The sequence below is a fragment of the Euleptes europaea genome, chromosome 4, assembly GCF_029931775.1.
Source record: "Euleptes europaea isolate rEulEur1 chromosome 4, rEulEur1.hap1, whole genome shotgun sequence".
NCBI lineage: Eukaryota > Metazoa > Chordata > Lepidosauria > Squamata > Sphaerodactylidae > Euleptes > Euleptes europaea.
The window spans coordinates 40,802,357-41,090,714 of NC_079315.1; the positions used below are offsets into that span (position 1 = coordinate 40,802,357).

Sequence of the window (288,358 nt, forward strand, 5' to 3'; positions counted from 1 at the left end):
TTCCAGCCACCTCCCCCTGCAGTCTTGGGGAACAGAATTGTTTTGGCCTGGTGCTTAAAATAAAGCAGCATAGGTGCAGGGTGAGGGGGAGCTCACCACCTCTCTAAGCAGCTGATTCCATTGTCAAACAACTCTTACTGTAAAAGATTTTTTCCTAATATTCAGCCGGTACCTTTCTGCCCTCAATTTAAATCCATTATTGCGAGTCCTACCTTCTGCTGCCAACAGGAACAGCTCCGTGCCCTCCTCTAAGTGCCCTTCAAATACTTAAAGAGAGCAATCATGGCCCCCCTCAGCCTCCTCTTCTCCAGACTAAGCATTTCCAACTCCTTCAGCCTTTACTGATAGGGCTTTGTCTCCAAGACCCTAATCATCCTTGTCGCTCTCCTCTGCCCCCGCTTGATTCTGTCCACATCTTTTTTGAATTGAGGCCCCCAGAACCGCACACAATACTCCAGGTGCGGCCTGATCAATGCAGTATACAGCGGAGCTATGACATCTTGTGATTTGGATGTTATGCCTCTGTTGATGCACCTCAATATCGCATTAGCCTTTTTTGTCGCTGCATCACACTGGCTGCTCATGTTTAACTTATGGTCCACCCGTACCCCAAGATCTTGTTAACACACACTGCTACCCAGCTACAAGGGAAGCAGCAATTTCAGCAGGAGGGTCCAGAAACTTCCACGAACTTCCCTGTTAAGGAGAAGTAGATCTGGGTGTCATTTGCTTATTGGTGCCACCTTACTCCAAATCCTGATGATCTGTGCTAGAAGCTTTGTGTAGATGTTAAACAGCCTGGGGGACAAGATGGAACCCCGAAGCAGCCCACAGCATAAATACCATGGGGCTGAGCAACAGTCCTCTAGCACTAACTTCTGGAATCAGGCAGTCAGGTAACAGCAGAACCACCAAAGCACAGTAGCCTCTGCTCTCAGCTCAACCAGCTTCTCCAGAAAGATACAAAGATCAATGGTATCGAACGCTTCAGAGGTCCAGGAGAATCAACAAGGACACACTACCCCTGACACTGTCCCAGAAAAGATAATCTAAAAAGGCAACCAAGGCCGTATCCACCCCAAACCCAGGCCTGAATCCTGACTGAAGTGGGTCTAGAGATAGTTAATCTCCTCCAAGATCACCTGAAACTGTGTGGCCACCACCCACTTGAGAATTTTGCCCAAATATGGAATGTTGGCCACTGGGCGGTAGTAGTTCAGGTCAGTGGGATCCAGGGATGTCTTCTTCAGAAAGGGTTGCACAACCCTTCCTCAGACAAGTGTTTATTACCTCCTGGACCCAACTGACCAATTCAGCCTGACTCAATACCTAAAACCATGTAGAATAAGTGTAGAGACTAGAGGTGGTGGGATTCACACTTCTGAGCAGCTTGTCCACTTTCATCAGGCCTCACTATGGCCAATGTTGGACTATTGTTAAGACATTTCTGTCCTGTTATCACTTGAAGACGGAAAATATTTCCTACCAGAAGAACAATAATGTGCACAAAGTATCTAGTTATCTTTGGCTTGTGTGCCAGTTGCATACCTTCGTGAAAGAGCCTTGGTTACTCACCGTGAAGGCTTCTTCTGCTCTGGGATACGGAGGCCATCTTAAGAGCGGGTGTTTCCTCTTCCTCTTGTTCCGGGAGGCAGGACCTAAAACTTTAACTGCCTATCCCTGGAGGGAACGCCCCCGCCCTTTTCAGTCAAAAAACTTTCCGAGCAAGGAGCTTAACCGTTAAAACATAGAACAGTAAGTAAAGAACAGTAAACAGATATAGTAGAAATGCATTAGTTGTAACTGTAACTATAATCATGTTAATAAAATTTATACGTAAATCTAACTTGAAATCTGTGCCAATCAAATTTTATTCGTGCTAATTTGTATAGCATTCTCCCTAATTTACTTAGACGTCTGGGCGGGCAAGATGGCCTCCGTATCCCAGAGCAGAAGAAGCCTTCACGGTGAGTAACCAAGGCTCTTTCTCGCTCTGGGAGAGGAGGCCATCTTAAGAGTGGGACTTAAAAGAGCTGTCCCTGCCCGGGTGGGATCAGACGTCGTGGAGAACACTCTGAAGAACCCGCCTGCCAAAGGCGGCATCAGCTGAGGCATAGAGATTTATTTTGTAATGTCTCACAAATGTAGAGACAGAAGACCATGTAGCGGCCTTACAAATCTCCTCTAACGGAGCTCTGCGGTCGAAGGCTGCTGATGTGGCTGCGCTTCTGACTGAGTGGGCTGTTAGGCCAGCAGGTACTGGGATTTTTGCCGCTTTGTAAGCCTGAGAAATGCATTGAGTAATAATGCGACTGATGGAAGTGCGGGACATGGGTTTACCCTTGTTTGGAGCTGACAGATTAATGAAGAGGGCATCAGATACTCTGATGTGTTCTGTACGGGCAATGTAGATGCGCAGGGCTCGTCTGAGATCTAAGGTATGCCAGATTTTCTCTTGTGGCGCTTTTGGATTTGGACAGAAAGAGGGAAGAACTACATCCTGATGTCTGTGAAAATTGGAGTTGACTTTAGGGATAAAGGAAGGGTCAGGAGCCAGGACTACTTTGTCTTTGTGGAATGTACAAAGACCCGGTCTGATGGATAGGGCCCCTAATTCTGAGACCCGCCTGGCTGACGTGACTGCTGTTAGAAATAGAGTTTTCATTCTTAGACAGCTTAAAGTGACAGACTTTAGCGGCTCAAAGGGGGGTCGTGTAAGGGCCGTTAAGACCGTATGTAGGCTCCAGGTAGGGAATCTATGTTTAACCGGAGGAGAAACCAGAGTAAGTCCCCTTAGAAATGCCTTAATATGTGGATGTCTAGTTAAGGTGTAGCCTGATACTTTAGGAACAATAGTGGCAATTGCTGACAGCTGACGGCGTAATGTGGCAGGGGACAAGCTCTGTCTTCGATCATCTTGTAAAAAGGCCAATATTTTAGAAACGTGTGGTTTGATGGGGTCAACGTGCTTCCTCTGGCACCATCTAACGAATGCCTTCCACGTGGTGTTATAAATTCGTTTTGTAGAAGGTCTTCGAGCAGCAAGGATAGTTTCTGTTATTTCTGTGTCGTATCCCAGCTTTAGGAGGCGACTCCTCTCAATACCCAGGCGGTCAGCTTGTACCAACCTGGATCTGGATGATGGATTGGTCCCTGAAGGAGGAGATCCGGTCGAAGTGGAAGCGTCCATGGTTTTGTGATGGACATTTCTAGCAGAGTGGGGAACCATGGGCGACGCGGCCAATAAGGAGCCACCAGGATGACTGTGGCTTGAAGCAGGTTGATTCGCCTGAGGACTCTGGGAAGGAGTGGGAATGGAGGGAAGGCATATAGCAGCCCCGATGGCCATGGTGCTGTGAGCGCATCTGTCTGTTCCGCTCCTGTCTGGACATATCTGGTGTAATATCTTGGGAGCAGATGATTTTTGTTCGACGCAAAGAGATCTACTATGGGCGTGCCGCACTGAACTGTCAGTAGTTGGAAAACTTCGCGATTCAGGGACCACTCTGCTTCGTTGAGATTTTGTCTGCTGAGCCAGTCTGCGTCTACATTGAGGACTCCCTGAATGTGTTCTGCTGTTATGGAGCATAGATTGGTCTCCGCCCAGAACAGAATCCTTAGAGCTTCTTGGTGTAGCGTAGATGATCGAGAGCCCCCCTGTTTGTTCAGGTGAGCTTTCGCCGCCACATTGTCCGTTCTCACCAGTACGTCCTTCCCTGATAGATGATGCTTGAAGTGCCGGAGGGCATAGTAAATTGCACGGATCTCTAGAGCGTTGATGTTCATCCGCTGTTCTTGTGTTGACCAAGTGCCTTGAGCTGGAATACTCTTCAGGGTGGCTCCCCAGCCTTTGAGAGATGCATCCGTGAACAGCTGAATTGGTGGCTGTCGTATGTAGCAAACCCCTTTCTGTAGATTTTCTGGAAAGGTCCACCACTTGAGACTGCGCCTTGTCGCTGAGGAGAGAAGCAGGGATTTGTTCCTCTTTATCAGGATGTCCTTCTGGTAGATTTTTAGGAACCACTGCAGAGGCCTGGAGTGGAGGCGTGCCCACTGCACTGCAGGGATGCAGGAAATCATCAGACCCTGTAGTTTGGCCAGGGTCATGAGGCGGACTGTGGTTGCTTGTATAGTTGTTTTCGCCAGAGTGCAGATTTTTTGAATTTTGTCTGGAGGTAAGACGAAGGAGTTGTTGTTGGTGTCGATGTACACTAGATGTCGTAGATGACGAGTGGGTTGGAGATGGCTTTTCTTTTGGTTGATTAGAAAGCCGTGGTTGTGTAATAGTTGTAGAACAATCCTTGTGTGTTGGACGCTTTGTTCTTCTGAGGACGAGCAGATTAGGATGTCGTCGAGGTAGGGATGGATTCTTACGCCCTCTTGACGTGCTAAGGCGACCAAGGTCACCAGGACCTTGGTGAAGACCCGAGGAGCTGAACCTAACCCGAAGGGAAGTGCCTTGAACTGGTAATGGCGACCGTGGTGCAGGAACCTGAGAAATCGTCTGTGATCTGGATGAATGGCGATGTGCAGGTAGGCCTCTGTTAAGTCCACAGAGGACAGGAAGTCTCCGGGTCTTAAGGCTTCTGCTATGGAGTTTAAGGTCTCCATCCTGAATCGTCTGTATGTTACGTGTTTGTTCAGGTACTTCAAATCGAGGATGGCTCGCCATCCTCCGTCTCTCTTTGGCACGGTAAAGAACACTGAATATATGCCCAACGATTGTTCCGATGGGTCCACATATTCTATTGCCTTTATTTCCAAAAGGTGCTGAATTGCTGCCAATGTTCTGAGTCTCTTGTCCGATTGACGGGACACAGGGGACACCACCAGCCGATCTCTTGGTAACTTGGAAAACTGAATTCGGTAGCCGTGGGTCACTATCTGTAAAACCCAATGGTCTGGATGGGAGGTAGACCATTGGTTGTGGAATAGGCTGAGCCTGCCCCCCACAGGTTCGCGTTTGGCGTCACTGTCTAGGTTGACGAAAGGACTTGTCTCCTCTGTCATTTTGAAAATTGCTAGATCTGGAGTTCCTAGAGAAGCGCCCCCCTCTACGAAAGGAACCCCTGTTGTAGCTCCACTGGCCTCTTCTCTGTTCTGGTCTGTATCTTGAGTACGGGTGAAAGGGACGAAAGGAAGTATGATTAGAGAATCCCTTAGAATCCTTACGTAGGCTTCTGGGTAGGTACTTTTTCTTGTCTTTAGATTCGACTAATATTTCTTCTAACTTTTCCCCAAACAGTTTCTTGCCCTGGTAGGGGTATCCCATCAGTACAGATTTGGATCTGTGTTCGGTTTGCCATGGCCGCAACCATAAGCCTCTCCTAGCTGCATCTGCAGTAGCTAGTGCCCGTGCTGAGAAGCACATAGTGTCAAGAGTGGAGTCAGCCAGGAAGGATACAGCCTTCAAAATTCTAGAAACTCCTTCCATAGCACTTCTGTCTTCCTCTGGAATGAGCTTTGCTAATTTTCTAGTCCAGACTATAGCCGCTCTGGATACTAGGGCGGATGTGATGGATGAGCTAATGGCCAGAGCTGAGGCCTCATGGGATTTTTTACAGGCCAGTTCAGTCTTTCTATCAGCTGGATCCTTTATTGAAACTAGGCCCTCTTCTGTGACTGCATCAGAAGAATGTAAGGCAGTAATGGGGCTTTCCACTAGGGGGAGCTTTAGTAACTCAGAAGCAGTAGGGGCCACATTATATAGCTTTTTAGTAATTGGAGGGAATTGTTTCCCCCCCATTGGTTTCTCCCATTCCCCCTGCAACAGAGATAGAAAATAATCTGGCACAGGAACCACTCTATCAGTAACATTATGCATATGGAAAAATTCTTTTGCCCCTTTTTTCTTTTCTTGGGAAGGATTTGAGTCATCAGTCAGGTCAAGAGCTGCTAATGCTTTTGCTAAGAAGGGTTGAAATTCCTCAGCCTCAAAAAGTCTAGTCTGCTTGGTAGGCTGGGGCGTAGGATCTTCCCCTTCAGAAAACTCACCCTCCTCCCTGTCTGAAAGGTCATTATCAGATGAGAAAGGCGAAGTCGCCTGTTCTAACTGTTGGGGCTGAGAGGTAGAGTTAGCCTTTAAGGCTGCTTTGGTGGGCCATCCGCCGCCAGCCTGTGACGTGCGCGGATTATTTTGCTCCCCACCTCCCGACTGAGTAGTTGCCCGAGGGTCAGGAACCTTAAGATTTGGGGCTTGTAATCCGCTGATTGAAGGGGGGGGAGGGGAGTTGAACTGCTCTTAGCCCATCTGAGAACGCGTCTCTAATTAAAGACGCCAACTCCGCTCTTAAAAGAGCAATTTCGCTTGCCACCGATTGGGAGGGTAAGGGGGGGGGAGTACATCACCAGTCTCAGGCGCGGCCAGCACGGGATTCTTGGGTGGCGAGACGCCAACAGCCTCATCTGCGGATCGTCCGCTTGTGGAGGGGATAGCGGCCGAAGCCGTTGTTTTCCCCCGGCTGTTCCCGGCTCCGGAGCCCTTGTCTTTTCCTTTCTGTATTGCCGCAGCCGCGACCGATGCGCGGGCACGAGCGGCGGAGAGGAGGCGTTTAGCGCTGCCTTGATGAGAGGAGCCTCTCTTGCGCTTTGTAGAAGCTTTCTTTGATTTGCCTTTTGAGTCACTAGAGTGACTGTTTGAAGGCAAGTCCCGGTCAACCGGCATAGCCTGGAGTAATTCCGGGACCAAATCCCCCTCAGAAATATAATTGTCCGATTGTTCGGACGCCATTTTGTTTTGGCGGGAAGGAGCCACAAAAAACTGTTCTGCACCTAGCCTCAAGAGAGACAGAGACAGAAGGAAGAAAAGGTTTTTTTTTTTTAATAGGTTAGAATTTGAAATAGAATAGGATAGAAATATAGAAATTAGAGATAAGAATTTTTAGAAATAGCTCAAAGGAAGAGAGCCGTGATTACACTGCTCTCCCGGACGAGGCAGGAACAAGACTGAAAAGGGCGGGGGCGTTCCCTCCAGGGATAGGCAGTTAAAGTTTTAGGTCCTGCCTCCCGGAACAAGAGGAAGAGGAAACACCCGCTCTTAAGGTGGCCTCCTCTCCCAGAGCGAGAAAGAACCTGATCTTGCTACCATCATTAATGCTTTGGTAATATTACTGCAATGGGGTTTCCTATGCAAAGCACTCAGAAATGTCAAGGGTTCAAAAATGGTGTCTTGGTTGTTAACATTGTATAGCGCTCACTGTATTCAGCCTGTGCTGAAGAATATGCATAGTACTGGCTTGTTTCTGATTGTAACCTAAGCAGTCTGGGACCATCAGCTGCTATCTGGATCTACTTGTGTATTAAAATAATCTGTGCATACCTTCCTCTTGGTAACTGCCACTTTCAGAAAGAAGATGGATACCAGGCACAACCGTGCTGTCTATATTGTGGAATTATTTTTCTATGTACATTAGTTTAGCACTGACATAGTCTTTTAAAGCATTTATTACAAATTTACTTTGGTGGCCCCTTAAATTTTATTTTATTTTGGAGGACTGCACAGTATGTGTTATTTCTGAGCATTCGTATTTTTGGTGTTTTTTATTTTAGTAATGCTGCTATTGTGTTTTTAAAATGTATTTGTGTTTTAAGTTTCCAATGCTGGCAAAGAGGTGGGATATAAATGTTTTAAAATAAATAGGTGGAAGTTGTCAATTGTTAGAGAGCATTCCTATCCTCTTCAAGTATGTTGGACAGTTTCCCAGATAATCAGACAGAGGGACAGGTAAAGTTAGGTTGGCTGTTTGGTGAGAAGGAGGAAGGGGAGAGGCTATGCGGGATTTCAGGGAAAGGAAAGAGGAAATAGTTGGGGGAAATGAAACGAGATGCCCCTTGCAAGTCCTCGCAGGTTTCTACTTGTTGCTGGGTACTCATTTTATCGACCTCGGAAGGATGGAAGGCTGAGTCAACCTTGAGCCAGCTACCTGAAACCAACTTCTATCGGGATCGAACTCAGGTCGTGAGCAGAGCTTTTGACTGTGTGCCACGAGGCTCCTATCTCCATCAATGGTCATTTCTGCATGGGCGTTTTACCTGACGTTCGTTGCTCGCTGGACTCACACTTTCCTATTGGGAATTTCTGCACTGGCAGCCTCCCAGGCTCAAATCAAGTCCCGCCCTTTTGAATGCTGCTCTGTAATTGGCTCACTTCGCCCAGCTCGCTATGAAAGATAATCACCCCCCCGAAAAACCCAACTGCCGCATAAAAAAGCATTTTAAGAATGAAAAACAAAAAATGGAGAAATCTGAAAGGGGAGGGGAGAAATCCAAGCCTCGTTTTTAAAAAGCCTTTTTTTTTAATTTGCTCAGAAAGAGCTCTGAGGTAGCAGGAAGCACTCAAATCCCTGCCTCTTTACATGCTGCTTCGTGATTGGCTGTTTCCTCTGCTTTTCCTTCTGCACTGAGATTTGAGCCGGGCTGAGCTCAGGCTAGAGGGAAAAGTTGGATTAGCAGAGGAATGGAAAGAGCCGGACATTGTTAGGGCTGGCAGCGAGTTCATGTCTCATGGAAGGAAAATACGTGCATAATTCCAAGGAATATCCAAGTCAGACAGGGAGTGAACATGAGTCCAAGTACCCATGTATAATAGGCCAATAAGACATTTTTATTGTGGGGCTATCACCATTTTTCCAGCACTTAATCTATACCATCAGAGACTATGTGAATCATAGTTATAACGAGTGTTTAATGTTGTTATATGAATGCCAAAAAGACCTATTAGATGGTGCCTCTGATATCACTAGTAACAAATAACACATCTTTATCATTTTGTGATTGAACATTCTATTTTTAAAAAACATTTTAAAAAATGTCTTTGGAGGCTTAGTATGAACTCCATTAAAAAATTTTTTGGCAGCATATGCTTTTGTAAAGCCGTAGCTTCTTTTAAGGCTATGAATCACCCCTCTCTGACACCTGAGGTAGTCATGTCTTTGAAAAACTGACATGTATATATACCGGCATCCTCCCTGTGCCTGATATGAAGACAGGCTATTTTTGCCATTAGTACTGTATTAGGACAGGTGTATGTAGCTATGTATAGCACTGAAGAAAACATCAGTTTTATTTTCATAATTTGAAAAGGCCCTCAGTAGCTAGCCATTTCTTTCATAGAATAAGAGCAGATAATAGTTTTTTCACTTCCTCAAAATTTCTATGAGGCATCATTTGTGGTGTGCTCTCAACCCAGTATTTATTTATTTATTTCATTTATATGCCACCTTTTTCCCCACTGGGGAACCAGAGTGGCTTACATCATTCTTTCCGCCATTTTATCCTCACAACAACCCTGTGAGATAAGTTAGGCTGAGACTGCGTGACTATAGCCAGGTTTCAAAAACTCTTTAAAAAAGGTATGCCACTAGGACAAAATAAATGTATGTATAAATGGAGAGCAAAAAAAAAGATTCCATCAAACCAAGGCCTATCACAAGTGGCTTAACAGGTTTTAAATACTCACTTTGGAGCCCCGTGGTGCACAGTGGTAAGCTGCACTACTGCAGTCAAAGCTCTGCTCAGGGCGGAAGTCGGTAGCCAGAGCAAGGTTGACTCAGCCTTCCATCCTTCTGAGATCGGTAAAATGAGTACCCAGCTTGCTGGGGGTAAAGAGTAGATGATTGGGGAAGGCAATGGCAAACCACCCTGTATACATAGTCTGCCTAGCAAATGTTATGATGACATCACCCCAAGGCTCAGTATTGACCTGGTGCTTGCACAGGGGACTACCTCTACCTTATTTTGGAGCTGTACCTAGTTTTTCTTCAAGTACAGACACTTTTAAGTATGATTTAAAATTATTCCTCATTAGGTGTCCTGTTGGATCAGAGCAGTGATCCATTTAGCTCAGCATCCATTTTCATATGATGGCCAGCCAAATGCCCTGGAGGGCTAACCAAGAGGGCACAGAGGCCAATATATTCTTCTGATGTTGCCTCTTAGCACTGGCTTTCACAGGTTCCCTTTAGTCCCCAAGGTTAGTAGCAATTGATTTTAGCTTCCATGAATCTGTCTAATCTCCTTTTAGAGCTGTCTATGCTTGTGGCTGCCACTACATTCGCTGGCCGCAAATCCCACCGTTGAATAACTTGAGTGAAGAAGCCTTAGGATGACAAACGTAACATATGTAGAAAAGGGCAAGAGTCCAGTAGCACCTTAAAGACTAACAAAAATATTTTCTGGCAGGGTATGAGCTTTCGTGAGCCACAGCTCCCTTCTTCAAAATCAGCTAGAACGTGAATCCATCCGTCTTTAAGTAGAGGAGAGTGAATTCAGACAAGCATCAGTATGTAAATGTTAACAGTATGTCAATGTGAATAGCAGGCGCGATGGGATTAGGTGCGGTATGCAGAAGAGTCTGTGATGTCCAGGGGAGAGATGGGTGCGGAGAAATCAGCATAACATAACGTCACGTCAATCGGGTCGTTGGCCCCAAACGGTGTGCTGCATCTTTCCTCGCTCCTTTTCGAAAGAAAGAAAGAAAGAAAGAAAGAAAGAAAGAAAGAAAGAAAGAAAGAAAGAAAGAAAGAAAGAAAGAAAGAAAGTCGGTTAACTTTCCAAGGTCTGTCTTGTCCTCAGCCCGAACAGCTAGCAATTGGTAGGGCACCTTCTGGGCCCCTCCTGCCGCCGCTCGCTGCTGCTGCTGCTGCTGTTGTCATGGTTCCTCCTTTGCTGGCAGGTCTCACTCCCGCTGCTGGGCTTGGCTCAAGAACGTCTAGCAACTGGAAAGGGGTAGGCGGAGGGGGGTTGGCGTCCAGCCGCCTGAAGGCCGGGCAGGATTAAGTTTCACGCCCGCCTGCGTGTTATCCGGCAGCTCTCTTCTCAGGGCCGTTACTCGTCAGAAAGGGAGGAGGAAACAGGAGGACGCTTCGCTCCAACTCAACCGATTTAGAAACATTGTTAAGAGTAACGATTTAGATTTTAAGAACTGCAATCCGATTTCGGCGCGAAGCCTTGTCCTGGATTAGAAATCAAACGCCGAGGCGACAATAAAAGTTATCCAAAAAGATAAAAGAGGAGGAGAGAGGGGAAGTCAACGTCACTAATACGAACCAATTAGGTCTATAGAATAGAGAAATATGGTTGATCTCGTATCATTATCTTTAATGAAGGATGGAAACCACTGTACTATAAAAAAACAATTAAAAAATGCTATATAAAAAAAGGGGGAGGGGGAAAAAGGCAAGGGGGGGGCCTCCCGCCAAGACAGTATCGCCTCAGCTTCTTCTCCACCCCCTCAAAGAAAGGAAAAAAAGCCGGAGGGGGGAGGGGGTTCTCCTTGGAGAAACGGCCCAACCGGGTCAGTTTCATGCGGCAGAGCTGCGAACCCGAGGGGGGCGGGGTACGAGGGGGGCGGGGGGACCGCTCGGAACGCCGAGCCACCACCAGCAGCAGCAGCAGCCCCAGCAACGCGAGAGGCTCCTCCCGGCACGAGGCGCCCAGACCGCCGCGCTCTCTTTTGTTCCAGCTGCTGTGAGGCGCTTTGCTAACCCCTTTTTCTCCCCCGGGAGGGTGCGGGAGGTGGCGCTTGCGCTCCTTTACCCCCCCCCCCTTTTACAAAGGCGACGGTATAATAATAACCACCAGCCTCTTCCACGAGTCGCGGGGAGGGGCTGCCCGTGGGTACGCCAGGCCTTGCATCGGGGTGTGTGTGGGTCTGGGGAGGGGGGTGAGCTGTTTGCTGGCTTGAGCTGCCCGGATTAGGCCGCCTGTTGCTGCTTCTTGAGCTGGACGTGGCAAAGTTCCAGCGGCGGGTTCTGCATGCTGGGGGCGGGGGAGTTGTGGGGGGGGGTTAACTCTGCGTACTCACTTGACTGCTGCAGGAGCGCAGGGAGGGCTGGTCGGTCGGTTCTGCTTCAGCGCCGGCCTCGGGTAGGAAGGCGATGGATGTCAACCAAAGCACTGTTTCCACTGGCTGTTTTCCTGTGTGTGTGTGTGTGTGGCTTTTTATTATTGCAAGGAGTCTCTGCTGCTTGTAGGCTTTCCCATCTAGCCCGCCTCCCTCCCGTGTGGCCCCTTTTTTAAAAAAATTACTTTTTATTGCTTTTTCCGTAATAACACAATCCATCTTATTCAGTATTTCATAAAGCTTATCTTTCCATATGTTAGTAAATAGCAATATATAGCTTAATGTATACTTTTATTGTTAAATACATCTAATAGTTTGGACTCCCCCCAGCTTCCTTTTACCTATTCATAATCTAGTCACTCCTTTATATTACAAATTTTCTATTCTTACTAGACTAGTATATAATTATTTATAATTTTCTGTTTATTCCTACTATCCATTATACACCCACTGTCATATATAACCTAATCGCTACTATTGTCAATTGAAATTAAAGAAAAATTAAAAATGCTAGTAGGTTACATAATAACTCCCGAGAAAAGGATAGATCTATAAATTCTTTACATTGATAAGTAATTATTATTCCCCCACACCTCCCCTTTCTCCCATCATTTCAGTACCCTCCAACCCTGTAACCCTTCTTGAGCGACTTTTTCTGTCTAGGATTTCTGTTGTTTTTTTTCTTGCTTTCTTGGTATAGTCTCTTGGTGACCATGGTTTTCAGTTACTGCTTCTTGCAAACTTGGGTTTTCATCCTGTCGTGCTTGGCCCTTTTGTGTCCCCGGTGCAAACAGCTCCGCTCATGCTCAGCCACCCCCTCGTGTGACACGCAACTTTCTTTGCGTTGAGTTTTTTGGGCAAGGCTGGGGCGGAGAAAAGCATCTCGCGCTGGCCTGCCATATAGTCTCAAGCCGATGGGAAAGGTTTGAGAGAGGAAGGTGGTGGGGGAAGGGACCACCTTGCATGCGCAGTTGCATGGGGAGAAGGCAATGAGGCAGAAGCATAGGAGCATCCTCCACAGGCACAAGAGCCTGGCTGGCCTACCAGTCTTGTTTTCTCCATGTAGCAACTGCAGAGAAGTAGATGGAGCCAAGAACTCCATGCTTCAAATCAAAGCCATGGAGCATTTCTACTTTGGGCAGGAGCCAGTGTGGAGCGAACACTCCATTTGCGTCAGAGATACACTTCACAAGCTTTACTTCTAGTTTCTTGTGCTTACAATTCGCTGTTAAACAAAATCACAAAACAGAGTTCACTTCCTTTCCTCTTTAAATACATGTTTACCAGTATAGTTAGGATTCTAATTTGCTATTGCAGAAAATTAAATCAAGGAGCTGACAATTGTACCAGTTTTAATTAGTTCAGAAAAGAATGGGGTGAATTTGTGGATGCAAGAATTAGGTTAATGCTACATACATGTGTTCCTGAGCTTGCACACTGTGATAATTCACAACAGCAAATACTGTCTGATCTCTTATTGACAAGGCTCAATAGATAAACTCTTGTGTGACAGTGTAAATGAAAAAGTAGGGAAATCAATTTTTATCATACTTGAAGCAATCATATTAAGTATTGAGGGTAACTAAGTTGTGTTAAATGATCATGATCTGTACTTTTAATTGTCTATCCAGCTCTTATCTTTGTTTACAAATCAGCTGGTTATTATATATAAAATCATTCTCATGTAATGAATATTTATATAGTATACATCCCTTCCACTGGACAAGGTGCAAAATATCTTCCTAATTCAACAGTGGGATAGTGTAAGCAATCTATGCCAAGTATTTTTTAAGTTTTTTAAGATAATTGCATATCTGTAGTAAGAACATAGGCCCCAATTCAGTACAGCAATAATAGTGTACATATAGTGTACATATAGTGTATAGTGTACAATAGTGTACATATGCCCACTGATTTTAGAGCACTTAACTTTTGGGGTTAGATTGTGATTGTTGAGTTTAAGTGGAATGCACAGTATGTCATAATCATCAATATCTTCTCTTTTTGAAAATTCCCGTTAGCAAATTTCAATGCTGTTCTCTGGAGATGATGTCATTGGAGTGTTAAACATTCTGTAGAAATAGGATGTTGCTAACAAGTTCACATATTTGGCCATCTTCTTGGTGGGTTCAGAATAAAGGGTGGACTCTTTTCTCGACTAACTCTGCAGATCCTGTGGGCATTTTGTGTAAGACATTGAAAATTATGTTGTATGTGGCATTTTGTTTCTAATTGTTGTAATTCTTAAACTAGTTAAAAAAACCTCTGCATTGATAGACAATTAGTTTGAGAGAAATAGCTGTATTATAGCGAAACCAAGAAAGATTCATGTGGCATGTTAATCAGAGAGGTAGTGGACAACCCCCAACAGGAGAATGCTTCCTTTCCCTCCCTCCTCCTTTTACACAAGATTCAACAATTAGTTGCTTACAATTTCATGGCATACCATACTTTTTATTGTGCCAAAATCACTGTTCTCTTACCTCCAAACCAGGACTAAAATGTAGTTTGGAACCCTGGTTTGGAAGGAGAGGCATAAATCATAGTTTGTGATTTAAACAACATGTCAAATTATGATTTGCTGAAAAGGTTAAAGTAACTAATTTCTGAGGTAACTGTGAGAGTAGAGGAACAAGGGGGTGCATGAATCTGGGGATTTCTAAGGCTTGTCATGGAAACTTTTCATTTTGTTAACATGAGAATCTTCCTAGTTTATCTTCCTAGTTTCATCAACTGCTGCAGTGAAACAATGACTTATCTTATTAATACAGAAGCTTGTGTTCCTTTGGTTGTTTGTTTCTCTTTTATTTCCAACAGAGCAATAAGCATTTATATTTATTCTTATTTTTCTTAATTGATAAATGTGCTCCTCAAACCTTGCATTGTAAGTATTGACACATTTCCCCACTGTGAACTGTAAATCATTTTCCTGTCCTGAGTTAAAAGAGAAATCTGTAGAAATGTCATGTCTGGGAAAGAATAATAGCACTGATTTAAATGCTAGTATAGCTAACCTTTACTAGCATTTAAATAATATAGGTAACCTTGCCCTGACCTGGATGGCCCAGGCTAGCCTGATCTCGTCAGATCTCACAAGCTAAGCAGGGTCAGCCCTAGTTAGTATTTGTATGGGAGACCACCAAGGAATACCAGGGTTGCTGTGCAGGGGAAGGCACTGGCAAACCACCTCTGTTAGTCTGTTGCCATGAAAACCCCAAAAGGGGGTCGCCATAAGTCGGCTGCGACTTGAGGGCACTTTACACACACATAGGTAACCTTTACTTTCCCTCTGGCTCGTTACATTTTTAGCATCCATATGCAACAGATCAATGAATTCTTTCTATGATATATTAACCAGAGTTATATGTATTAGGTTATGTCTAGCACACACAGGCCACACTTTAATCATTGAATTAAAGACAATTATAAGAAGTTTCCCCGGTCCAGGCTTTCAAGAATAAAGTTCAGGTATTTATGGGTTTATAGCAGCGTGTGTTATGGCATTTGTTAATTCAGTTGAATTCTGTAAATCAGCTGATTAAATATTTTTAATGTCCATTCCTCTGATGTTTTATTATTCTTTTCTGATCTTAGAGCTTTTATCAGTAGTGTGTTGTGAAAGTGTATCCTGGATATAACTTCACTTGTTTTGAGGTATTTTTTATTATTGGTTTAAAATATTTATATGATGACCATTTGATTGGTCAAAACATTATTGAAGAGTCAAATATTGTTAACTAGTGATCAACCATTGAAAGTATTAGAACTGTAAGAGAGTTATGATATTGGTAGAAATCTAAGTTGGCTGCCTGGAAGCTATTAACATAAATTCTGAACTGTTATAATTATTGTTAGATGTAAATAATGCTTTGCAAATATAAATAACATATTAGCCATACTCAAGTGATTTATTGGTATGTATTTGGAAACCTCACCTTTAAAGAGTTACAGATTTTGCACATCTATGTTCAAAGACAAAAACTAATTGTTAAATATGATTAAACTGTAGGTCAGGGTGTGTGTGCATACACCATAGAGCCTACATGACTGAAGAGCCTGGAGCCTTCACTTCATACTGCTTTTCACTCCATGGAATGCTTTCTCATGTTCAAATATTGTCAATTTGTTGGCAGTATCTGACAATTCAGTTCATCAGCACTCCAAACCTGCCATTCTTAAAGCAAATTGATTAATAAAAAAGTACTAATTATTATAAAGCAAACTGTCACTAAATAACAAAAATGTATTTCCTTTTATTTGTATTTACATCTTGCTATGATAATTTCAGATTTGACAAGTTAAGGGACCAAATTGTAGTGCCAGATGGGAAATAATTAGCTGTACAATGCCAGCGCTCATGAAAGGTTACATTTTTGTTTGCTTTGTAAAAGAACATTCATCACTGACAAAAAGTGTCCTTCAAAACAATTTAGCTATGGATTGTAATATATAATTATTTGGGCTAATCATAATATTTTATAATTACTACTGATAGTTCTGGCCTGGATGGCCCAGGTTAGCCCAATCATGTCAGATCTCAGAAGCTAAGGAGGGTTGGCACTAGTTAGTATTTGGATGGGAGACCATCAAGGAATACTAGGGTCACTATGTAGTGTCAGGAAATGGCAAACCACCCCTCAACATCTCTTGCCTTGAAAATCCCAGGGGTTAACACATACACATGAAGCTGCCTTCTACTGAATCAGACCCTTGGTCCATCAAAGTCAGTATTGTCTACTCAGACCGGCAGCGGCTCTCCAAGGTCTCAGGCAGAGGTCTTTCCCATCACCTACCTGCCTAGTCCCTTTAACTGGAGATGCCGGGGATTGAACCTGGGACCTTCTGCATTCCAAGCAGATGCTCTACCACTGAGCCACGGTTGCTATAAGTTGGCTGTGACTTGATGGCACTTTTAACCACCACTAATTGTTGCATGATAAGAAATATTCTAGTATACTTTTTGCAGATTTTTGCGATATCTTTACCTGTCAAATACACTGTATCACTTGTAGTATAGGTACACAACATTGCTTTCTATAGGATGTGCAGTTGCAGGTGTCTCCTGGCATCATTCTGATGCAACTAATCATGCATTAATACATTTTAGAAGTGTAACTTGAGATGAATTGGGGAAATAATGTAAAACATGGATATGAAGATCTTTTGAGAGCAGTTGCATTAGGGTATAAACGTATAAGCTAACCATTCCCCATTCTTGAATATGTATTTGTCTTTTTTAGCATTATATTTAGTTGATATACATTGCAATGATATTTGCAAGTAACAGAATGTTTTACATAGTCACTAGTGAAAATCCCTAAAAAAAAGTTATTAATGAAAAAAACAAGTTTTTCTATTATAAGAGGTTTTATAAGTTTTACTAAATGTAACATTTACTAAATGTTGTAAATGATCCAATGGGTGTATATTATTATTTTCTACATGTTTATATAAAGCAGGGTGTATTTGATTTAAATCACTAGTCAGTAAGACTTGATTTAAATCATGGTTTTTTACAGAAAGACTCATTCTTGCTAGTATAATAATATTTACAACCAGATGAAAGTTTCATTTTTGGAATAATAAATTTTCAGAGTAGTTTTTACAGTTATATCAAAAATTACTGATTTGGTTATACTATTAGAAATACATAGACAGATAATTATAAAATTATTGCAAGGAAGAGGAACTTCATCTTCGGTCTTCAGTGCAGCCCCACATAGGACTGCGCCTGCACACAGGCGTGCCACTGGCCTGATTTTCTAGCTAATACACTTTTTAACAACCAGGGGGAGCTCTTCTCCCCATCTCCACGACGCTGCCCCCCCACAGCATCACATGGCTAAGGGAGGAATCTTCCCCTGTCCCTCAGTTCCTTTCTTGCCACCTCCGTGTCTGGGTGATCTCTAGTGCGTTCTAAGCAAATATCGGAAAAGAAAGATTCTATTTTGTACAGACTGAGGCAGTACATTGACCTAGTCTGCAGGATTGCAAGGTCGCCGGTGATCCCTTACAGGGGGATGGCATTGGTTCCAGTATTCTGAGCCAAATCAACAGAATACCCAAGGATATGGCCTCTAAGGCCCTGTTCAAGAAATGCGAGGAATGTTCAACTAAGATGACTCACACAGATGAGCATCAATTGTGTCTAATGTGACTGGGTGAATCACATAACGTGCAGGCTTGCAAGGTATGTGTGAACTTTACCCCCAAGGCCAGAGCAGACAGGGCAGCTCGCCTCAAGGCAGCCCTCTGGCAAAGGGCAATGATGCCTCCCACCCAGAACGAGACAGTAGCTGGACTGTCCTCACCGCAGTCGGCCCCTCCTGAGGTCAGGGGTGGTGAAGTGGCATCTGCCCATTCGGCCGGATCGACTAGGGCGGTTCCGGCCTTGGTTCCGGGGGAAGGGCCCACCACTTCTGTGCAACACCCCCATGGCCACTTCGAAGCGTAAGGAGAAACGGATGAGTCAGAGCCGGTTCCTAAGAAGCACCGCGACAAGAGCAAGCACAGGGAAAGGACTATTAAAAAAAAAAAGACAGGGGAGCCTCTCGTGCGGACCCCATCCCTGAGATCGAGCTTACCTTCACATTCGTTTTTGGACATGGTTCCGGACATCCTGTTTTCCAATGAGGTGGAGCCAATGCCCATTATGCTGGAACTGACAGTGGAACCGATAGCCCAGGCCCAACCCCTCACCCCAGTTCAAATCCAGGACTGGATTGAGTTCTGTTGGATCCAACAGTTTGAGAGGTCTGCAGGACAATTCCAGCGTCCTTTGCCTCCTCCCAGCAGGGGATTGCATCCCCCATTTACTCAGCTGACAGAGTACAATGGGCATTAACGCATGGGCAGAATGTTCCTGGTTCGCTCCTCTGTTATCTCACAATAATCCCACAATATTTAATCCCACAATATTTAAGTCTGGATAATCAAACGCATGACGCCAGCCTATCCCACATTAAGTCTGAAACAAGTAGCTGCTGGAGGCTCCCCGTGCGTTTGAACCAACCATATAATGTGGGATAGTTCGCAATGCGGGATAGCAGGGGAGTGACATCGCCCAAGGATTGGCTGAGGAGTTATCCAATCAAAGGGCGATTCTCCCCCCTTTTTTTTCTTTGAACGCCAGCGTTCCGGTATACCATCGTCTCAACCTGTCAATTAAAAAATGGCGGGACGGGAGACCGGAAGCAGCAATTGCTCGCGCAGGGAAGGGGGCGGGACGGAGGAGACCGGTAAGGAGCATTAGTAGCGAGCTAGCCGAGTAATTACACGCACGTCGGAATTTAAAAAAAGTAGCGGATTAGAACCGAAAAGATCGCTATAAACCAGGGATTGATTAACCCGGGTTTTTTTGCCTTAATTCGCGACTAAGGTGGGTCCGATGCGCAGCCCTTGGACGGTCGTGCGTGTGGACCATGGAGATTCGCTACTATTAAGGCACAAAAGCGAGACAAATTGGCCGTGCGTTAAGCCCCAATGAGTCACAACCGGACATGGACAGACCATCCATCCTTGGTTCCGAGACTTACTCGGGTGCATCCCCAGATGACAGAGGGGGGGGGAACCTGGCTTCACCCTAGCTAGTGAGGACATTAGGTTACATACTGAGCAGATGTTGCGTATGGCAGATGCCTTGGATATCAACGTCTATACATTCCAAGAAAAACCCAGGGATAAGATATTGAGCAGATTGCACTCTGAGGCTCCCGCTGTAGAGTCTTTCCCGGCCCTTGAGGGGCTCACGGAGCTCAAGGACACTATCTGCAAGAGGCCAGCATCAGCCCCTCCATCTTCAAGGAAACTGGAAGGCCTCTATAGGATCAAGCCGGGGGCTGCAGATTTCCTTTCCGCCCACCCCCCTCCCTCATCTGTTGTGGCCACAGAAATGCAGGCCAAGCAGAGAGTGGGACAGCACTTGTCCCCAGCAGACAAGGAAAGCAGGCACCTGGATTCCCTGGGTCGCCATGTCTAAACTGCTGCAGCGTTGAATTTCAAGGTAGCCAATTATCAAACTATAATGGCAGGTTACCAGCTCTTTCTGTGGGAGAATGTGGCTGCACACCTCCATAACATACCAGAGGAATTCAGATCCCCTATACAAACTATTCAAGCAGAAGCTGCTGCACTCTCTAAGCAGGAGATCTCCGCGAGAAGACACTGTGCGAAGGTGGCAGTCAGGGCACTAACGGCAGGGGTAACGATCCGCCGACATGCCTGGCTTCGTACCATGGCCCTCCCGCTACACACTAGGGTCCAGGTGGAGGATCTGCCGTTCAAAGGGGAGACCCTGTTTGCGAGCTCAACAACGGAATTCCTGAAAAACATGACGGAGGAGAGAAAGATGGCAAGATCCTATGGTGTCCTGCCATTCGGGCAGGGCAGGGATAAACAACCGTACAAGCAGCAAGGCTACAGCAAATCGTTCTTCAGGGGAAGCAAGTTTCAACGCCCTCAGGTACCATTCCATCAGTATCCTCAGCAAAGGTTTTTTCAGCAACAGCAGCAGTTCTACCCTTCTTACCACCAGCAACAAGGGGGTAGACGCAAAGGAGGTGCTAGGCCTAGATCCACCCCTCCCCCTCAACAAAACCAGAAGGAGCAGGGCACAATCAGAGATTCTGCCTGTACCAATTGGTTCCATTGGAGGAGAAGCCCTTTGGGTGTCGGCTGGTCCGTTTATATTCCCAAAGGACCAAAATCTGTTCTGAATCAGGGGTGTTACAAATTGTAGCATCTGGTTATCGTTTAGAGTTTAAACATGTTCCAGTGTTGAGTCGGCCCAAGACAACTCCCTTCCAGAGCTAGCAGCTCCATTAAGGGACCTGCTAAGTAAAGGGGCAGTGGAAAAAGTTGAAAGTTATAACTCCGGCTAGGGTTTCCATTCTAGAATGTTTGTAATAGAGAAAAAAGATGGGGGATTCAGAGCCATCTTAGATCTGACAGAACTAATTAAATTTTTAAGAATTTCCAATTTTAGAATGGTTTCCCTCCTGAAGTTATTGAGTTACTCACGGAAGTTTCTTGGTTTGGGGTGATAGACCTCAGTGATGTATGTTTTCATATAGCAATCCACCTGGGCTTTAGGAAGTATCCGAGATTCAGGTACAGTATGGGCAGGACACTTATCAATACACGGTCCTGCCTTTTGGGTTATCCACAGCCCCGTGAGTGTTCACCAAATGCATGGCGGTGGTAGCATACCTGAGAACACAAGGTTGCTGTCTGTTCCCTTATTTAGATTATTGGTTGCTGGCTGCTGATTCAGCAGAGGCTCTGAGTAAGCAAATGGATCTGGTGGTTCAGACATGCACTAACCTAGGGTTAATGATGAACTGGGAAAAATTGAGACTCCAGCCCCTCCAGAGAATACGTGGGTGCAGTCCTAGATTCGAGACAGGCCCGAGCATTCCTACCTGGAGAGAGAGCGATAGCCCTTAGAGGCTTAATTCGCTCTATCAGGAGGTCTAGGTGGCAATCAGCCCGGCCGACTCAACGCCTCTTGGGCTTAATGGCCTCCACAACAGCTGTGGTAGAAATGGCCAGACTATGAGGGATCTCCAGCATTGGTTTGTTAGAAGATATAACCCCAAGGTTCTCCCACAACATCATCACTTATCAATCCCCAGATCAGTAGTAAAATCACTGGACTGGTGGTTGGTTGATGGGAATTTGTTCTCCGGTGTTCAGTTCGGGGTTTGGTCCCCACACAGTATGGTGACCACAGATGGTTCCCGGATGGGTTGGGGTGCACATATGGGTACCAAATCGGTGCATGCACAATGGGAGGAGAATGTCAAAAATCTCCATATTAATGTGTTGGAACGACATGCGGTGAGGTTTGCCTTAACTTCCTTTACAGGTATGCTTCGGGGCAAACGAGTGTTAATCCAAACAGACAATACCTTAGTGGTATACTACATCAACAAGCAAGGGGGGACAGGGTCACTCCCCCTGTGCAGGGAAGCGCAGGCTACCTGGCACTTAGCTCTATCTTACCACATGAAAATCAGGGCAATTCACATTGCTGGGGTTCAGAATGTCCTAGCAGACCGTCTCAGTCACTATTTTCGCACAAATCATAAGTGGTCTATCCGCCCACATTACCTGGAGCTGATCTTCAGTTGCTGGGGTGTCCCAGAAGTAGACCTCTTTGCTGCCAGGGGCAACAGGAAGGCAATTCATTTCTGTTCCATAGCGGGACACGACCCAAGATCCTTGGGCAATGCATTCCAGATCGCTTGGGAGGGAAAACTATTCTATGCCTTCCCTCCTTTCCCCCTAATCCCCAGAGTCTTAAGGAAGATAGTAGCAAACCACTCATAGATCATAGTGGTGGCCCCATCATGGCCTCGACAGGTTTGGTACTCTCTACTCCAGAGGTTGGCAGGCCCGAACAGATGGGAACTTCCACAAGCTCCAGACCTCCTGGAGTGGGAGGGGATGGGCCATCACGAGATATCCCAACTGCACCTCACGGCCTGTCTGGTGGATCTCCGGCTATAGGTCTATCAGCAGCAGTGCATCAGGTGCTGCTGCAATCTCGGAAACCCTCAACCAGAAAGTCCTATGAGAGGAAGTGGCAGGGGTTCGAAGAGTGGGCAGAGGAACCATTTACCTGTGAAGTGGGTAAGGTTCTAGACTACCTTCTATTGTTGGCGAAAAGGGGGTTAGCGGTGTCTTCAATAAAGATACACTTGGCTGCGATTTCGGCCTCGCATGTAGATGTTGAGAGAAAGACCCTGTTCTCCCACGCATTGGTTAAGCGTTTCCTAAAGGGCCTCTTTAACGTGTACCCCCTGAGACCTAGGATAGTTCCACAATGGTCTTTAGTGCTGTCCAAGTTGCTGTCAGCCCCTTTTGAGCCCATGGTATCCTGTTCCTTGAGTCACCTCTCCATGAAAGTGGCATTCCTAGTGGCGATTACATCAACCAGGAGGGTTGGAGAACTAGCAGCCCTTAGGATTGATCCTCCCTTCCTCAAGATATTTCAGGACAAGGTCACCTTGCACCCTAGTTGGGATTTTCTTCCCAAGGTGGTATCTAGGTTTGATCTAGCCCAGGACATATCCCTCCTGGTATTCTGCTCACAAGGTTGCACTTCTGGAGTATTCTGCTCACAAGGTTGCACTTTCATTTTTACTGCTTGCCCCTCCCTCTTCACTCTTAGCTACTTGTGCAGATCTATTCCACTTCAAACAATCAATTCATTGAACCTCTTGGAATTTAGCACTTAAGAGGTAAGAGGTTAAGTGTATATAGAATTGCAAAGGAACAATGAGATTAAGATTTTTTCCTTAACTCTCTATGTTTATTTTATAGCATTTTTTGCTGTGAAGAAGAGGCATCTCTGCCCACACAAATTCACACTTTTGAGAACTGCAAAAACAAGCATCTGTGATGATATCTTGTTAGAAAAACTGCCCCCAATAATCCTACAGAAACCTCTGGAAGAGCATGACACTGTGGCCATTTATGCTTGGTAATTAGCAGCGCGTTCCAGGCTGAATTGCCCCGCATAATTTTTTGAATTTTTCATGCGGAACTGCCATTTTGGAAGTGACTGCAAAGCTGGCCCCTTAAAAATGACCTTTGGTGTTTGCTCCGCCCCCACCGCGAAGAACCCCCTGAGGGAACCATGCAAAATAACAGTGGCACGTTAGCTATGCACATGCTACTGGCTATGCAAACAGGAATGAAGGAAAGGGCGAGTGGGATGTGTGGAATTTCTCCTTTTGTGTTGGGACTGTGAATAGGCATTTTTGAAGTCACATTTTAAAAAAGCTTTGAGCGAGCATCAAAATTGACCATGCATAAATGGACTGTGAATGGATTAATGGAATTCATTTACCAAAAAATTTAAACATTGCATAAATATAAAGCCTCATGCTACATAATTAAAACTAATCCTTATTTCCTGATGAATAGCCTTTGGACTATAATGTATCATTAAAAGAAAACTATCTTTAGATAGATTTTTCCTCCAAAAGCATTTTATTTTAAAAAATCAAATTTAAATTAAAAACCCAATTTTAAAATTTTTTAAAAATCATTAATTTTTTATGCACCCTTATATAAAGTAGGCAATGGGGTTAGAAGGGTGTGCCTTTGTTAAGGATTGCCTTGTGACACTATAAACTTATTTACACAAAGCAATTAACATTAGAAAAGAAGTAGCATGATACACTGCATTTTTGCATTGCTTTTTATGTTGCCCCTGTAAAAATACAGAAGGCACAATTGATTGGTTTTTATTTATTTAATAATTTAAAATGTTTCTATGGCGCCTTCCAGATTACAGACCAGATTACAAAATTCTTAAAGAGACGGGACATGGTGGTCATGGGAGATTTTAATTACCCGGATATCTGTTGGAAGTCCAACTCTGCTAAAAATGCAAGATCCAATAAATTCCTGATTTGTCTCGCTGACAACTTCCTTTTCCAGAAAGTGGACAGGGAAACAAGGGGATCTGCTATCTTAGGTTTGAGTCTCACCAACAGGGAAGAACTGGTTGATGAGGTTAAAGTAGTAGGCACTTTGGGTAGTAGTGACCATGTAATCTTGGAATTTACAATCTTGGAGAAAGGAAAAACTCTGTAGTCAGACATAGGTTGGACTGTAGGAGAGCTAATTTTAACAAATTTAAATTTATGCTGGGTAGAATCCCATGGTCAGAAATACTTAAGGAGAAGGGAGTTCAAGAAGGGTGGGAGTATCTTAAAAATGAAATAGTGAAGGCGCAATCACTAACCATTCCTATGGGAAAGAAAAATGGTAGGAGCCTAAAGAGGCCAGGGTGGCTCCATAAACAGCTTTTTAAAGATTTGAGAAATAAAAAAGGCTCCTTTAGGAAGTGGCCTTATAACCAAAGAGGAATATAAACAAATAACTAGTGCTTGTAGGGAGAGTGTTAGGAAAGCTAAAGGTCAGTATGAGCTTAGGCTAGCGAGAGATGCTAAACATAACAAAAAAAGGTTCTTTTCCTGTGTGTGGGTGTGTTAAGTGCCGTCAAGTCGCTTTCGACACATGGCAACCCTATGAATCAAAGTGCTCCAAAATGTCCTATCTTTGACAGCCTTGCTCAGATCTTGCAAATTGAGGGCTGTGGCTTCCTTTATTGAGTCCATCCATCTCTTGTTGGGTCTTCCTCTTTTCCTACTGCCCTCAACTTTGCCCATCGTATGGTCTTTTCCAGTGACTCTTTTCTTCTCATAATGTGACTAAAATACGATAGCCTCAGTTTAGTCATTTTAGCTTCTAGGGTCAGTTCAGGCTTGGTTTGATCTATAACGCACAGATTTTTTTTTGGCAGTCCACAATATCCCTAACACTTTCCTCCAACACCACATTTCAAAGGAATCTACTTCTTCCTATCAGCTTTCTTCAATGTCCAGCTTTCACACCCATACATAGTAATAGGGAATACAATGGCATGAATTAACCTAATCTTGGTGGCCAGTGACACATCCTTACACTTCAGCATCTTTTCTAGCTCCTTCATGGCTGCCCTTCCCAGTCTCAATCTCCTTATTTCTTGACTGCAGTCTCCCTTTTGGTTGATGATGGAGCCAAGGAATAGAAAGTCTTCAACAATTTCAATTTCCTCATTGTCAACCTTAAAGTAAGTCTCCTGTAGTCATTACTTTTGTCTTCTTGATGTTCAGCTATAGTCCTAATTTGGCACTTTCTCTTTTAACTTTCAGCAGTAGTCGTTTCAAATATTCACTATTTTCTGCCAGTAATGTAGTATCATCGGCATATCTCAAATTGTTAATGTTCCGCCCTCCAGTTTTCACTCCACCTTCATCTAAATCTAATCCAGCTTTCCTAATTATATGTTCTGCATATAGATTGAAGAGATAGGGAGATAAAATACATCTTTGTCTAACACCTTTGCCAATTGGAAACCATTCCGTTTCTCCATATTCTGTTCTAACCATAGCCTCTTGTCCAGAGTACAGGTTACAAGTCAAAACGATCAGATGTAGTGGCACACCCATTTCATATAAAGCCAGCCATAGCTTTTTGTGATCCACACAGTCAAAAGCTTTGCTGTAATCTATGAAACACAAGCTGATTTTCTTCTGAAATTCTCTGGTTTGCTCCAGTAACCAACGTATATTTGCAATATGATCTCTAGTGCCTCTTCCTTTTCTGAAACCAGCTTGAACATCAGGCATTTTTCATTCCATATATGGTAACAGACTTTGCTGTAAGATTTTGAGCATCACTTTACTTGCGTGAGAAATTCATGTGATGGTCCGATAGTTGCTGCAATTTTTCATGTCTCCTTTCTTGGGAATTGGAATGTAAATGCATCATTTCCAGTCTGTGAGCCATTGTTTTGTTTTCCATATTTGTTGGCATATTCTTGTCAAGATTTTGATGGACTCCATTTCTGTGGCTTGGAATAGCTCTATTAATCTGCTCCTGGTACTTTGTTTCTCCCAATTGCTCTCAGTGCAGCTTTCACTTCACTTTCTAAAACCGTAGGTTCTTCTTCAAAAGATTCTTCTTGGAAGGAATCTCATTCTTTCATCTTTTCTGTATAATTCTTCATGGTATTGTTCCCACATTTTCTTTATTTTGTCTGGTTAATGTATTTCCATGCTGATCATTCAGCATGCCTAACCGTGCTTTAAATTTCCCTTTGATTTCTTGGATCTTGTGGAACAGATCTCTTGTTTTTCCTTTTTTGTTCTCCTCTATTTCTTTACACTGGTTATTATAATAGTTCTGTTTGTCTCTACGTGAGAGTCGCTGGAACGTTGCCCTTAGACTTTTGATTCTGTTTCTGTCACCTTCTACTTTTGCTTCTTGTCTATATTTGACAATTTTAAGAGTTTCCTCAGACATCCATCAAGGCTTTTCCTTTTTTTTGGCTACAGGAATAGTCTTTGCACATTATTCCTTGATAATATCTCTAGTTTCTACCCATAGTTCTTCTGGTTTACATTCACTTGAACTCAGTAATGCAAATCTGTTCTTTACATGGTTTTAAACTTCAGGAATATTGCTTACATTGTATTTTGGGGCTATGAACATTCTGGTGTTTTTCTTAAGCTTTATCTGGATTTTCGATATTAACAATTCATGATCTGTACCATAGTCAGCTCCTGGTCTTGTTTTTGCTGAAAGAATACAGGTTCTCCATGTTCTGCTTCCAATTATGTAATATATTTGGATTCTATACTTTCCCTCTGGTGATGTCCATGTATACAATCGTCTATTTGGTTGCCTGAAACGTGTTTGCAATGAACAAATTGTTGTCTTCACAGAATTCTATGAGCCATTCTCCTGCTTCATTCTGTGCTCCTAGCCCAAACATGCCAACAACATTTGATTTTGCTTTGTTTTCTACTTTTGCATTCCAGTCACCTATGATTATCAGCATATATTGTTTAGGTGTGTGATCAATTTCTTCCTGAACACTTGCGTAAAAACTTTCAGTTTCTTCCTCATCAGCATCTGTAGTTGGGGCATAAACTTGAATGATGCTTATGTTGATAGGCTTTCCCTGAAGTCTGATTGATATTATTGGGTCAGACTTTGCATTATAGCTCCTGATTGCCTTTGCTACATCTTGCCTCACTATTAAAGCAACTCCGTTTCTTCTGTTTTTGTCATTCCCTGAGTAAAACACACTGTGATTTTCTGATTGAAAATGTCCTAATCCAGTCCATTTTAGTTCACTTACTCCCAGAATCAAAATGTTTAAATGTTCCATTTCTTGTTTTGCAATTTCAAGCTTACCTTGATTCATGCTTCTCAAATTCCATGTTTCTGTTATATGTGTTGAATAGCTTTAGACTTTCCTTTTGCATCCTTTTCCTATGTACAGAGTAAGAATAAGAACAAGGACAAGATAAGCCCATTGAGGGGACAGGAAAGTGAAATTATAACAGGAGATGAAGAGAGGGCAGAATTCCTCAATTCCTACTTTTCTTCAGTGTTTTCTTGCAAGACAAGTGGTGCTCAACACGGCATGAACAGAACACATGATGAGGGAAGGGATTTGCAGATGAGGATTGGCATTGGGGTAGTGCACAAACACCAAGTTTCTTTCAATGAAACAAAGTCCTCAGGGCCAGATGAATTGCATCCAAGGGTACTCAAAGAACTTGCATGTGTAATTTCTGAGCCTCTGTCCATTATGTTTGAGAATTCTTGGAGAACAAGTGAGGGGCCAGAAGATTGGAGGCGGGCAAATGTTGTCCCCATCTTCAAGAAGGGGAAAAAGGAGGATCTGAGTAACTACAGACCCATCAGCTTGAATTCTATACCGGCAAAGGTATTTGAACAAATCATCAAACAGTCAGTCCTTGAGCTTTTAGAAAGGATGGATCTGATTACTAAGAGCCAGCATGGTTTTCTCAGGAACAAGTCATGTCAGTCTAACCGTATCTCCTTTTGCTGGATCAGGGGATGCTATAGACATAGTTTATCTTGATTTCAGTAAGGCTTTTGGTAAGGCTCCACGTAGTATTCTTATTGACAAATTGGGAAAATGTGGTTTAGATCCTATTTCTGTTAGGTGGATCTGTAACTGGTTGACAGATCGCACCCAAGGATTGCTTGTTAATGGTTCCTCATCCACTTGGAGAAAAGTGACTAGTGGAGTTCCTCAGGGATCTGTCCTGGGCCCTGTGTTGTTCAATATCTTTATAAATGATTTGGATGAAGGAATAGAGGGGATGCTTATTAAATTTGCAGATGATACAAAATTGGAAGGGGTAGCAAATATGGTAGAAAACAGAGGCAGGATGATCTTGACAGGCTGGAGAATTGGGCTATAACTAATAAAATGCACTTCAACAAAAATAAATGTAAAGTTCTGCATTTAGGTAGGAAAAATCAAATGCATTATTATAAAATGGGGGAGACTTGTCTGAGCAGTGGTGTGTGCGAAAAGGATCTTGGGATCTTAGTAGACCAAACACTGAACATGAGTCAGCAGTGTGATGTGGTAGCTAAAAAGGCAAATGCAATCTTGGGCTGTATCAGGAGAAGTATAGTGTCCAGATCACGTGAAGTGATGGTATCACTTTACTCTGCTCTGGTTAGACCTCACTTAGAGTATTGTGTTCAGCTTTGGGCACCACAATTTAAGAAAGATGTAGACAAGCTGAAACGGGTCCAGAGGAGGGCAACCAAGATGGTGAGGGGTCTGGAGACCAAGTCCTATGAGGAAAGGTTGAAGGAGCTGGGTATGTTTAGCCTGAAGAGGGGATATGATAACTGAGGAGAGGTGGTATGATAACCATCTTTAAGTACTTGAAGGGCTGTCATATAGAGGAGGGAGAGTGCTGAGTTATTTTCTGTTTCTCCAGAAGGTCGGACCAGAACCAACGAGTTGAAATAAAATCAAAAGAGTTCTCCCATTGAGCTCGGAGGACATCTTCATTGGCGGGAGTTTTCCTTCCTATGCTCAGGGAGGCAGGATCTAAAAGCCTTTGCTTCCTGTCCCCTGGGCTAGGACCACCGTCTGGTTTCCAGTTCTCCTCCTGCCTCAGAGGGAGAAGCAGTGCTAGGAGTTGGCTCCATAGCGACTTTCCTTTCTCACTAGCAAATTCTTTGTCTGTTCCAAGTTTAGTATCTCTTTCTTCCTGTCCGTTTGTATTCTTCTCTCTATTTGGGTCTTCTGGTCTATTCCTTTTGTGCCCGGCAGCGCTTCTGTGACCTGTGAAAGTTAAACATTAAAGTGTCTGGTAATGAAGCATACTGACGCTTCTGGCTAGACACTCTTAGACACAAAAGAATATTCATAGTTGTTAGAGGACAGTTTTCAAAGCATGTTTCCTTTTTGAAAAAATAGCTGGAATGGTATATAATAGGTAACATAACCACAAAATACTCAAAATATAAAATTTTATTGTTAGAGGTCCCTCAGCTGCTCTTTGGGAAGAGACTCCAGTACAAAATCTTGGCCAGAGAGTATGGGTACTCAAAAAGCAACCACCTCAGTTCCACACCACTTCTCTGGATCCTTATTAATAGCCCCTTCTATCCATTTACATCTTCCCCAGCAGCCATCTTCCTGCAGTCCTCTTTCCATTAGGCTTTTGCTCCCTGTTTTGGTAAACTGGAAATGGCGTTTACAATACCAAATGGCCTAATGTCTAGTAAAGGAAAAATAAGCCATTGTTTAATTTTTCTGTGCCAGCGCAGAGCTTACAGTAGGATGCCAGAGCAGTCTCTCAAAATGTAGTATTATAATGCCGTTACAGTGACATGAAAACAACGCAAGTACTTGGGATCAGGTTGTAAATTAGTTTGGTATAGTTTACATTTTTCTATGCAAAGAAGCGCATGAAGTGTAACTGAAATAGATTCTGCAAGATCTGGGAGCCTTGAATGCAAGTTTGACAGAGTAATCAGTGGTTTTCAGTTCTGTTTTTAAGGTTTAATTTTTAAAATCCTTTCCCCCCCTCTTTCCTTTATTCTAGAAAGACCTTTGTATTGACAGCCATTTGGTGAAGTGGAAATTGAGCAAGTGGAAGCCATGTTGGAAACAATAGGTAAGACTTGAAGTTAAAAGATATATTTGCACATTTAAAGTCAATTTGATTTTTCATTTTAAAGGGCTGTGCTGAACTGCATTGCCTTATTTTTTAATTTAAATTAAAGAGAGACATGAGATATTCATTAGTAAACATTATACTGGCCGACAGCTGTAAATAAAAGTATCTTATCATTAGTAAACAATTCACTGAGTCCAGTAATGCAAATTTTGTAGTATGTTATAGAGGATCAGGCTGTTCAACTATTATTATTTTTATAAGCATTTTATTAAATTTATTGTTAACAAAATTACAATAAACAAAATAAAGAAAAAGGAAAAAATAAAAAACACAGATGAAAATATGCTTCTGTTTTCATTTGTATTGAGTATAAATCTAATTAAGAAATTTCAACCTGTTCTCTAGCTACATATACAAAATTATTTTCAATAGCTGTTCAACTTTTAGTTGCATTTGTACAACTAATTTGAAAATGCTGTAAATTAAATTAACATCGAAGTGTTGTATGCAAGTCTTATTTTTATTACTTATACTTACAAATTAGATATAGCTGTAAATTAGAAAATTATGATTTCTCAATAATTTAAATAAAAGATTAGATCCTGCCAATTATTTTTTATGTACAACGGGTGATTTTTGCCAGTTCCCCACTCCTGCAGCAGACCTCCAACTTCCTCTTTGTGTTATTCCTTGAAGTCCCCCAGCCCCACAGCAGCATTTTAGGGAACATTTTGCGCTGCAACAGGAGGGAAAAGGCAAACAAGTCACACTCCATTGATGGAAATCTTTCTGTCCGGAGATTTTCATTGGGATCCAAACTAGTTTTTCCTGTGCTTCACTGTGTATGCACTAATTTTTACTGGTATGGCTCAGTTCTGTCCTGTCTTATGGTGGCTTCACTTTATCACTGTTCTCACTGCAAGAAAAAGTGGGTGTAAACAATATTGACCTTGCTCTAGTGAATGGTTCAACATACATTAATTGTGGATCAGAACAATTTGGGAGAGCAACAAAATCTGGATTGCCATGTTGAAGCAATGGGATGTTGTCCTTTGCAAGATCAGGAATGGACCTAAAAGAATCAGGTCCATGTAACCTCTGTGTTAAAAGGCCAAGGGAGATAGTAGTTGATACTCAATATCAGTGTCTAGATAGGATTGATGATTGAGCATAGTCTCTGCTATGGAAATGGTCTAAAACAGGCAACCAAACAATGGATAGGATAAGGTGAAGTCAGCCTTACTGGGACATCAAGATCCAAAATATGTGATGGAAAGCCAAAGGGCCAGAGCATAAGTTGTGTTCTGTAGAGCTGTTTATATGTATATAATGGATTTCTGAATTGTTCAAACAATATGATAGAGAGAAAGTTAAAGTAACTGGTCATGTCTTGCAGCATATACAATTATTAGAAGAACAGGGCACTAAGTAAAATGTATATTTTGACAGATACTCACCGGGCCCTCCAGGCAGTGGAGCGTCTACAAGCGAAACTGCGGGAACGGGGTGATATGGCAAATGAGGAAAAATTGAGTTTGCTGAAATCAGTGCTGCAAAGCCCTTTGTTCAACCAAATCCTGAATCTTCAGGCTTCACTTCCACAGCCAAGAGATCAGGTAGGACAGCAGCATCTCCGGGGCAAAGGAAATGCTGATAAGAAGTTGTAAACTCTTTTATCTGATAACTGTCTGTGTCACCTTAAGCAGGCAAAATGGTTGTTAAGCAGCAAAAAAACAAATTGCTCAGTATGAAAGCCATTTTCCAACGTTTCCATTGAACTCAGTAAATTTTGCTATTTTAGAAAAAGATAGGTATGCAGATTTCTCCAAGGGTTTTGATTACATTACCTGTGTGAGTACTACCGTGTAAGCATAGTTAGGATACCTTTCTAGTGCTGTATTTTTACCAAACTGTTTTGGTCAATAAATAGCTTACAGTACACATTTTTAAGTAGTTCTAGACTTACAACCCATTCCTCTGTGGGGTGGTTAGACGGTGCCTGGAGGCGGTGCAGTTGTGCTGCCCCCAGAGCGGCTAACTGCCAGCGCAGCAAGCTGAAAAATGAATTAAAAATTATTGTTAGCAAAAAAAACCTGTGGAACTTCCTGTAGAGTTCTATGTGGCTGCACCACGATTTTGCACTCATAACTCGCCACCTGCAAAATTGCAGCTCCTCCACAGGAATACCTTCCAGGACGCTGGCATGAGCAGTTGCGTCAGACGTACGCTGCCAGGGAGGTGGCGCGGGTGCAGGAGGCTCGCTCTGCTGTGCCCCGGGGCCGGCATAAGTTGCCCTGTGCCAACGTCTGTGCCAGTTCTCACGGCGCAAGTGGTATGGACGCTGGTGTAGGGATCAGCTAGTTCCTATGTGGCTCCGCCCCCCCGTCAGGAGTGCCTGTACGTCTAAACAGGACTATTTACTGTATTTCAAGTGGCAAAGTGTTGTCTGGTGCGAGTACTTGCCATGTTAATATTAACCTTCAATGCATGAACGAGAGGATTTTTCTTAAAAAAACAACTTTTCCCCAGCGCTCTGGAGGACTTATCCCATAAAGCTTGACAAACTTCTTAAAGGAAGTTGTAGAATTCAACACTTTTAAAAGAGAACTATAGACATAAACAGCTAGATAGCCTCAATAATTTTTAGATGGTTTGGAGTCAGAACTCTAAGCCAGTCAGTTCTGAAAGGAATACAATTCAAACATAGAATCAGCATTGCTGATTGCTACCATAGCCCACCGGAAGAAGGGGCTTAAACCTTCCCTCCATGTCATTTTCCCTGAAATAGCCCTGGTGCGTCGCTATTTTCCATTGGGGGAACTGACAAGTAGCCATATGCACTTTTCAAAGCGACAAATAGCCACTTTCTTGGGGTGTTTCAAGTGGGGGAAATGGTATAGAGTAAGGTCCAAGTCCCTTCTTCCTGAGCACTGCAGTCCTGAACTAAATAGGGGGCACACAGCTCCGAGATCATGTTTGTGGCCCAGCTTGGGGATGTACCCAGGAAATATATAACATATAGTTAGTCCCTCAGGAGACCATTGTATCAAGAGCAAATGGAAAATGAAAGAGATCTCAGGGCATGGCTTGGGTTCTGGACTATGCACTGTGGTACCTTGGTTAAACCAAAATGCTTGGGCCACTTGATAGTGGAAATGCAAAAATGTCCTAGCAGTTTTGCCCATCACTCCACTACTTTTGTTTCCTCTGCAATGGTCTGGAAAGGACTCTTCCCTTTACTAGTCCTTGGTGTGTAGAGAGGCTTCATTCCTAGCTCGTACCCTGCCAGAAATTTTGTTAATCTTTAAGGTGCTGCTGGACTCTTGCTCTTTTCTACTGCTACAGGCAGACTAACATGGCTACCTATTGTGAACTAGTACATTATGTGAGCTTTGTTCAGTGGCCAGAACTTTTAAGAAGATACTTTTGTTGACATTGTGAGGGGAGTACTGTCCATTTCTTAATTTTGCCACTACAGAAAAAAAAAGAAGGCTAATATTCAGTCCTGCTTGCATATATCACGTGAAACAAATAAATATGTGTCTGCATGTTCGGTATCTAATAGGGCGTGTTTTAAAAGACAAAATATACATAGAATCATAGAGTTGGAAGGAACCACCAGGGTCATCTAGTCCAACCCCCTGCACAATGCAGGAAACTCACAACTACCTCCCCCCTACACCCCCAGTGACCCCCACTCCATGTCTAGAAGATGGCCAATATATATTGGTCAGTGGCCATCAGCAGACGTACAGATGTGGTTAAATCTGGTCCACTGAAACAAGTAAATTTAAGGCATACTTAGCATAATAGCAATATACATCTTGGCCATTAACTACCTTTCCAAAAGTATAAACATTAAAAGCTCTATTGTTGCTTTTTTGAGGATGGGTAGTGTTAGAGGCTATGGCTTTTCCATATCAGCTGAAGAAAGAATTGCTTTATTCTGAGCTCCTGTTTTCACTATTACAGTTTGCATTTCTATGCTATCTACTTTCTGTTCTCTTTTATATTTATTTTGGGATTAGTTAGGAAAGAATTTCTTTCGTAGACATGGAGTTCCGTCACCTAAGTCCTAAGAGTTGGAAAAATCAAAGCTTTTGTATTTAGTGGATTGAATTTTATTTTTGTAAATGCACTTCACTTCCTTATTGATGCTCTGCATGTTTTATTACCTGTGCTGAGATGCCTATTGATAGGTGCCTTGTAAGCTTTTTCATTAAATAAATGAGATTTGTTGCTTATGTTGAGAGAGCTAGGAATGAAGCTGAATCGAATCAATGCCCTCTTTCAGAGTGAGAAAGTGGTACCCTGCCTTCAGTGTTCATTTGCATGTCAGTATACTAAAAGCAAGCCCATATTTTTTCCTCTGCGCATTGCTATTCTTTATTGGATGTTTGTTTTCTAACTCTGATGCCACGGCAAAAACCCGGTGTTTGAAGATAAGGGAGCAAAAAAACAACAACACCATTATGCTCATGTGAACATCTCAAGTCTTAATTTTATTTTTAAATAATTTAAAATATTTAAATACTTAAGCAGTAATCACTCAGTACTGGCAAGCCACCCTCCCTCTATCAGTATTTGTTTCTCTTTTCTCTATAGGAAAAGCTCAAAGCAGTGCTAATGAGAAAAATCCCTTTCCTTGGCTGGGCAACATTCTTCAAATTTTTTCTTGCAAGTTTGAAGATAGATTTTTACAGGGTGGAAAAGTACTGGCTGCAATGTAAGGGCCTTGCCAGCTTTCTTATGCATCCCTTTCAACTCCTGTTTTTACTTCCTTTGTTATTTTTGTTAACTATTTTATTATTTCATAGTCTCTACATTAAGAATTTCATTGAGACTTAACCACATTTGCTTTTTCTTGATTTGTAGCCAGTGCACAGTTTATTGAGAGAAAAGATTCAGGCTTATCCTATATTCCTTTTGTGAAGAGCAAAACGAAAATCTGAAGAATATTGTATTTGAAAAGGACACTCTAGCCAGTTGGTTTTGTTGGAAGACAGTTCAGAAATTACTCTAAATTGTAGAACCATATGTGCTACCTTTGTAATAGTAGTTAAACATGATGTGGTACAATCTAACTTGGGTCATGGCAAATCTCTACAAAGAGCAAAATGTGACTACCAGCAACTATAATATAAAGATTATAACCATTCTCATAGTGTAAGTTTTATGCTTTCTTTCCCACCCAGTCACAGGCGGATTATACTTCTTCCACAGGGAGATCTGCCTCTAGCTTTATAAACCATGAGTTAGATCCATCAAAGAGAAATCAATCCAAGTGTAGTTTTCAGAAAGTAGTGGGAAAGCATTTTAAGCTTCCAGGACATTTTGGATGTTGCTGATCTGAGGGTTACTGTTCTTCTACAAAAGATGTTCAAAGGGAGAATCCAATGTGAAAGTGCTGAATTAGGATTAATCAAGAAGCTCTACATTAAGTCTTCTCAAAGTTTGAAGAAAAACTTGGGTTTCTTCATTCACTATAGGTGCTAATAGCTTAATAATAGCTTTCCAGGTGTTAATTAGTTAAGTTATACTTTTTTAAAGTCTCACTAATGCCCTTACTGGGTCTGTTCTGATGTTTCTCACTTCACTTCCCTTGATTAGATCTGATTTTATGTTAATCCTCCTCTGTCCATCTTTCAGCAGTAGGAAGTGTTCCTTTCCCCACTCTGAATAGACTGACTTGGCTTTGATTGGCTATTTCTTCTCTTTGTAACATTGCCCTACTCCTGCCTTTATGTTGCTTGTGGACTCTAATATGGAGAACCATTTTTGATTCCCCACTCCTCCACATGAAACCTGCTGGGTGACCTTGGGCCAGTCACAGTTCTCTCAGAACTCTCAGCCTACGTGGAGGCAGGCAATAGCAAACCACCTGCAAACATCTCTTGCCTTGAAAACCCTATGGGGTCGCCATAAGTCAGCTGTGACTTGACGGCACCCCCCCCACATACAAGTGCCACTGGACTTCTGTTTCATTTTGAAACTGCTGGAAATGCTACTAAGTGAGGGTGTCTCTACGGGGTAGCTGTGGCTTGAAAGAGCTGATCATGTAGAGCATCTGCACCAGCACCATACATTGCTTGTGGTGGCTACTTGAAGATTGTTGAGAGTGTTGTGGAGGTCAATACGGTGATCAGCTCTCATCAGACTCAGAAAAGCAAGGGAGCTGCTGCTACTCAGAACTGTTTCTATTTGATGGTTGAGACATGGGTGCTTCTTGCGCGGCTTCTGGCAGCCACAGTAGTAGGAAAGAGGTGATAGTATTCCTGTTTTACATGGAGAAGGTAGTTGCATCATCGTGTTGTTTTTAAACACAAACAGGAAAGCAAAAAGTTTTAGAAATAACCACTAATGCTGATTTCTGTTTCCTAAAATGCTGACTTGCAAGAAATGCAATTGAAGTAGAATTTTTAAATTAGGTATCATTTCAAACAACCAATTGAAAGTAGCATTTGATTGCAATATAGATTTAACTGTACTACCCAATGTACATTTTATCCTATATTGTGCCATCAGAGAATTTTTTTCAATTTCCTGCTAAATTATGCCAATATCACAGATGCTATATACAGTAAAGGGGAAAGCAATTGTGGTTAATTAGCATAAAGCAGTATATAAAACAACGCAATATTCTCTTTATACAGTACTTACGTAATCACATTCCTATAAAGCTGCCTCATGATACAGTTATGGTGGCTTTATTGGTGTAAAACAGAACAGTTTATATGCAGTGAAAAGAAATACTCCTTATAATTGCAGAAAGCATCTTTGTATGTAGCAGTGAACTTCAAACTACTTTGGATGTGTCGTGTCAATGTGAAAAACACTTAAGATAGTCCCGGCTATGAGAACTATCACTGACTACTTCAATTATTCACTCAGTGTTCTCCTTAGTAAACCTCCCCACCAAACCAGACTGGCCTAAAGTCACAGATCTCCTTTCATGTTTAAAAGACAGACAGGTGTGCATGGCCCTAAAATGGGGTGAGGACAGGTTTTTGAAATCTATCTTGAATGTGCTAATAATGCAAGGTTGGGTGAACCCAATCCCAGAGCATGTGGAAGTTCATTCATTCATTAGATTTCATTAGGCTTCATTAGATTAGATTAATTAGATTTGAAGAGCGGAACATGCTCTCTCCTTTCTGTGTGGCTCAAATCTGAACTGGAACTGCATGCTGCTCTTATTTAGCTTTTAGACAACTGAAGATCTGTGGTCTTTATCATGTTAATATTGGCCCTTTATTTACTATAACACAACTGAAATATTATACCAGGGGAAATTAATGGTATTGAATATACATTTTCAGGTAGTTTGAATTACTAGAGTTATGTAAATTTGAATCAGACTTGCAGAAAAGGAGTTGCAACATTGATGAACTACATTACTATAATTTATGTAAATATATCTGTTTTATTATTATGGTTTTATTATCATTGTGTTAAAAACACAGGGCCTACAATGTAGGCTAGCTAAAAACAATAAACATTAACATACAACACATTCATAGATTATCTATATCTCTATACAATGACCAAATTAAGACCAGACACATTTTGGCTTTATCTACGCCTTCCTCAGTGGTCATACATAAAATTATTATATAATACACACCCTGACATCTCCATTAATGTAATACAAGGTTAAAATATGTAAACCACTTTTGGAAAGAGAAAAACAAGGATAAAAATGTCAATTAGTATATGTTTCATAAAAATTTTTCTTTTTATACAAAACATATATTTTTTTAAAAAAATTGTTGAAATTACATGGTTACCTTTTAGTATGTGTGGCTTTGTGTAGGAATGTTTATTCCATGTGTATTATTACATGGCCCACAGCTCACACCTGGATCAAAACAGATATATATTGAAAAATATTATTCTGAAAAATATTAAATTGTACTGTCCATAAATGAATATTTTATCTGTACCTCCTCCCTTTCCTTAGAGCTGTCCCAAATTTCCTATTAAAACAGACCTTGTATATGATGTCAAGCTTCTCAGGATGTGTATACATCAACAAGCATGAAAAATAAAATGGCACAATCACTAGTCTGTTCAGTTAATATGCCCCTGTAGAGGATGATGCAATCACACCCCTGTATGGCCTTATGCCAGAGCAGTGAGGGATGGGGGGCGGGGGAGAAGGAAGAGGGAAGGAGAAACATGCAAGAAGAGCAATTTTTTTTTTTTGCAGATTCATCGACTTAGTTAAATACAACATATCCAGTTTGCTGACTCATTCAGACCTTCTGGTGTAATTGTCTGTAGGTGATAAATCCAGAAAGTTTCCTTTCTCAGTAGACTGTGTTTAGAGTTGGAAAGAAGATGGCAAAATGAGTTGGAAAGATAAGATGTCTGTAACCCAGAATCTCAGTTGCTTCTCTGTGTGTCCTGTTGTTATGAAGTGCTTAACCGATGGCGTATTCATTTTCTTAGTTCTAATACAATATCTATGCTCATTCACCCTTGTTTTTACATTTCTAGCTGTCATTCCAACATACATCAAGTCACAAGAACATTTAATAATGTAAATTACTCCTACTGAGTTACAATTGTAAAATAAATTTATATTATAAGTCCTACTCTTGCTGGAATCTTGAAACATTTTCCTTCTTACTGCACTCTCACATACGTAACAATGTCCACATGGAAAAAAACCCTTTTGGTGTTGTCTGGGTTATCCCATTTATCACTACCTGCTATATCTGGTATACTTAATACTAATTTATCTCTGACGCTTTTAGCCCTTCTGGTGGTAAAAAGAGGGAGGTTGTTACATCTCGGGTTGTTAAGCCAAAAGTGCCAGTGCTTAAATATAATATTCTGCACTGATTTGTATGTGGCATTATATGTTAGGGGGATGATCATCCTGTCATTCTTACGTTCTGTGCTTTTGGGGGTCAGCAAGGTTTCCCTTGGTGTGTTGCTAGCACAAAACCATGCCCTTTTCAATATTCTTCATGAATAACCCCTTGCTTCCAGTTGTTGGAAAAATATGTTTGCTTGCCTCTGGAACCCTTCTTCCATACTGTAATTCCTTTTGATTCTCAATAATTGTGAATAGGGTAGGTTTCTTTTTAAAGGATGTGGGTGAAAGCTGTCTCCTGCTAGATAAGAATTAGCGTCAGTGGGCTTTCTATACACCTCTGTCTGTAGGGTGTACCCCATTCTAGTAATTTTCACATTCAGGAAATGAATTCAGGATTTGTCAAAGGTCATCTCAAATTTAATGATATTGTGGATGGTGTTAATCTATTGGCCAAACTTAATAAGGGATTCCTTGGGTCCCTCCCATATACTTCTTACATAATGCATGGGGTTGTTTAGTTGTCTATAGGCCTCTGTGATGTAGTCCTCTCTACCCCAGATTACTATAGCCCCTCCTTTGTCTGCTGGTTTGATAATAATTTCTTTTCTTTGGCTGAGCTGTTCTAATGCCTGGCCTTCAAATTTATTCAAATTGTGCCAAACTGGTATATCTCTTTGCTCCAATAATTTTAATCCTTCCAGTACCAGCTTCTGGAAAGCTAATATCCTAGGATTGGTAGTAGATGGATTAAATGTAGACTTAGGTTTCAAATGTTCTCCTTTTTTATCCATATCTCCCATTTCTTTGTTAGTGTTTTTAAAAAATCTGCCAACCTAATTTTTCTGAATAAACTATGAATTTCAACCATTAATTGAAAGTTATTACATGGGGGTGTGGGAATGAAAGAAAGACTGTTTCTTAATACTTGGAGTTCCCATCAGTATGTTAAATTTTGGAAAGGTGAACTATCTGTAATTTCTCAAATTCCTCTGTTTGTATCTTGTTTTGGACTTCTGTCGTTTGTATCTCTTTCCTGATCTCAATTCTCGGCCCTAAAAAATTATTGTGATGATCATTCCTCCTGAATGAAGAATGGTTCCAGTTATGCTGGGGAGATGTATTTATATCTATACTGGTCCCCTCCCCAGATGGACTGCTTTTATCAAGATCAGAACTTATACTAAGGGTAGTATCAAAAGAAACTGTTCTTTTGTATGAACTATGCTTCTGTGATGGCCATTCATAAATTCTACCTTCCTCGTAGTCCCTCAAATCTCTTTGGATTTTTAAAAATTTAATCTCTTTAGGTTCCAAAACTTATTTGTGATTATTTATTTATTTATTTATTATTTCCATATGTTACCCCGCTCTTCCTGGCCAAAGCCAGGCTCAGTGCGCCTTACAGAATATAAAAGTCATATTAATCAATAAAAGCAGTAAAACATTTTAAAATAGCCCTATAAAATCATAATCAGGCCCTGCAGAACTCTTTGAGGTCCCACAGGGCCCTGGTCTTGCTAGTGAGGCTATTCCACCAGGCAGGGGCCAGAGCAGAGAAAGCCCTGGCCCTGGTCAAGGCCAGCCGGATGCTTCTCGGGCCGGGGACCACCAAAAGATTGTTATTAGCTGAACAAAGAGTCCTCTGGGGAACATACCAGGATAGGCTGTCCCGCAGATATGAAGGTCCCAGACCGTGTAAGGCTTTAAAAGTATTAACCAGCACCTTGAATCTGACCCGATATTCCAGCTGGAGCCAGTGCAGCTGTTTAAGCACTGGAGTGATATGAGCCCGCGACGAGGACCCAGTAAGCAGCCTTGCTGTGGCATTTTGTACCAGCTGGAGTTTTCGAGTCAGCCTCAAGGGCAGCCCTATGTAGAGCGAGCTACAGTAGTCTAGCCTGGAGGTGACCGTCGCATGGATCAATGTAGCTAAGTCAGGGGGGGAGAGGTAAGGCACCAACTGCCGGGCCCGGTGGAGATGGAAAAAAGCTGACTGGGCAGCAGCTGTGACCTGGGCCTCCATAGATAAGGAGGCATCCAAGGTCACACCCAGACTCCTGACAGCGGGCACAGGTGTTAGTGGCACGCTGTCAAGAGCCGGGAGTTGGCACCCCGCCCCAAGGCCGCCCCGGCTGAGCCACAGGACCTCCTTCGATGGATTTAACTTCAGCCGGCTTTGCCTCAACCACCCCGTCATGGCATCCAAGCACCTGGCCAGTGGGTCTGAGACAGAGTCTGGATGGCTGTCCATCAACAGAAAAAGCTGGGTGTCATCAGCATACTGATGACATCCCAACATGAAACTCAGGACAAGCTGGGCAAGAGGACGCATGTAGATGTTAAATAACATAGGGGAGAGGATTGCACCTTGCGGCACCCCACACACCAAAGGACGTGGCTGCGACACCTCCTCCCCTAGCATCACTCTCTGTCCCCAACCACGGAGAAAAGAGCTCAGCCATTGAAGGGCTAAGCCCAATGTCGGCAAGACAGTGGTCTAGAAGATCATGATCGACCACGTCGAAGGCTGCTGATAGATCCAATAATATCAGCAGCCCCGCCCCGCCCCGATCCAGCTGTCAAAGGAAATCGTCTGTGAGGGCGACCAGAGCTGTCTCTGCCCCATGGCCAGGGCAGAAGCCAGACTGGAATGGGTCCAAAACTGATGCTTCATCCAGGAAGACCTGGAGCTGCTCGGCCACCGCTCTCTCAACTATATAACCAAACTTTCTGTCTTTTCATTCAATTCTTGCTCAGTAAAGCTTGCCCTGATTTTATCCTTTTGGACCCGAAAATATTGATCTTTTCAATATTCCTGAAGTCCAATACCAATATAATACTCAGATTCTGGTTTTTTGGGGTGAATCTGAATTTTTTTGGGGTCCATTACTCCCTATGGGGAAATTTTCCAGGTGGCTGAAGGTGTTGTTTTTGAAGGTACAGGAACCAAAATGCCAGCAGATGTGCTGGTGCCTGTTCTATAAACAACTCTGAAATTTCAAGTAGATTAGACCCAATTCTATGGGCCCCTAAACAAGGTGTCCCCAGCTGTTGCCCATTATTTCTCACAGAGACAGGACATGGTGGTCATGGGAGATTTTAATTACCCAGATATCTGTTGGAAGTCCAACTTTGCTAAAAATGCAAGATCCAATAAATTCCTGACTTGTCTTGCTGACAACTTCCTATTCCAGAAAGTGGACAGGGAAACAAGGGGATCTGCTATCTTTGATTCTCAGCAACAGGGAAGAACTGGTTGATGAGGATAAAGTAGTAGGCACTCTGGGTAGTAGTGTCCATGTAATCTTGGAATTTACAAGCTTGGGGAAAGGAAAAAATGTACGTAGTCAGACATATAGATTGGACTTTAGGAGAGCTAATTTTAACAAACCTAAACTTATGCTGGACAGAATCCCATGGTCAGAAATACTTAAGGAAAAGGGAGTTCAAGAAGGGTGGGAGTTTCTTAAAAATGAAATAGTGAAGGCGCAATCACAAACCGTTCCTATGAGAAGGAAAAATGGGAGGAGCCCAAAGAGGTCAGGGTGGCTCCATAAACAGCTTTTTAAAGATTTGAGAAATAAAAAAGACTTAGGAAGTGGAAGAAGGGCCTTATAACCAAAGAGGAATATAAACAAATAACTAGTGCTTGTAGGGAGAGTGTTAGGAAAGCTAAAGCTCAGTATGAGCTTAGGCTAGCTAGAAATGCTAAACACAACAAAAAAGGGTTCTTTTCCTATGTACAAAGTAAGAATAAGAACAAGGACAAGGTAAGCCCATTGCAGGGACCAGAAAGTGAAATTGTAACAAGAGATGAAGAGAGGGCAGAACTCCTCAATTGCTTCTTTTCCTCAGTCTTGCGAGGGAAGCGGTGCTCAATATGCCATAAACATGAGGGAAGGGATTTGCAGCCGAGGATAGGCATTGGGCTAGTGCACAAATCCCTAATTTCTTTAAATGAAACAAAGTCCTCAGGGCCAGATGAATTGCAACCAAGGGTACTCAAAGAACTTGCAGATGTAATTTCTGAGCCTCTGTCCATTATTTTTGAGAAGTCTTGGAGAACAGGTGAGGTGCCAAAAAATTGGAGGTGGGCAAATGTTGTCCCCATGTTCAAGAAGGGGAAAAAGGAGGATCCGAGTAACTACCGACTCATCAGCTTGACTTCTATACCGGGAAATGTTTTTGGACAAATCATCGAACTGTCAGTCCTTGAGCATTTAAAAAGGATGGATCTGATTACTAAGAGCCAGAACGGGTTTCTCAGGAACAAGTCATGTAAGACTAATTGTATCACCTTTTGCTGGATCAGGGGAATGCTGTAGACATAGTTTATCTTGATTTCAGTAAGAATTTTGATAAGGTTCCCCATAATATTCTTGTTGACAAATTGGGAAAATGTGGTTTAGATCCTATTTCTGTTAGGCGGATCTGTAACTGGTTGACTGATCGTACCCAAAGAGTGCTTGTTAATTGTTCCTCATCCACTTGGAGAGAAGTGACTAGTGGAGTGCCTCAGGGATCTGTCCTGAACCCTGTGTTGTTCAGCATCTTTATAAATGATTTGGATGAAGGAATAGAGGGGATGCTTATAAAATTTGCAGATGATACTAAATTGGGAGGGGTAGCAAATACAGTAGAAGACAGAACCAGGATACAGGATGATCTTGACAGGCTGGAGAATTGGGCTAAAACTAATAAAATGCACTTCAGCAAAGATAAATCAAATGCCTAATTATAGGATGGGGGAGACTTGTCTGAGCAGTAGTGTGTGTGAAAAGGATCTTGGGGTCTTAGTGGACCAAACACTGAACATGAGTCAGCAGTGTGATGCGGTAGCTAAAAAGGCAAATGCAATTTGCGCTGTATCAATGGAAGTATAGTGTCCAGATCACACAAAGTGATAGTATCACTTTACTCTGCTCTGGTTAGACCTCACGTAGAGTATTGTGTTCAGTTCTGGGCACCGCAGTTTAAGAAAGTTGTAGACAAGCAGGAATGTGTCCAGAAAAGGGCAACAAAGATGTTGAGGGGTCTGGAGACCAAGTCCTATGAGGAAAGGTTGAAGGAGCTGGGTATGTTTAGCCTGAAAAGGAGAAGACTGAGAGAAGATATGATAACCATCTTCAAGTACTTGAAAAGCTGTAATATAGAGGATAGTGCCTAGTTTTTTTCTGTTGCTCCAGAAGTTGGACTAGAACCAATGGGTTGAAATTAAATCAAAAAGAGTTTTCAGCTAAACATTAGGAAGAACTTTCTAACAGTTAAGAACGGTTCCTCGGTCGAACAGGCTTCCTTGGGAGGTGGTAAGTTTTCCTTCTCTGGAGGTTTTTAAGAAGAGGTTAGATGACCATCTGTCAGCAATGCTGATTCTATGACCTTAAGCAGATGATGAGAGGGAGGGCATCTTGGCCATCTTCTGGGCATGGAGTAGGGGTCACTGGGGATAGTTGTGAATGTCCTGCATTGTGCAGGGGGTTGGACTAGATGACCCTGGTGGTCCCTTACATCTCTATGATTCTGTGATTCTAATACTGTCACTAATGTGCAAGTTGCCTAGGTATGACACTTAAATAATGGTTCACCATTTAAGAATCACTAAGGTCCCTTCCAGCTCTATGATTTCCTATGGAGGTTGGGGGAAGACAAGAAAAAAGAACCCTCTAAGCTGCTTCCAGGCAAAAGCTATGCCTCCAAGCAGCAAACACTGGTCAAATCATGCCTCCCATGGAAGAACCAACACCACAAGCCCAACAGAACCATTGCAGAACCCAGTAATCCTAGTAGAACCATAAACTCATGTGCCAAACCAAATGGAAGCAAAATCAAACCAGAGAATCTCTGCAGTGGCAACTCCTGGTGGTGGGCACTTTTGATAGTCCAACAAAATCTAGGGCAGTGTACAGAAATCTAGCAGAACCCAGGGTCACTGTGACAGTGCAAGCCCAACAGAACCAATGTCAAACCAGAAAATATCCACCATAGAAACTGAAGGTGGAGGGGGACTTTTGAAAGACTAGCAAAACCAATGACAGTGTACTGATACCCAACAGAACCTAGGGCCACTGTGGCAGTGCAAGCCAAGCAGAATGAATGGCAGTGTTCAGAATGCCTAGCAGAACCCAGGGGCAATCTGGCAGTGCAAGCCCTACAGAACCAATGTCAAACTAGAGAATCTCTGGAGTGAAAACTCAAGGTGGAGGGGCACTTTTGCAATCTCAACAGAACAAATGACAATGTACACAATGCCCAGCAGAACCCAGTGCCACTGTGGCAGTTCAGGCTCAACAGAACCAAAGAGAAACCATAGCAGAACAAATCCAGGCACTGAGCCACTGTGTAAAAACTGGGAAGGGGACACAAAGCAACTCTTGCAAAGAAAAGAAAAACCTCGAAACTGACAAATACACCTGGAACCTACAGAAGCAGCCTGGCAAGCCTACAGTACTTGCCCAAGATGCAAAAACAAAGGGGGGAAAAGAAAAAGAAAAAGAAAAAACAGTTCCCGGGAGCCTGCAAATGCTGGCTCCCAATCAGCCTAGTAAATTCCAACTGTTTCTGGGATTTTGGTGGGCCATTTTTTCAGTTCCCTGAAAACTCCAAGATATATTTGGGAGACCCTGGATATACCCGAAAAATACCAATAAAGTAATTTTGGGTATATTTTCTGCTCAGGTGTATCCAAATGCACACCCCTACTTCCCATGGTATGATTCCATGTCACTGCATTAGGTGGGTAAATACTGCAGCTCTGTCGGTGGGAGCAATGCAAAAGGCCCTTTCCTCTTCATTATTTTCCTCCCCCCCTTGCCAGTTGGTGATTAGCTCTACTCTCATGGTCCTTATGTTCATACATATACTGGGATGCACCAAAGGTAAACAGCTCCGTTGCCACTGAGAGTCTGTGTGATTATGCTAAAAAGAATCAGTTTGGGAGGAGGCTTTTTTAGAGGGTTGGGGGTGGGGCTGGAGATGTCAGAAGCATATGTACCATTACTGATAAGTTAACTACCAGGTCACCTCTCCTCATGCTGCATCTCTGAGCAGAGAGAAGCTGTACATAGTCAGTTTCTACCTGTTAAACTGTTCAGGCTACTGAGCACAGTACTAACACAGCAAGAAAACAGCAAGAAATGATTGACTGATTCTAATCCTTGTATGGTTTATGGAGCTCATGGAATAACCTTGTACCAGTCTCTCTAGAAAATCCTGTAGAAATAACAATTGAGTATGCATGTATCCAGGGATGCACACTCTGTGAGATCACATCCTTGTACATATCTTTAGTTACTTACCATTGCCAAAAAGATGCATTCATATATATAAAGTTTGGTGTGTGTGTGTTTGCGTGTGTATATATATTTATATAAAGATTGTTGAACTATTTTTTTTGTTTTGGCTGGTTTTATTGCCCCCTTCTGTGCCCTACAATTTGTGAGCAGAAGCCAGAAGCCACTTTGCCTTTGTCTTTTTACATTAAGCTAATCCCCTTTGAATTTGCAACTCAATTTATTTAATTAGCTTTAAAAATAAAGATCATTAGAGTGGAGTGCCACTGTCAATTACTATGGACAGGTTAGTAGTCAATAATACATCAGTATTCTGCTATAGTCCATACTAAAGTCTTTTAAAATGTCTTTCAAGACTTGTAATACTCTAGACCTGCACAATTTAAGATTTTGTTTTCATTTCTCTTTTTTATGACTGATCAGAAGTTTTACCAGGATGCTAAATGCCTCTTCTTTTCCTTTAGGTTTTTGAAGGTGCAGGAAGAGATGTTTCTTCTTACTAAAGCTATTTCTGTTTTTGAATTAGCTGAACTGCTATGTTATTTCCTAAAAGAAGAGAGAGACATTACTTAATTAGTCATCAGGGGTTGTGATTTGTTAAACCAGCGAAGACTTGTCTTTATTTTCCATTCCAAAAAGGCAGCTCTTAATCTTCTTAAGAGAACATTAAGCCATCTTGCCTAGTATTCTGTCTCTGATGGACAGTGAGACCAAAAGAACCCCCAGGTTGTTGTGGAATGACCTTTCCCTCTTGCTGATATCGGTTTTTATGATATTACATTTCACTAGTCCTGGAGACAGTCCAGCCCAAGTTAAGTACCTGTAAGACCCTTTGATTTTATTGGGATTTTTTTCAAGCTGTAACTTTCCAATATAAATCAGTTGGACTTAAAATACTTTAACTTGAATAGATCATTTCCTGTCCCCCCCGTAAGTATAAAAGTAAACAGAGACACCAAGGATGCTTGTATTTGTAATTTCACAAAGGCCAGACTGATAGGAGTGTACACTTGAGTTTCTGCTTATCCAGTGGCCAAACTGCCCCTAATATTGAACAGACAAGGGAAGCCCTTCACAGACAGGACCTCCTGTCTGCACGGTGCCTGTAGAATTTGCTGCATCTGCAATTAACACTTATGCCACTACTCTGAACCATATTTTGTTACGCAGTGATTCTGTGATCTGAAGTTTTAACTCAGTTTGGAGGGGTTGATGATGGCTTGTTCTTCTTTGCTTCCCAACTAAAATACAACATTTCACAACATTTTTAGGTAAACATTGCACCTTCAGTGCCCTCATCTGGTGAACTCCTGCAGCTTCCCCATCATAGTACTATTGTGGGTTCTTCACTCCATAATGAATCCTATCTGTTGGCTCAGCAGAATGGCAACCTTTCTAGTGGGCCAGGAGTAGCTGCACGGTCCACCACCCCTCAGATTAATGGGAAGTCCTCTAGTGATGAATTTGAATTATTGATCAGAAATATGGCGCAGGTAAGATGTTGTACCTCAGATTAATTAATTGTTTGGCACTATGCCCTGGTGCTCAACTGTGACTGCTCAACTGTAAGGTGATTGACAACATCCCATGAGTTTGCATGCTCCTCTTCTTTCCCTTATTCTCCCCTCTGTGATTAGTGTTACATCTGAACTGTTGTTAATGGTAACCATAGATAGTCCAAACCACAGGTGGCAAATCTGCATATAACCATGATGGCAAATTTTGGTTTTTTAAAAGCTATTGTCAATATCAATGAAGGATGCTGGGGTAAAGCTAATCATTGCTCTGAAAAGGAAAGGGAGGGGGAAAACACCTGTACAAGAGGGGAAAGAGTGTCTATGAGCCCATGGGACATCCTATTCACTTAACCATGGAGATGCAGGAATTGTTTGTTAGTTTGCATCAACCTATTTTATTTGTTATTTGTTTCTTGCATTTTTATTTTTCCCCATATCCTGTTCTAACATCATATTTTGAGTCAGTCATCTTGGTGTGGTTTTTCTGTAGAAAGATGACCAGGAAATTTGACATTCAAATTATTGAAGGAAATGATCTCTGTATAACCTGTATTACTTTAAAGAGTTTCATTGAACATGCATGCATTTTTCAATCACTTCCCTTGAGGTACATTTGAATTTATTTCAAAGTGGTACTTTCTTACTCATTGTGTTTGCTAACAGGGCCGCCTTGTTGAGACTATAGAGCTTGTGAAACCTCCAAGTGGTGGCCTAGGCTTTAGTGTCGTTGGCCTGAAAAGTGAATACAGAGGTGAACTGGGCATATTTGTGCAGGAGATTCAAGAGGGGAATGTGGCACACAGGTAAGATTGCTGATTCATACTTTCCAAAAGAGAAGGAAAATAGGGCTACACCAAGCAATGTGTCAGCAAACCAAAAAACAAAAAAAGGTCCAGGGTGACTGGTAACATCTTTATTGTCATGTACAGCTCCTACATGTTTTGCTTTTAAAGCTTCATCGTGGAATCAGAGATAGAATAGAATAGAATCATAGAGTTGGAAGGAGCTATACAGGCCATCTAGTCCAACCCCCTACTCTGACAAGCCTCTTGTTATCGCCGCTGATAACAACCATAAATCTCTCCGGGAAACACTAGAGTAATATATGTCAACTCTGATGGATAAATATTCTGAGGCAGCTCTCCTTATGGGTGGAGATTTTAATGCAAGATTGGGTAGCAACAACAATAGTTTGGGTAAGATCATGAATTGAAATGACGAGGATTCTACACCGCTTCCTTTCAAGACAATCAAAAGATCAGGTCATTAATCAAGCCAAGCAGCATTCGGCAGATTGATGCTCTAGTTTTAATCTTGACATCTTAAATGGTTCTAGCCAATATGATCCACAAGGGGGAATATACTTACGTCTCGCCTCGTGGTTGCAGTGTCATAGATTATATCATTATTTAAAAGGAGCTGAGGGACTTCATTACCAATTTTACAATAGGCGATCGAACGGAAAGTGACCACCTACCAATCTTACTGTCCCTTAAGTTCGATTATGATCCAGAAAATTCCTCTCCTTCCCATTCAGATATTCCACACCATCACAATCTTAAAAGGATGAAATGGACATCTGACTATCAGATCCAAATTAATCAATGGCTGTCCAGTAATAGCGCTTTACAGCTAAATCTTAAGCTATCTAGCGCAAAGAGCATGACAGAGGCTCTCCTATCTTATAACACCATTATCACAAACTTAGAGTGCTTCTCACAACCCTTTAGAGATAACTCCAAGGGAGATAAGGTTTGCCCTTGGTTTGATAGAGAATGCTCTAATGCAAAAAAGGAACTACGTTTATTGTTCCACCAAATCCGCTCTGGATCATGTACTTGGCCTATCTCTAGATACTACAAACTGAGGAAGAAATGTCAAGCCCTCTGAATTCAGAAGATACACACCTACTCTTTAGAGAAATGGTCCCAACTTCATAATGCACATAAAAGCAAAAATGATAAAGAGTTTTGGACCATGATATCTAGGCCACGTCTAGTGGGAATTCTAATTTCCACACGCATCTAGTGGGAATTCTAATTTCCACACGCATCTAGTGGGAATTCTAATTTCCTTATATCAGCCCAGAAATGGGTCTCTCATTATACTACCCTTTTTAACGACCTACTTTCTGTTGGTCTCGATAGAGAATCACTTGACTGCCCAGATATACCTGAATGGCCGCCTGTCTCCTCAAAGGAGATATGTGATCTCATAACTAGCCTTAAACCAAACAAAGCCCCGGGCCCCGATGGTATACCCGCAGAACTTATCAAGAATAATATAGATTGGTGGGCTGATCCCTTGCTCGACTATTAGTGCTGATCAACAAATATGGGATCATCCCAGATTCTTGGCTAAATTCTATTATAATACCAATTTTTTAAAAAGGTATTCTGACAGCTCCTGAGAATTATCGGCCAATAAGTTTACTCTCCATATTAGGGAAACTGTATTCCAAACATATGCAACTAAAGCTATCTGAATGGATGAGCGCTCAAAATCTTCCAGGGAAAGAACAAATTGGATTGGGGGCGAATCATTCAACCTTAGACCACTGTATCACACTGTCTTTCCTGGCTGAAAAATACCTGCACTTCCCCAAAGGGAAGTTATATGCTACCTTTATAGATCTTTGGGGCGCTTTTGACTCTATTATCAGGCCTGCCCTTTGGGAGAAATTGCAAAAACTGCTAGTAGATCGACGCCTTTTATGGCTACTGCGTAAACTCCATCTTTCAAACACTTGTCAGGTTAAAGTGGATAATAAAGGGTCTCTGACTAAAAAGATTCCGGTAACAAAAGGAGTGAAGCAAGGTTGCATTTTAGCTCCAACCCTGTTTAATCTATTTCTTTCAGATCTCCCCTCGCATATGTCTAGTTAGGAAAATCATCCCCGAAATTGTATTGTATGCAGATGACGCATACAATAGAATGGGAACGGATAACGCATGCTTTCCTATACTAGAGTAGGTATGAAGCGATCTTTGCTAGCTTTTGCATCTTACTGCAATATAAATTTTTTAAATATTAATTATACCAAAACTAAAACTCTAGTTTTCTCCAGATCATGGAAACGGGCAGTGGTGATAAGGAAATCAAACAAGTTAAAACATTCAGATATTTGGGGATTCTTTTCTCTGATAAACTGAACTGGTCTATACATAGGGAACAGCACCCTTGTCTCAACTAAGAGCAAGCTGTCAGCTATTACCTGATTTTTCTATCAAAAAGGAAACCAATTTGTACCAGCTGCTATAAGAATATTTCAGGCCACGATAATTCCACACCTATTGTACTCTGTGTGGATTCAAGCTTTTAACAAGGGGGTGGAATGGACAAATCTGATTTTTTTGTGGCTCATACTTGGTATTCCCAACTCAGTTGGATACCTTACACTCTGTGTCTTCATCTTATTGAATCTAGAGCCTGGATTTCTACCATTAAGTTCTTTTCGTGCTCCCTCAAATAGCCTTATAGCTGGTTTGGTTGCAGATCCTTATGTTTCCAAATGGTCCCAATTCATAGAAAGGAAAATCAACTCTTTTGGCATTGATATAGAGGCATTGGCAAATTCTGAGGAAGCTCATATTCTTCGGATGATCACAGGGAGAATTTGGGACATGGAATTGCAGGAAATAAATGTCGAGCGCATTAAAGAGCTTGATTATAACAGCACTACTTTTCGTGCTCACCGCGTTTGTTCATCCCAGTTCTTCGGAATACCACCACCACGTGGTTTGCCTGCTTATACATATTATTTGACAACTCCTCATCTTTCTAGAGCCTTCTGTTTAGCTAGATTGAATGCTAACCCCTCTATGGTTACTCAGGGCAGAATTTTGAATATACCATATCCAGACATGACCTGTCCTTGCTCTTCTGGCTCTATCCTTGCTCTTAAGGGCTCACTAGTTCATGCCCTTTTGGAATGCCACTTTTTTGTCCTCTCTTTTCCAAAAAGAACAATGGCTGAATACTTTTCCGACTTGACCCATCCCTCCCAGCGCAGAGCCTTTATGTTAGCCAGATTAAACACATTCCCATCAGCCATAGTTTCTGGTAGATATCGGGGTATTCCCCAGAACAAAAGACTTTGCAACTGTCAGTTGAGAGAATCAGAATCAGTAGAGGACATTCTTTTATATTGCCCCCTGTATTATAAACAACGTCTAGAACTAATTAACCCTCACATTATGCCCTTAAAAATCCAGCATATTATAGGATCAAATTTTTATTAGCGGACAGGACACCTGTTGTTTTCGAACCTGTGGCAGAGTTTCTGGCGATTGTTATTAAAAACAAAAACAAAAAACAAGAGGGTAAGGAAATAAATAAAACCAACTGAGACAATTTATAGATACTGGGTACCAATACATAAAAGGATGCTAGTGTTAGTTGGAATTAGCTGTGGTTCTTATCTGTTGTCTGGAAGAATGTATTATTACAGCGTTTAAACTGAAGAGTTTTAATTTGATAGTCATGCTTTAGTTGGATCGTTGTATATGAGACCCTTCTGAGCGAGATGGAGTACATTTATGCACTCTTGTTATTATTATTATTATTGTCATGGCAATAAAGGTTACTGAAACTGAATTGACAAACCTTTTCTTAAGCCTCTGTTTGTCCAGCCTCTGCTTAAAGACTGCCAGTGAGGGGGAGCTCACCACCTCTCTAGGTAGCTGATTCCAATGTCAAACAACTCTTACTGTAAACATTTTTTCCTAATATCCAGCCGGTACATGTCCTCCCGCAATTTAAACCCATTATTGCGAGTCCTATCCTCTGCTGCCAACTGGAACATCTCCCTGCCCTCCTCAAAGTGACAACCCTTCAAATACTGAAAGAGAGCAATCATGTCCCCCCTCAACCTTCTCTTCTCCAGACTAAACATTCTCAAGTCCCTCAGCCTTTCCTCATAGGGCTTGGTCTCCAGGCCCCTGATCATCCTTGTCGCTCTCCTCTGCATCCATTCAATTCTGTCCACATGCTTTTTGAATTGAGGCCTTGAATTGAATTGAACTGCACACAATACTCCAGGTGCGGCCTGACCAATGGAATGTACAGTGGAACGATGAAGGAGAAGAGTTGGTTTTTATACTCCGCTTTTCTCTACTTTTAAGGAGTCTCAAAGCGGCTTACAATTGCCTTCTCTTCCTCTCCCCACAACAGCCACCTTGTTTGTTTTGGGTTTTTTAATGTTTTTTTTAAATGTCATTTTATGTATTTCATAGAAGGGATACAGAAGGGAAAAATGCAGGGATAGGGGAACCGTCTACGGATAAAATATGTATAAAAAATTACAGCATAATTACCACTTTTGTTTCTCTGGTTAATCAAATAGAGTATCCTATAACATTATCTTTTGGTTTTTCTACTAGGAAATAACTTTACTGTGCTTTAACCAATGTTTACACCTTTTAAACTACTACTGTTATTATAGGGTTTCAGCTATTAGTTTTTATATATCTATAAAACAGTTTCCATTTTTCACTAAACTGATTGAGAGTTTCCTCATCAGTTGTATTCATCATGTGTGTCAGTTTAGCCATTGTGGCATACTCCATCATTTTATCTTTCCAATCGTCTACATCTGGCAAAGTTGGTTGTCTCCACCTTCTTGTGAGAATGACTCTCGCCGCTGTTGCAGCATATTTGAATAAATCTTTTAGTTGCAAGGTCAGTTCCGATGGCATTATGCCGAGTAGGAAACTCTTGGGGTTCAAAGACTGAATTTTTGCTGAAGCATGTTTTGCAGTTCATTATGGATCTTTTTCCAATATGATTGCAGCTGTGGACAAGTCCACCAGACATGAAAGTAAGAGCCATCTGCCTCCTGACATCTCCAACATGCTCCTTGTTTTCCTTTGGCATTGCCCATCTTTTGGATTGTATTAGAAGTGAGGTACCATCTGTAAAACGTTTTATACCAGTTTTCTTTTACTTCTTGGCTAGAGGTGAACTTCAGGTCCATTGTGCATAATTTCTCCCACATTTCCATTGTTACCATTTCTCCGAAGTTCTGCATCCATTTGATCATATTTGTCTTTACTTGTTCCGTTTCTGTGTCATATCTTAACAACAGTTTGTAAATCTTTCCAAGAAGATGATCGTTGTTCATTATTATTGTTTCAAATTCCGTTAATGAGCTCATCATACCCATTTTCAAACAGTCTTCTTTAAGCTTGGACCTCAGTTGAAGATACGTTAGCCAGGTCAGATTGCTAATTTATTTTTTAAGCGTTTGTAAACTCTTAATTTCTCCATCTTTGTCGACCATATCCTGATATGTGAGAAGAGGATTGTTCTTCCAAACAAGGTCTTCTTGATATGCCTTAAGTGGTAATATTATAGGAGGCAGTGAGGGACTAATTTTTTTTTGTAACTGTGCCATACTTTTAATAATGCTGGTAGCTCTCCTCTGCATCCACTCAATTCTGTCCACATGCTTTTTGAATTGAGGCCTCCTGAACTGCACACAATACTCCAGATGCGGCCTGACCAATGGAGTGTACAGTGGAACGATGAAGAAGAAGAGTTGGTTTTTATACCCCGCTTTTCTCTACTTTTAAGGAGTCTCAAAGCGGCTTACAATCGCCTTCCCCACAACAGCCACCTTGTGAGGTAGGTGAGGCTGAGAGAGTTCTGAGAAAAATGTGACTAGCCCAAGGTCACCCAGCAGGCTTCATGTGTAGGAGTGGGGAAGCAAACCTGGTTCACCAGATTAGAGTCCGCCTCTCATGTGGAGGAGTGGGGAATCAAACCCAGTTCTCCGGATTAGAGTCCTCCGCTCTTAACCACTATCCCACACTGGCTCTTGCGATTTGGATGATATGCCTCTGTTGATACACCCCAAGATCGCATTAGCTTTTTTGTTGTTGCATCACACTGGCTGCTCGTATTTAACTTATGGTCCACCCGTACCCATTCACACACACTGCTACCCAGAAGTCTATCCCCCATCCAGTATGCATGTTGCTCATTTTTGTTACCCAGCTGTAGAACTCGGCACTTATCCTTGTTGAATTGCATCTTGTTCACATCCGCCCACTTTTCCAGTGTGTTCAGATCTCGTTGAATTCTATCTCTATCTTCTGGTGTGTCTACTGCTCCTCCTAATTCCCAGCTCAGCTGGTGAAGAGGAGCCTTGTAATTCAAAGTCTTACAGCCCCACCTCTCAACAGCCAACAGCCGAGGGTGGAGCCAGCAATCAACCCCAGGCAAACCCCAGGCAAACAGGCCCTCTTAGCAACAACTCGCCAGCAGCTCTGTCTCCTGCTCTAACTCTCAGCTCATCTGCCTCAGCTGTGACCCAGCAATTTGTTGTGGAAAGGTTCAGCAAAAAGAACTCTGTTCTCCCTGATCAAACTTTAATGGCAAAATGCATAAGGACTGTAAATGACAATGAAAATGTCACCAGTCACCTTGCATGTTTTTTCCTTTTTTGGTTTGCTGATGCCTACTTTCTTCATGTTTTGGGGAAGGGAACAGCTTATAAAAGGAATGCAACTATGAGTCATGAATGAGGGAAAGAGATTGAGAGTTGGTGGTCCAGCACATACTGTGCATGCGGAAGGTGCCGGATTCAGTCCTCAGCATCTCTAATAAAAGGATCCCAGGCGGGAGGTGTTTCAGAAAGACCTTTCTGTAAAACTCTGCAGAGCCAGTACCAATTAGAGTAGGTTGGAGCAGACGTTTTCATCGTCTATTTACATGGTTTACTCGTATTATTTAGTTATTTATATTCATCTATTTCCATGAATATGAGAAAGTAAATTTTCTGGGCTGGGCTATAAAATTTTGTTTCCATGCAAGCAGTCTGCATTCTTGTGTTCAGAACAATAAACAGAAATACATTTTTATGTTTGAATAAGATAATGATGGACCCATGTTAAAAAAACAGATTTGCAGTGCATTCTTGAGGTGAGGGGCCAAAAGTTACCTGGAGGCAGCGTGACCCCGCTGCCAGCATAAGTGGCCTCTTATCATGGAATAAGACACACTTATGCTGGCAATGGGGGCAGCTCCTTCGGCGCCTGGGTGCCTCGGACCTGCACGCTGCTCCTCTGATGCTGCAGTCTCTCCAGGACTTAAATCTCAGAAGGGATATGTGGTGCCAGCACATGGGGGTGGGTGTTCCTGGGGCATTCCTGGGGGCGGAGCTGATAGTAGTCAGCTTCCAAAGCCCCCCCAGCCCGGGAATGCCCCCTCCAGCAACAACATCACTGTTTGCTATGGGGGAAAAAATCCCCATTTTCTTTTAAAAAGGCTTTTTGAACCCTTGTGATAGCTGGGAAACCCCTTCGGAGGCGCCGCAGCAGCGCCTCGGCTACATTGTCCCCGGCCACCACAAGCCTCAGGAATGAGCTGTTGGTGTAGTGCTGTTAGTGTAGTACTGTTGCTGCTCTGCTGGAGTCAACAAATTGTATTCATCCTGCAGGCTAAACCAAAATATTTTGCTGTCTTGCCACATTCATGGACACACTTTCCCCCATTCTAGTTGGGTGGGAGAGAGTTAAGCATGACCGTAGCTCTCCCACGCAGCACATGAGATTTACCTTTGACTGTTTGTGTCCAATGTGCTTTACATTTGTACATTCTGAAAATTTAAGCTATTCTCTCCTTAAAGTAGCACAAATTAGACTCACAGCTTGATTTAAAGATTTGACTTTACATGGTATGATTTAAATGTAAAGGAGGAAAATGGCTTTGTAGCATAGGTGCTTTATGGGTAATAAATAATACTAAAGATTTCCCCCCCTTCTTTATGGCTCGATGAAAGTTTTCTTGCAAGTAAACTTTGCAAGTGAACAATGAATATTCAACATTTTTATGCTGAACAGAGCATAACATTTGGCAGGCTAAGCAGCAGGCTCAAAGTTTAGGGTACTGTTCCCAGGCTATATGTGGAGAAAGCTGGGGGGCAATCTACATGTAATATGCTTATTCTCAGGTGGGGGTTGCAGAGAGCAGGAGCTAGCTGTGGGGTGAAGTCTGGAGAAAGTGGCAGTGGGATTAGCTTCAAAGGGAGCTGATTGCCAGGGTGCCAAGACAGCTGCTTACGGAAGAACTGCTGGGAAAGATTTTTTTAAAATAGCTGGAGGAAATAGAAAAAAACAGGATTAAATGAAGCCATTGTAGAAAAAAACTCAAAAATTGTTGTAATTTTAAGTGGCAACATTTACTGTTTATTTCTTTACTTTTTGCATACCTTGTAACAGAGATGGAAGGCTGCAGGAAGCAGATCAAATTCTTGCTATAAACAGGCAAGCCCTTGATCAAACAATTACACATCAACAGGCTATTGGCATCCTACAGAAAGCAAAAGATAGTGTCCAGCTGGTTGTGGCTAGGGGCTCTTTGCCTCAGCTCATCAATCCTGTTGTTTCTCGGTCTCCGTCAGTTGCTAGCACAATCTCAGCCCACTCCAATCAGGTGAGTACATCAGACACACAGGGAAAATGAGTATATCTTCTTTTTATTCTCAGCTTGTGGGTGGTTGCAGTTTAAGTGCTACTCTTTGTACTTTTGCAGATTAATGGTTCTTCCTCAAGTTAAAATATTTTTCACAATATCTTCTTCCTGCATTTTAAGCAGACAGTTAAGTTGCATCTGCAGAGAAAACCTCTGACATACTTGGTTTTGTCTTTCAACACAGATCCAGGATCATGGGAACTATTCAAGGCCACAGTGCAGGCAGCATGACTGCTTTTGGTAGAGGTGACGTCCTGCGAGGGCCATAATGTTTTTAACGGGCTCCTCATAGCGTCATCCCCATCACTCAGAAGACAAAATGCTGGGGTGGGGACATTCCATGTGCTTTGCTTTGCCACATGAGTAGAATCATAGAGTTGGAAGGGACCACCAGGGTCATCAAGTCCAACCCCCTGCACAATGCAGGAAATTCCAAACTATCTCCCCGCCACACCTGCAGTGACCCATACTCCATGCCCAGAAGATGGCCAAGGTGCCCTCTCTCATGATCTGCCTAAGGTAATAGAAGTAGCTTTGCTGACAGATGATCATCTAGCCTCTGCTTAACAACCTCCAGGGAAGGAGAGTTTACCACCTCCCAAAGAAGCTTGTTCCACTGAGGAACCGCTCTAACTGTTAGAACATTCTTCCTAATGTCTAAGGAAAGCCTTTGTGACATAGATGAGGCTTTCAATGGCAAGCAGGCTGCCTGCCAGTAGATGTGACTAGTGCTTTGGATTTTTTTTTTACCAACATCTTCCTTTCCATGTATGGATTGTAGCACTTCGTACACAGCTGAGGTTCTCCATATTTAGGATGCAGTCAGGCAGGGGATCATGGTGGGTGGTGCACAACGCATTGGTCTAATGTGCGGTGAATTAGTGCATTTCAGGCAAAACCCCCCCCCCCCCGTTTCACTATGTTTCAGGGCCAAACCAAATTACATACTGGGAATTTGTGATCAGAGATCCCAACTTTTTTGGGAAAAATGCAGCTATTAGGGGCATAGCACCCCAATTCTGATCTAGATCACATTGCAAGGAGAGATGGGTTTAAGCCTTTCTCCTCCTGTGCTGTTTTTCTGACATGAAACAGTCCTGGATCTGTTTCAGGTTGGAAATACGGCACTGGGGAGGGAGGCTTAACCCCACCCCACCCTTGTGTTGTGGAAAATGCTTATGGATTTATTTTCCATTGCAATGGAGTCGGGTTTTTATCTATCTTTACTGAAGCAGGTGATGAGGGGAAGGATCATTCTTATCAACAAAAATAAATGTTGATTCCTGGACCCCATACTATGCTGAATTGTTGGGATCTTAGATACTATTTGATCTGCTGTTGAATATAGTTGGAATGGAGAACCTACCACAATGATTGATCATGGGTAAATGCAGGAAGCTGGGCACATAACACTGAAATATTTAGTATTTGGTATGTGCAAATAAGCCTTGATGAATGTCTGCGTTTCCATAGCACTAGAAATGGGGTAACTTTAATGTTCTCTTCAGTGTTTCATGAGCTTATTTTTAATTTCTGTCTTTGCAGGTTCACTGGCAGCATGTAGAGACCATTGAGTTGGTGAATGATGGATCAGGTCTGGGATTTGGGATAGTTGGCGGAAAATCAACTGGAGTGATAGTTAAAACTATCCTTCCAGGAGGAATAGCTGATCAGGTACATTCCAGCTGTTCTTGTTTACTGTGTCAGTGATAGAGATGTGACTGGTTCCAGGGAATAGTCTGAAGGGACATAGTCCTATAATCTAGTTGAAATTTAATAGATCTTATTGCCTCAGTGGAGACTGCCTGTGTGTACTGCTTTGAGTTGTAAGGAATCAAATCAGAATATAAATGTAATAAATCAAATGGGGGTTTCCAGAACATTTTGACTCTGATAACTAACCAGACACATTGTAAAAAATTATCTGATACTCTAAATCAGTGGTTCCCAAACTTTTTGAGTCATGGAGCATTTTTCAGGAGATAAATTAGTCACAGAGCACTAATTTTCACCTAGAATCTATGTACTAAACCGAATGACAGTAGTATTTTTCTTTCCAATTTATTTGCAGAGCACCAAGTGCTCCATGGAGCACAGTTTGGAAACCGCTGCCCTAAACCAACTGGGATCTGATTTAGAAAATAACTACATTATAGCCAAAAAATATTTGAATTGAAATATTTGACTACCAAAAAAATCGCTAAAAAACAATGTGTGGGATTTAAATAGCATAGTGAAATAAATACAATTTTTTTGCTCTGAGGAGGGCATTATTGGGTTATTTCCTTCTGTTGCTCAGGGAGGCAGGAACAAAAAAAACTCAACACTTCCTAATTCCTGAGGTAAATGACCCATCCCTCCGCCTTATCTCTAGTTTGTTTCCTGCCTTGTATAGGGAGAGCAGCTTGCACAGCCCTCTGCTGTGCTTTAGGATTTTAGGAAACTTACCTTATCTGAAGACTCCAACCCTCATTCTGCTGACAAGTTAAAAAGATCTAAGGAGTTCTTTCATAGGCACTCCACCACTTCAAGGGCAATCCCAGTGCCAGATTATTTCACCACCCTGCTGAAGGGGGAATGGGAGAAGCCCTTGGCAAATAAAACAATTTCCAGCAATTACAAAGAAGTTTTACTCCTTATCCAATACCACCGCACAGTTGATGCAGGTCCCCCTAGTGGAGGCCCTGGTCACAGCACTCCACTCCTTTGATCTCATTGCCAGAGATGTCTTGGGGACCATCAAAGATCCGCTGGATAGAAAGGCAGAGCTCGCCATCAAAAGGGCACATGAAGCCTCTGCAATGGTGATTAGTGCCTCCATCACCTCCACTCTCATTTCCAGAGCCACCATAGTGTGGACATGCAAGTTGGGTCATCTTATTCCTGAGGGTAATAACAGCGGCTTAGAAGGAGTCTCTAGGGCAGACTCTACTCTCAACACCATGTCCTTCTCGGCACAGGCACTGGCCACACAATCTGCAGCCAGGAGGGCTTTGTGGCTTTGCCCATGGCAAGCCGACCCATGATCCAAATCTGAGCTGATGGGGTTCCCCTACCAAGGTGGCAAGCTATTTGGGGAGCTGCTGGAATCCATACTTGTGGAATCTGATAAGAAGAAGTCCTTACCCAAAAGGGTGTGAAGGGAGTACAAGGTTTACTCCTCTCATTCCTTTCGCTCCTCCCACTCTCTCCTCCGATTCTGCAGTGATCAAAGAAGGGGCCAATGGGCGCCCTCCAGAGGATCCTTTTGCTGGGGAGGCCGTCTTTCTAGAACAACACGCTACTCCCAAGTCCAGACAGATCTGCCAACAACTCCCATCCAGCAAAGCAGTGGCACCACTCCACCACCAGTAGGAGGATGGTTGAGCCTCTTCACCAGCTGTTGGGCAGCTGCCCAAGCAGACATCGGGTACTCCAGATAGTCAGTCAAGGATATCTAATAGAATTCTCCCATACCCCTCCATATCACCTCATCCCTTCCCCCCAACCTCTCAAAAGAGACAAGCTTCTTTGCACCACCTCTGCAGTACAACACATGGACATTCTGGCCATTGAATGTGTCATTCCATCAGAACGTTTCTCAGGCGTATACTCCGTGTTTTTCATGGTACCCAAGAGGAACGGGAACTGGCGTGCCATTCTGGATCTGAAGTTCGTCAACCGCCATATCAGCCAGAAGCGCTTCAGGGTGGAAACTCTACAGTCCATAACAGAGGCTCTACATCCAGGTTCCTTCCTCACATCCATCGATCTCACCGAGGCGTACCTCCATATCCCCATCCACCCCAGTCACTGTAGATTCCTGAGATTCCTCTTTCAGGAGAAACATTTCCAATTCTGGGCATTACCATTTGGACTTTCTTCAGTACTAAGGATCTTTACAAAGGTCCTTGTGACTTTGGTGGCTCTAATTTGCAAACAGGGTGTCAGATACGGGTGTATCTGGACAACATACTAATATGTGCCTGTTCCCGGGACCAGAGGTACTCACATACACAGCTAGTTCTGCAACTAGCTGCTGGAAGATCACGGGTTCTTAATCAACTGGGACAAAAGTCATCTGGAGCACTCTAAGGCTTCTCCACCTGGGAGTCCTGATAGACACAACCCAAAACTCCATCTTCCTACCACAAGAGAAAGTAGACAAAATTTCTTCCATAGCCAGACGGACTTGGAGGTCACAGACTGCTCAGCTCATGGCCTTTGCTAGGCGACAGGGTCTTATGATCTCCTGCATTCCTGCGGTCCCTTGGGCTAGGTTCCATGCGTGGCCCCTGCAGTGGCTTCTTTGACCACATCAACTGGACATTCTAAAAAAGAAGAACAAGAAGCTTCTCCTCTCCCAGGAGACACGACAAAGCCTCAGTTGGTGGACCATCTTGAACAACCTATCCAAGGGCCTCCAGTACCTGGACAACTCTCCGAGTCAGTTATTCACCGACGCAGGCCTATCAGGCTGGGGAGCTATCTTCCTGGACCAACTGGCACAGGGATTATGGAGCCTACCAGAGAAAAGTCTGAATATCAATGCCCTCGAGATCAGGGCCATTCTAAAGGCACTTCATCACTTTGGGCCTCAGCTCTCAGGCAAGCACCTGCTCATCAAGACAGACAACGTGGCAACAAAGGCCCACATGAACAAGCAGGGTGGATCTCGCTCTTCCATCCTTCACAAGGAGGCCAAGCTAGTCCTCTCCTGGGCGGAGAACCATCTGGCCTCCATTGTGGTGGAACATATACAGGGAGCCCTGAATGTGCAAGCGGACTGGCTAAGCCACCAACATCTGGACAAGGCAGATTGGGAAGTGAATTCAGAAGTCTTAAATCAGTTAACACAAACTCTCTGTTCTCCTCTGGTGGACCTGTTTGCCTCATCACACAATCATCAACTCCTGAGGTTCTTCTCCCGCTACCAACAACACGACACGGAGAAGACAGACACGCTCTTGGCCCCATGGCCTCTGGGACTTCTTTACGCGTTCCCTCTGCTCCCCCTAATTCCAAGGGTATTCTTTCGCATTCACCTCCTCAAAGCCACAGTGCTACTGATTGCTCCAGACTGGCCAAGATGGCCATGGTATCCAGCCCTCTATGAAATGTCCTTTCGGAATCCCTGGAGGCTTCTGGTGAGGCATGACCTGCTGCTCCAGGGACCGAGTTGCCATCCAGACCCAGGGTGGTACAAGTTGACCGCCTGGTCATTGAGAGACAAAGGTTATTATCGCTTGGGTATGATTCCAACATAAAGACGTCCTTCCACTCACCGCATTTATAATGTCACCCGGAAGGCATATGTCACCTAGTGCCGTAGCAAGTCGATAGACCCACTTAAACCAAAGGTGGGTAACATTTCTGCCCTTTCTCCAGGAGGGCTGATGACTGGACCTAAATGTCGCAGCCATGCGTAGACAGCTGGCGGTCATTGCCACGCTGGGTTCTCATGTTTTGGGATACCCTCTGCCAAAACACCCTCATATCAAGGCATTCCTGTGAGGAGTTGCAGCCACTTCCCCAGCAGTGGTTCATAGGTTTTCCACCTGGAAGCTTCATATCATTCTCTCAGCTCTCACGAGATCACCATCCAAACCTCTTTGTACAGTCGACCTCAAGTGGCTCAGGATGAAGGTCCTGTTCTTAACAGCTATAACTTCGGCATGCGGAGTTTCAGAATTAGGAGCCTTATCCATCAGGCCCAACCTATGCATGTTCCACAAGGACAAAGTGGTCCGCAGACTGAACTCCCACTTTCACCTGGAACAGGAAATCGTGCTGCCATCCTTTTCTCCAGACCCTAGTCTGGTGCGGGAAAGAGATTGGCACTCTTTAGACCTCAGAAGAACTCTGTGTATATATATTAGGCAAACACAAACCATCAGAGTGGCAGATTCTTTATTTATCACACTCACGGCTCCCAACAGGGGAAAAGCCATGTCCAGAGCTTTCATCAGCTACAATGTCAAATGCTGCATAGCAGAGGCTCACAAATACAGCAGCTTGCTGGTTCCTCCAGGAATCATGGCTCACTCCGTTAGAAGTGCAGCCACCTCAGCCGCATTCTACCACCATGTATCATTGGAGGATATATGTCATGCGGCTACGTGGTCGTCCGTTTCAACATTTGTGTGCCACTACAAAATCCATCTCCTTTCGTCTGCGGATGCTTCATTTGGAAGAAAAGTGCTGCAGAGTGTGGAGGGAAGTAACTAGACCCACCCGGGCATGGGATGGAGCTCTTGTAAGTCCCAATCTGAAGATGCCCTCCTACTCAGAGCGAGGATGAGCTTTGGACTACTTGCAGTGAAGGCTCCTGCTCTGGGGTATGGAAGGCATCTTCCCCTCCCAACAGTTACTCACAGCAACCAATTTTTTTAAAGTACTGATCTCAAACTCATCTACACAGGTTACACAGTATTTAGGAAGGACTAGGCAATGTCATGTTTCCCATTCGTTCCTTAACTCTTTCAACTAAGTTCTTGTTCTGACTTATAGTTCTCTAGATGTTGTATGTTTAGAAACTTCCATTATTGCACGTTTAGGGTCTTCTGATTGGACCCATGAAGTTCTCTGTTTTTTGCCTTCCTGTCTTTTATTAGTTATCACAGCTCGGCAATGTCTGGAGCTAAGGCAGAGGGAGGGGTCATTTTACTCAGGAGACAGGAAATGTTGAGTTTTTTGTTCCTGCCTCCCTGAGCAAGAGAAGGAAATAACCCAATAATGCCCTCCTCTGTACCTTAGAGCAGAAGGGGCCTTCACGGTAAGTAGTACAAGGCACGTTTTATTTGGAAATGTAGTTTATTGGAATACATGTTTCAAGACATGACAGCTCAACACTTTCCTTAAATAATTTACATCTGAAAGAAAAAAACAAAACACTGAAAACATAACTCATTTTTAAGAGTTGCATGTGTTGGCCTTTGATGTACTTCAGGAATGTTTACCTTTCAGCTACCCCAACAGGACTAGTATTGTTTCCATTCAGTATATTGTGCATAAATTTCATGAAACACTGCAGTTTTAGTTTTCCTCAGAAAAACTATAGGAGATAACATGTTACACAATGGAGATTTTTTATTACATACAATTAATTTTCTGTTCCACATCACTGATCAGTGCTACGAAATTATGGAAACATTTGTGAATAATGTGTGTTTTTTCATCCTTTTTGGGGGAAAATAGGGGGTGCTAGTATGTTATATGGAGAAATAGTTATCTTTATGATGGGTGATGCCTATCCACTCAGAATGCAATTGACTGTTAATTCCTTGGGGATGACACTTAAACTTGTGAAAGTCCCAGCCAGACTCAGTTTAGTAGCATTACACACATGTAATTGGTGACAAATACAAATGTTGTATGAATACCATTGGAAATTGTTAGCTGTCCCTTTCTCACACTCAGATTGCCCAGGTGGTATGGAAAGAATAGGAAAGAAAAAAGAGTGGCTTGGATCCTGTTATCTGCCAGCAGAAAGCACTGATGGTCCAGTAGCTTTCCTGTCCTCCTCTTCCTGGGAGGCCTTTCCGGCCCTGGGAAAGCTTATTCCCAGGATTGAAGGACTCATGTGCATTAAAGTTGTGCTGGATGGATAGCTGTATTGGGAAGCGGGGAGGAAATGAGATTGCCTATTCTGCTTCTTGTGTGAGTGGAACTTGGCCTATGGAAAATAAAGGAGTTGTTTTGTCCCTTCCCCCTTCCTTCTGCAGCTGCCTGACCCCTCCAAGGGGAGGGAAAAGTGAAGAAGACCCTGCAATCCTCAGGGTTTGCAAAAAGCTGCACCCCCTTCCACTATAGATTTCTGATTCATCTCCCAAGCTGTTTCTGGGGTTTCTCTTTCCCACAGAAGCAATATTGTGGGGGGATTTTGGATTGCAGTTGGAGGGGTGAATCTGAGAAGCCCTGGTCTGCATATGGAAATCATTACCATTTTGGGGATCCAATCCATATATTGCTCTGTTGCTTGCCACCGGGAGATTATTTGCCTTAGGCTAAGTCCTTTTTCTTCTGCCCTATGGAGGCCTTTTCTTCCTCTCTATTAATCTTGCTTCTTGTTATGCATAATGTATGCATAGTGAGCTGGGTTGCTAGGTATCCCAACAGTGGAAGGTAACTTGGTTTGCCATTCTGTGAATTGCTGCACACCCATCCTGGTTGCAACATGAACCCCTTCATACATATACTTATGACTGGGTTGGGGAGTTTCCACACCAAAGGCTTTTAGTAAAAGTAGCAAAAGTGGCAGAAACAAAAACCTACACAACATGTTGTCACAATTAACATACTGTACAATAGTAATTCATTCTAGTAGATCATTTGACTTCCTTTATTGTCACTCATTAAGCAATTGGCTTCTTCCCAATCCAGCATGGTAGGCTCTGCAGTGGAGACCACATCTTGAAAATCGGTGATACAGACTTGGCTGGAATGAGCAGTGAGCAAGTAGCACAAGTCCTGAGACAGTGCGGGAACAGAGTGAAGTTGGTTATAGCCAGAGGTCCAGTAGAGGAGCCAGTGCCACCAGCAGTCCCTCCAGGCACCCCAGTACAAACTTGCATGCCAGATAACCAGGTAAGAACAGACAAGATACATTTAAGGAAATTCTCTGGAAACTCAGAATCCAGTGGTGGTTCATTGTTATGTGGGTGGCCGTATTCGTACGTAGACCTTAAACATGTAAAAGGAGGGTAATTTACCATCATACAATTTAAAAATCTTTTCCAGTAGTCAGTAGGAAGTCTGTGCACCAGTGACTTTGGGAGCCAGACAAAGAAATATGCAAATAATTTCTAACCCACTAACCTCAATGTGCTACTTGAATGGTGCTTTAACAGAAGCTGAGCAATCAGTGTATTGCAACACCTCCCACATACTCTGTGGCAGCCCTTTAGCTCCAGATGGATTATTAAAACTGTTTCTCCAATATGCATTTCTTCTCCTGCTTCCCATATTCACCTCAACCTCCGCAGAATCCATCAGGCAGCTGCTCTCAGTGCCAGCCGGCACACAGCTGCAGCTCTTCACCTAGGTCAGCTGCCACAACCTCAGCTGCTGCTAGCCATGTGCCAACTAGCCAGCTGCCATCTTCATTGGATGCAGTACTCTTCATTTCTGTTTTTCTGTGCTGGCTATCTTCCTTTACTCCCTGAAAAGTGCCCCTTATTTACCAAAGCCCTCTATCTTCTGCCTGCTCCTGAGTCACAAATGACTCCTTAACATTCTGAAAAGACACCAAGGGCAAATGTGGCTAATAATATAGGAAATGAAAGAGGATTTGGGGTTGGCTGTGTGTGTGTTTATACAAAGAAATACAATTGAGTAGAATAACGCCGATATTTCTGCATTTGTTTAAGAACATATCCACCCCCATCAATTCTAACAACAGCCTCAGTGTTCTCTGTAGTTTAGGTGACAGCTGTTTGGTAAGACACTTCAGTTAACTTGATTTTATTTGGTGGAAAGAGGTGCTCTGCAGTTGAACTGTAATAAGTAAAGGAGGTAAAGAAAGAATACATGACAAAAGTTTTTGCCGGTGGCATAATTTATTTCTGTGGCTTTATTAATTTTTATTTTAAATTTCTTTTTTTGTCCTTCCTGATTTCAGGCATAATTCTCCATACATATCAAATGCATTGTTTTGGGGAAACTAGCTTGCAAATAAGCACTCTTTCCTTAAATTTCACATTGATTTTATACCAATTGCTTTTCCAAGGCAACCTAGTATCTTTTCCTATTTGATTTTCATGAAGTAGTTGTAATAATCAAACTGCTGTTAGTTCCTGGGTCATTTTTAATTTGACATTTTAGTTTGCCAGGATTTTGCCCGTCTTCAGGATTTAGTCTTTAGCTCAACATCTGTCAGCAATGCTAATTTTATGACCTTAAGCAGATAATGAGAGGGAGGGCATCTTGGCTATCTTCTGGGCATGGAGTATCGGTCACTGGGGGTGTGTGGGGGAGGTAGTTGTGAATTTCCTACATTGTGCAGGGGGTTGGACTAGATGACCCTGGTGGTCCGTTCCAACTCTGTGATTCTAATACTGTCACTAATGTGCAAGGTGCCTAGGTATGACACTTAAATAATGGCTCACCATTTAAGAATAACTTTTTAAAGCAAACTATGTAAAGGTTTGGGGAGAAATTGAAAAAGATTTGAATCGTTGGATAAAGATGAATAATTCATGGTTGGGCAGAGTATCAATAATGAAAATGAACGTTTTACCAAGACTGAACTTTTTGTTCAAAAATATAAATTGGTTAACATACCTCCAGCTGAGGTCAAGACTGAAAGAAGATTGCTTAAAAACTGGAGCTCTGAGAAAGCAGACAGAGTTTGAAAGAATAATAACGAAACACAGTGACCATTTATTAGGAAGAATTTACAAACTGCTAATAAAATATGACTCAGAAATGGAACAAGTAAAAACAAATATGATTAAATGGATGCAGAACCTTGGCGAGATAGTTCCGATAAAAACAGGAGAAATTATTCACCTCGGATTTAAAGTTCACTGTTAGCCAAGAAGTGAGAGAAAACTGGTATAAAATGTTTTACAGATGGCATTTGACTCCCAACATGTTACAGAAGATCAACAACCCAAGGGATAAAAAAGGAGAATGTTGAAAATGCTAAGTATCTGACGGCTCCTACTTCCATGTCTGGTGGACCTGTCCAAAAATACAACAATACTGGAATAAGATCCACAAAGAGCTCCAGGGCATATTTCATGAAGACTTTAATATCGATCTGAAATGTTTCCTGCTTAGTATAATGCCACTTGACCTATCCTCACGATTTAAAGATATATTCAAATGTGCCACAATGGCGGCGAGAGTTGTGCTTGCAAGAATATGAAAACAAACAAGCACGCCAGATATAGACGAATGGAAAGATAAGATGTTAGAATATGCAAATATGGCAAAAATGAGTTTTATGATGAATAAAACAGAGGATGAAACTATGGACCAGTTCAATGAAAAATGGCAACCATTTCATAGATATATGTCAGTAGTGAGTTAAAAACAGTACAAATAATAAGTAGCTATTATGACTATAAGCTTGTTACAGAATACTTTTTAATTACTGAATCCGGTATCCAATCATAGTTAAAAATGATTAGTTACGTTTTTAAAAGGTTAGTACAATACTAAAAACAGTATGTTTAGGTACTTTCTAAATGTATAACCAATCTATATATCCATTATTGTATCAACCAAAGGCTTTGTTTGAGTAATAATTGATTGTAGATGGGACCCCCCCCTCCCTTCCTTTTTACCTTTTGTATCCTATACCTGAAAAATAATAAAACTCTATAAAAAAAAATAATCACTAAGGAAATAAGAAATAAAGGAAGGTGGCATTTTGGTTCAAATCAGAGACTTTAAAATCTGTGCTTCTAATGGGGAAACTTGCCAAATAAATTGGAACATTTTGCATCCTCAGGATAGTTTTTTGAAGTGTTCTCATAAGTCCATACTTGCGGTTCTAAGGGCAGGGGCAGCACCGTAGCGGAAACAGGAGAGGAAATGAATACAGTGGCACAATGAAATGGGTTAACAAAGGCCACAGCTTTATCAGTTACAGCAGATAGAGCATTGGTGAAGCATAGGGCATGGATCCATGCATCGGGCAACCACCCTGTTGGTTAATGAACAAATCCAGGCATTGGGCAACCACCCTGTTGGCTGATAGACATCACCAACCTGAGTGTTGGGAGCAAACCGGAGTGGCGAACCAGTGGTTCCACTAGGGCGCAGACCTGTAAGTGGTACTTTTGCCACATGGGAGTGGAGTCGGCAACAGCCCCCCGAACTGGGCATCTGCAGTACGACTCGACCCCAAGACCCCTTATGTGGGTCCCCAAACGGGGAAGGCAGGCACGCTGGTGCAGCCTCTCTCTAAATGGAACCTGCCCAATGCCAAAACCGACAAAGAGCAGGAGAACCACCCAGTTCCCTCCAAAGCTCCTACTGCTGCAATCAGCAAAGAAGAGAGTCCTGCATTCGATGAAGCAACAGGTCCTGATCCCACAGGACAAATGAACGTCATCTGGCTGGTATAATGCAGCTTGCCAGAAAGAATTGTCCAGGTAACCGATCACCAAACCGCTGATCAATTTTACAAAAAGGCCTACAGCCTTGCACACCTTTCTCCAGATGAAGTCAACTGTTGCTGGAGCATCAGTGTTTCGGCAAAGTTGCCACTCAAGAGCTGAAATCAAATCAGTCAGGTGCCTGGCAGCCTGGGGTGTAACTCCCGAAGGGCAGCCACCATAGCCAGTAAAAGGTCAATCCCCTTACAACCAGGCAGGTCATTCTCCTGGGTTGAATTATGAGGGTATCGGGGGGGGGGGGTAATGTGTGACATTGTCCATGACAGTAGGCTTGAAGGAATCCCAGAGTATGCCATGGCAACTGATCCAACTAATTTGTACCTGGCGATCTGGGCCCAAAGAAACACTGTAACTGTAGCATAGCAGCTAGCCCAATGGACTATGCTAGGTCCGACAATCAAAACCGATCTCAAAGAACTTGAGAAGAAAACAAAAGGAGCATGGCAGCTTGTGCATTCAGGTGCTCTTTCAAGTGGATATAAGCCTTGTTTGCAGAGGCCCCCAGCAACTGATCACTGGGTGACAAACTTCTCCCTGCCACCAAGGTGGCAGCCCCAGTCCTGAATGAATGGGCCCCAAACTCTTTAGAAGAAAAAGGGGAGTCCTCCCAGCCCTGAATGGCAGGCTGCACAACAAGGGGCAGAGTAGCCATGCACCTTACTGTAGCCACAAGGCGCAATGCCATGGTCCTGGCCGAAAGGCTCTGTTCCCTCAAAGAAGCGGGGTACTGGAGGACCGTGTCCTGAGATCCTGGCCAGGAAGTGCTGTGGCAAATGCCATCACCTTCCCAACGTCCTGTAAGTACAAGTGCAGTGCTGATGGATCAATTGAGTTAAATACGCTGCAAAATCAGCTGTTGCCAAGGGCACACAGGTCCTCTGGGAAGAGGTCCGGGGGCTGGTTCACTTTTGGGTGTCAGTGTTCAAAACCTCACGTCCTGAAAGCGAGGCAACAAGTCCGCAATGTTATCGAGACCTGGAATATACATAGCTGAAAACGAGGTGTTATAGGGTCAGGCATGAAAGGACAAACCTGTGCACAAGGCGCATGAACAGCTCAGAGCATGGGGACTGCCGGTTAGTGATTCGGACCACGGCCTGGATACCACACCAAAAAAAGACCTTCGGGTCAGAGAGGGCGTCCCCGCATATGGTAACTGCAACCCAGCTTGAAAACATTTTGAGAAACGTAAGTTCCTGCAGCATCCCTGACTGCACCCGTGCCACAGGTCACCCTTGAGAACACCTTTATGTCCAGAGACATAAACCCCTAATTGATGCTTCCCCCGCCGCATCAGAATGAACCTACAAGGAAGAACTGAGATCTTGGAGTTACTGCCATGATGAAATGCCATTGAAATTGGCCAAGATTGACTGCTCAAACCTGTAAATCCATTTTTATGCCTTTTGTGATTCTAACATGGTGATGGGGAGACCTGGCTCTGGCTATGGACTTGGCAAGCAGAGTGCAGATGCCTGGCCTGGCCGAACCATTCTTACATGCAAAGTTGAGGTGTCCTAAGAGGACCTGTATCTCCCCGAGTGTGCACTTTTCTTGGCTAAGACCAAGGTAATGAGGGCCTGAAGGGTGGCCAGTTTTCTATGGTAACTTGAGGTGCCTGAAACGGAATTGAGTAAACTAGGCGCATGCTGGGGCCCAAGTTATTCCAGGAGCAAGAGATACCCTTCACTCGCCCACCAAGACCTGGAAGGCCAAGAGGAAAGATTCGCATGCCACAATATCCGCAGGGCCCCAAATACAAAATCATCCAGGTAACATGGTGGGAGTGGGTGCACACTTTAAAGGCCCACTCCAATAAGGTGCTAACAGCTTCAAAGTCAGCACAAGAAACAGAGCAGCCCATCGGCATAGCCTTGTCCACATACCATAGGCCATCAAGCTTGAAAACCCAGCAAGTAATGGTCAACCAGGTTCACTGGCAGTAGCCGGAATGCTGACTTGGCTCCCCACTCCACATGACCTCATCATGATTCTGCATGAACAAGTGGTGGCCATCGTACAGTGAAAAGTCTTGAGGTATGGCATCATTGATAGAAGAGCCCCGAGGGTAGGACAAGTGAGGTATTAGTCTGTACTCTCCAGGGATCTTTTTTGGAGCCACCTATAGGTGACACCCTAAGGTTAGGAAAGGGAGGGGTCTGAAAAAGGGGGGTTTGGCAGCCCCCAGGCGGTGCATTCTTTAGCTTCCTTGTCTGCAACCTCAGGCAGCTTGTGGGCTGATTGCAACTTGGTAGAAATGAAAAAGGTGGGGGGAGGGCCAGGGAAAACAAACCTAAAAACCCCAAGGAAAACCAAGGGGAATGTGGCGGCTGAGCCAGAAACAGAGAAGTTTCAGACGAATGCACAACGTAAGACCAAGGGAGATTGGAGGCAGGTTATTCACAAGAGCCAGTGTTGGAAGCTGAGGCGTAGCCTGGTCCCCTACCATCCCACTGTTATTAGGAAGGGGGTCACCCTGAAGGGCAGCTGGCCAGAATGAGTGTGGGGGCAGGATGGCCTGAGGTGGAGGCTGAAACAGTTATCACAATTGTGTTCATATTGGCACCATGGTGCTGGCACTTCTTGTGATTATATTCCCAGCACAACTTGCAATTTGCTTCCTCTCTCAACGCGTTCCTGACCTGCCTGCCAAGTGGGACCATGTGTGCTTGCTGAGCAATGCACACTTCTGAAAAGCCTCTAGAGAAGTTTGCATTGTCTACCTACCATCTATTTAATTTCCATTCCACTCTGTAGGGTAGCCAGCTGCCTGGAAAAAAATTATCCTGTCTGTTTAATGGAGGGCTAATGTGTAGAAATGGGCAGTTGAACTTTTCATAGCATGAAGGTAAATAATATTATCTAGGAAATAAGGCTGTAAAATGCCCTGACCTGGATAGCCCAGGCTCAGGAGCAAGGCAGGGTGGCCCCAGTCCGCACCCAGATGGAGCCCACATGGAAACACCAGGATCACCAGGGAGTGCCAGGCAATGGCAAACCACACCCAAATGACCCCCCCCCCGAAATCCCACAGGGTCACCCTGTGAGAGAAAAACCAGGCTGTTTTTAACTCAACCCTGCCTCAACTTATATATACTTATAAAGAGTGACTGGATCAAGAGGAAGGCCATGTGGCTGGGAGTTTGCAAGCAATCGGAGTGTTGCTGCAGGAGGCGAGGTGGATTGGGCAGGGGCATGGGCCGCAGTTTTAATCCTACATGCAAGCAGAACCACAGGACTTAATCCCCCTCACACACTTTTTTCCAGCCTTCATGTCTTCCTCAATCCTCCATTTGGGTTTTTTGTTTTTGTTCTTTATTTATTTTGTGATTTATTTATTCCTATGTTCTATGGCTTGATTGTCTCCCTTGCAGTTAATAGCACACAAGTTGTCATTTCTCCCCCACCACCACCACTTTTTTTAAATCTACTCTATTTTATCATCTCCGATTTATCTCCTCTTTGGTTTTGTTTTGGGTGCCAGATCGGCTCACTTGCAGTTAAGAGCACACAAGTTGTGATTGGGGCTAGCCCCCACACCCCAGCCTTCTTATTTCACTCAATCCCTCCATCCTTTGTTTGGACTTTGGTTTTGTTTTGCTGTTTGATCATTTCATTTGCAGTTAATACCACACAAGTTGTTGATGGGGACTGACACCCCCCCCCCAGCCTTCTGCATGACTAGATGTTGTTGATGTTCCTGTTCTGCCTATGTTTTTCAAGAGGTTGCAAGTTTTTTTACGGTAAATGGTTAACAATTACTGATGACTCATGGGTTTTGAATATTGTGCATTTTGTTTATTTGATCCACTCTCCCCCCTCTTGTGGATCAGACGGCTCCACAAGAGTTATTATGTGAGGTGGAGGAACTGGTCTCTAAGGGTGCTGTCCAGGTTGTCCCACCCACTGGTCAACTCTACAATTTTTACTCCAGATATTTTCTGGTTGATAAAAAAGATGGTGGTAAACTCCCGATTTTGGACCTTAGAGCACTAAATTGACACATCCACATGAGGAAGTTTAGGATGCTCTCGCTACAGGAGGTGCTCCCTTTACTATCACATTGCATGTGGTTTGCAGTCCTAAATCTTAAGGATGCTTACTTTCATGTATCCATCCATCCTTCCTGTAGTAAATTTCTCAGGTTCCAGTGTGATGGGAAGATTGATTAATTTAATGTTTTGCCTTTCGGCTTGGCTACAGCTCCCCGTGTCTTCACCAAGGTGGTAGCAGAAGTAGTTGAGTATCTAGCTACCAAGGGATGCACTATTTTTCCCTACCTCAATGACTGGCTACTTGTAGGGGAATCCGGTGAGGATTTGTCGGTTTCCATTGATCTGGTCCTGAACACACTGTCGTCTTTGGGTCTGGTAATTAACCGCAAGAAGTCTAGGTTGACTCCAGTGAGAAGGATAGACTTTATTGGCGCAGTCTTTGATGCGGACACTGTTTCGGCCTTACTAAATAACACTTTCCCCCAGTTATGGCCCCAGCTCCCCAATGGAGTCTTAAATTCGTTCTTTCTCAGTTGATGCTTAAGCCCTTCGAGCCTATGGCTTCATGCTACCTTGCCCTCTTATCCTACAAGACCACCTTTTTAGTAGCGATCACTTCGGCCCTCAGAGTGAGTGACCTGAGAGCACTCAGATTCGACCCTCCTTTCACCAAATTTTATTATAACAGAGTGGTCCTGAGGCCTAGCCTGGAGTTCTTACCTGTGGTCTCTAAATTCCATCTATCACAAGATATAGTTCTCCTTACCTTTTCCCCCGAGCCCCAGTCCTCGTCCAGCAGGCAGCTACACTCACTGGATGTACGTAAGGCTTTATTGTTTTATCTGAACAGAGTTGAAGAGTTTAGACGAGATAATAACTTGTTTATTTGTTGTAGTGGTGTTAATAAGGGGAAGACAGTTTCCACCCAGTCTTTATCTAGGTGGGTGACATCTGCGATAAGGTTGACGTATGAGGGGGCAGGAGTCCAGTGACCCATCCAGGTCCATGCCCACTCTACAAGGGCACAAGCTTGTAGCTTTCTGGTCTTGAACAATTTCAGTTTCCTCATTGTCAACCTTAATTCTCCTTTAGTCATTACTGTTGTCTTCTTGATGTTCAGCTTTAGTCCTGCTTTGGTACTTTCTCCTTTAACTTTCAGCAGTAGTTGTTTCAAGTCTTCGCTATTTTCTGCCAGTAATGTAGTATCATTGGCATATCTCAAATTGTTAATGTTGCTCCCCCCCAATTTTCACTCCACCTTCATCTAAATCTAATCCAGTTTTTCTAATGATATGTTCCGCAGCATTCTGGTGAGAAATGTTATCTATGCAATTTGTCTGCTTGGATGAGATGTATAACTACTATTGTCAATTCATGTAAAGACTGGCTTTAGAGAACATAACAGCAGTTAAAACTTTATATATTTTATTCTTTTTTTTTCTAAGAGAGAAGAAGAGACAAATGTTGGAAACGACACAGATGGAACCACATTTGATGTGGAGCTTACAAAAAACATCCAAGGATTAGGGATAACTATTGCTGGCTACATTGGAGACAAAATCTCAGGTAATATTAATAGTAGATCGCAAATATAACGCTGATTTTCCCATCCTTATACCCTCCTAGTTTTCTACATTGGCTGTTTAGCTAAGTCAGTGGGCTTGGAACTGTGTCTCTTTGTTCAAGATTGCACCATGAGTTTTTGAAGTGATGTTCTAACAGTGCAATTCTAAGCAGAGTTACACCCTTCTAAGTTGATTGAAATCAGTGGACCAATGGTGTAACTCTGCATAGGATTGCACTGTAAATCTTTAAAAGTACAGAAGGATTTATGTGGAGTCAGATTTTTGAAAAAAAAAGAAGGTTTTTTTTAACTGATGGTTGTGCAGATTGGAATAGCTTGATGCATTGTTCATTTACTTTGTAAAAAACAAAGGGTTCTGCAAAAATCCCTGCTTCTTTTGAATGTTCACATTACCTCTTAGTAACTAGAAGCCTTGGGGTGACCTCCTCACTCATAGTATTTGTAGCATGTAGAAGTTGTCCAGGCACTAGAACTGTAATGTATGAGTGAGACTAACATATTTTGAAGGTTGCGTACATTATCATAATAAATGTACATAAGCCAAGGAGCCTATGGTTGGAGTTTCCTGCCTGCAAATGTTTAAAAGTATATATTTGCCCCCAATATTAAGACTTTAGATGAAAGTGGCTTCAGTGAACCTGCACTGGCTGACATTATAGTACTTTAGGTTAAATGCTCTGATGAGAATATATCACACAGTTGTGGGAACCAAAGTTGTGATAGACTGTTGAGTGGTGGTTTACAGACACAGGGCAATTGGAGGGTTATGCTGATATAGTAGTGGCTCAAATGTAGTATTCATTACTTGACCTTTAATTCCAAATCACAGAACCTTCTGGCATTTTTGTAAAGAGTATCACAAAAGGCAGCGCAGTTGAACATGATGGCAGAATCCATATTGGAGATCAAATTATAGCGGTACGTAATCATGTCTATATTGCTTACTCTTGCAAATGCATGGTTGTAGAAAAGTATTTTAAGAGATTTTTTAATATAACTAGACATTACCTATTTTGATGGACTGTGTACCCTATCGTATACATTTACTAGCTGGAAAATAGAATTATGCCTTCACTAGTCTTCAAAATTGTTTGCTCAATAAAAGGTTAAGTGCAGCTGTGGTATTTAACACTGCAATCCTAAACTGTGCCTGTCTGACTAAATTCTTTTCTTCAATTGACTTAAGAGGGTATAACTCTCCTTTGGATTCCACTGTTATACATGTGTAGTACCTACATTGCTAGATACTGTTTGTTACAAGCATAGCTGTCTTTCTTGTGCTTTCTACTGCTAATATGCTTTTTGGAAACTAATGCAGATGTTAATATTAATTGTACTCCTATATAATCAGAAATGTAATTGCTCTGTTTGCCCTCTGCAGTTTTTCCTGTAGATCATTATTTTATTGTTACAGTAGCCACTGATAACTAGGGTTGACAGCTCTAGCTTTGGAAATAACTGCAGATTTTGGGGTTGGAGCCTGGGGAAAGTGGGGTTTGTGGAGTGGAGGGACCTCAACAGGGTACAATGCCATAGAGGCCACCCCTCAAAGTGCCGTTTTCTCCTGGGGAACTGATCTTTGTTGTCTGTAGAGATCATAGAAACATAGAGTTGGAAGGGACCACCAGGGTCATCTAGTCCAACCCCCTGCACAATGCAGGAAATTCACAACTGCCTCCCCCCCACACTCCCAGTGACCCATACTCCATGCCCAGTAGATGGCCAAGGTATCCTTCTCATGATCTGCCTAAGGTCATAGCATCAGAATTGCTGACAGATGGCCATCTAACCTCTTCTTAAAAACCTCCAGGGAAGAAAAGCTTACCACCTCCCGAGGAAGCCTGTTCCACTGAGGAACCGCTCTAACTGTTGGAAAATTCTTCCTAATGTCTAGCCGGAAACTCTTTTGATTTAATTTCAAGCCGTTGGTTCTGGTCCGACCTTCTGGAGCAACAGAAAACAACTCAGCACCATCTTCTATATGACAGCCCTTCAAGTACTTGAAGATTGTTATATTCCCTCTCAGTCTTCTCTTCTACACCCAGCTCCTTCAACCTTTCCTCATAGAACTTGGTCTCCAGACCCCTTACCATCTTTGTTGCCCTCCTCTGCACCCATTCCAGCTTGTCTACATCTTTCTTAAATTGCGGTGCCCAAAGCTGAACACAATACTCCAGGTGAGGTCGAACCAGAGCAGAGAAAAGCAATACCATCACTTTGCGTGATCTGGACACTATACTTCTGTTGATACGGCCCAAGATTGCATTTGCCTTTTTAGCTACTGCATCACACTGAACTCATGTTCAGTGTTTGGGCTACTAAAACCCCAAGATCCTTTTCGCACACACTGCTGCTAAGACAAATCTCCCCCATCCTATAATTAGGCATTTGATTTTTCCTACCTAAATGCAGGACTTTACATTTATTTTTGTTGAAGTGCATTTTATTAGATTTAGCTAATACAACTATTATTATTTCTCCAGCCTGTTAAGATCATCCTTTATCCTGGCTCTGTCTTCTACCGTATTTGTTACCCCTCCCAATTTAGTATCATCTGCAAATTTTATAAGCATCCCCTCTATTCCTTCATACAAATCATTTATAAAAATGTTGACCAACACAGGGCCCAGGACTGATCCCTGAGGCACTCCACTAGTCACTTCTCTCCAAGTGGATGAGGAACCATTAACAAGCATTCTTTGGGGGCGATCTGTCAACCAGTTACAGATCCACCTAACAGAAATAGGATCTAAACCACATTTTCCAAATTTGTCAACAAGAATATTATGGGGAACTTTATCAAAAGCCTTACTGAAATCAAGATAAACTATGTCTACAGCATTCCCCTGATCCAACAAGGTAGTAACTTTCTCAAAAAAGGAGATAAGATTAGTCTGACATGACTTGTTCTTGAGCAACCTGTGCTGGGTCTTAGTGATCAGATCCATCCTTCCTAAATGCTCAAGGACTGATCGTTTGATGATTTGTTCAAAAGCTTTTCCTGATGGGTCGGTAGTTACCTGGAGTGATGGGTCGGTAGTTACCTGGATCCTTCCCTCATAATATGTTCTGTTTATGCCATGTTGAGCAGCATTTCACTCGCAAGAAAAGACTGAGGAAAAGTAGGAATTGAGGAGTTCTGCCCTCTCTTCATCTCCTGTTACAATTTCACTTTCTGGTCCCCGCAATGGGCTTATCTTGTTCGTGTTCTTATTCCTACTCTGTACATAGGAAAATAACCCTTTTTTAATTGTGTTTACCATCTCTCGCTAGCCTAAGCTCATACTGAGCTTTAGCTTTCCTAACACTCTCCCTACAAGCACTAGTTATTTGTTTATATTCCACAGACCTTGCATGTTACAGCCTCAGCTCCCTCACTAGCCACACTGCTTTGATCCATTGCTGAAGTTGTTCAGTGACTTTCCTGCACTTCCCTGATAGTTCCCCTGACAAACTGCCTCTCAAGACTCCCTGCTTCAGAAGCAAAAACACTCAACAGATATAAAATGTAGAAACTTGTCAACTGCTATAGGGCCCCCAGGCCAAACCCCCAGGCTAAGAGCCACAGTTGTAATAGTGGGAGATCTCCAGGCCCCACCTGAAAATTTGCATCCCTACTGATAACATGACCATGTCAGACTGCTATTAGCACAAGGTCAGCTATACCACGATATTATTTATCCAACAATAGAAACTGAACTGTGGACTGATAAGGTTATGATGGGAAATATGTATGTAAACTCAGCCTTGTGAGTTATAAATACTGAAAGCAGAATAAATCAGAATGTGGTTTTTAGCGGGAGATACGTATATAATATTTCAGAGATGTGACAGTAGAGCAATGGATTTTAAAAAAACAGGTAGCTGGAGATCAGAACAAGAATATTTTGCAGATGGCTCAAACGGGGTTTGGCTCATTTTGAATGACACAGTTGTATATTATTTTCCCCTTCTTCTAGTAGGCTGTGGGAAATTATCATATGTTTAATCCTTCAGGTGGATGGAACAAATCTTCAGGGTTTTACTAACCAGCAAGCTGTGGAAGTTCTGCGGCACACTGGCCAAACAGTCCGGCTCACATTGATTAGAAGAGGCCTTAAGCAGGAAAATCACATCCCGCCCCATGAGGACTTCAGTGCTGCTGCTGAAAAGGATTTAATTTTCCAAACTATGGATATTGGCAAAGGAAAAGGTAATTAAGATTGGCTTTGCTTTGAGTGAGCTGGATTTTATTTTCTCTTCTGCAGCATGTAAAACTGGGGGTGGGAACCAGACCCTTCCAGACCCGTACTTTTTAAATTTAAGCTTTGAAATTAATACAGTATTTCTATAAAGTTTTTTTTTTAATTTCCCCTGATTCTTAGAGCCAAAGAAAGTGTCAAGAGGGAGCTCATAGTTTTGTAGAGGAGGCAAAGAGTTCTAGCTGGAGGATCAGAGAGCTGGAGATCCTTCTTTCGTTCACAGTGCAAACAGTCTTTTAGGTAGGGACATAGCTTAGTAGGGGAACACATTTTTTACAAGCAGATCTCAGACACATTTTTTGCAAGCAGAAGATCTCAGACTCATTTCCTAGAATCTCTGTTTTAAAATGGATCTCAAGTAACAGGTTTGAAAGATGCATTTGTCTGAGACCTTGCAGAGCTGCTGCTACTCATTAGGCTATATGGACCAAGAGGCTGATGTTATTATTTTTTTAAAAAAACAATTCTATTATTTTCCATAATATCATATTCAGGCATTTCAACAATTGATAACAATCATCAACAGAGAGAAAAAGAGAAAATATAATATTGTTGAAAATACATTTTATCTTTAAATAAAAATTGAAACGTCCCCTTCACCCCCCTCCATCTTATTATAAATTTATGTACTCTTTTTTATAAAAATTCTAATCCTAATAGTATTTTATGTAATTAAGTATAGATTCTTGTTTACTATTGATTAAATTGTAATTAGGTACAATTTAAAAACATAGATTTTATTATTTTAGATTAACCATAGTATAGTAATTATAACAATTAATTATTAGGTATTATTTATAATAGTAAAAAATGGATTAGATCAATGAATAACCTTTGAGCGTCCTCATTTGAAACTCATTTTCACAGTAAACCCTCCACGCCTGCCATTCACCCATAAATTGTACATTGTCTTTTTGGTTTATCAATTCAGTAAGTTTTGCCATTTCCATCAATTCTAACATCTTTTGTATCCAGTCTTTTTTGTCTGGTATTTCCATTGTCTTCCATTTAGCTGCATATATTAATCTTGCAGCAGTGGTGGCATAAAAGAGGCTGATGTTATAAGCCAGCTTCACATGTTCATATTTAAGCACTTTTATACTATTTCACTACTAACAAGTGCATTGCTCACTTAGCAAGACCAGGCTTCTGTAGTAGTGACGTTGAGACTGGAATATATAATGTGCTGTGAGAATTTAGGCTTTAATCAAAATATCAAGCTGGAGACTTGTATGGCTTTTTGATGTCACCACAAGTAAACTTTTACATGTCGTTTTCTTGCCAGTCCAGTGCCTAATTGAGTGAGGGGGCTCCTGAGCCCATGACTTCTACCCCTGCCTGGACGCACTTGTGTAACCCACAGAATGCGTACACTAAGAAACAACACAGTGACTCAACGTTGGGTGGAATGGCCACAAATTTATTGATTGTAGCAGCAAGGCATTGGCATGGCATGGGGACGTTATCCTTCCCATCGACCTTCCCGTCTGCAGGCTGGTGTGCTTCTCCCAGCCTGAGTGCTGGGCCAATTAGAGATGGCAGTATCTGAGACACACGAGGACGGATGCCAGCTGTGTGGTCCCCTGCCACTTGGTAGGAGCCCATCCTGACAGCCCACAGCAAGGCCTGCCCCCCCGACAGCCCTTGAGCTGGACTTGTCCCTGGCAGCCCCCAGCTTGGCATGTCCTCTTCAGGCCTCCCCCAAAATCTTTTAATGGGATCCTTCACATGGGGAAAAGGGGCACGTAGGCCGGCTTTCCCCCCCAAACTGGATCCTGTCCCAATGCCAACCGCCACAAGAGCCGGACGGGACCTCCCCCAGGCCCCGGCCGACTCCCGCCAACGCCTAGCACTGCAACCAAGTCTGTAGGCCATGGCGGATGTTGTGCAGCCAAATGTCTGTCCCCCAAGAAGAGGTGGACCCCATCCAAGGCGATGCGTAATGTCTGGATGATGTATCACTTGGCCTCCCAGAGCAACGGCCTCCTTGCCAATAGCTGACGTGACCTTCTGCCTGGCCCTATACACTTTCTCAGGATGCACCGCACCTCGCCAAGACCATTTCTCCAACAGGTCAGGCCACAGGAAGCTAGTGCTGCGCCATTCTGTCGCCAGGGCCCTCAGGTCACCTGCAGCCGCCGCTCTCAGGTCATTGCCGCATCTCGTTCCCAAATCGTTCTTGCCAAGCTGAGTAACCAGGGTGTCAGGAGGCCCACCAGCAGCTGCTTTTCTCTGGATCGTAGGGACCAGTGCTCCCCACTTCATGCCACAACATCCCAGCCATGACACGCAGGTCCTCCATCCCTAAGTAGCATCCCCATCTGGACGATTCCGTGTACTTCCCAGCCCAATGTACGATACTGTGCCCACAAATCCAAACATGGAGAGCTCGTCGTGCTGCAACTTAAACAAAAAAGGCTGCAACTTAAAAACAAAGACAGTTAACCAGCACCCCACCCTTAAGGTCTGATGTAAACCTTTCACGCGCCAGAACGCCACCTACCAATGGCCATGATCGCAGACTCTGTCAACCCCAAGCCTGCCGCTGTTGTGGTGGCCTCAATCCAGAATGAATGAGGGCTGTACATCCCTGAAGGAAGCCCAATCTTTGTCAGACAGGTGCGCAATACACTGGCAAATTGGTACTGCATCAAGGGTGACCCATCAGCATACACCAACAGTGGCCCACTACCCCAAGGCCGCACAGCCATGAAGGCAGTCATAGATCGCGTGGGACACGGTGCATGCGCAGGTGCTGCTCCCAGCTTAACCACTGCCCCCCAACCCTGCTGGTCGGTCTTGGACTATCTGATGCCAAAGTGTATTTCCCCACCCTTAAACATGATGTCTGAAACCTTCAATGCTTGGCCAGAAATATCCCCCCGGGAACCCGCCACCAGTTCCCCCACCCAGAATGCTCCATAGAAAGCAACCACAAATGCTGCTTCTAACAAGTCTGCTTCATAATGAGACCTGCTGACTTCCTGGAGAGCACTAACTATCTTGGACAGGAGGGCGTGATAGGTCTGCGCAAATCAGGCTGGCGAAGTGATGTACGCCGCTACCCCTCTACTGCCCTTCTAGTCACAAAGGAAGCACAGGGGTCAGGGTGACCATATGCCCTACTAAAAAAAAAAAAAGATAGCTGCCATATGGCCACTAATTGTTCTAGGTGCCGTCCCCTGCTCCGTGAGACTGGCCAGGTATCTCAGCACGATCTCCTGTGACGCTGGCCAAGTGGGAGACCCATCATTCATAGCAGCAAACAACAAAAATGCAGAGGCAACTGAGGTATACAACTTTAGTGTGGCCGGAGCTATAGACTGGAAGACCCCTTCCATTACAGTCTGTCGTCAATGGTCCAAAGCTCCTCCAGGAAAGGATCCAAATGCTGGTTTGCCTCTGGGGCCAGATTGCGGAATCTCTCTTCCTGGAGGCAAGACAAATTGTCTGCTAATTCATTTTCCACCCTGGCCACATGCCTAGCCGTGAAAGTGATGTTAGCCTCCAGGCAGGTCAAGACAAACCTACACATGAGGTGCATCGCTCTATCAGATTTTGAAGATTGTTTGTTAATAGCATGCACTGCGGCCAAATTATCGCACCAGAACAGTACCTTTCTATTGTGGAACATGTCTCGCCAGATGACCACTGTAACCAGAATAGGAAACAGCTCCAGGAAGGTCAAATCCCTTGCAATCTCAGAACCTAACCAGTGTGTGGGCCATGGCTGGGCGCACCAATGCCCATTAGAATAAACCCCAAAACCCACTCCTCCGGCCATGTCGGACTGTACCTGCAATGCCCCCCCCCCAAATCAAGCAGCATTTGCCAAATGGACACCCCGTTGAATTTCTGCAGGAACAAACACCATACCCCAAGATCCTCCTTCACCCCCCCTCGTGATTCTTACTTTGTGGTGCGGCCATGACGCATGGGCCTGGTAAGGCGTGCATAGAAAGGCCATCCCAGTGTCACTACGCAACAAGCAAACTTCAGATGCCCCACCAGGGACTGCAATTCCCTCAAAGTGCACTTATCACATACTAAGAAAGGGAGACCAAAGCCTGCAACGCCAATAACTTGTCCTCAGGAAGGCGTGAAACCCCTGCCATGGAATCGAGTTCTGTACCCAAATAAACCAGTTTTGTGGTGGGGCCCTCCGTTTTCTCGTGTGCTAGTGGGACCCCTAATTCCTCTGTTACCTTGCGAAAAGCCTTCAGAACGCTTGCACATGCTTCCGTGCCCGCTTCTCCTAGAAAAAGAAAATCATCCAGGTAGTGCATGATGTGCAGGGAGCCTGCCCTGTCCTTAACTGCCCATTCCAAAAAGGTACTGAATTTCTCAAATTCCGCACAGGTTACAGAGCAGCCCATTGGTATCGCCTTATTCATGTACCGCTTGTCTCCCACCTTAAACCCCAGCAAACAAAAATCATCTGGGTGTACCGGAAGTAACCGGAAGGCAGCTTGAATGTCACATTTGGCCATGAGAGCACCACGCCCGCAAGCCAAGGCTAAACGGACCGCTTGATCGAATGAGGCATACCGCACCGTATTCTGGGGGTATGGCCTCATTCACTGACGCTCCACGTGGATATGACAAGTGGTGGATAAGGCAAAATTCCCCCAGGTGTCAAGCCTTGACATGAGTAAAGGCTCTTGACATGAGTTAGACCAGTTCCTGGCTTCGCGTCAAGCTCTGGTTCTCATGCCAGTAGCATCTGTGTACAGTTTCGTTCGTCCTGTTTGCCCCACAGCTGTGCTGATGTTTAGTCTTTCTTTCCTGGGAACCACTTATCTCCGGGCTGCTTGCCCATGTTTACTTTCTCAGCCTGTATTGCATTTAAATATGTAACCTGTCTATATTCCCCCATTACCAGCCTCACCTGCATATAAGCAGTCAGTTCTTCTATCTGTCTTTTTGCTCCTAATAAAAGTATTACTGCTTCAGGAATACCTGCCTGGATGAGCTTGCTTATGGGATGCTAGGGACAGACGCCTGATCCTGGCATTAGGCTGGCAATGGGGGATCCTGACACCGGGGACTTCTTGGGAACCAACCCATCGGAGACACTGTAAGGTTGGGTAATGGAGGCTCCTTGAAGGGGCCCGCTACCCATCCAGCTGCACATTCCTTTCTAACTTTTCCCTCCACCACCCTGGGCATCTCCCAGGCAGATTTCAAATTACCAGGGTCCATGGCAACCCTGGGGCCTGTAAATGGGATTCTGAAACCTTGCGTGAACCCATCCCAAATAAACTTAGTGGAAGCCCTGAAGGGGTACCCAACCAACCACATCCATAAGGCCTCACGCTTGATGGGGGTCTCAGGCAGGCCTCCCAAAGGAGTTACTTCATTTTCCCTCCCCTGCAGCTCTGCCAGCCCCCCTTCTTTCTTAGCGGAGGGCCGGCCTCCCCGAAAGGGCTGTGACCTGGAGCAGGATGCTTTTGAGTGATGTGCTGCACAAACTTCACATGTGTTCATGTTTGCATTTAGCCCGACTACAAGAACCCCAGCTATATTCCCAGCAAATTTTCTTAGAAGCCTCCCTCTTAGAGCCCCATTTCCCACTTTTTGCAACATCCGACTTGCCCTTCATGTGCGGATTAACCACCAAACTCCAAATACTATTATTAACCAGATCCCAGCGCGTCTTCGCATTATAGGAGGCCTTCTTTCTAAATATTTTGTCATATTCCAGGGCAGCTGCTTCACCGGCTATCTCAGCAGCCCTTTCAATATACGACGAATAGTTCCAAAGGTGCCATCCCCTTTTTGGGTAGGCCATAGTGACTACTCCCGCGTACACCCCGAAGCCCTTGCGCCATCTTTTTAGCGTCTTCTCGCCAGGCTCCCCTTTTTGGTCCTTTGTGGCTGAGCTGTCGCCCCTCCCTTTTACTGATTCTGGCTTGATACATCAACATAAAAACCGTCTAGTATTTTTTCCCAAACCTTGCAGGGAAGGTGCAGGCCCAGAGGGTTATTGTCTTCCTTAAATGTAGATTCGACCTTGCCCTTCCTCCCCTTGTTCTCAGGTTCCCAAACAGCTTTTATCCCACCTTCGCTATCTGAGTCCTCCTCCAACCTCCTGTGCCAGGCCCAAGCCGGTAGGCCAGGCACATCTGAGGCAGTGCGCCAACTGGAGCGCTGTCAGATTCATCCCCAGATGATGACTCACCTGATGATCCACCGCTGTCTGATTCACCACCAGGCCTCTTCCCATTCTTTCTGCTCTGACGCCTCTTCTTGCCACCCTTCCTGCATCCCTGCTTACACCTTTCCCGTGAGTGCGACTCACTGGAGCTGCTGGAGCAGGAACTGCTAGAACTGCTGGAGCTGGAGGATGAATCCTTCCTTTTTCTGTGGCGAACCCCAACAGGACGGCTTCTGGATGCCCTGTCCTGTATGCGTGTTGTATCTGCTGCCGTAGCTAGGAATGTTTGGGCCTTGAGCTGCCCAACTTCATTGACCATCTGTTCCACCACCTTGGTGAGGCCTTGAAGCGAACGCCCCGGTGTCTCAGCAGAAGCCTCAGCCCGTGAAGCGGCACTGCCTTCTCCCAAAGCAGGGGGTCGTCGTGCCTTGGGGGCCAGTGCCTCCCAAGGCTTCCTAGGCTTCCTGAAGCGGGTCAGTGCGTTTCAGTGCCTATGCTCTTAGAATCGACCCCTTCCTGAGAAGAAGTATGTTGTCTTATTCAGTTAGACTTCTAATAAGCAGGACTCAACTGCTTTCTTACCGAAGTAAGCTTTTTATTGAATTGCTTCAATAATATGTAAAATATATAAAATATGTACAATTTTAACATAATGTAGTATGTATTTATGTAGATGGTTACAAAGTCTTAAAATGTTACAAAAGTTGAGACATTATGAGTCTTAAACATGTTTATGTTGCAAGCCATCTTAAACAATCTCTATTTTATATCTCTATTTGAGAGTATCAAACCTTAAATGATAATAACATATTATTCATATTCATCATTCAAATAATATAACAGTTACAGAAACTTGTAAAAATGGTTAGTTCAGTCAATGAGATCTGATTTAGTTAAAAGTATCTTAATTAAAAATAAAATGACTAAACTGAGGCTATCGTATTTTGGTCACGTCATGAGACGACAAGAGTCACTGGAAAAAACAGTCATGCTAGGAAAAGTTGAGGGCAGCAGGAAAAGAGGAAGACCCAACAAGAGATGGATTGACTCAATAAAGGAAGCCACAGCCTTCAATTTGCAAGATCTGAGCAAGGCTGTCAAAGACAGGACATTTTGGAGGACTTTCATTCATAGGGTCGCCATGAGTCAGAAGCGACTTGATGGCACTTAACACACACACACACACACACAAGTAGGCATACTTTACCCAATCATATCATCTGTGAAACTCCCCAGTACAGCAGGATTAGAGAGTTCTGAGATCATGCTAAGATATGGTAGAACTCTAAGACACTCCATTGTTGTTGGAGTCTCTGAGAATCTCTGGTATATGTAAAGACCAGAGAAATCTCTGAGTATTCTCTGAGTTCATGTAAGAACTGAGTCTAGGAGTCTCTCTGTTTTATGCAAAGATCAGAGAGATCTGTGTGTGAACCCCTAGTTCAGTCAAGAACTAGAAAGCTCCATGAACCTTTAATCCATGCAAAGATTAAAGAGTTCTGTGTAAGACCTCCTAGCTGAGAGGCTAGGAAAGTCTAAGAACTTCCTGTCCATAAGAACTGGAGTGCTCATGCAAGGGCTAGATAGATCTTAGTGAAAACTCCTTAATCCATGCTAGAATTAAGGAGATCTCAGTGTCTCCATACAAGGGATGGAGAGATCTATCAGAAGTGAGCTAGGGAGCTCTTAGAACCTCCAAGTTTACACAAAGACTTGGATCTAAGCTCCTCCAGTCCATGGGGACTGGAAAGCTCTAAGAGCCTCAATCCACACAAGGATCAAGGTCTGAGAGCTTACATCCCATGCAAGGGATGGAGAGATCCATAAGTATCCAACCTACGCAAAGGTTGGAGATCTATAAGCTCTCTCTTTTGGGCTAGAAAGCTTCTTCTTGTATATGTTTTTGAAATCTGGTTTTCCTGATTTTTCTTTTTATTGATATACTTCTAGTAAAATATGTGTAAATGCAGATTATCTAATCTTTAACACTTCTATAAAAACTCTTATAAAAATACAATGTATGTATTACAATGTATGCAGTAAAAGCAAGCAAGTCTTACATACTATTCAGTTTCAAAATCCAACTTCTAAAATATAACAGTCAAATTATTCTGATTCAGTTCAAAGTATCTAATTCATAAAGTCTAGAGTAAAGTATTTAAGCCATACATACCATTCAGCCTTTTCTGAGAGCCTTTTGGAAGGTTCTGATTCTCTAGCTGTACTGTGGCTGTATTTATAGTGTTTCAAACTCATTAAGAGTGAAGGGAAATCTTTTATCCCCACTTTCAAATAACATTTTTATCTATCAGGAGGAATACCTTTTATTCCCTCTATCAGATATACTGAGCAGTGCAGTAATGTCTTAGTTGCAGCTGTTCAGTTCTCCATAACCATATATGGGCTTCCTTTCCTTTCAGTCTATTTTGCTTAAAGTATAAACACTCATTTCTGAGTTCCATGATCACGTTATATACTTAATTTTTATACCATCCTCTTCGTTAGTAGAATATGCATTAAATGAGACCATTTAGAAATCTGAAGCACAATGTTTAACTATATAACTCATAAAACACAATTATTGCTTACATTGTCACTTTGTGACCATCTGTTAGTAACACACAGCCTTGAGCAGATTACAGAAGGCAAGAAAGCATATTACTTGATAGGACTGCAGGAACCTTTAATGCCTTTAAGTTATAAAAAGCACAGTTTAAGCTATTAATGCACTCTTAGTACATTAAGATATCTTGAGACCTTGAGAAGGGCAAAAGTGTTCTGCTTTTGAGATTCTGACAGCTGGCAGCTGAATCAGAAAAGTGATTTTAGTTACATCTTACTGATAGATGGAAGGTGCTCTGCTCTTCCCCCTTCAAGGACAAGATCAGAGTGACATAGTTAGTTAGCTCTTAAAAGAGCTGACCTTGAGAGAATTCTGTCAGCCTGTACTAAGGACATTTGCATTACACAGGCTTTTCATTATACATTACACAAAGCTCTGCAGTATGTGGCTCAGTTTGCATGTTATATTTAATCTCTATATGGAATTAATTCTGCACATGTTCACAAAATACCATAATTATGTCAGAGACCGTGACACATTCTTCTGTAATTCATTCATATTTAAACTTAAAACCCAATATAACATTATGCAACACTGTTTGATAATGTTTTCAGTAATTTACAGCTCTATACCGTCATTGTTAGTGACAGCTTGGATTCCGGAAACTTAGTTTCTAAGAGTCTCTTGGCCAGTATTCCAAAAGGAGTTACATGGTCAGACATGTCTAGGCTTGCCTAGTTTCAAATGAAAGACAAGCCTCTAATGGGGTTTTAGTAACTTTAAATAGGAAAATTCTACAAATCCATCTATTCCATGTGTTTCTATAAGCTTCTATATGGCATATATGTCCTGGCCTATAACACCCCCAACCCAGCCTCGAGTGTGAGGAGGTGAAGGGTCTTTTCTAGAAGCCTTCTTAGTAGCCTTGGTCTTCTTAGGTGGCATGGCAACAAGGTGGCCTGATTTCTCCCCCAAAAATTGTGAATCACCTTGCTGAATAGTCCAGCCAGGCAGCAGAGGTAACCTACCATTTGAGAAGGGAAAAACAAGGTAGGTGAACCCCCCCAAAGGGAAAGGCTCACAAAGTAGCGATTCAGCAAAGACATGGTCTAGCCCTGCGCCTATGAGCCCTTCCCCCCAGTGTGAGGCTCAAATTAGTGATTCAGCAGAAGGCTGGGAGTAGCCCTGAGCCAGAGCCCCAAGTGTAAGGCCCGGCAAGAAAACCAGTGATTCAGCCAACAGGCGAGGGTGAGCCCAGCACCCTAAGCCCCCACCCCCACTTGTATGGTTCGCCAAAAAATCCCTGTGCCTTCCCTTCTTTAATGCCGGGGGGAAACTGCTCAGCGAAGCAGCCTGTTCAGGCTACACTGAGGTAGAAGGAATCCCAAGAAGAGGGGGGAAACAAGCCCACCCCCAATGCAGCCGGCCGCCCTCGTTGGCAGCCCCTTATTGGCGTCCTGCCAAAGCTCCAAGTTCCATTGCCGCTGCTGCACTCCTGCCGCGCCTTCGTCCTTTCGCTGCTCCTTGATGCTTCTTCTTCCAGTGCCTTCGGCCCTTCAGGCCAGTAAGATCAGCTCTTCTCGGCTTCGCAAGCAGAAGCCGACTGAGAGCTGAGCTGTGCATGGCCTCCTTATACACAGAGAAGCCGGACCTGAGTGAAAACACCCAGGTCTGGCTTCCAGGAGGCCCGCCCCTTTTGGAGCCTCAGTCTGATTGGCCCGTTTCAAACCAATGGCTGCCCATGCGGCAAAGCACGCGGCGTCGGTGCTGAGCTGCAGCATTCGCACGCTGCCGGCAGCCCGACCCAAACCCTCGGGGGCCCCACTCTGGCCGGCTTCCCTGCACTCCCCTGGAGCTCCTGCAGCCACCAGCCTCCCCGGACCTTCAGCTCACTCGCCCCCCCCCCCCCGGACCCCAGCCCAGGCAGGCAAACTGGGGCTCTGCAGGGTAAGTCGGAGCCTCACTTATGCTGACAGTTGCCTCATGATATTTACTTAGAATACTTCATCAGCTTCTGATGACTACAAAGTGGTAAATTTTACCAAGTTGGGGAACAATTGAAAAAACATGTTCCTTAAGAAAAAAAACGGCAGATGGAACTAATATGATTTTTTAAAATCATATTACAAATGAATGTAAAAATCTAGCTTCAGATAATGAATTTCAGTGATGTTCCCTCACAGGGTTTCTTACCTTCTAGCTTGGGGCCCAAACACATGTGCTTCAAAACTGACCGTTAAGACTAAGGCTGTTATAAGTAGAATTCTTCCCATTCTGGCCACCATTGAATGATTCATGTGCAGGACAAGGGCCAAATTCTAGACTATTTGATATTTTTTTCCTATATCTTTGGGTGACTGCTCAGGAGATCACCCACTCTGGGGCTCCTGCATAGGCTGGAAAGGGAGAAGCATAAATGTAATAGCTACTTTTGTATTCTTGTATATTTTAATCACAGTGTTTGTGTGGTGGGGTGGAAGAATAGCTTTGTTTCCATTTTAGGAGTCAACTTTTAGATGTGCAGCAGTTGCTTATTTATGTTGATTATACTGTCAATCCAAGGCATAGCTGCTTATTCCTTGTTAATCTGCAATAAAGGAGTTTGACTGAATACTTTTCTTTCTTTCTTTCTTTTTGCATTTTTACCCCACCCTCCCCAGCCCAAAGCCTCTTTTAGGGCTTTGAGGTTGAAAAAACTTCCTATTGTGTTGCAAATCAAGAGGACAGTTTTTCTTTATATATAATGGTCTTGTATATATCGATTTTTTAATTCTAAAAATCTTGCATTATTTGATAGCTTCTTCTGTACATCTGTTGAAAAGCCCATTCATAGTTTGATAGTTTAGGGAAAAGCCAAGAAGTTCCTATTACCAGTGAAAGCACACAACACATTACATTTCTTATCACAGAAATCCTTATTATGGAGCTGTTGAGGTTCTTCTTCTTCTTTTCCAGAAAGCTATGAGAGAGAGAAAGAAGCTCCATTATTGACATGCAGTACCAGTGTGGTTCACATTGGAGAAGATGTTAGTCCACAGCAATCAGGTCTGTGTTAATGACTTCTAGTAGCATTTTCCCTTTGTTGAAACATACTGGTGTGTGACTCCTGGCTCTTGCCTTGCTTTTTTTCTTCTAGATATGTATTAAAAGGGCACAGTAGCAGTCTCAAGAGTTTATCCTTTGTCTTAAAAATCTTGGAAAATTTGTGGTGAGGTAAAATGTGCAAATCTGTATTGGAAGGGTGGGGGCTGAAGACAGTTCTAGAATTCCCCATACATAGTTCTTTGCCTGGAATAAACAATATGTTCAGACACTAGCTATTAGTGTCTTGTAGTGGTTAGTAGCTTGTAGTGGTTAAGAGCGGTGGTGTGGAGCGGTGGAATCTGATCTGGAGAACTGGGTTTGATTCCCCACTCCTACACACGAAGCCAGCTGGCTGACCTTGGGCAAGTCATGTTCCTCAGCTTCATCTACCTCACAGGGTGTCTGTTGTGGAGAGGGGAAGGGAAGGTGATTGTAAGCCAGTTTGAGTCTCCCTTAAGTGGTAGAGAAAGTCTGCATATAAAAACCAACTCTTCTTCTTCTTCTTCTTTTAAAGGGTCATTTAAACATAGAAGCAGTTTCTGGAATATTAAAAATAGTCCTCTGCCCACAGTTGATAGCTTAGACACTTCTTTGTCAATAGGCGTAGTGGTTAGATCCAAAATTTCTGCTCTGCTGGCATTATCTTAGTTACACTAGTGGAGCGGTATTTAGCAGAGGGGGGTGATTTTTTCCAATTCCCCCCTTTCTGCTTCAGACCCCCTCACTGTTTGTTTCCAGATCCCCAGGAGAGGAATTCTAGGGGCCATAGTAAAAGGCAGCCCTGACCTCGAGGCTAGCCTGATCTTGTCAGATCTCAGAAGGTAAGCAGGATCAGCCCTGGTTAGTATTTGGATGGGTGACTACCAAGGAATTCTGGGATTGCCATGCAGTGGCAGGCAATGGCAAACCACCTCTGTTAATCTCCTGCCTTGAAAACCCTATGGGGTCACCATAAGTCAGCTATGACTTGATGGTAAAAAAAAAAAAAAGAAAAAAAAAAGTAAGAGGCAGCAGGAAAGTCCCACTCCATAAGTTTTGGTCTGCTTGTGTGACTTCAGATTTCAGTCCGATAATTACGACTGTTAAAAATATGTTGGCTGAAATAAATTCTGCCTACTGCTGAAGCCATTGGGAAAACTCTCATTGATATAAGTTGCTTTAGTAATCACTTATCTCTGGATAGCTAAAGCAGTTCATGTCTTTCGTCTGAAGCATGTATACCTAATATGTGACACATCAAACTGAACTAACCACCAGCCATGAATGGCAGCCCACTAGATATGAAGTCTACCTAGCGATTGTCTGCCTGAGTTTGCAAAATCATGCACCTATGGACTGTGTTTGGCTTGGTGGGTCACCACTTGCATGGGCCTGCTTTAAAATATAAAATTCTTATAGTTGCTTAGGTTGCTACATGTGTGCTGACATAACAATAGTGTTCACATTTTCTGCTCTTTCTCCACTTCTGTGGTATTATCATTGTTCTTCCTTTATACTTATTTTTCATTCATTCTTCCTTGTATTCTTCATCCTTGAGACAAACCACCAGTCGCTCAGGTTTACCATTGTGACTGGGCACCTCATTATGTTTCTCACAGCATTCTCCCTCTCTCTTGCTGTCTTTTCTAAAGAACATGCTTGTTGTACATTTGGACAGTGTGTTTCTTTCTTGTGTTTTGGATGAGCTAAATCTATCAGAAGTGGACCTATACTCACAAACTTGCATTCTTCCACTGCCCTCTAGGGACCATATTTTAACATTATCCTCTGAAATGGAGGGCATAGTTTTGAGAGGGAAAAGCATAAATTGGTCATGCATATTGAGACTACTCAGTGTGTCCTTGCAGGTAGCTGTATTTTGATATTTAGGCATGCCAGTTGTAAACATGGTTACTTTGATTTGCCTGTGTCTCTCAGCAAAAAGCCATGTTCGAAGCCTATTAATTATTAAGGACATTTGGAAAACTCCATAACCATAACACACAGCAGTTAATAAAGACTGGTGGTGCTTTGGTGATTTTACTCCTGTAAAAATCACACTAGCAGTGCCTGACAGCATGCTAGTGTTGTGTTATAAAAATTATGCAGCAGTTCTAAGTTTTTGTAAAAAAAATAAATTGTTTTTGATTGCCATCCTTAGCTTTGCAAAAGCCAGAAATATGTTAAAAATTGTACTGTATCTTTAAATTGCTGGGTCATATTTCCAATTGAAAGAGAGTGTAACAATTAAATGTATTGAATTGTCTTGTATTTTTAAGTAGTATAAAAATATATAATAAAATAGTTGTTTAGAGAATGGTTGTGCCATAGGGAAGACAGAAGGTGCATATAATTTCTACATTCACAGAAACAAGAAGGAGCAGCAGAGAATAGCCAGAGAGAGACCTACTTATTCAGGAAGTTAAGACTAGTTCAATTAGCATTCTTTGGAAGAGAGGAGATGAAAGGAGATCCTTGAGGTAATGCAGCTGTGAATAGAATAGCCATGGTAAGTTCTAAAAGGCTGCTGCTTGATGTAATGCAACTCTGAAATTGAATAGCCAGGGTAAGTGGGGAAATGTTGTTTGGGTTAGTGTCAAATGTATAGACAAAGTGGTGGTTTAGGAATCCTCCTAAAAGAAATTTTATGATCAACTGCTTATCTTGTGACTTCTTAACTGCTGTGTAGGTCTTGAAAAGAACCAATTGAATCCCAAACATGTTTTAGACTTCTGAAACGCTGCTTAGATTGATTTGTGAAAGTGCCGCACTGGTGCAGCAGTGTTGTTTTCGATTTTCTAACAAAATCCAATAAGGATAAAGGCTGTACAGTAGACACTTTTTTCATTGTACATAAATGGGACAGATACAAAGGAGAAGCAAAGTCCAGCACAATCCAACCATTATCTGAACAGCACCAACAAGGTTATGAATGACATATTTTTAGTTGCTGAACTTCTTAACTGCATTTTTCAGGTTTTCAGCTATTTTCCACAGAAGAAGAAGAGGCATTGCAGAACAAGTGGCAGAGGATTGTAGGGACAAATTATGAGGTTGTGGTATGTAAACTCAGGGTCTTGCTGTATTGTTAATAAGTTCTATTTAGTGCTTATAGGGAGGTCTCTCATTTTTTTTAAAGAAGTTTGCATTAGTCTTTTTAAAGTTTAAACTTGTAAAACAAAAATCCTAACATATTTCTGTACAAACAGAAAATAAAATAGAGGGTTTCAGGCAAAACAATTTGTACTATGCTTCTTTTGCTAATAACCCTTAGAACGTTACTGATTTAGTGTAAATCTGGTGTGTAGATAGCAGGTGTCTCAAAACAAAAGAAATGGGAGACCTCTTTATTTCACTACATGTATACCATATAAATATGTAGTGGGGAGTCAGGGCTCCTTGCAGCTTTCATATATGTTGGAACAAATTTACATCTGCCTCACCCTTTACAGGGTATCTATAGCTGATAAGGAACTGGCCTCGTACAATTTTTTATATAAGATTCCACAAAATGTATTTGAGACTCTAACTCATTATTTATATCACATAGGACTATTAATGGGAGATTTCATCCCCTGTTCATCCCAGAAAAATCACGTATAAATTTTACATTTCCATTATGCCTCATATACTTTTTAGGCCTCTTAATGTGAAAATGCCTTTAGTTTTGCAAAATGTACTTACCCAGACTACAAGTTATAGAGAAGTCTATGATGAGGCCTCCCAATGTTTCCATTAATGCTCAACACGAGCTACAAGGGGCCTGTTTTCCATTGGGACCACAGTGCTGGGTACAGAAGCATTTAACCCTTTCTCACCATGATGATTCCCTGACAGCAATTGGGTCTGAAGCTGCTCTTAGCCAACGTAGGGGACAAGCACTTGTATTGTCTTTATATTTTTTCCTGCCACTTCTAATAGCAACTTGGGAGGGAGGATTCCTATTGGGGAAATGCCATGGGAATTCCTGTGTCCCAATGCCATGGCTCTAATCCATATCAGCCTACCAATCACAGATTGCTCAAGTAACATGTCATTTGACCTTCAGACCTCTGAATTGGTATAAAGAACAATAAGACAATGTAAACATACCAATAACCTGAAATTTATCTTCCTTTGTATCAAACTGATACCTATAGTTTGAATCTAAAGTGATCCCCTTCCCCAAGGTCAATGGTGCTTAAAGAAAGCGTGTACTGGATTTCAGGCAATGGGTTTAATTCTGAGAGATTTACAGTCTTTATACTGTTTTTCACAAGAGTAGCATATGAGCAAGTATGGTCCTTCCACACAAGGAAAGTACAGAGAAAAACAAATGAGACTGATAGTACAATTCTAAGTAGAGTCATACCCTTTTAAGTCCAGTGAAGTCAGTGGACTTAGGAGGGTGTAACTCTGCTTAGGATGGCTCTGTAAGCTTAACTTTGATTTAAATATAATATTTTGGATTCTGACTATGAAATTATTAATAGATTGCTGAATCGAAAAGGAAAAGGGCATTCAAATTAAGCAGTATGCAAAGTCTTGCTTTCTAGAATTCTATGTCCACAGTAGCTGCTTTAAATGTGTGGATTGAGAATGGTATGGTTGAAATTGAAGTGGGACCATTGATCCACTAAACTCCAATTTTATTTCTTCACCTACACACTCAGACCAGCCTGTGCCATCCAGGCCATAGTGTGCCAGAGAGCTAGTATCCTAGCGAAATTGTCACAGCATTGAACATCCAAGGTGACTCACACTAAGTAGGCAATCATATCCCTTATTTAGCTGTTGTTTTACTTGTAGTTGAGCAACAGCCTATCCTTTGTCTAGCTTGTGTGGTGCATTTTAGAATTTATAGCAATTCCTGTACTTGGGCCAAGATGGTCCAAGTAGCATCTGTGGTATTATGACCTTGAACATACCCAGCATTCCTAAGAAGGGCATTTAAGCATAATTCAGTGGCCAAGGTCATTGCTACAACTCTCTTTCACATACTAGCACAGATGTTTTTTTCACTTGGGAATTAGCAACCCATAGAGGATTATATTGCCAGATGTGCATCCTGTGTGTGCTTCACTGCTTCCAGGGGGGTGATGACAGTGTGCAATATTGGTGTCGAATGTGCCATCCAGGGCTTTTACGATACGTTGGAGACATTTCCGTTCCATAATACTGTATTTGTTAGTCATTGTTCCTATGGCACCCATGGAAGCTGACTTCTGCTGTAGCGGAAGGTGTGGGGCCTTTGTGGATTTGTTCCATTTATTTGTAACTTCCTCTGACTACCTTTCATCTCTGGGGCAGCTGTAGCTACCAGCATCAGTTACCCTTTGCAAAGGAGAATGGGACGTTACAGCTGGCTGCTCCCTTTCAACCTACATTGTGATTCAATCTTGTTTTGATGTGAGAAATCAATGAGAAGGGATGGTGTTTGAAAGAAGGGAGCTTGTAGCTTAGGAAGTCAAGCATCTGTGGTGAAATGCTATGGTTGATGCTTTGAAATCTACTGTCCCCTTGTATGTGTGACTGTAATTTTAAAAACAACAGACTTACAGCATTCTGCTGATTCATTATTTGTACTCTTTCCAGGTAGCTCATGTGAACAAGTTTAGTGAAAGCAGCGGACTAGGGATAAGCTTAGAAGCAACAGTGGGACATCACTTTATTCGATCTGTTTTGCCAGAAGGACCAGTTGGACGATGTAGCAAGCTGTTTAGCGGAGATGAATTACTGGAAGTATGAAAACAATTTCTGATTTACTTAAACTCTCTACTTACAACAAATTCTGCTGAACTTTTGTGTTTCTGTTATTTGTGCATGTAGATATTGGTGTTTCTTCAAATAGGGAGCTGGTGGAGGAAAAATCTCGCTAGTGGTATGAAAAAGACTTCTCACAACAATGGTGTGTGTGCAGATTCACAGTTATGGGCAAGAAGGTGCTATGAACTTCTGTGCAAAATGCATTCATATGAATGCAGTTTGTAAAAAACAAACACCTACAGATCTGTCGAAGGCTTTCACGGTCAGAGTTCATTGGTTCTTGTAAGTTATCCGGGCTGTGTAACCGTGGTCTTGGTATTTTCTTTCCTGACGTTTCGCCAGCAGCTGTGGCAGGCATCTTCAGAGGAGTAACACTGAAGGACAGTGTCTCTTGACACTGAGAGACACTGTCCTTCAGTGTTACTCCTCTGAAGATGCCTGCCACAGCTGCTGGCGAAACGTCAGGAAAGAAAATACCAAGACCACAGTTACACAGCCCAGATAACCTACAAGAACCAACCCACAGATCTGCTCTCTTAAACAAGTTTCATTCAGTGGTACTTGAGGACAAGAAATTCCCAATGGATGATGACAATGGTGACAAAAATTCAAACTGAGTTTTAGAAATCCCTTCTGTGTATTTTTGTTACATGCCTCTTGTGCTGCTGCAGGGTCTCAGCAATGCTTCTTGGGGCACCATATTTTATAAAGTTGCTCTGGCTCATGCCTTGGGCTGCAAGGAAACCAAAATATATGACAGTTAGGGGTTTCATTTTGTTTTTATTTATTGGGAGGTTTACTGTTTTACAAAAATTAAAATTCATGTTGATCTTATAAGTAATAATTTTGGCTTGAGAACTGAAGATGTTTGTGAACTCTCAGTTCGTCCTCTTGTTTCATTCACTGGGAGCACAGTGGGGGGGTGGTAGCTGCGCCATGGCCGGGGACTGTGCAGCCGAGCCACCTCCTAAGCAGGGAGGTTCTCCCAACCCCCATGGAACTGCTGTATGCAGCTCAATGGGCTGCGCGTACTTTTTCACTGGTGTAAGTTCACGCTGAAAGGGCTCAGGGAACTGCCAGCCCCGCCCTGGGGATGCACCGGTGTGTGCGGTGCCCATGCTTGGCTCCACTGCACCACTCCCGGTGCCAGCATAAGTGCTCTGGCATCGTCGTAAATGCCTCTTACACTGGCACAAGTGGTATTTATGCCAGCACCGGGGTCATGCTGCTTCCTCAGCACTTTCTGCCCCCCTTGTGGATTGTGCTGTGGATTGGCAATGTGAACCAGCACTGCCCTGGTTTGAACTGGAGAAGATGAAGCAGACAGAGAACCTCCAGGCTCATCTGTTCTTGAATGTATGGTGTACAAAGCAAGGAGACTTCAGATGATGCACAGGGCATTGATTTCAATGCATATAAAAGGGTATAACTCTGCTTAGGACTGCACTGTCATTGTTGTACAGTGTCATGTGAATAGAGTCATAATGAAGTTATTCATTCATTGTCAAGTTTGTTCACCTTCAGTTAAAGGCAGGAGGATTATGTGTAATATGCTTGGTTTGGCATCAAGATTGCTTAGAATATTGACTTTTATTTTAAAATGTTTTTTAATGAAAAGTTTCTAGTTCTCAAGAATTGCTCAGAGGGGAAGAATATTTTACTGATTTTACTAAGCAGCTGCAGTTGCCTCACTGCTCATAGCCAAAACTTTCCCTTGTTTGTTTGTTTGTTTGTTTGTTTAACCTGAAAATGGGTAACAGTCAAAATACATCAAAGCACATAAAAATCATGCTCAACGTGTTCAGTATAAAATATATAAATAAAACTATAGAGAACACCAAATTAACTGCAGCAACAAAAACAGTTTCAGGAATTCCCATCTGTTATCACCAAATCAAATAATTCCTCAACATATTTTTAATGACCTCTAGATTTGTACAGTTTTGGCATTTCAACAATGTGCTTTGCATAAAATATTTACTTACTGACTTCATTGATAGACCACATTTCTCACTCTCTGAAGGTGCATTACACACAGGAAAACATTAACAATATATAATCAAGCAGTATAAATACAATAAATGGTGCCACAAAATGGGATTAAAATTAGAAAAGTTTACTAAACAGTATATTGCATACAATAAAATAGTGTAATATATATAACAAATAATGAAACAAATCATAATAGAGAAACAGTGTATACAACAAAAAATAGCAATGAAAGCTAGGTTGAGTATGACCCAGTTCCCTATTCAGAATATGAGCAGATCATAGACATTTGGCTGCTTTTCCCTGGCCATATTAATTAGGCCTAGTAATTAAATACACTTTCTTACATTATCTGAAACAAGGCCACAAACTCACCACTAGAGGGTCTTTTCACCCTCTAAATGTTTTTTGGTTTTAAAATGTTGAAACAAACTCAGCCTTTTACTTTGTGCTGTTTTGTATTTTTGTACTGTTCGCAGCAGTCATTTCCTGAATCAGCTGCTCCTTTTGACTACAGCAGAGTTTCATTTTTGTCACTTTGTAATCCCAGAAAGTCAAGGACTGCACAGCAAATGTAATGGTATGACAGAACTTATCTACATGGTGACATTAGTGAAGGCAAATGAAACCATATTGCCCTCAGTTTGAAATCTCAGTGCAGTACTAGTTACACCAGAATAGGGTCGTGTGGGGAAAAAAACACTCAGTAAATTTCGGGTTCAGGTTTATTGGGCCTAATTTTTCCATTAAACCCAGGATAAGCTGTATACCCATACCGGTAAAGGAGTATTTCGTCTTTATTTCCGGGTTTACCAGAAAAGAAATCTCCAGTCCATTATAGTGTATGGGGATTTTTTCCCAAGCTCCTTTGGGGGCATCAAATTTGCAGCATAGCTGCAAGAGACTCTCCTTAGATGGACTCCGAAGTTTGGTGAACGTTGGGACGGGGCTCAATTTTATAGGTCCGTAAAGGGGGTCACCCCCATCCTCCAGGCATTTGCAAGCCCAGCTGTCCATTGGTTTTCAGGTTGAGAAGTTGATCTTCGTGGCTTCTGTACGGTCCCGCATGGGATCTGCACTTGCGCAGTCCAGCTGCGGAAAACAGACTAGAAAGCTTTTAGGAGCTTCAGAGCACCTGGAGCGCTCCCCCTCTCTCCGTCCCAGGCCAAGAGCGAGCCAGCTTCCCGCCCAATGGTCACGTGACGGAGGGGGGAGGAGCACTCCTCCCTCAGTTCTCTGTTCGTCAGATGCTTTGTTTCAGAGCATCTTTTCTGTTACCTCAGGAAAAAATTCTCTTTAGGATTTTATTTCTTTTTTGCCAATATGGTTTTATTTAAACAAATGTGCCATCTTGTCACCCTCTCATTTTTTTATAAGTCATTCATGCTGTGTTGTGAGAGAAATCAATAACAGTAGTCAGTATTTCTTCATAAGGACATGGTGTTCACTTCAGAGACCCCTGTCAAAAAGATGAACAGCCATGTAGTCTACTCTGATGTCACCTCGGCGCTGTGACTTGCAGTCTCCAGTTTGAATGTCTATGAGGAAACCCGGTTCCATTTCCAGTTGCTAACTGAGCAATTGCTTCATGCACTCAATTCCAGAAGACCTTGTCTTTCAGGTTCAATACAGCTGTTTTACGGTGCATAGAAGGCAGAAGCAGCTGCTTCTTTGGAAACTGCTTCTGAGTGGGTGGGCGCTGTAAGACTTTGTGTTGATAGCACTGCTGAACTAAACTGTCCTCTCCATGTGGAGGCCCCTTGCAACAGCGCTCATGTCTCTTTCACTGCTTTCCTTGCCATGACTGATCTCCGAGATTTCTGTAAAGTGGCAACCTGGTTCTTCCATCCACATTCCTCTGGCATTGCCCTGTAGAGGTGGATTCCGGGGGGAAGCAGCTGTTTGGGAGAGTTGTCTTTTAATTTGGTGACAAGCCCACACCAGCCTCCATGGTAGGTGAGCTTTCTATTCTCCCATGTTCCTGAATTTTCATGGATATTGATTTAAAAGGGCGTCTTTTAAAAATTCCCTTCCACTCCTCATTCAAATTTATTTTTAGCTCCCCTTCCCATATCCTCTTTAATGATGATGCAGTTTTATTTTTCTGATCGATTAATATCTTGTATATTCTTGAAATCAATTTCTTTTCCTTTACATCAATCTTATCAACTAATTCCTCAAAGTCATTCAATGGCTTTTTTCATTTGTTCTTGTATTTCCTTCTTACTCAAAAAAGAAGTTATTTGATATTTCCATAACCAATGGCTTTGTTTAGGGAGGAAAGCCATTAAATCGAAGCCCATTAAATCTCCCTCCTCTTCTGTCATTTTCTTGATGTTTTTTTAAAACATCCTTTTATCAAGAATCCTTTCAAATTCCCTTTCCTTTTTTTTTTAAATTTTTTTATTGAGTTTTATAATATACAAAAAAAAATTATAACAACAAAAAAAGGAAAAAAAGCATAAAATAACAATAAAAAAGAACCAGGAGTATCAATATATATTCATTAATACATTTTTTTTAAATATAATTTTTGAATCTTGTAAGATACCCCCTTTCCCACCACCCATCCCCTCGTGTGACCCTTCACCTGACTTCCGCAGACGTGTCATATCAGTTTTAAAATTAGAGTTATGTATATAATGTATAGATATTAAAAAGAAACCTATTTTCTATAACTCACTAAATAGCTTTATAAAATCCGTTTTTGCCAGTTTATCCCAATATGTGGCGGCCTTTTTCCACGTATTTTTAAATTCTTCCATATCCTTTCCATGAAGGAATTCCGTTAATTTGGCCATCCTCATAAGTCCATAATTTCTCTCTCCAATCATTTATTGAAGGTTTATTTGCTTGCTTCCAAATTTTTGCAATTACAATTCTTGCAGCAGCAAAACTATATTGACAAATAATTCTGTCATTTTTATTCAAATTTTCTTGTGGTATTCCTAATAAACAAAATGCCGGCTTTCTTTTTACACTAATATTAATCAAATTATTAGTTTCTTTTACAACTTTTATCCAAATTTTTTTAATTTTTTTGCATGTCCACCATGCATGCATAAAGGTACCTCTTTCCTTACCACATTTCCAACATAAATCCGTCTCCCCTTTTTTCATTTTAGCTATCATCACAGGTGTAATATACCATCTATAAAACATTTTATATAAATTTTCTTTAATTTCATTCGTAATTGTAAATTTAAACTCCCTTTTCCATAATCTTTCCCAAACATCCAAATCTACATTAAATCCTAATTCCCTCATCCATTTCACCATTACTGGTTTAATTCTTTCCTGTTCCAAATTAATTTCACTTAATAGTTTATATATTCTACCAATCATACCTTTATTTCCCTTCTCTAGTATTTTTTCTAAATTAGATTTAGATTTGTTAAAACCCAATTGCTTATCTTTATTAAATATATCTTTTAATTTGTAATACATGAACCAGTCTTTAATATTAAGTTCTTCCTTACTTTTTAACTCCCATTCTCCATCTTTAAATTTTATAATTTCACTATATCTATCCACATCTAGATTTAAATGACTTCCTCTCTTCATATATGCTTCTATTGGTCTAATCCATCCTGGAGTCCTAACTTCCAAAACCCTTTTGTATTTATTCCAAATTTGAAATAATCCTTTTCTAACAATATGTATATAAAAATCTTTATTTATCTTTTGCTTTTCGTACCATAAATATGCATGCCATCCAAAACACAGGTTAAAACCTTCCAATTCTAAAAGTTTAATATTATCTAATAATATCCAAGTCTTTAACCAAGTAAAGCAGGCTGCTTCATAATACATTCTTAAATCCGGTAACCCTAACCCACCTGTTTCTTTTAATTCAATTAAATTGTTATAGGCAATCCTATGTTTTCCCTTTCCCCATAAAAAAATTAAAATGTCTCTTCTCCAAATTTTAAATATTTTAACCCCTTTTATAATTGGTAAATTTTGAAACAAAAAAAGCATTCTAGGCAAAACCGTCATTTTAACCACAGCAATTCTTCCCCATAGTGTTAATGGTATCCTTCTCCAATTTTCTAAATATTTAATAATTTGTTGCCATATTTTAACATAATTATTTTTAAATAAATTTAAATTATTTGAGGTTAACCATATACCCAAATATTTTATTTTCGATTCAATTGAAAATCCCGAATGTTGTAATAGTTCTTGCTGCTGCAACAACGTCATTTTTTTAACCAGTATTTTCGTTTTATTTTTATTTATTTTGAATCCTGCAAGTTTTCCATAAACCTCCAAAGTTTTATTCCATTCATCAATTTGATTATTAGGATTAGATAAAAAACAAACTATATCATCAGCATATGCTTTTACCTTAAAATGATTTTTCCCAACTTTGTAACCAGTCAGTGTTACATTATTTCTAATCTTATTCAATAAAACTTCTAATACTAATATAAACAATAAGGGTGACAGCGGACATCCCTGTCTTGTGCCCCTTTGAATTTCAAATTGTGATGTCATGCATCCATTAATTAACAATCTAGCTGTTTGATAAGTATAAATTTTATCAATAGCTATTTGAAATTTTTTACCAAAACCCATATATTCTATTACTTTTTTCATAAATTTCCAATTTATATTATCAAATGCTTTTTCTGCGTCTAAAAAAATCATTGCAATAGATTCAGTAGTAGATTCTGTATTTTCTATAATATCTAACACCACTCTTACATTTTGATTAATTTGTCTACCTGGGAGAAATCCAGCCTGATCTTCATGTATAACCTGATTCAGTACAATTTTAAGTCTGTTTGCTAAAATAGCTACAAACAATTTGTAATCATTATTCAATAAAGAAATTGGTCTATAATTTTTGACATCCAACAAATCTGTGTTTAGTTTTGGTATTAACACTATATTTGCTTGTTTCCAAGTATGTGGGATGGAACCCTTCTGCAAGCATTGATTCATCACTTTCAGCAAATGTGGAGCCAATTGTTCTATAAAAGTTTTATAATAAATTGCTGTAAAACCATCTTCTCCTGGAGATTTATTTAATTTACTTTTTCCAATAACTGTTCTTAATTCCTCCATTGTTATATCCGAATCTAATAAATCTTTATTTTCTTGGGATAACTGAACCCAATCAAAATTATTTAAATAAACATCTATTTCCCTCTCTAATTCTACATTCTGTCTATATAAATTTGAATAATAATCCCTAAATGTTTCCATAATTTTCTGTTTTATCAGTTGTTATTTTCCCATCTTTCTTAATTTTCAATATTGGTAATTTACTCTCCTTAGATTTAATTTGCCATGCTAATAATTTACCAGGTTTATTGGCGTGTTCAAAAAATTTCTGTCTGTTAAACATTATTTTTTTTTCTATTTCGGAAGTTAATAAAAATTCATATTGAAGTTGTAGCTTTTTTATTCTTTCCAACTGTTCTTTCTTTAATACTTTATCTTGCAGTTTTCTAAGCTGTCTCTCTCCTTGTTTAATTTCTTCTAAGATCTTTCTTTTTTGCCTCTCCTTCTCTTTAAACCATCTTGAATTTTGCTGTATCAGAAGTCCTCTAATTACTGACTTACTAGCATCCCACACTATTTCATCTGATACATCTTTATCTACATTTTCTAAAAAAAAAATTCTGTATATCTACCTTTAACTTATGCACTATTTTCTTATTTTTCAGTAAGTATTCATTTATTGCCCATGGTTTATTTCTTCTATCTTCGAAATGAATTCTAAGCAAAAGTGCATTATGGTCAGACAATACCTTAGGTAAAATTTCCGGAGTTTCCGACCAACCTGTAATACTTTTAGAAAGCCAGAACATATCTATTCTTGAATGAGAAGAATGTCTAGATGAATAAAAAGTATATCCCTTTTTCTTACCATTTAACAATCTCCATATATCAAACATTTCCCATTGTTCAATAAGATTATTAAAAATACCTGGTAGCTTACCCTCACATTTACCCTTTTTCTTCTTTGAGGATCTATCCAACCTAGGTTCCATAACCCCATTAAAGTCTCCCATCCATATCATTTTATCAAACGCATATTCTGCTAGTATCAATGCTAAATTATCATAAAATGTTTTTTGATTAATATTGGGTGCATAAATACCAACTAACAAAATTTTTTGGATGCCAGCGACAATTTCCACCAAAAGGACCCTCCCTTCTCTATCCGTAAATACCACCTTGGGCTCCATTACTGAGGGGATATACATTGCTAAACCATTTATTTTTTTCTTCTCATTACATGATGTAAATAATTTGCCAAGTTTTGCATGTTCCAATCTTACGACATCCTTCGGTAAAATATGAGTTTCCTGTAAACAAAAAATATTAGCTTTTGATTTTTGTAAATGATAAAAGATTTTTTTCCTTTTGTTGGGAGAATTCAAACCATTAACATTCCATGACATTATTTGTAACATTTCAATATTCACTCGAACCCCTTTCTTTATTCTTTATTATTATTCTATAACCAATCCCCTTCATACCCTCCCCCTCCTCCTCCTCCAGTAATTTCACTGTTCAGCCATCTTCTTCCTCCTCCGGTGACGATGTTTCACCCCCCCCCACTTGCTTCTGTTGCTTTTTCTTCTTCAGGAACCTCTTTTCCAACAAGTTCTTTCGTTGTTTGTTGTGGTGGCTTGCGTAGATCCCCTCCATATCTTCTCAAAAATTGATCCGCTTTGACAGTGTCTGTGATCTTGAATCTTTTGGCTTTGTACATAAACGAGATGCCCTGTGGAAATTCCCATCGATGTTGGATTCCATTGTATCTGAGTCTTTCCACAATCTCTGCAAACTCTTTTCTTTTCCTCAGTAGTCGTCCCGGGATCTCCTTCATCAATCTCATCGGTATATCTTCAACAGTAAATGGTGTCTGATAGTGTTTATTCAAAATTAGATCCCGATGACTTCTGGAAAAAAATTGCACCAAACAATCCCGTGGAACTTTGTATTTGGTCGTGTATGCAGAGTTGACTCTGTAGGCTGTTATAATCATACCTTCCACAATCTCTTCCTCCTCCTGAAGAAAAACAGCCAACAGTCTTTTCAGATAATTTTTTAAATCTTTTCCTTCAATTCTTTCTCTGAGCCCGCGTATGCGAATCCAACTCTCTTTTATCTTCAATTCTAACATTGCTGTGTGGTCATCTCGTTTTTCTTTTCTCTCAACACCCGCCTCCATTGCCATCTCTAAGCCATCAACTCTTTTTTTAGTGTCTTTATTATCTTTTGAGTATTTCTTAACTTTCTCTTCCAATGTATTCTGTCTTACTGTCAAAGTTGATATGGAGTCTTGCAGCGCTGAAATAGCAACAGTATTTTGCCCAACCACTGCTGTATTTTGAAGCAAGCCTTGTTTGACTGATTCCACCTCCAGCTTTACAGATGTCATCTCTTGTTTTACTGAAGTCATTTCCTGCTTCATAGCTGTCATCTCCTGGAGGGTCTTTGCCAGCAACTCTTGTATAGAGTTCAATGTAGCATCAGATTTTTTTTGCCATCTTTGCTGTTACTGAGACCAATGTGGTTGGTGAAGAAACTGGTGAAACCACTGGACTAGGGATGGAAGCTCTTCTGTAAGGCAGCAGTGATTGTTGAAGCTGCAGCTGTTTAGGTTCTTTAATAAGTCCTTTGGGGGGTTTTTCTGAATCTTTTTTTTCTTTCTCCTTTCCTTTCTCCTTTTCCTTATCTCCCATTCCAACTTGCAACGGCTGTTTATAATCCAAAAGACAGGTAGAGGGGGAGAGAAGCTGTAATGTACATCCTCGTCTTAAGAGTCATTTGCCACTGAATGGTTATTCATTGCTCAGATAATTAGCACATTAGCACAAACTTGTTTATTCAGCTGTTTCCTGCCAGATTTAACACCTTCAAAGCTTTGCTTAGCTCAGATCAATCCGTTTGCCTGGCAAATCTGAATGAGTTTTAAGTGCGCAACAGCTGGCAAAAATCCAAGTTTCACTTTTAGCTCGTTAGTGAGTCTAGAATACAATCCAGCTTGCTTTCAAACTCTTCTTAGCACTGACAGACACCTCAGTGTAACTTATTTAAATTTGCTTCATAAAAGAAAAAAAGGAACCTTTAAATGAATCCAAGCCTCCCCTCCGTGCCGGCTCTTTAAAATGGCGCTCGCTCCTCCGCTCTCTCGTCCGAGCATTCCGTCGCCGCTACAGAGGCAACGGCCGCTCCCAGGATGAGGAGCCTGCCAGCGTGCCGATCAGCATCCCCCTCTTCCCCGGGGGCGCCGTGAGCCCGGTGTCAAGGGGGGAGGTTTCCCTCCCCCCGGGGCTACTTTCGAGCCGGAGGCTGCTTTGAAGGCTGCTTTGAAGGTTCAGCCAGGATCCGGAAGTCTCAAATTCCCTTTCCTAACCTCTTAAGACCTCAAAATATGGATGGAAGACAAAAGGTATTAAGGGGGGGAGGAAGCCGGATAGAAATTCTTTTTCCATTTGTCCCAACACATAATCGGGCTATATAACGTAGACCAAGGGGTTGTATTTAAATTCTTCCCTCTCTTATTTTGAAACAGTGCTTGAAGGCCACCTGCTTTTTCTAAATAATACAGATCCATATTTAACTTACTTCATTCTTTAGATAAAGAGACCAATGGAATACTATGTCTTAATTGATATGCTGTATAATATAATGTAATATTTGTTATACCCCAACCCCCCTTACCAGGTGCGCTATATCTTAACAACTTGGCAGATCTTGGATTTTTAACCTGAAAAATATAATGGTCAATTTGTTTTTGCCAATCCCTCAAACTTTTCTCCTCTATATGCCATGGCAGCACATAAAATAAATATGATCTCTTTGGGATGATAAACATTTTAACCCATGTTATGCGTGTGAAAATACTACTATATTTTTTCCCATTCCTTCAAATCATGATTTATTTGATTCCAGAGTACCCTATAATTATAATTATATACTTTATTCAAATTTTGTGGGATAGTGATCCCTAAATATTTAAAACTTTTTTTGCACCAGGCAGCTCTTGCAAAGGAGATTGCTCATCCACGTGGGTGAGGAGTTTTCTTCAAAAGCCCCATAAGTAGCTGTAGCAGTGGGTGTTTTTTAATTGCAGGGTATATCCATCCAGATGGGACTGGATAAATCCCATTTTTTAAAACAACCCTTCCAGACTAGTTTGGTCAGACCAAGTTGGCTCTGATTACACGACCCCTACCTCAAAAGGGGTCAACGATAGAAAAATGGCAGAAACCAGTCAAAGATAGAAAAATGGGAAAGCCCAGAGCTGGGCATCTGAGCAAAGATGAATAGCCGAAACCTGGAAAAACTGAATATCGCCTATTCAGCTTCGGGCAGATTCCCAGGTTTTGGTATTCGGTCGACCTAAAACCTGAATATTGCAAAAAAGGCTAATTTCGGGTTTATTTTTGTTTGGGTATATCAATATGCACAACCTTACACCAAAATGCACATTGGATTATGGCTTCCTATGGACAATAGCTGCACTTGGATGTGCATCCAAATGTACATTACAATGTGTGTTACAGCAGATGTGCACCATCTTATTATGCCACTGTGGTTTTGTTGCTGGAACACCTGCTGATTGGCAAGGTCATGGAAATGCAAACACTTTCATGTTATTTCAAGCAGCCCTTCCCCCAAAATTACTTTTTTGAAGCATGTGAAAAGATTTACAAAATTTGGATCCCTAGTATGACTGATCCCTTTTCTTTGTTACGTGAAATGTTTTTTCTGGTCCCACCATCTACATGTGTGGTATGTTGTGTATCCCATTGACAGAAATATATACACATATTCACAGTCTGGACTTTATTTTAGCATATATTGACTGTGTGTTTTTCCTTTAAAAGTGTCTCCTTAATGTCTTTATTAAATATTTTGTTTTCTGTCCACAGGTAAATGGAATATCTTTGCTTGGAGAAAATCACAAGGATGTTGTAAATATTTTAAAAGAACTTCCCATCAAGGTAACAATGGTGTGTTGCCGTGCAGCTGCTCCACCTATTAGTCAGTCCATATTGGATGAATCTCAGATGACAGAGCAGGTAATATAAATACATGTGTTGTGTGTGTGCTGTGCCTGTTCTATAGATTGGCCTATTGGGGCCAAACATGGATGAGCAATCAGGAGGCTTCCACAGAGAACAGGTGAAATCTACGCTTATTCTGCCTGTGAGTGCCCGAGCTGGTACGTGCTGTCAGAGCCATTCCAAGCACTCACCCTGCTCTGGCTTCTCCTTCTCTTATGGCCCCAACAAGGGACATAATTGCAAGGACATAATTGCCACAACAAGGACATAATTGCCACAACTCACTCCAGAACAGTCACTGGATAGCTGCCTTGGTTGTGTTTCTTCTCGGTTGCTTCTCCGGAGAGAAAGTGGGATCTTACAGCAAAGATACAGAGAAAAAATACAGTGATAAAGCTTTTCGCTCATAAGTTAGCTGCAGCCTTGTGACTTCTTTGCATTTGTAAAATGTGAACAGTGAAGAATCTTGTCACATTGTAAAGACATTTTTGTGTTCTCCTAACACTTGTGTCAGCTATTGGTTATATTAAAAAAACATACCAGTGTGGATTCCAGTCATCTTATTACTCTGGTTATAACAAAAGCTTCATTTATTATTAAATGGTTTAACATCAGTGGTAGCTGGTTGGGGTGGTGGCGTGCGGGAAATGGCTTCTGTCACTTAATGTCCCCTGTTCTGCTTCGTTGCCTCAGCAGCCATCGTTGCTTGAAGGAAGCCATTCTAGAGCGTAAAGCCTTGATGTAATTTAAGAGTTAATACCATTTATACATGAGCCCTGTGGTGCAGAGTGGTAAGCTGCAGTACTGCAATCTGCTCATGACCTGAGTTCGATCCCAATAGAAGTTGGTTTCAGGTAGCTGGCTCAAGGTTGACTCAGCCTTCTATCCTTCCGAGGTCGGTAAAATGAGTACCCAGCTTGCTGGGGGTAAAGGGAAGGTGACTGGGAAAGGCACTGGCAAACCACCCCATAAACAAAGTCTGCCTAGTAAACGTTGGGATGTGATGTCACCCCATGGGTCAAGAATGACCCAGTGCTTGCACCGGGGACCGTTACCTTTACCTACCATTTGTACAGAATAACTACAGTGGAGTATCCAAAAAACAAATGGTGGGAATGTAGACATCTTTGAAGTAGGGAAAAATAGGATCAGAATAATTCAGATAAATAGGGTTTTACTTTTTTAAAGAGTGAGTCCAAAGCACCATCTGGAGTCTTACATTTGGGCTTGAATTTGGAATGCTTGGTTTAAATCCCTACTTTAGATTCACAGGGTGACTTCAGTCAAAGTACTGTGGTTATTTTAGAAGTTCCCAAGGTCCTTGGTAGGCCCAGCAGGATTTTTTCCCCCTTTGAATGCCAGATCCATCTATGCTTTTGAAGCCCCCTTCAGTTTCAAAGCAGTTTGGGAGGCTGGCATTGAAGAAATTCAAGTGAAAGAAGGGCGTACTGAAAAAGCTGTACACTTATTCAGATCTAGACCAGTGTCTAAAAATAATAGTGATCTCCCTCCTAGTGTTTTTTTGTGAAGACAAGCAAGTTAGAAATTGTCTGGCATTTCGTGAAGCAGAACTACTGTGCAAACAATAAATCATAATGAATTTGGTTGCTGCAAAATACTATGGACGTAAATATCTAATTGAAAATAAAATAAAAATGTACATGTGTGTCTGCAGAAGTTTGGAATGCAGAGATGACTGGAAGTACAAAAACAAAACACTCTTCTGCTTCCTGTTCTCCACATATCTTTATGACATTTGAAATGAAATTTGTTCATGTCTTTTTTCTTCACTGCTTATTAGTCTATTCATACAATGAAAGCTTGTATAGTTGATGATTTCAGATGATAGAAAATGTGTAGGGAAATCACTCATGGCTTCCTGGTTAGCTTTTGCTCAATACTCAGATCCACATTTAGTCTGCAATACTGGGGGGGGGGATTAGTCCCAATGATTCAGTAGGATTGATGCCTATTTAAATATGTTTGAATCAGTTTGCTGCATTCTTTTTGGGTCTTTTCTTTGAAAATGCATATTTGATGTAGAAGTTCTGGATGGAGAAGTGTTATGTGATACTTTGACTTCCACATATTTTATAATATAGTAACATTTAATGCAATCTCTTCAGATTGTATCCTTAAATACTAATGAAATATAATCAATAATCTTTTCTAAGAAGAGTGGAATTTGTTGTAAATTTCTGTAAGTATTATTCTTACATATTTTTAACATATTTATTTCTTACGTATTCTTCTTAATTTTTTCTAGCCTCACATAGATCTTGGTGGACTACTTGGTTCGTCAGAGACAGATGATGTTGATTTGGAAATGGCTAATATAGGCCAGAACACTGATGATGCTCAGGGATCTTCTTTGGCAATGTGGGAAACTGAAATACAGCAAATTGAGCTAGAGAAAGGGAGCATGGGACTTGGCTTTAGCATATTGGATTACCAGGTAATTTTTGAATTCTTTATTTCACAGAAAGGAAATACATACTTCAGTATATTTTGTCCCCTCTTAAATAAAATTTGGAGGCAATGTAAAGACCAGATCGTATTGCCAAAACTGATTTTTGTTCTTTCATTCCAAATTGATTGTCTCATACCATGGATAAGAAAAAAAAATTGTGCCTGGAGAAAGCCCGTTATATAAAACTGCATTAACATCCCAGGCCTTTGATAATATGCATTTCATTAATCACCTAATAGTAGCATAACTCTTGATAAGATGACTATACTGAAGAGCATATTATAAAAAATTACAGTTGCCATGATAATCTTCAGTATTTAATTTCTTTTGAGGATAAAGTAATCTTCTTGGTACTAGTATCCTATACCCTACCCTTCTTATGACTGATGCTGTCCAACTTGATTTCCATCAAGGTGGGGCAGTGGGTGGGTGGTTGATGGCTAGATGGGCTTTTCTGCATGCTCGACACCCCTGATTTTCTTGGCAGTCGATCCACAATCATTGGAATCAGTCTGGGTTTGGTTCTTCCACACATCTGCCCTCTCTATGCATTTTCATAGTTGTGGAGTCAGTTTATTGTCTACTTGCCTTAAATAACCAGGTTTTTCAAGGGAGGGTGCTGTCATCATTAGTGTCCTCATCAGTGGTGCACCACACCTCCCCCTTTTTATTTTTTGTGCATACTTATATCAATATATTGATAGCATGGTTGCATTTTGTAAAAGGCACTAAAATATTGATATATGGGTATAGTGCTGTTCAGCAGGTTCTTTGAATTCCCAGCGCTCATTTTAAAAAAGATAAATGTCTTTTTCCTTATATCCCTGCAAGGTAAGGGACTAGAGGCTTACTTTAAAAAAAATGAAAGCTGGGAATTCAGAGAACCTGCTGGACCTGTCATTAAAAAGATATAGCGATATTTTAGTGCCATTTAAAAAAGAATAAAAAATGAAACCATTTGTCTTGAGGGGGCTGGAGAGGGAGTAATTTAACAATGACTACTATCTAATCAGCAAAAAGTGGGCTGGAGGTGGGTGGGACAAAGAAAGCCAACAGATGCCTTACACATGGGGGAAATGGTGTCTCAATTCAGCTCCCAGAAATAGTTTGGGGTAAAAGTGATCTCAGAAGATCTGAAAAAGGGAAACAAACAAACAAAAACTAAGTGAAAACTAAGGGCACAAAAATGTGTGTGGAAGTAAAGGGATAAACTGAAGTAGTATGGTGCCAGAATCCATAAAAAACCCTTGCGGAAAAGCCCAATGTGTAAACTATTAGTTTAGTCTGCATTACTTATTATGGACTTAGGGGTGGACAGTGTAATGTATGGGACTATATTGGAAAGAACATGTGGAGTGTTTTAATCACAGGTTTATAAAAAGGGCTTTGTAGTGCTTAATTCATAAATGGAGGGTTTTTGTCATTGATCAGTAAGTTGCTTCTCAGATGCACTTGAAGTGCTTTTCCACAAATATTTTAAAGCTTAAATGACATATTTTTACTGTTTTTTCAATGTTATATTTGGGTATGATTAAGTATTAATTATAGGGAGGCACTTATCACGAGAAGCCATTCAGTTAATCACTGCCTGGAATTGCCAGTCTTTCAGCATACCTGAACACTTTCATATGCCTGAGTAGGGCTAGAACGAAGAAATGTTTCACATTATTTGTCACAGTATGTTATTTAGTTCAACAGATAATACAATTTTAATTATGTTGTGTTTTCTTGTGTGCGTGGGAGCTCCCATGCAAGAATAGGATCACCAGTAATATTAGTGTTTGGGGAAAGTACATGTTTGCCTTGAAAGAAAATGATAAGGACCTTAGACACTGTCTTTCATGGTAAATCTTTGCGCATATCTTTACATTGAACGAATAACATTGGTTTTCTTCTCCTTTTACCCTTCTTTAATAAGGACCCAGTGGACCCTGCCAACACAGTGATTGTGATCCGCTCCCTTGTTCCTGGGGGAATTGCTGAACAGGATGGCAGGCTCCTTCCAGGAGACAGGCTCATGTTTGTTAATGACATCAACTTGGAAAACGGCAGCTTGGAGGAAGCTGTGCAAGCACTGAAAGGAGCACCTGTGGGAACAGTTAGAATAGGAGTCGCTAAGCCATTGCCTGTAAGGATGTTAACTTTATATGTGTGTATTTTGCTGTAGAAACTATACATGACACACACATCACTTTCTTACCAGTCAGTGACTCATCACTGTATGTGTGAACTGTGTGTCTGCATAAAGGGCAGCTGACTTATAGCAACCCCTTAAGGGGTTTTCAAGGCAAGAGACTAGCAGAGGTGGTTTACCATTGCCTTCCTTTACATAGCAACCCTGGAATTCTTTGATTATTTCCCACCTAAATACTAACCAGGGCTGACCCTGCTTACCTTCCAAGATCTGATGAGATTGGGCTGGATTGGGTCATCCAGATCAGGGCTGTGTGAAGTGACTCCATTGAAAAAGGCTGAGTTTGAGGTGATGTGAAGTTCTGTCTGTGGTGAGTCATCAGTGACAACTTACCGAAACGTGCAAGTCACTTCTCGATGCTGCAGTTTGAAGCTATGAACATGTATTTGTGAACTAATCCACGCTACCTCTAATTAGGGCTGTCGATTCGGTTCGTCCCAAACCGAAAAACAGCCGAATTTCCCCTGATTCGGCAGTTTTTAGTTCGAATGGAACTGAACTCAAAAAAACCGGGAAAACGGGGAGCCAAATTCAGCGAGTTTGGAGTGTTCGGCGAATAAATTCAGCAAATTCGGGGTTCGGTGCAGCAGCATAACCGTCAGTTAGTAAGCAGCATTCTCCCGCGGCCAATCGGTGGCCAAGCTGGGTCTTCTTCTTCAGTCACGATTGAGTGCATGAGCCCAGCTGCTGTGCGGCCCGGGGAGAGAAAGAGAGAGAATCTGTTTGTGTGTGAGAGAGATCCCCGTTGGGGGGGGGGGGGTGCGTGTGCACATTCGAGCCATTCCGTGGCTGCAGGGGGCGCATTTTTGGGGATAGAGCCCCCAAACTTTCAGCATAGCTTCAGAGGACCCTTTTTGCAAGAACCCCCAAGTTTTGTAAAGATTGGATCGGGGGGGCGAAATATGGGGCCAGGAAGGGGTCCTTAATGTGCATCTCTGACAATGGGGGTTTGCAATTAGCAGAGCTTGCCTCCCACGCCCAAAGCTCCCAGCCCCGACAAACAGCTGAGCTGCGGGGAGCAAGGGCGGGGCAGGTGCGAAGAAGATGGAACAGAAGACATCCACAGTAAGACCCATTTTGGGGCTTTTCTCTATAATTTTTCTCCTGTGTGAGTGTGTGGGAGGGGGGAGGCTGAGTCTGTGTATGTGTGGGGAGGGAGCAGTTTCTGTGGGGGGGGGAAGCCAAAGGGGGTTTCGCCCCTTCTGCCTGGGGGTGTATGCCCCCTCGAGTCTCTCTCTCCCTGGTTTGAGTGGGGGGGCTTCAGTTGTGTGTCCTCAGGTTTTCCCTCATTCATAAGATCGGTTAGGTCTATTTTGATGCTTGCTCAAAACTGTTTTTCAAATTGTGACTTAAAGAATGCATTTTCCTGGTCCCGAGTCCGATGCAAAAGGGGAAATTCCACCCCCTCCTGCTCCTTATGCATAGCTAGCGTGCTTCTGTCCCTTTCCATGGTTTGCAAACTCCCAGGCGTCACGTGTTGCTTTGTATGGTTGCAAACGTGTTGCTTTGCATGGTTTGCATGGTTGCAAACATGTTGCTTTGCATGGTTTGCAAACTTCTTCGCACCTGTCCCGCCTTGCTTTCCCAGCTCAGCTATTTGTCGGGGCTGGGAGCTTTGGGAGTAGGCGGCAAGCTCTGCTAATTGCAAACCCCCATTGTCAGAGATGCACATTAAGGAGGGGGGACCCCTTTCGGGGCCCATATCTCAGCCCCCCAGCCCAATCTTCACAAAACTTGAGGGTTCTTGCAAGAAGGGTCCCCTCAAGCTATGCTGAAAGTTTGGGACCTCTACCCCCACAAATGCCCCCCCCCCGGAGCCACGGAAAGGCGCGATTGTGTTTTTAATAGCTTCATTCGGCCGAATTTTTCCCTGAACTCCGGATCTCATGCTGAATTGCACGGACCCGAAGCAGGGGAGTTCGGACTTCGGCATTTCCCAAATAAAAACGGGCCAAATTTTGCCGAAAACGGATTTTACTGAATTTTTTTTTCAACAGCCCTACCTCTAATTTGAAGGGGGAAAAAACCTCTGTTTGAGATTTATGGAAACAGTGTTGTCATCTAGTAGCATATTGTTCTGGCTTGGGAACAAGCTTCATTGGGAATGGAAATGTTAAGGTTCTCTTTCCCTCCCCAAAATTAAGAAATCTTACCTTTGAGGACACTTTGGTTCCCCCCCCCTATTTTTGTTGTGCTTCCCTTAGCTTTATAAGAATAAACTGAACATTCATATTTCAAAAACATGAATGTATTATTTTTTCAATAGCTTCTCTACAAACATGAGATTCTTGACTGTGTGCATGATACTGCTAGTTTTTATTTTAAAAAGATACATAATCCACATGTGTGAGAATAGATGAATTGTGCAGCTGGTTTGTTCTCGCTCTGAGCAAGGAGGGCATCTTGAAACATTGGGTTATTCCCATTGGTTGCTCGGGGAGGCAGGAACAAAAACCTTCAACTTCCTGTCTCCTCTTGAGGGAATAAGCCCCTCCTCCTCCTCAGTTTTGTTTCCTGCCTTGCATGGGGAAGCAGCTTTTCAGCAGAGCTCTGCTATTTTTGCTTTCTTTCCGGAACCTCACCTTGTTCTTACCAGAAGACCTCATCGTGGGATTGCCAGTTGAACCAGTATATACATGTCATCTAGTTATCGAAAAATATCTAAAAATTCACAGTGAGCACTGTTGCAGTGAAAGTGTTGCAAAATGGATTTCCTGTATTCTTGAGCCATCATCTTTACAAAAAAAAAAGTTGAAGTAAAGCAAAGGAGAATGTTCTGATTGCGTAGGATTCTGGGAATTTTATTTATTTAATTTGTATTCCACTCTTCTTCCAAGGAGATCTGGGTTGTACACATTGTGCCTTCCCTCCTTCTTTTATATTTTAACAATGACCCTTTAGTATAGGTTAAGTTGAGAGATAGTGGCTGGCTGAAGATTAATTTCTTGATTATGGAAGGATTTGAACTCAGATTTTCCGTACCAGTCCAATATATTAACTACTATACCACAATGAGATTAGTTTTAAACATATTTTTTCCAGATCTCTTGTGAGCCTACTCTGTAGCACCTTGTGTATTAAAAATACTGATATAGGCCAACAGATGCAATCCTTCTGAAAACTACTAAGCCTTGATATATAGTAGTTTTTGAAAGAGTTGAAGATGCTGTGAGAATGGCATTGAATCTCATGGTAGGTGGATGTGTGTACATTTCTTTGTCCCAGTGATGGCCTATTCATAGATTACCCTCCTAAACAATTTACCCAATTTCCCTTTATCCCTTCCCCAGCAGTTCTTCTTATCTCTATTCAGTTCAGAGACAATTTCTTATAAATTAGTGGTCTTCAACCATGAGTTGGGGCCCTTAGTTTCGTTGCAGAGCCCTGCCTGCTTAGTTGCAAGCTCTTCAAGAGTCAGTGTTGTTTGCTACCGTTTGGAAAGACCAGCTTCTAGTATGCATATGTAGAGAGCAAGGGCACCATGGCTGTTACTACTTTTTGCACAAATGTTGAAAGGAATAGCAGGATGGTGAGATGGATTCATTTAGTGATGGAGAGGATTCCTCCAGGGCTCTGACCCTTGCCTTGTTCCTCATATGGTATTCCTCCTGGTGTCAGCTCTCCATATTGTTTCCTGTCCCATGGTCTGTGGGTCTGCTGCCCATAGTCCTGGTTTTGACACTGGTGACATAATAATTCTGGCTTCCTGTTTTCCTGTCACATAACTCTGATGTCACGTATTTACAGCTGGTATAGAAAGATTGAAGACCTCTGTTTTAAATGAGTCCATGTCCCACATTTTATGATCTCCACGTTAACTCCATTAAGCAAAACATTGTTATAAAAATAACGGAAACAAGGATTATGCTGGACCAAATATTTTCCTACTTTATCATGTTTATAATGAAAATAGCAATGATGGGGGTAAAAAGCAGTTTGTAGCATGTTTATGTTTAGATAACTTTCTCAACAGCTAGAGTCATAATCTTGTTGGGTAGAGCTATTTATAATTAAGCTGGTTTATACTTTATATTAGAGGTAAATGTTAATGATTTCAATGGGAATTACTTCCAAGCAATTGTTTTTAGGGTCTGGGAGTAAATTCACTGGCACTAAATAGGGTTAAGTCCATAAATAGGGTTATATAATTTTCCAAGCCATTCACATTATTGTATATGCCTAGGACTATAATATCATTTCCAGTGATCTGTCCTCTGAGTTTCACAAATCATTCTTCTTTCTAAAATTCCCTTAATATTACTCACTTTGCATGTCCTGAATACTGGCCATCCTCCAACTCAAGAGCTTCATTCTTTCTGCAGCTTTCACCAGAAGAGGGCTGTGTTCCTGCTAAGGAAGATTCCTTTTTCTACACTGCCGAGTCCTTTGAGGTGGAAGGGCAAGCTGATTCAGCCCTCTTCCATGCTGAGCTGGCTCTGGTTAGTGGCCCCTTCCTTACCATGATAACATGTGCAAACCTTTGAAATCTGTGTCTGTGAATTGATCAGTCCTTTGTCTACAAAGTGGGAACAGTCTTCATGCTGTAATGTTAAGATGTATTTTTAAAAGTTAAACTTTGAAGATTGTGGCTTAGTGGGACTAGATGCTGATAATAGATGTTTTCTTGTACATTAAGAATGGATGCTCTGGCCAGTGACATTTTATCTAGAGTAAATCTAGAGTAATACTTCAGATTAGGTTTCGAAAGCTAAGATAAATGCACATTGCTCATTTTGATAAACCTGTTTCTGTACACAAGAAGCAAATTTAGGCTGCAATACTGTACTCTTAGAGTTCATTGCTGAGCCTGGGGGCTGAACGTTTGCAAGCAGGGACAATGCAAAGTGCGAGCAATTCTGCTCAAGGGCAGCCACAGATCCCTTCTCTGTAGGAGATGCCTTCCAACTGGATTGGGGAGGGGTCTGGTGTACGCATTCCCCCCAATCCCTCTTCTATCAAGGATGGTGGGGAAAATTGGGACAGCCATCCTGTTAGCACCCATGTGGCCAAGAAGACCATGGTTCCCCATACTGTGGGGCCTCTCCCACGGGAACTTCATTCGCCTTCCTCTTTGCCCAGACCTTCTGTCTGTAGGCCCAGTGAGACATCATGACTTAGAATCATTACACCTCACAGCCTGGCTCATCAGACAGTGACAGAGTTTTATGAACAGGTGGCAAATGTTCTTATTTTGGCCAGGAAGCCCTCCACCAGACAGACGTATTCTCTTAAGTGGAAAAGATTTCTTTCTTAGTGTCACGACAAGGAGATTAACCCCTTTTCTTGCCCCTTGGGAAAGATCTTTGAGTATTTGTTGGTGTTGAAAAACATGGGTCTGGCTAATTGCTCCGTGTCACTGTTCACTTGTCCCTGGTCCTAAATGTCATGCTAGGCAAACCATTTGAGCCATTAGCCTCATGTGACGAAACCCTTCTGTCCTATAAAGTGGTATTTCTGATAGCTGTCACATCAGCCAGAAGGGTCAGTGATCTACATGCACTTAGACCTGACCCACCATTTCTCCATATCCACCCTAACAAGGTTATCCTCAGGACTAGTTTGCACCAGCTCCCTAAAATTGTATCCAAGTTTCATACCTCTCAGGAGGTTAACTTACCAACCTTCTTTCCGAACCCAGGGTCAGCTAAAGAAAGGCAACTACACTCACTTGATGTGAGGAGCTTTATTGCTTTACATAGACAGAACAGGTTCATTCAGGCAAGATCCTAATCTGTTCATCAGTTTTAGAGGACCAAATAAGGGTAAAGCAGCTACAGCGCAATCTTTGTCACACTTGATTGTCAAGGCCATATGATTGGCCTATCAGGTGGCTCACTGAGAATGTCCGCTGGAGATCCGTGCCCATTCCACCAGGGCATTAGCTTCTTCAGTGCCTTTCTCTTTTTCAGTTGACATCCAGGATGTTTGTAAGGCTGCCACATGGTCCTCACCATTAACGTTCATCAGGCACTATGCCATTGATGTTGCTGCTTCTTCCTATGCTTCTGTAGGGAAAGCCGTTTTACAGTGTGTGTTAAAATGAAGTATTATGTCAGTATAAATAAACTATTTGCAGTCTCACTCCCGCCTCCTGAGTGTTAGCTTGCTATACTCCCACGTGGGACTGCACAGACGCCACAAAGATGTAAAACAACGTTGCACTTAACTGTAACTGTTGTTCATCGAGTGGTCCTCTGTGCAGGCACACATCCCTCCCTCCTATTCCGCTGTGGACTGCTTCAGACATTTCCTTGGAGCTCTCCGCAGCGGCGACGGGAGAACCGAGGGATGACCGACCCCCTCCCCTTTGCCACGTGACTGTTCCAGCGGGAAGAGCTGTTGCTGGGCAGAGAACGGGCGAAGGGGGGAGGGGAGTCATCCCTTCCAGAAGCTTTCTACACAGAAATTCTCCATACCTGGCCTGCGCATGCGCAGATCCCATGTGTGCCTGCACAGAGGACCAGTAGATGTGCAACAGTTACGTTGTTTTTACTGTGCTGTTGCACTGTGTCCATTCATTAAAACAACAACAACCATGCAGTAGAGGATTGTCCAATAGCAAAATTTGTTATTTTGTTTATACGTGTTTTACTGGCCACATATTATCACATTTTATTTCAATGTTTTGGAAATTCAGAATTCATTTTCAGTCTTCTGTGCAGTTCCATATTTGGGACTATGCCTGCATAGGCCTACAGTCGGCAGACTTTTTCTAGCCTCCTACATACAACAGGGGCGCCCCTCCCCCTCTGAGCAAGTGGGATGGATTTTCCCACCAAAACCGTCACGTGCTCGGGGGGGGGGGACCTCCTTCCTCTCAGTTCCTTTTCTGCCACTGTTGTGTGTGGATGTTTCTCTCTAGGTGCTGTGAGTTTCTGCTCTTCGAGTGATTTATTTCTCTTGAATTTTTTTCATCGTTGTGCTTGTTGGGGTTTGCTCAAGACTGTGCTAATTATCTCGGTTGAGATAGCTTTGGCTGACCTAACTTTCCGTTCCCCGACCTCTGATCCAGCCTCAAGCCTTCCGATGTTATGGCCTCTAAAGCACTTTATAAGAAGTGTAATCAATGTAGCACTAAAATGCCTCATTTGGATGAACATGAGGAGTGCTTGCGCTGTCTGGGGGAAGAGCACAATGTTCAGACCTGTGCTGTCTGCTTGAAGTTTACCCCCAAAGCCTGCTCTGATAGGGCTTTTCAGTTGAAGGCAGCGCTGTGGAAAACGGCCTTAAAATTGGTCTCTGCATGGGTTGACGCTCCACAGAGGCCAGCTTCTGTCCAGTCGGCTCCTATCCAGTCCCCGTCTGATGTGATGGCTGAATCTGTGTCAGTAAAATCGATGTCAACCTCATCTTGGAAGCCAACCAAGTGGCTTGGTCTATTGGTTCCAGACAAACCATCAGTTCCAACGGTTCTGGGGACGTTGCCATTGGCTCCGACGGTTCTGAGTACATCTGCCTCGCTTCTGATGGTTCCAGGCCCCTCTGGTTTGGTTCTAAACATTATGGCTCCTCTTCAGCTGCACACCACTCTGCTGAACCTTCTGCAAAGAAACAGGAACAAAAATTAAAACATAAGGAGAAGGATAGGTCCTCAAAGAAGAGGAAAGAATCCACACACCTAGGACACCTTCCCTCTGTTCTGATTCGCCGGTTCATTCCCTATCTGATCTAGAGATAGAAGGCTCTATACAGGAGGTCATGGACCCCCAACAGGTGCTTCCACTGCAGGGACCACAACCTGATCCACCTTCTCAGACTCCCTCAGTACTCCTTTCCCCATCTCATATTTTGGGGTAGATAGAGTTCTGCCAGCAGAAGGGGCTGGACTTGGCTGGAAGACCTCTGCCACAGGTCTCATTAGGGGAAAGTTCCCCTAATGAGAAGGTGGGTGACAAGGAACCATCCTCTCCTAATCAAGACCCACATCTTCACAGCGATCAGATGATAAGGATGGCCAAGGATCTTGATATTGATATATCTACCTCTGACATCAGGCCCAAAGACAAAATCTTGAGCAGGATATACACAGACTCCCCAGGTATTGTAGCATTCTCTCTTCTGGAAGGTGTACAGGATATCACTGTGCCTATTTTTTTTTTTTAAAAAAACAAACCTTCATCTACGCCTGCTACAGTACGTAAAGTGAAGAACCTCTATAGAATCAAGCCAGATCCTACAGATCTTGCAATTCATCCTCCTCCGTCCTCTATCATTACTGAGGAGATGTAAGTGAAACAACACCTGTCTACAACCATGGACAAAGAGAGCAAGCCCTTGGATGCCATCGGGAGGAAGATCTACTCCTTGATGGCACTTAACATTCGGATCTCCAATTACCAAGCAATAATGGGGGCTTATCAACTTTTCCTGTGAGAAAAGCTTTTTCTTCACCTCGATAACCTGTGAAGGAGTCCAGGGCTGCAATTCTGCTGGTCCAGTCTGAAGCCATCTAATTGTCTTTGCCGGAGATTGCTGCTGATGTAGCGACTTGGACCCTAGCCTCTGCAGTGACCCTGAGACGGCATGCCTGGTTGAGGAATACAGCATTACCAACTGAAACACGGGCAAAAATTGAAGATGTGCCTTTTGAAGGTCCCACCCTGATAGTAGCCAAAACAAATGAGTCCCTCAAAGAAAATCAAACAGACTATGAAGTCATATGGATCATTCTCTCTTCTGCACCCTTCAGAGATCGCTTTCAACCTTGACAACAGGGATTCTCTGCTCCATTCTACAGGCCAGAGTTATCAGCATAGCTACATCAACAACCGTATCCTTGACAGTATCAACCTCCATACTTCTCAGGGTGGCAAACGCAGGCCAACCAACAGGCCCAGTTCAGGTTCAGCACCTCCTCCTCCCAAAGAGCAACATCAGCAGGGGTGAAAATTCTGATGACCATCCAGTCTCAAGGAGAATCCCCCTTTTTTTGGACTGGCTGAGCCGCTTCCTTCTGAGTGGAAGACAATCTGCACTAATAATTGGGTGTTACACATTGTTTGTCACGGTTACTTGTTGGAGTTTAAACAGTTCATTGTTGTGGCTTTTGTGCAGTCCCTTCGCTCAGGCAACCTTCCCGCCCAAACGGTCACATGATGAAGGGGGAGGGAGCTCTCCACCCTCAGTTCTCTTTCTGCCGCCACAGGAAGAGAACGTGCTTCTGGTCAGCTCTTCGACTTAGCTCACAATCGCTTCATTCGATTTGCCTTATATCGGGCATGGACCCCAAGAAAAGTGAGAAAGTTCCTTTATTTAAGAATTGCCACACTTGTGGCACTAAAATGGCCAAAAACAACAGTCATTCTGATTGCCTTCTTTGTCTTGGAAAGGGGCGTATTCCCTCTTGTAAGGCCTGTGCCAAGCTTACAGCCAAGACACTGCAGGTCCGATCTTTGCGATTGAAGGCCCATTTGTATGAGGAATCCCTTCAGCCAGATCCTCCTGCCGGGTCCTCTAAGCGCCCGCTTTCGGCAATCTAATGACTCTTATCCTGTGGACACCATTATGGACATCTTACATGCCTCAGATGCGGGCTCTGTAGCTCTCCCTATGATTAAGAGCATTCTTGATATTGTAAATGCTAATTGGGCAAAACCAGCCTCAGTGGCATCGACTAAGAAGGCTGAAAATCTTTATAAGATAAGGCGTGAAGGGGGTCAATTCCTCTATCATCATCCCCCACCTAATTCTATGGTGGTGGAAGCGTTGCCCGGGAAATACAGGTTAGGTTCGCACTCCTCCCCTCAGGTTAGGGAGGGCTGCAAGTTGGATTCTCTAGGCCGCAAAGTGTATACCTCCAGTGCCATTGCCTTGAGAATTTCAAATTTCTTGGCGGTTATGGCGCGCTACCAGTACTCACTGTGGGATAGGATACTCCATTCTTAAAAATTTTCCCTGAGAGAGTAGTGTTACATCCTAGTTTGGAATTTCTCCCCAAAGTTGTATCTAGTTTTCACTTGGTCCAGTACATCACTTTGACAGTGTTTCCCCCTCCCCTTCTAATGAGGCCAAGAGGGTGTTACATGCCATTGATGTTAGGCGGGCCCTTCTGAACTATCTAGACAGGACAAAGGCATTTAGGTTGGACAAAGACTTGTTTCTTTGCTATGCTTTCCCCAACAAGGGGAGATCTGCTTCTGCTCAAACTATTTCCAGGTGGGTTGTGGCTGCCATCTGGTCTACATACCGTGCTGCTGGAAAGAAGTGCCCTTTGGAGGTTAAAGCCCATTCTACACATGCCCAAGGGTCATTGGCAGCGTTCCATCGTAAGGTTCCTCTAGTGGACATCTGCAGAGCTGCTACCTGGTCAGATGGTGATATATTTGTCAAGCACTATTCTCTTGACCTGCAAGCAAGGAAGGAGGCTGATGTGGGAAAAGCAGTGTTTCAGTCTCTGTTCCAGTAAGATCACCTCCCCACCTCCTACTGTGAGTAACTTGCTAATATCCCAAATGTGGGGCTGCACAGAAGACTGAACATGAAAACAGAGTTACACTTACCTGTAACTGTTGTTCATCAAAGTCTTCAGTGCAGACACACATTCCTCCCATCCTGCCCCACTGTGAGCTCTCTTACTGAGTTCTTTTCTTTTGTCAGGAGCTTATAGCGGCACCCCCCCCACTCAGAGCACGTGAGGGTTTTGGTGGGGAAATCATCCCACTTGCTCAGAGGGGTGCCCCTGTTGTATCTAGGAAGCTAGAAGAAGTCTACTGACAGCAGGCCTACACAGGTACAATCACAAATGTGTGTCTGCACTGAAGATTTCGATGAACACAAGTTACAGGTAAGTGCAACTCTGTGTTACATTCATGGCCTGCAAGCCAGCTCTATTAAAGTGTATGGCGTGACTTCAATAAGAGTAGGTTTGTACCTGTGCCATTTTGGGTTGTTAGGAAATTTAATGGGTGCAATGCTGAGAAATGATAAACTTGTAGGTACTGTGCAGGGACATATGCAGGAAGTAGTTAAATACAATTAATCATATCACATACTGTTTAATAAATTAGCAGCAAATGGCACCTAGCCTGAAGCTGTTCAGCCAAAGTGTTAAATATAGGAACTGAAACAATCTGCAGTCTGTAAACCACTTGCAATATCAGATGTATAGATCGACAACGTAATAACCTGTTAAATCTTTACTACATTAATTTACAGAAACCTTAAAGGACACACAGCATTTCTATATTCAGTCAGTAGTCAACATTTGAGGTTTTTTTAATCTGCAGAAAATTAAATGAAGCCATTTTTTTTAATTTTTGGAATATTAGATGCTGACTTTGAGATTTGATATACTTTCAAAATCAGCTTTAAACCATGCTCTAAGATTCATGCAGTATTGACCTTATTGTTATAGAGAAACAAGGTGAAAAAAGAAATGGGCTTGTTGCACATCAATTATTTTTTGTGTATAAATAATTGAAAACAAAAATGTTACAAAGCAAAGTATCAGGAAGTGTATTTAGTCACAGATTTGTAAGTGTTTGGAGCTTATGTGATACGAAGGTAGCAGATAGCCTGACTGATTAAATTGCCTTTGCTGTTAGGTGGATTCAAGTGAAGCAGATCTAGCAGAGGAATCCACCTTTGAGTCAAAGTATTCCCCGGACAATGCTGGTACCTTCCAGTCTTCAGTTTCAACTCTGCATGGCAGCAACTACTCAGATGACCTGAACTATAACCTCCCACTACCCTCTTCAACTCCCAAGGTAAAAAAGGGGGAAAATATTATTGTATTGTGGGTGATAAAACAAGTTTGAATGGGAAAATGTTTGTGTCCAGCTACTGTTTTAGATGTAGAGACTCTTAAATGTTGCCACTGTTTGTTTCATGTATTGATGGGTTTTTATTGCTGGATTACTGAGCAATTTCATTTACGCAGTGTTGACTGAGCATTTTTCAGACTTCAGAAGATGAAATAATCAATAGGCTAATGATGTTTTATATTGTTGGGGAAAAGAATACAATACAGAGGTGCCTTATAAGAAAAAAATTGGAGTTTGATTCAACCAAATCCATATCACAATGAGAGTTTAGGTGTATTTAAGAGCAATGTAGTATTACTACGTATATAGCAGTTCAGTAATGAAAAAAAAACCTCATTTTTTTCTTAATAGCAAGCAGTTAGTTACAATGGCTTAGAAAATAAGCTCTCAAAATGATGCTAAATCAGCACCAAAATAGCAAAATAATGAAATTTAATGTAGTTAATCATTAAAGAACAAATTTCTAAAAAATACTATAAAGCTTAATGTGTGTGTGTGTGTGTGTATAGAACCCATACCCATGTACAGTTCCTTTAAAAAAAAAAAAAAAAAGCTTGGTGTCTTCTGCTTTCTCTCCCATTTTTTTTTGCCCTCCAATTCTTGTCAGCCTGTGAATTTTTTAAAGCTTGAATATATTCCATGTGTTTCCTGTAATACTCAAGGTGGGCCCAACATCACTGCTGGTGATGTGGAGTAATTTTCTTGGTTGATTTGTTGTGTATATTCTTGAAAAGAGGAGCTGCTCTTTCTTTCACACCTGAGATTCTCCAGCTGGCAGTATTCCTTCTGGAATGTATTTCTGCCTTTACAGGGCATGAGGCTGACAGCCAGAGTTTATCTCCTAATGGAATTTCCTAATCCATGACAGAATGTACCTTTGCTGAGCCAATGAGACAGATTGTATTGTTTAATTTAGTAATTGTTACTTAAAGGGATTAGACAAGGTGTATGCTGGGAGATGCACATTCTGCGATACATCTGGTCTTTTAGAAGGTGTCACGTTGGCATTTCCTAAAGTCTCTCTTTCATTTTCATTGAGGAAAAAATGAGAATAAAGTGGAAATGTTCAAATCTGGTGGCTTTTTATATTTCATTTGGAATTACAAATAGATGTGCAATGGGCAAAGAGTTGTACCAGGAGCAAGTAGTCAGTAATTTAGTTGTGATGTACTGACTTCTATAAATACATGGAGGGACTTCTTGAAACTGAGGAATATGTGTGGTAGAAAATATCTGTGTTCTTCCTTGGGAGTGGAAGTTCTTCCATGCATGGCTGTTGTTCATGTCAAAAGAAGATGACTGCAACATAGTAACGAACCATCATATGAAAGGCATAGTGCACTTTTGATAAAGTCATTAAAAAAAATCTTACAGTGCAATCCTAGAAAGAGTTACACATTTCTAAGCCCACTGACTTCATTGGACTTAGAAAAGTATAACTCTGTTAAGGATTGTACTAATAAAAATTGATATAACACACAATAAAATTTAGGTTTGTTTTGGAGGCAAGGGAAGAGTTTTATGATGAAAATCATGTTAGATTTCTTTTTATATTACCATTCTCTTGGATGCCATGGAAATGTTATCCTGCTAATGTCTTCAAAAATTGGATAGTACTCCAGTTTAATTCCAATATTGCTAGATATGCAGTTAAATTTGGCTTCAGAAGAAGCAGCATGAGACCCTTTAAGTATAAATGTCTAAGGCTGGAAAAGCAGGTGCTGTTCAGATATAAATAAAGATGACTGAAGTGTCTCCTGCTCTTGATGAGATTTAATTAATTGCATCATGCTGATTAAAAAGAAGCATAGCATTTAGTCTTTGCTCAGTTTACTTGCCAGGTATTAAGTTGAACAGACACACATAAAATGGTTTTAATGATTTTTTCACCCCTCTGTAATAGATTCCCCTTTCCCTGTTAATACACCTTTTCAATCATAATGATGATTAAGCGTATGGAATAACTACTCTTCTGAAAATATATCGATGTAGTTAGCCAATAGAAAGTAAACATAATGTGCACCATCAATATATGTCTTCTTATTTCTGGAAGGGTAATGCAGGGGCATATCACATGTTATAAAATTATTATTTTGTACTATTTTCAAGCTGATATAATATAAACATTGTCTTTCAGATAGCTTTTAATAAGAAATGCTTATACTACATCAGAAACATTGGGAGCATATCCTATCAATTTCAAATGAAACTACATATTTGTTTATCATATTTTTATCCCTAGAAGGAGCTCAGGGTGGCATACATGGTTTTCACCCAACTCCATTTTATTATAAGAACATATGAGCAGAGATTATGGATCAGACCAGGGGTTCATCCAGTCCAGCATCCTATTTTACACAGTGGCCAACCAGGTACTCTTGGAAAACCTATAAGCAGAACATCACATCCAAAGTCTCCCTCCATTGTTGCCCCCCCCCCAGCACTGATATTCCAAGGATTATTGCCTCCAAACATGGAAGCTCATAGCTAATCATGATTTTTTTCCTACATGAATTTGTTAATTCCTTTTCAAGTCAACTAAATGAGTGGCCGTTACCACATCCTACTGCCGTGAATTCTATGAGCAGCTCTCTCTATATGGAGTTCTTCCTTTTGTCTGTTGTCATGACAACATTGTGGGGTACGTTAAGCAGAAAAAGAATGAATGGCCAAGGATCACCCTGTTTGCTTCATAGTGAACAGGGATATGAACCCATGTCTGAAAAGGCCCAGTCCTGTACTCTTAACTACTGTCTCGCACTAGTTGTTGCACCAGCTCTCACATTGGCATTTGTAAAATGAAACCCTTATCAATTTGGACAAAACTTTGATATTTGAAATGCTTGGCGCCATCTTCAGATACTTGCCTGTTTGCTTTCATATTAATGAGTCTTAATAACCAGAAAAATATTCATAGGAACAAATTACCTATACTGCAAAGAATAATGATTAATTCATTTACTTCCTATAGCAAAACAGCCTAATTGGTCCAGGGCAAGAAAGTGATCTGCAGGTAAGGATATTGTAGCAGGACAATAAGTACCTTTTGGGTGAAGATGTTATAATGTTCATTGTTTTTTTAAAAAATACATTCTGATACTATCCTAATTAGTCTGATCTTCATAATGTAAATAATGTTCATTATTTCACAAGAGCCATAGAATAAAATGCACCTGACTTCTGAATAATAGTTAGTGTCTTATTTTGACAAAGGTTGAAATTATTTTTGTCTTTTTCTACAGTGTATTGGCGTAGACTCTTCAGATGCTTCAATCGCTTACAGATTATCTGACCCAAATCTGTACAACATGGATGTGATACAGAGAGGGGGAGAGAGCAAATCCTCTGCAGAAGTATGTATGGAACAGCCTGAAGGGTTAACAAGAAAAGATCCAACAGTACATGCATCTAAGAAACTAGTTGAATATGAAAACACAAGCGCTTGGGGAGAGCCTCTGCTGACAGCTGAAGTCACACAGAATGCAAACTTAACGTCCACGTTGCCTCATGATTATTCTGGAAAAGTAAGAGTTTCACTGTACTTTAATGGTGCTACATAAATATATTGGGGTGGATCCAAGTCTTCTTCCAAATTAAGAGGCTTTCGCTCTAGCAGAAGAGCCTCTTAAGTTGGAGGAAGGCTCCTTAGGCTGGAGGAAGGATTCAAACTCTGCTTAGTGGAGTGGTAGGATAGGGGTAGGATCCACCTTACTAATAATGATGATTTAAATTTGTGAATTCAGTTGACTTAATGAAAACAATATAGGATTGGGCTTTCCTTCGGGATTATTGGATTTGTATTGATTTCAGAACGCTCACTATATTCTTGCCAACCCTAATGGTTTGACTGTAGAATAGCAGGGCTGGCCCTCATCATTAGCTTGTACTTCCCAAGTGTCTTTTCTGAAACCTTCATTAGCATAGTCGACTCATTTTCAGGGGAACTGGAGGTAACTAGGTGCTGATTAACATGACAAAGCCCCTGTGGCTACCACAAGGCCTTTGTATCAGATGCACAATAGGAGTTCTGTCCCTGATGAAATTAAGTCCCTCGTTGGTCGCTTACATTGGCGGAAAGCCCCAGGTTCTGATTTAATCCCAAATGAACTATTTAGAGTGAACCCTTGCTGGTGGGCTAAGATTCTTGCTCCTGTTTTTTCACAGAGCAGTGCTTCGGTAGCTATTCCAAAATCATGGAGTTTCCAAAATCTTAATAGTTCCAGTCTTTAAAAAGGGTCAGCATTCTGATCCAAGTTTTTGTTGTCCAATCAGCCTATTATCTTCTTTGGGCAAGCTGTATTCTTTGTACTTGCTTAGGAAATTACTTGATTGGATTGAGTGAAATGATGTTCGTAGTTGGGAGCAGATAAGTTTTAGAAGAGGATGGTCTTTTATGGTACTTTCACATTTAGCTGAGAAATAGTCTTCCCCTCCCAATGGTGCTCTATATGCTGGGTTCATGGATCTTAAAGGAGCCTTCGATTCTATTCCTAGGGCAGGGGTGGGCAAACTCATTAGTCAAAAGAGCCAAATATCAACAGTACAACGATTGAGATTTCTTTTGAGAGCCAAATTTCTTAAACTTACATTATATAGGTAGCTACACTGTTTATTAACTTAATAAACTTTAAAATTTTAAGTCTTAATTAAACTATAGGTACACTGAATAAAACTTGTTATCATACTTAATAGTGATCTTATTTATTGATAAAAATTTAATTGTAAGTCCCTGCCATCTCCCCGTCCCCATCCGGAGTCCTCATCTGGAGGCCTGGTCTACCGCCATAAAAGCCTATTGGTAGACCTGGCCTCCGGCTGAGTCCCATTGGGAGGCCAGGTCTACCCATTGGCTTTCTTGGCAGTAGACCTGGCCTCCGGAGGCCCTTAGAAGCCAATTGGTAGACCTGGCCTCTGAAGGGGGACTTTTTCCCCTCCTCGGAGTCCAGGTCTACCAATGGGACTCCCAATGGGACTCAGCCGGAGGCCAGGTCTACCAAGGGAAGCCCAACAGCTGATAGGCGGGGGAGGGCAGGAACTGCCGAACCGCCCGCCCAGCAATCATGCGGCTAGAGGGGAGGCTTTAGCCTCCCAACCATTGAGGGCAAGGGAAAGGGGGACCCGGCCATTCTCCACGGCGGGGGGTGGGGAGAGACAGTGCACCCGCTTGCCCGCTCTCTCTCTCTCTCAGGCGCGCCGGCTCCGCAGCCCGGCTGCCGGCGTGAGCAGGCACAAGAGCAGGAGCTCCGAACCAAGTTCGGAGAGCCGCACTCAACGGGCCAAAGAGCCGCATGCGGCTCTGGAGCCGCAGTTTTGAGACCCCTGTCCTAGGGAAAGACTCCGGAAGAAATTATCTAATTCCAGCATGGGTAGAAGATTGTTATGGCTCATTCAGCAATTACATATGAATCTTACAGCTTAGATTCGATGTGATGACCAAGGGGAATTGACCGAGCCTTTTGACTTGGTCAGGGGGATTAGACAAGGTTGCCTTCTAGTCCCTTTATTGTTTAATTTATATATTTTTTTGTTTTTTAAAGATATTTTATTAACATTTTCAAAAGCAAAGATAACAAACAAACATATACAAACACTTCCATTCATACATTTTGAGCTTACTTCAGGTTAGCAGTTTACATGAACATTGTACAGTTATTGTGATATTTACTTAAACATTTCTGAACTTAACTGTTTATACTAAAAAAATTATCTTTATTTACAGCTTATTCAAGATATATGACTATTATTTTCTATCTCAATTACATTTTTATTCTACAGTTTCCAGTTAGCATATTCAAAATAACATTCCCATTTCTTCAATGAGTCTTCAATCATTCTTTCTTTCAAGTTGTTAGTTAGTCTGGCCATCACCGCATATTCTTCCATTTTTTGTTGCCACTTTTCTAAATCCGGAACAGTCTCTTGTTCCATGATGCTGCCAGTACTATCCTTGCTGCAGTCATCAGATATCCAAAATGTTCTCTGTGATTATTTTCCAGATTCTCTGGTGCCATCCCCAGTAACATAATTTCCGGATTCATTGGAAATTTGATTTTCAGAATCTTTTGCATTTCTTGATGAATCTGTATCCAAAATTTCCTAACCTTTTTACAAGTCCACCACAGATGAAAATAAGTTCTGTCCTTATCTTTGCATTTCCAGCACCGGCAATCATATGTTTCAACCACTGCTTTTGTCACCATATTGGTCATTGTTTCTGTTGGTTGACCTTCCAGCTCTTCTTCAGTAGATAATTTGGTTTTTTTGTCATCCTTGCCTTTTCTCTTTGTATTTTGTTGTTGCGTCTGGCCTTCCAGCTCTTCTTCACTGGATGATTTATCTTTTTTGGCACCTTCACCTCTTCTCTTTGTAACTTGTTGTTGCCTCTGTTTTTTTCTTCTTAATTGCATGTGATGATACAATTTTTCCATACACTATTAATCATTTATCATAATTAATTCAATAATAGTTATACATCAAATTTGAATCAACATTAATCATTCATCAGATTTAAATTCATCAATCATTAAATATGACCAACACTTTAAAAATGGTTAAATAGATTACATAGAATCTCCCTGATTTGACATTCAATAATTCATAGATAATCCCATTGTGGTATCAAATTGTGTGTAAAGTACCATCAAGTCGCAGCCGATTTATGGCGACCCTTTTTGGGGTTTTCATGGCAAGAGACCAACAGAGGTGGTTTGCCAGTGCCTTTCTCTGGACAACAACCCTGGTATTCCTTGGTGGTCTCCCATCCAAATACTAACCAGGGCTGACCCTGCTTAGCTTCTGAGAGCTGATGAGATCAGGCTAGCCTGGGCCATCCAGGTCAGGGCTGGTATCAAATTAGCAGTTAATTAAGTAAGTGATTAAGATATTAGTAAAAATTAATTAGAATTATTTTGACTATATTAATTCATTAATTAAGGGATAGTGTCTATGGTATTATATCTCATTAGTTAGCAGAAGATGCAGTAAAGATATTGTAGTTTTGGGTGGGGTAATAGCACTACTTGATGTTAGGCAACAATTAAAATGAATAAATCAAATTAAATCACACCTTTATTGGCATAAAAGTAAATACATATTGAGGTTAAAAGGATATTTATAAACTTTGAACGGACATCTCTTCCTTACAACATTAAAAAAAATTAAAACTTTAATATAAGTCTCAGAAAGCTAGCAACCCCTGTAGTAACCTGGGGATAAATACCACTTAAAAGAAATCGAACTAACTCCTTATCAGTGCCACCGGGGCAATCTGTCAGAAGGGGTTCAATAATCTGTTCCCCTAAAGGTGAGCCATGCTTGCAGTGTAGTAGAACATGGGCCACGGTTTCAACCTGTCCAGAGGCACAAGAACACAGCCTTTTCTCATAGGGGACTCTGGCATATCTGCCTGTGGTCCAGGCCGTGGGGAGAATATTTAGACGGGCTTGCATAAAAAGATGTCTCAAGAAAGGGGAGGTCAGGGTGCAGAAGTAGCTAGGTAGTGAGCCCAGAGCCAGATAGATACCAAGGGCTAAGGGTGAGCAAGAGTTTGTAGCTCTAGCAAGGAGCGTTTGTTTTTCAGTGCCAGTAATCCTTAGTTCTAGAGTTCTAAAGGCTTGCACCTCATTTAGGAGGAGTAGCGCCTCGAAGGATACCCCCATGGATTTGATTTTCTCACTGATATTCCTGTTCCAGGGTGAAACAGAGTGATCCGATAGCATATGCCACGTCAGACTCAGGGGGGTGGCTCTATAGTGAAGCCTTAACCAGAACTTAAAAATAAGTAACCAGGCCCTAGTTTCTAATAGACCTAGCCCTGTCTCTAGACAAAGAGCGGGGTACGGGACACAGTTGGGAATTCCCAATATTCACCACAGAAAGGAAGACTGGGCTGACTCTAGCTTCTGGTTGTGGGTTACCCCCCAAGTGGGAATTCCATAAAGTAACAAGGGGAGCAGCTTCGCTTTGTAGATTCTAAGAGTGGCTGGCACATATTGACCATCCCTGGAATAAAAAAAATTTGTGACAGCACCGGGTCAATGTCTCATTGCATTAATAGCCTGATTCATCTGGTTATTCCATTTTAAATTGCTCTGGAAGTTGACACCAAGGTACTTGAACGCTTTAACCTGCTCAATATTATTTCTGTTCAGCACCCAAGACCAGATCTTATGGGACTTAAAGAACACTAGAATTTTTGATTTGTCAAAATTAATTATTAAGGAGTTTTCATCGCAAAAGACTGCAAAAGCCTGCAAAAGGTGATTTAGGCCTACTCTAGTGCGGGATAAAAGTACTGCATCATCTGCATGGGGAGAAGCATGGGGATAGCCTGGCCATTTAAAATAGGGGGATGACCATCAACTTTCTCCAAATAGGAGGCAAGGTCAGCTAGATACAAATTAAAAAGATGGGGAGCCAAAACGGAGCCCTGTTTGACTCCCTTGTTAGAATTTATATGGGGAGTAATTTAGAGAAGTACAGGTTTTGAATAAAAAGAAGTAGGTGTGGATCAATTCCCATACCAGCCAATTTGCGCCAAAGGCGCTCTCTGGGGACTGAATCAAATGCACTTCTCAAATCAAGAAAGGCCACATACAATTCCCCCCCCCTTTTTTGGTGGCTGTACTTACTGGCCAAGTGAAAAAGAACAGCACAGTGGTCTAGCGTAGATTTCCCCTTGGAGAAGCCTATTTGTTCCCGGCCTATCTGGGAGGGGGACCAGATAAGCAACTTAAACAATAAATTGCTGGCGTATAATTTGCCATCCACTGAGAGCAAACTAATAGGGCGAAAATTTGATGGATTCATTGGGTCCCCTTTTTTAAAAATTGGGGTCACAATAGCCGTAGTCCATTCCTCAGGTATTTGGCCACATTTATTGATTTTAGTAAAAAGAGCGGCGAAAACTGGGGCCCATCTCTCTGGGAATACAGAAAATGTTTCGCCAGGAAGGCCATCGGGACCCGGGGCCTTCCTTGGTTTCAATTTAGCTATCAGGGAACTAGTTATAGGTTAGCACTGCTGTTGACTTTAGCCTATGTTATTAGATGGGAAAAGAAAGTCTTGCAATATTTTTCCAACTTTGGCTACAAGATGGTGCTGTCGTTTCAGATGTCGTCCTTGTCTAGATCAGCACTCAGCTTCTAGGTAGGAGATAGAGTTCGGTAATGAAGGGGGGGCTTTGAAGTTTGCTTTTTACTTTTGGTTCGAGGGGGTATTGTAGTTGTCTGCTTTGTGGCTCTGGTTAGGAGTCGGTGATCTGCTGAAATGATATGGGGATGAGGGACGATAGCCGCTTGTTGAAATCACAAAGCACTTAGCTGGTATTCTCTTTTCTTATAATCTGAGCTGGAACTTCCACCAAAAAGCTGTATCTAATACAATCAAACCTTGTGTTGGGGCAATTGTTAATTATTTTTATACCAAAGGTGGGAAATGTATCCCTGGATCTATTCAAGTGTTTAATCTAAAAACTATTGCAATTATTATTTTTGGTGCTGCTATTTCATAAAATCAAAGAGTTAGAAGGGATCACCAGGTAAAGCTGGTCAGTGCGTGTCAGTGACTATGCTCTTAGAATCGACCCCTTCCTGAGAAGAAGTATGTTATTTTATTCAGTTTGACACCTAATAAGCAGGACTCAACTGCTTTCTTACCGGAGTCAGCTTTTTATTGAATTGCCTCAAAAATATGTAAATATGTATATGTATGTACAGTATATATAATATGTATGCATGTAGATGGCTACAAAGTCTTAAAAATGTTACAAAGTTCAGACATTATGAGTCTTAAACATGTACATGTATGCAAGCAATCTTAAACAATCTCTATACCTCTATATGAGAGTTTCAAAACTTAAAACAGTAATATTTCATTCAGAAAATATAACATTTACAGAAATCTTGTTAAAATATCATAAAATAAGTAGGCATACTTTACCAAATTATGTCATTTGTGAACCTCCCTAGTACAGCAGGACTAGAGAGACCTGAAAGTTCCCAATCCATGTTAAGGATGAATAGACCTTTAAGGTCCTCTATTTGTTATTTTAGTCTTTGAATATCTTTGGTGTATGCAAAGTCTAGAGTAATCGCTGATCATTCTATGAGTTCATGTAAGAACTGAAGTCTATAGAGTATATTTTCAGTCCATGCCAGGACCAGCTTCATGAAACTATAGAGAAATCTGTGAGTGTTCTCAGCCTATGAGAGGCCTCTGATCTATGCTAAGATCAGAGAGATCTGTGTGTGAATCCCTAGGTCTTGCCAGAACTAGAAAGCTATGTAAAGTTTAAAGCCATGTAGAGATCAAAGAGTTCTGTGTAAGACCTTAGTCTGAGGGAAGTATTCTGTGTAAGACCTTAGTCTAAGGGAAGTCTTAAGAACTTCCATGCCTATAAGGGCTGGATAGATCTTAGTGAAAACTTCTTAATACATGCAAGTATTAACTAGATTTCAGTGCCTCCATACAATAGATGGAGATATCTATAGGGAGCTCTTAGAACCTCCATGTCTATGCAAAGACTTGGAAAGATCCAAGCTCCTCCAGTCCATGAGGACTGGAAAGCTCTAACAGCCTTAATCCACTCAAGGATCAAAGTCTGAGAGCTTACATCCCACTCAAGGGATGGAGAGATCCATCTAGGCTAGAGGGTTCTAACCTGTAAGATACTCTCTCTCTTCTGGCTAGAAAGCTCCTCCTTTTATATCCTTCAAGATCAGTGTCTCTCTGCCCTTGGCAGGATTTAGTTTTATGGCTTTATCTGAGCTTGAGAGTTTGTGCAAAACTGCACGTGAAGTGTATGCTACCTGGGGCAGCAGTTCTTCTGTGCTTACCCATATAAGGAGTTCCTGTCCACATCAGGTCATTTGCTGACCATAGATACTCATACTAAACAGTCAGTTTGTGTCTTTGTTATGTTTCTATAATGGTTGGTTTTACCAGCATTCTCATATTCTGAAGAATACGATAAAAATGAATCTTTCCTTGACTATATAAGACCATTTTGTTATATTCAAACTGTTACAGGCTTTGACTTATTAGAGCTATGGTATTAGTGTTGTACATATGCAGAATTATTCAATATAAAACCCAATTACACATACAAACTGCAAATTATAAAGCAGAAGCTTTTAATTTCCTTTTAAAAGGAAAGAGAGCCTGGATTAGGGCTGTTGAAAAAAAATTCGGTAAAATTCAGATTCGGCAAATTTTGGCCCGTTTTGATTCGGGCCGTGCCGAAGTCCGAACTCCCCCTGCTTCGGATCCCCGAAATTCGGGCGAGATCCAGAGTTCGGGGGAAATTCGCCCCCCCCGCGCGCCTTCAGGAGAGTCGGAACAGATATGTGCCTCCCGGCCGGGAAGCACAGATCTATTTAAAGCTTCCCCCCCGCGCCTTCAGGGGAGTCCCAGGGGAGGCGCGTGGGGGGGCTTGGAATAGATTGTCTCCTGGCCGGGAGGCACAGATCTATTTAAAGAGCCCCCCGCGCGCCTTCAGGGGAGCCCCGTGAAGGTGCGGGGGGAATCTCGAATCTGCCAAATTTATTTGCCGAAACCCCGAAGTCGGCAAATTCGGCTCCCCCGTTTACCGCCTTTTTTGAGTTCAGTTCATCCCGAACCGAAAAACAGCCGAATCGGGGAAAATTCGGCTGTTTTTCGGTTCGGGACGAACCGAATCGACAGCCCTAGCCTGGATATTCTTTGCCAGAGGCTTATGCTCTTAAATGTTTCAGAGTCATTGCAATATACTAGCAGCACATTCTGGCTTTTTCTATGACCTTTCCAAGCCTTTTCAGTGGCTGATGAGAAACGCTTAGCAGCACTTTCTATAATTCTTGAGTTACAGAAATGTGTGCTTGATTCTCGCCTTTCCAGTGACTTCGAGTGCAGAAATGCTATCCATTCCAAGGGTATTATAGGTTGACTAAGATGTAATGATGTAATGTAAACAATAATTGTATATTATGATTTAAACATGAAAACATGATGCTATTAATTAATCAATGGGTTCAATCTCAACATATTTTTCTGGAGATGAGAATGATGATAAAATTGATTATATAGAGAGATGGCAAAGCTCAAAACTGATTGTTTAAAGTTTAGCAAAATAGCCTGGTGAAAGAGGAAGACCTTATTTGGTAATACAATGGGAGGCCACTGAGCATGTGCAATAAAAACGTCAATTGCTCGATCGTCAGAGTCAACCTCATTGATGGTGATTGAAACAGTATACATACAGGCAAGGAGAGGGCTAGTACTTCAGACCTCTCTCAGAGGGTCTCAGAAGATGGTGTTGGTATGTATGGCTTTACAAATATATTATTCTAGAGTGTGAATTAGATACTTTGAACTAAATCAGACTTCTTTAACAGTTATATTTTAAGTGTTGGATTTTAAAACTGAATGGTATGTAGAACTTGCTTGCTTTACTGTATACATTGTTATTGAATATTAAGACTTTGTAATACTTGCATATACATATATATATATACACAATTACATTGGAGTACATCAATAAAAAGACTTACTTTTTAAGTGAGTAAAGTAGTTGAGTCCTGCTTAGTAGGTGACTAGTTGGTGATCATTAGGTCACAGTCAACAGAAAATACTGCCAAAGTACCAAGATTTGGTCAGAGCAAAAGTATTTCTGAAAGTGTGAAAAGGTCAGAGCAAAAGTATTTCTGAAAGAGAAAACATTTGAGGACAGAGAGTGCAGACTGTAATTCTGGCACAAGAGTACAACAGTACAAGTCCTTGGCAAGAGAATGTTTAGGCTTGTTCACTTTTAAATGAAAAAAGCCTCTGAATGGCTGTGCTTATGGACTTTAAATAGGAAAATTCTACGAACTCTTTTATAGAATAGAATAGAAATTTTATTACAGTCAATGACCAGCACAAGTAAAATAGGTAAGTTACCAATTTACAGTCGTCTAAAAAAACATCTGAATAAAACATGCTGGTTCATTAGTTAGTTTAATGAATGAACCACTTGGTAAGTAAAGGAGAGCACATATAATATAACTGTTTGCCTTCATTTTCAAATCTGCTGGTTAGCACAGCCTCTCCTCCATTGTATGTCAGTTGCAGCGGCACAGAATCTAGCAACTGAATACGTTATATCTGAGTTGACATCCATTAGCAGGGATGACATATGGAACTGTTCATACTGGCTGGGAGATTTATGAATTAGTGGTGAGATGACCCTTTCTCTGATAGCTGTATAATATTGACAATGGAAATAACTCTTTTATATATTCTTGCCTGCAACACTGGGTCATCTAGTCCAACCCCCTGCACAATGCAGGAAATTCACAACTACCTCCCCCAGTGACCCCTACTCCATGCCCAGAAGATGGCCAAGATGCCCTCCCTCTCATCATCTGCCTAAGTTCATAGAATCAGCATTGCTGACAGATGGCCATCTAGCCTCTGCTTAAAAACCTCCAGGGAAGGAGTTTACCACCTCCCAAGGAAGCCTGTTCTACTGAGGAACCGCTCTGTTAGAAAATTCTTCCTAATGTCTAGACAGAAACTCTTGATTTAATTTCAACCCATTGGTTCTGGTCCGACCTCCTGGGGCAACAGAAAACAACTCGGCACCATCCTCTATATGACAGCCCTTCAAGTACTTGAAGATGGTTATCATATCCCCTCTCAGTCTTCTCTTCTGCACCCAGCTCCTTCAACCTTTCCTCAGAGAACTTGGTCTCTAGACCCCTCACCATCTTTGTTGCCCTCCTCTGGACACGTTCCAGCTTATCTACATCTTTCTTAAATTGTGGTGCCCAAAACTGAACACAGTACTCTAGGTGTGGTCTAACCAGAGCAGAGTAAAGTGATACCATCACTTCACGTGATCTGAACAATATACTTCTGTAAATTCAGCCCAAGATCGCATTTGCATTTTTAGCTACCGCATCACATTGCTGACTCATGTTAAGTGTTTGGTCTACTAAGACCCTAAGATCCTTTTTGCACACACTACTGCTAAGACAAGTCTCCCCCATCCTATAATTATGCAGTTGATTTTTCCTACCTAAAGACAGAAATTTACATTGATCTTTGTTGAAATGCATTTCATTGGTTTTAGCCCAATTCGCCAGCCTTTTACTGAGGCAGTTAAATGCCCCTCGATGTGTTGCTGGTGTTGTACTTTGTTCGGAGTTTGGCCAAATGTCTCTTGAAGCAAGGGCATGGTTGTTTTCCTTTAAGCTACAATTCAGGCTGGTTTGAGACATGACTTGTATAGATCCTCATGGAAAAAAAAGTTTGATTAGAAATTGTCATTGATGGGTGTAGTGTAGGATATGATTGTTGAGATAGTCAAGATCTAAATTCAGTCATTATAGGGTTAATGTAAGTTTTGAATCACATCATTCTGTTTGATCCGGTTAACGAGCTTTATTTTCTGGAAACAAAGCTAGATAATAGCTGATTACTTTCACTGTGCTAGAGAGCGAAAGCCTGATTTGCATGTGTGTGTGCTGCGCCCTGCTCAGCACCTGTATGCCTTAATTGGTAATGTAACTTAATGTTTTCTATGTCGACTATGAAGGAGATAGGATTTTATTGTTTTAATAGGAACGTCCCGTTTACCTTTCCCTAAGAGATTTGATAAAGCTTTGTTGATAATAACTTCGGCCTCAGCGTTCTTATTTTTACAACAATAAGAGATCTTGGGAAATCAGAGGCCTTCTGAAATAAAAAAGCTATTAAAAACATTGATTCTGTTAGTGCATCGTTTTGTGCTTGTCGCGTTTGCTCGCCTCAGTTTTTTGGAATTCCTCCCCCACGTTGCTTGCCTGGTTATACCTATTTCTTGACAACTCCTCATTTTTAAGAGCTTTTTTTCTTGCTAGACTGAATGCTAACCCTTCTATAGTTATGCAAGGTAGATACATGAACCTACCATATTTGGAAAGGACCCGCTCATGTTCTTCTAGCACACGTGCTTCTGGAATGTTTTTTTTATGAGGATCTAAGATCAAGATCTATTATTCCTCTTCTAACAGATCGGACTACCCTGACCTGGATGGCCCAGGCTAGCCTGATCTCGTCAGATCTCAGAAGCTAAGCAGGGTCAGCCCTGGTTAGTATTTGGATGGGAGACCACCAAGGAAGTCCAGGGGTTGCTATACAGAGGAAGGCACTGGCAAACCACCTCTGTTAGTCTCTTGCCTTGAAAACCCCATAAGGGGTCGCCATAAGTCGGCTGCGACTTGACGTCACTTTACACACACACAACAGATAGGACTAGTAACTCTGTGTCTGAACTAATACCCTATTTATTAAATGATAGGGATCATACGGTTACATTGGCAGCCCAGAGCCAGCCAGCAGCATAGTGAAACCTCATTTTGCATGAAGCTTGTGTGCCCTTTGCTTCCCTCTCTGCCTCCTCGCTTTCTTTTCAGCCTGAGGCACAGTAGCTCAGGTGACGGAGTGAGAATGCCAAGGCACCTGGAGGAGAACAGGGAGTAAAACCCTAACTACCTTGCTCTTTTCACCAGTCTTCAGCAACACGGTTTCTGAACCTGAAAACCAATGGACAGCTTGGCTCGCAAACGGCTGGAGGGGCGACCCCTTTGTGAGCCCATAAAATTGGACCCCCTGTCCCAAAGTTCACCAAACTTTGGTTACCATCTAAGGAGAGTTCCTTGCAGCCACACTGCAAAGTTGGGGACGCTGTCTGAACAAATGCCCCCACAGGAGCTTCGAACAAATCCCCATAATGGACTTGAATTTTTCAGTAAGCTGAATACCGATGTGGGTATTTGGCTTATTCCAGGTTTATTGGGGGGAAATGGAAACCTGAAATTTACCAGGTTTTTTTTGGTTTTTTTTTTTGCACAACCCTAGTTAAGACCAAAACTTTGAACTTGATATGGAATTCAATCTGGAGCCAGTGTAGCTGGTGGCACACCGGTTGGATATGTGATGTCCTTGACGTTCTAGTTGGGACCTACACAGCCGCATTCTGGACCAATTGCAGTTTCCAGAACAATCTCAAGGGTAGCCCCACGTAGAGGGAATTGCCGTAGTTTAGCCTAGGGCTGTTGATTCGGTTCGGTCCGAACCGAAAAACAGCCGAATTTCCCGCAATTTGGCGGTTTTTCGGTTCGGACGAACCGAACTCAAAAAGGGGAAGCCGGGGAGCCGAATTCGCTGAGTTCGGGGTGTTCCTGAATAAATATGGTGAATTCGGCCCCTTTAAACAGAGCTTCCCTGGAGGCGCGCGGCGGGCCCTTTAAATAGATCTGTGCCTCCCGGCCGGGAGGCATAAATCTGTTTGAAGTCCCTCCGCGCGCCTCCAGGGAGCTTCCCTGGAGGCGCGCTGTGGGCCCTTTAAATAGAGGCACTGATCTATTTAAAGCGCAGAGGTGCAGATCTATTTAAAGCGGAAGGCGCAGATCTATTTAAAGCCCCCCCCAGCCCTGCCGGGAGTCTCAGCAGGGCTGGTGGGGGGGGTCTGGAAGACAGCGCAGAGGGGCTTGTTTAAAGGCCCCCCCCGCGCGCCTTCAGGGAATCCCCCTGAAGGCGCGCGGGAGGCCGAATTTTCCCCCGAACTCTGGAGCCCCCCGAATTTCCGGGGATCCGAAGCGGGGGAGTTCTGACTTCGGCACAGCCCAAATAAAAACGGGCTGAATTTTGCCGAAGCCGAACTATACCGAATTTTTTTTTCAACAGCCCTAGTTTAGCCTATTGGTGACCATCTCATGGATCATTGTGGCTAGGTCAGTACGAGACAGGTAGGGAGCCAGCTGCCAGGTCTGGCGTAGATGGAAAAACACTGCCCTAGCATTCTGCGTGACTTGGGCCTCCATAGATACGGAGTCATCCAAAGTCACCCCAGACTCTTAACAGAGGCAGCCAGTTTGAGCTGTACTCTGTCAAGAGTGGGAATTTGGAAACTCCACACCATGCCTCATCGACCCAGCCACAGGACCTCCGTCTTCAGTGGGTTCATCTTCAGGCAACTCTGCCTTAGCTATTTCGCCACAGCCTCCTGATAGCTGGGTGTCATCAGTGTATTGGTGACACCCAAGCCCGAAACTCTGGACCAACTGGGCCAGGGGGTGCATATAGATGTTAAAAGCATTGGGGAGAGAATTGCTCCTTGTGGGACCAATGAGTGGTGTGCGGAAAGCCTCTTCCCAATTGCCACCCTCCTTCCCCGGCCCTGGATAAATTAACACAGCCATTGAAGGGCTGTCCCATTCACTCCAATTCCAGCAAGGCAGTTGGTTAACAGCTCATGGTCGACCATGTCTAACGTTGATGTGAGATCAAGCAACACAAGCAGTGCCGACCCACCCTGATAGCTATGTGCAGATTTCCCAATTAGAGCAAATAGTGGCATCTGGACAGGATCAGGAGGGTCTATGGCTTGGCAACACCATAGAGCTTGTCATAGGCTCCTGCCAATTCTATGCTGCTGCCAGCAGTGTAGGAAATTGCTATTTTATCATGTTGCCTCACTGCAATGGAACTTGTGAACATGCTGATGTTTTAGCAGTAAACCACTATGGTAGCTTATTTTTCCTTTAGCTCTGTATGATGAATTTAAAAGCTTTCTAAGCAACAAGAGCTTTCTAAGCAAATTAGAAATGTTCAGTTCTTTTATTACATGAATACCTGGCAGATTGGGAACCATCTGTAATTTCTAAATTGCACAGAATCCAGTCATGTTTTCCAGATTTTTGTTGTTATGAACTAACACTGTTTTCCTTCTTATTAGGATCAAGTATTTTTGATGGGAAATAGTAACCTAACACCTGGTGAGAGGTGTTCAACAACCCTAAGTACAAGTAAAAACAAATTTGAAAAGACTATTACTATTGCAAAGGGCAATTCAAGTCTAGGTATGTATCTTACCTGCTTGCTGCACACACATTTTTGTTGTGGTTTTCCTCAGTTTTCCTAGATACTGCATCAACCCTTATTTGTTTCAGCTGAAAAATTCTAGATTTGCTTCACTGCTACTACCTCAGAGCTCCTCATTCAATTCAGTGTTCATACTAAGCTGCATGAGCAGCCCTTTCCCTTCGTAACTGTCGAGGGTGCACCTATGCAGTGTCACCCTTTTGCAAACATGGAGTTGCTCCTGCTATTGAAATGAGTAAAGAAGTCCCTGAGAGAGTTGGATCTCTGTGGTTGCCTGGATCATCCATATCCACAAACAAATAGGATTAGAGAAACTATGTGAAGGAAGTTTGTACATTCTCCTTTCCACCTAGTATCATGTGAAGGGAGGACATGGACTCTTTGTGTGTTTGTGTGAACAGTATGCTTTTCTCTTCCTTAATGCACACACCAATCGTTTTTTGCTCATTCTGTGGTTTACCACAATATGCTTTGAGCTTTCACTAGATCAACTACCTTGAATCTACATAAATGCTTTTAATTAATCAGTAGTTAACTTTGAAGTTTGAACTTTAATTTTCAAATGTTGCAATTTGTATGGTTAGAATTAGTTGGAAAGGCTAGAGTAGGCTTAAAAATAAAACTACATATTTCTAGTTATTAGATTATGGTATAGAAGAAGAGTTGGTTTTTATATGCTGACTTTCTCTACCACTTAAGAAGGAATCAAACTGCCTTATACTCACCTTCCCTTCCCCTCCTCACAACAGACACCCTGTGAGGTAGGTGGGGCTGAGAGAGCTCTAAGAGAACTGTGCCTGGCCTAGTTCACCCAGCTGGCTTCATGTGTAGGAGTGGTGAAACCAACCTGGTTCACCAGATTAGCATCTGCCGCTCATGCGAAGGAGTGGTGAATCAAACCCGGTTCTCCAGATTAGAGTCCACCGCTCTTAACCACTACACCACACTGGCTCTCAGTGTATAGTATAGTATTCCAACCCAGTTTGATAAAGGATGTGTAAAGGACATTTTGCATATAAATCCTTCTCACCTCCTAGTATTGTATTCTTATTTCATGTATTATATTGTTCTCATCTTCTAGAAGAAACGTAACAAGACTTGCCTTTATCTTTTAAGAGACTAAGGCCTTCTGAATCTCTCCCATTTATGACTTGAGCTGAATGAACATTGAATGTTGCCCAATCTATGTTACAGTGCATAATTGTGTAGGCAGGGAAGTCTTGTTCCCAGATGTGGAGAAAGTAAATATCAAATTTGCTTGAATTGAGGCCATAATAACTGCTCCATTCATAGGGTAGCAAGTTTATAACTGACTTAAATGAGAGGTGACTTATGTACTTATTTATATATTGACAAAAGAACCACTCCACCTGTATAAAGCCTAAATTGAATGTGGTTCAGTGCAGGTTATCATCATATAATAGTAGCTGTATATTGATCCCACCTGTGTTTAATTTTTCTTAAAGGGATGACTGTAAGTTCCAATAAAGATGGCTCTGGAATAATAGTCCGCAGCATTATCCATGGCGGTTCTATAAGTCGTGATGGACGGATTGGTGTAGGAGACTGTATACTGTCTATTAATGAAGAACCTACCACTAATTTAACAAATGCGCAGGCACGGGCCATACTGAGAAGACATTCTCTCATTGGACCAGATATAAAGTATGTACAGTGAAATATGATTATAGTTGGCATTCAGGAGTACTGTGTGGCAGGTTAATATTTTTTTAATGAAGGAAAAGTTTATATTTTCTTAAAAAATCATTAACTTTGAATTTAATTTTCGAATATAGGAATTACTGTGCATAGAATAAGTATGGCCAGAGTAAGGTTAATAAGAAAGAATCACACACTTGTGTAGATATTAATGGGCATTCAAGGATTTCATGGTGATACTCCAGAGGTTTGTAACCTTATAGGCTATCATGAAGCTGCCTAATACTGAATCAGACTGCTGGTCTATCAAGATCTGTATTGTCTGCTCTAACTGGCTACAGCTTTCTAGGGTCCAGGTAAAGATCCCATTACTACCTGATTGTTTTAGCTGGAGATGCTGGGGACTGGGCCTGGGATCTTCTGCATGTAAAGCAAATGCTTTATCACTGAGTCTTGGCTCAGTATGGAATCCACCCACTTGTAAGGGTCACCTTGTCATTTCCAGGGTGCAGCTTCCAGTTTCCCCAGCGTATTTTATTTTTATAGGTGTTACCTTTTTCAAAAAAAACCAGACAGTTCATAAAGTTTGCACACAATCTTCCCAAAAGAACACATAAAATGTTTAAGTAAAATCTAAACATTTTAAACGATCATTTAAAATTATTCACAATTTTACTGAACCCTCAGTGCCTTTTTAAAAAAAAGAAATTTCATTTTTTCACCTGATTCCACAATGCCAGGACCACAGCTGAAGGACTGCCTTGCCTTTCACCCTTGTTTAATTTACAAGACTAACATACACAAAAAAGGTAGTTCAAGTGGCTTATTCTCTGATTATTTTAAAAAATGGATTACTCGTATGGGAAAAGCAGTCTCTGAGACATGCACGTTGTAGCTCGTGAAAGATTCATAGAACCGCCTGTCCACTGAAATGATTGAGTGTTCTGTTTTGGGAAAAATAATTTGTTTTCTCTTCATCGTTGCACTGTTTGTATTGAATATTTAGTCAAGAACAAATGTTTGCAACCAGTTGTGGAACACAATCAGAATAAATACCCACCATGAGTGCAATCATGATCCTATGCAGAGTGCAGAGGGAGTGGCAAGTGATAGGAGAGGAGGGACTAGATTTGGTCTACTGATCTCCTTCCCTCTCTTTCTGATCAGTGATGGTATCAGGCGTACAAGCTGCTTTCACTGAATGGCAAGTGGCGGGAGGTGATGGAGTCCAGTCTACCACATTTCTAGTTGCCAGATGCTTCAGTTCATGGCTTCCATTCCTCACATGAGGCAGTGAGCAGCCCAAGCGCATGCAACTTATTCTTGCCCTGAAAAGCCTAGTGTGTGCACATGTGAGGCCTCAGTCACTGGGTGCCCCAGTAAGATGACAGAAGTGCTCATTTGCTGTGTTCCTGTTGCAGCAGGAATCTCTGTATTGTACCCTCCATGTACACATCATGTGACTGAAAACTTCTTGTCAGACAGATCAACTAACAAGCCTAGCTGACATTTTCATGGCTGATTTTTCCTTACCAATGATAATTGATTTTGAGGAATATCTCTGTGGTAAAAGTGTAAATATTTCTGTAAAAGTGGTTGAATACAGAAAGTATGACACATGATATTAAGGATAATGTTCAGTACATCTTTGATTAAACATCAGGAAAACAGTTGTTTAAAATGGGTACATAAGAGAATTGTCAATTAAAACCATATTGCTACAAACATTTTTCTGTTGGCATTTGCAAATGAATTATTGTTTTAGTATAAATCAGGATTCCAAAGAAGAGGTGTATTTAATACATTTCATTGTATTCCATAAGTTCCCCTTAATTTCAGGGAAGGAAGAATTTGATTTATTTGATATCTTTCATAATTAACAGGTTTAATCTACAACTGTTAAATCCAGGGGTAGATCACCACTTGTTTAAATTGCATGCCTATTGTCTTCTGAGTTGAGTCAGCCTGACAAACATTTACAAACAGGTAGATTGCTCAAGTGCTCCCAGTTAAGACCCACATGGTGGTTTACTTCTGGGAAGTCTATTTAGGATTCCAGCCTATCAAGAGCAACCTCACTTTCATTTATAGGTTTCATTATCTTATCTACACACATTTTTTCCTAAGCATATGTGTGGCCTCAACACAATATGTAGCATCACTTCTCAAACCACCTTACATTTCTATAAGAATAACATCCAGGGTTTTGCTTTTAACAGTAGCAGCAACAGCTGTTTGTAACATCTGCCAGATAATTACTGAGCTGTTTCAGAATTCACCTGCCTTAACCGAACATGTGGAGATGAATCTCTGATCAAGGAATAAAAGATTGATTGCAGTTCTATTTTTCATGCTTGTTAATAATCACTGCTATACACTCCAATAAAGAGCAGATGCTTTCTGGGGTTGGGAGGAGGTGAAAATAGAATGGAGGTGAAGAGTGGAGAAAGAAGGAAGAAAATAGGGAATGCACACTTTAAACTATGTGTGCACACATCTCACATTCAGCACAAGTCACTGACATTTGTTAACACCATTGTAAAAAGATGCTGCGTCGTATGCTTCACATTCTAGATCTTCTCCAACACCTGCTGATGATCAGGCCCCCTTTTATGTGTGAGTATTGGTGATTCAAAAGCTTATTATAGCTCTGTGTTCCAACTTGTCTGTTAAATCATTTATGCTTTCCATAACATTCAAAATAGCCGGGATATATCCAGATATAGGTACAGTGCTATATATCATATACCATACATCATGCTCACAGATGCTTGCAGCCATTTAAAGTGCATTAACATAATTGATTAGCTGATTCATTACCCAATTAAATTAAACATTACAATGTTCCGGTAGTGTCTTGGAGACATTTAACAAAGATAGCAGTGGTGTTGTGGTTAAGAGCGATGGTCTCTGATCTGGAGAACCAGGTTTGATTCCCCACTCCTCCACATGAGTGGTGGACATTAATCTGGTGAACCAGGTTGGTTTCCCAACTCCACATGAAGTCAGCTGGGTGACCTTGGGCTAGCCACAGCTCTCTTAGAGCTCTCTCAGCCCCACATACCTCACAGGGTGTCTGTTGTGGAGAGGGGAAGGGGATTGTAAACTGGTTTGATTCTTCCTTAAGTGGTAGAGAAAGTCAGCATATAAAAACCAACTCTTCTTCTCCTCTATCCAAATCACATAGTGTTGGATGGAATTTGTCTTTAAAGGTATAAGGTGATTTTTAGGAGTTGTACACTGATAGTTTATGAGATCTCCCTTTCCATCATGGGTCCTTTTCTAGTCCATTGAATACAGAGTGCATCTAATATGATTGGGAATCACTATATTAATGTATATTAATATATCACAGATTGGGAATCACTATATTAATGTACTCAGTATGATTTATAATATGCCTTATACTGGGCATGTATTGTTCACTGCACACTAGTAAGGATACTTGCACCTGACATATGCTGATTTCATGTATTCCACCCAAACACTCTTTCCTAAGATTATAGGCACTGATATAATCATAGATGTACTGATATCTGGATTAATCTCACGGTCATATTTTTTGTTGCACTAATGTTTTATTTCCTTCACTGTATAACCTCCCCCCCCCAAAAAAAAAGTCTATTTATTTATTAAGCTTATGGGCTGTGCTGTAATTTGTCCTGAATGTGATCACACATTGCCTTATCTGATACATTTCCTGTCTCAGTATGTGCGGCAGGTTTCTTGTATCACTCAAATCATGCATGCAACTGACATTCCACTTGTTTTGCATGCTGCATCACATTTACAGCCATCTTGTGACTTTGTTTTGTGCCGAATATGAATCTAGCTTTACATCAAAGCTTTTTGAGTGCAGGGCTGACATTCAAATAGTCCAGTCCTTCTCAGATTTAGGTTTGCATTCTGTCACAGCAGCTGGGGAAATACAAAGTGCATGGGGCAGGAACTTTTTTGCCCTTTTACCAGATCCTTCTTCTAAATTCTTTTCCACCAAGCAAATACCCTGCGATTCTGAGCAGCTGGCCCATTCTGCTGCTGTCTTCTGGTTTAGTCAATGATTTAGAATTTGTGACAACTGCCCCAGGAAGCTAAAAAGGTAAAGGTCCCCTGTGCAAGCACTGGGTCATTACTGACCCATGGGGCAACGTCACATCCCGACTTTTACTAGGCAGACTTTGTTTTACGGGGTGGTTTGCCATTGCCTTCCCCAGTCATCTTCCCTTTACCCCCCAGTGAGCTGGGTACTCATTTTACCAACCTCGGAAAGATGGAAGGCTGAGTCAACCTTGAGCCGGCTACCTGAAACCAACTTTTGTTGGGATTGAACTCAGGTTGTGAGCAGAGCTTGGAAATTATTCTTCTACTAATGACTTCCTATACCTTGGCTACCAAAAGGCAATCAATTTTGGTTTGATTAAAGCAGTAATTGTTTGATTATTTTGTCACTATGATGCAACTTTCCCTCCTTAAAAGCAAAACAAGATTATAGTTACTTCCACTTTACTTTGTCTTTCAATTATGTGTTTTCATTGCATTGCATATGTTATAAGGGCTCTTTTCTCTCCATATCTATTACCATCCCACTTGTCTTATTAATTATTGCTTCAGTCTCCTACATAAGCCCCTTAAGGACAAAAACTACATTTTAGCTGCAAATAATATTTTGCACATGTTGTGCATAATTTCACTGCAGTTCAGTTGATACAAGCACCAGTGGTTTGACCATGGGCCAAAGGAGACATAGAGGCTGATCAAAGTCTGCAATGGGGTAGAAAAAAGAGAGAGATCATTTTCTTCCATTGTCAGAATATGAGAACCGGGGAAGGGGTGAGGTTAGTGAGCAGCAGATTCAGGAAATACTTCTTCACTCAATGAGCAATTATTTATGGAATTCCCTGCCACAGGATGTAGTATTGGCAGCTAATTTAGATGGCTTCAAAGGGGGATTAATTGAGGATAAAATTCAATGAGAATAAATTCATCAGGGGCATGATTACTAAATGGAACCTTCATATTCACAGGCAGTAACCCTCTGAATACCAGGATTATAGAGGGAACAATGGGTGGGAAGCTTTGGTCTCTGTGCACTACTTGTAGGCTTCCGAGAGCAATTGGTTGACCACATGGTGAAACAAGATGCTGGACTAGATGAACCATTGGTCTGATCCAACAGGGCTGATCTTGTGACATAAGAAAGGCATTATTTTTCACAACTATAAATTTCCTTTCCAAATGATCCAAAAAACAAAGACCAGATCCAGTTAAAATATTTCAAAATATTAAAACGACAGTGAAATCCAGTAGCATTAACTGTCAAAGACATTAGATAATGTGAAGGCTTTAATCGAAAAGCATCAAGCATGAACCTCATGCACTTCCTTAGAGAAGTTATTCTAAAGTTGTGGGGCCACTGTTGAGAAAGCCCTACATCAGGTGCCAAACAATCTAACCTGAGAAAAATGGCATTGGGAGCTCAGAATAGTTTAAATCATGGGGACTTACATGTGGGAGAAGAAATTCATGCAAGTTAACTAGACCCATGTAGAATTTCTTTTCTCACACTCTAAATGTTAATTTTTGCTGTGTCTTCCAATTAATACAGTCCAGTATACAATCCAATTAAGCCCTAGAATTTAAATAAATAGTCTGGATTTTTTCGTATTCTCCTTGAGTTCAAAGAGAATCTTGTTTGCTTAAAAAACAAACCATTTTGGCTGAACTGGGTTATTGATCACAAACGTCAGACCTCAGTTGATTGCTGAACCTTTCTCCCAGACACCTGCAGCATCTTAATTACATGTTATGCTTTGTGTTGCAGCATTACGTATGTTCCAGCAGAGCAATTAGAAGAGTACCAGGCCAGCTTAGGGGAGCAGCCAGAAAGGATATTACAACTAGACATTTTTCCTTCTCACACTGTCAGGTAATTTTCTGTTCTGTTATTATAATGAGTTCAGCCCACATTGTATTTATTCTGTTCATCTACATCCCATTCAAAGAGACAGAAAGACAAATACATATCAAGGTTATATTAGCAGATACTTCCTGTAGTATAGTTCTTTCAGTTCCAACAAATTTAATTTGCAATTTCAGTTGTTGAAGCACATAGAATTCCAAGACATAGAGCTGATTGTCATTACTGCCTCTGGTAAGGCGCCTGCTGCTTGGCTAACTCTAATTTATATCAGCTTGTAGCATCCAGTGGCTGGGATCCACCTGTAGTTTCCACAAATGGAAGGGATTTCTGTCTACAGAGCACAACTTCCTCACCTCCTCCTGCTGCCCCCACCAATGCTGCTTCTGATGGATAGAGGAACCACATGAGGGGGAGTCAGAGGTCTGCAAAAGGAGGGGAAATAGGTGAAATCCTCCATTGGGCCCAAGCCACTGACTTCTGCATGTCATTGTGACCACTTGTAATGATAGCTCCACAAGCATCCATTTGTTAATATCTGGTTTTCACCCAGATTTCCTGTTTTTAGCAATGATAATTAGCAAAAAAAGGCATATGGAAAGTAGATAATGTGTTTCTGTTGGATCTTACAAAAGTATTTGTTAGAAACTGATTTAGAGGTTAGAATTATTTATTTTGTTGTGTTCTTACCAGATTACTCATTAGGGTGAAGACAGGGTGATATAATTGCAAGAGATGTGTGGTATCCAAAAATCAAAGCATCCTAGAACATTTTTTTTATTTTGAACATTTCAACATTATTTTTCCCATTTGTAATGACTAGGCATTAAGCCTCGTCTCTATTTTTCCCCCTGTCAAGTCACAGCTAACTAATGGTGACCCCATAGAGTTTTCAAGGTAGGAGACATTCAGAGGTGGTTTGCCATTGCCTACCTCTGCATCACAATCTTGATTTTCCTTGGAAGTCTCCCATCCGAATACAAGCCAGCGTTAGAGCTGAAAGTAGGTGACTGGTCCAAAGTCACCCAGCAAGCGTCCATGGCACGAGTGAGGATTTGAACCTGGGTTTCCCAGATCCTAATCTGACATCTTAACTACACAGCACAGGCTCTCTTCTAGTCTCTATATTAATACAAATAATACTGAAATGTTAACAATTAAAAAGTGACCTAGGGTGCTTTGATTTTAATGCTTAACAAGCAAATCACAGTAACTAGAACTGAGTATTTATTTTGCAGAACAGACACCAATTCACTTAATGACTACTTCTAAAACTAAGGTTATGTGTTTGCTGGTTATTTTGACATGTGTTCATTTTCAAACTGGTGACTGGTGTGTCTCTTGGCTGAATTCTCATGTTGGAGTAGTGGGTCTGCGTTAGGAAATCAGTTGTTTTCTAATTGCATATTCTATTTTCAATGCTTCTGTGTATGTTCAGTAGCTAGGCTTCAAAATTCTATGGGAGGTGTTTTGGACATGGATGGGGTGGGGTGGGGCTTTTCAGCAGATGCTCCAAGTGCCCTCTGAAGCCTCCCCCACAGGTGGGGATCAGCGCCCCTTAAGGTATGAGCAGTTGCCACCAGAAGAATATGTTGCTCCTGTGCTCATACGCTTTCTGCTGATGCATGGTAAATGTGCATGTGCTTGTATCCCAGCTACCCTGGTTTGCAAATTCTTTTGGAAAACATCATCTAGACACTTAGGCCTTTTATGCATGGCCTGTGTCTGCTGGACCTGCTGCTCTGCACAGTATTTGCAGTCGAATTCTCAAAACACTATGCGCAGGGGCTTTTTGCCCCAAAGAAATTCCAGGAGTACCTCGTGATCAATTATGCATTCCCAGCGAAAATAAACTTAACATATATTTGGAGAGTGTTACACCCAGATGAGAAAAAATATACAAACTTTTTTGACAGACATCAATCATATTCAAGAATAGATATGAGCTGGATATCAAAGACAATGATAAATGTAGAAACAGCAGAAATATAACCAAAAACCATGGCAGATCATATCCCTGTAGAAATGTTTAAAAAATGAGGAGAAAAGATGGAGATGATGCATTACTGCTACAAGATGAGATAAAACAAAAATATTTTAGTCTAAAGAACACAAATGAGATTATAGCAACAAGAACATGGGAAGCAAGTAAAGCCTTTGTTAGAGGAACTTTACTGGCAATAGCTGTTACAAAAAGAAACAAGCGATAAAGTAAATAACAGAGAAATTAAAAATTGTGGAACAGGAGCACAAAACTACCAGAAGTTAAAAAAAATTGAAGGAAAGAAACAGTCAACTGGATTTATTGAAAAGAAACACAGAAAACAAATAGGTTTTTAAAAACAAAGACATTCTGAATGAGCAAATAAACCTGGACGATATTTAGCATACTGCTTGAGAAAAGAAAATGAAAAAAGAAGCATACCTGGAATTAAGAAGGAAAATTAGGTTGTCTATGAGGAATAAGAAGTAAGACAGCAAATAAGAAATTTTTAATGAATCTCTATTAAAAGAATATAAATTCTAAAGGGATGGAGAAATATTTAGCAGAAATACTAATTAATTTTTTTTCATCTGAACACAAAAATATTTTAAATTGAGCAATACCAATGAAAGAAATCAATTCTGCCATTTAAAAAAAACTTAAGAAGGACAAAGCACCTGGACCAGACAGTTTAATGGCAACTTATTATAAATGCTTTGAAGAGATATTAACAATTCCGCTACAAAGAGGAATGAAAGAAATTCAAGAGAGAACAATAATACCACCCACTTTGCAAGAAGCGAACATAACTTTAATACATAAAGAAGGAAATGATCCTTAGAACATAAGAAAGGCCATGCTGGATCAGACCAAGGTTTCATCAAGTCCAGCAGTCTGTTCACACAGTGGCCAACTAGGTGCCTCTAGGAAGCCCACAAACAAGACAACTGCAGCAGCATTGTCCTGCCTGTGTTCCAAAGCACCTAATATAATAGGCATGCTCCTCTAATCCTGGAGAGAACAGGTATGCATCATGACTAGTATCCATTTTTACTAGTAGCCATGAATACCCCTCTCCTCCATGAACATGTCTGCTCCCCTCTTAAAGTCTTCCAAGTTGGCAGCCATCATCACATCCTGGGGCAGGGAGTTCCACAATTTAACTATGTGTTGTGTGAACAAATACTCCCTTTTATCTGTTTTGGATCTCTCACCCTCCAGCTTCAGCAGATGACCCCATCTTCTAGTATTAGGAGAGAGGGAGAAAAGCTTCTCCTTGTCTACTCTCTCCATACCATGCATAATTTTATATACCTCTGTCATGTGTCCCCTTAACCACATCCTTTCCAAGCTAAACAGCCCTAAGTGTTTTAACTGCTCCTCATGGGGCAGTTGCTCTAGTTCCTTGATCATTTTGGTTGCTCTTTTCTGCACCTTCTCAAGCTCTGCAATATCCTTTTTTAGGTGTGGTGACCAGAACTGTACACAGTGTTCCAAGTGTGGTCTCACTACAGATTTGTGCAAGGGCAGTATGATAGCAGCAGTTTTATTCTCTATTCGTCGTCTAATAATGGCCAGCATGGGATTTGCCTTTTTCATAGCAGTCACACACTGGGTTGACATCTTCATCAAGCTAGCCACCACCACCCCAAGATCCCTTTCTTGGTCTACTGCTGCCAGCACAGATCCTATCAATGTATATGTGAAGTTGGGATTTTTTGCCCCAATATGCATAATTTTACACTTGCTCACATTGAATCTCATTTGTCATTTTAATGTCCATTCGTCCAGTTTGAAGAGATCCTTTTGGAGCTCTTCACAGTCCATTTTTGTTTTAACCACCCTAAATAATTTGGTGTCATCTGCAAACTTGGCCATTTCGCTGTTAACCTCAGTTAATGCTCCCCAGTAGTTTTAGGAAAGGCAAAAATCAGTACTCGCCTCACCTTTCCAGCAGCTCTCCCTCTATCTTCCAACCTAGCCCAGTTGATTTACATTCAGCCTCTGGCGAGGAGGAGCATTAGCAATTTAAATGCTCACAGTCCCCGCCTCTCACACATAAGCTCCACCCAGAACCAATCAAAAAACCCTGTTTAGAAGACTACGATCAGGCTACAAGCACCCACTCTCCCTCAAACACAGTCCTCTCACAGCAACCTCAGTTAATGCTCCCCATCAGTTTTAGGAAAGGCAAAAATCAACACTTACCTCACCTTGCCAGCAGCTCTTCCTCTGTCTCCCAGCCCAGCCGATTTGCATTCATCATCTGGTGAGGAGGAGATGAAATACATGAGGTTTAAACAGGATTTGTACCAAGAAGATATATGAAAAATAATCATATTTTTATTTAATGCGATTTATTTAAATTTATTTAATGTAATTTCTCTAAGAGAAATAGAGAAAAAACTGCATTTATGTTTTTGGATGTAGAGAAAGCTTTTGACAATGTGTCTTGGGTATTTTGAAGGTTCTGCAAAATATGGACTGAACAGAATTTTTGAATTGGATGCAAAGCATTTATGCAAAGCAGCATGCTAGAATATTAATAAATGGATCCTTAATTGGAAAAACTGAAATAGCAAAAGGAACACAACAAAGGTGTCCAATATCGCCAATCGTATTTATATTAGCAATAGAAATATTAGCTATAAAAATCAGACAAGATATAAGCATATCTGGTATAAAGAAAAATACAAAATGAAAAGTTACGCGGATGATGTTTTAATAACAGTAATGCAACCGATTAATTCTTTAAAATATACAATGGAGCAAATAAATAGTTATGGAAAATTTGGGAAATATATATTGAATAAAAAGAAGACAAAGATAATGTTTTTAACAGCAACTAAAGAGGATGAAGTGGCGATAGAAAAAAATAACAGACTGTGTAGTTACAACAGGGCAAAATGGCACTGTTTAAGGATAACTATATCTGGAGAGACATTGAAGAAGATAATACAAAGATGGAAAAAGTTAAAAATTTCCTGGTTGGGAAAAATATCTACAATCAAAATGAATGCATTGCCAAGACTGGTTTTTCTATTTCCAATGTTACAAATTTTATAGAGCAAAAAGCTCTGAAAACATGGCAAAGAACAATAAACAACTTCATGTGGAGTGGGAAAAGACCAAGAGTAAGGTTAAAGATATTACTAGATGAGAAAACAAGAGGAGGGCTGGTGATTCCAAATATCAAATTATATCGTCAAGCAGAAGTATTGACATGGATAGCAGATTGGATTACAGATCCAAAACGTAGAAATGTGAAAATGGAATTGATATTGTAGATGGAATTAACAACTATTTGTGGCTTAAGAAATCTTTAAAAACAATCCAAAAGCAAGATGGGGAACATATTATGAGAGATGGACTACTTAGAATAAGGTTCCAGTGTAGAAATAGGATCGGTCCCCCAATTTCACCATTGACATTCCCAGTGGATGCATACTGTGATAATGTTATACAAAGAGAAACAGAGTATATAACCTTTGAGAATATCATGGACAAGATAAAAACTTGGCAAAAAATTAAGGATGAAGGAAAAGGCTATCATCAAATGGTCTCAATAATGAAAGAACAATTAAAAAAGGTGAACCTTTAAGATGAAAAACCTTTGAGCGTTAAATAATGAGAGATTTTGGACATCTTTTAGGGAAAATCTATAAACTGTTGCTACAATAGGAAACAGAAACAGAACATGTAAAGGACTGTATGATAAAGTGGATGGAAAATCTTGGAGCAGTTACGGATATGACTCAGTGGGAGGAATTATAGTCAAATGAAATTAAGTTTACAGTGTGTCAAATGCTGAGAGAAAACTGGTGTAAAATGTATTTTAGATGGTATATATCACCTAAAGATATTGCAAAGGCTTGTAAAGGCTTTGATTGGAAGTGTCTAAGTGTAGATGCAACATTCTACCATATGTGATGGACTTGTAAAAAAGCAAGAAAAAATTGGAAAATGATTCATGTTGAAATGCAAAAATATTGAAAATTAAGTTAGTTCCAAAACATAGATGCAAAATATTCTGCCAGATAACATACCAAAAATACATAATGAACTATTTAAGTATGTGGAGAGAGCAGCAAGAGTGTATTACACAAGAAAGTGGAAAGCATAAGATTATTCAGATGCAGCTGAATGGGCAAATAAAGTAGCAGAATATGCAACTATGACTAAACTAACATCTTTAGTGCACAATAGATCAACCTCTGAGTTTTATGATAAATGGAAAGTATTCTTTGATTATATAGTTGTTAATTAATAAAAATAACAGAATGTAAGAATTTATGTAAAAAATCTTTTGCAAAATATGAAAACATAATAATCCAAAGAATGTATAATCGAATTGAAACTATAGAGTATGTTCCAGTACAATGTAAGAAACTGATGTGTATGTTTGTATGTTTTGTTTATTCATTTGAAAAACAATATATATATATAAAAAATACTCCAGTACTCTATGATTATGGTTACTTTTTGGTTTATCATTTTATGTAATATTTTAAATGGTATAATTTGATACATAGTCCACATGAATTCAGAAATCAATGTCTGAGGTCATTGAAAGGTATTCATTTTGCAATCCAAACTTCTAGTTCGGGGGAAGGGCTCTTAGGTTTTATGTGGAATACATTCTGACATTGCATTCATACTGTGGAATAAGTAGAGGTGGCGTCAATAAGATTCTTAAAAAGCTCTTGTTTGTTAGCAGAGAAATCCCAGAACTACCTGAACGGGAAGAAGGAGAAGGAGAAGAAAGCGAACTTCAGAATGCTGGCTACAGTAATTGGAGCCAGCCAAGGCGGTCAGTGTGGTTATACTTCTTTGATAACCCTCTCAACTCTTTAATGTAGTTTTTTAGTGGAATTAGTGATATATGACCAGTTTCCTTTATTTGAATGATCTAAAATCTGTTTTTAATAACACATTTCCTTTTTTCAGTATTATATCAGAGTTTATTAGTCTTTGACTGTATATAAATTTGAATTGAATAACTAGAAATTAACATTGCTGGACATTTTATTGTCAGAACAAGTGGTTACAAGGGCAACGACTATGGATAATTTGGATAGTATCACTGCAATCCTAAGCACTTCATGATTTTTCAGTGGGACTCACTCCTTAGTATGTGTGCTTAGAATTGCAGCCTATGTCTTCTAATACATACTATTGAATCATGATCAGGAGATCAGGAACCTCCATGTGCTCCTCTCTCTTCCATGAGCATTCCCCACCCCTTCCTTTCCATTTCAGAGTTAAATATGGTTACCATTAGGGCTGTGCATCATGAAATTCCTGAACTGAAAATATATACAAAAATGGTTGTTTGGTGTTGTTACCATGATTTCCGGAATGATAAACACAAATCTGGCATTATTAAGCATTATGAAACACCTTCATCCCCATCCATTTTGTTTTTCGTGTTCAGGTGTTTACCATCAGCAGCAGCAGGTGTCTTGTTTATCTGTGATTCTCCTGTGTTCCTGGGCAACTTCATTTTCCCCTTCCAGTTGGATCTGTGCAAGGGATCAGGCGCACTCCCAGCCAGTCACTAATTGGAGACAAGTCCCAGAGAAGGAATTTTTCAGACCCACAGCTGGTGCTCTGAGCCAGATGACATTTTCAGAGGAATGACAGACCTACACACTTGGAACTCCTTAAATAGTAGTAAATAGTAGTAGTAATTAAAGTACTTCTACCATGGATGGCCAGTGTGAAGACATGTATCTCAACTGTTGAATGATTGATTCATCAAATGCAATTACACACACACGTTCTATTTTTTAAATTGAACTGTTTTCAAAGATTGCAGTGATGGAGCAGTTTTCTGCAAAGGTAACTTACTTTGGGAAAAGAGACAATGTACCACAAGAGAGGATGACAAAAAGCAGCGTTTTAAGCAGAAAGGTTAAAAAATATTGTCGGTCACTGTAAAAGTACATAAAGAAAGCAGATGCCAGCTCCTGATGCTCACCTGCCATCTTTTGGCATTTTCCTCCATAGGGGTGGAGCCAGGGCTGAGTTGGGCCCGGACGTGGGGGAGGGTAGGCCCAAGGTTCATAAAAAGGGAAGCTCCTAGAGTAGGCTGGGGAGGAAAGGAAGGACTGAGCACATGGAGCAAGAGAGAGCAGGAATGAGCTAGTCCTGGGAAGGAAGAGGAGGTGGATGATGGACCCTCTCTCCTTTCCACTCTGAGGCCTGTGGGGGAGTTTGCCCGACTCCAATCAGGACAGCAGAAGGCAGGAGGACTGGGCTGGCATGTGAGGAGCCCCACACATAGCATGTAAGTCTACTTTTAACGTTGCTGGAAACTCTAGTTTCATATTGTAGTAAGTGAAAAATGGCTGTACAGCATAATGTTAACCATAAATACTTCTAAAAATGAAAGAGAAGAATTGCTTGTGCAAGAGTAGTGGAGCATTCCCAGTCAACTAACCATAGGTCGAGAGAACCATATACACAACCCCGAGCTTCTTAGAAGAAGGGTAGGAGATATGTTTAATAGATCAGGCAGCGTTACATCTCCAGCAAGCCCCTTTGGTTTCCTTTGACTTCTCACTGATCTGTAGCACGTACAATATTAGCAGATTGGCACATATTTAAATAAAATGTAATGCAAAAAATGCTGGCCATATCCTACTTACTTTTTAATATACTTTCAGGTTTAAATTGTCTAAAATATGAACATGAATATAGTGAAACATAATTTGAATTATTACAATTATATTGGCATGTTGTGACATTTCTTTTGATGTTATGCCATCTTTAATGTTTGCTGGTACCTTTCAGAATCCTTCTACAGCAGAAGCTATAATTTAGTATAATTTATTGTATTTTTTTCATTAAAAATATCATCCCACATATTAATGTCATTCTGGAGGTGGAGAACAGTTGTCAGTACATCGTGAACTATGCAAAATACATGCCAGGAGAAGTAGCAAGCAGTGGAAATATAAGAATAGGCTTCTCAAATGTGAAGTGTTGTTGACAATAATAGGAGAGAGAGGGTCCAGTAAAACTGTTCTACAGCAATGTAGGAGATGACCAAAATTCATTTCTCTTAAGGAAAAGAAGTGCAATAGAGCAGCACAATGTGGATGGGTCTAAGTTTCAAACTTTTCTTCCTCATGCAAAATAAAACTTCCAGCACATAAGAAGCATATTCTTTATCATTGATTGATGATAGACACTTCCTGACGAAATAAGAAATACATTACAAGACTTCAGTGTGAGCCAATTTAAATGGTGAATATTCCAGACTACACCAATAAGTGACAATGGGCCACACAATATAGAAGACAAATACTTTTCAGCAAACCATTATATGTATTTCAGGATGTGTTTCTAAAATGTGGAAATGTATATATGACCACTGAAGAAGGCCCCAATGACCAAAATGCGTTTGGTTGTCTATTGGTCATTTACATGATCATCAACCAATGTTTGTAAATTAGCAATTATCTTTTTAGAACTTTTTAATCTTTTTAAGAATATTATGTGGAACCTTATCAAAAGCCTTACTGAAATCAAGATAAACTATGTCTACAGCATTCCCCTGATCCAGCAAGATAGTGACTTTCTCAAAAAGGAGCTAAGATTAGTCTGACATGACTTGTTCTTGAGAAACCCATGCTAGCTCTTAGTAATCAGAATCATCTTTTCTAATTGCTCGAGGACTGACGGTTTATTTGTTCAAAAACCTTTCCCAGTATAGAAGTCAAGCTGATGGGTTGGTAGTTACCCAGATCCTCCTTTTTCCCCTTCTTGAACATGGGGACAACATTTGCCCGCCTCCAATCTTCTGGCACCTCACCTGTTCTCCAAGACTTCTCAAAAATAATGGACAGAGGCTCAGAAATTGCATCTGCAAGTTCTTTGAGTACCCTTGGATGCAATTCATCTGGCCCTGAGGACTTTGTTTCATTTAAAGAAACTAGATGTTTGTGCACTACCCCAATGCCAATCCTCGGCTGCAAATCCCTTTCTTCATTGTGTGTTCTGTTTATGTCATGTTGAGCACCACTTCCCTCGCAAGAAAAGACTGAGGAAAAGTAGCAATTGAGGAATTCTGCCCTCTCTTCATCTCCTGTTATAATTTCACTTTCCAGTCCCCGCAGTGGGCTTATCTTGTCCTTGTTCTTATTCTTACTCTGTACATAGGAAAAGAACAGTTTTTTGTTGTGTTTAGCATCTCTTGCTAGCCTAAGCTCATACTGAGCTTTAACTTTCCTGACACTCTCCCTACAAGCACTAGTTATTTGTTTATATTCCTCTTTGGTTATAAGGCCCTCCTTCCACTTCCTAAACGAGTCTTTTTTATTTCTCAACTCTTTAAAAAGCTGTTTATGGAGCCACCCTGGCCTGTTTAGGCTCCTCCCATTTTTCCTTCTCATAGGAACGGTTTGTGATTACGCCTTCAGTATTTCACTTTTAAGAAACTCCCACCCTTCTTGAACTCCCTTCTCCTTAAGCATTTCTGACCATGGGATTCTACCCAGCATAAGTTTGTTTCTTCAAATTAGCTCTCCTAAAGTCCAACCTATATGTCTGACTTCGTACATTTTTTCCTTTCCCCAAGATGGTAAATTCCATGATCACATGGTCACTACTACCCAGGGTGCCTACTACTTTAACCTCAACAGCCAGTTCTTCCCTGTTGGTGAGAATAAAATCTAAGAGAGCAGATTCTCTTGTTTCCCTGTCCACTTTCTGGAATAGGAAGTTGCAGGCCCAGCCTGAGCAGAGGGCCCAGAGGCCCAGCCATCCCAGGGGATTCCCACCCCCCACTCGTAGCACCATAACCTAAACAAGTGCAAAGTAAAGCACCCCACAAAAACACAAATACAACATGGCTGGATTTAAATCAGGCCACAACTTTATTGATTACAGCATTAGGCATTGGCAAACACAGGGGCGGGATCCTGACATCAGGTGACCTGAATGCCAGCTGATGGATTTTGTGCCCAGCCCGCCTGCCGGGCACAGCCTGAGATGGCGGTATGCAGAACCCGCTTGGACAGCAGCCACTGTGTGGTCCACTGCCACTTGGGAGGAGGCCATCCCCTCAGCCCCCGACTGGGCATGTCCAGGACTCCCCCAAAACCCCTTATTGATGTCCCCAGTATGCGAAAAGGGGGTACACAGGCCGGCTTTTCCCCAAACAGGATCCAGCCCCGTGCCCAAAACTGCCACAAGTGCAGGCCGGAAGGGTGTGAGCTTCCGGATGACTCCCGCCAATGCCTAACACTGTAACCATACCCTTAATCCATGCCAGACGTCTCACGACCAAATATCCATGCCCCACGAGAACAGATGCACACTGTCTGGGCGAATGAAGGCCTCCAAGTGACTCGACAGGTCCAGGAGGTGGATAACCTCCACCCAGGGCTCCTGCCGCCCTACCAATTGCAAACTTCGCCTTCTGCCTGGCACGGCCAACCTTTTCTGGGCACCCTGCCCTTTGCCAGGTCCGCCTTTCCAGCATGTCCGACCATACCATGGTCACCCCTGGCCATCGCCTCCCAAGTCTTGCCAATCACACACTGCTGCTGTCTGCAAGGTACTGCCTTTTGTTTTGCCCAGGTCAATTTCACCTAGTTGTGCCATGATGATGTCCGGCACTCTGTGCTGCACGTGTGGACTCCCCAGTGGACCCACGTACACCAAGCCACTGCACTTTGATCCAGTCGTCCAGGCCTAAGTGTCTTCCTCAACCGGGGGTAGGAGCACCAGCACGACATGGAGATGTATCCAACGACAGGTGACCTGTAGGCCCATGTAGCACCATCCCCCGGGGGGGCAGTGCCAGCCCAGTCCTCTCCAAACAGCCCGGGGGGGGGAACGCAGAGTAGCAAGCCCAGGGTCACCCAGTGGTGAGCAACAGCCAGCCGCCCCCGATCCAGACATGAGCATGAATGGCTCAATTCCTAAAACTCCTTAAAGGAATCATCAACATGTGAAGGCAGGCTCACAGGCACCTGCCCCCAAACAGATCCAACTTGATGTCTAGACTACCTGCTGCTGTGACAAAGCAGCCAAGCATAGAACAAGGAATCCTAGGGCCACCTGGCCCAGCCCCCTGCCCAATGCTGGGAGCTTACCTCCACCTGGTGAACCCCTGCTCTATGCCCAGAGGAAGGCGAAAAACCTCTGGAACCCCTGGCCAATCTGGCCCGGAGGAAAATTCCTTCCTGACCTAGAGTGGCGATCGGCACTACCCTGGGCATGTAAGCAAAGGCCACGAGATGATCCCTCTGGTACCAGGAGCTTGCCAGTCATTAGAAGCTGCATACGCTCCCATCCCACACACTAGGTGGACTAGGTGTCCATGGTCCAGGCCCCAAATTTTGCCAACGTGCCAAAACTAAGAGACAGGTTAAATGCGGCCACTTTGGGCCAAACGCATGCCTGGCCAGCCATGAACCACCACCTGCTAATGGCCTCCACTTTCCTATGGTGGACCTCTACCTGCCAACAGCATAAACCCGGGTCTGTGACTCCAGTGGTGGCTCCCGTCCTAATCAAATAGGGCATGAACACCCTGAGTAAGAGGCTGCGCCATGCCCAACTCCTCATACTGATTATATTGTCAGGAGGATTGCCGGCATTCCCTGCCCCCTCTGGGCTCAGGGAAAACCTGGGAACTTAAGGGAGAAGCCCAGGTGAGTGAAATGAGATTAACCCAAATGAACTCAGGCAGTCCTCCACTTGCCCCAAACCTCCTGCAGCGAGATAGCAAACCAAACTTTCACAAGCAGAAAGTCAGCAGGCATTGTCAACATCCACTGGTGCCCGGTTCTGCAAAGTCCCTCAGTCCTGCTCTTCTCTCTTCCATCTGCCGCAAGAAAACAAGTTAATGTCTGAAAAATTCATTGATAGGAAGGAAATCCAGGTCCCAGGTCCTCTTCATGCAGCAAGCCAATAGGCAGTGACTAAATCAGATGGCACCTGACTCCAAAAGGCCCCATCACTCTCCTGTGCTTCTCCACCATCTGGTACGTGAAAACAAATTACTCGCCAAGAAAGACCAGAAGAGAAAGAAGCCCCTGGGCCTCCTCCTGTCCGCCAATCCCATTTCATGCCTCAGTGTTCAGCCATGCATCAGCCCACCCCGAGAGAAGCATCTACCAGAGAACAAGAATGGCTCCCCTTGTTCAGTGGCTCCCATATCAACCAGATTTGTTGTAGCAGATTTTCATGGAAGGAGCTATGATTTTTCACACAAACTATTCCCACTCAGGAAGCTTGAATGGCAGACGTATAAATCATACAAGAATTGTCGATCCAGCTGCCCAGTCACCTAAGGTGGCATGCCCCTTTCCGAAGGAGGGGGGAAGGTGTGGCAAGTGTCACTATTATTGATGACCCTCCATGAAATGACCCAGAAACAGCCAAGGTTGTTCCCCCCAGTTATCCCGGCCAAGCTTGTGTCCTCCTGATTGGTCATATACAGACAAAGCTGAAGAAATCTTTATTAATAAGCACGGAAGATACTCAGTTATTAGGTGACAGAACTTACCATTTCAGAGGATCAGTATATGCCCAACCCGCATTTCACAGTTTGGTTGAACTGCACTGTTACCCAACACATTATATTCCACATTGTTTAGTTGTAGATACATGCTAGACCAGGGGTGGGGAACCTTTTTTCTGCCAAGGGCCATTTGGATATTTATAACATCATTCGCGGGCCATACAGAATTATCAACTTAAAAATTAGCCGACCAAGCCCCAAGCAGACAGCTGTCCCAGATGACCCCCCCCCCTTGCGCGTTGGCAAGTAGGCAGGCATCCAACCAGTGGTGCACTCGCCCACATGGTGGCACAGGATGGTCTGTTGCACCAGCTGGGTGTAGCCGTCCAGCCGCACACCGGAGTTGCTCCTGCTTCGCATGGTCAGGGCCAGATTCTACAGTCATCTCCTTCTACCTCCGCCTGCAGGGATGAAATGAGGACACACTGGCTAAGAACTCCCCCCCACGTGCATTCTGGCCCTGCCTCCTTTAACCCCTCCATGGTCGCCACTTCCGCCCCCAGCCTTCTTGTAGTACAGAGGGAATACGTTTCTCCATGGCCCAGGTGGGAAAGGGTCAACACGGCTTCTTGGGCAGTCCTAGCAGCTCCATAGCTAACAACTCTTCTGCAAGGGGGGGGAGGTTCCTTTTCTTGGCAAAACAAACTCACATCTGCCTTGAATAGAGGCTATTCCTGTCTGCGGGAGGGGGCGGATCACCAGTCTTAGATCCTTCTGAGCTAGAGATCTGCCAGGACCCATGAAGGGCCAAACCAAATGGTTTCGCAACTTAAACGGCCCCCGGGCCTGACGTTCCCCACCCCTGTGCTAGACTTAGACTGATCTTCCACCAATAGAAGATGTGGGGCAATTTCCCCAATTGCCCTTACTTGCTGCATAACCTAAATTTAGCCACTTATTTATTAATTAATTTATTAATCATTTCATTTGAATACTTGCCCAGCTTTTCTCCACTGTTCTGGATACTTAAGCCCAATACAAGTTGTTGCAAACTACAGTCCTCCATTCTAAGGCTGGACTGGCTCCTATAGAGGCCAAGTTAGCATCTCCAGTGTTCACTTACAGTGCACAAAAATTGACTAACAGTTTTGCCCCTAAAAAGGCGGAAAATATAATACAGTATGCTCCAGAACATATTAAACACATGAACCAATGAGCACTTGAAGCCGCCTTGTACTGAATCAAACCCTTGGTCCATCAAAGTCATCATTGAAGACTCAGACGGCAGCAGTCCCCAGGTCCTCAGGCAGAGATCCTCACATCACCCACTTTCCTGATCCCCCCAACTGGAGATGCCAGGGATTAAACCCGGGACCCTCTGCATTCCAAGCAGATGCACTACCACTGAGCCACAGCAGACTAGACTCTCTTAGAGGCCAAGATCCTGCATTAATTACCACATATAAAAGAATCGATAACCATTTATTTAAAGTTTAAAAGTAATAGATGCCTGGCAGGATATTTCAAACCCCTAATACTTTATAGCAAATAGGGGTGCTGGGATATACTCACCCCTAGTGGCTCTGCATTAGGATAGTAAGTTGAATAGTTTCAGTGTCTGTAATTGTTTGTAACAGATTATGATAAACTGATGACAAGATCTTGCCCCAAACAATCCAGATATAGAAATTTATACTAAATTTCTCGGCACCTGTGGTGACACAGGGAAGGAAATGCAGCCCTTCTTGGCAGTAGGAACAGTCACATATATGGCTCTCTTATTTACATACACATTGATCTGAAGAAGTGAGCTGGGACCACTGCAGTCCACACCCCTCCAGAAATTCGTGTTAGTCAGAGGAAAGTGGTTTACGGTAATCACCTAAACACTGACCTAAATCCAACCCCCCCAGCCTTCTTCTAAACACACTCTCCCTGCTAGGACAACAATGATGTTCTGGAAAGAAAGTGTTAAACTTTGCAGCAATGCCCCCAATCCCAGGAAAGGGGGGGGAGTGAACCGCAAGAAAAGCTGAGCTCTTTCTGGAAAAGCACTACCCATACACACAGCTGGGTTGGGAGGGAAGTTCCTGCCAGCTTCTACTCCTGCCTTGTGTGCTGTGTCCACAAGGAAAAACAACAAGAGGCAGCAAACAAACCCATAAGCCCCATTTTTTAAACTGCACAGCCCGGAGCAACTGCACTCAGGTCCTCAGAGAAAGAGCAGATAAGGCTCGTAACCATGTATCTACTCATGTATAAGCTCCAATTTCCTCCTTTCCTCCTCTCACAAACTCTGAAGAAAGCTACAACCCCATGGTCTCATAGCGCGCAGTTGAGCTGATCCTTCCTGCTTGGCTGTTGCCTTCCCAAAAGGATGGGGGGGGGGTTCCCTCCTCACTCCCACCCCCGAAGTGCTTATTTTGCCCAGGAAAAACTGAGATAGGTAACAGCATCCCCACATGCCACCAAGCCTGCACACCCAACAGCCAGGTCCCAGAGAACTGTAAGTGTATGTGTGGGGGGGAGGGAAGGGGCTCAGATAAGGCACGAGTCTGCTTGCGTGCAAGGCACGGGTTTACTTGTGTGTAAGGCAAAGCCCTCTGCTCCGCTCCCTTCTCGTTGCCCCTGTGCAAGCCATGCCATGTGCTGAAGTCGGATGGATCAGCTGCTCCTCTTCCAGCTGCTGGCACCAATTCCCTCTCCCTCCCCTTGTACTCTGATGACACATGGAAAGGTTGATGCAGGCTAACCCGCACACTGCCCCTCTTCCTCTCCAGCCACGTGCATCAGAAGAACAAAGTAAGCGGAGAACCGACCGGGCTCATAGAGAGGCCGGCAATAAGTGCCCGGCCGGCAGCCTGAGTGCAAACCTCAGGTCCGTTGCTGCAGGCCAGGGAGGGGAAATCCCTGAGGGCCCCAACTGGCACATTCAGAAAGTGGGCGGTGCTGAGGCCTGGCGCGCAGTAGGCCGCCCCGCTGGTAGCCCACATTTCCTAATGTTCTGTAAAGGCACAGGGCAAACCAGGCTGCTCCCAGCCTGCCGCTGCCGTGGCCGGCCGCCCCTGGCCTGCTGCTGCCACAACCAGCCTCAGACAATGCCGCAGCTGCCGGGAGCCAGTGGGGAGGACCGCCGCATGCGACCTTCACCTGTACCCCCATCCCCAATGGACACAGCTGACCTGGCTGGACCTCCAGCCCCCTGCGCGGGACCACAAACTCAGCTCCTGGTAAGCAGGGGAGCCATTGCTTGTCAGCAAGACAAGTCAGGAATTTATTGGATCTTGCATTTTTAGCAGAGTTGGACTTCCAACAGATATCGAGGAAATTAAAATCTGCCGTGACCACCATGTCCCATCTTTTTGAGAACTTTGTAATCTGGTCTAGGAGTATCTCATCCAAGTCCTCTGCCTGGTTTGGTGGCAGACCCCCACCATAATATTATGATTATTTCTTACCGTATATACTCGTGTATAAGCCGAGTTTTTCAGCCCAAAAAAAGGGCTGAAAAAACCAAACTCGGCTTATACGCGGGTCAGTACGGTAGAAGGGGGGAGGGGGAGGGGGAAAGAAGGGAAGAGGAACTTACCGCCGCCATGCCTTCTGTGTGGTTTGGAAGCGGCCAGCGGGGCCTGCCTGCTCGCAGGCAGGGCCCCGCCGCCGCCCCCGGCTCGCGCGCCCTCTAGGCAGCCTGGAAGCGGCCAGCGGGGCCTGCCTGCGCTCAGGCAGGGCCCCGCCACCGGCCCCGCCGCCGGCCTGCGCGCCCTCTGGCCGGCCTGGAAGCGGCCAGCGGGGCCTGCCTGCGTGCAGGCAGGGCCCCGCCGCCACCGGCTCCAGCGCTGGAAGGGCTCCGCTGCCGCCTCCAGCTGATCAGCGGGCCTCCTCCTCCCACCTCTCCCGGTAAGTTGGGGGTTCAGGGGCTCTTCCCCCTCCCCCCCCCAGGGTGGCGCTGGGGTCGGGGTGGGTCTGGAGGGCCTGGGAGGGGGTGGCACTGGGGTCGGTCTGGAGGGCCCGGGAGGCCGGGCGGGAGGGCGACCCGTTGTATAAGCCGACCCTCGGCTTATACGCGGGTGCCTAATTTTCCCCCATTTTTGGGGTGAAATTAGGCACCTCGGCTTATATGCGGGTCGGCTTATACACGAGTATATACGGTTCCTGCAAATCTTTATTCTCATCTCCAGTTATTGTCATTATGCTAGGCTTTAAGTTCTTGTCACATTCACCCATAGGATTTAGTTTAAAGCCCTCCTTATCAGGTTGGCAAGGCTCTCACCAAACACATTTTTTCCTACCCTCATGAGGTGCAAACCATCTCCTGATACAAGAACTTCATCTTGAAAGTGTAAGCCATGGTCCAGAAATCCAAACCTTTCTTGATGACACCATCTACACATCCAGTCTGCCTTAAAGTGGAGGCATAACCAGAATTTTACAGTCATGAGCCATGCTTTTGTTTCAAGTAGCATTTGGCCAGTTTCCAAGTACAATGTGGCATATGGGACACAACAGGGCATACCCATTATTTTTTTGAGGAATTTGGCTTGGGTGCATTCCAGTGGATAACCTAGTGCACTAATCCAGACAGGAATACCATACAGTAATTGCGCGTTGACTTTGGCGTTAAAGACCTTAAGGGCAGCAGGAATATATTGATTCCCTCTATTGAAGAAAAGAAAAGAATAATTGCTAATGAGCTAAGTTCTGCTGATTTAGTTGCAAATTGATAATGGGTTTTCCACGATGCATTATGATGAAAATAAATGCCTAAATATTTAAAATATTTGACCTGCTCAAGTGAGTTGCCACCAATTATCCATTTAACCTTAGATTTTGCATAGTTCTACACCAGTCCATTTGCAGTACAATACTCATGGCACCGGTTTAGTAATCTCTTTAAGTCAACCCTTGAACATGACTACACATCCAGTCATTAAATTCTTCTTTCCCTTACTAAGCCACGACCTTCGACAGGAAGAACTGTCAAAAAAACAACTTGCACCCCCAGGTCATTCACCTTCTTACCCAGAGCTGCATAGTCTCTTTTAATATGTTCTGGGCTGTGTTGGCCAGTATCATTTGTTCCCACATGTATGAGCAAGAAGGGGTAATAATCTGTGGGCTTGATGAGTCTTCCTAACCTTTCTGTCACTTCATGGATGTGTGCACCTGGTAGACAACAGACCTCTCAAGATGACAAGTCTGGTCGGTACACTTTAGACTCTACCCCTCCCAGTAGGGAATCCCCAATCACCAGAACACGCCTCTTTCTAAATTGGGGAGCGGAAGATTGAGTCCTCTCATGTGCAGGAGCCTGAGAAATTTCTTTCAAGCTTTGGGTGGGGGGAGCTTTTGTTCCAGTGGTCCAGAATCAGTGTCTATGGGGAGATCTTGGAATTGATTGCTGAGCAACAGAAGATCAGAATGACCCCTGATTTTTCAGTTCCTGTGGGTCACATTCTTCCATGCACCCTCCTCCTGTATTGCTTGCACCTCCATTTGTTGAGAATCCTTACTCTCCTCCTCCGGTTGCCCCCTAAAGAGTGCTTCATGAGTTCACGAACTCTTCACCTTCCTTTATAAAATGGAGTGTGGACAAGCATGCCTCAAGTCCCTGTATCTTCTCATACAGCAGAGCTACCAACTTATACTTGCTGCAAGTGTAATTATTGTTACCCTCAGGTAAAAATACAAACATGCCGCAGATCTTGCATGTTACTGCCTCAGCTCCCTCACTAGCCACACTGCTGTGATCCATTGCTGAAGTTGTTCAGTGACTTTCCTGCACTTCCCTGATAAGTACCTTGACAAACTGCCTCTCAAGACTCCCTGCTTCAGAAGCAAAAACACTCAAAAGATATAAAATGTAGAAACTTGTCAGCTGCTTACAGGGCCCCCAGGGCAGGAGCCCTTTAGCTCTCACCCTTTGACTGATGCCTCTGGAGAGAGGAGCCTTCTTAAATACTCTCAGCTTAACAGCTGAGCAATTAACTTCAGCCACACCAGCTACAGCTGTCTCTAAGCTCCTCCTCTGTCTCACAGCCCAGCTGCTTCAGCCCGGCCTCTGGCGAGAGGAGCCTTCTTAAATATTCTCAGCCCCACCCCCAACAGCAGAGCAATTAACTTCAGCCACAGCTAGATAAAAGAACAAAGAGAACCACTCAGAAACCCTTCTCCAGCAGGCTTCAAGCACCTATTCACTCTCACACACAGCAACCTCAACTGCTGCTCCCCAGCCACTGAGGAAAAACAAAACTTAAAAAATTTGTTTTGCACTGACCTGTCTCTAAGCTCCTTCTCTGTCTCTCAGCCCAGCTGCTTCACCCAGCCTCTGGTGAGAGGAGGCTTCTTAAATACTCTCATCCCCATCCCTCAACAGCCAACAGCAGAGCAAATAACTTCAGCCACACCAGCTACTGATGTCTCTAAGCTCCTCCTCTGTCTCTTAGCCCAGCTGCTTCAGCTGCGCCTCTGGTGAGAGAAGCCTTCATAAATATTCTCATCCCCACTCCTCAAAAGCAGAGCAATTAACTTCAGCCATACCTGCTACAGCTGTTGCTAAGCTCCTCCTCTGTCTCTCAGCCCAGCTGCCTCGGCCTTTGGGCTTTGCAAACAGTTACTTGGTGCTTTGTATCCAGGACATGGATGGCAGATAGTGGAAATATTTGTGTGGTTGTAGTAATGTTTAGACTTTTATGAAAAATTAATCCATACCTCAAAGTGTAAATTTCAGCAAGAAAATTAAAACTCATAAAAGTAGGTTCATTATCAGTCTTCGGTGCAGCCCCACATGTGGGACTGCGCCTGCACGCAGGCCTGCCACCGGAAACTTTTATTAGCCTTAGACCTTTAAGGGGGATGCCCCTCCCCTTGAGCAACGGGCCAGCTTGGCGCCAAAACCACCGCGTGCTCCTGGGCGGGGCATCCCTTCCCTCCTCAGTTCCTTCTTTGCCGCCGCCAAGAACGGAACTTTTTCACCTGACCTCAGAATTCCTTCATCATTCTACTTTTGATTTGTGAGTTTTTCTACATGGGGCTGCCGCTTGGATCCTCCCGACCAGCCCACCGACCTTTACCGATCCTCAATCTACCGTACTACGGGTGAGGAGAGCGAGAAAGCCCTGTTTCCCCAGTTCCCTCGGCTGCGTGCTGAGTCCCGGGATGGCCCCCAAGACCCCGTTTAAACTGTGTCCCAAGTGCGCTACAAAGGTACCGCACACGGACCAACACGAACTGTGCTTAATCTGCTTGGGCGAGGGGCATAACATATCGGCTTGTGGCATATGTCAGCGTTTTTCCACCCAGGCTCGCAACGCCCGTGCAGACCGCTTGAACGCGGAGCTCTGGAAGAAGGCCCTGATGGCTCCTTCCCCTGCGACCAGCTCCAAATCCCCTAGGAGCACGCAATCCGTGTGCTCTGCTCCAGCTTTGCAGACACCCGGATCCGGCCCGGAGGCTTGCCTTGGAGGGTGATCTGGCGATACCTGCAAAAATCAATCCAGTCCTTTACTAGCTCTGGAGAGATGGTAGGCTGAGTAGACAGGCTCTGAAGAGGTCATGGAGTATTCCTTGGAGCCGGGGGGGGGGTCGGATCCAAGGGAGTCGGATCCGAGAGGTTCGGATCCGACAGTAAGAGTGGGTCGTCTAATGGATCCAGTTCTACATCGGAGAAGCATTGGAGAGGTGAGCCCGAATGGAATGACGGGGTCCTCAGTACTGGGAAAGGCGCTTGTGTAAGGGGCCTCGAATCCGGGAGGGTATGCGCGAGGGTAGCCGGTTTTGAGCTTGGGCGGCTGGATCCGGCGCTCTTTTGCTTATGCTTCATCTTGTGCTTGTGTTTCTTAGAGACGTGTGTCGGATCCGAGAGGGTGTACTCCACGACCTCTTCAGAGCCTGTCTACTCAGCCTACCATCTCTCCAGAGCTAGTAAAGGACTGGATTGATTTTTGCAGGTATCGCCAGATCACCCTCCAAGGCAAACCTCTAGTACTCGAGACCCCACAACTCCCCTCACCCTTCACTCCTCTGACTCAACAGAGTCCTAGGGTCGAGTCAGATCCAGAGGATTCAAAAACAAGAGCCTCTGCAGGAACGTCGGAGGAAGTCTCCGAACCTTCCCCTGACGAGTTAGTAGGCAACACAGAGGCAGTGTCTCCTTCAGAGGATCTCAAGTTAAGAATGGAACAGATGATCAGGATGGCTGAGGCTTTGGATATTAACATCTCCACATCAGACAACAAGCCTAAGGACAAGATCCTCAGCCGCTTGTATCCAGATCATCCAGGAATCACTGCCTTTCCAATTCTGGAAGGTCTCTCCGACATCACCAAAACGGTCTGGAAGAAGCCATCATCCACTCCTCCGTCCACCAAGAAGAAAGAAAATCTCTATCGAGTAAAGCCAGACTCAGCAGAGTTCCTGATGGTGCATCCTCCCCCATCCTCCATTGTCATGGGGGAGATGCAGTCTAGACAAAGACAAGGGCATCACTCCACCCCTTCTGATAAGGAGAGCAGATGTCTAGACCATCTGGGTAGGAAGGCCTACACCTCCTCGGCATTAAACATCCATATCACCAACTATCAGACCATCATGGGGGGCAGGTATCAATTGTTCCTGTGGGAAAAGGCCAGCCCTCACATAGACTTACTGCCGGAAGAGTCCAGGTCGGCCCTAAAACTCATCCAAGCTGAAGCAACTCGATTGTCGAAGCAGGAGATTAGTGCGGACAAACATGCAGCTGAAGTGGCAGCCAGATCCATGGCCACAGCCATTACCTTAAGACGCCACTCCTGGCTACACACAACGGCCCTCCCAGCAGACACCAGAACCCAGGTCGAGGACCTCCCCTTCGAGGGTGATACCTTGTTCACCTCAGGCACCACTGAATTCTTGACTAATATAAAGAAAGACCGTCAGACAGCAAGATCTTTAGGCATTAACACGGCCTTTCAACCCCACCGGGATAGATTTCAGCCTCGACACCAGGGCTTCAACTCATCCTTCAACAGAAGCCAACGGTATCAAAGGTTCCAGCCGTATCCTCCCCAGGGCAAGTTTCATCAGCTGGGGCAGCAAGGGCAACGCAAGCACAATTTCAAGCAAAGAACCAACACTGGCCCTCAACAGAGGGACCAGAGACAACCCAACCAGAAATTCTGACTACCCTCACCGGCCAGTCAAGGGGACTTTCCATTCCTGAATAGATTGGCCAGATTTACAGAGGCCTGGCGGTCCATTTGTTCGGACTCTTGGGTCCTCTGGATCGTTTCAGAAGGCTACCGCCTAGAGTTCAAGTTTTTGCCCACCTGTTTTCCCGCCAGTTCTGCACGGGACAACCCATTTCCAGATTTTGCTCCACAGTTAGAGGAGCTGTTGTTGAAAGGAGCGGTTCAAAAAGCCTCCCCAACCTGTTCTGTTTTTTTCTCCAGGATATTTATGGTGGAGAAGAAAGATGGGGGCTCCAGACCCATTATTGACCTAAGAATTCTCAATAAATGTTTACAGATCTCTAAGTTCCGGATGGTCTCACTGACTTCTGTGATGGAGCTGATCACTCCCAATACATGGTTCGCAGTGCTAGACCTTAAGGACACGTACTTTCACATGTCTATACACCCAGATCATAGAAAATTCCTCATGTTCCGCTATGGTATGGAGGTGTTCCACTACACGGTTCTACCATTTGGACTGGCCACAGCCCCTCGAGTTTTCACAAAATTCATGGTGGTAGTCATGTCATACTTTAGGGAAAAGGGATGCAGTATCTTCCCATACCTTGACGACTGGCTCCTGACAGCCGACAGTCTTGCCCTTTTGTCATCTCACCTTGAGCTGGTCCTTTCCACTTGCACTGACCTAGGCCTCTTGGTCAATGTAAAGAAATCTAGACTAGACCTCTCCCTCCAAGCCCGATTCATTGGGGCTGTGCTTGACTCCAGCACAGGAAAAGCTTTCTTACCACAAGAAAGAGTGACAACAATTCAAAGCCTAGTACAACACTTCTTGAGGTGCAGTCACCAACCAGTAGTCTCCATACAAAGACTTTTAGGCCTCATGGCCTCGACCACAGCAGTCACCCCCTTTGCTAGATTGCAGATGAGGGAACTTCAGAACTGGTTTCTCGGGGCATTTAACCCTACCCGTCACTCCCAGCTGCATAGACTCTATCCCTAGAGGGGTGTTAAGATCTTTGCATTGGTGGCTTGCTGAACCCAATTTATTGAAGGGTATACCCTTTGTTCATTGGGCCCTAGATTTTACTCTTACCAACTCTCTATGGAGGGTTGGGGTGGCCATTGTAACGATATGTCTATTCAAGGGAGGTGAGAACCCAGGGAATCATCCCTACACATAAACCTGTTAGAATTACGGGATGTGCGTTATGTACTTATTTCCTTCACAGATATCCTACGGGGCTCCAGAACTCTCCTCCAGACAACACCTGCATGGTATTCTACATCAACAAGCAGGGAGGTACGGGCTCCATCCCCCTGTGTGCAGAGGCTTAGAGGGTCTGGCTAGTGGCTCTCTCGAATGACATCCAATTGAGAGCCATACACATAGCAGGGATACACAATACCTGGGCAGACTCCCTCAGCAGGAAATTCCTTACCAATCACGAGTGGGGGCTACAGGAGTGTTTCTTGCAACCGATATTCTGAGACTGGGGGGTCCTTCAAGTAGACCTGTTCGCCACCAGGGAGAACAGGAAGGCAGAGGGGTTCTGCTCGCTGGCAGAGAACGACCCAATGTTCCTAGGGGATGCCTTTCATATCATTTGGTCGGGCTCCCTCTTCTATGCCTTCCCCCCATTTTCCCTCTTAGCGAGAGTACTGGGGAAAATCAGATCGGACAAGACCTCGTGCATCCTGATAGCACCCATTTGGCCTCACCAAATATGGTTCATGGAACTGATGCGTTTAGCAGAAGGTACCTACAGACCCTTACCCAGTCACCCGGGCCTACTCAGATGGGGCAGTCTTCTTCACCACAACGTGGACAGGCTGCACCTAGCAACTTGGAGAATCGTGCCCAACCAGGGATGGGCCTGTCCTCCCCAGTACGGGAGGTAATCCTTCAAGCCAGAAAACCCTCCACTCGATACTCATACGATAGGAAGTGGGAAAGGTTTGATAAGTGGTCTAAGACCAAGGGCCTTTCCCCCTTTTTCTGCACACTCCCTCGAATCCTTGATTACTTTTTGGATCTAACTAAGACAGGCCTCACTGTCTCCTCGGTGAGAGTACATCTTGCTGCGATTTCAGCGTTCCATGATAAGCTGGAGGGGTACACTATTTTTTCCCACCCTCTTTCCAAGCGTTTTCTTAGAGGGCTTAATAATGTGTTTCCCTGTGTTCCAAGGTTAACCCCTCAATGGTCCCTGTCGCTAGTTTTGGCTAGACTCATGTTACCCCTATTTGAACCTTTGGCTCACACGCATTTGTCACTACTCTCAGCCAAGGTTGCATTTTCAGTTGCAGTCACTTCAACCAAAAGAGTTAGTGAGCTGGCTGCTCTCAGGATAGATAACCCGTTTCTTAGAGTGTTTAACGAAAGGGTGGTGCTACACCCCAGCCTCAAGTTCAAACCTAAGGTGGTCTCTAGTTTTCATATGTCGCAAGACTCGGTATTACCAGTTTTTTCCCCAAAACCAACTTCCCCTGCGGAGAAGACCCTACACAAGTTAGACCTTAAGAGGGCCATACTTTACTACATTGATAGAACGAAACATTTTAGACAATCAAAATCTCTTTTTATTTGTTTTCAAGGCCCCAAAAAGGGGAAGCCCGCATTCCCCCAGTCCATAGTTAGGTGGGTGGTATCAGCAGTAAAACTTGCTTACAGGGAAGCAAAGGTGACATGTCCTTTGGAAGTCAGGGCTCATTCCACCAGAGCCCAGGGCTCCTCGGCTGCGCTTCATAGAAGAGTCCCCGTCGGTGACATCTGCAAGGCGGCGACATGGGCAAGCGGAAGACACATTTGTCAGACACTACGCACTGAACCTGCAAGCCAGGAGAGACACGGAAGTGGGAAGAGCAGTCCTTCAGACGTTGTTTTCCTAGATCGACACCCGCCTCCTGTTGGGTAAGCTTGTTAAAATCCCACATGTGGGGCTGCACCGAAGACTGAAGATGAAAACAGAGTTGCACTTACCTGTAACTGCTGTTCATTGAAGTCTTCGGTGCAGACACACATCCCTCTCTCCGACCCCGCTGTCGACCTAAAAAAAAAAGAAAGAAGAAGAATTAGTAGAAGAGGAATGTATGTTACGGACCAGAGAGATGGGGTTAATCATCCTACTCTTCTGTACCCAGTCCTGGCCCTATTTTCAGGATCACTGGGGAACCATCTACTACATTGGCTAAGGTCGGCGGCGGGCGAGGAACTGAGGAGGGAGGGGATGCCCCGCCCAGGAGCACGCGGTGGTTTCGGCATCAAGCCGGCCCACTGCTCGAGGGGAGGGGCATCCCCCTTAAAGGCCTAAGGCTAATAAAAGTTTCCGGCAGCAGGCCTGCGTGCAGGCGCAGTCCCACATGTGTGTCTGCACCGAAGACTTCAATGAACAGCAGTTACAGGTAAGTGCAACTCTGTTTTCCTTCCAAATTCTTCATTAAACAACCTGACAGATCCTTGGAAAAATTGCAAAATCTTGCATCTATAATATGGATGCCATGCAGTGTAGTAAACATAGTGACTAGAACTTGAGAGATCTAAGTTCAACTTCTGATTTAGCCAAAGGGTTGTTAGGTTGTGCTAGTAACCAACTTAATATACCTCACAGGATTGTTCTGAGCTCCTTGGAGGAAGGGTGAGATAAAAATGCAATAACAGCAATATTTCTATTTGTTGTTATAGGGTGGAACTCTGGAGAGAACCCAGTAAGTCCCTGGGCATCAGCATTGTTGGTGGACGGGGAATGGGAAGCCGTCTGAGCAGTGGTGAAGTTATGAGAGGAATCTTTATCAAACATATTCTTGAAGATAGCCCTGCTGGCAAAAACGGAACCTTAAAAACAGGAGATAGAATAGTGGAGGTATTACGTTACTTTTTATCTTTTATATTATAATCCACAGAAATTTCACAGATTTCAGTAGATATGTTGATAAGGAGCTTCACTTCCAGAGTGGGATACTTGCTATTGAAAATATAATTGACAGTGTAGGTTTATATATGATGGGATTATTGTATGTTTGCATAAATGTTCTGGTTTGCTTTCTTGCGCTTTTGGTTTGTATCCTGTAAACACCATTGTTTAAACTTCTGGAAGTTTGTAAACTCAAATATTCCTGTCTTGAGTTCTCAAATATTTGTCCTCTCCATGGATGGTTTATTCTCAGACAACCTATAAGGATTAGAGAATGAAATGTTGCTCTTCTTATGAGATCTAGTGCAACTAACAAATAGCACAATATATCTTTGCTTCTAGATTGTCTAGCAGCACATATGTGTACAGCTTTCTAGCACTTACATTGTAAAACCTCCTTTCCTTTGGATGTCAAAATTGCTGTCCAACGAATCTATACAAATGGAGGCTTCGTTTTAGGAAATTAGCTATTAGTGTTCTTTGGTAAAGCTTTATTTTGAAGCTCAGAGGGCAATGTAAGTGGCAGCATCCTACCCATTTTCCTTTCATCCTTTAAAAAAAATGAACATTGTACTTCATACAGTGCTCTTCTTCATGTGCTTTATAAATAGGTTAATTGAACCTCACAGCAACCAGTGAAACATGTAAACACCATTTTGATTTGGAACAATGAATGATTTATTTACAAAGTATTTGCAGAAATCGGTTCTTGTAGGTTATTCAGGCTGTGTGACCGTGGTCTTGGTATTTTCTTTCCTGACGTTTCGCCAGCAGCTGTGGCAGGCATCTTCAGAGGAGTAACACTGAAGGACAGTGTCTCTCAGTGTCAAGTGTGTAGGAAGAGTAATATATAGTCAGAAAGGGGTTGGGTTTGAGCTGAGTCATTGTCCTGCAAAGTATCAAAGGTAATGTGCTAATCTAAGTATCAAGATAATGTGCTAATGAGGGTGTGGTATGATAATGTGGAACCATTGTATCCTGAAGTGATCTGTTAACATGTGGAATCCAAAGCTAATCCGCATGGCTATTGTGGACTGTAGTCTTTGTTAGTCTGGAGGTTTTCAGGACAGGAAGCCAAGCCTTATTCTCCAGACTAACAAAGCCTACAGTCCACAATAGCCATGCGGATTAGCTTTGGATTCCACATGTTAACAGATCACTTCCGGATTCAATGGTTCCACATTAACATACCACACCCTCATTTGCACATTATCTTGATACTTATAGGACAATGATTAGCCCATTACCTTTGATACTTTGCAGGACAATGACTCAGCTCACGGTGAAAGCCTTCGACAATATTTGCAGAAATGTTTTGGAAACTCTGTTTGCTCCTTGCACAGTATGACTCATCCTGAGACTGCAGAGAAATAAGGTCACATGTAAATACAGATGGTTAGCCTGTTTTGGGCTAACAACACTTTGAATTTATATAGAGCTTTTTGAGTGTTCAAAAGTGGATTGCATACCTTAGCTCACAAAGCAACTCTGTAAGGGAGGCCAGTATCATTCCCAGGTTCTGAATTTACTGGCTAAAACCATCTTCTGTGTTGAGCCTGAGGTGAGATTTGAACCAGGAGTTTCCTGGATTACACTATTAGCTACTACACTCCTCTGTGTTGAAATTTTTTACATTATCAGCATCCGAAACTAAATCTTAGATTTCCAAAGTTAATGCCTAATAAAGGTAATGAATGAATGAATGAAGATTTCCAAGGCTGATCACTGGCATTAGCAGTGATACGAGTTTGGGTGCTTAAATATGATTCTTAAAATTTTGACAAGGGTGCTGCCAAGAGATTAAAAGATTGCAGTTTTAGGAATCCTGGCCATCATGTGGTCAAAGTGCCATTACCTGATTAATCCTTTAAACAGGATAAGCTCTCATTCAGAGGACAAAAGTCACGGCAATCATTGACAACTGATTTGGTGGGAGGGGGGGTAATACAAGAAACTCAAGATGAAATTTTTAGAAGTTGCTGCATGAACCATCATGTTAAGCTTAGGCCTTCCGATTTCAGGTGGACGGGATTAACCTCAGAGATGCAAGCCACGAACAAGCTGTGGAAGCCATACGGAGAGCAGGCAACCCAGTAATCTTTCTGGTACAAAGCATTATAAACAGACCAAGGGTAAGCATGTGTACTGTGAAAAAGATACGCAGAGTCAAAGGAAGGAAGGAAAACTGAGCAAACATCCAAGGTGATGTCCTTATGGAGCAGGCAAGAAGCTTTACCTTGCAAGCCCCATTTCCACTAAACTAAGAGTGGGATTCAGTAAGGTTTGCATGTAGCCCCTTGACTTTAAAATGGTTTGAAAACATATTTTCAAAAATGCATTTGGTGGAGGGGTAATGGAAGCTTCTGACTCAATGCAACTGTTGGCACAGACATCATGGCCAATTTATTCATGCAGAAATTTGACAAAATGTTTACATTTCTATAGATGCGGAAAAATTAAAAGAATTCTCCCATGTGCAGTATGTTAATTCAGCACATCTGAGACCTTGCTGGCTACACAGCACCCATGCCCATCCTGCCTTCATCCTCTCCCCGTTTTAACCAGACAGATGTAAGGAAATGCAGGGTGTGCTTGGGCTGCAGTCCCCTACCCTTCCAAAACCTGAATACATTTTCTTTCAGTACTTCCATATGCATTTCTGGTTGTGCTAAAGCACGAACTAAGGACAAAGGAATCTGTCTTTGAAGAGCCACCCTACAAGTATTCAAACAAATATCTTTGTTGCTTTACACTTGCAGCCACTGCACTGCATGAGCCACACAAATACTTGCAAAGTAGTTTATATTAATATAGTAGCTTACACCACTTGAAACTAGACTTTCCCCCTGTAGACACGCTATAAGCTGCATGTTTGATTCACTAGTTGTTTCACAACTTTTGTTTCCCAGCCAGAATCTCTCTATAGCTCTTTATCGTCCTCTGCTCCCATTGGGCAGAAACCTAATAATCCATTTTACCATCAGCCATCACAGGTAAAGTTGCATGGTGTCGCTTTGCTGAATGTTGGTGGTTCATATGCAAGATGCTAATTAAGCCTTGTGCATTTGCTGTGGTATGGACAAAATCTACCTGCTTAATAAATGCTTAAGAGCCAAATGCTGTGCTTTTAGCTTGTGATCTTTATTGTTTGAAACTTGCAGCTGAACATGTGGAATAGGATTTCCAGTGCTTATCCAGAGAACTAACTGTTTTGCACTGAGAGTTAATTTTAATATGCTTTCACAGATAACCAAAAATTTAGCAGGTAGATAGCTTTTTCACCACTGCATGCTGTGTTAGAATGGTTAGAATATAGCCCAGGAGATGTGAATGAACACTGTGCAATCTCATTTGTCCTTTGGAGCAGTTCTTAACTTGCTTATTCAATAAGAGTCATCTGCTCTGGTATGCATATTTTTTGTAACTTATCTGCAAATGATGGAAATCCCAATGACAAGTATATGCAGATTTACCGTTTATTGATTATTTCCTTGTTAACTATAGAATCATAGAGTTGGAAGAGACCACCAGGGTCATCTAGTCCAACCCCCTGCACAGTGCAGGAAATTCCGAACTACCTCCCCCCGACACCCCCAGTGACCCATACTTCATGCCCAGAAGATGGCCAAGGTGCCCACCGTTTCATGATCTGCCTAAGGTCATAGAATCAGCATTGCTGACAGATGGCCGTCTAGCCTCTTCTTAAACCCTCCAGGGAAGGAAAGCTTACCACCTCCCGAGGAATCCTGTTCCACTGAGGAACTGCTCTAACTGTTAGAAAATTCTTCCTAATGTCTAGCCGGAAACTCTTTTGATTTAATTTCAAGCCGTTGGTTCTGGTCCGACCTTCTGGAGCAACAGAAAACAACTTGGCACCATCCTCTATATGACAGCCCTTCAAGTACTTGAAGATGGTTATCATCTCCCCTCTCAGTCTTCTCCTGTAATTGCAGTGCTTATGAAAAACCATTTCTGTTGCCCAACTATGTATGACTGGAAGCAAGTACCACTGAGTTCACTGGAGCTTACTCCAAACACTGGATTAGTTAGGAGATGGAGAGTGCCCTTTGGGCATTTCCCCTCCCCTCCTCTTTACTCCTTGGGTTTGTGGACCCCTTTCCTCCTTGAGTTCGTGGACCCCTCGCTCCATTCCCCTCACATGTGTATTCTTCCTTCCCTTGGGCCATTTATGCAGGGTCAATTTTGATGCTCTCTCAAAGCACTTTTTAAAAATGCGACCTTTAAAATGCCTATTCACGGTCCTGACGCAAAAGGAGAATTTTTTTTAAAAAAAACCCACTCGCCTGTTCTTTTGTTTCTTCCATTAGCAAGTCATTTGCATAGCTAAGGCGCGGCCGTGTGATTTTGCATGCTTCCTTCAGGGGATTCTTTGAGGCGGGGGCAGAGCAAATACAAAAGGTCGTGTTAAAGGAGCTCTTAAGAAATGCGAAGCAGGTATGCACCGGCTTTGCAGTCACTTCCTGAATGACGGTTCAGCATGAAAAACTCAAAAAAATATGTGGGGCATTTCAGCCTAGAACGCGCTGCTAATTACCAAGCATAAATGGCCTTTGAGTTTCAAACCTGACCATGATCTCTTGTTGATTTACCCTGGTGCCAATCTTACTTAGCTCAAAAAGTGTGGCTTGGAGCTGGGGTTGCAAACTCTGGGCTTGGAAATTCTTTTGGGGTGTGGAGCCTGGGGGATGGTGAGGTTTGGGGAGAGGTGGGATCTCATCTGGGTATAATGCCATAGAGTCTATCTTCCAAAACAGCCATTTTCCCCAGAGGAACTTATCTCTGTTGCCTGGAGAAAAGTTGTAATACCAGCAGATCTCCAGGCCCTACCAGGAGGCTAGCAACCCTATTGGGAGCTACCCCTAGTTCATGAATACCAGTGTGCATGTAATTGTCCTGTGGTTAGCTGCAAGACAGACTTCACATGAAACAGGAGAGGAGGATGAACACATGAGACTGAATTGCTTCTGATCTTTTATCCATGGTTAGGAAATTGGGAAGCATGATATTTGTACTAGGCCTGTGTTTCTGCTGTCTAGGGCTAATAACACCACTAAGAGGTAAGTCATTCCCATTGTAGTATAGAAATAAAAACGCGTGAACACATGAAGCTGATTTATACTGAGTCAGACCATTGGCCTATCAAGATCAGAATTGTCTACTCTTGAGTGGCAGGGGCTGTCCAGGTAAAGGTCTTTTCATAATCTGCTGCCTGATCCTTTTAATTGAAGATGCCAGGGATTAAACCTGGGACCATCTTCAAGTCCTACCACTGAGCCACAGCTCTCCCCAGACAATGCATATGAATGTTACAATTGCTACATATAATCTAAAAGATTGCTGATTTGACTATGACAGTTAAGCTTAAGGAGTCAGAGTGTCAATCTTGCCTTTGTAATTTGGACTAGTTTCAAAGATATTTGGAAAGGATCCATCTGGGCTCCATGTCTGTTCCAGATGGTTAAGAGTTATAGAGAGGCTAGATAAACAAATGGAGTAAGGACTGATTCACACATGCATGTAAATCACTTGTTCTCCTGTTGCTCAGTGACTCTGCTTGAACATGTGAACTGCTTCCATTGAAATGCATGGTTTGTGAGGTGAAGTTTGTGAAGTTCTTTCTGCAGTATTTGATCTGTGACTAGTGTTTCATGCATGCAAATCATCATTTGTTGGTGTAGTCACCAAGTGATGTGGTGCATGTGTGAACATGCCTTAATACAACCTGCCTTGTAGCAAGTCCCTTTCTGTTTTTCTTGTAGAACTTCCCTATGCCTTACCTGCAGTACAATCCTTTCAGTAAGCCTCCTGCCTACAGCAGCACTAACCCTTTTGTTGATCCTCTTCAATTCAACACTGACAAGGTTGGATGATGCCCGAGTGTGTGTGATGGATTCAGTGAACATATATGTGTTTCTCTCCCCCACCCCCTATTAATATTTTAACAAATTGGCAAGAGCAGATGTTTTCCAAGTGCAACAAATGGCCTGTAATACTGATCTAAGCTGCCTGGACCTCTGGAAAACCTTTCCTCCACCCCAAAATTTGTCTGTCATTTTGTTGTGACATGGTGACAGCAGGAAACTTGGGAAAGGCCTTGGTGGACCAGTTGTTGACCGTATGCAAGGGAAAAGTCTTGGTTGACCAGGTGTGGACCGTATGCATTGCTTTAAGCTGTGCAGATAATTAGTATACAAACTGTGTGTGGGTGTGTAAAATGCCGTCAAGTCGCAGCCGACTTATGGCGACCCCTTATGGGGTTTTCAAGGCAAGAGGCTAACAGAGGTGGTTTGCCAGTGCCTTCCTCTGCACAGCAACCCTGGACTTCCTTGGTGGTCTCCCATCCAAATACTAACCAGGGCTGACCCTGCTTAGCTTCTGAGATCTGGCGAGATCAGGCTAGCCTGGGCCAGCAAACTAAGAAATCCTAATTGTAGTGTTTTTCACAAGTCAGTGTAGTTCAGGAACTGGATAAAACATTCAGCCTAAACTGATTAACAGCATGACTGGGCATGTAACGATTTTGGAAAGCATGCAAAAAAAATTTCCTTCTCCTAATGTATTATATTTAAGAATTATATGGAAAATATAGAATACAAATGAAAAAAATTATGAAGCCACCAGGTTGTATTTTTCCCTGGTCATGGCAGAGTTCTGTGCTGACAGATGTCAGCACTAGCTATTAAGTCAGTTGGGACAATCTTGCTGTTTTCTGTAGTTTCATGCCAGTATTTCTTGAATGGGCCCCTAAATTGTGGGCCCATAAGTGAAAATTGACAAAGTAAAACTGATAAATGGCCCATTTTTTGCAATCACCTCTTTGCTAATATTGTAACTCAAAAGTCAAGTTTTTCAAATTTGTTCAACTTTAAATTCAGACTTATTCATAGTTGCTTCTTTGCTGATTGTGAGGTAATTTTTAATTAAAAAAAATTCTACTAAGGGAAATTCCTACTTGTAGTATTGCATTTACAAGAAGTTATCAGGTAGTACCCATGGCTGATGTGTTCCCTTATTAGGCCCTTTAGGTAATTTTCTGCTATAGTGAAGGAAACTTTCTTTATAAATACTCAATTAAGACACCCTGTGAAACCATGGTTTGATTGTCTGAAGCTAGGATTTCAAGTAGATTTATTAACTACTGTAAGTTTTAACTGTGGTTTCTGTGACGTATTTTATTTATTTAAAACATTTCTATGACACCTTTCCACCCAAGTAGGGGCCCCAAGGCAGTGAACATTAGAACATTAAAGCAATTCAATATTAAAACAGCATGTTATATATTTCAATATATTGATTGTAGGTATTGCTATATTATGGCTTTAAATGCATTTAAATCATTGTTCTGAGTTCTCATTCATGTTTTGGCTACGTAACTTAACAGTTGTCTGAGACAGTAGAAATAGCTGTGTGACCACAGAGCAAGGTCAAATATCATATTCCCAGATATTGTATAGCCAAAACAAAGTCAAGGTTTTTGATAATGCCAAGTAGTGAGAACAAGTTTATCTTGTGAACAACAACTTTATTTGTTTTTTGTGGTTAATAAGCCTTGAAGATGAGAGTGTGAGAATAGAAAGCTATTTTGAGAAAGGATGTTTGGGTCATTCCTTTGGCATCTGTTTGTCTGATATGAGATCAAAGGTTGGGAAAGGTGTTCGTTAAAGGGATTTTTTGTCTTATTGATACAAGTGATGTCTTTTGATGTCTGGGAATTTGGCAAGATTCTCATAACAATTTCTTGCTAAATCTCATTGGTTCTTAAAACACCAGCCTCCAAAATTGTATAAAAAGGGCTTGAAAAGTGAGAGAAATTGAGACTTTATCCCCCAGACTTGTTGATAACAGTCTGTAAGGGACATTCTCCTCCAGACATTCTTGCGTGGGCATAGATCCCTGGCATAATTATTGATGGGCTGGTTACTGACTGGTAACTGATTTGTAACTGTATTTCATATTAGATCTGCATTTTGTTATATTCTGTTGTATATATTGTGCATATATCTGTGCATATATCTTTTCATTTAACTATTTTCTGAAGTATTTACAATAAAAAGGAATTGTTTTACAATTCAAAATATGTTGTATCATCACTTATAGTGACTGGTTAAATAAGGTAATGTGGTTTTTAGTGTATCACAAAATCTAGTCACAAAAATACAGTGATTGACTACTTCAAGCATATAAAATATATAAAACAATTGAATAAAAACGTATAGACAAACACACAACACCAAAGCCAGGAAGGAGGGCCATATTGGGAGTATACCAAACCAAACAAAAAAGTCTTCACCCACTTGCAGAAGACAACGATAGAAAGAGACAGATGAATCTCCCTGGGGAGAGAGTTCTAAAGATTTGGTGCCACGACAAAGAAGGCCCTGTCAAGGAGTGCCAGTTGCCACAGCCCCTGGAGCTTGCTTGTACTACAGGAGGGCAAGCATCCGAGTTAGCAAGAAACCCGAGCAGGGAGTCCACCCTGCTCTTAGGTAGCCTGCCACCACTCTTGTACTGGGTTCACACCAGGCTAAGGCCAAGAGACACCCCAGTCTGCCCTTTACAGTTACAAAACCAAACACTGACCCTGCAGGGTAGTACACCTGCAAGGTGGGGTTACACTCACAGAAGTCTTATTTGGTAAGGTTGCTGCCTTAACCAGGCCAACTGGATTTAGCTTAAAGCCAGCAAAGGTCAAGAAGCAAGTCACAAAATATAGTTTAAGAATTTATTAAAGCTTGTACTTAGTTCCAGATAAAGACATATATGAGCACAGCAGAAAATAATAAAACTTAAGGCAAATATCTGACTACACAGTAGAGGTTTGGTTTCAGAGAGGTTTGGCAAAAAAAAGCAGTTACCAGTTCACAAAAGGTTTCTCATGGGCTTCCCCCCATATCAGCATTCAAGATATTATCCAAGGTTGTGAGAGACAGCATCCTGTCCTGCGAGAACAAAATGCAAACAGAGGTGGTGATGGCCTCCATGCAGTCTAGCATGCCGAGAACCACACACTGACTAGGCCCAAATCAGGTGATCTTATCCCTGCAGACTCAGAATGGGGAGAGCTCATGACCCAATCAGGCTCTGCAAAGGACTATATCCAGGTGTTGTAAATTATGCTGTCTCAGGGTTTGAAAGCTGCCCCTTTGAAGTGCGGTTGTGAAGAATGGCGGCCTTCCATCCATCACCTCCCCAATCTTCCAAGTGACAGGCGAAACTCCCTTAGTGAGCAAAGTTGTTTCTCTAATTGCTCTCCAGCCTTCAAGGCCGGAAGTAGGATAGCTTGGGATTACTCCCAGTTGGTTGTTATCTGTGAGGTGCGAAGCCGTTCCCAGGGACTTCAAATACCCCTTGCATACCAAACAACCTCTGAAATGGAAATCAGGCAGCCCAGGGCCCAAGCCTGAACCAAAGATTGACCAAACAAGGAATTGTGGGTGATCTCAATTCCTTGACAGGCCATTTCTCAGGTTACCACACATCTAGCCTTAGATGGTGGTGGTCACCTGAAGCAGGGCCTCCAAAGATGACCAGAGTGGATGAGTAGGTTCATATGGGAGAATGCAGATAGCCTGGTTTAATCCTGGCTTGTTCTCCAGTGACATCCTCCTAGTGTACAAAGGGAAGGCAGTGAAACCAACGCTTGTTTTGACAGACCAGCACTTGAATTAGTGCGCACTGAATCCTGGTTTCAAACTGTGTTTAAAATAAAGCATGGTTTCACATATGCCTGAACCCAGCCCTAAACTCTTAATCTATCACTGAAGTAAGAGTTTCTTGATGTAGCATTCCATAAAGGATGCTATAATAAGCAGCCTGCTATTTTCTATTATCATAGGATATGCAGAATACAGTTAGATTTACCTCCAGTTGCTCACCATGTAACCCCTTTGCTCCTACACCATTTAAGGTTTGTCTTAATTTGTAATCATTGCCTTAATCGATATGTATATTATACTTCTTGTGCATTCTCTGTCGCTCCCTTACCTCAACCAGCCATGAAAGGCCATTAGTTGATTCCTTATGTAGCTGCTTCTTTGAAAGTGCTGCTGTTCTGTGTTATGTGTGTATATGTACACATATGTATTTATGCTGTCTACCAAAATACTTGTCTGTGCAAAAGGTATTTTGTATTTTATAGGGCATAATTCAGAGAAGGTCTTGAGTCTTCGCAGTAAATGCCCCCAGTTCTGTTAACCAAATTCAACCATGCTTTTCAATTGACTTTTTAGGTAGCTTCCCTTCCCACGTTAACTCAGTAATATGACAGAAGTTTTCCCCTGGTGAGATCTCTTGCCTCCAGCAGAAGCATATGGGGAGGTCCAGTTGCTAGTTCTTTCCAGCATATTTGTTGTCGTCCTTCTATAGATCTGGACATGATAGTGTCCAGGTGGGAAAGGCCTCATGATTGGCTCTTCTCACATTGCTCAGTGTATGCTACCTTACTACATTGAAATGACATCTTTCCATGGGGAAGCAGCTCCCATGGCTTTGAGGTAACTTAATGAGGGACCCATAGCCTGTGAGTTTTCTGTGCCTCTTTCACCTCTATTTTCTATGCAGAATGTAGCAGACTGGTAGCAATAAATAAACTAGTAGTAGTAGTAGTAGTAGTAGTAGTAGTAGTGGAAAGATTTGATTATTTAGGTGGATTATTTGAGTTATTTCTCCCTACTCATGAAGTGTCATAAAATGGCTCACTTAACAACGTTGGAAGCATCTGATTCATTAGATGTTCAAGGTATGAATCGGATATTGATGTAAATTGAAAGTCAGCAATCCCTGAAAATCTGTTGACTAGCCTCTGCTATGTCCAAATAAGGGATAAGATAAACAGTAGCAAAATTGTACCAGAGTAGGACAAACCCGAGAACTTCATACTGACTTTTGCACATCATGGGATGATCAGCATGGTCCATTTTTTCACCTTGGAATACCTTGCATATATAGTCACCAGTCATCCCTGGCATAACTTGGGTTTGTGGGTAAATGAATCTCTAGCTTCATCTGGGTTGGAATTTTCCAACTCTTATTCTTTTAAATCACAACTTTCATCCTTGGAACTGCATTGATTGGTTAATCTTGCATGGAACTAAGTAAGAAATATGTTGACATTATCAGTCTCATTCACTTTAGTCTTGAAGAAACAGATTTAGTTCATCACTTAAGGTGGCCAGGGGAAAGTGCAGATACAGATAACAAAATACTACAAATGGTTAGCAAGAAGGAATCTGGTCACATAGATCACTACATGTGATTTTGAAGTGTCAGCTCCTTTGTGAACAGTGACAACCACTCTGTGGGGCAAGACACAAAGTTGGAAGATGGTTTTGCATATCTGGAAGAAGTCCCAAGTATACAGAAAAATGCAACTTCTCCACTTAACTCCCCAATTGTGGCAAGAATTGTGGCAAGACAGATGGTGTTCATGTGGCCTGCACATGGACCTGGGTTGTATTGCAAACTAAAATGATTGCAAAGGCAGCCTAAATAGAGTATGAAGTTTTGCAGGACTTTCAACACCATCTTGACACCAGGCAATCTGTAGACAAAGTGGCTGTTTCTGTGGGACTCCCCAGGCACGAAAATATGCTCCAAGACACAGGAAGCCGATAGCTTAGCCAGTTAATAGCAACAAACCAACAAATGGACAGGAAAATTAGCCTACTAAAATCCTTGACAACTTACAGATCCTGGAGCAGGAGCTTTCTGCATGTGGATGTGTGCTGGGGAATTTCCATATCATTTATCTTCTCCTCCCACCCCCTATGCAAATCCTTCCAGGATACTCATGTTGTTCCTACTAATATCAAAGTCCACAGTCAATTCCCTATCAGGAAGTACATGAAATAGGTTCTTCCAAAAGAAAGTACAGAATTCTACATACTTGGGGCACTTCCTAGGTTTGCCGAAAAGTATTAGTTTGTAAACTGCAGAAAACGGACTCTCCTGTCTCACAATGACCCGATAAATATATTACATGAGTATTGCTTTAAGACAGTTAGGAGAATCAGTTAAAGGAAATCATAACAGAGGGAGAAGAGGAAAGTGCTTATATTATCCTGGATAGTGAAATTTGAGTTGAAAGGAGGGGAATTCCCCAGTTGATTATCTCCCCCCAGGATTCCTTGCAGTCCCTCAGCTTGTCTGTGTATGAAATATGGTTATTGCCACATGTTCACACACACACACAATTTCAATCAAAGGCTCTTTTTTATATGAATCCCCCAAATCCTTCACCTTACCTGTTTTTACTTTGGGATCAATATAGCTGTATTTTGTTTTCTTTAAAATTAACATAAATTCAGTCTTGGTATTTGTCCTGATAGCTTAAAATGCATTGGTGTCCTCTTACATGTTACTATTATTTTCCATCTGTGATTGCTTTTCTATTCCATGTCATTTTAGAATTCTAGTCTTTTTAACTTCAAAGCTACAGCCCTTGTTTTTCATCATTGCATGCTTATTTGCCCAGGATCAGCCTGCAATGTTTTCAGTTGCTGTATTTTTTATATTCTCCACAGGCATCCAGCCAGTCAGATTCAGAGCCAGAAAAGACTTCATCTTGTAACTTGCTGTTGCCTCCTTCTTCAGCATCTCCAGGAATGAGAGTTGAAGATGTACAGCAATCCTGCAGCAAAAACCTGGAAGATTTGGAAGATGAGTTTGGATACAGCTGGAGTAAGTTTGACTATCGACGTAACCTTTCAGGACAGTGTATAGTCAGGCAGAATTTTTACATCTCTTTCTGTAATATAATCTGATATTTATATATTAGTTTTTTGTTTGGTTTAGTAAGCTGACTGTGTGGTTAGAAGGATAATTTTTGCTGTCTATTTTTCAGGTTCTAGCCAGCCCATAGCCCATGTTAAATCCATTCTTATTTGGTGGTTGTTTCACTTAAACTCTAAGAGGAGGGATTGTTACTGTTAGAAAGTATTATTATAACACAAGGCACAAAAGAGATTACATTTTTATATACCATAATAGGGAGAGTCTTTACCCTTTTGTGTTGGAAAAAGAAACCACTAGAGAAATTCTTGCCACTTACAGAGAATGTCAACATAAGCATGTAGTTTTCCTCTGTAAACTGGCCGAGATTATAGGTTTCTGATGGTGAATACTGAATTCTAAAGCCTGGTGCCCGCAAAGTTGTCCGAGATAACTTCTATCTATTATTTTCTCTCTTCTAATCTTATGATTAGAAAAGATCACTGAGCGTTATGGGAACCTGCTGGGAGATCTGCACATGATAGAGTTGGAAAAGGGGAAAACTGGCTTAGGACTCAGCCTGGCTGGGAACAAAGACCGATCCAAGATGAGTGTTTTTGTAGTGGGAATTGATCCAAATGGAGCAGCTGGAAAAGATGGCAGGCTGCAGATTGCAGATGAGTTACTGGAAGTAAGTGGTTAGTAATTATGCCTAAAACTAAACATGCTGACTCTCAGGATAGAAAACTATTCGATTATTGGTGCAAAATCCAGCCTTTAATTAACCATATATTCTTATAATCAGTATGTTCTTTCTTTATAATTATGCTGGCTTTTCTCTTTGAATTTTGGTACTCTGACTAGTACTTACTGCAAAAATGCTATCAGTACCTATGATACTCGTGATAATATTATGAGAGAAATATGGGGTCTGATTTAACACAACAGCTGACATGATAAGCTGAAACTTCTCCCTTTAGTTTTTTCTGGTTTAATTGTTCATTATGTTATCTTAACCCTATTTCCAAAGATACTATGATCACTGATGTTACAGTAGGGTTGTTGGTGGCATTAGCACCTCAAATTTTAGTTTGTGAGCCCCAAATGATGAGATATAAAAAAATTGATTGTTTATATATTTTACCGTATTTGAGTTATTGGAAGAATATGGAACCTTTTGAGTTAATTCTATATTTAGAAAGTTAACATTAGTTACAAGAATGTAATAGCATGATAACATGATAAGCTGAAGCAAGGTAGATATTTAGTCCAGGGCACATTTAATCCACCATTCTTTCTAATTCCATCAGTGGAATCTACTCTAGAAGCTCACAGGCAGGGCATGAAAATGAAAAACATTCCCTCTGTTGGTTCTTGTAGGTTATCCGGGCTGTGTGACCGTGGTCTTGGTATTTTCTTTCCTGACGTTTTGCCAGCAGCTGTGGCAGGCATCTTCAGAGGAGTAACACTGAAGGACAGTGTCTCTCAGTGTCAAGTGTGTAGGAAGAGTAATATATAGTCAGAAAGGGGTGGGTTTGAGCTGAATCATTGTCCTGCAAAAAGTATCAAAAAAGTGTCCTACTTTTTGCAGGACAATGATTCAGCTCAAACCCACCCCTTTCTGACTATATATTACTCTTCCTACACACTTGACACTGAGAGAAACTGTCCTTCAGTGTTACTCCTCTGAAGATGCCTGCCACAGCTGCTGGCGAAACGTCAGGAAAGAAAATACCAAGACCACTGTCACACAGCCCGGATAACCTACAAGAACCAATGAACTCTGACCGTGAAAGCCTTCGACAATATTCCCTCTGTTGTTTGTTGTCAGTATGAAAGCTTAAATAGATGTTATGATGAGAAATCTATGAAAAGATGTCTCCATTGTTTTGTGAACTGCAAAGAGATGCTGAGGTGGCACTTCAGTTCAGCAGCACAAACACAGACACCACCAATTTCACAGTCTCAGTTACACGCACACACACACACACCATCAGCTCTTATCTGGTGGGTAAAACTGCTATCATACAAATGTGCCTATGTTTTCCCCAGTGTGGCAGATCTTGTTCTTCTCTTGTAGGAATGTCAAATTGGGTTAACCACACAATTACTCCCATGGACCCAATTTGAATGTTTAAAACAGGTAGCACTAAAGGATGTTCTCTATTTGCAAATAGACAAGGGTTTATCTTCCTTAATGATCCTGTTAGATTTATTAGCAGTCTTTGAAACTGTTGACCATTCCGTCTCCATTGAGTGACATTTAGATCTAGCTGGACTTCATTTTCTCAATTCAGATGTACCTTCTTTCCAGAACACAAATGCTTCCTTCAGCAGTTAAACAAGTTGCATGTGCCATCAGCATCAATTATTATTACAGCTGGCATGAGAGTCTGCCTCAGGGGTCCCCAACCTTTTTGAGCGTGTAGGCACATTTGGAATTTTGACACGGCATGGTGTTCACAGTAACAAAATAGCTGCCACAAAAAGGCTGCAGCAAGAGGTGGAGCCAGACACAAAATGATTGCCATAGCTTAACTTCAGTAACACAGTGTAGATCCTTATGCTGTGGTGGCAGCTGCTGCCAAAACAATATTTAAAAAAATCTGTACAGGCAATCAAATCTCCAGTAGTCCATCAGAAGTCTTGCTGGTCCCACCCACTTCCTAAAACCATTTGGTGGGCACCAGAAAAGGTGTCAGCAGGTGCCATGGCCCTCATGGGCCGTTGGGGTCCCCTAGTCTACCTTTTTACTCTTTAACTGTTTAATTTTGCAACATCTGCCTGACAAAGGGTTCCTATGAATGGAAAAATATGCACAATATTTTGTATAATTGATTTGCCCTAATAAAAGTTATGGCACGGATTTCATTTCTTGTCCTATGTTAAGAATATTCAGTTATGTTCACTGTGACCTTGGGAAATTCATTATTTCTGAGCTTTGCCTGTGACAAAATAACGATTATAAAGCACTTCATAAGACAAAGATTATGTATGATGCAAAGCAGGGAAAGTAGTATGGGAGTCATAAGAAAATCAGATTTAAATGGAAATGAAAAGTTTGATAGGGTAGCAATGAAGAAGTTCAAATTGCCAGTGTATTTAGGAAAATCATCCTTCTGGTTCCCAAGGGGTGAAAGGCTCTACCTATGCTAGTTACCACAGAAAGGGACAAAGCCAACGGCTTGAACTCCTGCTTCAGAATTAGGCCGTGATTTGATACACACTAGAAACCAAACTGCATAGGTCGAAGGAATGAACTTTGCCTTTCATCCATGTATAATAGGATAGGTCTTGTTTGCTTTAAAGGGTTTTAGCTGGGAAGGAAAGGTCAGGGTAAGGGCCTTGTGGGATTTGGCTTTTTATATTTTTCAAAAGTAAACCCATGCTTTTAGGTAGTCTTAAGCAAATCACTGTTGCTTAGCATCAGATGCCAATCTGATAACAACAGTACCTTGCAGAGTTGTTGTAAGGATTATGAAGAAAATTTATGCTAAGCACTTTGATTACTCAATTATGTATATTAAGTATTAGTATTTTTATATGTAAATAAGTAGGTGCCTTTAATGTAGTTTCATGATTATCTTAATGAAAGTATGCTGTTATCCTTGAGAATTTGAGTGCACTGTTGAGACACAATCTGCAGTCTAATTTTGCTAGAGTTCTCATGCACTGTATCAAGGAGGACTGTTGCCACATAGCTGATTTTTTAACCTTTCCTTGTTATTAGCAACCTGTTTCCATGCCTTTTTTTTTCATTTGACAAACAGTGGGTCATGAGATGATCAATCAGTAATGGAAATAGATTATCATGTTCCCAAAGTCAGCTAGCCTACTTTAACCTCACAAAGGACATTTCCAGGCCAATGAAAGAGCTGAATACAAACAGCTGGTGACGGGGGAAATGATTGTAATGTAAAAAAGACACAGTGTATCACAAAGGTTGGAAAGTAATTTTAATTAGTAGATATTGAAAAATCAAATTTATTTTGTGTGGAGGCACACTCATTTTGGATGAATTAAACTGGTTCAAATTAGCATTATCACTATTTACGCCCTTCTGATTAACCTAGATAAATGGACATGTTCTCTATGGAAGGACTCACCAGAACGCATCTTCAATAATTAAATGTGCACCTTCTAAAGTAAAACTCATATTTGTGAGGTAAGCAGTCCCTAATGTTTATATATCTAACTTCACCATTTTATATCTGTATTATCTAAATGCAATTATAATAGCATGTTTTTCATAGAAACATTTTTCAATGTTGGTAGCATTCCTAAAAGCTTCCTTAGATTGTATATTTTCATTGTTGTATCCATTATAGGTACACATTTATTTATTTGTTTGTTTGTTTATGGAAGCTATCACTTTAAGTATCAAAAAGTTTAAACTATTTGCTAGAGTCAAACCCTATAAATTCAAAATGTGTGTGCTTCATATATTGTAGAAACAAAGATGCTGTCAATCAGATGGCAGTTTGTCCTGGGAAATCAGTAGAGGCTTCTTGTGGAACACCTCAACCTGAAGAGGTATAATAAGGATTTGGATATTCTTTTATTTTGATAGTATGTTTAACACTTATGGATGGATACAGAAATATAGATTTGTTTGTTACATTTCAATCCCATGCAGAGCTGCTCAGGTCTAAGCCCCTTGATTTCAGTGCCTTAAATAGGAGTAACTGTATATAGCTTTGCGCTGCAAGTAGCCTAAACAAAAATTAAGGTGGATTGTAGCAGAATTTAAGCAGATATTGAGTATGTAATTCTACAATGCTAAACATGGACACAGTATGTCTTCCCATAAACCGGTGTCTTTATTTTTATATATTTTTAATTTTATTTCTTTAAGGATGAAGTGAATATTCGGTGCTCTAGTTTACCTATAGATTTGAGTTTATATACAAATATTCAGGATATAGAACTACCTAAGGTAAGTCCGTATGGATATTCTGTGTTGGTGCCAGTGTCCATTTGTTTCTAAATAGATTTCTTGTTTGTGACTTGAGTAGTATGACATGGCAGTGCCTTTTTCCTCCTAAAAATTAACCCAAAATTGCACACCCGATGTCATTTTTAACCATATTCTGCACATTCTGGAAAACCCAAGGTGGCAGTGCCATCTATACAAATTCATATATCTTATATATAATTCTGAACCTGCCCCTCAGACTGTGGAGGAGAAAGTCAACAGCAGGTAGAGGGGAGGAGCTTTCGACAGCAGAAGGGTGGGCTGGGAAGGAAAAGGGCAGAGATTATGACAGGGAGTGGAGGAGGTGGTGGCACAGTGAGGGGAAGAAAGGCAACATGGGAGGAGGAAGAGGCAGTGGGGGGCAAGATGGAGAAGAATGATGAGGGAGTGAGGGGAAGAAAGGAAAAGGATTAACAAGTTGGAACCTGTGAGGTAGGTGAGATTTCTCTTCCCCATGAGTCCTCATAGGACCCCCTCTTCTAGATACTTAATTTGCACATTTGCAGAAAATAGTTCCTATATTTTTTTTCAAGCATAGGGGAAAATGTCAATCATAGAACATTATAAGGGAGAGGAAGTAGGAGACAACAGCTGTGTAATGACTGAGAGAAAAAAAGAGGGGGAAGGGCTGGAGACCAGTCTAAGAGATTATAACCTTGTAGGATTTTGACTGATGTTGTCTCTGGTTTTATAAGCTTTCATGTGAAATGGAACATAAATTTCAGTTTTCTTTCATCTGCACTGAGACTACAAATGTCATTTTAAAATGTCTGATGTTGAAATTCACAGGGATTGTCAGATTATGTAGTAAGGGCTGTGCAATTTGCAGCTTAATTATGGCTCTGCATATGATTGCCACTTAATTGTAGCTGTGCGTATTGTATATCCTCTGACAAGCAGCCATGAATATTTTGTCTCACAGATGCCTTTTAAATGTTCTCCCCACTATATAGGAGCCACTTACCCATGAGGAGCACCTCTGTGGTAGAAACAATGTGTAAATCACCTATGCAGATGAGTGGGACCTGATTCAGGACAAATGGCATAGGAAGAGGCTATGTGAACAGACCCTGTTCATATGGTCTGTATCATTTGCACATTTTAGAGCTGTGCCAAAGCTGCTGATAGAAAAGCAGCTTCTGTGCTGGTTGAAGAACATCTAAAGGCATCACAGAGAAATACGAAATCAGGGCAACCAAAGAGTTAGAGTAACCCATAAAGGATCATCACTGGACCTGGCTGATTTGCAAAGATAAAGATAGTATCCTTGTGGTCGTGGTGCCATTTCTCCTAACCAGAACTTCCTTGACCCTAGCAGTGTGTTTTCTTGGGGAGCACAAAACAAATATAATATATTCGTACTTTTCTTTCTACCTGAGACAATCTACAGTGAAAACACTTTTGACTGAATCTTTCTTTAATGTTTAGCTGGAACAGCATCAGATTTAATGTTTGGATTGATCTAGTAATATCAATAAATGTTCTTTCCTACAAAGGGCAATTAGTCACTTAGTGGAAAGGGACAATTGAATCCAATACTGTTTGTTGAATACTGACAATTGAATCCAATACAGGCCATATTCAGAGAAGCATCAAAGATTTAACTTTCTAGATTGTGTAAAATCAGTAACCCTTTTAAGGATGTAGATTCAAGATAAAACGGATGTAGATTCAAGATAAAACTTTAGAAGAACTTTAGAGCCTTGGGAAAGTTGCTGATGTGTAGTATTTGTTGTAATGTGGAAAACTGTAAATTTATGGAAAATTCAGAGTGTTCATTGGTCTGCTAAGTTTGTTCTTTCTAACTGAGGATGTGTTTGGTATTTGTTAGGATCAAGGCATAGGTATTGCCATCAGTGAAGAAGACACAATAAATGGCGTGGTTGTCAAAAGTTTAACAGAATATGATGGAGCTGCAAAGGTAAGGCTTATGAACAATGGAAAGAAGATGATGAGAAAGCTAGTGCAGGTGGAGATGGAACAAAAGCTAATCTTGACATCTTTATTTTTATTTTAGGATGGCCGAATTAAGATTGGAGATCAGATCCTGGCAGTGGATGATGAAGTTGTTGTGGGATATCCTATAGAAAAGGTTAGCAGTAAATATAATATACAGCTGATCCATCCCTGGGTCTTCAAAGAACTTAAATATGTAGATGTTTAGTGTTATATTTAGGTATTTAGCTAGGTCCTTCAACAGCCATGTTAGTCTGTTTTAAATACTAAAAGACTAACAACTTTTATTTCAGTGTGAGCTTTTGTGAGCCAAGGTTCACTTCCAAGAGGAATGGGCATGTATAGAATGCACGGCTGGAGTCAGAGAAACACAGGGATCTGTAGAGTAGGTCCATGACAGGTACAACCTGTAAACAAGAGTGTACATACATAGGCTTAAAAACCCTGGCAAATGTGGACATCCAGTTGCATGTATAGGATCTAAGTGTGTACAAATATATGTATACAAGTTATACCAAACGCACACAGGGATGTGGCTAGTGGGCACAATTGTGTTTCCCTCTGAACTTTCAGTCCCTCATCGTAACTTGCAAGCTTCTCTCTTCTAGGTCTACAATAGTTCTGAAAATATAACCTCTTTCCATTTAACAAAGAGAGGGTGAAGATTCCCCAGTTCCACTGTGGGCTTCTGCTTCACCTCTCTGCGCTGATCTTAAGGGTCTACTGTCTCCCAGGAACAAAACTGGGAAGGTGGTCTCAGAGGATTTCAGGGGTGAACGGAGTAGCAAAGTTCAGTTCTGAGAAGTCTGCGGTTGATTGGATACATGCCAGTGTAATCCAAATTGGTTGTGACTGAACAGTTTGCCGTCTCTTTTTCCCCATCAGTTTATCAGTTTACTGAAGACACCGAAGGCCTCTGTGAAACTTACAATCAATTCAGTAGAAGAGGAGAGTCAGCCAGCTGCCAAGCCACAAACACCGATTTACCACACTGATTTGGGTGAGAGACTTATCCAACAACCAGCAAGCATTCCAACTTCTGATTCACCAGAACCAGAATCAGTTAAAAGTAAGCAGCTTCCAGTTATCTCTGAACTCACAAACACAATTAAATGAAGAATACAAATGCTGAATTAGTCAAAACTCTTCTAGGAAGAGCTACATATTCTAAAATTACAAGTTCCATAATAAAATGTTGCAATGTGCATCCCAGCTCCTAATAGGAGTACTCCTGTTGAGGGCTCCAGTCAGTCTTCTGACATACAACACTACGCAACACTCCTGTTCTTGGCTTGGAGGGGAATGCTGTAGGGCTGTTGAAAAAAAAATTCAGTTCAATTCGGATTCGGGTTTAAATGGCCTTTTTTTATTTGGGAAATCTCAAATCCCGAATTCCCCTAGATTGGTATAGGTAGGAATTTGGGTTTAAATTCGGAATTCCCGAATAATTCGGCCATTTAAACACATTCGCGGCTTTCTGCGGCTCTGGAGGGGATTTTTTAAGGTAGAGGCCCCAAATTTTTTGAGGGTAGCTTGAAGGGACTCTCCTTGCAAGAACCCCCAAGTTTGGTGACGATTGGGTCAGGGGGTCTGGAGTTATGGGGTGCAGAAGGGGGCAACCCCTTTCCCTGATTAGAAAGCATTGGAGCCGGCTCCAATGCTTTCTAATGAGGAAATGGGGTCGCCCCCTTCCAGACCCCATAACTGCAGAATCTCTGACCCAATCCTCACCAAACCTGGGGGTTCTTGCAAGGAGAGTCCCTTCAAGCTACCTTGAAAATTTGGGGCCGCTACCTCCAAAAAGCCCCCCCCCCGCCCAAGACCTGTGAAAAAACAACTACCATAGCCTCAAACTTTCCTAGCCCATTTTCTTCTACCCTACCTAACAACTAATGCAGCCTTACACAAAGTTAAACACCAGACAACATCACAAACAAGGCAGCTATCTAGAAGCAGAACAACCAACAAGCACAAGCACACTGAGAAGTCTATGGAGCTGAGACTGTTAACAAAAAACCCTGGTCAGTGAAGTCACCTCACTCAGCCAGAAACCAGGCAGAATCCAACCAATCTTATCAGATAATAATTAAAAAAAATACAGAGCACAGAGGGCCAGGCCAAGCTTAACAGAGACTCAGTCAGTAAACTCCAGGCCACAGCAGGAATTAGAAAGCCAAAGTTGGGAACAGCAGCACAGGCCAGAAATCACAGAACACCAACCCAAAAACCAACTTTCAAATAAAGAAACACAGGCCAGGCCACGTTTAGGCCTATGCCAACTCCAAGCCACAGCAGGAATTAGAAAGCCGAAGCTGGGAACAGCACTATAGGCCAGAAATCACAGAACACCAACCCAAACACCAACTTTCAAATAAAGCGGGCCAGGCAGGCAGAAGCCTGGTGCTTGCCCCAAATCAATACAGCAGAATCTGCTCCCCCCCCCCCAGGAATAAAGTTATAAAGAAAAGCCTCAAATAAAGTGAAATAAATAATAGGGTCAAACTGTGGATGTCTTCTCTTCTCTTCCACAGGAATCAGGCAGTCAGAGAATTACAATCCAGTTGGATAGATCTGATTCCAATTCAGCAGGTTGGTCAGTTTAGAATCGCGGCAGCAGCAAAATGGAAGGAACACAGACACTGGGGAATTAAGTTCTTTCTGCTGGCCAGGTCAGAAGTTCAAATTGTAAATTGCCCTAGAGGGGAGCTTTCTTTGTTTCAATTTTGAAACAAAGAAAGCTCCCCTCGAGGGCAATTTACGATTTAAACTTCTGACCTGGCCAGCAGAAAGAACTTAACTCAATTGAATCAAAGGAAGCAGGAAGGCGTGGGGGATTCCCCCGAACTAGCCGAATTTAATCAGCGTTTCCCCAAAGCTGCTTAGTTAGGCTTCGGGAATCTCCCGCGGTTTTTGCCTTCGGTTCATCCCGAACTTGGAAGACAGAGAGAAGGCATTTGTTGTAGCAAATTAGCGTAACTGATGTTTTTCTGCTACACATATAAATGTTACCTTGTATCAGTAAGGTTATTTTTTTCCCTTCTCCAGTTTTTACAAAACAAGTATGGCAAGCTCCTGAAATGTTTATAACTTGGATACAATATTTCTTAATGTTGTCAGCAGTCCTTCAAATTAGTATCATAAAATGTATCGTATAGTGAATTCTTTTAACTAGGCTGTTAATTTGCTTTTTGATTTGTTTTTAGATACAAGCAGGTCCTCAACTCCAGCCACATTGGCCTCTGACCCAGCTACTTGCCCAATTATCCCAGGCTGTGAAACTACAATTGATATCTCCAAGGGACGTACAGGTCTTGGCTTGAGCATTGTGGGAGGAGCTGACACTTTGCTGGTTTGTAACAACAGGATTTCAAAATTGTTAGACTATACCAAGCTAATTCTAACATGAAAAGAATCCCACTTAGGCTGGAATGCCAAGAACTCTTTTTTGTTATTCTTTTAAGGTGCCACAAGATTCCTGTTCTGTTTTGTTTATAGGATAGTTGGAGCAATGTGTCAGAAGTTCCATGAATGTTCATTGGGGTTTATTTTTGCTTTAAATACAGGGAGCAATTATTATTCATGAAGTGTATGAAGAAGGTGCAGCATCAAAAGATGGAAGACTCTGGGCTGGTGATCAGATCTTGGAGGTATAACTTTGCATATTATATGATACATCCTTGAATTGCATGCATTCTTCTATATTTAAAGTGGTTGGAGGAAGAGTGGGGAAGGTTGAATTAAATACATGCTGTCTGTTCTCTTGAATTCAGAAAAGGTGCCCAGTTCTGACATCTGATTACATTCCAGGTGAATGGAATTGACCTAAGGAATGCAACACATGATGAAGCCATAAATGTTCTCAGACAGACACCTCAAAAAGTCCAACTAACTGTTTACAGGGACGAAGCTCAGTATAAGGAAGAAGACATGTATGACGTGCTTAGCATAGAGCTACAAAAGAAGCCAGGCAAAGGTCTTGGTTTAAGTATTGTTGGGAAAAGGTAGGTACATAGAGCTTTTGATCCTGTGTTATGGCTTTGACGTTTAAGTTCCTGCCAGAGTCGAAGGATGTGGTTGCATGAGACCAGAAGGCAAAACAAGAATCATTTTCCTTGGATCTGTGCATGTTAGGTCTCCACCATGATCAAAAGCAGAAAAGAATTGGATTTTGACCTAGCTTTAAATCCTACTTCCTCAAAGGGGAATTCGCTGCCCCATTTGTGGACTTGGAATATGAGGAGGGATGTGTGGATCCTCTCAGTTCCTCTCCTTTGTTATTCCATGGTTCCATTATATTTTGGGGGGTCCCCTATCATTATCTTCCAATGACAACAGAGAATTTTGTGCAAAACAGAATTTCAGATTTATAAATCTGGCTTTAAAAACTGGATTCCTTGAAAGAAAATGTATATATTTGTTGCCTTTTCGCAGAGTTCCAGTGCCATAAAAACAGCATGAAAATAAAACTCTTCAAGGCTTTAAAAACTATTTTTTGTTTTGTTCTTATGCTTTTTAATGCAACATAAAAATAAAAAATTATTTCAACCTATTTTTATTTTCTGTTCTTTTAGTTTCTAATTTAAAATAAGTTTTAAAAATCAGTTTTTGTGTTGCAGCCAAGTGCGCTTGCAACTTAAAAATGTGACAAAAAATCACTAATATCAGCTTTGGTTGGATTTTTAAAGTTACTTTTTTCATTGTATGCATTCCTGAAGTATAACTCCAAATGAAATCTGGATTCCAGCATTACGAGACACACACCTGGAAATGTTTCTAGTAGTATGGGTGCTCCAAATCCGGAGAGAAATTCAGCAGAGGAGGATTTTGTTGCCAGTGATGCTTTTTGTGGTCCCATTAATAGATCAATTTTGGCATAAATTGCCACAGTACTACTTCTCATTTATTAACATTGTTACCCTTTCAGGATTTGCCACCAAACAGGATTACTGAGATGATAAAAGGGATAAGGAAATGTTATTACATTTGGGTAGGCTATAAATGCTAGCTTTTCTGTTGCAAACAGGCTGCAAGAAAAGTGAGGATCTTTTTTCTTTTGTATGACTGGAGAAGCAGGACTTCCTTGAAGCCTTAGTGGAGTTTGACTGCGGCTGGGAAGCGAAAGTGAGATCCCCGCCACCCAGCTTCTCTCGACTTTGGAGACGCCTGGTGGCAGGAATCTGCCTGCATGTCAGCTCCAAAGGTCCAAATTTTGGGTCAGTTCGGATTTTGGATGCACGGATAGGGGCTACTTAACCCGTATTTAATACCTGCAGCATTAACAGCAACACAGCTTGACACCTTCCCCCTTCTCTGGTGCTATTATTATTGTGTAATTTTTAAAAGTAAACGGATTGATCCAGAATACTGCAAATTGAGAAAAGCTTGCAGAATGGGAATCTCTCACCTCCCACTGCAACCTATTGAGCTCTCCCAAATTCTGTTCCTGGGCCTTTAGAGACCCGCATTAGCAGTGTGTGGGTGAAGTGCAAGCCTACCCTAGGAAACAACAAACATCACCTCTCCCTCCTCTGCCAACAGAAATGCCTTTCCACTAGCATAAGGGCTGTTACATTGGCAGAAGAGAACCTTTGGATCCAACCCAATGGTTTTCATGGTGAATGAAGAAGATATTTTAAATGCTAATAGTCTGAAAGGGTTATTCATTCTCTGGCTGCATTGCTATGATTCAATGAGAGGGGAAATGCTCGTCTAGCTGTATGAAAACCACTGCCTGTTAGAAACTGATGGTGAAGTACTGCAAGGCAATCACAGTATCCTCACAGAATTTTCCTTCCATTGCTACCCCATACCAAATTGTGTGTGTGTGTGTGTAAAGTGCTGTTCAGTTGCAGCTGACTTATGGCGACCCCTGGTGGGGCTTTCAAGGCAATTGAGGAGCAGAGTTGGTTTACCATTGCCTTCCTCTAAAGAGTCTTCCTTGGTGGTCTCCCTTACAAGTACTGACCTTGCTTAGCTTCCAAGATCTGACAAGATCAGACTATACCATGCTGCCTTCCCTCCCCATACCAAATTATTATGTAAAATAATACATAGTTGTTGATCCTGGATTGGGAATAGTGCAAGCTTCTTAAAAGGAGGATTTTGTTTTTTTAGATTTGAAAATGTGAACATACTCAAGCTTGTCAAGGCCTTTTAAACCACACAACCCATTACATTCAGCACAGTGTTGGTCTTAATCTAGCCTTTATGGCGGTGCAGATATTTGAAAGATGGAGTAATTCTGTTTATGGTATTGTCACCTTTGCCTCTGCATATGAGAAGCTGTCCTGTTAGGTTGTGTGTGTGGTTACAAGATCAAGAAGAGAGTTAGAATATCATGGAACTAGCACAATTTTACTAGATTAAAAAAACCTCATTCTTAACCAAGTAGATATGTAATTAATACACTGATATATGCTTAATATACATCAATGTTATGTTTCCAGAAATGACACTGGAGTGTTTGTGTCAGACATTGTCAAGGAAGGAATAGCAGACTTGGATGGGAGATTGATGCAAGGAGACCAGATATTAATGGTGAATGGAGAAGATGTTCGAAATGCTAATCAGGAAGCTGTTGCTGCTTTGTTAAAGGTAATAGTAGAATTATGGATAAAACCATACTGCATTAATTCAGAGATGGAACTAGATTCTCTGTTGCTTGAACCTTCCCTCCCCTTGCTTCATTCAAGTTGCATTACTTCAGGTCATTATAGAGATACACCAAAGCACTACTACTGAGATTTTCTTCAACCGGAGAACGTTTTGTTCTTTTGTTACATTTAACGTGACCACATTTGGATTTCCCATGTCGTACATTAAAAGTGTTCATAGTATTATTGCACAACCAACATGGAAGAATGCTACTGTGTTTTCTTGTTTCTGCCAACCATTGTTAGTCTTTTTAAGTGATGGGTGTGCGTTAAATTGTCCCCCCACCATGGCTGGGGATGAACAAACAGTCTTGGAATTGTGCTTGTGATACTCTGGATAGGACAACAGTTATGTTAAGAGTATAATCTATGCAGAGTTACTCTGGTCAAAGTACATTGACTTCAGTGGCCTTAGACTTTTCATAGGATTGCACTGTGAGTGGAGGTATGTACACTGGGATCACTCAAGACACAACAGATGTCCCTCTCTGGGGGCTGGAAGGGCGGGGGTGGGCCCCAGCTGGGAGCTGGAAGGGCGGGGGTGGGCCCCAGCTGGGAGAGGATGACCAGGGTAGCTGCGGGGAGGGATCTGGAGTTGTGGCACTAAGAAGGACCACTGTGGTGGGAATATGGGGCACTGTCTTGCAGGAGTTTGCACCCCGGGACAGCACCCCGACCTGTAGTTGCACCCAAGCACCACACTCTCCCTTCTCGGGACTGCCAGAGAAGCTCATGCGGAGCCGGCAGGAGCCCTATTGCTGTGCTTCCTGTGTCCCCTGTTATCTGGGGCAACCGTGCAGCGGCCGCAAGGGCTTCACCTGCTGGCGACTGCAGCATTGGGGATGCCTCGCGCCCGCCAGCAGCCTTGCCAGGACCGCAAGTACAGGGAGAGTGTCAGGACCCTCTGGCTAGTGCACAGGGAGGGACTGGAGCGCTTTCACCTGCACAGGGCAGTCATCCACACAAGACGCAAGGATGTGGCCACCGCACGCTCGCACCCTTTTGCGGGGCCATCTTTGCCTGCACAAAGTGCTGCTGTCCCCGCAGTTTCTGCCCACTGGCACCTTCCACAGAGTGCTCCCGGGTGTCAGTCTGCCAGTGGTTCATAGTGTGAAATTCAGCTAACTACAAACTTACTACTGTAGATGTTTCTTTCCATGTCCATGTGCCCAACTGGCAGACATGGAGAAAGTGAAATCATCACTTTCCTTTGAGCTTTTAGAATTCATGCACACAGTATCCAGTACATTCAGAATTACTGGCTGGTGGTTTCCTGAACCAGGTCTTAATCTTGCCATTATCTAACAGATGCCTTTAATGATCCTAGGTTAAGGAATCTGTGTCTTATAAATAATGCCTGCTCTCTAGTGCTCATTAGGTACAGTCAGACTAGAAGTTGGAAGAATAAAGGCAGGCCCGTTCCATTCGGAGAGGAGAACGTCTCAGAGCAGCCAGGTTTGTAACTGCTTGCAATGGCTTCATTTGGAACCATTACAAGCGCCGTTAAATTATATAAGTGAATAAAAGGGAACTGAATTTGCAGCAGCAGTGATTTTGCTGCTGCCTTATCAGAAAAGAATAAAACCCAAGGCCAAGAACATGTTAAAAACATTTGTTTCATATACTGATTTTCCTGTTGGGTTTATCCTAGTTTATGTTTGTAATGGCTTGGATCCGTAAAGATATTGTATAGTAAATGGCCATGCTCATCACAGGACAAGGCTAACAGGCAAGGTACATCGACCAAAATAATGAAAATGTCTAGTGATGTTTGTGTGTGTGAGTTTTGCTGTCACAAATAACATTTAGAGGATGGTCCAGTTCTCAGTCACATCCTTCCTATGCCCTCCTACATGGACAATTCTGTGCTTAGGAGTCAAACTGACCCAGTAAGCATACAAGCCCCCTCCTTTTGCAATCAGCAGTCCTCCTGCATAATGAGTTCTACACATAAGAGGCTTGTATGCTTACTGGGTCAGTTTGTATAGGGGACTGACTTGCTCATCCTCTTACAACCCATTCCTGAGGGGGGGGGCAAAACCTCTTAGGAGGCGGACTGACCCCGCCGCCGGCGTAAGTGTGTGTAATCACGAGATTACATGCACTTATGCCGGCGGGGAAGGTGGCTCCGCCGGCGCCCAAGTGCCGCGCCCAAGTGCCTCTCTACTCCACCAGCGCGGCCTCTCTGTGGCGCCGGCAACAGAGTAGAGAGGCCGCACTGGCACAGGGAGACATTCTGGGGGCTGGGCAGGGGGAGGAGCCGCCGGTTAGGCAGCTTCCTACTCCCTTTAGGCCACTTGCTCCGGCAGCAGGAACAGCGTTCCTGGCCCTGCTATTTTGCAGGTGCAGCCTCGCTGTTTTCAATGGGGCGAAAAGCCCCAGCTAAACAAAAAAAAGCAGCGAAACGGCTTTTTTTTGTTGAACGGCGTAGGGGTAGATTAGGGTGAGAGATAGTGACTGGCCCAAGGTCACCCAGGGAGCTTCCACGGCATGTGTGGGGATTTGAACCTGGGTCTCCCAGTTACTAGACTGACACGCTTAAATATTACACCACACTGGCTCTCACTGGTTCCATTGCATAAAATGGGACTTACTTCTGAGTAGATCTGCTTAGGATTGCCCTCCAAGTTATGGAAAGAATGCTTTATCTCACTGTTACAAGTTCATTTATTAGGTTTTTTTAAGCCACTTCTTTGTATGGGTGTGTAGTATTTTTCCACCAGTCAGTTTGCTGAGTTCTTAGTCTTATTGTTCTAATACACCAAAGGCTATAACAGTGCTTGGAAATGCAGGCAAGTTCTTTTGCAATGCCATTTGGGGTGATCCTTGAGATGTAGATGACTTTGAAATAAAGCTCAAGGACTTGGAGTAATTCTCCTTTATGCATCCTTTTAAGGTCAGTGAGGGAAGTGGCAGCCTCTCCTCATTCAGTTTTCCAGGTTCTGGATCCAACCCATGTGAAAGTTATGAAAGCACTCTGAAGAAGAATTTATGTAAGTTTCAGTTGCTATTTTATAACTAAAAGTTGTGCCTATGTTTTATTAAATAAATTGGGGTGGGGTGGGGAAATTTGTGGCTTTTCAAGAGTATCATTTGAAGCAATACAAACCCCAGGTCAATTTCAAACGCACCTGCAAAGCTTGTAGGCCAGCAATTCAGTCCTAAGAGGAGTTGCAACTCCCAAAGCTTTCTAAATCCATTGAAGTCTGTGGGTTTAGAAGGGTATAACTCTTCTTAGCATTGCACTGCAAGACACTGTGGTGGAATACAAAAAATGGGTGTGTATGCAATAGGCTATCAATGCCATTTCCAAGTGTTTTCTAAGCTGTCTAGGAATTCCTGCTGCCCAAACGATCCTCTTTTTGTGACAATTACCAATGTCCTTAAATCATGGTTAACACAGAGGGAAACAGACATCATACTGAACTTTTCAGAACTGACCTTATCCATTTTTGAAATAGAATTACCAACTGTCCAGAATCTTACTACAAGATTTTTTAATCTGCTGTAATGTTTTTCCAGCACTTGAAAATATTAGCAAGAGTCCAGTAGCCACTTAAAAGGTTAAGCAAATTTATTCCAGCATAAGCTTTTGCAGGTCAGAGTTTACTACATCTGATGCATAAAGCTGTCGCTTTTAATACAAAAGCATCTTCTTAAAGGATGCACATTTCAGTGCATCTGATGAAGCAAGCTCTGACTCACAAAAGCTTAAAGGTAAAGGTAGTCCCTTGTGTAAGCGCTGGGTCATTACTGACTCATGGGGTGACATCACATCCCGACATTTACTAGGCATACTATGTTTATGGGGTGGTTTACCATTGCCTTCCCCAGTCATCTACATTTTACCCCCAGCAAGCTGGGTACTCATTTTACCGACCTCGGAAGGATGGAAAGCTGAGTCAACCTTGAGCCAGGTACCTGGAACCGACTTCCGTCGGGATCGAACTCAGGATGTGAGCAGAGCTTTGACTGCAGTACTGCAGCTTACCACTCTGCTGCTATAAATTCTTCAAGGTGCCACTGGACTGTTTAATTTTGAAATTATATAGTTTGATCTACATGAATAATTAAGAACTGAAATGAAAAAAACATACTAATGTGATTCTTCCTTTTTTTAAAAAACAGTGGCATCTGAAATACAAGGACTAAGGACAGTTGAAATAAAAAAGGTAAGATGAGCATTTTCAGAGTTTCTAACGGGAAATAGTTTGATATTGGCTACTCAACAGAAGCACGATTACATCCTAAATCAGTCAGTCTAGTTTGTTCATTCCCTCCCCCCGTCAATTCCCAGCTGACTTGTGGCGACCCCATAGGGGTCTTTCAAGGCAAGAGATGTTCGCAGGTGGTTTGCCATTGCCTGCCTCCGTGTCACGGCCCTGGTATTCTTTGGAGGTCTACCATCCAGGGTCAGGGCTGAGAGTGTACGACTGGCCCAGGGTCACCCAGCAAGCTTCCATGGCGCGAGTGTGGATTTGAACCTGGGTTTCTCAGGTCTTAGTCTGACATCTTAACCACTATGCCATGCTGGCTGTCTAGTTTGTTCATTAAAAGACTTTAATCAGGGATTTTATTAGTGATGAAGCTAATGATTTAAAAGCACTTCACTAGATTATTTCATTTCAGTTAAATATGGTAAATTTATTTTCTAAAATAGCAAAAATTCTCAATGTACATTTTGTGATAGTTAATCCATTTTACAAAAGTGCTTTCCCCCTCCTCGCCACTTCAAAAACATTAATTGGTCAGGCCATCCAACCTGCCACCCAGTTGCCCTGGAACATTCAGCTGTGGGAGAGATATGTGGACTGGTAAACAACTTTATGGAGTAGTAAGCTTTTGAGACTTTTTAAGTCTGTGTTACAATGGAATAAGGAAGTAGTTTGCATTTCTGCGGGCACCAAAGATTCAATAGCAGTTCTTTTATCTCTCAACTGCTATAAAGCACTGCACTGTCCCACATTACCATTTGATACATGAGGACCTATGCAGCACATATATATACTTCACTGGGACTGGGAAATTGTTAGTTGGTTTGTAATTGTGAAAAAGTTACGCTTTGTGTGTGTGTTTCTTTTGGTTTTTAAACTTTCTGTACCCACTTTAATGGTACATTTTCACTTAGTAGATGATTGCCTATAGTCTCATATTTTGCTGTGTCAGGTGCATGATAAAATCTTCAACATTCCAGAAGGCCCATTCTCAACATAATTTCTGTGGTTATTAACTAAATAAAATTGTTGTGCTTTGTATATCATCTATGCCAGCTCCTTCCCTAAGATGGGATAAAGGTAAGGTAAAGGTCCCCTGTGCAAGCACTGGGCCATTCTTGACCCATGGGGTGACATCACATGCCAACGTTTACTAGGCAGACTTTGTTTTACGGGGTGGTTTGCCAGTGCCTTCCCCAGTCATCTCCCCTTTACCCCTAGCAAGCTGGGTACTCATTTTACCAACCTCGGAAGGATGGAAGGCTGAGTCAACCTTGAGCCGGCTACCTGAAACCAACTTCTGTCGGGATCTAACTCAGGTCGTGAGCAGAGCTTGGACTGCAGAACTGCAGCTTACCACTCTGCGCCACGAGGCTCAGAGGGATACCATATACTGAAAGCACTTCCAACGGGCACCTGCCCAGCTTGTCCTTCAGATTGTCCAAGGAATGAGATTTCCAGTGCAGTCCTGGGCAGAATTACATCCTTCTAGGTCAACTAAAGTTAGTTGGCTTTGAGGGGTATAATTCTGTTTAGGTTTGCACTGTTCGTGGCCTCTTGTGTAGTTTCTCTATCTGGATTGCTGGCCTTGCTAGGAAGATTCTCACATATTTTATCTAAATCGGCTCTCCTGTCATTTAAACTTTTGTCTTGTCTACTGATGCTTAGTGGATAGGACAAGAAGCAGCAACCACTTTCTGACATAATACAGACTGGCAAGTGTATCCTATTCCTCTTCACCTGATGTTCTTCACCTGATGTTTAATACTGATGTTACTGGCTTGATATTCAGAAAGTTTTGTTATGTAACTTTTACTGAAGTTACTTCATTATTTCATCTGGATTCAAGTCCAGTAGCACCTTAGAGACCAACAAGATTTCCAGGGTATAAGTCAAAGCTTATACCCTGAAAATCTTGTTGGTTTCTCAGGTGCTACCTGACTTGAAATCTAGCTGTTCTACTGCAGGCCTCTGAAACTATCTTCATTATTTCAGTTATATAAGTTACTTTTAAGAGTTTTTTTTTTAGTCTGGGTGGTTTTGTTTTTATTTGTCTGAAATAATATTTTTAACAGGAGAAACATTGACTGGGATTGTTCAATTATTAATTTTAACAAAAGGAATGATTAATCACCTTCCCCACCTTGTGTTCTGTGGAACAAAAGTAAATCTAAACACTCTGGTTTCATGCTGTAATCTCAAATTGTTAGTGTAACAGTACACTAGAAGGAGCATGGTTTTCTTTATATAGCTGTAGCACTTTAACTTCCAGAAGAAAAAGGCATTTGAATGGCAGCTGCTGTTTTTATGTTTATAGTGGTTCTTCCTTTTCTGGTGTTGATCGAATGGTTTCAAAAGTTTAGGCCACTGAGAAAGAAAATGGAAACCATCTAAAACTGAAACGTGGCCCAGCTCTCTCTCTTTTTTTTTAAAGTTTAATGTTTGTGAAGAACAGTTCATTTGCCTGATGATTTCTATAGCTATGTCAGTGTTAATATGAGACACTGTCCTTCAGTGTTACTCCTCTGAAGATGCCGACCACAGCTGCTGGCGAAACGTCAGGAAAGAAAATACAAAGACCACTGTTACACAGCCCAGATAACCTACGAGAACCAATGAACTCTGACCGTGAAAGCCTTCGACAATATTCAGTGTTAATATGTTTGGAATTCCTGTCTTGTGAATGGACAGAAAGCCAGAATGGTGTAGTGCTTAAGAGCGGCAGACTCTACTCTGGAGAACCGGGTTCAATTCCCCACTCCTCCACATGCAGCCTGCTGGGCGACCTTGGGCCAGTCACAGTTCTCTCAGAACTCTCTCAGCCCACATGGAAGCAGGCAATGGCAAACCACTTCCAAGCGTCTCTTGCCTTGGAACCCCTAGGGGGTTACCACAAGCTAGCTGTGACTTGACGGCATTTTCCACCATCAAATGAATTATGTCTCTTTCCATCAATGTACCAAAAGAGATGCAATATTGTTAAAAATGCTTATTACACTGGTTGATGACACCGCTTATGTCTTGTATTTTTTTCTTTTTCGTTGTCTCACTTAGACTGTGAGCATTTGAAGTAAGATCAGCATCCCTTTTAGGTTTGTGAACTAGGTTTCCCACTAGGTGCAGTTGTAGTATGAAGAGTATAGCCTTAAACCTAAGAATAATAATCTTGGACACAGTAGATGATTTTAAGTGTCTATGTTATGCAGAGAAACACTAATTGCATTTTGTACACACTGAGCCCTCTGATAAGAGGGGCTTAGTGGTATTGGAGGAGAGTTATATGGATACCAGGGACCACCAAAAACACAAATAAAGAAGACTCACTGGAAAAGACAATAAGGCTAGAAAAAGTTGAAGGCAGCAGCAAAAGTGGAAGATGCAGCAAGAGATGGATTGACTCTATAAAGGAAGCAATGGCCCTCAGTTTGCAAGACATGAGCAAGGCTGTTAATACTAGGCTGTTTTGGAAGACATGAATTCATAGGGTCGCCTTAAGTCAGAAGTGACTTCATGGCACTTAACACACACAACACACACTGTGAGTCTGGTTTATGTCCCCAGGTTCACCAGCCAGATATTGATTTTTCCCAAAAGCTCCGATAGTTTAATATTGGACAGAGAGAATATAACTTTCTTTTTGTTGTTTGCTTTCTTAAATTTGTTGTAACAGGGCCCTTCAGACTCCTTGGGAATTAGCATTGCTGGAGGAGTAGAAAGCCCTCTTGGTGATGTTCCTATCTTCATAGCAATGATGCACCCAAATGGAGTTGCAGCCCAGACTCAGAAACTGAGGGTAAGAAGAGAGTGTTAAAAATTACAACAAAGTGTTTGAATGGACATCATGTTAATCATGTAACGAAATGTCATCTTCCTCTGATAATTCATTTATGTAAGCTGTTTAGGTGCTGCCTTTCCTAGGCTCAGAGCAGTTTACAAATAGGGATAGACCTGGGTGCAGCACACCTAATATTGCAGGTGCAGACCTCAGCTCTCTGCATGAAGATGGCTGAGAGCTCCCATAAGAGCAGTTAAGGCTGAACAAGTCTGTTATGCTGCACAGAGTTTTTGTAGAGAGCAAAATACATTGCTTCTGCAATTCATTCTGTTCTGTGAGTCCACTGCTTTTTTCCTTACTGCTTGCCTGCTGCATCACATTCATTCCCAGGGTAAGGTAGATCTCCTGAAAGTCATTCTCACCTGATCAGAGACCTCAGGCATTGGGATGGAAGTGGGGCATTCAGAACAGCTCAAGATTCCCATCGATCTCTGATTTAGCAAGGGCTAGGGTCCTTTAGCATACCTCTCACTGAATCCAAAACCTTCCCCCATGGAATGTGGTGCTGCATTAGATCCCTGTTGCATTGCCAACAGCAGCATAAAGTGAAAAATAAAAGAATTTTTCCTTCAGTGATGTCAGTGTGCTTTCAGATCAAGCCTCCAGGCCCACTGGAGAGCAGCAAGTTGTAGGCCTACTCAGAAATGCTTCCACTCACCCCCACCCCAAACAAACATGGTTCTGGCCATGATTTCAGTGGGAGCAGAACGCCATCTCCTCCTTAGTTGGAAATTCAATAAAGCAATATAAAGCCATAATTTAATATAAAATAAAATAAAACTTAGACTATCACAACAGCTATCTAAGTGTCCAAATGTAGGGACGCCACCCGGACTACCTCCCTCCAAGTCCCCTCTCTCCAGGCTTACCTGGACAACGACCCTTCCACCTTCAGAGCACATGGAATGCCTCACAATGACCCCCACCATAGCCAGAACCCCAGTTGCTCACCCGAGGGCTGGGACAACGAGGGAGACCACATTGCCAGCTCGGGCCAAACAGATGACGTCATCGGGCTGCGACCTGAGGCCAGAGCAGAGCTCCCAGGGAATCAGCCAGTCTCAGGAAGAGGCTGCCCGACATGTTGCGCTAGAGGTGCAGCCGTCTTCTCCGCCCTCCTTGTTGGGAGACACCAGCCCAGGTGGGGAGGGTGTGGACTGGCGGGGCTTGGCCAGGCTCCTCAGAAGTAGGAGCAGTCTGGCAAGGGAAGGCAGCAGCTGGTTACGCTGAATCAGAAGACAGGCTGAGTGGGAGAGGAGGATCAGAAGGGGTTGATGAATGGGATAGAGGGAATATAAGGCAGTTATCCTGTGAAGGCCAGGGAGAGGAAAAAAGCTGACACACCCTGGCTGTGGTGGGTGCTTGACCAGCTGAGAGAGGGAGGAATCAGATGATGCAACCCCCTTCCCTCTCGTTCTGAGGCTTGAGGGATGCTTCTGAAGGGGAGACATCACAGTGGACCTCCTGGCCAGCAGGGTAAGGAAGGCAAAGCACGACACTAAGTCTATTGTAAATAAAGGGGTCTTGTAACTTTTAAAAAGACTAAAGGTTCTGTTTTCAGCAACTGAGGATTTCACTGCACATAGTGAGGATACTTGGAGCAGAGCTTGAGTAGAAGATCTTAAAGAGCATAAGGGTGAAGCAGTCTTAGAAATGTTTGACCCAGGCCATGAAACTCTTGAAGGGTAAGCACCAGCACTTTGAATTAAGCCAAGATTTTCAAGCTTACTAGCAACTCCGGGGTGTGTGTGTGATTTTTTTAGCAATGAAAGATTTACACCCCTCTCCAATGCCATTTATGTGACATCAATTGTGCTCCCAGAGCTTTTATTTGCCTCTTGGATGTATTTGTTTAGTTATTGTATTTAGATTCTAAGGATGTCTCTGCCAGATGCTGCATTGGTCTTCAATCCATGGGTCGGGGCCCTCACATGGATCAGAGACCCACACTTGATGGGTCACATCGGAGATTTTTTTTCTATTTTGCTGCTTTTTGAATGGGCCTGTTGCTAGAGTGCATGTGTAGGGAGCAAGGGTGCCTTCTGCCTCTCTTTGTACGCATCTTGAGAGGAGCAACAAGATGGCCAGATGAGATCACTCAGCAGTTAAGAGGATTCCTCCATGGCTCTGTCCCTTGGATTGTTTGTCAGTCTCTACAATATACCCCCTGGAACTCCCATGGTAGAAGGATCACGGGAAGAGCAAGTCTTTGAGACTTCCTTTGTAATGGTATAGACATAGCAGTGCAGTTATCACTGCTTATTCAGTGCAGGGAAACATGAAATGGAACTTCTCTGTGGGTATAAATGAAACTGTGATGCTTTGCTTGTGCTAAAGAAGTAGTTTGAATCCTGCGTTGTAATGCAGACAGATATCAAAGTCCTTCTTCACTAGTGTCCTTGAAGTGTTACCTTGTAATAATACTGATATGCTTGTTAATATTCCAGGTTGGGGATAGGATTGTTAGCATTTCTGGAACATCCACAGAAGGCATGACTCATTCCCAGGCTGTCAGCTTGCTAAAAAATACTTTGGGCACTATTGAAATACAGGTAAAAATAAAATAAGGTTTTGCCTGAAGCACTTTTCAAAACTTAGATTCCTGCTTTGTTTTCAAGACTACTAATGTTGGAGAAGATTTTAATTTCAGTGGCTGCAATTTAGACACATACAAATACATATATATTTGGGTTTCAGTTACTGAAGCCTAAATGAAATAAGTGAGGAAATAAATACAATGAATCTTCACAGACATGCAGCCTGAAAGTTGGAAATGAGTTCCACTGCCACCCAGAGATCCTAACATGATCAGACGTTCGAAAAACCAGAGGTACAAAGAGAAGCTTTACAAATTCGACCCATTAGCTTCATAGTCATTTTCTTCGTGGTTAGCTTTTGTATTACATACAGGGTAATCTATTAAGGGTGCATCCAGATGTATGCAGTGGTGAGTCAGCTGTGCAGTTTCATTCACCCGAAGTTGGCTTTCTGTCTTCTCTTGCTGAGTTCAGTAGAAACTCATTGTGACCCCTACCCAAAAGCAACCCCTCTCAGACTCAAGAGACGCAGGTAGATTAGGCAGTCACAGATGCCACCTGTCTTGTCCCTATTTATTTTTATGAGAGTCCTGATCCTTATACACATCAGGTCCCCGCTCTTTTTCCATGACCAGACAGGGCAGCCCACTTTTTCTTTTTAACCACTCCTCACCCAGCTATTTCCCTAATCTGTTGAGTTAGGGAAATAAATACTGCTTCCCTTTCAGGCTGCCACCATTCTCTTACGTACATACATGCATATACATACACATACCAAGGACTAATCGGTTTTTGCTTGTAGTTTCTTCCCTTAAGGCAATTTGCTTTCAGTCAGCAGGGATGAACAAAAAGCAGTTTAACTTTTATTCAAAACTTTTAAACAATGTTGGAGTTCTATAGGTACATGGTTATAATCATTTTCAACACCTGAATTTTTGATGCCTCTCTTTATTCTTCCAGTCCTCTCAGTTACAAACTGTCTTTCTTACAGCCAGCTTCTGACTCAAGCTCTTTTCATTCAATCCCCTCTTCCAGCAATTTAATAAATTCTGCTATCTGGGGATTTTTTTTTCTTATCACATGTCCTGGATAGGCTATATGACTGCTGCCATGAAGCTAGCATCTGTGCACTTAGCAGCCTTCCTGAGATTCTTTCGGACCTCAGGAGGCAATTACAGTATATACCAGCTACTATCCAGGCGTTTAAGGCTAAGGTAGCCCCGTTATTATTTGATGTACCTTTGGTTATTGCCAAAGTTAATGAAAAGTATGATTCCTGCTTAATTTCTTTTTTATGCTGCTTTTCCAACTTGTCAACATGTATTTCTGGTACAGCAATTCATTTGAAATTTGTGGAACGATCTTTGGAAGCTAAAGCTTGGGTTGCAACATTGACTGTTACATTAAAAATTATTTGTTCTTCAGAGGGGTGCTATTTGCATTTACTTGCTAAAGATGGCTTTCAGAGTTCATGGCAAAAATTAGTTGATGTACTATCTGGGCCTCCCCATTCCAAGGATCCTACCTGCTTATTGTAAATTTTTAACTGTCCCCAAATATAGAATACTTTTGTCCCAGGCCAGATTAAATGCACTGCCATTGGGGGAGTTAGCAGGGAAGTTTTCAGGGATCCCCTTTTCTGAATGATTTTGTTATTGTAAATCAGGGGATTTGGACCCTGTTTGGCATTTTTTAATTGATTGTAAAAAGTATGATCTTGCCAGAGATAAATGGATCACAGTATACATCCAGAAGTGGGGACCTACCCTGAAGCAAGAGATAGTTGCAAAGCTATTGGCTTATACTGATCCTAGTGTAACCCTCGCCGTGGCAAAAATTTTATCTACAGCTTTTAATGATACTTCCTTTTAACTGTATACCTTAGATTTGGTATTTCTGTATGTTTGGTTATTTCTGTATTACTGAATTTATTAAATTTGCTTTGCTCATGACCTGTTGGTCTGCAAGCATAAAGAACAGAAATAAAGGAAAGGAATCCCCTCTTCCTCTCACACAGCTCTTTCTGCTCTAACTGTCCTAACTGCCAACTGTCAGCCTTCCCTCAGCATTCTGTTGGCTCTCATTGGCTGAACTCTAAGAGAGAGAGATCTGGACTGTGTGTCACACTTCTTGTTCTTGATCATAGCAAAATATTGACTGGCTTAAATTCAAGAAGCTCCTCCCCTTCACCAAAAGAAGAAAGGGACGTTTTAATTAGATAAATATCCAAAACACTTGATTTTTTTTTTTTTTTTGGAAAAGGCAAACAGTCCTCCTGAAGGCCAGAGTAAATCAGCACTGTATTCTGAATATATGAATGATTTGAGAAGTCCTGGAAAGTGAGGAAACTTGACAGCAGAAAACACCAGTCTTTGTTTGCGAGAGTATCTGTACTCAGTCTAGCAGAGTACTCTCTCAAAGTTCTGATGGCAGTAAACCACCCAGAACACACAAACAAATCTGTCTTCACCCAAACAAGAAAATGATCAGAACCATGTTTAAGGGGATCTTCTAGAATTATACAGTCTAGAGGTGCATTTCATGGAATGAACAAGAGAAGTCACAGATGCTTAAAGTTATCTATTCCAAACCATGTCCAAGACGGGAACCTGAAGGAGGCTCCCATGCATGTGACCCACCAAGTTAAAGTGGGATACTAGGGGAGTGGCCGCCGGGGTCTCCGTCATTTTTGTCATTTTCGTCACTCATGTAGGATTGGCTGTGGGTGAAAAGAGAGTTGGCTAAACGGCGCATGTCCCCCCCCCTTCACTGTTTTCAACTTTTTCCCCCAATTTTTTTTTTTTTTGCTAAGACACTAGTATGCCGGTATACCATCATCTCAACCAAAAAAAAAAAATTACCTTCTGGCGTGCCACCTTCCTATTGATTGGCTGTTTTTGTCAGGTTGTTGTCACTTGCCACCCACCAAAGCCACCCCCCTAAACCCCACATGGGAATTTTGACCTGATTAAGACGAGCGGCCATTTTATGCTCCATTAGAGGCAGCTGGGCTTTAAAGCGAATCATGTTTGCGAGGTTGTGGGTGGGCGAGCAATGCCACCCACCAGGCCACTCCATCTCAGGCGAATGTTACTTTTTATGGCACAGCTGCTGAATGGCTTTCAATCCGCTATGCCCTTATGTCCCCTTCACATCATTGCAACACACCATCCAATGGCAATGCGCGGCCACACTTTCTAATTTCTGAAAAACATGCCACGATACCAATAAAATGCTGCATGGGGGGTGGATGGCAATTGAGATTAGGGGGAGATAAAGGGAAAGGCAAAACAACATGTTTTAACGTCATTATATTAAGCAGGCTTTTTTAACTAGCAATGATAGATAGACTGGCTAGAGCCATGTATTCATTACATAGGGCCGCTGGTATACCCACATTACTGAACTAATGAAAAAGATAAGTACGTGAGGATGAGCGAGAGGCGATGGTGGAAACTGGCCGAAAAGGCGGCCATTCCTGCTGGACAGAAAAAGGGAAAAAAATGTGGAAGAGGCATGTTGTGATGAAAGGAAAGTTGTGCCGGGTATGCCACGTGCTGACACGCATGGCCATATATTGGAAATATAGTGAAAGTGGAATCAATTTCAGGACAAAACAGGACTTGGAAATCCCATGTGAAATTCACACAAAAGATAGGTAGGACACGCAGACAAAACACAATCATGCGTATGGACTGCGGAGATTTGCTACATTTGAGGCACAATCGCAAGACAAATAGCCCATGTGTTAATGACCTTTGTATGTCTTGCTCCTGCTTTCCCTGCTGGTGTCTAAAGCAAGACGCTATTGGTCTGGCTTGAGAGCCACAATTAATCTGGTTTGTGAAACATCACTGGTCTCCCCCCTCCCCTCTCCAGTTTTATATTGTTTGTTCTATAAGGAAATAGATATTTCTGCATTTTGCATAATTTACATGTGAAAGCCTTGATCAACATCTGAAGTAGGGACTTCCACCCTTTTCATACACATGTATCTGAAAGTCATGCATCTCACTGTGGGAGAGATGCACAAGTCACAGCTTTGGATGTTACAAAAAACAAGTGCGAAAATTGGAAGCACAAGCCACTAGCATTCCATGACCTCCTCCATCTCCCTTCTTTCTTTGTAATGTTTGAAAGAGCTCTTGGGATTATGCTACTGTTCTCAGCATGCTGTTTCATATGATAATCTGGTTTCTCTTCAGATTGTATAAATGTTTTGTCTTTTACTAAGGATATGATAATCCGTTTACTCACTTCCTTTATATTTAAAATGAATCCGCAGGTGGTAGCTGGTGGAGATGTCAGTGTCATAACTGGCCAGCAGCAAGATCCACCACCTTCTAGTCTTTCATTTGCTGGACTGACATCAAGCAACAGCTTCCAGGATGATTTGGGGTGAGTATCCATATTCCCATTTAGAATCTTAACCTTGCGTCTGTTCAGGTGTGATTACTGCTAGAACCACTGTAAGATAATCTATTCAAAATCTGCACAGAACAAAGTGACTGTTCAATTTAGCTGTAATTTCTGCAGTGAGGGGTACATGTGAGAGTCATGATCAGTTCTCCCATCTCTACTGGGAAGGTGGAAGGACAAAATTGGGACTACAGTCCTGGGAGGGTTGGGGTTAACGTTTTCCTTTTAACCATTTTCCAGTGAATACCCACACACATACACACACTCGAGAGCAGCTAGTCATGTTGATAAGTATTTTACATGGAAGGTAACTCAAGAGAATTGTACTGGGAGTACAGGGTATAAATAAAAGAAATATTTGCTATGCTGGGAAAAATATTTTACTTGCAGTTGTAAGTGCTTTCAACTTGTAGTTGGAAGGAGACCCAACCCTTCTCCCCTTTAGGCTATGGAAAAATAAATTTATATTGATTGAAGACAAAGATAGCACAAGACTGTTTGAATTGAGCTGGTTAACCGAACTGTTTCAGATGCTTAGTGGAACTGTAGTGTTTGAGCACCCATATGCTTTTATGTTTAAATGCCTATTTGGTATGTTAATAATTAAGGCTTTTTAAATGATTGTGGTAGACTTTGAACACATAGGAAGAACAGTTTCATCAGCGTGGCTTCTGTGCGGTCTACACTGGGACTGCGCATGCGCAGGCCAGTCACGGTTAGAGACTGTCAGCTTCTAGAAAGATTGGCAACACGGAGCGCTCCCACTCCCCTTCGCTCATGTGACTTTCCCGCCCAAACGATCACATGACGAAGGGGGAGGGAGCCCTCCTCCCTGAGTTCTCTTTCTGCCGCCACGGTGGGAGAACGTGCTTCTGTCGGCTCTTCAATTTACCTCACTGTTCTTAGCATGGAGACCAAGAAGGGTGAAAAAGTCCCTTTATTCAAGAATTGCCGTACGTGCTGCACGAAAATGGCCAAAATGATGGCCATTCAGACTGCCTTTTGTGCCTTGGAGAGGGGTCTGCTCTTCGTGGCTAAAGGCCCATTTGTACAAGGAATCCCTTAGACCGGACCCTCTTGCCGGGCCCTCTAAATGCCTGCTTTCGGCAGTTTCGGTCCCGGACCCCTCAGTTCTCACAGGGGAGTCTTCTTCTGCAACGACACAGTCCCTTTCAGTTCCAGTAGAGAAAAAACTTCACCAGAAAGCTTCGGACAAGTCAAAAGGTAAATCCAAATTGCCTAAATCTTCCAAGAAGACCAAATCTTCGAAGTCAGCATCTTCTAAGTCTTCGATGTAGACGTCTTTGACGTCTAGGGAGTTGGTTCGTCATCGTTCCTCATCCAAGTCCCCTCGGCGCCATTCCCCACAACAGGACACTTCCCCGCAGCAGCAGGATGCCACACAGCGGCAGGGAACGCCATCGCCAATTGTATTGGATGATTCGCCTCTGCATAAGATCTTGGATTCCCCGCATGGAACCCGCTCGAAGTCGAGGAGTGTGAGCCCGGTTGGGCGGCATCTTCCTATTGATCAACTTATGGGCCTCTACCAAGACATCATTCCTTCCCAACAAGATCTCGGCCAAGAGGAACCTCGACGCCATGAATTTCCACAGCTTTTTAATGTTGCTGAAGCTCGATGTCATGACTCTCCAGGGATCCCTTGACAGCATGATTTTCCTGGGACCCTCACCTGAGTCGAGGTTCGGCGACCTCCATCGCCCCGGGGATCTTCCACTCTTGACCTTGAGTGGCATTCATTGTCTTGGCGCCGAGAACATCGCAGGTGCAAATCACCTACCTTTGACCACGAGGAGTGTTCGTCCTCTTGTCACCCGGATTGGCGCATTGACCACGAGGAGTGTTCATCCTCTCGGCACCGGGATCGGCGCACTGGCTGCGAGGAGCGTTCATCTTCTCGACGTTGGGAAAGACGCCACCATGACTCGCTGGACTGTCACTATCCTCCTCGATGTCGCTCTCCAGGGAGGAGGTCCCGCTCATGGAGGAGCTACTTGTTTTACTCTTCAGGCGATGACGAAGGTTCCACATCCAGAAGCCGACGGTGGGATCGCCGGAGTCATTCACCTCCCGCTCTCTGTTGGTGCTGGGATTACCAGCACTCTCATCGGAGTCGTTTGCCTTGTTCATGTCACCGGCACCGGTGTTCTCCCTATAGCCTTTGGCGCCGAGATAGCTCCTCTTCTGCCGAGCCTCCTCGAGACCAGTCTTCTGCTGTTCTGCCGAGACGTTTCCTTTTGCCTGTGAGAAAGCCAGCACACTCAGACTCTGACAGGGGTCTTTTGCAGGAATCTGATGTCGAGTTGCAGGCCTCTCAGCCCTCCCCTGATGTTGTGGTGGGGGACACGAAACCCATCTTCCCCACAGGGGATGTTAAATTGTATGCCGAGCAACTTATTTGTATGGGAAGAGCTTTGAACATTGACTATTGGGCTGATGATTCTGGTCCTGTGGACACTATTATGGACATTCTGCATGCCCCAGACGTGGGTTCTGTAGCCCTCCTTATGATTAAAAGTATTCTCGATATTGCAAATCCTAATTGGGTGAAACCAGCGTCGGTGGTTTCCTCGAATAAAAAGGTTGAGAACCTTTATAAGATAAGGCGTGAAGGGGGCAAACTTGTATATCACCATCCCCCACCCAACTCTATGGTGATTGAGGCACTGACCAGGAAGTATAGGTCAGGTGTACATTCCTCCCCTCAGAATAGGGAAGGCCTAGGATTCCCTAGGCCGAAAAGTCTATCCCTCCAGTGCCATTGCCTTGAGAATCTCTAATTTCTTGGCAGTTATGGCGCACTATCAATGCTCGCTGTGGAACAGGATTACTAGAGCATGTGGCTATCATTATGTCCACCCTTGATAGCCTGGGCCTCTTGGTTAATTACTCCAAATCCCAATTGTGTCCAGTCAGGTCTCTTGAGTTTATTGATGCCCTTTGGAACTCGGTCTGGGCCAGGGCCTACCTTCCAGTTCAATTCATTAGGTCCATCCAGAAATGGGTACATTTGTTTTCTACCAATTGGTACCACAGAGCCATTAGAGTACAGAAATTGTTAAGCCTTATGGCCTCGACAACTGTTGTGGTGCTCTTTGCTCGCTTGCACATGCGTTCATTGCGAAACTAGTTTTTGTGCTCTTTTCGGTTGAATATCAACCCGCAGCATAAAAAGCTGTCTATACCCAGATCTGTAATTAAGTCCCTCCAGTGGTGGTCTTTGGAGTCTAATCTTTCTGAGGGGATACCGTTTCACACACCTAGCCCCCAGATACACCTTTTTACCAATGCATCCTTGTCGGGTTGGGGTGTCCACTGTGGAGACCTCCAAGCACAAGGGGTTTAATCGGATGCTGAGTCTGCCCTACATCTTAACTTACTTGACTTACGTGCTATTAGACTTGCTCTCTGTTCCTTTGCAGGGACCGTGGAAGGTCATCTGGCGCAAGTTACCACAGACAGCATGACTGCTCAATATTATATAAACAAACGGGGGCACAGGGTCCATTTCTGTGTGCATGGAGGCTGTCAGGATCTGGGAGTGGGCCACATCTCATCATGTCACCAATTCATATTGCCAGAAAAAGCAATGTTCTAGCAGATGCCCTCTGTCGTCGCATGAATGATACTTTCAGTTCAGGTACCTTTATTGGCATAAAAAACATTTCGCTAAATACAGTTAAACACATAGAAAAGCTGTTATAAGGCAGAACGGATTGCAATCATACCAACAAAAAAGTTAGCCACGGTTTCAATAATATTAGGGTCCTGATTGTTAAGAAGAGTGAGAACCATTAAATAATTAGGAAATTCCTCAATCTGAGTCAAGATAGGATTTAAAAATTTAAAACATAACGTTTGATAGAAGGGGCACAGAAAGAAAACATGTTGGATAGTTTCAACCTCTTCGTTGGAGCAAGGGCACAATCTATCAGAAAGGGGAACACCAAGATAACAACCAGTTAATAAGCTGACAGTAATACATTAAATCTGGCTAAGGAAAAAGCCTATATTGCCAGAAAAAGCAAAGTTCTAGCAGATGCCCTCAGTTGTCGCATGAATGATATTCACAAGTGGTGTATAAACCAGGCTTATCTTCACCCAATTTTCAACATGTGGGGCACACCCCACATAGACCTTTTTGTGACTCACGGCAACACAGTCTGCTGGAGTTTTTGCTCCAGAGCGGCCATAGGCCCAGGTTCGATGGGGGACGTGTTCCAACTGCAGTGGTCGGGAGCTCTCTTTTATATGTTCCTTATGTTCCCCCTATTGAACAGAGCCAAGATAAAGTCGGACAGGTCCAACTGTATTCTAATTGCCCCTTATTGGGCCAGGAAGACCTGGTTTGCGGCTCTCATGATTCTGGCCAAGGGGAACTATGTACTGTTTCTGCCAAACAACTATCTGCTCTTGGGGAATGCCTGCAACCTAACCAACATGCAATCGCTGCATCTAGCAGCGTGGAGGATACAGGCTTAAACGACTGGTCTGATAGGGTGACGGAGATCCTGCTCCATTCCCTTAAGCCCTCCACTAGAAAGTCGGAAGCCTCTAAAGTGGAAACGTTTTACTGTTTGGGCCACGAGTAGAGGGCTCATCCCTGATAAGTGTTCCCTGTCTAATATCTTTGATTATTTGTTGTCCCTTAAGGAAGCTGGAGTTTCAAATTCCTCGATTAAAGTTCACTTGTCAGCAATTTCAGCCTTTCATATCAATTTGGACTCGGGTACTGTGTTTTCTCACCCACATGCAAAGAAGTTTTTAAAGGGTTTAGTTAACCTTTACCCCCCTGTGACTCCACCTATTCCCCAGTGGAGCCTATTCTTGGTGCTAGCCCAGTTGATGAGACACCCTTTGAGCCTATTGCCACATGTGACTTGGCTCTTTATCCTACAAGACAGCATTTTTGGTGGCTCTTACTTCGGCCAGGAGAGTGAGCAACTTGGCTGCGCTCTGCTACCAGCCTCCTTTTACTAAGTTTCACGCGGACCGTGTGGTCCTCTGACCGAGCCTCACTTTTCTCCCCAAGGTTGTATCACCATTCCACCAGTCCCAGGACATTGTCCTCCCTGTTTTTTCCCAGATCCCAAGTCGGATGCAGACAGAGCCTTACGCTCCTTGGATGTGTGTAGGGCTCTCTTGTTTTATTTAAGAAGGACAGCTGACTTCAGGGTGGATAACAATTTATTTATCTGTTTTTGTGGTCAGCATAAAGGCCAGCGTGCTACACCCCAGACTTTGTCTAGATGGATTTCCTCGGCTATTAGACTGGCCTACGAGAATATACATTTTGACTGTCCACCGATGATCAAGGCGCATTCTTTCAGAGCCTATGCTGCTTCCACCGCCTTCGGTTCCAGAATGGACCTCAAAGACATCGGTTGGGCGGCAATCTGGTCCACACCGTCGACGTTCATTAAACACTATGCAATTGATGTGGACTCCAGCAAGGAAGCAGCTGTGGGACGAGCTGTTCTGCAATCATTTTTTCAGTGACTTGTCCCACACCCACCATCCTGGTATGTGAGCTTGCTACTCTCCCAATGTGGAACTGCACAGAAGCCACGCCGATGAAAACAAAGTTGCACTTACCTGTAACTGTTGTTCATCTTGTGGCCTTCTGTGCAGGCACACATCCCTCCCTCCTTGCCCGCTGTGGGACATCTCCCCGACATCTCTGGAGACGGTTCCATGGCAGCAGGTTGGAGAACTGAGGGAGAAGCGCTCCCTCCCCCTTCGTCATGTGACCGTTTGGGTGGGAAGGTTGCATGAGTGAAGGGGAGGGGGAGCCCTCTGTGTTGCCGATCTTTCTAGAAGCTGAAAATCTCTATCCATGGCTGGCCAGTGCATGTGCAGTCCCAATGTGGGACTGCACAGAAGACCACTAGATGAACAACGGTTACAGGTAAGTTCAACTTTGTTTTCTTTCTTGTATTACAGGCCTCCGCAGTATAAAACCATCACTCTGGATCGAGGACCTGATGGGTTGGGCTTTAGTATTGTGGGAGGTTATGGAAGCCCTCATGGGGATCTGCCCATTTATGTTAAGACAGTATTTGCAAAGGTACGTGTCAGTTTGGAATAATATTATTAGTATTTCATATTAGAATTTCGGAAGCAGGTCTCTGATCTTTCACTAAAGCAATCCTGCTGTCCTTTAAATTATATATAAGCTGCTTTTTAAACTCTGAAAAGTTTAATGTTCATTGCCTTGGAGTCCTGAAGCTGAAAGGAAAAGTTGAAAGGAAAAGTGATGATGATATTAAATTTCATTGTATCAACCTGGGATCAAGCCACACAGCATAGGAGAGATTGATGAGGAAGTTCTCATCCTAAAAACAAAAACCCAAAAAAAGCTGGTTAGCATCGTCATGCAACTGCTTTGAAAACTGGGGAAGAGTCTCTGGGGGAGAAGACTTCAATGATTGAAAACACTCCTCTCAAGCTGTGGTAGGGAGGGAAAAGACATACGATCACAGTATATTCCCTCCCCCATGGAGCTAATTTCAACTTCTGAGGTGTTATTATACACATTCCATTTATCCTTTGGTAGATTTATAGACAGTCTTCCATCAAGACAGCGATTGCGTGAGATCTACTTAATTTTAATAGTGTTGTGGCATGTGTTCTCTGACCATTTGGGAGGCCCCGGATGCTCAGAAGCAGCACTTGTACAATAGTGGCCCATTTAACATCTTAGCTTATTAATTATAGGGGGGGAAATTCCTTTTAGAGTCCATCTAGGCTACCTGTAGTGCAGTCATAAACAGAATTCCGCTCTTCTAAGCCCAGTGATACCTAGGCTTAGAATGACACTACTGGTGACTCCCTTTTTTGTCAGCTTCCAGACAAAGTGCTCTAGCAAACTCCTCTGTGAGCCAATACTTGGTTACTTTGTCATTGCAGGGTGCAGCAGCAGAAGATGGACGTCTGAAGAGAGGGGATCAGATCATTGCTGTCAATGGGCAGAGTTTGGAAGGGGTCACTCATGAAGAAGCTGTGGCTATTCTAAAAAGGACAAAAGGAACTGTCACGCTCACTGTTCTCTCCTGAACTCTCTATCCAAAGATTTAGGGTTAACAACGGTAAAATTCGGGTTTGGGTTTATTGGGCCCGATTTTTTTCATGAAACCGAAATATGCTGAATCCCTATTCTGGTAAATATGGGAATTCAGTTTATTTTCGAGTTTCCCAAAAAAATTCGGCCCAGGGGGGCATTTTTTGAGGTAGAGCCCCCAAACTTGCAGGGACTCTCCTTGCAAGAACCTCCAAGTTTGGTAAAGATTGGGTCGGGATCCGAAGTTATGGGTTCAGGAAGAGGTCACCCCCTACCGCCTCCATACACAAGCAGGAAGGTAAGAGTCAGATTCTCTGTTCGTTCGCTAATCGGCTAATGCTTGTCTATGGAGTAGGGAGGGGGCGACCTCTCTGGAGCCCATAACACTGGACCCCCCTGACCCAGTCTTCACCAAACTTTGGGGTTCGTTCAGGGAGAGTCCCTGAAAGCTACCCTGAAAATTTGGGACCTCTACCCCCAAAAATGCCCCCACAGGAGCTTTGCAAAAAATCCCCTTTGTTTGCTATTGTGGGAACTTTCAATCAGCCTACTTCCACAGGTTTGCATCTATGTAGCGAAAGTAGGCTGATTGAAAGTTCTCACCACTAAAGTCTATGGGGGGGTCCAGTGTTATGGGCACTGGAGACGCCGCCCCCTCCCTCCTCCACAAGGGGTACAATGTGGGGATCTGCAGAAAGGGAATCAACAAGAATTGCTTTCCCCCTCCCACTGATTTATGTGCTGGCAGAAATAGATGTAGAATCCAACTCAGTTTGATTTTTGAAAATGCATGGCTGTAGAGAAAGAAAATGGTAATGTGGTTGCATTTAATTTCAGAATGCAAATATAAAGGCAAAGGTAATAAAAGCACCTGTTCACATTATTATTTGGGTACCCTGAAAACAGAAGCATATAGTGCTGTTGTTTTTTTCAAAAGCCTACGTCATCACTTCTTCCAATAGAGAACTTCAAGGTTTTCCAGGACATCTGACCAGGACTTCCCTAAATCTTAATCCTGTTGTCTAAGATACTCTAACTGGAAATAGCAAGTATTGGAACTGTAGCCATCTTCAGGCAAGATGTACATGTGCAAAATTCTGCTGTAGTTACAGCATGCCTACCCAAAAACCCTTGTGTTTTTTCAAGGCAGATGTCAAAGACAACCAAATTGCCACCACCAGCTGTGGGGAACAGGAAAACTGCTAGGGCACAGCTAAGCTGAGGATTCAGATGGCTATCTGTCTGCCTGCTGTTTTGTTTTGTTTTTAATGTGGTCTACATGAATATTCTGTAATTAGCCAGTGACGCTGTACCTCAGCTTAATTTCTATTCCTGATCACTGCTCTACTGGGGAAAATATTTTAAAGCTTTCTTGCAATTGGTCTGGACAAATACCAGAAAGCCTCTTGTTGCAGTCATTGCCCTAGTTGGGGAGGGGATTGTTTTTCATTTTGTATTTTAGTATCGTGTATTTCCAGTTCCAGGTAAACCAACCCAATGAGTAAGACATATCTATGTGGGAGCAACACCCAACAAGCAGAACTAGGAAGGCAAAGAAGAAACAAAATAAACATACAGAATACAAGTGGGGTCTGATGCTGATATCTCCTAAGGAGGATAGAGAAGCTGCTACACTGTACATTGTCACTGCATAAGCATTAACATACAAAGCTGTCTTATACCTAGTTAGTCCATTTGTCCATCCAGCACAGTGGTGTCTACTCTCTCTGGTAATGGCTGCCTCCTCCATATGTATCATCATTTAGACAGTGGCAGCAACACTCCATTACAAGCCTTACTAAACGAATATCAAGCTGCTTCAAAGTAAGGACAACACCAAGTCAGGAAATACTTCTCTTACTTAGAACTAGCTTTGTTTACCCTCTCTGACACAGAAATTTGAGTGGTTTGTAGTGCTATCATTTTAACTAGGAAGTAAGTAAAAAAATGGCCCTAAACTGAGCTATGAATGGCAGTGAACCAGCCCACAAAATAAAAGGCTTGGGGATCTTGCAGAACCTGTTCCCTACCCTCTTTTTCATAGTAAAAATGTTTGCTAAAAATGTGGTGAAGAATTTCATCAGCAAAAGCAACTTTTCCAATAAGAATTACGAAATCTAACCAATATGTTAGATTTTGCAAATTTTATTTTGCTGCTGAAATTTTGGACTTTATGCCTGAAGCTAAGTGGTGTGTTTTTGATTCGTTGAAGGAAGTTGAAATTCTTTGAAGTTAAAAAAAATGGCATAGAATCTTCATGGATCTTGAGAGCACAGGTGTTCCTTCCATTAATGCTCTGCTAGTTTCATTAGATCTTCCCTATTTAAATACATTCTGAAATGTTTGGGGTAGGTATTTAATGGTTGCTGCTCAATTTTTTTTAAGTTAGAAAAATGTGAACACAGCTTTCCTTCAGATTGAGACACAAATAAAGTAGGAATTTTCTTTAGGTGTTCTAGAAAGATATCTCCGTGCATGTGGGTTAATTAGAAAGACATTCTTGATAATCATTAATTACTCTAACATGCTACTTCGATGTAAAGTACCTTAAAATACAATAACTGGAAGCAGTCAGCGTTGAATTATTGTCTTGTCTGCACTAACAGTTTAAAGTGTGATATATCCTCCTTAGAGTATGTGCAGGCACTTGAGATACTTTTTATATTTGTTAACAGATGTAGTGTACGAATATTTTATTACTGCCATCATGTCTCATGCAAATTTAGATCAATAAATCTGAAGCTATTGGTGGAGACAAAAGGAAATGTTCAGTGTCTTTATGGTATTGTAGAGTTGGTGTTCCCATCTGTAATGTGGGTTAACACCAGTGTTATCCATCTCAGTTTACAGCTAACTATGTTCATCACAAGTGGTTGTGTTTATCTGATTCATATGGCTCTCCATGACTGGCCGCATGATTGTTAAAGACAATACTTTTGTTAATTATAGATATGGTAGTGTAGTTTTATCATCTTGTGCTTAATAGGAAAGTCCTAATATAATGGGGCCTAGATCTGATTCCAGAAGTATGAAAGTGGTTACATGAATGGTGAGTAGATTCATACTGCAAGCATCTTTTGAAACATTTGCTCTCATTACTAAGCAAATAACATATCCATATGGCACTAAGGACCTGCTCCTTTACTGAAGGCCACTAGAAAAAACTAGGGAGCTTGTAAACTGATTGCTCCAGATTACTGTTTGCATGAACAGTATCCACTGCAGTGCCAACAGCTATTGGGAAAAGACTCCTTCCGGTTGGATAAATGGTGCTGCTAAGTGGCTTTCATACTTAGAAAGATGGGTGTTAAAGACAATATTGTTACTGAGTAGAAAAGAGTAGCCAAAATGATGATACAGCTAGAACACCTTCCCTGTGACAAAATGGGGGGGGGGGGAGTTTTGTGCTTTCCATTTTTGAAAAAGGATGACAAGCAGAGGCACTTACCATATGCAGTTGGTCTTGGAGCTGAGTGCTCTTTGCAGCTGGTATATGCACTTTGTGAACCAGAAAAGTGTACATTTGTGATATCTCAGTTAAACAAGTACTTATAGTTGCTGTAATAGAATAGTCTGACATTCATCACTTATTAACTAGAAGTTGAACTTATTAACCAAAGCAAGCTTTACTGCAGATTTAATAATGCAATCTGCATTTAAGAAGTGCTACTGTTTGTTTTGTAAAACAATACAACCATACATTCAATTTACTTCACTGTTTAAACTTCAAAATAATCTGAAATACAAATAGTTTCAGTTTGCAGGCTTTAAAGTGAAGGTTACAAATAACCACTGATAACATAAATGTATAAAATAAAGACTATATTCACTGCTGTATACTGCCCATTTTAAACTGATTCTTGGAACCTTTAAAAAAAAGCCCCTCAGATCTCAACTATTGATGAGCAACAGTTTCTGTCATCTACATAAATGCATCCCAAATGTGATGATATCAAACTTAAATTTAACTTGCCTCTTCAGGCATTTCTTTTCCTTGATTTTAAATCACCTTCTCATCTGTGCTCTGCCAGCTGCTACTTTACATATGTCACTGAGTTGAATGAATGCACAGGAGGTCCATGCAAGCTGATGAACATCAAGAGTGAAAGCTGAAATACCTTGAGACAATTGTGTGAGTGCAAATGTTTAATCATGCTGAACTCCCTTTCAGCATCAATCGATGGAGTAAGTGTAATATCCTCTGAGGTGTAGTGGATAGAGGTAAGTGTAGCTTCATCTGGTTGCAGCACGAAAATGCCCCAGACAGACGAGCACGAGAGCTGCGTCTTATGCTTGGGTGAGGCCCATAATGTTTTGGCCTGCAAGATCTGCCAGACTTTCACCAATAAGGTCAGAGGCAATAGAGAGGCCCGTCTAAAGGCTGAATTCTGGAAGAAGGCTCTCAGCTTCTCTCCCCCAGAAGCCTCCCCCGGCTAACTTACCTTCGGGTTCCATTCCGACCCTGGTTCCCTCTGCGGTTCCAACGGTGTCATCGGGCCCATGCCCGGGTCCCTCGGATCCTTGCTCTTCCTGACCTGCGCCTTTTAAGGGAGCAACACAAGGATTGGTGACTTCTAAGGCTTCTTCGGCTCAAAAACGCCAGGCAGAGGCAAAACACCCCACTGAGGGTTCCTTCTCTAAGAAGCGCAAGCAGAAGCTTAATTATATCAAGCAGCCCGTTCCAACATCGGTTCCGTCAGGCCTCAGAGTCCAACTAGGACCCCCTCCATGGGCTCTTCATACCCCCATCCTTTTTGGAAGGGGAACTGGAGTATAACCTAGCCCGATTCAGCTGGGGACCGTTTGAATCTCAGGATTTCTCGCCTTGGCAGCAGCCCCCTGAGAACCCATTTTCCTACCTGGCTCCAGAACACTTACAGGACTGGACAGAGTTTTGCCAGTCAGCTTGATTTAGCGGGCAGATGGTTTGAGCAGTAGGCACCTCAACCTCCCGTCTTGCATCCACCTTATGAATCACAAGCACTCCCCTCCACCTCAGCACCATTTGGTTCCGGACAGGGAGCTTACGAACCAGAGTTGTCGGTGTACAGTTCTGAGAGTTCATCGGAATCATTGCCGGATGACAAGGTGGCTGATCCGGGCTCCAGTTCTCCCACTGATGACTCTAAGCTACATGTAGAGCAAATGCTCAAGATCGCCCAGGCATTGGATTTGGAGGTTGCCACATCGCATGACAAACCCAAGTATAAGATCCTGAATTGATTATATCCGGACTCACCTTCCTTTGTGTCCTTTCCCCTTTTGGAGGGACTGGCTGATTAGGCTCTCCCAGTCTGGAAAAAGCCTGCCTCAGCACCAGCATCCTCAAGAAATTGGAGGAGCTCTATCGCATCAAACACGAGACAGCAGAATTTTTGGCTTTGCACCCGGGCCATTGTCCATAGTTAGAATCATAGAATCATAGAGTTGGAAGGGACCACCAGGCTCATCTAGCCAACCCCCTGCACAATGCAGGAAATTCACAACTACCTCCTCCACACGGCTAAAAATTAACTTCAACCCTAAGGGTCTTCTCCCACTGATCCTTTGTGACACCTTTAGGTCAAAATGGGTGATAGCCATAGAAGACAAATTAAATAACTTGGGTTTTACACCCCTAGCACTACTTCAGTTAGGGTGGGAACAAGCTAAGTTAATTATAACCCAATGGATTAAAGACATTGAGAGACACAGATTTAGCAAGGGTGCCTCTATTTATGGCACCCCTGTATTCTAAATACTTCCTAGCACCAGCAGTCTATCTCCACTATTTAGAGATAAACAATTATAGAAGGGCCTTTACCCAGACCAGGTCTGCAGCCTTACCATCTGCTATGCTAGAGGGGAAATTTAAGAAGATACCCTGGGAGGAGAGATTCTACCGTTCAAATCAGGGGACTTAGAAACTATTGAGCATGTCCTCCTGAACTGCAATTTTTATACGTTACCCCGTTCGAAGTTTATTGAGCCCCTTTTATCGAGTATGAGACCTGACAAGACAGGAGAAAGGATTGAGGCGCTCCTACAAGGGGATAATCCTTCAATCACTCTTCAGGCTGCGAAATTTTGCATGGCAGCAGTGAAAATTCGATGCCATAGAACAGTCTCTTAGCCCAATTGACAGGTGTGTCTCGGTTGTAATTTTTTACTTTTAAGTGTTATAAGACTCGGACTGTAATTTTTTGCTTGTAAGAGTATTTTAGTCCATGTATCCTGTTTTATCTTGTTTTATCTGGCTAAGGGCCGCAAATAAATTATCTATCTATCTATCTATCTATCTATCTATCTATCTCCCACACACACACAGTGCCCAGAAGATGGCCAAGATGCCCTCCCTCTCATGATCTTCCTACGGTCATAGCATTGCTGACAGATGGCCATCTAGCCTCTGCTTAAAAACCTCCAGGGAAGGAGAGCTTACCACCTCCCGAGGAAGCATGTTCCACTGAGGAACCGCTCTGTTAGAAAATTCTTCCTGATGTCTAGATGGAAACTCTTCTGATTTAATTTGAACCCGTTGGTTCTGGTCCGACCTTCTGGGACAACAGAAAACAACTCGGCACCATCCTCTATATGACAGCCCCTCAAGTACTTGAACATGGTTATCATATCCCCTCTCAGTCTTCTCCTTTTCAGGCTAAACATACCCAGCTCCTTCAACCTTTCCTCATAGGATTTGGTCTCCAGACCCCTCACCATCTTTGTTGCCCTCCTCTGGACACCTTCCAACTTATCTACATCTTTCTGAAATTGTGGTGCCCAAAACTGAACACAGTACTCTAGGTGAGGTCTAACCAGAGCAGAGTAAAGTGATACCATAACTTCATGTGATCTGGACACTATACTTCTGTTGATGCAGCCCAAGACTGCATTTGCCTTTTTAGCTACCGCATCACACTGCTGACTCATGTTCAGTGTTTGGTCTACTAAGACCCCAAGATCCTTTTCACACACACTACTGCTCAGTAGTAGAAAAGAGCAAGAGTCTAGTAGCACCTTAAAGACTAACAAAAATATTTTCTGGCAGGGTATGAGCTTTCTGAAGAAGTGAGCTGTGGCTCACGAAAGCTCATACCCTGCCAGAAAATATTTTTGTCTTTAAGGTGCTACTGGACTCTTGCTCTTTTCTACTACTGCAGACCCTAACATGGCTACCCACTGTGAATTAACTACTGTTCAGACAAGTCTTCCCCATCCTATAATTATGCATTTGATTTTTCCTACCTAAATGCAGAATTTTACATTTATCTCTGTTGAAATGCATTTTATTGGTTTTGGCCCAATACTCCAGCCTGTCAAGATCATCCTGTATCCAGGCTCTATTTTCTACTGTATTTGCTACCCCTCCCAATTTAGTATCATCTGCAAATTTAATAAGCATCCCCTACTATGGAGATGCAAGCCCAGCAGAAATTCAGCCAGCACTCTACCCCCTCTGACAGGGAGAGCCGCTGTATTGATACCTTGCGCAGGAAGGTTTATACTTTTCCTTCTCTTAACTACAGAATTGCTAACTACCAGGTTTTTATGGCAGGCTACCAACTGTCCCTTTGGGAGAAGATTGGTCCCCTCCTTGACCCCTTTATGGAGGATTCCAGAAAAAAGATCCAGCAGATTATGACAGAGGATCTTAAGGTCTCCAAACAGGAGATGGCAGCAGGAAAGCATGCAGCTGAGACCTCTGCCAGAGGAATAGCTACAGCCATCACCCTCAGGAGGCATTCCTGGCTGTGCAATACAGGTGTTTCCATAGATATTATATCACAGGTCGAGGACCTTCCTTTCCAGGGCTATACACTGTTCTCTTATGAGCACTTCTGTGTTCTTGACTAACATTAAGAAGGACAAGCAGACTGCCAAGTCCTTAGGAGTGTTTCCCTCGCATCAACAGCATCAACCCAGGGAGCATTTTGGTCAACGACAGCATGGGTTTGCCACCCCGTTCTACCGACCCCAGCGCCAGTATCACCCACAGTATCCTCCTAGGCAGTCGGGGTATCAATCCAACTTTCAACAATCCTTTAAGAAGACCAAGTCCCCTAGTGGACGTAGGTCCCAATATGCCTCCCAAGGAGGGTCAACAACAAGGCCTGCGTTTCTGACTATTCCTACCTCCCCTGGTGAAGCCTGCTCAGTTTGGGGATAGGTTGGTAAAATTTGCCCCTGTTTGGGCATCCATCTGTTCAGATACCTGGGTTCTCAGTATTATCAGGTTTGGGTAAGCTTTGAAGTTTACCTGTTTGTTCCCCTGCCCAGTTGGCCAGGGATAATCCCTTCCCAGAGTTCACCACCTTGTTACAGAAGCTTTTACAGAAGGGAGCAGTAGAAAGGGCGCCCCAAGAGACCCAACACCAAGGGTTTTTTCCCAGAGTGGTTGTGGTGGACAAAGAGGACTGAGGCTTTAGGCCCATCCTGGATTTATGGCAGTTGAATAAATGTTTGGTTATTAATAAATTTAGAATGGTTTCTTTACCAGCTGTGATGGAGCTCCTTACCCCCAAGGTCCTGGATGGTCGTTCTAGACATCAAGGACGTGTACTTTCATATTTCCATTTGCAAGGACCATAGGAGGTTCTTGTGCTTCAGACAGGGAGCTCAGGTATTTCAATACAACGTCCTACCCTTTGGCTTGGCCACAGTCCCTCGGGTGTTCACTAGGTACATGGCAGTGGTGGTAGAGCATCTCTGCTCACGGGGTTGCACTATTTTTCCATACTTAGATGACTTGTTGACTGCTCAATCACGGGAGTCTCTCCTGGGTCAGCTAGGCTTAGTGGTCACCACATGCCTCCAGTTGGACCTAGTTATCAACTGGAAAAACTCAAACGTTGGTGCCCTCCCAGCGGGTTTAGTTCGTGGGAGCAATACTTGACTCCGTGAAGGCAAGGCCATTCTTACCCCCTAAGAGATGCCTGGCCCTGAGGTCATCTATAACCGTTTTGCAGCATAAACACTTTCGGACTGTTAGGTTTATTCAGAGGTAGGGCTGTTGAATTTTAAAAAATTCGTTTAATTCGAATTCGGGGTTAAATTGACTTTTTTTTTTTCAGGGAACCCCTAACCCCGAATTTTTTTATATCTATGTAGGTAGGAATTCGGATTTAAATTTGGGATTCCCAAAAAATTCGGCCATTTAAAGCCATTTGCGGCTTTCCGTGGCTCTGGGGGGGATCTTTTGAAGCTGGAGGTCCCAAATTTTCAGGGTAGCTTGGAGGGATCTTCCTTGCAAGATCCCCAAGTTTGGTGAAGATTGGGTCAGGGGTTCCGGAGTTATGGGGTCTGGAAGGGGTCCCCCCATCCACCCATAGGAAACAGTGACTATTAAGAGCCTACAGATACTATAGATTTTAAACAGATTTTATAAACTTGCATGCCTGCTCTGCAAACTGTTTCATCCCATGCAAGTGGCTTGGATTTTAAAAGGACATTTTCCTGTGTTCTTGAAGCTGGCTAAATCTGCATATGAATCGCAAGGAGATTGCCTATTTTGCATTTGTATATGTCTCCAGCTTACCCTCTGCAACTAGCTATTGAGAAACTGCCTTCCAACTAGCTGAAGAAAGATGAGGCAAACAGATCTCCCTGCAGTTTGAACACACTACAACTTTTAATTCACGAGAAGAGACCACAGGCCAGGCCTAACTCTGGCCTATGCCACCTCCAGGCCACAGCAGGGATTAGAAAGCCAGAAGTCTTCTTCAGAGACCAGTGTCCACTGCCCAGCCCAGCCCACAGACACAGAACACAGAACAAATCCACACACTGCAACTTTTAAATAAAGAGAAGAGACCACAGGCCAGGCCTAACTCTGGCCTTTGCCAACGCCAGGCTACAGCAGGGATTGGAGAGTCAAAAGTCTTCAGGCTGGTCAGTTTAGAATCACGGCAGCAGCAAAATGGAAGGAACACAGACACCAGGGAGTTAAGTTCTTTCTGCTGGCCAGGTCAGAAGTTCAAATCATAAATTGCCCTCCAGGGCAATTAACGATTTGAACTTCTGACCTGGCCAGCAGAAAGAACTTAACTCCCTGGTTAAAAGAAAGCAGGAAGGCGTGGGGGATTCCCCCGAACTCGCCGGATTTAATCAGTGTTTCCCCGAAGCTGCTTAGTTTTTGTCTTCAGTTCATCCCAAACTTGGAAGACATGAATCAAACTGGATTTGGCTGGTTTCTAGTTCGGGATCAACCAAATCAACAGGCCTATTCAGAGGGTCTTAGGCCTGATGGCCTCCATCACAGCCATGGTTCCCGTTGCCCGGTTGTATATGAGACCTTTGCAGTTATGGTTCTTGGATTGGTTCAACCCTAGTGTGCACTTGGCCCACCTTTTTTTCTTGGTTCCGAGAAATGTGGCCAAGACCTTAAGTTGGTGGTTGCAGACTGACAGCTTGGAATGTGGAATCCCCTTGGGATACTGGTCCTCCCAGTTTACTGTTACCACTGATGCTTCCCTGCTGGGCTGGGGGGCTCATTGTGGTTCACAGAGCGTTCAGGGCCTCTGGGATGGGGTGGCCACTCGCCTACACATCAATGTATTAGAGCTGCGTGCCATCAGGTTGGCCCTTATCTTGTTCTCAGATATGTTATGGGGCTCCTGGGTTTTGGTTCAAACAGACAATACTATGCCCATGTTTTACCTCAACAAACAGGGAGGCACAAGCTCCAGGGTGCATTGCCAAGAGGCCATCACACTTTGGTGGGCAGCCTTAGATCAGGGCATTTCTCTCAGGGCCATTCACATAGCAGGGATACAAAACCCCTTTGCGGATCAACTCATTCGTTCCATCCAGACCAACCACAAATGGTCTATCAACAATGAGGTTCTGGGACCCTTATTCCGGCAAGGGGGTTTCCCCCAGATAGATCTGTTCGCCACATTCCAAATCAGAAAGGCCAAGCTGTTTTGCTCCCTGGCAAGAGGGGACCCTGGGCGATGCCTTCCAGTTAAGTTGGAGGGGCTACCTTTCCTAAGCATTCCCTCCTTTCCCCTTGCTTCAGAGAGTGTTGGGCAAGATAGCTGCAGACAACATGGATTGTATTGTAATTGCACCCTTTCGGCCTACACAGTTCTGGTTCCCGGAACTACTATGCAGATCACAGGGGCTATTCCTACACTTTCAGCCGTGGGCAAACTTTCTGGTTTGGGAAGGCATATTGCATCACGATGTGGAATGTCGACACCTCACATCATGGTGCATCAGGCCTCAGAATTAGGCCTATCGTAACAAGTGAAGGAGGTCATCCTCCAGGCTAGAAAGCCCTCTACTAGATATTCATACAAAAATAAGTGGGACAGGTTTTTGAAGTGGCTAGAACCTAGGTCCTTATCCCCGTTTTCCTGCCTGTAGCCTTGGACTACTTACTTGAGTTAGCCCAAGGTGGCTTGGCTGTAGCTTCAGTCAAGGTTCATTTGGCCACTATTTCGGCATTCCATGACCCCATAGAGGGCTCATCATTGTTTTCCAATACCGTGGTGAAACTTTTTTGAAGGATTTAAATAATGTTTATCCCCCAAATCCCAGATTGGTCCCGCAGTGGTCCCTTTCCTTGGTGTTGGCCAAATTGCTAGGGCCCCTGTTCAAACCTTTGTTCTCATGTGACTTGGCTACTCTTTGACAGAGGGTCGCATTCCTAGTGGCGGTAACTTCCACAAGGAGAGTGAGTGAGTTGGCTGCACTGAGAATTGACCCACCATACCTTAAATTCTTTAAAGAGAAGGTGGTGTTGCATCCTAGTTTAAGATTTTTACCGAAGGTAGTGTCCACTTTTCTTCTAGCACAGGACGTCACATTGCCTGTATTTTTCTCTGAGCCTACATCAGAGGCTAGATGTAAGAAGGGCCCTTCTGTACTATATTGATAGGACAAGACGCCTCAGGAAGGATAAGAGGTTGTTTATTTGTTATGTGGGGCCCAAGAAGGGCAAGGCTGCATCCTCGCAAACCATCGCCAGGTGGGTGGCGGCTGCGATTGTTTCTTCCTACAAGTCTGCAGGGAAAGCTGTGCCCATTGGAAGTGAAGGTTCACTCGGTACGTGCCAAGGGTGCTCAGCTGCATTCCACAGGAGAGTCCCATTAACGGAGATCTGTGGGGCAGCGACTTGGTCCAGCGGGAACATCTTCATTCGTAATTATGCATTGGATCTGCAATCCAGAAAGGAGTCGGAGGTTGGTCATGCAGTACTGCAGTCTTTGTTCCAGTAGAGTCGCCACTCACCTCCTATAAGGTAATTGCTTACTGTAATCCCAAATGTGGGGCAGCACGATACCGAAGATGAAGAATCAGTTGCACTTGCCTGTAACTGTTGTTCATCAAGGTCTTTGTGCAGAGACACATTCACTTCCTACTACCCTGCTTGGCTCCTCTCCTGTGACTATGGGTCTGGTCCAGCAGCGGTAGTGAGGAACTGAGGGAAAGGGGAGGTGCCTCCCCGGAGCATGGGACGTTTGGGTGGGAAAGACATCTTCTGGCTCCGGGAGAGAGTGCCTCCTGGTGGCTAGAAGCTAAAAGTCTATCCGGTGGCAGGCCTGTGCGCAGGCGCAGTCCCAAATGTGTATCTGCACGAAGACCTCGATGAACAACAGTTACAGGTGAGTGCAACTGATTCTATCAGATCACCCTACAGTCCTGCTCAACAGCCAAAACACTGGTAGCTTTGATAACAACTTATTGCTTCCAACTGGGAGGGAAAAGTTATATATAAAGAAACTAAGACACACACTGGAAGCCTGCAATCAACATACATACACTGTGAATTACATACATACAGAGCAAAACCTAAATGAGGTCCCTCCTATAGAAGTCTTGACGGAGGAAACAGAAACTGGTTCTTGAGGGCTTGCTTAAGGATATATACCACAGAAAGGATATATTGCAAAGAATGACCACTTGAAATGTACATCATATAGACTCCTATAATTGCTCAAAAATTCAGATGCAGTGACAAGTGGAATTAGAAAGGTATAAGTCTGCTTAGGACGGTACTGTCAGTGACCCTAGGGCCATTCTACGCTTATCTCTGCTATAACTGCAGGCAAAATATGAACTGGATTCTTTGAATCTAACAAGAAGAAAATTTAAAACAATAATCTGAGACTATAGAATCTCATTAGAAAGCAAAGGCTTACATGAAGATGTCAGAAGAACCATATTGGTTGACAAGGGTCATCACCAGCTTCCAGCAGAAAGGAGATCAATATTTGCCATTGCAAATACATGCAATTGCTATCCCAACCCAAATGCCATTGAATTTTAATTATATTTACAGGCTATAGAGTATTAGAGTGTAGGCTGGTTGTTCTTCACAGTCATTATTGAACTACCCATCAGTGGTTTTTGACAAGAATTTTTTTTCTCTTTCTCAACTATGTTGTAACCTTGTGTTTCTTCCTTCTGTTTGATATTTGTAATAAACATTAATAAAAGACCAAGAGTTCTGGTCTGTGAGTGGACTGTCTTAGGAACTGTGCATGGTCCATATATATGTGCTCAAAAATTAACAAGAGGAAAAATCCAGACTTGCCTCAATGAGCTTTACACATGTATTTTAAATACTGAGCACTAGAGAGCAGTAGAGAACTAAGCTTTGCAGATGATACAAATCCATAAACTTGTTCCTTACTTTGGCCTGCAGATTTAAACCAGGCACAAGTGACAGAAGATGTCACTCCAGAAGGTCATTTTGCTATCATTTGGTTTATCAAATTGGTATATAACTCTGTTCCCAACTAGAGAATATATCCTATTTTAGAGATGACTATGGTCTTCCTCCATGTATTCTACTTCAAAACATCCCTTAATGCTCATTTTGCTTACCATGAAAAAAGCTGCTTGAAAATGACTGCCTTTTTAAGAGACTGAAAGCACACACAGGATACTTAATGTTTGGCATTTGTAGAGTAGAACAAATCAATTATACTTTTAATACTAGAAGCCTCCAAATCAAAACAGGGAATCTTGAGTACTTAGGGCTAAAAGAGACCATCAATAATAAGAGAAGGATTGGAATGAAGAGAATCAGTGTGATGATACTATGATTCTGCAATATTAAATAGAACATGGAAGAATATATAGGGAGCGGTAAAGCTGCAGTACTGAAGTCCAAGCTCTGCTCACAACCTGAGTTCGATCCCGACAGAAGTTGGTTTCAGGGAGCCGACTCAAGGTTGACTCAGCCTTCCATCCTTCTGAGGTCGGTAAAATGAGTACCCAGCTTGCTGGGGGTACAGGAAAGATGATTGGGGAAGGCACTGGCAAACCACCCTGTAAACAAAGTCTGCCTAGTAAACGTCGGGATGTGACATCACCCCATGGGTTAGGAATGACCCGGTGCTTGCACAGGGGACCTTTACCTTTTAAAGCTCTATAACTCAAAGAGGGCATAGAAGCAAAGTTATATAGAAATTTTCAACTAGTTCGTGTTTCAGCTCCAAAATTCTCATTTCAAGTTTGTTTTTATGTACATCAATAAATCCACATTGTACATATGAGATGCAGAAATTATGTATGTTGTACTTATAACATGGAAGTGTTGTGCCCAGAATTTCCAGTTGGGACAATCCTGCTTAGCAGGACAGTGACTATATTAAAGACATTTTAATTGAATGATTATACAAATGAATTTATTCAGCTGCAAATTCATTTAGATTTAATCAAATAAATATTCAGAAATAAACCCTTTTAGATGATACACATGTGCCATAAGTGAATACCACTTTATTAAAGGCATTCCATACCTGGATGATATGACTTAATCTTCCAAGATGGGTAATTTTAATATGCACTTTCATTAAAATAATGATTTATTTAGATATTTATACCCCATTTTCTTCCCAATGGGGACCCAAAGTGGCTTACAACATCATAATATTAAACAAACAAACAAACCCTTCTACTCCCTAGTTAATTGTGAGGGGCTGGATCAGACTGGTGGTCCATCTGTTACCCTAATTAGATTAACTCCCCCTTTTGGTTGGGGAATTAGCTAAGGAGGCAGGGGTAAGCGGGATCTTTTACTCTTTGTATACAGAGAAATCCCTTTGAAAAACCCTTAATAAAGAAATTTGCTTTAAGATTAATATGATTTTTATTGTAAAAGCACCTTTAAACACACACACAGGAAAACACACAAAACCCGATACACTCAAGAACTAGGATATAAAAGATGTGGGGGGTGGACATAAGGATATGAGGTTCCCAGGAGAAAGTATATTCACTGATCAGAGGGGGCATTGTCCAGAGAAGGCAGCTGCAGGGAACAAGAAAAGATGAGCGTTTCTCGTAAGGAAAGCAAAAAGGGCTGTACATGCAAGTACAGGGTGCACATGTTTTAGATCCAAGTGTTGCGTACAGGCAGGGACCAGGCCGTGGTGCTTGGCCTCTGACCCCACTCCCAGCAATGGAGGAACTGGGTAGAGCAGAGCCTGTCACTGGTTTTACTCTTCCTGGTAGTGCGGGGCTGCAGGAGTACAGATGCAAGGTCAGCACTCTAAACAAAGTACCAAGGTCACTCACCGGCATGAGTTCCTTATCTCCAAGGTCTTGGCTAGGGCCTCCCAGGTCCCTCAAGAGTGCAGGTGCAGGAGCTGGAATCTGGCACCTAAACAGGAAAATACTACGCACAGAGGTTCCCAGTAGCGCGTTGTCATGAGGAATCCCAGCACGAGTGGCAGAGCTGGTAGATAACAACAGAGTTGTTCCCACAAAGGACCTAGTTTACAACCCAGCCTTTATTGCCCTTCATCTGAGCTCTCTTCCAGGGCCAGCTGTTTTGCATCACTCGCTGGTGTCCATTCTTGTAAGGACTTACGACCCTGGGCTGCTAATCGCGCGCTTTGTCCCCTTTCCTGTATGTTGAGCCAAGCCTTTAATCTTTGCCGGTCAACTGGCCAGGGAGATTCTGGAGGTGATAAGCTTCTCTGTTCTTTTGCTCCCTGCCAATATGAACAGCCTTCTTATGCAGCCGCCATCTTCGCTGGCTCAGAGCTAAGGTCCAGCCGCTCTGGTAAGTCTTCCACGGGTGCAGAACCCTGTTCTGTCATGCCTGCCTCCTCCTCTGAGGAGAGTTCAGGCTGACTCATGGCACCATCCCCCTCTAGCCTCCCCTCAAGGGCCCTGGAGGTCTGGGCTTCCGAGGGTGTGCTTGGTGGAATTGCCAAATCAGATCGAGAGCATGAAGATTCTCCACCGGTGCCAAAGACCTGTCCTCAGGCCCGTAACCTTCCCATTCCACCAGGTACTGGAGGTGCCCTCAATGTCGACGAGAGTATAGGATTCAGGCCAATTCGTACTCCTCCTGGCCTTCCACTAATACTGGTGGTGGGGGTGCAGCTGGTGTGTGAAGTGGAGGAAGGAGTGGTGAAAAACTAGGTGAATGAGCATGGTTTGGGGAAGATCTAAGCGGAATGCTACAAGGTTTATTTGTTCCAAAGTCTGGAATGGACCAATGAATCGGTTGTCTAACTTCTTAAAGGGCCATTGGCTGTGGAGATACCTGGTGGAGAGCCACACTGAATCCCCCACCTTCAGAGCCTGGTGTCGCCTGTCTTCAGCCTCCTTATAAGCGTGTTTGGCTAGTTCCAGTTGTTCCCTGAGTATGAGGTGTAGTGCCTGCAGCTCTTGTACAAAGGTGTTTGCAGTGGGGAAAGGTGAAGCCAGTGTGGTCTGTGGTAAGTATCAGGGGTGGCGCCCATACTTTGCCATGAATGGTGTTTGCCAAGTCAAGGCGTGTATTATGTTGTTATAGGTAAACTCTGCCATGGGTAGGAGATTGGCCCAGTCATCCTGTTGGTAGCTAACATAACAACTCAGATACTGTTCCAACATGGCATTGGTCCATTCCGTTTGGCTGTCTGACTGGGGATGGTGAGCTGATGACAGGTGTATCTGGGACCCTAGGAGTGTCTGCAGTGAGTGCTAGAATTGGGAAGTGAATTGGATCCTGCAGTCTGATATCAGATGCCTAGGGATCACATGCAGGTGGAACACATGCTGCAGATACAGTCAAGCTGTCTCCTTGGCCGACTGGGGTGTGGGACAAGGTACAAAGTGAGCTAGTTTGGTTAACAGGTCTACAGTTACCATTATGCAGGTGTGTCCCTGTCGATGCGGTAGATCTGTGATGAAATCACAGGTTTCCCAAGGACCTGTGGGTATGGGGAGTGGCTGCAAGAGCCCCACAGGCCTCCCTGGCACACCTTTGGCCCGTCGACAGATCTCACAGGACTGCACATAGCAGGTGACCTTTCACTGCATCCGTGGCCACCAAAGCTCTCGGGACAGGAGATTGGGTTTTTTTAAATGGCCAAAATGCCCAGCTGCCTGGGCATTGTGAGCCAGTCAAAGCACCTCCCCTCGTATCATCCCCGGTGCACATACAGTCACCTCTTATCGATAAATAGGTCTTGTTGCTGGGAGTACCTGTAAGGCTGGGTCCTGTAAGACTTGGGAGATCCGTTGATGGGGGTCTCCTTGCTGGGCCTTCCTGATCTGATCTTGTAAGGATTCACTGGGAAGTGTGGCAGCTATAGTTTCTGGGGCCAAGATCATAGGTGCTAGTCTTTCCTCCCCCGGCTTCGAGGCAAATTCTGGCTTTCTGGAGAGTGCATCCACTTGTTTATTCTGGGAACCTGGGACGTAGCGGATGACAAATTGAAAGCGGGAGAAGAATAATGACCACCAGATCTGTTGTTGGTTTAAAGCTCAGGCAATCTGTAGATATTCCAAGTTGCAGTGGTCAGTGTGGACAATCACCGGATGCCACGCTCCTTCCAAGTGGCTTCAAAGGCAACTTTAATGGCCAGTCGTTCCTGTTCCCAGATGGTGTAATTTCGTTCAGTGGAGGTGAACTGCCGGGAATAGTAGGCACATGGCCTCAGTGGTCCGTCAGGAGAGTGTTTCTGACCCAAGACTGCGCCTAACCCGTTATCCGATGCATCAGCTTCCACAACAAAGGGAAGGTCAGGATCAGGGTACACCAAAACCAGATTGGTGGTAACACTTTTCTTCAGGACCTGAAATGCATGTTGGGCTTCTGGCATCCACTGGGAAGGTTCTTTAGGCCGTAGCAGGCAGGTCATAGGGACCGTAAGGGCTGGCATCCCTGGAATGAATTGGCGGTAATAGTTGGCGAACCCTAGAAACCGCTGGACATCTTTATGGTTCCGCAGAGCTTGCCATGACAGTACTGCTTTGACCTTGGCCAGGTCCATACGGATCCCCTCGGAGGAGACACGATGACCCAAGAACTCAACCTCCGATTGATTGAACTCGCACTTTTCTAATTTGGCATAGAGCCCGTGCTGGCGGAGATGGGATAGAATTGACTGGACATGTTCTGTATGTTTGGCAGGGTTCCTGGAACAGATCAAGATGTCATCCAGGTATATGATCACATACTGGTCTAGCAAGTCCTGAAATATATTGTTGATGGACCACTAGAAGACCGCAGGTAAATTACATAGGCCTAAAGGCATCACTAGGTACTCGAACTGGCCATATCAAGTTCCGAAAGCGATCTTCCACTCGTCAGGGCTTTGGCCTGTTCTCACTTCCCACCGATTCTTGGGTATTTGTGCTTTCGGTTTAGCCCAGCCAGGCACCTGGACTGTGTTGAGTCTTTGGCCATGGGAATCCTTATCTTTGGGTTGCCTGGGCAAAGCCGGGCCAGGACCCCAGAAGAAGTGCTTGTAGCCTAGTAACTTTCTTGAGAAAGTATTGCCTGCTTTGCTGCGCCTGAGAGCAGTCATGTCTTTAGTCTTAACCTGCTTGTCTTCAGACCACACCTGTCTGAGTGAATCCTTTGCATAGATCGAGAGGAAGACACCTGAGCTTGACACCCAGGCGAATTCGGATCAGGTTTTAAGCCCCTTGTAGATCTAGCTTAGTGAACCAGGATGCCCCCCGGAGGCATTCCAGCAGTTCCAGAATCAATGGCAGCAAGTAGCAATCCCAGATTGTAATCTTGTTCAAGCCTGATAATCATGGCATAGGCGTAACTCTCTTCCATTCTTTTTAACGAATAGGACTGGGGCCGAGGTAGGAGAGGTGGATGGGCAGATGAATCCTCCAGATTTTTCTTCAGAAACTCTTAAAGGGCTGTTCATTCTGGCTCTGACAAGGAATAGAGCCAACTGCTAGGTAAAGGAGTCCCAAGGACCAGATTTATAGCACTGTCATAGAGATGGTGAGGGGGGAGCTGGTCAGCCCCCTTTTTCTCAAACATGTCCCCAAAATCAGCATACTGGTCTGGGAGCATGGGCGTTTTCTGGCAGGGGTTACCCCAGTGAGCACAGGGCCCTGAGTGTTTGACTGAACCAATGGGATCCAGACTATTTGTTGGGCCCAGTCTATGATGGGGTTGGTCTGGGCAACCAGGTTATTCCCAACACTATTGGGAACTGAGGCATATGCACCAAGTCAAAGTGGAGCCGCTCCTGATATTGCCTTATGCTCAGTCCGAGGGGTTCTATCTCCTGTGTAACTGGACCTGACTTCAGCAGACGGCCCTTAATGGTCTACACCATGGTGGCATTAGCCTTGGGCCACATTGGAACCTGGTTTTGGTGGGCAAAGCCCAGGTCTATAAAACAGTAGGTGGCTCTGGAATCAATCATGTCTAAGGTTGTTAGGCGTTGTTGGTCTGGCTGGCATAGCTCAGTGGGGAAGAAGAGCGGCCCCTCCCCAGAGTCAAGGTCCCCACTTGAAGCAGGTTCGCCCCAGCCCGGTTGGGCTGCCGTGAGCTGGGGCTGCCTGTTTAACGGGCCCTAGCAGCATGGGTTCCCCTTCGCCCATCTCCCTTGGTGCAGGTGGCACTGGCTAAGGAGGTGTAGACCATTTTGCTGCCTGACCTTTAAGCAGGCTCAGCACAAACCCCACTTTAGTGCTGTCATCAGGAAACTCTCCCGGGTCGAGCTTAATGTAGAGTTGACATTGGGCCAGGAAAGTGGGGAACTCCTCCACTTGGCCTGCAAATTTTTCTGGTGTGTAGACTGGACATTTGGGTGGCCGAGCTGGGGGAGCCGGCAGCTAAGGTTGCTGCTGGAGCTGCTGATGGAGCATGACCAGCTGCATGACCAAGCCCTGCAGTGCCTGGTTTTGCTCAGCTGCCTCTCCCTCCATTTGAGGCCAGAGAGTAGGGGTGGGAACAATGTGTTGCATGCAGGCAGGGACCAGGCCATGGTGCTTGGCCTCTGACCCCACTCCCAGCAACAGAGGAACTGGGTGGAGCAGAGCCTGTCACTGGTTTTACTCTTCCCGGTAGTGTTGGGCTGCTCGAGTGCAGATGCAAGGTCACTCACCAGCATGAGTTCCTTATATCCAAGGTCTTGGCTAGTCATCTCTGTCTCGCTTTACTCAGAAACAAGCCAACAATGGATGACATCCAGTTTAGAATAGTAATCTGAAGGGGGCCAGTATCAGAGGGCCCAAAAAACTCAAAATACTGGTATTTAGACCCTTCCCAAAATCTTAATCCAAAAAAATACCAATTTTAGGTGCACATTCTTACAAGAATCTTTCCTCCACTTCCTGCCCAATCTTACAGTGCAATCATAAAAAAGCTTTCCTGGAATTAAGTCCCACTGAATAGATCTGAGGACCATTTTGAGTAGATTTAGGATTGCTCCCTTAATTGCTTTTTTTTCCCATGAGGAGCTGATGAGCAATCTCAGTCCACATACTGTATTTCACTGAAGGTCCTGCAAGTTTAAATAAGCTCAGATAGTATCTGTGGGCTTCTATTCAGTTTTCACTTTAGACCATAACCTTAGCATCTATAACCTGAGCAGCTAAGCTCCTTGATGAACAGTTCTAGTCTCTATAAAAGCATCAGGTCCTTCCAACTCATCCCACATATTTCTTAGCTGATTTGTACCAATTTCTGATTTCTCTATGTATCCTGAGAAGTACCCAATAAAGTGCTGATATGCTTTCTCATATGCATTGTCCCAGAAAAGGCCTCGGTATCCATCAAAATACCCTACCGACATATGTTTATACAGCATTTCTTCACATACTTCTTTATTGCAAAGAGCTGAGGAATTATTTTAAAAGAAATGCACGTCAATAGCATTTATGTGCTCAAAATAGACAGATGTACACAAGGCCAATGATGTATGCTGTGATTTGACAGATTACATAAACATTTCCAGCAGAGGTATTAGGCAAACTGTCTCCATGTTATATCATAACAGTGTATTAGAAATGACTGCATTAAACTGTCGCTGAATAAAGGACAGACAAAGAATCCACACAAACACCAGTGTTTTTCTCCAGGTCCTTTGTTGGACAATTTGTTGGACAATATTGAATCCATGCCCTATGAGGAGAGACTTAAGGAGCTAGGTTTGTTTAGTCTGGAGAAGAGAAGGTTAAGGGGTGACATAATAGCTGTCAGCTCTAGCCCTGTGATAATTTCATGAATACATTCCATGAGATGCTTAGTCCAGAAAATCAGGTTTATTCAGAAAAGTCAACAGGTTTCAGAAGCCTAAAAGTCAAATGGACTCTAATGCAGGCGATATGCAGTTACAGAAGATAAGTAGCAAAACGAAGACAGATAACAGGGCACCATGGTAACCGCCCCCCCCTCGGAGACCAGAGGAGACCCATGGGGCACTCGGCGCTTCACACGGCGCGGTCTAAACAGAGAACAAGGGGAGACCTTGAGCGAGAAACACAACAGCAGCTGCTCCCAACCACAGCATACCATTCCCAGGACTTGCTCCTGACAATAGCCATGTTTAAATATCTGAAGGGATGTCATGTTGATGAGGGAACTAACTTGTTCTCTGTTGCTCGAGAGACTAGGACATGGAGTAATGGATTTAAACTAAGAGAAAAGCGATTCCACCTGAACATTAGGAAGAACTTTCTGCCGGTGAGGGCTGTTCGATGGTGGAATGCGATGCCTCGGAGGGTGGTGGAGTCCCTGTCTTTGGAGGTCTTTAAGCAGAGGCTGGATGGCCATCTGTTGGGAGTACTTTGATTGTGGGATCCTGCATGGCAGGGGGTTGGATTGGATGGCCCTTGTGGTCTCTTCCAACCTTGTGAACTTGTGTGTGTGAATTTCTACATCAAGGATTTCTCATGAGTTGTCTTTTGTCCCATTTCTCTTTGGATGAGACATGCATCTTCCCACATTGATTGATTGAGTACTGAACCATCCTCCGTGTTCTTTGGCCTCACCAAGTGTTCACCTCAATCCCACTGTAATACCGTAATTAACCACTGAAATCCATGAGTAACCAAATGTCTTCATATCGGTTGTTGACAAAGACAAGTAGTTTGGGTTAACTGTACAGCAATGATTGGGGATTTACACAGAATTCAGTTAAATCCAGATAGGTTTAACACCCCCATATCATATAGAGCCACAAATATATACTGGACATAGCGACCATGAAGCAAAGGCATCCTATATAATTTGGGCACATCAATAAGCTCTACTGTTTGGGGGTTCTAATCTCATCATAATAGGTTACATGAATTTAAATGGTTGTTCAAATGCTATACTGAGATGCTTTGAGAATGGAATGTGGATATTGTCCATCCTAGCACCTGTTTCTTTCAGTGGAGCAGCTTGAACCAAGGCACCAGTTCAACTTTTTGCCGACTGGTGACTTAACTCAAGAGTTCAAACCTGGAAATAGCTTTAAAATATACCTTTGCTTTATTCCCTCCAAAGCAGTTATTGCCGAGTCATACACTTAAAACTCCTTACAAAAGCCTCCTGAAAAACCTCTGGCTAAATTCAGAATAAGGATCAGGATTGCAGAAAGTAATAATTTTTGACATTTAGATGACCTGCTGAAGGCTCCCACTAACAGCTTGACTTAGCCTAAAGTAACTGTAATAGGTCCATTCCTGACACTGAATCTAGGTCAGAAGTCAGCACAAAAGTTGTTTTTAAATGAAAAAAATTAATAGTGAACATCCTATATTCAAATCGATCTCGAAGAGAGTGTGAGAGACCACAGAAGAATATCAAGTACTGTCAATGTACTGTCTCACACAACAACAGTGACAAAGGAAAGTCATACAAACACTGAAATGTATTTACCACATTTTCTTCTGGCATGTTAAAACATATTTGGATAATGTACTTGGTGTGCTTTCTAACTCTCACCATTCACGGACAACATCAGGCTTCAGATTCTCCAGTTTAGACTGCCAATTGCCCTGACATTTGGGTCTAAGGAATGGATGAGTATTCCAGAATGGCATTCAGATGCATCTTAATTTGTTTCATCATTATATATAGATAGAAGTGTAACATGCTTGAGATCAGCTACCCAAAGGATGTCACCCCCGAAAGCAATGCATTTTGCAGAAGAAACTGAAATCTACATTTATTTCTGCTTATCTCTTACATCAGTTGGATAAATAACAGAACTTTATGATCTAGAAAGAGCAAAGAATCATAGGGTTGTCTTGTTAGTGCTGCTCCTTACAGTAGCTACAAAAAATGTTTCAAAAACTATATATATATCGGTTACCTAAATGTGCATTGATGGAGAGGAGGCAGAACATAGGATAAAGTATTTTGTGACACAAATGGGTTCGTTAGGCCTTTTCACATGCAGAAATACTATTGTACAAGATTGTTCACTGATTTGTGTCTATCATCAGTTGGCCTGGTGAAATAAAATGGAAGTAGAAATGGCTCTTGAGCAAACCAAGCTGTGCGGCCCTTTTGGTGCTGCAAGCTAGCACTGCAAGCCACTCAACTCAGCAGTACCAACAATGGGCATTGGTTCATGCACTGCTTCCTCCAGAAATTGTTGACAGTGTGGGAGGAAGCATTTGGTGAACTGATATCAGTCATCCAAGGAAAGTGGCCCTGAAACACTGGCAGAGGTTCTGGAGCTTGACACCAGAGGCCCTTTAGGGCAGTAGTCTTCCAGGAAATTCCTCTGCAAGTTAAATGGCCAGTCCATCTCTGTTCTGTATAAGCTGTACATGTTTCCTCAATAGGAGCCAATTGGTAGGTCTGATAGTTGAAGGTAGGGACAGGTGTGTGCATAAAGAAAGATCAGCTTTCAGTTTGTGAGATAGGTAGCGAGCTGTGAGTTGGCTGAAAGATGAAGCACCTTGGGGTCCAGAGTCTGTCTTTATGGAAAGGTCTTGAGTTTGCAGTTTCAGAAAAAAAGAAGTGCGATTTTGGGAACTAGTCTCATGTGATTTAAAATGTTCGACCCAGCAACTTGAGGCACAGATTTCAGGTAAAACATGTTTTCTGTATTTCAGTAAGGTCTTTGGATCCGGTGTAACTTCCCCTTCTTTGGAAACTTCAAAATTACACTGTTTACATCCAGACATATCTGACCTCCCAGTTTGCATGCCAGTTTCAGAGTCCAAAATCAGAGGCCTGATTGCCTCGTTGCTGCTTGGAAAATCCCTTGGGGAGGTCATGATAATCCCTGAAATATATAAAGCTTTTCTAAACTGGTGCTAAGCATTGTTGTCCCCATCCACAAGAAGGGGAGCAAGACAGCGTCACAGAATTATAGACCCATAAGCCTGCTTGACATTGCAGCAAAGCTGTTTAGCAAGCACCTGCTGCTTAAATTGGAAGAGTCTGTGACTGAATGCACATTTCTGAGCTCTAAGGGCAATAGCCCTTAGGAGGCCAGGAAGGCGCAGTGCCGATGTTCAGGCCTCCCGTGCCGACATCCAGGCAACTTACGCCAGTGTAAGTGGCCTGAACACTGGCGGGAAGGCCCAGATGCTGGTTGCCAGGCACTGCCATGGCAGCGCTACTGTCAGGCCTGCTCTCTGCTGAGACAGCCAGACTGTGTATGTTTTGGTTCCACCAGGTGCGTCCCAAGGCCAGGCTTGTTAACTGTCAAATTCCTTTCGCTAACTTTGTGGGAACTGCTCTCGTAGAGAGGGTGGTTGCCATGGCTGCCACCACTATCTGATATGACCAATGCTCTTCCATATAGGCCTTAGGCCGTGCCTGTAGTTCTCATTTGTGCCAATTTACCTGTTAGCTCTGTATACCTGTAGGTTTTCTAATAAATCAACTCTCTTGTTGTTTATGGGATTACCACGGGGACAAGTGCTCACAGCTACCTCGGGATGCTGACAGGACCTTCCACCGGTGTCCCACCGCCATCAAAGCCCGTGCCAGCATCCCAGGAGGCGTTCAAGTGCCAGGCTGGGGGAGGAGCTGCTTTTAAGTGGCCTCCAAAGCCCTTTAAGGCCGGGAATGCCCCTTTTTAATTTTCTCGAGATACGCCACCTTTTTAGGTGGCATATCTCCCGGGGAGGTTTCGGCCCTGCGTAGCCACGCTGCCTCCTATGACCGGCACAGGCATTCCTCTCAGGAATGCACTGTGAGAATCACATTCTGCACCCACACCAAGCAGGATTCATAAGGGGATTCAGCACAATCATTGCCAAGCGCTTTAACAACTTGCTTTTTCAGGCATAAGTGGCCCAACTAAAGAGCTATTGGTAGCATTTGTAGACTTGGCCGCTGCATTTGATTCCATCAATAGGAATCGTCTCTGGCCAAAATTTACAAGGAAAAACATTGATAAAAGGCTACTCTTTTTGCTGCGTGAGCTGCACATAGACATCTACACACAAATTAGGGTGGGTATAAATGGCTCTTTACCCAACAAAATTCAAATCTGTAAGGGAGTGAAACGGGTGCGTTTTGGCCCCCTTGTTATTTAATTTGTTCATAAATGATATTGTTGAGAGGCTGTCAGGTCCACATCTTGTTCCACCCTCACTCGGACACAAAAAATATCAGTCCTGTTATATGCCGATGATATGGCCTTAATCTCCCTTACTAAAGTTGGCTTGAAAAGGTTGCTGCAACAACTGGGCATATACTGCAAGGAATAGGCCTTAATATTAATTACGAGAAGACAAAAGTGATGGTCTTCAGGAAAAAGTCCAAACTATCAACTTGGAGTATACTAGGCTACCCAATCAAGCACTGTAGCTCCTTTAAGTACCCGGAGTCACAGTCAAGGAGACCCTAAATTGGAATGTGCACCTAGCAACAGCTAGGGCCTCTGCATTAAGGATAGTGGGGCCTATTTTACATTTTTTTCTACACTAAGGGAAGTTTCCTTATAGACCTTGTCCTAAAGCTATACAAAAGGAAGGTCATACCACACCTCCTTTATGGAGTGGAAGTATGGGGCTAGAAAGATGATATTCTTATCAGTTTGGAATATATTCAAAACTACTTTCTCAGGCGTATTTTAGTTCTCCCCAAGGGGACCCCCGCTGGCCTGATGAGGGCTGAAACAGGTCTTCCGTCGCTCAGGGTGCATGCATACCTAGTAGTATTACAACTATGGAAGAAAAACAGATTAGCTAGAGCAAAATTGTTTAGCAAAATCGTTCAATATCATGCTAACGAAAGATCCATCACGCCTAGAATTCTTAAATAAGATAATATCTCTGTACACAATTGCAGACAACCTTTTAGGTCTATCAGCAGACTATTCCCAACTTAAAGACTGGTTCTACAGATTTGATGCCCTGATTGGACAGAACACAGATTCTGAAATCAGGAACTGCTCCTTGGTTGAAACCTTTCAAAACTGACCATCTTAGAGTTTCTTGTTTAGCCAATATACCAAATCCAAAGCTTAGAGAAGCCTTTACGTCCCTACAGTTTCAAACAATACCAACGGCTATACTGACTGGGCGTTACTGCCGAATTCCCACAGACCAATGTTTTTGCATCTGTGGGACATCTGCTCTGGAGGATTTATACCATACGTATTTGAATGCCCAGGGCCAGCAACCCTCACCCCATACAAAGTAGGTGGGAATGAGTTGGACAGAACCTGCAGTGATCCTGCTCCTCACCTCCTTCCTCCAACTTCCTCCTTCCCTCCCTCCTCTGTTGGGGGGGATTTAAGGCCCTTTTCAGGCTCATTTTTGCCTCTCAGTCCACCTCTGCATCACATACCTATATGTTGTAATTCTTACAGCTGTCCTGTATGTGAGGCAGTATTATTATCCCCAAACTGCTGATGGGGAGTTGTGGCTTAAGGCCTAACAACACTTTACATTTCCCCCGGGTACATCCTAGGATCAGGTCACTGATGTGTTCTGGAAGCTCTGTGCTCCCCTGATGTGTGGGGACCCAGTTTGGATTGGACCTGGCGTGGACTAGACCTTCTCTCCTGACCATGTTCCTGACCCCACATGGCCCCAGGAAGCTGCTATTTACCCCATTGGGGGCTGCACATGTACCAATATAGCTACATGTCTGTTTTCCCAATAAATCAATAGCAGCAGGCAGCTAGATCAGGAAAATGGCATGGGGGAAAGATCTAAACCCTTACCCACACCATATGATACAATTCCAAACTAGCTCCTGCAAGCCTGGGAAGCACAAAACTCCCAGAATACATCTGTGACCCTAGAAAAGTTCAACAAAAACCAGCCAGGACACAGAGTTGGATTTAATACCTTACTGGCAAACATCCACAGATTTGATTATAATATCCCTTAATTCAAATAAAGCCTACAATTGTGCAACCATAAGAACTTCTCAACTGCTTGACTTCAATGGATTTAGAAGAGTGTAACTCTGCTTAGGTTTGCACTGTTAGTTTCGACTCACAGAACTCAAAAGAACATCAGTTCAATATCTGTTAGTTATGGTCACAGAGTAAATCAGCCAGCCATGTTTAAAAAGGTCACATTGTAAAGATCAGTGATCCAGAAGATGTCTTCTGAAACATGCTATCTGAAAAGAACATTGAGAAAAACTGGTATATCTAGACAGCCATATCCAAATCCTGAAAGAAGCCAAAAACAATAAATACATGACTATCAATGCACAGATCCTGGGTAGACAGAGTAGCTTATTAGGGCTGTTGATTCGGTTCGGTCCGAACCGAAAAACAGCCGAATTTCCCGCAATTTGGCGGTTTTTCAGTTCGGATGAACCGAACTCAAAAAGGGGGGGAAACCGGGGAGCCGAATTCACCGAGTTCGGGGTGTTCCCGAATAAATTCAGCGAATTCGGCCCCTTTAAACAGATCTGCGCCTTCCAGCTGGAAGGCGCAGATCTGTTCCCCCCCCCCCCGCGCCTCCAAGGAGCTTCCCTGGAGGTGCGCGGCGGGCCCTTTAAACAGATCTGCGCCTCCCGGCCAGGAGGCACAGATCTGTTCCCCTCCCCCCGCGCCTCCAAGGAGCTTCCCTGGAGGTGCGCGGCGGGCCCTTTAAACAGATCTGCGCCTCCCGGCCAGGAGGCACAGATCTATTTAAAGCCCCCCCCCCAGCCCTGCCAGGACTCCCGGCAGGGCTGGGGGGGTCTGGAAACCCTCTGCGCTGCCTGCGCAGACAGTGCAGAGGGTCTTGCCAGCTCCCCGCCAGCCCTGCTGGGAATCCCGGCAAGGCTGGGGGGGGGCTTTAAATAGTTATGTGCCTCCCGGCCGGATAAAAACGGGCCGAATTTTGCCGAAGCCGAACTATACCAAAAAAAATTTCCAACAGCCCTATAGCTTATGACCCATGACTGGAGACAACTGATGAAATGCTCGATGCATACCCTCTAGCAACATGTAAACTGTCATAATTACATACAGCAATACATGTGATAACTAGCCATGCTCTCCTGTATATTTATATGTTTCCAGAAATAAATTATAGAGAATTGTAATTCCAAATTCGAAAGGCTTCTAATTCTTTTCTTCTAAATTTCTCCCTGCATTTTGAAATTTTGAACTACCTAATCTACACCTCCATTTGCACCTAGTAGGTGCCATAGTTACAACACTGGACAACATTGGGGGTTCTGGCAACCCAAAATGCGCGTGCGTGTGTGGCAATGTAGTAACATCTGTACATGTGCAGAATATCACTAGGTGGGTTTCTCAAAGTTAATTTTTTAAATAAGGCCTTTCTGTAAACTTGGGGGTCCTGCACGTTTGCAGAACTCTAAATTACAGCTGTGGCTGATCTGGCTGTGTGGCTTTGCCTATCTGCATGAGGACCAACCACTGGTTATTAAGTACTGGGATTGTACTCTTAGTTGTATCAACCTTCTTGTTCTGTGATATTTTTCCAATGCCTCAAGCAACATCCAAAAAGAATCTTGATGCAAACATCCAGTCATTTTAAAGCATTTTATTAGTTTGCATATGCACCTCACTAAAGTGGAGCAAACAAAAGACACCAATAAACTTAAAGAACAGAAAACTGTAGCTAACTGTGCATCATCCAATGTCAGAACTAATTTGCAAAATTGCTCTTAGTTAAAACAGAACTCAAGAAGCAGAAGTCAGGGCAGAGTGACTCATGGAAAATAAAGTAACTGAAATGAGAAAATCTTACCTATTCCAAGTATAGCCATAAATGACGGATGCCTTGAGAAAGACACTGAGGAATACAAACTGATGCTCTGAATTTTGTTAACATGTAAAGTTCTATCAAATATCCAGGAAAGCTGGGAAGTGGTAAAATAATTCTCTTCATCACGGAGGCCATGTTCCTGTATCTTGGATAGTATAAAAAAGGAAAAATTAAAGGGGAAAAGCAATACTTTCTGAAAACCCTTCTTTGATACAGCTCTAGGTAGACCACCCCATTCTGCCTTTGCATTTGGTCATATTAGTTCATCATGACAGTTTACTAGCACTATTCAGATGCTCTGAAACTATATAGAATCAATTAAGAAGGGAGAGGAGGACTGGAATTGCAAATAGTGGTTCCTAAAGTTTATATACAACCAATGGGTGTAGGTTCTATATGCACAATCTGGCACCCTGCATTTTTTAGGATACCAGATTGTGTGCACACAAAAGTTGTACAAGTATAGACTATGTGTACAGCTGATCAACAGATGAAGGTCAAGGGTGGAACCTGCTGCCAGAATCCATATCTGTTTCTACATATGCTGATTCTACACAGTTTTAGAATCTCTGACTAGGTAACTATGTTTTATTCAGAAATCATCTTATAATATTGTATTGTTTTTATAAATTTAACGTTTACCCCTTCCCTTTTTTTCCCTGTACCCTCTAATTATATAAATAAAAAACTATTTTAAAAAAAAAAAGATTCCCTGACTAGGGCTCATATTGTGAAATTTACACTGTGGTGAACCATGATTGGGGAATGTCATCCATATCCACCATTAATGCTGAGGTTTCTGTTTTGTTAGTGCAGTCCATTATGGTATCGCTTTAGTCTGTGATGGTATTGCTTTACTTTGCTCTGGTTAGACCTCACCTAGAGTATTGTGTTCAGTTTTGGGCACCACAGTTTAAGAAGGATGTGGACAAGCTGGAGGGCATCTTGGGCATCTTCTGGGCATGGAGTTGGGGTTACTGGGTGTGTGGGGGGAGGTAGTTGTCACTTTCCTGCTTTGTGCAGGGGGTTGGACAAGATGATCCTGGTGATCCTTTCCAACTCTATGATTCTATAAAAATGGGAGAGGGAGATAGTGGATATTCATTTCTGAATTTTTCAAAGTGGCATGAATTTCATCGAGGCCACAGCATCATTCCTCCAGGTCTGGAATATACATAGTCTTATGAATCATAGAAATTTCTATTTTTATGAAATATCATGAAAGTGCTGGGCTTTTCTCCTGGGATGCATGTTGCTGGATCTCCAGGCCCTGATAATGCATGAAAATTTCTATGCCTTCCTCCCAACACACTTGTGCACTGAACCTTGTCCTAGGCTTTGCTCTTCTCCTTCATCTTATTAAGTGCCAAGAACATACTTGTTTCTCCTTTCATCTCTCCCTCCCAGCATTTTTATCTGTATTCATGATAGAACCTTGAGCAATCTTCCTTTTGCATTCCTTAGATGAAAAGAGAAAGAAAGAGGCAATTGTTCTGTGAGCTCCCTACTACATGACATCTGTGGAACCCTATCAGGGTGGAGCTGTAGCCAAAAATGTCTTTATATGGTTAGCAATAGTACTCACTGAGTTGAGATTTAAACAGAAGAGACTGGGATGAATGGCAGCCCCAAAGAACATTGTCTAGTCCAAATTTTAATTAGAATTCCATGTTAAGCTGACATTGATTAAAATAGTTCCCATTTTGAGGGGAGACCATTAAAACATATTTTAACGCTACATGCGTCAAAGTAAATGGACACTCAGTATTGCCTAGTGACAGTCATTCAGAACTATGCTGGGATTGAAAAACTAGAGAATCTAACCATGAGTGAGAATTATCAAAGTCCTTCACCTTATCTCATCCTGAGAAAATGCATGAGAAAAAAACCCTCTCACTAGTAAGTCATTTTCCCAGGGAGCTCCTGGTGAAGAAGTTTGGCATACTTACAAAGAAACCAGAAATGTCGAAAGACAAACATGTTTAACAGGTGCCACAAGTATTTTAATATTAATGGCACCTTCTGGTTGCTGAGGAGAGTTAAATGACCCTTGGTGGTCCCCTCCTCTTAGCGGCAGAGTGAGGCCTATCTGTAACTAATGAAAAAAATTGTCTTCCAATTATTGATAAAGATGTGGAGACTTCTTCAAGTAAAAACATTTCTCCTAGAAGCAAAGAAAACTTAGTTGTCCATAACCTTTGACTAAGTAAACCACCATATGTTTATCAAAGTACAGCATGGCAGTAATTTTAATCAAGACTCTGGAATATGATATGGCGTTGCGAGGCCATGCTGTCTCATTGGGTTCTTTATGAATACTATATCATTCAAGCAAAAATTAAAAGTTAAGCTCTGTTCTATTTGTTAACAATTCATTTCCATACTAATTGGAGAGGCACTTCTAATAATGTAGCTGATATTTCTACTCTCTGAATAATGACTTGTGTTGATCAAATACCTCTTCAGTTTCAGTAATAAAATTTCTTAGATAAAAATCTGATGCACACAAATGATGGCCCGTTAATTAAGGAAGACACTTCCAAGTTGTATTTCCAGCTTCATTTGAAGATGCTCTTCAGTCACCAAATTAATCCTATACTAAACAAATTTATACAAGTATTTGCACAGACAGGGTTTGGGTGCATACATTCATCAGCTGTCTCCACCCACCCTTGATTTCCATGGTCTTGAATGACTGCAAACTAAATTTCCATTAAAATTATGGAAGAGGTGATATAGAATGAGATGACTGTACATTAAATAATGGCTTGCATGTGTGGCTGAGCCATTGCAGAGACAGAACACAACAAACAGATGCATCACATGAACATGTGAAGCTGCCTTATTATGTGTCAGGTCATTGGTCTATAAGCATCAGAACTGTCTACTCTGACTGGCAAAGGCTTTCAGGTACAGCAGTGGTTCTCAACCAGTAGTATGTGTACCACCAGTGGGACACAGAAGTAGTCCAGGTGGGATGCAGGGTTTGCACAACAGTTGCTAAGATTTCTATCTTCCTCAGTTCCCATGTCTACCTGCTAATGTGACGTGTCATCTCTTGCTGACCTTAGCTGCCACCATGGACCCTACCTGCCCCCATCATGCTAATCATAACCTTGGACACTCAGAGTTTCTCCTAATCTGTCATCCCCCCATTCATCAGCAAGTGTATTTGATGTGCCACTTCCTGCTGACCCTTCCTGATAAGATTATCCATTGCGTCTCTAATTTTTTTATGCCCTTAAGATTTACCTTCCTTAAGTGTATTTATTATTTATTTATGAAAATTGTATCCCGAATTTCTACCCTCACAAGGTCCATCAAGGCAGCTAACAATTTAAAACATACATGATAAAAGACACATCATTAAAAAAATAAAAACTTAATTAAAATACATACAAGACATAAAACAGCAATTAAAACATGGTTTAGGAAGGAGGGATCACTGAAAGAATGTCAAATGAAACAAAAACCTCTTCACCCACTGGCAGAAGATGACAACAGAAGGGAATAGGCGAGTCTCCCTGGGGAGAGAGTTCCAGAGCTTTGATGCCTTGAATGATAAGGCCCTTCCTCGGGTTGCCTCCTGCCTGATCTCAGAAGTCGGAGGCACCTGAAGCAGGCCGGGCAGGTTCATAAAGGAACAGGCAGTCCTTCAGGTATGTTGGTCCCAAAACATATAAGACTTTGAAAGTCAAGATTAGCATGTTGAATCATGCCAAGAAAAAATTGGGAGCCAGTGTAGATGGGTCCAGACCAGAGTGATATGGTCCCTGCAACCCACTCCAGCCAACATCCTGGCTGCAGCATTCTGTACCAATTGAAGTTTCTGAACACTTCTCAAGGGCAGCCCCATGTAGAGCTCATTACAGTAATCTAATCAGGGCATGCACCATGGTGTCCAGATCTTGGCTGCCCAGGAAAGGCTGCACCAGGCTAACTAGTCAAAGCTGCCACCAACTTATCCAGCAGTAGACCTGGGTCCAAGAGCACCCCCAGATTATGAAGCTGTTCCTTCAATGGGAAGGAACCCCATCCAGAAAACCATCAACAATCGTCTGAAGCTGTGATTCACAAAAGCTCATACCCTGCCAGAAATTTTGTTAGCCTTTAAGGTGCTACTGGACTCTTGCTCTTTTCTACTTCAACAATCATTACTATTTCTATTAAGATTAGCAACCCTCACAAAGATGTCACTGATACAACATTTTACAAATATTCTCCCTAAATAAAGTAGAAATCGGGAACGAGGAACAACAGGTAAATAAACAGGACCAAACCCTCGAATCAGTGTTATAGCCTAAGGATTTCCTCCATTTTTTAATGTAACAAGGGATAAAATTACTTTTATTTTCATTCTGATAGGTATAATAAATTAACATTTTTAATTATGAGTTTTATTAAGAGTTATGGAGAACCTGAAAGCTTGTACGCTGTATTTTGTTAATTTGGTTGATCTTAATAACAGGTATTATTTCAGCGTGGTGTAGTGGATAAGAGAGGTGGTTTGGAGCAGTGGAGTCTGATCTGGAGAACCGGGTTTGATTCCCCACTCCTCCACATGAGCAGCAGAGGCTAATCTGGTGAACTGGATTTGTTTCCCCATCCCTCCACACGAAGCCAGCTGGGCGACCTTGGGCTAGTCACAGCTCTTAGAGCTCTCTCAGCCCCACCTGGCTCCAGTCCCCTCCTTATATGGCAGGCTACAGTACCTTTGAATTACCAGCACATGGTAGGGCTAAAGGGGGTCTAACTATCCTTGTCTCCACACATTTAGCTGCACAGAGTGAGCTGGCAGCAAGCTATGGAAACTTCACTATTGCTGTATTAATTTCCTTTCACCAAATAAAATTTTTATTCATTAATGCTTATTTTCCCCCAGGGGAAAAAAAGATATGATTAAGGACCTTTTGGAAGGCCTAGAGAGGTTTATAGAAAATCTAATGGTGCAACACCCAGCAGCCTCACTTGTAATTGGGGGGGGGGGATTTTAATGCAAGAATGGGTTGCGATGATCAATCATTATATGCCAGCTACCATTTATATGACCCAAATATAGAGAGCCTGGATGGCTTACCTAGTAGATCGTTTAAAGACACTAAGCACAATCTTGCAGGACTTCATCTAGCGCAGGCTATGCTTAAATTGGACCCAGCTATCCTAAATGGTAGGGTTATAACTGATTATCCTGCCGAGTTTACCTTCTGGGCAGGGGCTAAAAGAAGCACCATTGATTACATAGTGATCTCAAAAAACTTACTATGAAATCTGTGAGTTTTTGAGGTCTCTGCCTTTTTTGATGGTGATCACTTCCCATTAGTTCTCCACCTCTCAATATTAACCAACCAGCTTCGACTAAAAAAACATTACGTAGGCTTGACTCCGGATGAGTCCTGCTTTCCGCGTGTTATATGGAAAGCGGCCACTCTTAACTCTATTAATAATGTGACTAGCTCGGATGACTTTATAAAGAAAACAAATGAGTTTCCTAATAATGAGGATGTCTTTGATACCCTGGCAAGGTATGACAATATGGTCCATGACCTCCAAAGCGCGCTTGCAGCTTCTGTTTCTGCTATAGGCAGGCACCATGCCAAAGGCACTCATGAATAGTTTGATGAGGAATGCAGAGCACATTTAGAGATAAATACAGAGACAATAGGTGTTCCCCCTCTGATGTAGTAATGCACGAGATCAATCAGCTAAGACAAAAGTATAAACAGCTAATAAGATATAAAAAGAGAAAGGTTGTGTTAGCAAGCTGGGGGAGAATTGGAGATGCTCTTATAAGCAATAATCATTCACTATTCTGGAAACTAGTCTCTGATCCAACAAGAATATCTACCCCTTATACTGCAATCCCACATGAAATCTGGGGATCACATTATAAATCACTATATTTTTCCTTAGACCCTGAGACATCATTAAGGATAGACCTGACAATGCCAGCCAACTTCATCGTCAGAGATTTAAAAACGTATAGGCACTTTAAAACCAGGGAAAGCACTGGGCTATGACCTGATTCCCCCAGATCTAATTAAAAATAATGAGAAGTGGTGGACTCTGATACTAGCCAAACTTTTCACCCACATTGACAGATCAGTAAGACTTCCTAAAGGTTGGGAGATTGCGGTAATAGTGCCAATACACAAAAAAGGGCCACTCAACGACCCCCAAAATTACAGGCCAATCAGCCTCCTTAGCACGGTCGGTAAACTCTATGCAAGGCATCTTTATTACAAGCTAAGTCTCTGGTTGGAAGAAACCAATCTTCTAATAGAAGAACTGGGTGGTTTCAGAGAAGGCTGGTCCACAATGGACCATTGTGTTCTGCTGGATCATCTAATAGCTAAATACACAATAGGGAAGAAGTCACCCTTTTATGCCTCCTTTGTAGAATTTAAATCAGCCTTTGACTCCATTTTAGAGGAATCTTATGGGCCAAACTGGAAGTGTCAAACATAGATAAACGGCTCCTTTTTTTGGTCAAAACCCTATATCAAAACACCGGTATTAGGGTGTGGTGTAGCCCACAAGGTCACCTTACAAACTTGATCAAGACCGAAAAGGGTGTTAAGCAGGGATGCATACTTGCCCCACTGCTATTCAATTGTTCTATAAATGATATTGATAATCACCTTAAAGATCCCCAATTTCACCCCCCTAAGATTGGTAATAGGCATATTTCATTTCTTCTATATGTGGACGATCTCTCCCTACTTTCTAGGACACCGGTGGGAATTAGGAGGGCCCCAAGAGCTTTAAACCTATATTGGCAGAGGAAACCAGCTTGAAATCAATGTGGGTAAGATGAAAGTTATGGTCTGTGACAGAAAACCAAAGAAACATAGGTGGGAAATTAATCAAAAGGAAATTGAGCAGGTCCTACAGTATAAATACCTAGGGGTGGTCTTCCAGGCCACACAATCAAGAACCTCGCATATTAATTTGGTTGCCTTAATTGCCCAGAAATCCTCTGGATCAATTCAAAAATTCTTTTGGCAAAAAGGAGGGAGGCATATTCCAGGTGCAATTAAGATCTTTAGAGCCAAGCCATTTACCCAAATAACCTATGGTGCCCCTTTGAGCATTACTGGTAATACAGTCAGCCTGCAGAGAGTGCAATCTAAATTCCTCAAAAAAATCTTTCAGGCTCCAAATAACATCTCAAATGCAGCACTGAGGATCGAGTCTGGGATGACCACGGTCCAGACCAGTCTCTGGATTATCACCTTCATGTTCTGGCTAAAGCTATTAAACAAAAAAAGGGGGGGCTGCTAACCCTGATATTAACAGACTCTTTTGTAGCACCCTGGCAATTAGCTCTCAATTAAAAATTGGGCCACTATGAGCTCTCTCGCCAGCTCCTCTTATCAATGACTCATGAATTGGCCAAAGAACTTATTAAGACCAGAGTTTTCAAGGTAGAGAGGCAGCATGATCTGAATAAGATTCAGAATCCCCTCTTTAGAAAGGACCTGCTCATTAGGAACACCACTATACCTTATTTGCCAGTTATCACAAATCATGAATATCGTAGGGCTTTTATGCTCCTTCGATATAATGCTCTCCCTTCTAAGTTTCTTGGGGATATATATTAAAAGGCCAATGGATGCACAAAAATGTATATGCAATCAGGACGGATTAGAAACCACTGAACACGCCTTTTTGAATGCACATTATACAATCATATACGCACAGGCCCTCTGATTCCCTTGTTAGTGGATTGTCCCAGACCTCTCAGAAAACATCATCTAGAGCTCCTTTTGTCAGATTCAACACCAAATTTATCTGTGAGTATGGCTAGATTTGCCTGGCTGGCAAGTAAAATAAGACAAAATGCACTTAAGGCTCTGGAATAACCAATGTGTGATTAGAATCTCTACTGTTTTATGCATATCTTGGAGAATTTTGTCCCTTTATACCAGTTTTAATCTCCACTACATTTTTACCTTTTGTATTATCGGTCCATACCTATTAATGTATGTATTTAATTTCAATTTTTTAGGACATTTGATGGTCTATGACTGCAAATAAAGTCTGTTCTGTTCTGTATTATTCCATGACTTTTATTTGTGGTAAAAGGAGTTGTTTATTGAACTCTACATACTTAAATAACAGTTGAGATGCTAAAGCTATATTTATCTGGCATATGAAGGACATGTCATCAGGTGTCTATGACTGAAGTCTTAAATAATCCGAATTCTAGATGAACTCTGCTTCTTCTGTTTATGCGTTAATAGCTTACATGAAGAAGAGCAGTTGGGAATCTCAAAACCTTGACCATTTACATCAAGAGAACTGCATCTCAGGAAACATGTCATAGTTATTTTGTGTTAATGGTATGAAATTTTAGAAAAGAAAAGAGAAAACATGTTATAAACAGAACAATCATAAGAACACTTCCCTGGGAGTAAACCCCATTGAATAGACCCATGTGGGATTCTACATAGAGCTGCCTAGTACGGCACTGAAAATTTACCGTATTATGATCACATTGTCATGATGAGCATTATTCCCAAACTTGATCTAGGTAGCATCTTCACAAAGAACCAGCATTCCTCTAGAAAGGATATAACAGTTACAAGAAAAGGTCAGCCAATAGTGAATGAAAAAGCAAGACCAAATGGAGCCTGAAGTTGGTAGCTTAAAATCAAATTCCAAACAATTTTATGATACAAAGAATGGTACTATTTTCTATAGTAAAAACACACTTTGCACAACTGAACAAAGACAATGAATGAACATTATTCCCAGAGCTGAGGCATGTAACTTGTTGCAAGAAATGGCAAAGAGTCAGACCGCAGCTCTAGGACAATGGAGATCAACACACAAGAAGAATTCAGCACAGGCACTTAGCACAAACACATGCACAGAAATGGCCACTCATGAAGCAACTCTGTATACAGAAATACATATGTTTTTTTTAAAAAAACATGCATTTTATTTCATTGTTATACTATCATTCTTCCATTATAAAGCTCAAGGCCACTTACAGTGAAATCCCCCTGCCAGCCTCTGTCTGGGAAAAATCTGGCTGAGTTGCATGGCTGAGATCCATAGTGGCTGCTGGTGCTGGGCCATTCCTAGCTCAGCTGCACTGTAGCCTCCACTGCCACACTGGACCTAGTCCAGTTGAGTAAAGGCTGCCAGTACTGGGCTTAGCTTACTTGTGCAGTGGGTACCAGGCTGGTTGTAACCCAGTTGAGCAGTGGCTGCAAAGGGTATGCAAAAAATATCACAAAAGTTTTTTGTTTGTTTTTTGGATTCAAAAAATATTGGTATTCCTGATATTCCTGAATTCCAATACTGATATGATATTTGGATTTGGGTTTTTTTCAGGTTTCCAAATTTTTGGGGTCCATTATTCCCTATGGGGAAACTTTCCGGGTGGCTGGGAAGACTATTTTTAAAGGTACAGCCACCAAAATTGCAGAGGAGCAATTTTGTCTTTTAAATAACCACTATATTTAATGTAGATTGGATCAAGGGGTCTAATTCTATGGGTCCCTGAACAGGGTGCCCCAGCAATCTTCCATTATTTGCTATGGAAAGGAAAACAAACAAACTCCAAGCTGCTTCCAGGGCAAAAGCTATGCCTGCATGCAGCAATCACTGGTCAAATATCTCCCATGGAAGAAACAACACAAGAAGCCCAACAAAATTATTGCAGAACCCAGTAATCCCAGTAGAACCACAAGCCAATGTGCCAAGCCAAACAGAACCAGAATCAAACCAGAGAAACTCTGCAGTGGAAACTCCAGGTGTGGGGGGCACTTTTGAAAGCCCAACAGAACAAATTGCAATGTGCAGATGCCCAACAGAATCCAGGGGCACTCTGGCACTGCAAGCCCAAATGTCAAACTAGAGAATCTCTAGTCTGGAAACTCAAAATGGGTGGCACTTTTCAAACCCAGCAAAACAAATGGTAATGTACAGAATGCCCAGCAGAACCCAGAACCTCTGTAGCAGTGCAAGCTCAACATGTCTAGTGTGAAACTGGAGGATCACAGCAGAACAAAGCTAAGCAAGGGATGCATGGTGTTGCAAGCCCAACAGAACAAATGGCAATGTACAGAATGCCCAGCAAAAACCAGAGCCTCTGTAGCAGTGCAAGCTCAACATGTCAAGTGTGAAACTGGAGGATCACAGCAGAACAAAGCCAAGCAAGGGATGCATGGTGTTGCAAGCCCAACAGAACAAATGGCAATGTACAGAATGCCCAGCAAAAACCAGTGCTGCTGTAGCAATGTAAGGTCAGCAGGGCTAATGTGAATCCACAGCAGAACAAAGCACTGAGCAACACTGCAAAAACCGGGAAGGGAACACAAAGTAACTCTGGCAAAGGCCATTTATGCATGGTCAATTTTGATTCTCACTCAAAGCTCTTTTTTTAAATTTGACTTTAAAAATGCCTATTCACGGTCCCGACGCAAAAGCAGAAATTCCACACACCCCCACTCGCCTGCTCCTTCATTCCTGTTTGCATGGCCATTAGCATTTGCATAGCTAACGCACCACTGTTATTTTGCATGGTTCCTTCAGGGGATTCTTCACGGCGGGGGTGGAGCAAACACCAAAGGTAGCATTAAAGGGGCTCTTACGTAATGCAAAGCAGGTATGTGCCAGCTTCACAGACACTTCCGGAATGACGGTTCAGCGTGAAAAATTCTGCCTGGAACACGCTGCTAATTACCAAGCATAAATGGCTAAAGAAAAAAAACCTCTTGAAACTGACAAAGACACTTTAGATTGACAAAAAGCATCCTGGCAAGGCCCTGAGATTCAAAAACAAAGAAGGAAAGGGAAATAAAAAAGAAGAAAAAGACCCTAGGAGCCTGTAAATGCTAGATCCCAATCTTCCTGATAAATCTTAAATATTTCCTGGATTTTGGGGGCACATTTTTTCAATTTACCGAAAAATTCCTGGATATATTTGGGATGCTGAATGTACTTAAAAAATACTGGGTATATTTTTGGCATCGATGTACCCGAATGCTCACCCCTAGTGGCTGCTGCTAGACTAGGTCAATTCTAGTTGTCTAGTGGCCACTACTGGGCTAGGTTGAGTTACATCCTGGCCACTACTGGGCTGTGCAGTGCCACCACTGCTGGGCCAAGTTGCACAGTGGCCACTGCTACCAGGCTGGACCTTGTTATGTGGTGGCTACTGCTACTAGGCCAGGCCAGGCCCAGTTCCACAGTAGCTGCCACAGTACGAGGCCAGGCCTACCTAACCAAGTTGTACCATGGCCACTGCTGGACTGAACAGACTTGCATGCTGGCCACTGCCTGGCTCTGCTGAGCTGGGTGGTATGGTGGCCATCAGTGTATTGTGCCAAGTTGTGCATTGGCCACCACTGCAGATCCAAGTTGCACAGTGGCTGCTGCCACCAGGTTGTGTCAGGGCAACGTCACTCCAGCGAACACCAAAAAGTAACATCATGTTGTTGGCATGACAATGGTGTAATGCTCCAAATGTCAGACTCAGGTGTTTGTCCTTAGCCTCCTGCAAGCAAAACTCATCAGGCAAGGCTCTGAAGCAGTTTAGACTTTATTAGGAGCAAAATTGGACAAAGTCAGAAGCTGGCTGCCTTCGGCATAGAAGGCTACTAATGAGGAAGCAAGGCAAGGATACAGGGTAAAATACAGTTCAGACTTTGGAGATGGATAGGGCAAAATACACAGGCAGCTACAAAACATGATAAGCTTTTCCAGGATAGGTATAGACATAACACATTTATGCAGCTGGGGTGAATGTGGTAAACAGGATAGGCATAACACGCAGACACTGCACACAGGCATAGGAACCAGGAGCACATGACCAGGGCCCTGACTCTGAGTCAAACTCTGGCCTGCTTGGGTCAGGAGCCTGGGAGCAGTAGTGTTAGGCTATAGTGTCAGGCTAAGGGCCTGACACCAGGATTTGGGCAAAACTCTACGGTTTTACTGATGAGAGAGACTTGGCATTTCTACTAGGGCTTTGAATTTTTAAAAATTCGGTATAATTTGGATTCGGGTTTAAATGGCCTCCCCCCCTCTGGGAAATCCCGAATTCCCCTATAGGTAGGAATTCAGGTTTAAATTCGGGATTCCTGAATAATTTGGCCATTGAAAGCAATTTAAACATATTTGCGGCTTTCCGTGGCTTGAGGGGGCACTTTTGCAGGTAGATGTCCCAAATTTTCAGGGTAGCTTGAAGGGACTCTCCTTGCAAAAACCCACAAGTTTGGTGGAGATTGGGGGTCTGAAGTTATGGGATCTGGAAGGGGTCGCCCCCATCCTCCCCCATGGAAATGCATTGGCAAAGTGGCTGTGTGACTCTTTAATCTGATCTAAGGCTTTAAACAGTGGGTGGGAAAGTTTGCCCGGTGCCTCCATAGAGATTCTATGTGATACACTTTGTCCCTATGGAGGTGCAGGGTGAACCTTCCCACCGTTTAAAGCCCAGCTTCCCCATTGAGATACATTGCTAAGGTCACATTAAAGAGTCTGAACACAGCCACTTTTCCAATGCATTGCAATGGAGGAGGATGGGGTAACCCCTTCCAGACCCCATAACTCCGGACCCTCTGACCCAATTTTTACCAAACTTGGGGGTTCTTGCAAGGAGAGTCCCTTATAGCTACCCTGAAAATCTGGGACCTCTACCTGCAAAAATGCCCCGCAGGAGCTGCAGAAAGCCAGATATTCAGGAATGGCAAATTCGACTTTGCCAACCTACCGGATTTTGCTGATTCGGTATACCCAAACCAGAAATGTACCAAATTTGCATTTATTTGGTATTTTTTTGGTTTGGTTTTTACCAAATCAACAGCCCTAATTCCTACTGCTGAAGCTTGGTGAGGCTGGGGCCCAGTTGTACGGTGGCTGGCAGACTGGGCTCAGTTATGCAGTGGCTGCTGCTGCCAGACTGGGCTGAGTTGTGTGGGTTGTGAGTCTTCTCTGGGGAGTCCTCCTCCAACAGGGAATATTACAGGGGAGGGAGACAAGACTCTTTCCAGGGCTGTTCTGGCCTCCAAGTCCACCTCCACTACCCACATTGCTTTCCTTTACAGAAATCAAGGCTTAGAAGGCTCAGCAATATTGTTCTGGTTGCCTAGCACCCTCTAACATGGCAAGCTTCAGGTGCTGTTTCTAATGTTTTGAGGAGCTTTAATTTACCAGGTGTTTTTTTCTTTCTTTTTTTTAGATTTCAGATTTCCCCACCTACTATGAACATCCATTAGGTTTGTATAGGAATCCCCCCTATCTGCCCCTACCTTCATTCCTCTACGGTTTGGTACAGAATTAGATATATGACAAATGGGGGACCTACAAGGACTTGCAGGGGAGCATTTAATTTTTCCCTTCCCCACTATTTCCTCATTCCCTTTCCTGAGAGTCATCATGGTCCCTCCCCTCTTCCTGCCTCCTTCTCTCTTTTCCACTCACCAGCTGACCTACCTTGAAGTCCCCTCATCCTATTTATTTTACTTATTTAGAATATTTCTAAGCCATCTTTTCAGAGTCCTGCTCAAGGCAGCTTACAGTTAAAAAACACTATATTAAAACACAAGACATTGGACATAAGCAGCATAAAAACTAGCCAGAAAGCAGAAGTAGACTATTAAAAAGCTGATAATCCCTAATTGAAAGCCTAGATAAAAAGATGTGTTTTAGCCTGGCACGTAAAAGAAAGTAAAATAAGCACCAGGCGAGTCACAAGGGAGAGGGTATTCCAAAGGCAAGATGCCACCACAGAAAATGCCCTGTCTCTAGTGGACACCCACCTCACCTGTGTTTCTTTCAAATCCAAGCAAAGCAAAAAACATATACCAATAAGAATGTAGTTCCATGAACCTACATTCTGCTGTGTAGGATCTAATGGGGGGGGGGTATTGTAGCTTGCTTGGAGCAACCAGATTCCATGAATCTATCCATAGCTGAAGGGAAATTGGTGCCACCACTAACACCACATGATTTGAAGTGCCACTGCTTTGTAGATCTGGAGTAGTATTAGTCAATAAGGCATTTGATTTTGTGCTTTCTCTGATGAATGTATGTTCCCCATTTTAATAGGATGGTATTTATATTTGCATCTGTATTTGACATTTTTATTGTAAACTGCCTCAAGAACCAAGTACTGACTGAGAGTGCTGGATTACAAATGATTAAAATAAATAATGTTTAAAGAATAAAGTATGGAGGCCAGCCTCACACTTTCCCTTCCAGAGGGAAAATGTTAGATCTAACATCCCTTCTCTTCCCTTTTGCAATTCACTCATTGTTTTAGGTTACTTAGAATGGAGACATTTTCGTCCTGTTCAGATGTTATATCCACACATACCCAGTGTCTATTAATGGGAATGTACACTACCTGTGATGCTACAAATATACTGTATATGGCCACCATTTTGTGTGGTTTGGTGAACATGCATATCAAGCATTGCCCATGGTATGCATGATTGTAACCTCTGAAAATGTCTGCTATGTAAATGTGATGCACATGCATGTAACCTTCCTTCTCAATTAATTTTTATTCTTTATTCAGCAACAGAAGTCCCCTCTTATTACCTTGTTCATGACTGCAATATGCCTGTGGGATTAGCTAGTTCAGAATCATTATCCCCATTTTGCAAACAATGTAGACAGACTGGTGAATAATTACTGTCCTCAAGGCAGCAAATGGATCCCTTGCTGCAGAGGTGAACTCACAACTACCCATTAGTCCAGCCCTCAGGATTTTTCTCCATGGCACTGGCCACGTAGATTTCCAGCTACCAGATGAAACAAGTTTCAGCACTATCTGATGGTGGTGGAAAGTGCAGTTAAGTCACACCCAACTTATGATGACCTCATAGGGTTTTCAGGGAAAGAGATATTTGAAGGTGGTTTTCCATTGCCTGCCCCTGAAAAGCAACTCTAGACTTCCTTGGTTGTCTCCTATCCAGGGCTGACCCTGCTTAGTTTCCAATATGTGATGAGATCTGCCTCGCCTGGATCATCCAGGTCAAGGCAGTTATGGACAATTCAAAAGAAACTCTCATGTTCATCAGTTCAACTCAAACCACATGTTTTGAATGGCTTCATTTAGATTGTGGTGAAGAGAAAGTACAACTAGACTTATTTGATTGCCTTTCCATGTTTGAACAGAAGCTGTTTTTTCTATTGTCTGTTTTTTCTCATTTGTGTTATTTCCCTCCCAATTCTTCACTTCCTTTGATTCTTTCTTTTATGGCTTGGGATGTCATTCTCACCCCCTTGTTACCCACAGACCCCTCCTTGCTGAGAAGCATGACTCCACAGAGCTCCCTAAAATCCCAGGGCCCTATGCAGACTAAGATACAAAATGACTCCATCTTGTACTAAATCAGTGAATAATTATCAGGACTATGTGCAATCAGGACTATGTGCATCTCCTGATGAGTCAGCTGGTTTCCTATGAAAGAAGTAGTTTTTTATACCCTGCTTTTCTCTACCTTGAGGAGTTTCAGAGTGGCTTATAATCTCATTCCCTTTCTCCCCACAACAAGCACCTTGTGAGGAGGTGGGGCTGAGAGAGTTCTGAGAGAACTATGACTGATCCAAGGTCACCCAGCAGGCTTCATATGGAGGAGTGATGAGCCAAACCCAGTTTTCCAGAGTAGAGTCCGCTGCTCTTAACCACTACACCATGCTGGCTCTCTGGAAAGCTGTCACACACCTCAATCAAGGACTTATTTTGTGACTCCTTGGGAACTCTCACACCCAGGCAAAAATGAATGACCAGTGTTTGCAGATGTTATTAGTCCAGAAATTGTATTATTAAGGATCCATTGAAATTTGGAGGAAATGCTCATTCTCAGCTGAAATTGTGGGGGGAGGGGCTGCATGTTTTTGAAGCACAATATCTCCAACTGCTGGTTAAAACAAGGTGGATACATTTATATGTTGATCAATTAAAAGCCTAAAGAGAAATGGGTTGATTTCAGAAGAAGAAGAAGAAGAAGAAGAAGAAGAAGAAGAAGAAGAAGAAGAAGAAGAAGAAGAAGAAGAAGAAGAAGAAGAAGAAGAAGAAGAAGAAGAAGAAGAAGAAGAGCATTGAAATATTCATTATGGGTGGAGAGAGGGGAGACTCACTTTGGGATAATATCCACTAGAACCTAGAGCAGATCTTTTTAACACCATTGATTTCCAAATAAGAGTTTTCCTTTGGGAGGGAGACCCAAACAATAAAGGACAATGTAAAATCTGCTCGCAACTCTGGGAAACAGAAAGGATTATTTAGCGCTTCCCATAAAGGAATGCATTTTAGTCATACTTTAAAAAGCTGTCTTCAACCAGTCATTTAAACAAAAAGATGTTAAAAAGTGCAAAACTTACCTAATTCCAGTAAAGAAAAACTACCCAAAGTTGGAATTTTAGAAAAAGAACTCAGGAAGGGACAAAATGGGACTCCTCACACTAATGTTCAAAGCAACTAAAATTCATCCCTATGAATTACTTGCCTTTTCTTCCAGTCTTTTTCCTTTTACCTAGAATAACCTTGTTTCTCAGAGCACATACCAAAGTACCTTGAAACTTTCCATCACAAACATTGCATGATTTACTTTTCCAGTCTGGTTGTGAGAAAGCTTAATGACAAAAAGAATCTATGCATTTCTTCCTAAGAACATGGCATCCTTCCAACAATGTATTGAATTTGTCAAGTGTGTCTGACGGAAGCCCTTTATTATTATATGCTGCTGAAATGGTTTGCCCAGAAGAGTAATGGATCATTAATAAAAGAGATGAATTGTTCTTTGTTCTTAGAAGACTGTGCTTCATACTGTTCTTCTGTGCTTTGTACATTCCAACATCCACTCAAACTTCATTACCTGGTCAATAATTACATTATTAGATCACCTGAATGAACCTAAGAGAGGCTCACAAATAAGTGAGCACTTCCTGAGAAATCCAATAGGAAATGAACAAAGCTAGAAGCAAACCTCCTGGTAATCACCAACCTGCATATTGGCATAGTCAATGAAGCCAGGTCTTTCCAATATGCCATTCATATCAGATTGTTAATGTCTACTTGTTAAAATCATTTCACTGAAGAATAACATAGGAATAGAATGAGTTTTGCAGCTTTTTAAAAAACTCCATGTGGTCTGTGTATCCTGAGATCCTCATAATGTGTACAGTGTGCTCACAAATCACTTTCAGAGACCAGCCTATGCCAAGTAAAGTATCTGTTACTTGCACTCTAAAGGTGCATGTTTTGTGGTGCAATAACACACACTGCCATATCTTGGGTATATTTGAACACCCGTGCACTGAGATCAACCTGTGGTTTCTGTAAGCCTTGTGTTTTGCACCTGAAGAAGTCTTTTAAGGTGGTATATTTACAGTTTCTTTTGGGTGGCATAATATATATAATTGCACACCTTTTTTTTTCAAATATCAGATGTAATGGGGGACCTTTTGCCTCTGGCTTGCAATAATAAAAATTAGTGGTGGCCTAGGGAATACCTGGCATTCCAGAGTCTTCCTTTTTTGCTTCCTGCCTTCCCACTCAGTGTTTAATACAGTCTTCATGTTAGCTATCTTCCTTTGCTAAGGTCACAGGGCAGACACCATTTAATTGGGCCAGACAGCAATTTGATGCAGAGACATGATTGGCTGTGGGGCCCAGGGGTTTTTATGTTGCAAACTGCACATGTTTTCATTTGCAAATTGCCCATGTCTATTGTCACAACTGGGTGGAGGTGCTAACGCACAGGGCTGGGAACATAGTACAGGGCTAGGTGGAAGCAGTCAGATAAGGGGCCCTGGGAGCAAGGCACATAGCAGCCACTCCCAAGGTTGGCATGTTGGCCACATCCCCAGGTGGCTGGTGTCAGGCACAAACAGAGGGCTCTGCTGCTTTATACTAGTGTTTCATTAATCAGTGATCCTGTGATGGGTGGGATGTTTACTTTCATCAGCCAAACTATCAGCCCCCATCATAATTAACCCATGCTACATGAAGTTGGAATCTATAATCAATAAAGTTGTGGCCTGATTTTCCCATTCCAAATATGTGTGTGTGTGTCTCCTATGAGAAATAGATGATTTCACAGAATTCCAGAACTCCACCAAGAATTATTATGTGTAACCAAAAATATAACATGCTTGTTATTTTCTCATAAGACCACGGATTTTTGTGACTTCTGTTACCAGAAATCACCTTCATAGTAAATCAAAACAGTTGCACTGGGAGACAATACTTGTTGAATTTAATTGAGCAGATAATGGCAGTGAAACACTCCTTAAAGTGCTGTGGGAAAAGGTACCCCAAGAGAGATACGCAGATATTTCTAACTTGGGTTAATATTAGTTCCCATTCTTTAACTACGGCCCATTTCTTCTTTTCCATGTAACAGAAAATATTGCAATCTATTTTAATGAACATTTTACTATATTTAGTTTTATTCATGTGTTCTTAACAGTAATGATCCCACAGGATTTTTTTAAAGAACAAGGAGCAATTGAATAAATTCAGAGGACCACAACAGTTGTTGTGGTGCTGAATAAAGTCAGAGAGTGACATACACAGAGAGAATAGACCAAACACCACTCACTACCCCAGACTATGACTAGGTCCAATATCAGAAAGGAATGAGAAGAGAGTATGGTTGCCAGGTCCCCCTAGGCCACCAACAGGGGGGTAGAGTTGCCAGATCCAGGTTGGGAAACTCCTGGAGATCTGGGGATGGAGCCTGGGGAGGACAAGGACCTCAGTGGGATACAATACCATAGAGCCCATGCTCCAAAACACCAATTTTCTCCAAAGGAACTTATCTCTAGTCTGGAGATAAACTGTAATTCCAGGGGATCCCCAGGTCCCACCGGGAGGTTGGTATCCCTAGAAAAGAGAGAGAGAGATTGAGAGAGAAGAGAGAGATGTGAAGAGTCAGGAGATGCTGTCTTCAGTGAGAGAATCTTTATTAGGAGGCACTGGGGACTGGGGAAGAGGAGCAATCAGAGGAAGGGAGTTGGGAAGACGGAGAGCAAATGCGCCGGGCTGGCCATGGTGCTGGCTGGGGCGTTCACCGAGATGAGCACAGCACCTCCATCATGCCCTCTCGGCTGACGGCAGCCAGGCAGCCATGGAGCCACTGTCACTCCTCGGTGGGTGGGGGCTCCCATCGGCCAGCGTCTTCACAGCAGGTTGCTTGCTGAAATGGTGGTGGGGTGTGGGAGGGAAAACTCCCAGTCACTGGCCATCAATACAAGGTGGAGGCTCCAGCAGATGCGCCTTCTGGGGAAGGGGAGTGGAGCCACATCTCCTCCCTTGTCGGCCCCCAGGCATACCTGAGGCCCTGCAAGGGCTGCCCACCCTGGCAATGGCCATGGATGGATGACGGCCGCCCCGACCTGGTGGGCAGCGTGCGCCCTGGCCACGAGGGCCAGGGCTCTCTCCGTGGGGACCAGGTGCCACTCCTGCAAGACCAGAGGACACAGAGCTTGTGTGGGTCTCCAGGGGAGCCCTTGGCCCACCCACTCCCACTCCAGCCCTGCCCTGCCCTGCTCCCACCTTGCTGGCTCCTTGCCTGCCTCTGCCCTGGGGTGCAGGGGCTCATTCTCCTGGTCCAACCATGCAGAGTGGGGTCCGGGCAAGGGCCCCTCTTCAGGAGTGGAGCCACTCTGGACGACCCGGGAACAGGATTGTTATGTATGTATATAGTTAGGCGATGTGCAGGGGGAACTTAGGAGCTTGAGTCCTGAACGAAGGATCCTAAGTCCTGCATGCACCATTGGTGACCTGGGGTTGTTCCCCCCTATCACGGATCAGGGGGGGAGTGGCCGCGGGCGGCCAGGGGGGGCATATAAGCAGGGCCATTTGCACTTTGTTCTTTAGTTCTGTTCTGTACTACAATAAACACGTTGTGTTGGAACTCCATCTCGACCTCGTGTGTCCTCCCCACGCGGACTTAACAGTGGCGATGAAGGCTGGTAGGCAGTCCGGCTCTCCTGCTGAGATCACTCTCGCTGAAATCACCTTCGACTTTCTGCGACCTCTCAGTACCCGGTAGGCAGTCCGGCTCGCCTTGCTGAAATCCTCACGACACACCAGAGACGCAACACCTCGCTACAATGGCCACCAGAGGCTCGATGGAATTCGACTCTGCCAGCCCCAGCGAGTGGGAGAGCTACACCGACCGGGTGACGTTCTTCATGGACACCAACGACATCACGGATCCTGGCAAGCAGCGCTCGCTCTTGTGGAGGGAATTCTGAGGGAATTCTGCTACCCCCTCTCCTCTCGGTTCTTTTGTGATTGGATTCTCTGCCTGCTTACTCACCAAAGCAAAGCCCAAAGAATGTGATAGGAAAGGAAACCTTGCACACACAAGACACTCTCAAACAGTACACCAGACATATAACAGTAAACCATACAGTTTATTGGATTTTACAAGAGAATATAAGACAAGGAAAAAGAAATATAATACTTGGATAAAAAAAATATATAGGATAGAAATTAACAGACCCACATACAACTTGACAGACAAATAAGCAAACTATCAGAGCGCTCTGGGTCGTTCTGAAGAAAAGACAGAGCTGGCAACCACAATTTTATGGAGCCTGGTCTCTCCTTGAGAAGGACGACGACTGGACAACTGGACCAGCCTTTTATAGGCTAAACCATGAGAAGGGGTCCCAGCCGGACACCTCCTTTCAAATTCTTCAGGAGATGAGTTTTCACAAATCATGGTTAATCTTGTTTGGAAAATATCCTGTTCCAAAATAAGTTTCTCATATCCAGAGTCTCTGACACTGTTTGCCTGTCCGTCAGCCCATGTACAAAAACAATTTTCCCCCAGATAACTTGCTGCCAGCCTAAATGACCTTGCTCTCTCTAAAACATAATTTTGGGGCACCTACTGTGCTTTTTGGTTAACTAACTCTTAGCAATGCAATCTCCTGTACCCTTTAAGGTCAGGAGCCTAGTTGAAGCTTGGGGTCAGCTAAAGGTCTTAGTCAGGCCTTCCTGTGGTTTCTAAGCTACAGGTTATAATATTAAAATATAAGGATGGTTCTTCTTAAGCCAGGATGGTTCTTCTTAAGCCAGGATGGTTCTTCTCGCAGCTGGGAGGCGCAGATCTGTTTAAAGCCCCCCCCCCCCCGCATACCTTCACGGGGCTTCCCTGGAGGCGCGCGGGGGGCTCCTGTTTAAAGAGCCCCCCCGCGCACCTTCATGGAAGCCCCATGAAGGTGCGCGGGGGGACCCCGAATCTGCTGAATTTATTCGCCGAACCCCCAAAGTCGGCGAAGTCGGCTCCCCCGTTTCCCACCTTTTTTTGAGTTTGGTTCGTCCCGAACTAAAAACTGCCGAATCGGGGGAAATTCGGCTGTTTTTCGGTTTGGGATGTTACCGAATAGACAGCCCTACGATATGCCATTGAAGGACATTATGGCCGCGCTGGGGAACCACTTCACACCCCAGCCCACGTGGCTCGCTCGCCGCCTGCCGTTCCACCTCCAGGACCAGGAACCCAGTGAGTCTGCCGCCGCGTACCTTGCAGCCCTCCGCCGGACAGCCTGTTTCTGCGACTTCCTGGACCTCAATGGCACACTGCTTGACCGCTTCATCTTTGGCCTGCAGAGTGAGAAGGTGCACCGCAGACTCATCGCATGAAAGGACGTCTCCCTCATGGCGGCCGTCATGGAAGCCATGGTGGCTGAGTTCTCCATGCGGGCTGACCGTCTGGGTGACCGGGGTTCTGCGCCTCCTCCATCTTCTCCAGCTCCCGTCCACCACGAGAGCGCCAGCGATGATAACGTGGAGGACGAGGCCCACAAGATGGCCACTCGGGGGCACTGGTCACGGGGCCCAATAACTCACCCGTGCACCAGCTGTGGTGAAGCCCATGACTGCCGAAGTTGCTGTTTCCGTGACACGGAGTGCTGGGGCTGTGGCAAGGTGGGCCACATTGCCAAGGCCTGCCGCTCCACAAAGAAGGGACGTCCGCCCGGCTCTGACAAGAAAGATGGCGTTGCCCAACCCGTCCACAACATGGCCGATGGTGACCGTCCTTCACCTTGCCACTGCCACCACAACACCCAGAGCATCCACCTCCACAAGGTCCACGGCATGGAGAAGGTCTCCATCTCCGTCGAGATCGAGGGCGCCCCCTGCGAGATGGAGGTTGACTCGGGCTCGGCCCTCTCCATTATCTCTCTGGACAACTTCCACGACCTGGGGCGCCGCGCCACCCTCCCCAAGCTGCAGCCGACCGGCATCATCATTTCAGACTACTAGCAACGTCAGGTGCCGGTCCGGGGAGTCGTCCACGTGAACGTCTGTTTCCAGCAGCGTTCCAGCTGCCTCCGCCTCGTCGTGGTCGAAGGGCCCTGTGCCAGCCTCCTGGGCCTCGAGTGGTTCCCGGCCCTTGGGATCCACTTCGCGGGCATCCACCGCATCAGCCAACCCGCCCTCGACGCTGTCTGCTCGGAGTTTGAGGACATCTGGAAGGGCCCACTTGGCTTCTACAAGGGGCCACCTGTCCGACTGCACGTCGACCTTGCCGCCACCCCCATCCACCTCAAACCACGCCGGGTCCCCTTTGTACGCAATCTTTACCGAGTAAAGATAAAGAAGACCAAGAAGAAAGCACAAAATTGGGAGAAGCAGCAGCTTACTAAAAGAAAGGGAAAATGGAGAGATTAAAGTTTGAAGGGAAAATGGAGAGATTAAAGTTTGTTTCTGTAAATATAAATGGATTGAATGCACCATCAAAGAGGAATAAAGTTTTTTTTATCTATTAACAAAGTTAAAAGCAGATATAGTCTGCATCCAAGAAACACAAGTCAAAAAATCGCATGAGCTATTATTGAAAAACAAAAAAACTGGGACAATCATTTAAAGCTTCGGCGAAAGAAAAGGGCATCGCTATTTTTGTAAAGAACCCACATTTCAACACGGTTACGCAAATCAAAGACCCAGATGGAAGATATCTTCTCATTAAGCTAAGAACAACAGATGGGAAATTCCTAACACTGGTCAATATCTATGCCCCAAGCAATGGTAGAGAACAATTCTTTGAGGAAGTTTTTCAGATAATTATGGACGAGCAAGAAGGAGAGTTAATTTTAATTGGGGATATGAATGGAGTATTAGATCCAAAAATTGACAGGTCCAAAAATCATAAAGGGAGGCAACTCCCCAAAAACGTTTTCAAATACATGAATATTTTACAATTGCAGGATGCTTGGAGAATTAAAAATCCCAAGGAAAAAAGTTATACCTTCTATTCAGATAGGCATGGTTCACATTCAAGGATAGACATGTACTGGATATTGAATTTGCTACAAAATAATTTGAAAAATGTTAAAATTCTTCCAAAGATATTATCAGATCATAATCCACTAGAATTGACATGGTCATTTTTCCCACAAGGGAGGAGAAGCTGGAGAATGAATGATAATATTTTGTTAATAGAAGAAGTAATCAACGCAAGAAGGAGCTAAAGTAATTTTTTGAAATTAATAATACACCAGATATGTTGCAGGCAACAATTTGGGATGCAAGCAAAGCCTTTATGAGAGGGAGACTCATCGCTGTAAATACAAAACTTAAAAAACAAAAATTTGAATGCAGAGAGAAGTTGATGGAAGAATTAAAGAAACTGGAAGAACAACAGATTAAAAAGAATAAAAAGAATATACTAAAAGAAATCAAGAAGATTGATACATGTTGTTGTCTATGATGTCACCTGAATCTGTAAAGATGTTCAAAGTTAGGGACAGTTCTGAGCACTACAGATGGTCAGATAAGTGGATGATGACTTTCCTGGATGAAAGTCATCCAGGAAGTAGCATGTAAATTGGACTTCATCTGAGGAAGGTAAGGACTGACGGGTGTCCCAATACGTGACAGGCTACTATGTCAGTTGTGTGATTTATAGTCTGCCTCAGAATAAACAGACATGGAAAACGGGTGAACATACCTTCTCATTTTTGACTTGCAGATCTTTCAAAGCATGAAGCTCAGCTTTATAAAATGCCAAAAATAACATACTAGAGGTTTGAACATTTTGTATTACCAGTACTGTGGTGCCAAATCCCCACCCTTTCAAGGTATTCAAGTCCCAAAGAGATACTCATTTTCAAATCAGATCTTGACTTGCCATCTAGAGTTTAAAAAGCATGTCTTTATCATGTGCTTCCTTTATTTTTATCTACTATTTAAACATTCACCATTATATTTGGGCTTGGTTTGGTCGATACTCAACAGTACATAATTTTAAAGGCAAGGCTAGCAATCAGTGAGTGGATTTATGCTGCATAAATTATTTGTGAAACTGGAGATCTTCCAGAAGCTGGGTGGTTCTCTTAAATAAATGTATGAGGCTCTTCTTTTGCCAGCCAGATGTTTCAAAGGACACAGTGGTTATGTCAATTAGTTATATTTTGAGGAAATTTTATTGTAAGCTACACCTTCTCAAACTGATCAAAGGAGCTTGCTGTAGGGAAAGGCACGAGGCACTAGCAAAATGGAATGAAAACAGCTTTGCATACTAAACCATTCTGGAAATACAAGCTTCTAAGTTATCAGCCTTCCAGGTTTCCTGAAGTGTAAATTGTGACCCTGCAGGAGTTGGGTCACAAGTCCTGACTTATTGAATGTTGAGTTACTTCGGTACTGAGTAGAAGATTACATTAAGACAGCCTAAAAGAGCTATGAGGAACAAATAGCATGAAGGCTGAAGGAGCCAGCTAATGCTTTCAGTGCATCTACCAAGTAGTAGTGAAAAAACATCTATGAGGTGCTAGCAATTTTTACCCAATGTTTCTAGGAGTATATGCAAGAACACACAACATTGGTGACCACAATTTTGCCATTTAAGATCTCTATTACAAGAGAAGAGGAAAAGAAGGAGCCAGTTTAGCACAGTAAACAGCCACTGCGCTTAAGACTGGGAAGATCTGGATTCAAATCTCCTCTCAGTCACAAAGCTTCACTGCATCCGTTACTTTTTCTCAACCTATATGATTGTTGAAAAAATGAACGAAGACCCCCTGCCCCATACCACTGCCCTGACCTCTGTAGAGGCTAGGATACTGAATGTGATAAATAAATGAAAATAGGACAACAAAAGCATTCCTTTGCTGAACAGGAACTATGGTTGACTGAGAAAAAGTGCACGATATAAAGACTTTAATAAACAAACAAATAAGAGCTAGAGTTTGGAGTTCTCCTTCATATCTCCCTTATCTCACCAGGCGCTAGTGTGATCCAACTGTGCTCTCCCAATAGACAAATGAATGTGAGGCTTTAGGAAGGACCATACAGATCACAGACATGCATACACCATGCTTAAAGGTACCAAGGCTTCTTTCTGTTCTAATTAAAAGGTAAAGGTCCCCTGTGCAAGCACCGGGTCATTCCTGACCCATGGGGTGATGTCACATCCCAACGTTTACTAGGCAGACTTTTGTTTTACGGGGGGGTTTGCCAGTGCCTTCCCCAGTCATCTTCCCTTTACCCCCAGCAAGCTGGGTACTCATTTTACCGACCTCGGAAGGATGGAAGGCTGAGTCAACCTTGAGCCAGCTACCTGAAACCAACTTCCATTGAGATCAAACTCAGGTTGTGAGCAGAGCTTGGACTGCAGTACTGCAGCTTACCACTCTGCACCACAGGGCTCTTTCTGTTCTAATTAGGACATGGCAAACTTGTGCTACTCCCAGTATAACACTAGAAATGGTACACATCACTCTATACACATTGGACAGGTGTGACGGATAAGGGGTTAATCTGCAGCAAGAGCTGTCAGACCAAGAGTGGGTGGAGCCAGAGAGCTGACACTCTGAGCTCTGAGAGACAGAAAGCATTCGAAGCTTGGGATCCAGCCTGGATAGAAGGCTGTGAAAGTAGTCGAAGCTTGGGACCAGCCAGAGAAGGCTGTGATAGATTGGAAGCTTGGTAGCAAAACTGAGCGGACGCCAGACTGTACTCTGTGAACCTGAGGGGTTCTGTTAAAGCCAAAGCTATTGACACACACAACCTGTGGTAGTGACAGGAGTGAGAATTGGGTTAGAGCGGGCCCATTCTCAGGTCACAAAGGGGAATTAGTCTCTGAGGTAGAGCTATTCCGGTAGCAAGGAGGTGTGGAAGATTACAGCCACTGGTGAGGGCAGAGGCGGATCTACTGTGAAACTAATGAAACTTAAGCTTCAGGGCCCCCAATCCTGGAGGGGCCCCCCAAAGCAACTTTTTTTAATGAGTGAATTTCTCTACAAAATCGATGTAGTTTTTTAGTGATAGAATCATAAGCCAATGAGTTGAAGTACTTAATACTGACTTTAGAATATGCTCTAATATTAGGCTGACCATACGTACCCTTTTGAATGGGACAGTCCCGTTTTTGTCATATTTCCTGGCCGTCCTGTCTTTTTAATTAAAATGTTTATTTTGTCCCGTTTTGAATAAACCAAGCCAGTTTTGTTGCCTCGCCCTCACCACGCCCTCACCACGCAGCTTTATTTTACACTGGGAGGGGAAAGGCACAACTTTCCAGTTATGGGTGGAAGCAAAACGTGGCCCATCAATCAACACGTTCCCACCTGCTGTTGCGAGCCTCTGAAGTAGCATGCCAAAAAATGCACAAGGCTTGCCTTCCCCTCCCCTGTGGCCACCTCGGGATCATCACGGCTAGTTTCTGAGAGTGGGTGAAAGCAAGGAGATGAAGCCAGGATGCACTGAAACGAATGACAGGCTAGCCGATTAGAAACAATGGGAGAGGCTTTACAGCCCAGCCCATTGAAGTTAATGGGAGCCTGGATTGCCAATTGGCTTGCATGAGCTCCACTGAAATACATTACAGCACAAAAAAGAGTTGCAATGTGGAATGGAAGGTCCTTAAACCCAGATACACTACTCTGGGACTGGAATGACAGCCATGGGACTAGCACAAGCATTCTGGGACCAGAATGACAGCCCCCAGAGTGGAATGACAGCCCCTGGGATGAGTAGAAGTTTTCTGGAACTGGATTGACAGCCTCAGGGGTGAAATGACAGCCCCTGGGACAAACAAAAGTGTTCTGGGACTGGAATGACATCCCCCAAGATGGAAAGACAGCCCCCGGGACTAGCAGAAGTGTTCTGGGACTGGATTGACAGCCCCCCCCACGAGTGGAATGATAGCCTCTGGGACTAGCAGAAGTGTTCTGGGACTGGATTGACAGCCCCAGGGGTGGAATACGTGCAACACAAAATGCCTCGGCTACACCAGCAATTTTAGTTGTGGTTTTCCACATTAAGGTGCCTAATTCTGCTGTTACTTGAACATTCAGAATACAGTTGATCATGTTCCATGTTCTGCTTCAAATTCCTTATTGCACATAAGAAGAACATTAGAAAAGCCATGCTGGATCAGACCAAGGCCCATCAAGTCCAGCAGTCTGCTCACACAGTAGCCAACTGGGTGCCTCTAGGAAACCCACAAACAAGATGATGCAGCAGCATTCTCCTGCCTGTGTTCCAATGCACCTAATATAATAGGCATGCTCATCTGATCCTGGAGAGAATAGGTATGCATCATGACCAGTATCCATTTTAACTAATAGCCATAAATATCCTTCTCCTCCATGAACATGTCCACTCCCCTCTTAAAGCATCCCAAGTTGGCAGCCATCACCACATCCTGGGGCAGGGAGTTCCAAAATTTAACTGTCCATTGTGTAAAGAAATACTTCCTTTTATCAGTTTTGAATCTCTCACCCTCCAGCTTCAGCAGATGACCCCACGTCCTAGTATTATGAGAGAGGGAGAAAAGCTTCTCCCTGCCCACTCTCCCTGTACCATGCATAATTTTATAGACCTCTATCCTGTCTCCCCCTTAACTGCCTTCTTTCCAAGCCAAACAGCCCTAAGCGTTTTAACCGCTCCTCATAGGGCAGTTGCTCTAGTCCCCTGATCATTTCGGTTGCTCTTTTCTGCACTTTCTCAAGCTCTGCAATATCTTTCTTAGGTGTGGTGACCAGAACTGTACACAGGATTCCAAGTGTGGTCTCACCATAGATTTGTACAAGGGCAGTATGATATCAGCAGTGCATTAATATTTATCACGTTGCTGTAAAATTATATAAAATTATTACAATTAAATACTTTTATTTACTAGAGTGGATATTTCCTATATTTTCCAATTGCACATTATTTTTCTGAATAGGGCATCCATGTACTCGTGTTCCTATTGCTGTATAGTTGGGACATATTGAGAAAACATGGCCCCAGGAGCATAAAAAAAATATTTTCATTTAAGCTCTTGGTTTGAGAAATATAGTGATTAGCTAAAACAACTAAAATATAGTGAAATGTTGTATGTAGTATAAAATAACAGTATTATTTTTAAATTTCTCAATTTGATTTTAGCCAGTCCCCCTCTATGTCTACCTAAATTTTTGTATGGGTTCTGTCACTGAATAATATCAATATGTTTGGGTAATAAAACTTTTTTTTAATCATCTTGCTTTTTCATGATTACACAATATTACATAACCCCTGTCCCATTTTTGCCATCCCAATGTCCCGTTTTTTCTTGTGCGCATTTATGATAGTGGGTTTTTTTATGTGAGCAATTTTCATGTGGGCATTTTTCATGTGCGTTTTTTTTTTGTTACCGAGATGAAGATAACTGAAAGCCTGTTATGCCACCTCAGAACTGCAGGCTATGCAGGAAAAGGGCCAAAAGAAGCAAGGACATCAGGGGAAATGCTTAGCCTTTCCCCTGATGAGTTACATTTCTATGTGCAAGGAGGTTTTTTCCTGAAGTGGTACTGTCCCAATAACCTTTTCCCCCTCTGAATCATGATTTTTTCTGAATATATGCAGTGGTTTTATATGGGCTTGGAGGATTCTGCGGTTTTTTCTTTTGATCTATGAGCATCAAAAATCAACCAACCCCAGACAGTGAGGGGATTTCCTTAGTTACTTTCAACTTAGTTTTCAAAAAGTTTACATTTCTAATTCCAATGACTTTAAATGAACTAGCCAAGAATCTTTAACTGCAAACTACAGATAACAAGAAGTGTTTTATTGTAAGTCAGATGCAGAATTCAATCCAATTTAATTCCCACACTTCGTGTTCAAGATCAAGTTAATTTTCCTCACCTTCATTTTTGTAAAAATTGGTAAAAAGAGATATTATAAAATAGAAGAAGAATCACAGTAATAAATTAAGAGGGTAAAAAACATTCAGGAGGGAAAAAGAATCTAGGAGCAACACTGAAAGAAAACTAAAGCAGATTTAAAATAGGTCATCCTTAATAAAGGTGCTTTTAAATTGCTTAACACAAATAGCAGCATGGAAAAGTCATAAATACAAGTGCATGTTTGTCCGTCATTAAGCTTCTTCTTCTTTAATTAACCAAAGCAGTAGTACTCATCAGACTCAAGCTTGGGATATTTATGTAAGGACTGTGAGTCATCTATAAAAGAAGAGTCACTGAACTGGTCCATGTCTGAAGGAGTGTGTCGCCCAGGGATATCATCTGCCAAAGTGTCCAAATAACTTCCCACGGAGATGCCATCTAGTCCGTCACTACTGTCCTGCAAACTGTTGTAGCTGCCTCTCAAAGAGGTCTCTTGACTCTCCAGCAGGCTGCAGAAGCTGCCGCTCAGGCTGCTGCCTCTGCTGGGGATGGCTCCTTTCTCTTCCATCATCCACTTGATCGATTCAATGCTTTCATTGATGACCAGCAGCTGGCGCATGAGCTTAATGTCGGTGGCTCGGAGATCAACCTGCATGTGAAAAAACAACCAGTGTACTGTATTAAAGATACACACATGCACATACCCTGGGTTAGAATAATTTTGCGTGAGGGCACCTTGGTTGGGAATTTTCTTCCCAGATAATTTGGTACCTTCTTTGTTGTCCTTCAAGTGCCTGGTAAAATGAATCTCATTGGCCTAGGCTTTTAATAACCATTTTGTTTGCTGCATTATTCTATTGTGGCTGTTTTAGTTCACAATTCTATTTGGGAGGGGACATCTTGAAAGTTTCTTAAACGGCAGGCTGTAATTATTTGAATAAATAATCAAATAAATAAATAAATAATCCAGCTTTATGAGACCAAAGACTTTCAAAGGAAACATTAAACTTTTTACCCATGAATTATGTTAATCTAGATGTTGTTGTTGATGGGATTCTAAAGATGACTTAGACTTAGCTGTGTGCAAGCTGCCAATGTACTTTGCCAATGTACTTTGGACATATTATGAGAAGACAAGAGTCACTGGAAAAGACAATCATGCTAGGAAAAGTTGAAGGCAGCAGGAAAAGAGGAAGACCCAACAAGAGATGGATTGACTCTATAAAGGAAGCCACCGCCCTCAATTTGCAAGATCTGAGCAAGGCTGTTAAGGATAGGACACTTCGGAGGACATTGATTCATAGGGTCACCATGAGTCGGAAACGACTTGACGGCACTTAACACACACACACACACAAGCTGCCAATGAGAGGCTGAACAAGCCACTTAAAATACTTTTAGCAAGATAAAGACAACAGTGGCTCTGTCCATGCTGAGAGAATATTATTACTATTTACAATATGTCAGGAATGAAGAGTTGGTTTTTTTATGCCAACTTTCTCTACCTCTTAAGGATAATCAAACTGCCTTACAATCTCCTTCCCTTCCTTTCCCCACAACAGGTAGGTGCGGCTAAGAGAGTTCAGAGAACTGTGACTAGCCCAAGGTCACCCAGCTGGCTTCATGTGTAGGAGTGGGGAAACAAATCCAGTTCACCAGAGTAGCATCCGCTGCTCATGTGGAGGAGTGAGAAATCAAACCCGGTTCTCCAGATGAGAGTCCACTGCTCCTAACCACTACACCACACTAGCTCTCGAATGAGGCAGAGTAGGATTTTCAAAGTCTCAGAGGACATACCTAATTAACTGTTTCTCTGGGATGTTAAATTCTCATAGGCATAATTAGGCCAGGGCTGAAATTAACATTATGCTAAATCCAGTGTGCCCTGACCTGGATGGCCCAGGCTAGCCTGATCTCATCAGATCTCAGAAGCTAAGCAGGGTCAGCCCTGGTTAGTATTTGGATGGGAGACCACCAAGGAATACCAGGGTTGCTGTGCAGAGGAAGGCACTGACAAAACCACCTCTGTTAGTCTCTTGCCATGAAAACTCCCCCAAAGGGGTCGCCATAAATTGGCTGCGACTTGACCGTACTTTACACACACACAAATTCAGTGGGCCAGTATAGCATAAGTTTAAGCATTCAAGGGTAATTAGTTGAACAACACACTCAAAATTTTCAAGCTGGTAATATATTTGAAATAGGGTTACCAACCTCAAGGCGAGGCCTGGAGTTCTCCTGGAACTACAGATATCCAGAACAGTTGCCTTGGAGGAAATGGCAGCTTCACAGGGCAGACTCTTGTGGCATCACATCCCTGCTGAGCTCCCTCCCTTCCCCAAACTCCACCCTCCACAGGCACTGCCTCTAAATCTCCAGGAATTTCCCAAGCCAGTGTTGGCAGCTTTACTTTGAAAACACGGCCTATAAAGATTGACGGCAGATCCAAATGCCAGGCCCAAGCTTCCTTCGGAGTTTTCAGATTGCTTTGCCTTACCTTTTCCTCTGCTGATACCTGTTCCTCTGTTCTTTCTTCCCTTGGTCCCCCTTGTCTCTGTTCTAGGGTTGCCAACCTCCAGATAATGGGGGAGAAAATAGACACCACTGTACTAGTATCGGGAGATTAGGAAGTCAGTACAGGAGCGAAAAACACATATAGGTGCAAAGACAATGATTCAGCTCAAACCCAACCCCTTTCTGACTATATATTACTCTTCCTACACACTTGACACTGAGAGACACTGTCCATCAGTGTTACTCCTCTGAAGATGCCGGCCACAGCTGCTGGCGAAACATCAGGAAAGAAAATACCAAGACCATGGTCACACAGCCTGGATAACCTACAAGAACCAATGAACTCTGACCGTGAAAGTCTTCGACAATATTTCACGGGTTGTTGTTTTGTGAGGGAGAGCATTTGGGGGAGCTTTCTCTTAGGTAAAAAGTGTCGTCGTCCCCCCCTTTATCTTCTTCTCTAGTTTCTGATATCACTCTCCTTACTTGAGTTATCAAACAAGTTCAGAATAAAGACAGCCAGTGGTACAGTAGTTAGGAGCGATAGACTCTAATCTGGAGATTCCCCACTCCTATACATGAAGCCAGCGGGGTGACCTTGGGTTAGTCACAGTTCTCTCTGAACTTTTCAGCCCCACCTACCTCACAAGGTGTCTGTTGTGGGGAGAGGAAGGGAAGGAGTTTGTAAGCCGGTTTGATTCTCCTTAAAAGGTGGAAAAAGTCATCATATGAAAACCAACTCTCCTTATTCTTCTAAAGTGGATAGGCAGACATCATAATGGAATACTTACATTTACTGGTGCTGATAACACTGGTATAAAAATTCTTTTACATTTCTCTCTTTTTTAAGTTGTATCTTACCACTCTGCTCAGCTAAGTGTGACACCTTCCATCTCAGCCCAACACTTTCTCTGGTGGAAGAGGCTCTTCCTCTGGATAAAGACACCTGGTACTAGAGGAAGGCTCCAAACTCAGTTGAGTGGAGTGGCAGGATACAACCTAATGTTAAGGCTATAGCGCCACAGTGTACACTTACCTAAATTCTTACCCACCTTGGGACAATTTAGAAAGAAGCAGGTTGGCCTATTAATAATAGCTTATGGTCAGTAAAATCTGAGAAAAAATAAAAAACCTCAGAATTTTAATTCTGAGAAGGGAAAGCCCCCCTCTCCAATTCTAACAGTTGCTGTACAAGGGATCCTAATCCAACTTCACATCCACTATGTGTATGGGTATGATTGTGCGCATGTGTAGCCTAGGGAGAAAATGGTGGGTGATCAAAACATTTGAGGACATAACCTTCAAGGTCATAACCTTCAATTTTGCAGAATTAATTAATTTTACTGAATTATTTTAAAAAAAAATCCTAGGGGAGAGTTTTCCAATATTTTTAACTTGCATCTACCAAACTAAAATCACCCCCCCGAGTATGACAACAAAGATCCATTAAAAACATTGTCTTCAAATGAACATGTAAAAATGTTTACTAGCTCAACGTCTCCCAGCCTGTGGATCCAGACCTGAAAGTGGGTTGCGAAGCCTGTAGAAATGGTTTCCAGACTTTTTGCAGTTTTACTGATCTGTGCATGGCTCTGTTTTTTAATGTGGGCAACCACACTAAGTAACTTTGGATTTGTCA

The 288,358-nt window shown here is 42.8% G+C and overlaps 2 protein-coding genes across 2 annotated transcripts in view; one reads left to right on the top strand and one right to left on the bottom strand.

The window, feature by feature from the left end:
* The first annotated feature begins 30,345 nt into the window (after positions 1 to 30,345).
* LOC130476168 (multiple PDZ domain protein-like) lies at positions 30,346 to 225,808 on the top strand. The gene is made up of 48 exons (XM_056848044.1): positions 30,346 to 30,366; positions 31,819 to 31,985; positions 47,754 to 47,975; positions 48,663 to 48,802; positions 57,221 to 57,434; positions 59,019 to 59,147; positions 65,835 to 66,038; positions 75,021 to 75,141; positions 75,990 to 76,078; positions 79,157 to 79,352; positions 91,077 to 91,166; positions 94,161 to 94,243; positions 96,759 to 96,905; positions 108,824 to 108,973; positions 111,225 to 111,413; positions 113,347 to 113,556; positions 117,945 to 118,061; positions 125,166 to 125,327; positions 128,627 to 128,935; positions 143,167 to 143,245; positions 144,734 to 144,932; positions 150,748 to 150,852; positions 157,542 to 157,637; positions 177,162 to 177,339; positions 179,412 to 179,522; positions 180,300 to 180,383; positions 183,171 to 183,272; positions 187,247 to 187,318; positions 189,933 to 190,089; positions 190,614 to 190,810; positions 194,193 to 194,284; positions 194,571 to 194,652; positions 194,975 to 195,055; positions 196,926 to 197,015; positions 197,112 to 197,186; positions 197,936 to 198,119; positions 200,254 to 200,399; positions 200,614 to 200,697; positions 200,858 to 201,051; positions 203,497 to 203,644; positions 205,072 to 205,158; positions 206,600 to 206,696; positions 207,832 to 207,875; positions 211,588 to 211,710; positions 214,200 to 214,304; positions 218,575 to 218,687; positions 224,673 to 224,796; positions 225,639 to 225,808. The coding sequence occupies exons 1-48, from the start codon at positions 30,351 to 30,353 to the stop codon at positions 225,783 to 225,785; spliced, it is 6,351 nt and encodes a 2,116-aa protein (XP_056704022.1). The 5' UTR covers positions 30,346 to 30,350; the 3' UTR covers positions 225,786 to 225,808.
* Positions 225,809 to 284,379: 58,571 nt separating this feature from the next.
* The window catches only part of LOC130476770 (leucine rich adaptor protein 1-like), a 21,801-nt gene continuing 17,822 nt past the window's right edge, over positions 284,380 to 288,358 (bottom strand). Inside the window, exon 2 of the mRNA XM_056848759.1 lies at positions 284,380 to 284,854. Coding sequence (XP_056704737.1) covers positions 284,477 to 284,854 — 378 coding nt within the window. The 3' untranslated portion in view covers positions 284,380 to 284,476. The remainder of the gene's footprint in view (positions 284,855 to 288,358) is intronic.

What these genes read in the sequence shown, in the direction of transcription:
- LOC130476168 (XM_056848044.1), top strand. An exon ending in TGAGTTTGGATACAGCTGGA is followed by an intron (nt 190,090 to 190,613) that starts GTAAGTTTGACT and finishes TCTTATGATTAG; the next exon opens with AAAAGATCACTGAGCGTTAT. An exon ending in AATATGATGGAGCTGCAAAG is followed by an intron (nt 197,016 to 197,111) that starts GTAAGGCTTATG and finishes TTTTTATTTTAG; the next exon opens with GATGGCCGAATTAAGATTGG.